Source organism: Chroicocephalus ridibundus, chromosome 1, assembly GCF_963924245.1.
Source record: "Chroicocephalus ridibundus chromosome 1, bChrRid1.1, whole genome shotgun sequence".
Taxonomy (NCBI): domain Eukaryota; kingdom Metazoa; phylum Chordata; class Aves; order Charadriiformes; family Laridae; genus Chroicocephalus; species Chroicocephalus ridibundus.
Window position 1 is genome coordinate 170,253,817 of NC_086284.1, and position 288,358 is coordinate 170,542,174.

The window sequence follows — 288,358 nt, forward strand, 5'->3', positions numbered from 1 at the left end:
TCAGAAAGACAGACTTCAATAATCTGGCTCAGAAGTCTTTGATAAACTTTTTTGTCAAGCGACAAGACAGTACGGTACACTTATGAGACAGTATGGCCAGGACTTATATAACTACACTTCCAGCAACAGGAAAAGGCAGCCTAAAAAGCATGAAAGCAGTAGAGGGATTTTATTTTTTTTTTTAAAATGCAAGGAAGAGGTGGAAATAGAGCTTGCCTTCTACACTGACAGGTATAAGCGCAGGATGGTCCGCAGCACAGGAAGCACGTTATCGAGACAAACCCAATTAAATCTGACGGCAAGAAATCATCATCATGTTCTGCAAGTATTTTTCTGCAGCATTTCCTCTACAATTTGTTACGCGTAATTATCAGCTTCCATACGTGAATTAGCACACAGCCAGTAAGTCAAAAGAACAGGCCATAGTCCAAAGTGGCTCTGCTAGGCTGGATCTGCCCATTGTGTTCCGGTAAAAGAAAAGACAAAGGGAGGAAAACAAATCATTGATCTGTAACACTAAAGCATTCTTAAAGTAACCATCAGGAAGATTAAAAAAGCCTGAAGCCGTAGGAACAGTATCAAATGCCAGAGATACTAACAGACTACCTTTGTAGAAAGAAAAGTCTGGAATTAGTGGGTAAGAGGCCAGGACCCAAAGCGGATTTGTCTTACTTGTTTCTAGCAGTATTTGTAGTAACCAGGCTCGTTACCAAAATAGGGTGAGCTGGAAACCATTAATTCTACCCTGTTCATCCCAGATCCTTTCAAGGGCCAGTTTTCACTCTGCAGTGCACAAGCCCGTACAGTAGCTACTGTTTGTTTGGAAGTTGAGACACACATGCCCACACAGCTGCATAAATTACTTAAAATTCATTGCTGGGATGCCGAGACTCCCAAACAGCAACAACAGGAATACACGTTTCAGTATCCTATTTCATCCATTTCTGCAAGCAGTACTAAGATTCGACAATACTTACAGACAGGAAAAAACCCACTGATGGGTATTACTTTTACGGCGGTACACGACACTGCTCCCCTCTAAACTGCAGCTAACATACCAGAGTTTTAAAGGACAAACTGCAGCTTTTACCCAAAGACAGAGGGGGCAAGAACTGATATTTCTAAATTAATATGAACTCCTCTATAAATAAACACAGGCTGTCACCATAAAGGAGCAGGTGAAGTGTCTGTTTCCTAAGCAGTGTAAGGCACTGTTACTGACCTATTAAAGAAGCTGATGTTTGTGTTACCAGTAGCTACATAGAATTTTAATATGCAAGTTATGCATATATATCTATATATCTACACACACACAGAGCACTGGAAGACATATGGCACCTAGGCCTGAAGACCCATGGGATTTAATTCACCTTTACAAATGAGACTCACCAGTCAGATTCGCTGCAGTGGGAAGACAGATAATGACCGCTTATGTCAAGAAAACATCAAATATTCCAGATTAGTTTGCCTGTATGGAAGAACTTTCGACACTCCAAAATAATGTTTTTGTTGTCCCCACAACTTGTCCAATCTAATGTGTATACTTAAAGGAGACGGGGAATCACACGAAGCAAAATTTCACTCCATGCAAAAAGGCATGCCAATGGCAAAGAATATGTAGGGATATATACTAATATTCACAGTTGACATCAGCCTGAAATGCATGTTGCTCATAACAGCAACAGAGACCAGAAAACGCATTTGACATGTTCCAAATACAGCTAAAATCTAAGCCAAAGGCTGTCACTCTCAAATCACGGCACTCATCTCTATGCGTCTCTACTGAAGTCACATTCTGTCCTGCAAAGCGTTGATGACTGTATCCCAGCACTGACAAGACTATTTAAATAAGGACTAAAAGGCAAAGGTTCATATTAAGGGTAAGACAGGTCCAGTTTCAAGACAAGAAATGGCAAATCAAGTTTGTAAAATATTTAATAGAGCAGTTTCCCAGCAGACTCCTGACCAGAATCATAACCAGACTTCTAAAAAGTATATATATTTTTAGATCTGAAAATTTGTCTTTATTTTTTACAAAATGGATTCCAGGAAGTTTAAAAGGCAATATCATAGAGGACTTGGGCGCAGAAATCAGGTGTAGTCATTCAAAGCATTCAAGTAGGAATATGGTAATATAAATATTTGAAAAGCATCTTTTATCATAAATGTTCAAAACAAAATGTATAACTCATTCCAAACTAAAAATTGAGCTTTATAGCACGTATTTCCCTGAACAGAAAAAAATAAGTAACTTTTGAAATATTTCTAAAGGCCTGAAAGCTTTTTTTCTTTGTTAGTTACATTAGAAGACTTGCCTTTGATTAAATTTCTTCCTTTCCAAATATGGAAAGTATTACATCAGTCCACTGTTAAAACAGACAATATGTTGCAAATTAATTCTGGTATAATATGTTCCAACAAAGCCTAGAGTATAAAGGTGCTGAGGTGGCTTTGAGTTTAGTAGTCATCTCCTCTGCTGACAACCTCCTTGCACGTTGGGCGCAACAGTATAGTATGCTCAAACTGCGCTGTGTATGAGCCTTTAATGTCGCATAAGGGAGGATATGGATCCACTATACCCAAGTCGCACAGGTTCTTCAATGCCATTAGGTATTTACTCTCTCCCAGGCGATCTAGCCATCTGCGGCAGAAGGCAAGAGTACCAAAGTTTTCGTTGATAACATTTAGCAAGTGTTTTGCTCTTGGAAGCCTGAAGAAAAAAAAAAAAAACAACAAAAACCCCAAACACGTGTGAGAAGAAAGAGCAAGCATTCACTACAGAAATAGAACACACCAATTAAGAAAAGGGTTAGATTTCAAGGTGTTTTAAGACTGCCCAGTCTTGGGATGTCTGTTCCTACATCAATCAGGTGGTGCCGGTCGCAAAAGAAAGTGCATTTTCCTCCCATAAAGAGGTATCCTTCAAAACAAATCTGAATGCTGCCAAACGCACCGGCCATCCATTTCAAATTGGGGAAGTTAGATTGTGAACATATCTGCATCTAACTACCCAAGAAAAACTAAAAACGCAGTGACAGGAATCATTCTCTTATATAATGAAAAGAAGACTCATTTTGTAAAGAAAACCAGAATTATTCTTGATCCGAAGTGGTTAATAATATGAACTAATTCAGGCGTAAGCTTAGTGGTTTAAAACTCTGAAGTTTTACTTCTGAAGCCAAATACCTGGTGGGCCTTTTATTCATACTTCTTACGATATATATGGATAAAAATTAGGGATTTACAGATCTGCTAAGAAATAAACTTATTTCCAAACATAAGCAGTTCCTTTCCACCCTTAGATTAATTCTCTTCCCCCTCACCTTTTTCATATTACTAGACTGTTCTATGGAGACAAAATAGAACTATCAGGAGAAGCATGTCTGCCTGCTATGCTTCTAACCATAATAGCCTTCACTTCAGAAAATATGCTGCACTCCTACAAATGCCAAAATACAATCCCAATGAAAACTGAAAATTAATAAGCTATTTCATTTTATAGCAATACACTGAAACAAGAACTTAAAAACCACAAAATATCCATACAAACAAAACAGATGACATGAAGAGCTTGCTATATTCTGGGAACAGCACTAAGACAAATATTGTGACACAAAACCATAATACAAATGTTGATTTTAAAGAACACAAATCTATGCATTTAATATACAAACATAATCTATATATTATTAATTATAAAAAAATTACTAATGATAGGATGTTAAAAAACAATCTAGACTTCTGAAGACATAATCAAGCCTTTTCTCCATTTACAGATTCTTTGGAGTAAATTCCATATTGTTCCAGATTTACAATCAGAGCACATTTCATAACACGAACATTGCTAACACCACCTTTTGAGTCCTCTGACAGCCTGGTTAATCAGTGAAGAACCTGCATTGCATCAAATTTGAACCCCAGGAGAGTAATAGCTCTATCACAATATCCCAAAGAAGCCACCAACAACAAAAAAATCCAACCTTATTGGCACATGCCCAACATCAAAGTTCTTCATATAATGAGAACACTCCATATCATCATGAACAACACCTTTTCCTGTGCTACCGAAGGTTTCTATAGCATATACTTCACCTTCCTAAGGAGAGAGAAAAAAAGGGAACATGTTGCAACATGAAAATAACTGACATTAGGCCATTCTGATATAATGATCTCAGTATAATAACTTCTGAATACAAGTAATTAAATGCGAATAGGTTCAATGACCAAATCAACGTAGAGAAAAATTCAATACGGAGATTTCGCACGGTAAAGTTACAGACATTTCCAGAACATCAGCTATTTATGTTAGTACCACTTTATTTCTTTCAAGACATAAATATCAGCATGTTTCAGTCACAACTTCTCAAAGTCATTGCAGTTAAAACGTTGTCAAAGTAAACATCTAACATAGCCAAAAAACTACATTCTGTTGCAAAACATTTGCTAACTGGAAGTAATTCTTCTTTGCTATTCAGATAGAAGTCCTAGGAAACGTATAGTTTAGATATAGCAAATACATGTTGATTACAGGGACTTACTGCACTGAAGAACTTTCTGCCCAATTTCTGCAAGAATTTTCTGGTAACAGCTGCTAGTATAAACCCTTAACCTGCTCATTTCCACTCCACAAGATGAATTTCTTCAAGAACTGAAGGTGATACATATCTGCAAGGGCATTATCAAAATTCTAGCCAAGAACATACTGAAATGCCATTATATAAACTCATTCGCATATCCTCAACGATAGGACTGTGCAAGGGACTTAACAAGATAGGGCATCAAACATTAATGGACAGCTGGAGCTGGGGTTTTCAGTTTATTACGCTACTTTGAAAGTCACAACCCAAAAATAAGAAGCCATGTGGAAAGCAGTAATGCAGGCTTCAAATTCAAGACAAAAAAAACTCTTAAAGATGCCCTGAATATTCAACTGATTCCATTTAAGAAAAACACCAAAACACAAACACACAAAAATTCCCACACGATCCCACAAAAAAATTCACTTTACGGCCACTTTTTCAGAATAGGGACCGTCAGAAGCCCTCTTTCTCGCTGTCACAAAAAACTCATTGGATTGCAGTTTGATACTATAGTTAGCACAGTACAGTAAGAGTTTGGCTATGCTCCACATTCTTCATTGGCAAAACTCGCTGTCTTTAATGATGGAGGATTGTGTCCTGAGTAACCTACAGGAGCTGAAGAAATTAAAAAGTGTCTTCTCCCCAGTGTCTGGATATTCAATTAAAACAATCTCAAAGCTCTGAAATCTTTAAGTAAGGTTTGCTTAAAAACCACTTATGTTTTATACTAGTAATATACTAATGATGGATGATATACAAGACCTAACCATTCACTAAGCTAAAACAAGAAGGGCACACAAGCTTTTTCTACCTTCCTTTTCCAACACTCTAATCCCTTTGCATGCTCCTATAAGATGAGAGTTGAAACTTTGTCTTTTTGCTCACATCATTAACAAGGTGATAACAATCATGATACAAGTTCTGGTTGATGAGAGTGAGCCTGCCTCAAAAAACAATTCTGTCCAGACCACCCCTGTCCCTATTCAGCTCTTACAAGTCTTATTTACTCTGATAGGCTTACTAGTGATCATTGCTGGTCAGTGATCAGGCTTAGAATGAAATTAAAAGCTTCTTATCTCATTACCAATCTTTTAAATAAGCCTTCTTATCTTGTTAGCACACAAGCTTACATCAAAGCGGTAGCAGCTAAATCTGAGGTTACGGATTTTAATACCGCCTTTCCTATTGGTATAGTTTGGTACGTCATGTACAGCAATTTCTCTTCCCCTGCTCCAAAACGTATTCAAACATCATCTTTCATCTAACCTCTCACATTAACTACAAATATGCTTATTATTTTGTATCTCTAAAGAAAAGCTGCACTGGAAGCTTTTCAAGAAAGATCTCATATCTAACTGTACTTACAAAAAGTCATCCAAAGCTACAACACTACAGAAGTATTTCTCAAGAATTATCTGAGCAAAAGAAGATTGTTATTTTGTCTTTTTATTTACAGAGTGAACAAACAAGGAAAGTGCAAATGACTGGCAAGTCCAAACACCTTTCGGGAAAATTCTGGTCCCCTCAAGTTCACCCCAAAATCTGAAACTCTTATGCAAGAGTTTCCATAAACATCACTGAGGCCATTCAGATTTCACGGTTTTTTGGTAGTGTTTTTTTTTTTTTTTATTATTGTTTGGTGGTTTGGTTTTTTTTAAATAGCAGGGTTCCAATGCTTCAATTCCATCAACTGTTAGATACCACAACACTCCAGGGCTAAATGGAGGAGCCACTGAGATGAAATGAGAGCGATCACTTTTTTACAGGAACACTACAAAGTACAGCAAAGTTTCTCCTCTGCTGCTATTATCCACTAGGATCACAAACACTACACATCAGGAGAGCATGGGAAATACTAGCCTTGCAGTGACAGCTGGGGAAACTTAACAGAAAGATTTAAGAACTCCATTTACCTCCATTCTTGTGGCTTCTCCTCCTTTCACAATGGGCACCGTTTTTCCAGCATGTATCCTATATGGCCCAATCGAGTGTCCATTCAAATTGCGAATTGGTTTCACTTTTGAAGAAAACATTAATATTACAGGCAATTTCCTAACAAATGTTAAACCCTTTAAGGCAATTCGGTTTGTTAGTCCACATTGAAAGTACAATACCAACTCATCATATTGCAGAGGAACTCAATACAAAACTATTCACACATCTTGTGGAAATTCCAGCCAAGACACAAGTCAGTTTTGTATGCTGTATCAAACCTTCATTATTAAAGATCAGCAACTCCATCGGTAACAAGAGTTCATTAATAAAGTCAAACAGCAGGTATCAAATGATTTGTACATTCTGAATCAGTTGTTTAGCCTTCGTCTTATCTGTTAAATATCCAATACTTGGAAGGACAAGCCAAGAACATTCCCCCAGAGGAATGGCAAGCCAGCCAGAAACTTGTTATTTATGCAAGTCACTCATACCATACTTCTACTACAGAGGTCTTTTCAATATGATACAAATAAATCAATATTTGTACAAAGATACACACTCTAAGAACACTATTCTTACACAAAGAAAAGAACTTGCCTTGGTATGTTTTGCCATCAATTTCAACCTCATAAGACTCCATAACTTCTTGTATGGCCTCCCCAACATCACAGAGACGTACATCTATTCCAGCACACTGAAAATAATGCGCAAACATGAATGGAAAATAATTGCAAAGTTTACTGTAAAAGACTTGGTAAACGACTTGCATGATGATCATACCTTTATTCCAGTATTTGTGGCATCCTTTACGGCTTGTAATAATCTGTCATATTTTGGATTGAATGTGACTGTAAAAGCACAGTCAATAATACGACCTGAAATCAGCAGAAGTTAATTAGCATCATAGTCTTTGCACTGAAGAGTGTTCTCAAAGTTTTGATTCATAAATGAAAACTAACCACTAATATGTGTCCCAAAATCTATTTTGCAAATGTCATCGTACTGCAGGACTGTTGGATCTCCAGCATTGGGAGTGTAGTGGGCAGCACAATTATTCAGAGAACAACCAGTAGGAAATGCAAGACCTGCATTTAAACCATTTTCCTTTATCAGCTTACGTGAGCAGTCTTCTAGTTTTTCACTAAAAGGCAGTGGGGAGGGAGAAGAAAAAAAAAAAAAGAACAGAACAGCTGTCATTAATATTTCTTACGATCACTTCAAATATATCAATGCAAGAACAAAACCTCAGAAAAATATTCAAGCAAGTGTTTTAATTTGAAATCTTAAACTACTTGTATGCTAACTAGAAGGAGACCCTAGACTGGAAAACATAAGCACAACGTAACAATCTTCAGTTCTTGGTGTTGTTTCTTCTACCCTTTTCTTAGGCAAAATTGACTACCTCACTAGTGTTTTTACTCTAAATTTTAAATATCCATCCTTTACAAGCTACATGTAGCCCACTCTTCCTCAGCAGCAGAGATGGTTATACAACTAAAGTTTAGTTAAATTAAATGAATTTTTTAGAATTACAGGGATTTAAAAAGGAAAAAAAAATAAAAAAGGAAATAGCCCTCTCATTTATTTTAAAAAAATTCTAATTAAAGAAGAACAGTAACATTTTTTTAATTTAAGCAATAACTGTGATAAAATAACACCTTATGAGACTAGCATTTGTTCTTGGGTTTTGTCTACTCTCAAGCTGTTAGGTACTGGAAAGCTACATGTCCACCAGTGCATATTCTTTTAGTGGCAGTGGATGATGTAAACTGCAGCTCACACCGGTGCATCAAAATCTGATTTTATTTAAGAAAACTATTCACTCAGAGCAATCTGGAAAAAAAAAAGAGAGCTTATTTTAATAGGCAAGTACCCAGAGCTTGAGGTACTTCAGGAAAAGTAGTCATATTTTGAGAAAATTATTGGTTGTAACTGTAACAGTCAAACTGTATAATTCAATGACAGATTTGTTTCAGCCAGACTGGTGATTAATTAATGCAGCTGTCTTTCCGCCACTTTCCCTGATATTATATTATTTCTTTCCATTATCTTCACACAGTTACCTTGAGGATCAGCTCTGATTAGCTTCCTTACTATCCTACTCTCGTCAGCACAGTCCTCAGTCATACCAGGCTGAAAGCACGTGATTATTATGACTAATAATAATAATAATAATGATAAAGTTATTTATTATAAACTGAGAATAACACAAAGAAACACTGTGTTTCTCCAGAAACATCAGTCCATGAAGACTAAATATAGACAAAATCTTCCTGCCCTGGACCGAGTACACAGCCATGCCTGTTTTATGCCTCTTCTTCCATTCCCAACCACAGACTGCACCTGAATTGCTCGTCCATGGAGCATTTCACTGACAATTCTGTGAAAAGTGAGGATCGTTTACTACCGCTATTGCTGCTTCTCTCAGCACCGCTGCAGAACTTATACGCAAGAGTAGCCTGAACATTAAAATCAAGCATGTGCTCCAAATAAGTGAACGTAACTCAAAGCTTAGCTTGAAATTCAGTATGCTCCCAGGCCCTGTAAAGCTGCATAAGCTAAGAACATATTTTAAGAGGAAACAAAGGAAATAATTGGGGATACTGGTTGCATACTTTAAACAGAAATCCCCCCCAAGACTCATGACACAGTGAATTAAAACACAAAATTAAGACTAAACGCCTCCCCCTCTGGAGAAAGAAGGAAAATCTACAGCAGAGATCTTTGAGAAGATCTGTATCCTCACCAGATTTCTATCATTGTCATTCCAGGTTTTATCCAGCTCATAACATATTTCCTCACTTGTCTGTGTGCCTCTGCAGCCTCCCGAAAATCATTCCAGATTTCCTCACTGGCTTGGTCTAGTGCTTTCTTTTCTTCACTAGTTGTTCTCCAAGCAGCAGTTCGCCTTCAAAATAAAGAAAGCGTGTCATTAAAAGTTACTATAATCACAGTAGTTATTACAACTTCTGTCTAAAACCTGCAAAGCGTTTATTAATCAGTCAGGTTTGCATTCACCTGTGCAACAGAAAAGATCCTGATCTATAAAATTTTCAGAAAAAAGGTAGCATATAAAAATCTATAAGCACCACAGACTGGCACCCTTGAATGGCAATAACATTGCAGAAAAAAAAAAAATCATGTATACACAGAAATTAAACCCAGTTAGACCATGAACCATATTATTCCCTTTACATTTTCAAACCCTCCCAACAGCCCAGAGAAGCGGCATGCTTGAAGGATGCAGGATTCTTTTCAAAAAGACAGAACGAGCGAAAAAAATTCTTATCAGCGCCTGCAATTCTACCTTGAGTTTAGCAGGGCAAATCACTGCAACATGCTCCGCTCGTACAAAAAGCTTATTTTTCGCACAATCTTCCTCATTCAGCCAGTGCTCTTCCTGTATGCAGAAGAATCTCACCACAGTAGTGTAGGTACTTGTCCCCGAAACTTTTACTGACACAGAGACAAGCAGCTCCTTCAAAATTTAAGAGCGTGCAGTTCCAGTATTATTTTTGCTCAGCCTCAGAATATTTAGGTAATAACACGTAACGCAGCGCATAGTAACTATGACACATGCTAGGAAGTTACTTTCTAAATTTGCTGGACGGTGAATTAACATTTGTTCCAGGAGAACACCACTCATTTTGGCTCTTTGGCAGGCTCACAGAACAAAACCAATAATTTTCAATACAAGACTAAATATAAGATTAGTTTTGAATATATTTTTTTATTATGCAAGAAACCATACAATTAAGGTTCCAAGAAAGCAAACAAACAAAAATGTAATTTAAGCACTCCACCAACTGTCAGAACTTAACCAAGACTACTCTTCTGACTACAAAGTAGAGATACCCTTCAAATGGTGAAGCTGAAGCCCCGTAATGACGCAAAAAAAGCCCTAGTGAAAACTCTAAGAACAACTCCATACATGCTAGGCAGCACAAATACTACTAAAAACAACAGACAGCTGCACATCCTGGTAGGTGGGTCATAAAAGAAAAGGGACGATAAACCAGAAGGACCAAACATGCTGAACTACACTGAAGTTTCTGAATTTAGAAATTAACTTTTACCTTTACGTACGTGAGCTGATTCTACGCTAGCAACAGAATATGCAGAGTTAAAGGCTTACTTTTTGAAATACAAAAGTGTAGCTACTTACCCGTTTCATAGACATGTAACTTGGCTCTACTCTTAAGTTTCCTTCACAGCCAAAAAAGCAGGCATGAGGGAGCCAAGAGACTATGCCCTGCAATTTTGCTGCATTTTGAACTCAGTATTTATACAGCGTTAAGAGGTCTGCAATCCTAAAGCAGAGCTGAAAAGATAAAGAAGTCTAACAGGCTAGTCCATATAATTTTTCTCAGGATGACCAGAGAATCCACGTATTTTGAGACCTTGCTTCCCTTGAACTTCTCGGTCCTTTTCAGATAAAGTAACAAATGCAAAGGAGAAATCCCATGCTTACTTTCCTGAGCAGTCTTCTTGCTCCAACAGCAATCATCACACATACCACTCTTAGAATTTGCCTTATCCCTGGTAAATTCCACCAAAAAAAAAAAAGAAAAAAAAAGCACAACAGGCTGCAACACCTGAGCCCCCTTACTGTGCTTGGAAATTAAGACTACTGCCAGACCAGCAGTCATGGCACACAAAGATGGAAAAGGTGTACTGCAGAAAGCCAGTGGGGAGAGGGACTTGAGGATCTTTTCAAACTGTTCTGGATTCCAGCAGCGAACACCCTCTGGTAGCAAGAGCTGCTGACAGAGTCTGGGCAGCTGCTCTGCCATCAGTCTTGGACTTAAGCGCAAACTCCAGCAAACTGGCAGAAAGCCATCCTCCCTCTATCCTACTGTATTTCAGCATATAGTCACTCCATGCAAGACAACTGGGGGCAAAATAGCCTCTACATTTAAAAATACTATATCAGACCTAAAGCATTTTGCTGCCAAAGCTGCACAACTGCCACCTGGGAGCTCAGGAAAGGAGGTGACATGAAATCCCGCTTGGGCCTAAGCAGTTCAGGACATGTGAGAAGTCCATCAATCAGCTAAAGGTCACACACCAAACATCAAGTCCTCCGACAGGTACATAAGCTAAAAAGCTTTTCTGAGGACAGTTTCCTAATGTGCTGGCTACCACATAAGTAATCCTAAGGAGTTCACCTCTTGCTCCAAGTCATTTGTTCCCATCTTTTCACTCCAGTTCACAGCTCCCAGTTTTCACTAGTACGAATCTTTACAGGATTGTGTCACGCAGATTTTAGTGATCAAAGACAAGAATTCCAGAAAGTAATTCCCCCAGATTATTTTAACCCAGACAACAGCACAGGGGCAGAAACAAGCAGGCAGGGACAAAAATTCCTTAATCCCACTTTAACCAAAAAGTGCATCATGAAAAGCTTATAGCTTTTCTGGCCTTCATGTGGCATCACTTCAAATTCAGGTGTCTTCATCACAAAACACAAGCCTTCAAATAGAACTAAATACCCAAGATATAAAGAAACCAAAGCTGTTAGTGTGTTGTCTATAAGAATTGATTCTCTGCTATTTCTTCCCCTGAAAATTGAATTACACCCACTTCTCGTTCAACTTCCCACACAAAATACACAATTCTAGGTTGATGAGAGATAACTTTAGAAAGCATGTGACATCAAGAGTTAAGAATAGAAGTGCAACTCTTTAAATAAAAAAATCAAAGACAAAACCCTACTGACCTCAGCATGAATAAGTGAAGTGGCACAAAAATGCTTCACTAACATATAAAATAAAACTACTATTCAGAATAGAAAATATCCTAGCATTCATGTCAGCTACTAATTTAAGTAGCTGATTATGCTAGGAAATGCTAAAGTAGCATCATAAGATTTAAATATTTAAATTAGGAGCAAAACCAAACATATATTTGCTTAAGCAAATTATATAAAGGTACTACCTCATGTTCCTTAGAAGAGTGTATTCTTCCATAGCAGAACACTCTTGGTACAGAAAAGACGTCTCACTTAAATCCTTCTAGAAAAGGTGGTTTGGTTTTGTTGGATTTGTTTTTTTTTCATTTCAAATGAATAACAGCAAGCCCAGAATAAAACATTTAATCCTCAATAGCTGGATACGTAATAGAAGTGTAAAAATCATGTCTCATTTGTTAATAAACTATGAACACCCTTAAGATGTTTATCATTTAATTTCCTGAATCGCTTAAATCATGTCTTTCTGAACATGGCATATGCATATACAGTCACTTAACTCTTAACTATGAAAGAATCACTCGTGGATCAGCCCGTCAGGACTACCCTGTGGAAGTCCTTCATTAGCATGCTAACATTGTGCATACCATCAAGACATTTACTTATAAATACGAGCACACCTTGTGATCAAACTGAGCTCATTAAAAAGAATAAAAGGCTGCCTCAAACCAAATTTTAATCTCATAAAAATGAAACCATATTATCTGGGAATATCTGTACGAATTTGTAGGATGTACGAGACTCTTAACTATGTTGCTTACACTCTATGAGAAACAGGCACTGACTTTAAACAGCCAATAAATGTTTCAAAGTAATTTGATTCTGAAGAAAAAAAGCAATTGAAAACTAAACAACATGTCCAGAAATATAAATATTTATCTACTCTCCCGCCCCACCCCCCCTTTGGTTTAGCCTATTTTTTCAGAGTTTTGATTCAAAATTTCCTGGGAAGTTTTCAGTAATACTTGGTCTTTTCATCCAGATTTTCATGCAATTGAAGATGATTCCACCCCTACTACCCATATGAGTAAAACAAGACCTTCCACAACACTTCATGTAGGAAAAATCGGGAAACTCAGTCAATCTGGTATATCCTAGTTCCTAATAAAGCATAAGGAAGTAGTAGCACCCTATGAAAAAGTAAGGACGCGCATCTCCATTCCAGTAAACCACTAGCAGCTGTTGTTTGTTTAGTAAAATTGCACATTACTCCCACATCACTATGAATTATAAAAAACACTTTAGGTTTTAATAACTATATATCCATACAAACAAAGAGTAGCAAAGTGCAGAATATACCACTTAGGCTTTTAGATTAAACTGTTTTATACCCTCAGATTGACATATGTCTACCAATAAATAAAAAAAAAAAAAAAAAAAGAAGTAGCTGACATCTAAATGCCCCCAAAAATGCTGCATAATAGCGTCTCATCCTCCTAAATTTTAAACGTTCACTCAGTTCTAATTCAGACCACATTCTTCCTACAAACTGCCTACTGAAATCCTGTTGGTCCCTTGGGTCTCCTGCCTCATGGCAATTCTGCTCACACAGGCTATACCTTAATTAAAAGGTTAGGGAAGGAAAGGAGGACTGTTTCGGGCCTGAAGACTTCTATTCAGTAAGTTCTTAGATGATCCAGTTAGGGGGAAAAAACCAAAATGAAAAACGCACATTGGAACTCACTTCATCTATTTAGTTGTACATTAACAGTTTTGCAATTCAGCAAATCCAGATGACAGCATCTATTTTTTAAGCTTAAAACACTCACCCATCTTGTGTTGGTGGGTATTCACATTCTTCTCCCTTTGGGAATATGTTGCTGGGAAATAGATCACATATTGGAATAGAAGGTGGATCGGTCTGGACCTTAGCTGTTGAGTATAATTTAAGAAAGTTTTACATATGGTACACTGGAAATACTAAGTACCTTATTTCAACCATAAAAGTTAAACAGCACAATTATTTAAAATCCCCTTACTAGAGTTTGAGCTTCTACCAAGCCAACATCATATCACAATGCCCTCATATGACTTTATTTGGCCAATGCTCAAGAAAAAAACTCGGCCACACTTAGCCTACAAATGCAAACTGCATCCAAAAATTTGTTTCAGCTGCCAAGAACAGCAGTTACACATGCTTATACCAAATATTCATGCAGTCTATCTTTATTTTTGTGCTTGATACCTACGTCCTTTCTTCTTTTTCTTCTTCTTCTTCTTTTTCCCTGTTGCTCCATCTCCTTCACCCTCTCCATCTACAGGAAAGAAAGTGCTGAAGTGAACATAAAATAACCTTGAAGAACCAGAGAATTTTGAATGACACACAAAAACATCTGGACTATCTGGAAACACTTCTTTCACAGCAGAATTTCATGGATTAAAAAAAGACAGATAGAAGTTTTCACCAAACCATAAGCATTTTCAGTCCCTACACCAAACACAGACCTAAGAAAATACTTTCTGAAGTTGATGACTTAAACACATCACCAAACAGAGCGGGGAAAAAAAGCAGCTCAGGGAAAGAGTTTTCAGAAAGTCCTACTTTAAATTCCTCTATTCTCAATTCACTCAAAAAGAAGCCGGGGACAGGGGAGGGCATGAGAGAAAACTGTATTAGACACAACAGCTAAGAGAAAGCTGGGAACTACTGCTTCAAACCCATCTTCTGATGCTTCAGCTGAAGGAGCTTTATGCTTCTGGAAAGATAAAAAACCCAAGCAAGTAAAGATGACAGCACTTAGGTCAGGATGAGTTTAATCTGGAGATAACAGGGAAACTCACAACCAGCACTGAACAAAACCACTGCATGTGGGATGTACCAGTGGGAGGTTTTCAGAGAGCACAGCACGTAAGCACCATGAATCGGCCACACCATGTTACAGTCACATTTGGGAGCTAACAAGAACCCCAAGTACTTCACATTCGGATACATCTAACGCTTAGTTACTTCATACACAATGAATTATTTACCTAATGTGATACCACCTAACTAAACCTTCTGGACCTAACCACAAGTTCATTTCAAAATGGGTAAGTACCAGTCATCTACATTTATAGCATTTATTTTTATCTAAAGCAAAAAGTAAAATTGAAAGAACTTTCAGAATCAAGTGAAAGCACTGTCATTTTGAATGCATCTACACAGCAACTTGTACATGCTTACTTATTTAAAAAAAAAAAAAAAACAAGCCAAAGAACTGACTGGTTCTTCCAGTCACTAGATTTCAAGCCTCTCATGATGGTCAGTGTCATCCACGTTTTTATGCCATAATGACTGCTGTAATCCTGCAGCTGGGGCAAATTTCAGTAATGTGCCACCCCTGCCCTTCCTCAGCTCATTTTGGCATTAAGTATCTTACACTTGCAATTTTTTTACAAAAATTCAAATAACTTGTACTAGTAGTGTAACTACAACGCAGTCCAGCCTACCAGACTCTCCATCAATCCGTATTTCATAGATAGTCAAAACCCCTTAACAGCGCATATACGTTTCCTTAAAATGTTGTAACTTTGCCATATTTCTCTTGACCTTAAGCTGTTCTCAAACCATTCATCAAAAAAAGAATTAGACATGACTCCATTTCATTCACCAAGTGATTCGGCAATTAGTTTTGGTTTTTTTTTTTTTTAACACTAGGCCTAACAGCATTTCTTAAATGTTGTTGCTGTAGCTGTCTGCTTATTGTGGCTTTTTCATACATCACTGCACGTGAATCTGCCAACTGCAAGGCAAACTAACCGGACCTACACTCTCATGTCCTTGAAGACTGCTGCAGACTAACTGTGCTGCCAGAAACATAACTACTGCATCTGACCAATACCCTGTTTGTCTCCATGTTCAGCTAGTAATGAAAACAATTTTCAGCAGAAAAGCAATTTAAGGTCTTTGCAAAACTGAAGCCCATCCTTATGCCATTTTAGTACAGTTTTTTAATAACTTAGCCTAATATCATTCAAGAGTGTTATCTATCAACATGTTTTAACACTGCAATGGAAATGTGAAGAGCACTTCCTAATCTCTCCCAGATTTCAAAAGGTATACAGTCTAATTTCTGAAGTCACTCAGTTATGGGTCTATCAAGGGGGAAAAAAAAGGGGGGGGAGGGAGGAAGGTGTTTTATTGGTTTTAATCTAATGCACCACTATGTCTTAAGCAACAGCTCTGAAAATACACAATTAAGATGGCAAGTGGTAAGAACAAGCACAAGAAAGAACACACAGTTGTCTTCAAAAAGCTTACAGCAATTTTTTTTCTGAAAAAAATTTAATGTTTTTCTAAAAACACATCCAAGTCTAATACGTGAAAAAAAGGCAGATTATCATTTCAGTGATAACACCACTTCATTTTTTTATACTTTCTAATACTGCAATACTAATTGCTAATACTGTAAAAAGTATAAAAGAACACTGCACTTGATCTGCAGCTAACAATGTTATTTATCCTGAGATGGAACTAAAACTATTCTAATAATTTTCAAAGATTTTTTTCGTTGTATAAAGTTTTCACTATCCTCCTCAATACTTCTTAGCTTAGTTGCAATGATGGCAAAGCACATATTGTGTTAATTATCTTTCAACTCCATAACCTGAAATATACTATAAAACAAATAATCCATCAGAATATGCTTCTACTGAAAGTAATTGCATAAAACCGGATGCTATATAAAGAATAATAATGTTCAAAGAGCATGCGTAATTTTATATATCTTGGCACATTTATTTCATTTTTTTTAAACTCCTATATATAATATATTAAATTCTGGAATGTTGAATTCCAGCAATAGTCAACTAGGAAAATTTGTAAGCAGAACAATAAGGACCATTTTAGGGTGCTGAGCGAACTTTAAATGCTAGTTTACAAGAAGGAAACTACACTTCTAACTTAAGAGATACATTTTCTTAAATGTTTCTATTGAGAACCACTCATCGAAACAAAGACAGCATTTTGATCTCATATTCCTACAGGAAAGATGCATCCAGCCTGCATTTCAGTACCAGGCATTTGCTTAGAACATCAGCTGCATAGCACAAGCAACACACAAGATGTATGCCTTGCTTGTGTATTAATCTCTCCCCAGTTCAGTTTTAATGAAAAATTACGATTACACATGGACAGGTTTCAAGTGACTGGTACAGACTCCGAGACCTATTAATTAAAATGCTCCCTTATAATCTTCCTCTGTATATTTTGTTCTAAGCCAAGAATAAGACAGAATTTGGAACATAAATTTATACTGACCATGGTAATGCAAGTGAGAATGATTTATAGCTTACCTTATCTTAAATTAAACATTTCCCTGCAGTAACAAGATCCTTGAAAACAAGAAACTTTATAAAGCTGTTGTCCCTGTTATTTTTTTATATGTATGCGTGACAGCTAAATTGCTGCCAAAAAAGTAAAAAGTATATATAGCTACATCTCCACTCGCTCAAGCTGAAAAAACAACTAAGCAACCCAGAATCAAAAGACATTTGTAAAGGTTTGTTAAAATGGGAGTCTAAGAAGTAGTTGAAATTTAAAACGACAAGAGAAAAGGTAAGTTGCACTTGCCTTCATCATCATCATCTTTTTCTTTCTCCTCCAGTGCTTGTTTATCCAATTGTTTTGCTACATCATCGAGAGCACCTTCCATTTCCTTATCTGTTTCTTGTCCTGTTTGGAAAATCAAAGTATGACTTACAGTAAAAGCATAAGTCCACATTAGTAAACATCAACCCTCAAAACTTTATAGAAATATTATGCTGTACTCATCCTGCAGACACCAGAGCACTTGCTGGGTTTTTTTGTTGGTGGTTTGGTGTTTGTTTTTTTTTTTGGTAAAGCAGATTCAATGTGTAAGGTTGTAGGGCACTTCTTGCCATAGCAGCAGCCTGCTCTTGTGAGATAATATGGGTGTGAAGTAGATAATTATAAACGCACAGCATGATCACCACTAACTGCCAGCCTGCTAAAACAAACCCAAACCGTAGCTCCTTTAGACTGTTTGCCCAGACTTGCTCCAGCTCTCTCAGCGAACCTGGGAGGGGTACGGAGACTCCATCATGCGGGATGACTTTTACAGCAGCAGCCTTACGCCTTTCCCCCCTCAGGGCACAGGAGGAGACGAGGGAAGGGCTGGCTTCCCCTACGTGCACCGGAGCCGGGAGGACTTCCCTCACCCCAGCTCCCACGGTGCTGAACGGCACCAGCCCCCACCAGCCCCCTCCTCGCCGAGGGGATCCCCCTCAGCCCGCACAGCCGCCACGGCCCGGGGCAGCGGCCTCGGCGGCGCCCATCGCCCTGCCCGCCCCCCGGGACCCTTTAGCCACCCGCGGCCGCCTACGAGGCCCGCTCTGACGGGTCGCGGCCCCCTCAGGCCGCCCCGCCGGCCTGTCAGCTGAGGGTCCTGGCGCGGCGCGGCCCGGCCCCTACCCGCGGGGCCCGCTTTGCCCTTCTTCTTCTTCTTGCGCTTCTTCTTGGCACCATCCTCCGCGCCGAGCCCCGCCGCGCCGCCCTCCGCCCCGTCCTTGTCCTCGGGCTCCGGCGGCAGCTCGCCGTTAAGGTGCTTCTCCGCCTCGGCGGCCGCGCTGCCCGCCTGCCCCACGCCCGCCATGTCGCCGCGGCCGCGCCGCCTCCCACACACGGGGCGAGCGAGAGAGAGCGAGCGGCGGGGCCGGCCCTGCGCTCTATGGTAAGCGCGGGGCACGCCGGGAAGGCTGGAGGACTCCGCCGGGGAGGGGAGGAAGACGGGGAGGAGGAGCAGCAAAGGCCTCCCCTCCCCCCGCGCCGCCCGGCTACGGGCCGGCGGCCTCTGAGGGGAGGTGGTGTAAGGGCTGCGCACGGCTTTCGGAACCCCGCTGTCCCTCGCCGCCCGCCCCCGGGTCACCGACCCGCGGCGTGGGGCACCGGCGCCATCGCTGGCCTCAGCCTCTGTGTGGGGGGCACCGATGGGTGCGGGCGCCATGGCCGTCTTCAGCTTCTCGGGGTGGGGGGGGCCGGGGGCACTATGGTTAAAGCAGAATAAACCTTGCGTGATGGATCGAGTGAGCCATTTAATGCTTGTTGCTATTTTCCGGCTGGTTTGTTGCCCCTACTCCAGTCAGAATTGATGTTGTCCGAGGCTGATGAAGAGAGCCGTGGAGGAGTAGCTCTTTCTCATACTGAGAATGGATGACACAAAAGCACGTGCACTAATGTTGCCTAGAACACTTTATTGCTTTCTGTTCTGGTTTTCTAATTAAGTAGAAGAGGAATCTATAGAACTGGGGGTTTTTTTTGTGGTTGGCAGCAGTGGGAGGGGGAACATCAGGGGTAATTCACTGAATTCTCCGTTTTGAGTCATCTTAGATCTTCCTGTAGCCGGGCATTGTAATGGTGTCAAGAGATCCTATAGCAGTGTTTCTACTTTTGTGTTTGATTTTAATCCATTAGTCTCTCGTATACCAGGCTGTTCTTACCCCTCGCTATTTCCCCTTTTGGTGCCTTTGACAGCTTGAAAATGAGAGTTACTAGCTTGTGCTCCTGGTCCATTCACTCTGGTATGGGCCAAAGCAGACAAGTTGCCGGACCATGGATTTTGTTGACTCTAGAACTGAAGTCACAGATAAAGGAGGCCATAAAGTCTACAGAAGCCCAGGGAATATAGATGGAGAAATATTGACCAGAGATAGATAAAGGAAAAATAAGGCATGTAAGGATACGTCTTGTGCAGGGGCCGCAGACATGAGATCCAGAAGTAAGGACATCAGAGAAAAAGGGACAACAAGCAGAACAGATATTTCTGTGATCGGCAGAATTAATGAAGCCAGTTTTCTCAGAGGGTTGTTTCTTTCCTTCCTAGAATGACTCCAGCACCATTCATAATCAGTGAGGTACCCCAATGAAGGGAGAGATGGCTTGTGCTTTTAGTGCTACACGTGCAGTTGGCCAGCTGATTGGTGCCATGTGGCTCAGCAGAGTTTGCCCTGCCTTTTTTTTTTTTTTTTTTTTTTTTTTTGTGGGGACACTTCCTTGAGCCTCTGTCATCTACCCAGCTGCTGATTTTCACACAGTCCAGGTGTCATTGTCTTCGGGTGTGTTATTCTGCCAAACCTGGCTGAAACTGGGCATTTCCGTAAAGTGCCTTTCCTTAAAAAAATAGGCTAAAAATAAATCGTGGAGGGGGGTCACACTTTACTTACCAAAGAATATGAATAAAAAAACTAGCAGAGTGAAAAAATTGGCAGTGAGCTAGAAGGGGTAGGATTTAACAGTGCGTCTGTACAGTTTGAGGTGATGTTATGCACTGAGTGCTGTTACTGGACCCGGGAGCGCTCCGTAACCTGTGTTCATTAGGCTTGCAGGGAAGAGACCACGTAGGATGGAGCAAAGTTAAGCACCTTCCGGGCTGCGCCGCTTCCAGACCCAGAATTAGTGCCATACTCTATATAAGAGAGTACAGACAGCCAACCGGATAATAGCTTGATAACCAACGTGCAAAAATAGGAATGCTGAATGAAAAAAATTGCCAAGTGGGAGTAAGAAGCTGGACCGACTGCATTAACAAAGCAAACATTAAAGAAAGACTGACAGCTGGATTCCACATTCCCCACCCGGCAGCTTTGAAGAGGACCTGGTCTCTTAGAAGCAGAGAGAGTAAGCCACGTCTTGTAGCATGCCCTTACCAGCTCAGATTTTTTTTGCCCCCATTCTGTCATTGCCAGTCAGCTGTTCCTAGCATTTAATACACATTATAGTAATGAATGCTACATTTTCCAATTTCATGCTATACTAGGCAGCATGATAAGAAGACAGTATTGGACAGGCCGTAGGCCAGAAGAGACATGTGAATGCCATTTTTAGTTGGATAAAGATACTGGGGTTTTTTGTTTTCTGACAGGGGTATTCCTTTTTCTTAGCCAGCCTCCCGGACAAAGGCAGGCAGTGGCTGGGGAGTTAAGGGAAGGGATGAATGCAGTCCAAAACATGTGGTAACTAAGCAGCAGGGCTTGAAACCCTGTCCTGAAAGATAACAGAGACTCACCTCTTCTTCTTCTTCCAAGGAGGCAGCTCCCATTGCACTATTTTCCTAGCAAGAGAAGTTATGATCTTTCAGGGTATGTTATGTTTTCTTTTGTGTATTCTTTTCAAGCTGTATGTAAGTGTCAAGAAATGGCATGGAATGGGGTGGGGGAACTGTCTCTGACAGCTGCAGTTTAATCCTGGAAGAGAGGGAGGAAGGACAACTAGGGAGTAAGTGGCCTGTATCAGTCCCAAGAAGAGTTGAGCAGAGGGATGTTATATTTGTTTCTGTTTGTACTTCTGGGACTGATGCCATTATTTATGTGTTTATCATACTTTAATATTCTTTTTCCTAGCTTAGCGCCAAAACTCATAGTCCTTACTCGGCTCTAAAAATCCACTGAAGTCAATGGGATAATTTTTATGACGAGAGTTTTAATATTGTGCCTAAAGGCTGGATGTAGACAAAGAAAACGTTTCTTACATGAGAGCAAATATGTCTTATGAAGTCTAGAAGGAAAGATATTTCCCCTCACCAATTGCTGAGGACAGAGGACACTTGTACTTCCTCAGCCATCATCACCCATAGCATTTACTGTGGGAATGACAGCCCTCACCAAAATGCGTCTTCCTTAGCATGAGCAAGACAAAGGGCTTCCTCAATTCTGAAACCATTCCTTCTCTAAAATTTTACTTGAAACCTAGATGAAATATCTAAATCAAAGTTAAAAGTGACAAAAGCAGCCAAAGAATTCACATTTAACACTGTTTACTGTGGACTTCTTTCAGCATTCCTTAGCGACTTTTTTTTCCCCCCACCAAACACCAGTTTGATTACAGCCTGTCAGCCATAATCCAAACATACTGGCTTGTATCAGCTAGTGTCACAACATCTGTGTCCTTCGGCGGACAGATTTTCAAAGGATGCAAGGAGAGCTTCTAAAAAGAAACAAATTTAATCTGTTTTACTGCTGAAAGTCACCTTGAGAAGCACAGGCTGCTGTTTGTACACTCAGACTGGGACAAAGCACACGCTTTTCAGTTTGCATGAATAGATGCATGCTGTGAAGTATAAAAATAAGTCAGTTTATTGCCTCCTCTGGAGCTCATTTTTAAAATTGCTTTTAAGCGACAAGATTCGCATGAACAAAACAAACCATTGTCTGGACCAATGCTTCAAAAAGATTCCTTATGTTTCTGTGATAAGGAGCTATTGCACTGGGCATCTATGCAGATGTCTGCGTTAGGATGTGCTACAGTGAGCGTCTCCCTGGCAGCAGATCTGTGTGCCTGGGTGCAGTCTTGGTAGGGGATGGAAAGGCAGCACAGAGTCAAGGTACCACACTGGTATCTTTCAAATAAATTTTTTATATTTATGATAGTCATAAACCTCCTTTTTCTAATAAAAGCATATTTATTGATGTACTCACTGAGTCATAACTGCAGATGGAAGCAGTCTTCTTTTTCAGATTGCAAATGGAGACATTGCCTATCCTCAGAAATGATTGTAGGTCATATCTCATAAAAACACTAGTTTAGAGTAGTATGAACCTAAATTATCAAAAACTGATATTTTGTTCTTCAGTTTTGTAATCAACTTCATATAATTTAATCCACTGACACATTAATGTATTCCCATTCATACAGTGGTGGTTCCTGTATTATTTGAAGCAGATATTCAAGGCATCACACAGAAAGTAATTCCTCAGCTTTGCTGTTAGTGTAAAAAAAAAATGAACAGTTTCTTTGTCACAGCCTGCTGACATAACTATGTCCCTCTGGGGTGCTCCATCCCTTCTTCATTCCAGGGAGTAATGGAACCAGTATTTACAGCTGCAGCACTGGAGGCAGGACCTGTATGTTTCTTTGTCGAGGTATTTTCTTTTATATCCAGGATATTATTCTGCTTCCCTCTTCCCCTTCACACCCCCTCCAGTCTTAAATTTGAAACATTCCTTTTGCCGTAGATGAAAACTAGAGAGGGGCCAGAAGATACCAGAACAACTGTCCTCATATTTCAGTACAGATCTTCCCACGAGACACCAGTAGTGATGGGAGGAGGGAAGTTTCTGTCAACTAGTTTTCAGGGAAGACACGAAAAGGCCTCCCAAGGTAGATGTGGCCAGGCAGAACAGGAGAGATGGGGGAGGCACATGACGAGAACTGGCATCCCACCCTGTAGTGTGAGCAAAGGGAGACAAGCGGGAAGGTGGCACTGTCCTATACCTAACCCTGACTCCTTGGGATGTAGTACCTAATGTTCATTTCTGCTGTCAGTGTTTCATGAGTTTAATATATTTAACATACAAATCTTGAGCAGTTAGTAAAAGAATGCCACATAATAGCCTTGTTCTATTGTTTAGTCATGGACTGGACAACAGCACATTTTACAGCTCTGTGGATTTCTTGAAGTTTATGTTTGCTGACTAATGTACTGAGAGCTGGTGTTCACAGCATTCCTCTGGGGTGTGACTGCTCTGGATAACCGGGTTTTAAATTCAGCTTTCATTAGTTTTGCTTTAAACTGATCTTTTTGTTCCAAGGACAAACCTTGTTTTGCCTAACTTGCTTTTGAATTTCATAAATTTACTCCAGGTTGTTTCAGTCTATGAACATGTTTGTTTGCACTCAACTTAAGAGTGTAAGAAGCTACCATTGAAACTGGACGGGGTAACCATGTAGTTATAGCTAAGCTGTAAGAAGCTTGAGGAGTAAGACTTTTTTGGTAAACTTTCTTTGTATTTTAGATTTTAAAACTCCTAAAACTTGCTAATAAATTGTCCATATTGGCAGTCCTCTAATTAAACTGTTATAGTTTAAAATAAAGATGGTCCTCTCATTACCGTGGAAGAGCAGAGTTCCCAAACTGAGGAAAAAAAAAAAAAAAGCCCAACATGAAATAGGGTATATAGAATCAGCAGCTAGAGGAGAAGACTTCTTTAGACACTCAAAGTTTCATTTCGTCTAAAAGTCCTTTGCATGTCACATCTAAGAAAGCAAAGTTTTGGATTTAATTGTTTACCGTTTTACTGAGGCAAGAGAAGATAACTCTGCATAGGAGAGAAGAAATCAGTCAGCATGTTACATTACAGTATGTTACACTGCACTTCAGGGTGCATAGTCCAAAGCATACACTGTCGGTGCAGAGACTCCCTGGTTTGGCAATGGCTGCACTAAATCTCCTTGTGCTGCTGTGCACAGGTATCTCTGAGCTTGCTCTAGGAGCGTCTTCCTTGGGAAGAAATGTGGCTCAGTCTCAACTGTGAAAGGGAGCCCTGCCAGCCTGTCCACATGCGTGTTACAGGCAGCAAAGCTAACAGGTCTCTCTTCTGTGTTCTTTAACTGTTACTGCTCTCACTTAACGACACAGCTTTTTTTTCTTCTCCTCAGCCTGATTGAAGGCATGAATGCCGTTTGTATAGATGAGCATACAGAAAGCCATGAAGATGGTTTCTTAAACAACGATAGAACAAGAAAAGAAAAATATCCAGTTTTGCAACAAGCGTCTTGTCGTTCCTTGTGTAAAACCACTATGGAGGACTCAAACACAAAGATCTCCCTAACACCTTTGATCCCACAGGCAAATGAGCACTCACCATGTGGAATAAGTCTGTGGCTGCCAACACGTTACAGGAACTTGGAGAAAGTTGCAGCTCCTTGCTAGCATGAGACTGGTTTCCCTCAGGGACTCGTGAATGTGCTAACCTGTAGCTGGAGAGAACTCGCTGACGGGGCTGATTACCATAAACGGCACCAGAAGTCACTACCATACAAAAGTGTGAGATCCAGGAGAAGCCAAGCCTCAGAGGAGGTTAAGAGTGGTGCTCCAGGGTCCAAATGTACAGAGGGTGAAACGACTGCCATCAGAAAAGAACGATACAAGAAAAGCTTTGCTCTACCAGCCTGCGCAACAAAAGGAAAAAAGGAAAGCCTGAGACAGCATCAAACATGCCTGTAGGAAGTAAAGGTAAGGTTGTGCTGTGTAAATGTGCTGTGTTGTAATGTTTTGCCACAAAAGGGCATAAAGCACTTTCTGTTAAGACTACACTCTCTGTTGGCTGGGTAGGCCAACACGCTCCACTTTGTAGCTTGTTATCCTGCAGTTCTCTGCAAAGCATTGTTTTAGGACATGATGAAATAGCTTTGCAGCTGAAGCAAGAGGTACAAACGCTTAGAAGAACAAAGCCGGTGAAACTGGGCAATGTTTCAAACCATTTATCAAAGCATTTTTAGTCTCTTCTTTCAAGGTGAGTGATAGAGTCATAACATATTGCGCCAGTATAAATCACTTGCATCCAGAGCATTTCATTCAGCTAGCATCAGTAATCCTCAGCGCAGAGCCATAGGTTGGGGTCAAGCCTATTCCAGCTCTATAGGTGCTGCTGCAGTTTTCCTCCTTAAAAAATAATAAGAATAATCTTTGGTTTTATGTTTTTGAAAGCTGACTCACCCTTACACGTATGAGCATAAGCATTGGACTCTGCTTTCTTCCCGTCTAGCTCCTGTTGTGCACAATGATGCTTGGCCAGTCACCCATCACAATCAGCTTCTCACTGTCATCCAACATTTGTGAGGAAAGAGGTAAGAGTAGCAGGCAGCTCAGCTGGATGGCTGGTGCTTAGCCAAGGTTGTTATGCAGTACCTGGGCAGCTGTTCTGAATGCCTGAATTAATTAAAGTATGGATTAGCATGAGAAGGGAGTAACTGTCAAGCAATAACCCCCCCTGCTTTTTGGATACAATCTGTTTTTAAATACCCAGTCCTTCTCTGATTATCTCTGATCATCTGCCAGTAAGGTTTTCTACATAGCCACTGTAGGTCCACTACTCTGATAGCAGAATACAGGGTGGATAACTGCTCTGGGATATTATTTAAAGCCTTTCTCTACTGGAAACTCTCTGATCACATATATTTGACTTAATAACTTTTGCTCTGAATTGGAGCACTAATGCACTAACTGAAAAGTTCCTCACAAGGTATTATACCAGTTCTGCCTAAAATGTCAACAAATTTAATGATCTGAAGGGAAGGACTGCTTACTCTGCACCTCTTGTTGGATTTCTTTAAGAACACTGCCATGTTGGGGTAAAAAAAAAAAAAAAAGCATTTGTGCATTTTCTTCCTCATCCTGGCCATGAAATTGGTCAGGTGCCACCAGGACTGCAGAACTGAAATTCCTTGGCTGGTGAAGGTTAAAAGTGCTGCAGAGACACCACGCAGCCTAGCATGGAGGAATAACTCCATCAACAAATATATAGGCACTGACGGGAATTATACCCTTTTCTGTTGTTTTCTGAAAATGGTACATCCAGTTTCTTCTGCTTGTAACAAAGCAACGGCACTTCTGAAATGCTTTGCTGTAGAGTTGGATGCTCTCAGTGTCTCTGAGCTATTAAATTTGCAGGAGTATTGATTCCACCTTTAGCTCCTGTGTTCACAGGCAGCCTCTTTATTCTTCCGTCTCAGTGGTCCCCAGACACGCACACTTCCCTTCAGCTCTCCTCTAGTGGATCTGCCAGTGCACAGTGTAGTCAGGCAGCTGTTGGACTTTTCTTAATCACAGATGAACGTTTAAAGGGTCAAGACAACCAACTTCCACTAAATCATCCCTACCCCTTCCCGTCTCATTTGCTTGGTCTGTCATCACAGGTTTATTTTTTTTTGGTGAAGGGAATGCCCAGCAGCAGGTCGTGCATTTCTGTGACTGCAATTCTAACCACTGAGTTCTTGTTTCTGACTAACTTGCTCTTCAGTTTGTGAAACAGGAAATCTAGGGAAACTGAGCTCCCCTCTATTAATTTTAACAACTGCTTGGCCCATTCTCTATCAGTCTGTGTCTGTAGCCGTTCTTAACCTGTTCATTTGGACTTTCACATCAAATAACCTGATTTCTTGGTAATAACCATTGTAACGGAAGATGTTCAGATGGAATAGAGATCACACCCTGGCCATTCATCTTGGGTGTTCTCACCTTTCAAGAAAATCGAGTGAGAATAACTGAGAATTTCCAGAAGTTGAGAAGTTCCTCCACACTCCCATAGGCCTTCTGAAATCATCCACAAATGCTGCAAGTTCAAACTAAGTAAAATAAACCTGCCACAGTGCAGCTGCAACCACAGAGGTCTAACAAAAATGCATGCTAAAAGAACTCTGTGCCCCTGCTGCTCGAAGTGATGCATGGCTTAATTTTCCAACTACTTCTCCAGATTGCTGCTGAGAATAATTGAAGAGTCTACATTCTTTTTCAGCAGCAATCCTGGGCTGTAGATCAATCAAACAGTGACTGTGACTGAGGTGGGAAGTTAAGGTAGTTCATATGAAGGTCTAACGTGAAATTTAGCTGAAGAATCCATTTTTCTGGATGCCCATCCTCTTCATAGACATAATTTTCTGTTTTTCAATTGGAGGCATGTACAATGCACATTCCCTCTTTCTCCCATTGTATTTTTCAAGGCAAAGAATCTTTTTAGTCTGTTTAAGAAGACAATTCCCAAAGCTTCAGCACTTCGTGTTCATATGAATGAACCTTAATTTCTATTGACAGATGCCACAGAACAGGACTGACATGAGTATCAGTCTTTACTTTTGCATCTGATTCTAATCTCTCATTCTGTTTCTCTAGGTTGGATGACTGAAATTCTGAAGATATTCACCAGAAACTGCTTTGTTTATGGACATGGGAGAGGCTAGAAAAAATTCAAAACCAAATGTAATGAACGGAGGTTTTTACTTCCAAAGTTAGAATAAATAGCAATATTTTCATGATGTAGAATACAGATTATGGGAGACCACTTAACCAAACCAACACGCCTGGAGAGCATTATTGCTCTGAAAAATAGAGTACTGCTTAACATTTCACTATTCACAGAAGAGAAACATATACTTTTATTTTAGCTATAATGGAAGATAAGAATTATCTCAACAGAGACATTTTTAGGGACTAGTGGTGAGGCAATATTTTCTGATTATGATGAATTTGCAGATAAACTTTCCAATAGTTGTGAAAAACTGTTTGAGTATCTTCTGCGAAAGAAAATGTGGTTCATGAAAACCATTTTGCGTTTTGATAATTTGCTGTGATCTGTAGCCTGTTGCCTTGCCAGGGCCTGCAAGAAGATTGCCGTAAGATATTGTGGCCAGTATCAGGCCTTTAGACTTCTTCATGCTGCTTATACTTAAGCCTTCTATTTTTACAGAGCACAAGATAGCCTTAACATCCTGGAGGCTCCCCATAGATCCATGTGTTTAAAGTGTATGGTAGCTTCCAAATCCATCAGCCGTTCTCTGAGTACCAACTATAGCTCTAAAATAGTATCAAGGGATGGAGGAGGTGTCAGAAATAGTTACGATTTACCCTGCCTGATCAATTCTCTCAGGAAGAATTGCTGGAACTTATACAGCCAGCTAAGTTTAAATGAAAAAAATCTTTGCTGATAACTAATTATAAGCATTAATTACTTACAAAGTTAATTACTTAGTTATTAAAGTTAACCTGTATAATTTTGTATCTACAGCACAGTTTCTGAATTTCAGCTGTTACATGTCCTGCTATTTAACTGACAGTTCCTGTACACTGGCAAATTTATAAACATATTCAGATTTAATAAAATCAGCATTGTATCTTAGCTGAAAAGTCATCATTCATAATAATAGGTTTATCAGCTAGTGGCTGTATAAAATCAAGCAGTTTTCAGTGTTTAAGAGTGTATATGCTACAATGTATTGTACATTGTACAATATAGTACACTAGCATATTATTCATCATGGAAGGGGTTATTATCACTGCTTTATTCCTTGGGGAATCGAATAGCCCAAAGTCTGGAAGAATTGATGCTGCAGCAAAAACCGGGAGTTTGTGTTGTTTGGCCAACCTCTGTATGTCAGCCTCCAGTAGCTATATAATGTGTTTGCAAAGCCAAGAAAAAGAAAAGCAACAAAAAAGCTTAATACTTGAGGCTTATACTGGAAACATGGTATTTTCTGATTATTTAAAAGAGTGCTGTTGTCTTCCCACCTATAAGACATATCACGTCTTACAATTACCTGTTTTAGAGAACACTCTTAAATGTACCTGTCATTTATCCTTCTGGATTCTGGGTTTTGGGATACCCCAGCTTGCAATTGTTGAAAAGTGGGTAGAGCTCATCCAAACACTGAGGATACCTGTGGCTGTCTGTGGTGCAACTGTTCTGGGGTCTACCATATTACTGTTCCCAAAAGCTCTGCAGTCAGCTGATTTAATCATCTAATTGAAGACAACATGTATGCCACAGATAGGGTCACAGGGTCTCCCTACAAGCAAAGTGTTCCCTTTCACAGGACCTGAGCATGTTTGCAGGATTTGCAGACCCTGGTGGCCCATCAGGTTGGAAGTAAAATGCTGCTTCTCGTATTGCAGTACCCTGATGCTGTCACCAGATTCCCGTGTCGGTGCCATGAGAGCTGGCTTAGTGTTCTTAAATATTTATGCTTAGCCTGGTCAGCAAAAAGTTTACACTGAGCAATATTTTATGGCAAAATTGAAACAGCAAGAACTATTGGCTTGAAGACAAAAATATTCCTTTGATTTCTGTCAGATGATGTTTTACATAATTAGCTTCCCTCAAAATTTTGTACTCTTTTTTTTCCTTTAATAGTTTCATTTACCTAGTACTACTGTGACCTGCGCGTTTTTATAACTGCTTAAAGACTAACAGATAAAAGTATGGATGCATGCATTCATATATATTTATACATGTAGAACAGTACACATAGAACATCTGATTGAAAAGGATGTCAGCCAAAGGCTGGCAGGACTAAATAGCTGTCTGCTAGGTTTGGGTTAATTTAGCCAGCCTCAAACTCTCTGCTTATTTCTCATGATCAGTCATGGGACTGAAATAGGGTCTGGAATGGGTCCAGCGGAGGGCCCCAAAGATGATCAGAGGGCTATGAGGACAGGCTGAGAGAGTTGGGGTTGTTCAGCCTGGAGAAGAGAAGGCTCCGGGGAGACCTTAGAGGGGCCTTCCAGTACCTAAAGGGGGCCTACAGGAGAGATGGGGAGGGACTCTTTGTCAGGGAGTGGAGCGATAGGATGAGGGGCAACAGTTTTAAACTCAAAGAGGGGAGATTTAGACTAGATATTAGGGAGAAATTCTTTACTGTGAGGGTGGTGAGGCACTGGAACAGGCTGCCCAGGGAAGCTGTGGATGTCCCATCCCTGGAAGTGTTCAAGGCCAGGCTGGATGGGGCTTTGAGCAACCTGGTCTAGTGGGAGGTGTCCCTGCCCATGGCAGGGGGGTTGGAACTAAATGATCTTTAAGGTCCCTTCTAACGCGAACCATTCTATGATTCCATGATAAATTTGTCTGCTTCGTAAAGAATTTTTAAAAATATTTAAGTATTGTTCTCTCTGAGAAGGATGAAGTAAGCAACAGCAATGAAAAGCAGAACAACAGATGTATGGAATACAAGATGGGGAACGTGAAGAGAAAAAAATCAGGTAGACAGACTTTCAGCAGAGGTAAAGTTGACTGCCCCTCGCAGTCAAAGGATCTCTGCTGTGTATGTGTGTAGAGGGTTGGTGCAGTCAGTTCTGGTGGCAGCTTAACCACAGGTGACTTATGTGATCTTGGGCGACTTACTTGACCCTTAGAAAGGGATCTGAGAGTAATGTGTTTGATAATATTGATCATCAATGTTTACAAAGCTCCTCGGGATTCTCACATGAAAAACAATTTAGAAGAGTGCAAAATCGTATGATTAGCTGTAGAGAGGTCCTAATGAAAGGGCATTGATGAAACAAAACAGAAATCTGCCACTTCAGTCTTATACTGCTTGGGGAGGGAATTGGGAAATTAGCAGGTTCTTCTACATTAAGTAGAAAGGAGGAGGTTATAGAAGAACAAACATTTGGGTACATTTTACTCATACTGTAGCTGGAGATATAGACCTAGTGACTTGCTGAGATAATTTTAAGTGTACAATAGCTGAGTCTTTAAACCGGAAATTTTCACTTCACTCATGCTGGCCATGCTGATCAGTAAGAAGTCTGAACTTCTACACTCCACTGAAACTCATGGGCTGAGTCCGGTGACAAAGCACTGAAATGTCTGTAACAAATTCAACAGGCGATGGGGCTGTCTGCTGATGTCTGTGAGGCTGCCTGAATTCCTACCTAAATTAGTAACCTGGGTCATTTCAGTCTCAGCTGAGAAACTCACAAATTAAGATATGTTTTCTGCTTAGGTCAAACTTCATTCTAAATTAATGGAACTGTCGTGTGAGGATTCTGCCTAGCAAGAACCGATCGGAGGTGTAATTTTTTCCCTCCCTCATGTAAGGAGAGAAGAGGAGACATCCAAGCTGAAAGAAGTGGGGTTTGACAAACCAATTGTTCTCTGGCATTATGGTGATCACAGAGAAGAAACTTTCTGCAAGACACGTAAGGTTCAGACCGGCATGACTGTCACACCAGAGCTGACATACGGCAAACCGCAGATCCCAGTGGTCAAGAAAGCAGGCACAGTGGAGAGAAAAGTGCACTGAACGATGGCTCATCTTTCGTTTAATATCCTTTCTATTTACACAGCACATGTGAATTCTAGCAAGAGCATGAGAGGTAGTGGGAGGACTTCTACAGGAGGAAGACTCAGACTTAATGTGTAGCTGAACAGATTCCAAGGCTCGGCTACATGAAAATGTTCGTTTCTTATCAAACTTTATTTATACAGTACCGGAACTATAGCCAGGTAGTCAGATTATAACAACAAAGTCCAGTACATGTCAGGCGGGTGGACATGCCTCAGAAAGAAATATTCCAGAATGAAAAATGCAGTTATAAGTTAATGGTGTCTGACCGCAATCTATTTAGAGTATAAACTTGTCTTGAACAAAGATCGCTTTATCAGTCACAGTCATCAAAGTGGATTAGGAACAGTCTGCTCTGTCACAAGGGAAAACCACCAAAGATATGCTTCATAAACATCTTTCTGATTCATATGTTGCTCCTGCAAAGGTCACTTGTGGCCTGTGCCAGCCGTGTTAGCTTAGGGAAGGTGGGTGGATTTTGTACTGAGAGCTCCGTCCCTCCCAACCCACTTGTTCAAGGAAGGACATGACTGGGTTAGTAGCTTCACTTACCTGTGTGCATCTGGACCCAATACCCTGGATACAGAGCTGGTAGAGAGTGTTGGTCCCTGTCTTCTCTGCAGAGGCATGTAACAGAAGCCATAAAACTGGAGAGTGATAACAACTTAACTCCTTAACTCTCATTTTAGCTATCCTTATGAGTATCTTGCTGTTTGCCAAAGCTGCTGCAGTATCCCATGTGGGGGTGTCTATACCAACATATTTAGCCCTTCTCCAGATCACTCTATAGTTGCAACTTTTACCCTTTTTGGCCATGGCAGCATCTGTTTTCCTAGCAGGTAGGTAGATGCACTACGAGCACTTGCTTGATGGTGCAAATCAGAGCAGAGAGCGTGACGCTGTTATACAAGGCTGTGAACAATGTTCAAAACCATGATGAACAGGAGAAAGGCGATATGTTGTGCAACACAATTTTTTTTTTCTGCGGCTTGGAGTCATATCTTAATTGGGTGTCTGATAATGGGTTGGGTTTATTTTGGTTGGTTCTTTTTCATCTATCTTCTTCACTCAAAAAAGTCAAGCCAGGGACAATCTTTGGTGACCAAACTTTTGTTCAGACAGACTATGATAGTCCATGGAGAGCTTGGCATTGGAGGAGATTGACATCTACATGTGTGGGAAGATGAAAAACACCACTTCCATCTTGTTTGCAGGTCACCTGGAGGTGCAGGAACCTGGAGGTGCAGGAACCTGTCCCCTATACAAGGACCCTCTAGGAGTCAAATGTCACCATTTTTTCAAGCAACCCGAAAGCACTGTGTTATCTAAATTGCTAAGCTAGAGAGAAATCACTGTGAAAACTGAATTTCCCATTTGTGAAACCAATGCTGTGAGGACAGGATGCGCTTTGGCTCACAAGAACATATACATATACAAAGGAGACAGCAGGCAACTGGGAGCCAGCCTCTGGTTGCCTTGGATGCATGACATGAGCTGCAGATGGATATTCCATGCAGACAAAATGCAGACACCCTCTTCCCCACTCCACCCCTGCTACTTCTTAGAGCCTCAAAATGCAGCATTATACAAGTCATAAAAAGAGCTGATCAAATGCTATTCTAATTTTTGTTCAATCGTCATAACGATTTTCTGTATTAAAAATAATTGGCGTAACTTCATGAAGAAATTGGAGCTACTGACCTAATATGGTATAATTTACACACAACAAAGAACTTTGTTCTTAAAGAATCTTTGTGCCTGGCCACCACCAAATACTTGCAGAGTTGTTTGGTCCCTCCCTCTATTTAAATGTGTCGAGTGACTTCTCTAAGTCCCTTCCAGCTCCTTTTTCTATGGTCTGTTTTTAATAAGGATGTAAATTAAGGCTATAATTGTCTTCAGTAGATCTTAGTTAGATGCACGTTTTAAGAAAAGTCCTTTAAAAGGTTTTGCTCATGAGTTTACATTTTCATCTGGATTCTATTTCTTTTACTGGGTTTCGTTTATTCTCCCAGGTTCGTGTTACACCACTGTGTTAAAACAGTTGCGAGGATTTGTTTGGATACTTATCCTTCTGTACAGCTTTCTTCCTTTTGTGGGTGGGTCCTCTAAAAGGGCATAGATTGATCTGTCATTAAAAACCTGTCTAACAAAAGCTGCAGCGTGAACACTGATACTCTCAGTATCCTCTGTGTCGTTTTCAAATGTTGTTGTAAAGAGCTTTCCACTTTCCTGTGTGGAAACACACAGGTGATTTCCTCGGAAGTTTCAGGGCCACCAGACCACGTCAACTGAACATCGTCAGTTCTCTTCTGTATAGTATTACTATCTGTTTACATCTCTCTGTGTAGTTCTTTGCACCTTTACATGAAAAATTATGATTGATTCCTACTTACAGCATGGGATTTTTCTTGGTTTTCCTCTTTTATGCTTCTTCAGTGAGTTTGGAGTACTCAAGACATTTGGGATCAAAATTTCATGCTCTGCAGAGAGGAACAGTAGCTAAAAACGAGGGACACATTAACTTGCAGCTGCCTTCATTTTTAAAGAAGTCAAGTTCATTGGCTTGCTGTCCTGAATAGGCTCTTGGGGTTGGAGGAATTTTACTGGAGCTGTGCAGGGAAGGATTGTTCAGCTCTGGTGTAAAAGGACTTTAAAAGGAGTTCAATGCCCCCATAGCTAGTGGAAGGAACTTGCCCTTGTTTATTAAAAAAAAAAAGTCTAGAAGTCCAAAATATTAAACCCCCCCTTTTAAAACAATTGTTAATTAGAATACAGAATCAAACCGAGCAAATTTATCTACTGGCCAAACTTACATTATGGAAAAGCAAGCAAAAATACATATAAAATGTAAAGTACAAGCATTAAATCTCAGGATTCCTTGTGCTTCTTGCTTTGCCCTTGTTGGTAGGTGTTTGTTTTTCATAACCTAGTGGAAACTCAAGAAAAGCATTTCTATTATGAAAGATTCAGTTGCTGTATTCAGTTAATTTGTGAGGAAAAAAACCAGCAAGCCCAGGACTATCCTTGGTACTTTAAACTATAAACCCCAAAATTCCCCAATCCCCTGTCTCCAGGGAAGACCATCAACACACAGAATCCACTTAAAAAAACTTTTGATCATCCGAGGACCTTTTCTATGTGTTTCAAAATTTATGTCTTTGTGCAGGTCACCAAGTGTTATTTGTTTATGGGTAGATAAAAGAAGCATCGGAATACACGTTATTCTTAATAAATATTACGGATAGAGACATAAAAATGTTCCTGAAACTGTCAACTGAAGGCTTGTACATGTGTTGCATCTATGTGCCGTTTTATCTTATTTGTTTCTTCCTTTAAATTTACACTAGAATTTGAAGTGTTTTAGAACTCCTGGGAATGTACTAGTAAGTGGAAATGGCATTAAAATGACACCATTTGACACCAGATTCTTTTTAATTGCAATTATTAAAACAAGAATTTAACCCAGCTTTTTTGTCTGTATCACCAGGATAGTAATTTATACCTGCCTCACAGGCCTGCAGCATGAGAAAAGCTTGATGCAGGAGCAGATATGCAAAGTGGCTTTTTAATTAAAGACGCGTAGATCAAAGAGAGCTGCTTGGATTGCTTAGGTTTTACTGAGATTCACCAGGAAAAACAGGTTTCATATTTCTGCTTGTTTACAGCAACACCATAGCAGCGATGTTTAATCAGGAAGGAGGTCTGGTGACTAATAAAGATGAAGAAATGGCCAGAGAATGGAAATGGCCTCGGGATGGCAAGCTTGCCCAGCCAGTTAGAGCACAGGTAGTGTTTATTGCTTTACTTTTCTTACGGTTATTCTTACCTCTTTTATTTATTTATTTATATTTATTTATTTTTAATTTCACATCTTCTGGTCTCTCTGAGGTGTCTTAATTACGAGGAACACGATACTTACATTTCTTCTTCTTTAACACATTCTTTACAGAGAATGGCTCTCCCAACAGCCTCTACATGAATGGGTATCCTTACCTCTGTTTTATTCATGTGGCAAGAAGAAGGAAAAGCAAATTGTCTGGAACTGTTTTAACTCAGGACTTCAATAAAACAAAGGCCCATTTTCCCTGCTGGAAGCATCTTGGAAGAGTCTTTTCTGAGCTTGGGAGTATGAATGAGCCATTCCTCATTTTTCTTTCGGGCATGTTAGTAGCAGGCAGTTGTTTGCCTTGCTTCAGGCCTGATCCAGTTTCCACTAAAGTCCATGAAAAATCTCCCACTGCTTTGTAGTTACCAGAGCTGGGCCTAGTGTGCTGCAAAAATACCAGAAACAGAGGTAAAACATTTGTGACCCAAGTCAGTAAGCGTGCCTTCAGGCACAGAGTTTGTAAAAACACCCATTTTCTACAGGGGTTGGATCAGGTGGGGTTTTTTTTTTATTCCTTGCTGCCTAATATGGAGGCACACAAGGCATACATAAAGCCCTGACTGGATGACAGGTAGCCAAAGCCATACCAGGTTTTCTTTACTTTTTTACTTTACAGACTGTCAGCTGCCATGAAGGAGTAACTTCTAACAAATGGCAATAAAATTCTTACAGCTGCCGTGACTTTCATATATGCAGATATTCTTATTTGGGGTTGGACTTCTGTTTATTCTGTAAAATCTGCAAGAGTTTGAGACTTCCAAAATACCGCGCTCTATCTGCAGTTTTGGTTTTTACAAAGTCTGTAAAAATTAAAGCAGGTAATTATTGAAAGAGTTTGGTTTATCAAATACATATTATAGAATGTTACAGATTATAGAATGTGAATTATGTGCTGTATCAAATTAATTCATCAAAAGCTACATGAAAATAGAACTGAATTTATAGTAAAGCTGTTAGTTTTTGCAACAAAATATTTCCTTTGTTTGGATGGGGAGGAGTGTCAGAGCCTGGAAAAGGCTGGTGCAAACTGGCTTTTGGACTAGATGGAAGTGGTTCCAAGTCCCCTGCTTGGTGTCACCAGGGCATTCTTCGTGGTCTGTGTGCACAGACAATGCTAAAGGCTTTAGTGACCATGATTTTAAGAAAGTACTTTGTATGTGGCAAAATGCTAATTCTTTACTGGGGACTAAACTTTGTCCAAATCCTGCCCACTCTCACCAACAGCAGTAGTTAAAAGGCAAGCAAGGACTAGAGCTTCCCGAGTCTGTCCATGCGTGACTCCACAGCCTCTGCCTCAGAAGTATGGAATCATAGAATCGCCTAGGTTGGAAGGGACCTTTCAGATCATCTAGTCCAACCATCAACCTGACTCTGACAAAAACCATCGCCAAACCGTACCTCTAAGCACTATGTCTGCCCGTCTTTTAAATACCTCCAGGGGTGGTGACTCAACCACTTCCCTGGGCAGCCTGTTCCAAGCATATACACGCTTTCCTGAGCATTTTGAGAGGTAGGAGAGTTTTTCAGGTCTTCCTGCTATACAGCATCACCTTTAAAAACATGTGCAGTCTCAGTTCATTTGCTTTGGGCAGGAGTCATCCAGACAAAGGTCAGGGAGCTCTCTCTGCCCACAGTTCTTATGCGACAAGCTAACTTGGCAGGATTCAAATGAGAGTGACAGCACCAAAACTTGTTTGTAGACTGAAGCCTGGAGTAACTGATCATTCCCTCACCTATGACCAGCTGTCTTGGATAACCCTTTGAGACTTCAGTCTGCCTGTTCTATACAAACATAAATCTGAAAGCTTCGTGAAGTTTAGAAAATCTCCTTCTTTGTTACAGTGAGGATTGCAGGGTGCTTTGCAATTAGCTTGGTCTACAAGTGGCAACGTGAAAGTGCGTGCTTGTCTTTGTCACCGCTGCAGGGTGCGGCTCTTCCACGGTTAGAAGAATTGGCATGTTGTAACTGCTACAGTATTGCATTTTATGAAGGCCCTTTAGAAGGCCCTCTGCAAACTGTGGAATTGATGAGCTTTCCCATAAAATACAGTTCTCGAGTTTATTTACTTTTAAGTGTGCTAAGTGCAATGCCACAGAGTGATCAAGTAAGAGCTTCTAGAGATTAAACATAAACTCCAGTGTATTTATGCCAATGTCCACCTAGTATAGGTCTGGACCAAAGAGACAGTTACTTCTATATACTTAGGTTTCTATTTCTGTCCTCTTTTTTTTTTTTTCTTGATGATTTCCTTAATTATTTAATGTATTACCTGTTCACAACTTTTGGTGATTAAGTCCCTACCACCTACATCCAGTGTTTACTCTATAGGTGCAGCTAGAACACAGATGAATCTTCATTTTTGCTCAGAAAGGATGGTTAAATATCACTTGTAATTTATCTAGAATTCTCTGGTCTAGCAGATAGAATACTAAGTGCATTGACAGCCCATTCTGCGGTAGGTATAATTCATTGCGCTGTAGGTGGGGGTTTCTGAATGAATTCCCAAGAAATCCTGATCCAAATCTTTCTGGTCTTCACTTCCATGCAGTGAGATGGCTGTCCAGCTAGGTTAATCATCCGGCCAAAACTCTCCACCTTAATGGCAAATGCTATCTTATAGTTGGGTTGAAATATACTGTTCATAAAACAGATTTTTTTATGTGATTTGGGAGTCAGGAAAAAGATAGTTACAAAAAGAGTTGTTGGCAAAGCAGAAGAAATCTATGATCCAAGTGTAGCAAGCCCAAAATTCTGTTTGTTCAGAGTTTATTTCCTTCTTCCTGTTATATATGAAGCCATTTAGCCTAGAAAATATAGAAGCACACATTGTAGGTCTATAAGAGGCACGTCTCATTGATTTTAAGAGAAATGTAGATTAACTCCTGACCTTCTGAGAAATTAAATTTGTTGGAGTTATAAAATGGCATTTTGTAACAGAGTTTCATGATGTGTAGCTCATAGGCTTAGATGTTAGAATGCTATCTGTGAGACTACTACAACTAACATCACCGTCGTTCGTTAGCAAAAAAAAAACCCAACTTCTCACTCACACACATTTCTGCTTATGTGGGTAAGGAAACATTCTAAATGAGGGAAGATAAAAGTACCTAACATATTCAAAATCTAACCTATTTTTTATTTGTTTGGAAACAATTCAATCTACATTTCATAAGCTGGACGTTAGTTTTTTAAACCAGTTTGGCAGTTCTTTGATTAAAGAAGCTCTTAATACCTCCTTAATAAGCTGTAATCCCTCTGTAACACTGGGATGAGAAACAATACCTTATTCCTTCTAATTCTGGAAATGGCTGGGCCATAACAATAATAGAGCTACTCCCGAGTCCCTGTAGGTCTGTCATCTGAAATGCCACCAGAACAAGGCCTCCTGTATGGTCGAATGGAGAACTTGAGCCTCTCTCAAAGTAGAACTAGGGAAGACGAAGCACCGTGAGGAATTCCTGGATATCTCTCCCTGGCGGAATTGGAAGGGTGACTGCTCTGATTGACTACAAGGAAACAGGGAGAATTGGTATAGCAGAAATAAGTCTTTTGGTTCATTCACACCCTTGAGTAGGTGTTTAGAATTTATACAGTCCTCAATTCAAACCTAGTTCTTTACACACAAAGCCTTCCTTGACACAGCACTGAGGTGGAGAATTTGACTTTAAGAGGATTTAATTTTAAATAGCTGACACAGGAAATTTCACCTAGAAAAGATTATAGAAAATATATGGCAGCCAGGTAAGTTCTGAGTCAGAGAGAACCTGTCTTCACTTACTCTACTGGCACGAGGGTGGGTCAGTAAAAACCTATGAAGAAGGTATTGAGCTTTATTGAGCTTTTATTGAGTCATTTTAGTGTGATTATGGGGCTCTACTCTCTAAGACTCCACACTGACTCATTAAGAGATACCCCAGCAACACACACCAGATGTATATGGTGTTCTGCAATCTTATTGTCCTCCCTCCTGCAAGCAGATTCATGTCATTTTAAACATTACTGGTCCACAAGAACCAATTATTTTGAAAGGTCAGACCTTTTTGAAAACGGATATGAGAAGGTGGCACTCGCTTACATCAGAATATCAGTTGTAGTTAGTGGCATTTTAAATACTTGTACCTGTTATTTCCTTATAGATTAACTGACAGCACCAAAAATGGTCTGAACTTTGAGGTAAATCAGCATTTGTCTTTGTACTTTACCCTTTGTTTCTTATTAATGAAAAATATCTTTCCTCTGAATTTTAAACAGTGCTTCTTACTTATAGTTAGCAAGAATCTCTAATTATCGTTTTCTCTTCCAAATATCAAATAATTTCCGTTTATAGCAATTGAAATAGCTCTGATTTTTTTTTTCAGTTGTCAGCAATCCAAATAATTAAAGACACTGTGGAGTAGAACCTCACAAAACAACAAATATTTAAATGACACACAAGGAAAACTGTGAATCATCAGAAGTGATGAATACTCTTTTTAAAGCCAGTTAAGCACACTGGGTATTTGTCTTTCTTCAAGTGGTGGGTGCTAACAGTGGTACCTATCTTTTTGGAATCCTGTTAACGTTCCCTTCCACGTCAGTCTGTGCTCTCTGTGAAGGTTCTTCACCCCAAGAGCTCTCCTGCACTAGGCATGGTCATCATTATGAAGAGCTGGACAGTAGACAACATAATCCATACCCTGCTGCTGGCTACACCTTGAGAAACCAGTTAATCCTTGCAACTCTTTCTGCCCCAAGTAAGCATAGCATAATCAGAGATCATGAAAACCAGACATATTGCCACTACCTGTCACTTAGTAGTTCCCTTGCATCTGTATTTTCCACCAGCAGAAAATTCTTTTCTTCAAAGCTGAGATGATTTGGACAAACTGTTGGAAACTTAGAGGAGATTAGAGTTCGTTTGGAGGAAAAATTTCTGATTCTTCGCTCTCTAGCCCTCAAATATGTTTAGCCGGAGAGACTTTGTGTTCATTTCTTCTGAAAGGGCTAGGTAAGATCTAATTCGCAGGGGCAAATCTGAAAGAGGAGTACTTTCAGGTAGATTTAAATTAATAGTCACACTGTGGTATGGTAGAATCCATAACTTTTTGAGAGAATACAGAATGTTGGCATGCAAACTAAGATTTTGTTAAAAAGAAATGAAAAATAGTTACATTAACTTGCAGCAAGTAAGCTGACAAATTGCAAGTAAAGAAGCAAAAGGCTGATTTTGATTTATGCAGGAAATTAACAAGAGCAAAACCTGTATAGAATGAAAAATACACTTCAGTCTTAACTGGAGAGACTCCTACAGCTTTGGAGAAGAGTGGATTATCTGGTATCTACTCTAATTTAAACAATTAGGGAAACAAAAATAAAACCATAGTAGTCCTACCACAGCAGCCTTCTGGTGAAAAAAAAGAGACTCTCAAGGGGCACAATATTAAAAATCTTTGTTTTTAATTTAAGAGCATTTTATTTCAGGCATGAAGTAGACATTCTGTGTGGAATTAATTTTCTATTAATTGGAGGTTGCATTTATATTTTTCAGAGGTGCCTTAGTTGTTAATTTTCATTTTCTGTAGTTATCGAGGTATCTATCAAACATACACTTATTGTTTGTAAAATGTGATTACATGTATCGTGCTGTTACTATGTATGTTCAGAACAAATTAAAGGTAGAGCGTTTGTTTGGAATGCAAAGATTTAAATGGTTCTATATTCAGTGAAAAACCTAGTAGATATATCTACTTCATGCTTTCTTTTTTTTTTTTTCCCCCATAGCGCAAAATGCTATTTTCTTGGCCACTGGAGTTTTCCTGAGCCCAGCCAAGCAAACAAACTAACAGTATGCGCTCTGCTTTTCGGTATTTATAGTTTCCTTTGTCCAGGTGAGAAGAGGGCAGGAGTCACTATTGCAACTATTCTCCAGTGATGGTTGATTTGGCCAAAAAAGTTTCTTTTTAAATTACACCTTGTTCTATCAATAATTTGCACCCAGAAGGTGTTTGTATCTCTGAGACATTTGATAGTGTCACGCCAGTGTCTGCACCATTAAACACCAGATGGAACCATTAAGTTCTTTAATTGGTTTTTCCGTTTTTATTTTTGAAAGCCAAGGTTGACAGAGCTGTTGATGAACAATGAAGTTCCAGAGGCAACTGTAAGCCACATAAATGACATCACTACAGCCAGAGAACTGAGGAATTTGCAGAGGAAGATCCGGAGCATTGTGGATAACTGGCTGCAGTATTATCGCACAGCCATAGGTCAGGCACGGTCAGAAAACAGCTGGGGACATAGTTTTATGAGCTTGTTTCTGTATCAGCAGGTAACAGAGTAGATTAAATAGTCTTCTGAAAGTCAGACCCAGACTGAGCATCAGAGAATACAGACACTGCTGGCTTGAACACTGAACTAGACAGGAGGCCAATGGGAGACCGGTTACCCAAACTGGTGAGCAGGTACTTGGGATACATGGTTCCTCTGAGGTCAGCAGGTATTTCTATGCTGAGCGTTTCCGTACAGAATCGCATTAAAATTGCTAGGCAAGTGCTGAAGAAGCCCACTCCACAACTGGCAGCAGTAGAGCTGCATCAGAGTGCCACTGCATTCAACCTGATGAGGGGATCAGGGATTCCCTGGGATCCCTGGAATCAGGCCGTTTAGCACAGACACAGCAGCACATTTACACACCATACTGTTAGCGGGGCCAGGTTAATACCTCTGCGTGGTCCTGCACCGAGCCAAGCACATTGACTTGGTCAGGGATTGCTGCAGTGAGGTACATAGCACAGTATGGATGTGCCCTGTATAAATCACTGAGATATATTTGGGCTAAAAAGACAGTGGATTCCAGTCCTGTGCTGAGGAAATTACTGGGGACAACAGGACAGGTAGTGACCTCTCTGATTGCCTACTTCCCTGGTAATGCAGCTTTTGTTAGAATGAGACTGTGGAGATGGAGGAAGAAAGATTTGGAAAAGAGGAGGCAAAAAAAGTGTGTAGCAACTACTAATTTTTTTGAAGACTGTTGCTCTATGTGCATTAGCTATAACATTTAAATGAACTATCTTGTAATGTAACCCACTGTGAGTTCATATAACTCCTAACAGCACAAAAGCCGGGTCTGGGCAGAAGGCTAATATAAACTTGATTTCAGCCTTGAATGGAATGAAACTGATTAGAGAGCTCATGCTGATGCATTACATGCCATGGGAATCATTCTGTGATGAGTGCTTGATATATAAAAGCCTCCTTAAAATTACAAACAGAAGCTGTAAGAACATGCTCTGGTTTACTGAACAGGCTTCAGTAAAATCGTCACTGCCTGAATTCTGTATCTTTGCTGATTGAATTAACAAAACATACATTCCATACATTGGAGTCCTTTTATGGAGAAAACAGATTGAGCATCACCATGTTCCTTTGGCAGGATTCATTTTTGCTTTTCTACCTTGTCAACATCATTGTCAACACCGATGATTTTTTTTTCTGGATTGTAATCTAGCCACTAGAAAAACCTGCCAACCTGCCAATTAGTTATACCTAATCCAACAGTAGATAACTAGTTCTGGGCAGGAAGAGAGAGGTATAAAAGGGTGAGGATCAGATTTAAGATCTAACACCTGAGTTAAGACTTTGGCCTTAGCAGGTTGAGGAGGTGGTTCTTCTCCCCTACTTAGCTCATAACTCATACCTGGAGTACTGGGTCCAGTTCTGGGCTCCCCAGTACAAGAGAGACTTTGATATACTGGAGACAGTCCAGTGAAGGGCCATGAAGATGATTAAGGGACTGGAGGGTCTCTCCTATGAGGAAAGGCTGAGAGGGGGGATCTCCTCAATGTATGTAAATACCTGAAGGGAGGGTACACAGAGGATGGAGCCAGGCTCTTTTCAATGGTGCCCAGTGACAGCACTAGAGGCAAAGGGCACAAACTGAATCACAGGAGGTTCCCTCTGAACATCAGGACACAGTTTTTTACTGTGAGGGTGACTGAGCACTGGCACAGGTTGCCGAGAGAGGCTGTGGAGTCTCCAGCCTCGGAGATATTCAAAAGCCATCTGAACATGGTCCTGGGCAACCATCTCTAGGTGTCTTTGCTTGAGCATGGGGCCTGGACCAGGTATCTCCAGAGGTTCCTTCCAACCTCAACCATTCTGTGATTCTGTAATTCTATGATTAACTTTCACTATTGCTTTTCCAGTTCGGATCACACAGCAGATGAGTTACATTTATAAGTTCAAAAACACCATCAATTACCAAATCAGGGCCTACTTTGTCACTGATTTCAGCAGTGGTGGTGTATTTTGGGAATTGACCACATACACCTTCAGAAAATGTCTGGCCTTCCTCTGCAGCCCTTAAGGAAGGGCATAATTCAGTCTGCAGATGCTCTCCCAGTTATCTCGGGTTTGCAGAGATCACAAGGAAAGAGCCAAGAGAACAGCCAAGCTCCCAAGCCAGAAACTCCTCTCCTTCTAGATTAAATGCAGTTGGCTCCTTACAGCATGCAACAGGAACCATACTCTTATCCTCTCAGGTAAATGAGGGGGACAAGGGGAGGAGATGAAAGAACTACTTTTCCCCCAAGTCACGAGTCACTAAATGGTTCTTTTATGATCATTTACTTATGCCACACAAGAAGAATTTACATCCTTTTTCCATGAGATGTTATTATCAGTACCTCAGAGCCTTCATATATCCCTGTATAATACTGTAAAGGCAGCAACAGCAACGAAGCAGCAGATGAGAAGGTTCAAAAAAATTCCCATATTAGATCTTTAAATACTATTTCAGCAAATAAGATTAACTTTTCTTTATTATTATCAGTGACATTTGTGATAGTGGCATCCAAAAAAGTCTGGGAGCAATGCCTCCCTATGCCAGCATTTATAAAGATGCAAACCCCGTGTGTCATGCACTTAACTGATGCTCCGCTCTTCCAAGGGCCACCATCTGCCAATTATAACATATAGAAAAATCTGAGCTTCAGACTTGCTTTCTAAGAGTTTGTTTAGAGTCATAGTCATACTTTGTTTCACTCAAAAATATGTAAGAGAAGTCAGAGAAATTGAGGGAATATTGTTTTCAGCATCTTTCCCAAGTCCTTGCCTTTTCAAGTACAAGACAGTTCGTGTTTGATTTCGAATTATCTGCTAGTCTCAGACAAATGTCTTTTTACTCAATCCATTAAAGCAAAGAGGTTTGCAATATCCTTAGCAATTATCTGAAATCTGACTTCACCCATCCAGGGCACAACTTGCTAATGTAAGATGCTTGTCTGTTTTGCTTTGCCATTAAACTTTCACTTACTTGCTGTTCTTTTCTCATACAGAGCTACTGTTTTACTGAATAACAATACCAAATCAGAGACGCTGCATGCGACTCAGTTCAATTTAAATAAAATAAGGAATGTACTGAATGTCATTAATTCACGATAAGGAAATCTAAGCTAAGATTGGACAATGATGGCTTCAGTGCAAACAGTTTACTATCCGTTCATTTCTGGATGTGGTTAAGTAGTTCACCTGTGCCTCCAAGCCTTTACGCCATTGCATAGGCTGTATTGGATGTGGATCAAAAGCAGTAGTTAACTTTTCAAGCCTAAGTAAGAAAACAAGATGACATGATTTCTCACTGTATTTTTGGTGGCTCAAGGTTCCCTTGTGTCTTTGAGGCAAGTTAGCTTTTATTGATACCTTTCCTATGGGCGAATAGTAACAGTGCTTTTTTACAAACTCAACGATGTCTAAAAATGAGCAAAATTAATGGAAGAAAGTACTTTTCATTTCATACAACTAGGCTGTAGCTCAACTAATAAAGTAAAAATCCCAAGTATTTTATTACTGCTCCTAGTACGCTGAAATTGCAATCTTGTTTTACATACATGTGAAGCTGAAACCCCAAATTTTGCACATTCTCCTGCTGTCTGTGAGATCATTTACGGTCTCTTTCCCCTGATCCATTTAGACTTACTTCCTTTTCCCTTCTGCTCCCTCCAGCACAATATATGCCCAGCAACCATCTAATTCAGGCCAGTGTTCCTCACAGCTCTCTGTGTTCTAATGCTTTTCTCTTGGCACAGCCATTTAGGGATTGATCCAACATCCTCAAATACAGCAACAATCTTTCCATTAGCTTCAGAAGGCCACAGGGGAGGCCTGTGAGCTTTAGAGTCTCTTTTTTTTTTTTTCTTTTTTTCTGGTCCACACCTGTGATAGGATTTGCTCTCACTGTGAGGAAAGTGTGTTCAAAAGATACCATCACCTAGAGAGGTGTGGCAGGTTCTTATTGACGAATTGATGACTTCAGTAGGGGCGTGAAGATAAGGCTCTGGAACTTGGCCCTCCTTGCTGCCTGCTTTACAGGACCAAACAACCTACGGAATCCCCCCCAAAATGTCAAAGGACTTCTCAAACAAAGCAGTCTTTACCACACTGCTTACTTTTGTTTGAAAGACAAATGATACCAACACACATAGCACATACGCGTGAATATAAAATGAGTATACTACAGTCAGCTGTCAGAGATAAGAGGTGCCTATGAGACCTTCAGATAATTAGGGAGTAGCCTTTGAAGTCTGCTTTTGGCTGCTACCAAAGCCTGCCTGGCTAGCTCGTCTGGTTAAAGCATCGCTCATTCTCCTGGCGGCTTGGTTTCAGAGGCTGTGTTTTGGCAGAAGCCAGGAGCTCCACAGCGCTCATGGTTGCATCAGACCTTAAGAAATACCTGAAACATTTAGATGGCTGCACGCCTCAGATAACAGGGGATGACTGGGCCTAGGCCTGTCATTTACAGACATGATTTTTCAATCTGTACTTGATTTATTTGACAATCTAACTTCCTAACACTTTCTCCTATATTTTCTCTTCCTTGTGACAGGGACAAGCTGTGGGTCACATCCCAGGCTGTGCTGCTGGGCTGTGCTTTGAAAAATTGCGATGGGGGAGGAAGGGAAGACACGCAGGTGTAGTAATCACTGGATTCCTTATGTGTCGGACCTGGAGTGTGATCACCCCATTAGCAATCAGATGTCCTTTAAGGAGCAGTTTATAGTGGTCTGTGTCTCATCTTCTTCACAAACAAAGATCCTAGTAAAGACAAGATAGAGCAGCTGTATGAAAGAGAGAATGAGAACAGAAGTATGCCTTGTGTACAGGTGGGTTTTATCAGACAGTGGATACTTTTTCCAATATATGGTTGAAAACTTTAAAGAGTCCTTTTTGGAATAATTTTCTGTTTACCTCGTTGCTAAAATATCTGAAAAGTTGTCTCACCAGAAACGTCTAATGGGCACCAATTCCAAATATGTGTTCTATAGGGAATTTAATATTAAAAAAATACTTCAAAAGTAGAAAAAAAGTCTATAAATGCTGGAGTTTCCTACAGAAAAGAGCATTTCAAAGCAAATTGTTTCTGAAAACTAAATATTACTTGAATCCATATCTTTGAAGATGGAGTAAATCACTATTCCCAACTTAGAGGAATTCCTCACATCATTCTTTTTTTTGGAACGGCTGAGGGAATAACCCCGAGTAATCCCTTGATGTAGAGCAGGGACCTCACACCTTGATTAAAAATCCCTAGAACTGAGTCTTGGGGGGCTTTCTAGCTCTGTAGCACAGTACCAGGAAACCCTGCGATGTGTGTATGTGGCTACTGTGGCATTGCAGGCCCCAAGGATTAGTAATCACAACAACCTATTGCATCAGTTGAGCAGAAATCTGCCATTTGGTAACAGTGTGACAAAACATCTCTTTTTGTTGAAACATTTTGCCTTCCAGGAATCAGCGCTTTCTAATAAAAATCAAGGAAAAAAATTCCACAACGCAGTAGGCAGCTAGAAAGTTTCAAAGCAGCTCATTTTCCTTACAGTATAAACTTACTGAGTAGTGATTTAATACAAGACTCTGTCCTCACATTCACATAGCCAAGTATACACCGCATAGAATATCTTTGTGTAAGTCTGTATTTAGAAGGACTGGAAATATGAGTAAGTTAAAGTTTGGAAGGGCAAAAAAGCAAAAGATAGGTAATATGGTAAACACTTTAAAACAAGCAATGTTTTTCGTTTCAATGTCCCCTGGACGTTGTTTATTCTTATAACTACCTGAAAATTTCTCAACAAAGCTAACAGCTGAAGTGGTAGTAGAGACTCAACAGGCATTTTTACCATCTTGACATAGCCGGCACAACAGTAAACACCGGTGGGCTCGTGTATTCAATATTTTCCACTTGTCGTTAGTCATTAGTGGAGCTGCACTGAAGTTAAAATGTTAAGAGGATTTGAGTCTGCCTAGATGCGACTTCAGTACCAATTCAGGCATTAAAATGACTTCTTTCACTTTGTCTTATTTCTCCATTCCTCGAGAAACTGGTCACACAGCAACTATCATATCTGATTTGCATGTGAAAAAGTTTGCATAGAAGGGGTCAAATTCTGGCCTGCATGAAGTCTTTGGGAAAACTTCCATGCATTTCAGCACCAGCAGGATTTTTAGTCCAAGAGGCAGAGAATAAATCTGAATTAAATATCTACCTTTTGTATAAAAAGAAGAGGAAGAAAGTAAGGATGTTTTCAGACCTAAATTTTCATATTGTTCTTTCCTTTTGGAATCCTGACCCAAAAACCTATTTGGGAAATCAGTGGAAAAGTCTTGTGCGTTGCCTTCTTGTCTCACAGTGTGGTCCTGGAGTTGGCCCCTGTCCACTAATGGCAGGAGCACAAGAATTTTGGAAGCCAGGATTCCAGAGGATTATTACAAGTCCATCAGGAGGTTGCACAGTGACTGGCTACTGCCGCTCTTCTCGCAACTATGAAGTCTAGTTTCATAAATTAGAGGAGCTGTTTCTTTTGGGAAGAGAGAAATACACCCACAGAGAGAACATAAGAAATTTAGAAGCCTCTCTCATCAAACTTACGGCATAAAGAACCATTGCTACCTGGTCTGAAAGAGAAAGGTAATCCAGTTGAGTTTGTAAGGACTTGTTTAGAAGGAATATTACTAGCTTAATTGGTCAGGCAAAATTTACCACCTACTTTATTATCTAATCGTACTTCCCTTGTGCTTCAGGGTTGTCTGGATTCCTTTCGCCTCCTCAAATATGACATCACTTCTGCAGATGCATTTACAGATCATAAGGGTTCCATACTGGAAAAGAGACATAATGTAGCTCCTGGCGTGTTTTTGATACGTTAAATCTATTTACAGTCAATTATTTGACTTTTAATGCTATTACTGTGATCTGGTTACAAATGAGAGACTTTGGGATTGCCACGTCATGAGTATTTGGGCCATCAGGAGAGCGGAACGCTAGTCTTCCTTCTTCAGGAGTACCGACTGTTGTCCCAGCAGCCCCAACTCTTTATCTATTAGCAGTTCAGGATTTGCAATGCATCAGGTCATTCTCATTCCACCCGCAAAGGGCAAGAAGCACATACTGGTTGCCACAGCATTAGAAAAGGAACATGATTTCTTCCTTTGGACTTTGTAGTTAGATCTAGCCATCTATATGCACTTAGCCCCGTTTCTGCTTCCTTTGTGGCAAAAAGTCTTGAAGCACATCACACAACAGCGTGTTTCAGTCCTTAGGAAAAGAAAAAAAACCTTTTGTTTTCCAACATTCTGGATTTGTTTCCAACATTTCCAACATTTACTCTTTGTAAATCTGGAAAAAGCCTGAGATGAAACACACACTGAAGTTAAGTTTTAAACACTTGTATAGTTTTCATATGTGGTCTGGAAACCTAGACGTTCTTGTAAGAGATTAATTCATAGGTGATTTACTCTATTGAAGCTTTGCGTGCAAAGCATATGTTTTGAAACACGTTATTGTTGTGACACTGTGAAGAGAGGATTCTCCAGGTCTCGTTCACCTCGGTTCACAAGCTGTTCACCTCTGTCGCAAGCTGTTATTAGGCTAAGAAAATGCAATCTTGTTTTGCATGGCACGGAATTGCATTATAATTGGATTTTAATAATCCTCACATCTTTCCGTAAACACCAGCACAAACACAATTTTGCTTGGTTATTTTAGTTACTTTCTCCCAGTAGGAGAGAGCGCCCACTAATTATTGTTTGCCAATTCTTTGTCTCCTTCCTAATAACGGTGAGGAACAAGTGCTGCTTCCGGTGTTTGCTCTGTACATTTTTCATAGCGGCCATGCCATGAGAACAGAGGACCTTGCAAATATCGCCTCATCTTAATTACTGTAAGCTTAAGGCCGTTTCTGAATAGAAAGAAAAACTTCCCTACGTGTCATCCATGTGTGATCAACCTCTCTGTCCACTGGGTGACACCAGCAGCCCGTCTGACATTGCTTCGCTCTGTACAGTGCCGCAGAACGCGCCTCTGAAGAACAGGAAATTCTTAACCACACAGCTGCTTTTTTCTTGCTAACATTAATAACATTTTCTTTCCTCTCTGCTGGCGAAGTGATATAAATAAGTAGGAAGAATAAAATGCAGAAAACGCAAAACTTCCTCCAAACCGACTACAGGTAGTTTACAAAGCTGAAGGCGACAAGGTGGAAAAATACGCTGCGACATACACGTCGAACTGAGGGCCTGTAGTAGCAAGAGAGGGAGGTGCTTTAGTATGAATGGCCCACGGTTGGTGAAAATGATTGTTAACAGCCCTGAGGAGCTCAGGTAACTGATTACAGACGTGCAGTTTGATTCTGTTCCGTGTCACTTTTTTGCATTCCCATATGGAAATTATTAAAGAGAAATCGGGATAACAAGCGTTTTTTTTGTGGTTGATGAACTGATTAATCCTTAGAACAGCTCATAGACTACTTTTGTTTTAAAAATCATTTAAAGACACTCTATGGTATATGTGCAGCATTTTGTTTTGGGTTGCTTGGTTGGTTGGTTTGGTTTTTTTTTTTTACTTTACCTGTAATTCACTGCAACAAAGATTAGCCACCAGTAGGAGCTCAGTTTCAGTGCGTATCTAGATACAGACAGATAGGCGCAAAAGATCCATTATGAGTAAACCCTGAAACCTAATTAGCCTGTCAGCATGGTCTTAATTACTGTTTTTAAAAACCTAACGGTAGAGGCAAGGTGGCTAGTCCTTTTGCTTGAACAAGAAGCTAACCATTGTTTAAGGAAGAATGGAGTCTGTTTTTAGAAGGGACGTTTTAATAGTCTTTTCTATCAGTGCTCCTAATGTCTCCCAGCTGACAATCAGCCCAAGCAAACAAAAAGTCCCAAAGGTAGGAGCCTGTTTCACCTGGTTACAACCCCTACGACCTTTCAAATGATACAGTGAACATCCGATACAGACGGAGCTGCCTTTGCTGCTTCCAGGGAGGTATTCAACCCGTCCTCAAGCAATTCCCAGTCAGACTCACCCAGCTGTTACCATGTTCAGCCACAGCAGTTTGATCGACCAACAGGAGCGGTAGCAACTCAGAACAGATTAATGGGCCTGGCTTTGAAGGGCAGGATTTGACCAAAGCCGTGCTGCTGGACACGAGCATTCGCTGTGGAGCAGGGGGCACTAAGGAAACCTGCCAGAGGGAGCAGCTCCAGCTTTCCTTATGTTATCTGCCTACAGTGCTGACTTGCAAAGACCAGGAGAAAGATAAGCTGCCAAACACAATGCTACTAGAAATCACAAATTGGAAAGAGCCACAGCATTTTATATATTCATTTCCTGAGCAGCTCAAAAGCAAAATAATAAATAGTATTCAGAGGTTCTGGAACCTAAAACAGGCTATGGTTCTTGTCTGCTGGACAACAGCACGACCTCTGCTGAAGAACTGGTACTGGCCTGATTGCAGTTTAGAAGTAATAATAATTAAGAATGAAGTAACTACATTTAGGGTAGAATGCAACTTTCATTTTTTTATAGTTCTGAAAAATCGGTCATGTGTCAGAGATGACAAAATTCCAGGTCACACTTGATTGTCCGGAATGTTCAAAGAGGATCACAGAGGGATTGTGCAACGCTCAGTAATTGATTATCAGTTGGCATATGGAATTCACTGTCAATAAGTGTGGAGTAATTTACGTGGAGGAAAAGAATCATAACTATTTATACAGATGCAAAGATGGACACAATAGCTCTTAGCACTGACGTAGGAGATCTAAGACTCATTCATTGACATCCCTGAAAACTTCTGAGCAGTGCTCTGCCATGGTCCCTGTGCAAGCAGAATGTTAGTTAAAGGGTAAATAAAACATTCTTGAGATTCTGGTACACAGCACGTGACTGTCCTCACCGCATCTCAAAAAAGGATACAATGTGGAATGGCTGTTTGTATAAGGAAGGCCGAAATAGGGTAGCTTACAAAAGAAACTAAGATGAGATACAAGAAAGCTTTATAAAGCAAAAATGGTGTGGCAAAGGAATAAGAAATAATCATTCATTGTTTCTTAAAACACAGGAATGATCAGGCACCAATGAGGAGATAAGCAGCAGATTTAAAATAAAAGGAAGTTCTTTTTCTCACAGCACATCATTACATTGTGGTACTCTTTGCCACAGGATGTTGTGGAGGCCAAAAGCAGAAGTGTGTTCAAAATGGAATTAGATACATTCCTGAAAGTTAGCTCCGTTGGCAGCTATCAAACGTTATGGCCCAGACAAAGCTTTTGGTTGAGGAAATCCCCGAATTGTTAACTTCTTATGGCTGCTGTGGGTCACAAAGGATAGGATTTTCTTATAAATTCTCTTCCACTCCTCCCCTGGCTGCCAGACACTCGCAGGGACAGGATAATGGACGGGTTAGATGAGCCTTTGGTGTAATCCTACACAGCTGCTTTTACACCAGTACGTGCGAGGTTGTTGCTTTAATTTGGGTAAAACTTTAATAAAAGGATTAGGGGGCAAAATGCACAAAGTCCATGAGGAGATTCTTTGCATCTGAAATCATCCTCAGCTACATATATCAAACAATTTTGTATATATATATATATTAATTTGCAAAGCTTCAATAAAGCAAAATTATGTTGCCAGGAAGGGAAGGTCTCTCTCAAGCTGTGTAAAGGTAGGATTAAAAATTTACTTAATTTTACATGCTTTCTTCTTGAGGCAGATAACCAATTTCCTCTGGTTCTTGGGAATTTCCTCAGATAATCAGGAAAAAAAACTTCAAAATGAAACACAATTGTCCTCCGCATCTAATGAATCAAAAGGCTACCCTTATTATACTTAGAAGGACAGAGTCCATCCTTAATTTCCTACTAAAAAAACTATTGTTCAGCTAAATAAATACAAGTGAGTTTCAGAGAAAGAATTCATGGCTTCAAAGAAAAGGAATTAAGTTCAAGCTTTACTGAATGTATTAGGCAAGAAGGAAATGTTGTATGATATTAAACATTTGCTTTTAGACAGCTTTCTATATAGTCTTTTAGATGCCTCAAGGAAATCTTTTTCCAGAAGCATTATAATAATGCAGTTGTTCCCAGGGGCAGTTGTTTCTCTCTGATCGTGGCATGTACTTCCTGACAGATGGACAATCCCCCTCTCTCCCCCTGCCCCCATCTAAAGATCTTCAGCCAGGACTTAATTCCTGTGCCTTCAAAATGTTAGGGACTTGTGTGTTTGAGGGGCAGGAGGCAGAAAGGAACCAAAGTTTGGGGTTTTTTTTTTTTTGCAAGAAGTGGCTTTTCGAAAGCATTGTTTGCGCTAAGTTAAAAAAAACACCCACCAAACACCAAACATTCCTGCTGTTTTCTTTCCCATAGGATTTTCATTCCTCTTTTTTTCCAAAGTGGATGCCTTTTCTGTGTAGTTTACGAATTTGTAATCGTATATTATTTGCTGAGAAATTACTGGGGTAACAAACGTATGAACCTAACAATAACAAAGCGTGGTGTCCTTACATACATACGCACACGGAAACACACACTGCTCTTCCAGTTTAAGAATGAACTTAATCCAATATACTTGCTGTCATCCATCAGTGCCGTACTACATGGAATGACGGTTAAATATCCTGAAAGCTAGCTGAGGGAAACTAGCATTGAATTATTACATTTCTAGATTTACAATTATCTTGGGATGTGACTACCTGAGCCCTAGCAGCACCACTCTTAAAAGGCTGCATTTTCCAATTTCTGAAGCACGTCAGACCGACCGCGTGATGCAATGGAGGGGAGAAGGCAACTTGAGGTCAAAACCAGATCCATGGGCCTGGAAATGTGTTCCTGCCCTTGAAGAATGCAACACAAGCTATGAAAGCTACTTACATTCACTTAGCTCTCACTTGCAGCGCGGCCGTGCAGTCACAGGTGGAAAGCAACAGCTTTAGATTTCAATCCATTAGTCCAGATCCTGTGTTTATCCCAAACAACAGCAAAGGTAAGTGGCCTCTCCAGCAGGCAGCAGTGTGCCTGGTTTGTGCCATTGACAACCTTCTGCTAAGTGTGAAAGACAGACAGAAGTCCCCCAAATGCACGAGGAAGGTAGAAGAGGAAAAATAGAAAGGAAGCAAAGCAGGAAGGGGCCAAAGCTTGTCCTTAGTAACACCTGCTGCGTTTGCCAGTAGTGGTGAAATTCATACACACCTGTAAACAGACTTCTGTGGGGAAATCAGCCATCCAAGGTCTAGGATGAAGAGCAGAAGAATCCGTGGGTTTTTTTCCCCCAAGATGTGAATATGCACAAAACTTCCAGAAAAGGTCTGGTGAAACCACAACCTGACTTTAACCTGTCCCAAACTTCCCCATCCTCAGCCAGCGTTCGAGCACGCAGGTTTGAGATGGGAAAATGTAGTAAATTAAATCCACTAGTCACCTGTTTTAATGCCATTCCCGGATGACTACAGTTTCAAAATAAGGAGGCAGCACAGCGATGAGAGGCAGTACACATTTATAACTGGTTGTACAAGTCAAGCTAAACTCAGTATGAGAAATTTCACAGATGAGGTTTTCATTATTCTTCTCCCTTGAAAAATAGAGTACTGCCCTGAAAAAGGTAAAGTCACACCAATTTCATTCCAGCTGATCTCAAGATCCAAAACTTTTTAAAGGAAGGCTGGGTTCTGTAATTGCATTTGCCTTGCAGTGGACTAAAGCCTTGCCAGCTTTTTAAGTGCACTCATTACGATACAGGCTGAACACTTCAAGCTGATTCTGAATCTTATCAACAGCACGGAAGGAATTTGTGCCATATCAGGCCATTCAGCGAGTTTGGACTTCTCTGGATTCAAGAGTTGAATGGGACTCTTCTGGGAATATCATTCAAAATTTATTCTGCCATTTTCTGCTGCGTATAATGTAGATGAAAATGGTTTTAGTAATTTTTCTCCAGTAAAAATATTGCTTATGAAATGAGCCCAGGATGTGGAATCATCTGTTTATACACAGAACCCAACATTACACCCAGCAACTGTTGGTACAGATTTCTGTTTCACAAAAACTATTCTGGAAAGGCCGTATTCAGGAATTTACTGGGTAATCATTCTCTATGCTTCTTCTACTCTTGACTTCTTTGACAGGCTAAGAATGCTGGTTTGCTCATTGTGTGGTGATAATGTACTCGTTTGCTTATTAACAATTAAATTATTCATTATCTCATTCCAAATTATTCAGCCGAGGAGCCGTCAAGCAATAACCAATTCTTGTTACTGTCATCCTACCGAACAGGCAACTTTTGTTTTCAGTTAGGCCTTCAGTTAGGCCGACCTTCTGCAATGGTGGTTCTTCATTTCCTTCATAGTCTAGAACCAAGCTCAAGAGGTCATCCAGCCGCGCCATTTTCACCAGTACAAAATCAACTACCTCAGTGCTATGACTGACACAAGAGACCTTTAGACCTGAATCGCTTTCCTACAGTCTTTCACAGCCCCTGAAGAGAAACAGGCGCTGCCTTAGTGTAATTCGTCTCCTTCCAATGTATAATGGAAGCGGGTCAAACGAATCACATGCTGGAAATGCCTGTTTCTCTCCCGTGGGATTCAGCCGTAGGTGAGGTGAATTCCACTATTGCTGCTTAACCTGTTCGTAAAGACATGGTGATGGAGAAGCCACGGTATCCTTACAAAAATATATCTGAATCCTTTATACTCATATTGCTTGACAGCTTTTCCTATTTAATTTCTCTTCCTGTAGTCAAAGCCTGTTATTTCTTGCTCTCTTTAGCATAGACATGGAAAACAGACCGTTCTCTTTCTTTCTGTAGCAGGTCATATTTTTATGTCCCTTCTGTCTCCTGTAACTATACTCCCACACTCGATCTTCACGTCTGTATACTAAACAAGGACAGATTATGCAACCTTCCTTTATAGGTCACATTTTCTGGTTATTCCCCTTGCATTCCTGTCCGTTCTTGCTGGTTGCTATGCATTTGGCCACTCCAGCACTGCTGAGCGTACAAGTAGTGCTTCGTATTTCACAGGTTAGATTCCTATTTGCACACCCCACAATGATTAAAAGTTGTATGTCATCATCAGCACAGATAATCTATAACATGAAAAGGACAGCTCAACCATCTTGTTGGTACATTACCAGCCCAAGAAGGGCGGTACTACAAAACCTAAACAGGTAACAAAGCTTTCATTAAATGTCTTTCAACTCTGGTGATTAAATTTAAATCAACTTCAGTGTGACCAAATCTTTTTTACTTGAACATCTGAACACACGTGCACACATACCCATGAATTTGTCAAGTTGCTTCTTGAAGGGGCAGTTTGAATCAAAAGAATTGTTTCCATAATATGAACATGTGAAGTTTGCTAATCTGCATGAAATATTCCTAGACAGAAGGAAGAAGGAAATTAACCTCGAGAATGACCATCTCGGTCAAGAAAAGCCTGGCAAAGTGAACTTGTGATAACTTGAAGGCAGCCCCATTTTACTCCTTCAGTAAGCTGGAAAGATGCAGAAGGGCACTTAAGGGGAAAAATACGGGCTGAACTCCCAAAACCCCAACTGTGGATTGCTTAACGTCTGTGTTGAATATCTGAAAGTTCCCTTTCTCCCAAAGGTTAAAAGAAATCAGGACAGAGATATATATGCTTATAAAATTAACATACTGTTGCCAATAATAAAACATTTTTATTTTGACTTTTTTTTTTAATGTTCTGACATATTACTGCTCTGAAGTTCATAATTTCATTAGTATTAAATTTCATCTTTGACCTTTCACCTTTTTATGTGGAAGAATTAGTCAGGGAGAAAAAACATTCCTCTTTGCCCTGGCTTGCTTATTATGACTCCCTCAAGAATTTCAGTCTGAGGCCATTTGCCAGAACTATGTTTAGCTCTGAGAGGAGAAAGAACCTTTCCCCACTCCAAAACGCCGCCATCCAAATTTATCTCGTGGCTTTCACTAAAGACTTGGGTTTTAAAACACTCTGAATTAAATTTACCCCAGTGGGGGTAAAAGAGATTTGCTATGCCAGTTGGTACCTACTGAGAAAAGCTGACCTTCAGAGCTGCTTGCTAATAAACCTTCTTATTCTATAAATTCCTGGTGTTTTAGGAGTGAACCAAGCCAGAAAGGTACCTCCTAGAAGATAAAATTCTTACTCATGCCATAAAATGCCAGCCTGTGAAAGTCACACGCTACAGAAGGCCATCCTGAGAGTGGCAGGAATTTAAAAAAACACTGGAAAACTTTGACTGGTAACATTTACATATTATGCAAGCAAAGCAAAGCTTCAAGCGTACTTGAATTTTACGCTTGAAGGCACAAATGGATTGCTTGGTGGAAGGAATAATGAAATTCCTCCATGTCATAACATTACAGAATCAACCAGGTGAATTGTAATGGAAAGGGCTACATTCCTCTGAGAGCGACGGTGGTTGCCAGAGGCAGCCTCCTTGTTTACATTCACTTAGAAAAGTTTCGATGCATTGTGTATTAATGCATCAGATCATCTTTGGAATAGATCTATCTACCCCTTCGATCAGCCTCTTCCTTTTGTAGAATTACAGAACACGCGTATCGGAGAATAGCAGTGTTCTTTTCAAAGTGTTCTGTAGGCAATCCTGCGGCGGCAAAAGATTCCTTCCCGATCTGCTTGCCATAGTTTTCATCATTAGCCACAATGAAACAGAGTCGGAGCTCTAAATGAAGTAACAAAACTGGTATGCACCCCACCACGTTTTGGCAGTAGGACAATGCCAGTGGTTAAATGCAGCCAACGCGAGAGGAGCGTTGTGTGTTGCTTCCTCCTCAACGGGGCAGTGAAAGGCACTTAAATTGGACAACGCAGCACGCAAGGGCTTGCAGCAGCGAGAGGAAACTAATTCAGATTAACTGGATGGGGAACCCAAAGGCTAGAACAGACCAGGGAGCGGCGACCAAACCAAAGCACAAATCCCTGGCACGTGGAGCAGAGGCAGTAAGCTGGGCTGGAGGTGGCTGCAGGTTTCTCCTCTTGTTCTCTCTGTGCTCCCACCATAGGCAAGGAAAGGACATGCAGAACTGAGGGAGAATGATAATAGGGATAACAGAGGAGAAATACGAGAGACTGGACATCAGATCAGAAGGATCTGTGTAATGAGAAATACGATAGGGAAGGGGAGGTAAGACCAGTTATGGGAAGCAGGATGAGGCATTGATTATGAAAAAAGTAAGGAGCAGGGAAAGAAACATAGTTACGAGTAAAGTACGAGGAAGAAACTGAAGAGAATAGGAAAATCAAGAGGGAGTCAGGAAAGTCAGAACAAGTGAATGCAAAGAGTTTGCCCCGAGGGGAAAACGCACAGACATAAAGGGGTACATAAAGCCAGAGAATCAGCAGCTGAGGCCAAACGTTACTGTCATTTCCAGCCGCTGACTGTGGAAAACTGTGCCCCAAGGACAGCTTACAGGACTCCCTTTGTTGTGATGCTGCCGCTGCTCACAACATTGGATTTAAGCAAGGGAGCAGAGAAATGAGAACCTGTGTCACAGTGTAACATGTTCCAAACTGCCCATCGCTTCCAAACCTGCACCGCTGCGAGTGCTCCTCTCACGCTCAGGTAAATAGAGCTCTTCACAGTAACGAGACAAGCTACTTGTCTGAAAGAAAAATGTTTCAGAGTTGAGTAAAACAGCACTATCATAATAACTTTTGCCTATAAAACTGCAAAATGCATGATATAAAATGGTTTTTCCCCCTCCATTACCCACAAGCAAAAGCAGTGTCCTATGTCACGTTCATTACTGGTTGTATTAGAGGTGAATACTTATTGGTGTGAGCATAAGATGAAGACAATTCGCTGGTCCTCTGGATTTCCTTCTAGTGACTACATCCATTGTTACTTGAATGCGCATTACCCTGAAGTATTCTGAGCGTCTTGACTTGGAGCCTTGCATGCTGAGAGCTTCCATGAAATAAGCCAAATGTTCCCAACTGTGTAACACCGGGAACATCCCACAACACAAGCAGCTTTGGAAAGTACATCATCCTAAAAGATTCTTATAGTTTTAAATTCAATGAAGCCAATTTTCACTTAAACAAAGGCTCCTTTACACTGCCAGAACAATGACATGGGCCTTCATGTCAGTAAGAATCTGGACCAACTATGTCACTGTTTCTTTACTGGCTGAGAAAAGGCTCATGCTCTCACCTTCATTATTTTTATAGCTAATATTTCAAGTGGCTTTTCTTCAAGCCCTAATTCTGAGATTACCCATATGTTTATAACTGCATGGAACAGTCTTCGCAACACGTTGAAAAAGTATTTATCTTTTTTTGAACTTGCTCTGGTGATTTTGAGCCTGGGGACATAAAAACCAAAAGGTCCAACCTAACAAACTGATCCGAAACCAACAGAAATATTCTAAAAATCCAGAAGGACGCCTCCTTTCAGTTGATGAGATCTTACTACAACAAACAAACTCTGACTTGTTTAAGAATTCTAAGTGCTATCACAAAACAGAATTTGGCTTTTAACTCATCTGTTTTGTTGAGGATGTCGGGATAAGGTAGTCATCTACAAATGCCAGCTTCGGGAACCATGCAAGTGATTGAGACGTCATGAAAAGGACTTCAGAATCAAAGCCAAGTTCGAAACTGTGGAAACAGAGTTGGAAAATGTTTCCGTATCTTTCTGAACAGCTCTGAATTAGCTTTAGTCTCCTGGTTTACTTTTCTAGGGAGAGAAAATTGCTGAAGTTTCAGCTTCTGCCCATATTTTGAACCTTTATGGCTTTGAACATCAGGTATAGTTAATTCCTGCAGGTTTCCAATCACTTGTCAAATGACCTTGGTCTCCTTTCTTCTCAAGAAAACTGTTTCCAGTGAGATACAGGATTTAAACAGGAAAGTTCATTGCTACTTATAAAAGTTTAGATGTAGGGTACCCTACTTCTACTCCTTCTTAGTAAAAAACAAAACAAAACAATCGAAGAAAAATATTTAGTTAACATATGCAAAAGAAAGAAAACCCAAACAAACAGGTGTTTTTTCCTATGCCTAATGTATTCGTCTGTATTCATCTTCAAATATGTCGTGTTATGCCGTACCCAAACTGAAATATTACCTGGCTGGATGGTGGTGGGTTTTGGTAGTCCATGAAGCACCATGCAAAACGTTGTTTTATACACTCCAGTATGCCATGTGTTGAAGTCTCGGGGGGACTAGAAAAATATGACTTTTATTTTTTAATTTCTTAAATGAAATAAAAGATTTTGTATAACAAAGTCATGAAAGGTGAAAGCTGAAAGCTATAATAAAGTTGTACGTCAGGCTACCTAACAACCTTCTTTGTTTGTTTCTCAACCTATCATCTTCATTTAGAATAAGACATTGTTCTTGCCAATTCTGCATATTTTTTTTTGTTCTCTTTTTTGGCAGATGTACATTCAAGGAAAGCTACTCCTTGCCAAACATATTTTCAATGGGTACAGCAAGTCAACTAAAGACCTTCAAAACCAAATAGCTAAGACAGGGAGTGATTATCACCCGGGTCACTATCTTCCAAGTGATTTCAAGTTCAGGTATTTTACTTTCCGTCATCATGGCTTTTAATCACTTCATTCTGCGACCTTTGGCTTCTTTGTTGAGTTTCTTAAGTATAAAGCAGTGTAAGTGACTCAGAGCAGCAAGTACAGCAGTCTCCATGTCAAGGCCTTTGCACCTTTTTGGTGTGCTTACGAGTTCTCCGTCCTGTATATTCCTTCCTGTCCCATTCAGCAGTCGGGACTGTGTAACTGTTGAGCAGCAGAATCATTTTGAGCCGATCCTGCCAGTTGCCGGCAATGAGGAAATACGAAAACAGAGGTGAAGGTCCTGGGCACATCCCCCATTTCTTTTGTGCATGTCTGACTGAGACTTACTTATTTTATGGGCTGTTATGTTTACATTCTGGCGCTATCTGTAAAAATTTAATTGCAATTAAAGGACCAGTTACTTTAGTCATGTGTCTTCCGGCCACTAGCTTCTTCATTTAATTAACAGCTGCAGGGAAGCCTTAGAAGCAAAGCACAACCTGGAGAAATAGCAGCAGGTGGTCGGTCAAATGCTCCACAGCTGCACGCTGAGGATGGAGCTCACGGGGGGAGCAGTCCCAGGAGCTAAAGCACGTGCTGCAACAATTAGCTCTCAGGTAGAAGTTTCCAAAGCAGAAACAAAGACAGGCAGAAAGGGGAAATAATTGCAACTTCGGCAATGTATTTGTTACATAGCTTTTGGGAACCCTATCATTATTTCTAATTTAGTGGTGCTGCAAACTGGTAATCAAACCTGAACTTCCCAGTGCCTGTGATGAATGCAAAGGCCGCTGCATTCCACTATTGATCTAACCAATACATCTTGCAGGGTGTGATGATGGTGATGACCTATTAAACTACTGTTAATAGCTGAGAAGCAGTTGGCAGCCGTAACAGCTAAGAAGAACACAGGATATAGCCCAAAATGAAGTGTGGAGTCTTTTGCTGAGCTGCTCTTAGCTAGATTTGAGAGGTCACAGAAAGTCTGTTCCTTTCTCCTATTTCTTTTTAGCTTAACAAAACAATGTATTTCATTTATATTGAACAACAGCTGAAACCAGCGCGTATTATAGTTGTAGTCCGTTCTTCTCTGAAGGAAAGTTTGTCACTTCACACATACACAAAGCAATTACTGGAGCAGTAAAGAAGGCAGGGATTAAATATGACAGGTAATTAACAGTAGCATTTTCAAATGCATTAATTACTGGCATGCTTTCTCTCCAAGTCAGTGGCAAGTTTTCTTGATTGCAGGCAGGACAGATTACCTTTAGGCTGGGTGTTTTTGCAAATGGGTTTTAGGCTGGAAGGGCTGCTCTGGCCTGTGGAATTCCCTGTGATGGTTCTTCCCTACACTAGAATTTCCCTAAATATTCCCCACTGTGGCATCAGCCCTAAATGCAACTTCAGAAGGGAACGTATGCAGACGCACAGACGGGAATTTGCCTAATCTAAATCTAAGTATAACCAATGTGACATGTGGCCAGAGCCAGCACGGTTATTCTACATGTATGTTTCTGCTCCTTGCTACCACAGCACCGTGACAAGAAATCCTTACGTGCTACCACTGGACATTCCACAAGGTTCTTTCATGCACAGGCTGTGAGCATGTGAGCAGGTGCAACTGGGAGCACAAAATCAGTCTTAATGAAGGACACGGTGATGAAGAGTCTGAGAGAAAACCAAGGCTAGGTGGCACAGCTATTTCCATATACACTACTATAATCATATAGGTGGTGCTAAAGATGTGATTACTTTCATCCTTAATTAAGTGTCTAATTACAGATGAAACAGTAGGCTCTCCAAGAGCAGATGTTCCTGGTATTTTCCCTCTTGCCGGACGATCTCACGACCTCAAAAATTGCCAAATACTTAACATGTAGGTGCACGCGCATGTTGTGTTCGCTTTCTTTCAGTACCTTGGGTCCGCTGTAATGGACCTTTGAACCCTTTCCTGCTGCATACCGTGCTGTGGGACAGATAATATTGAGAGTATGGCTGTAGGTCAAGAAAGATCCTGCACTGCTAAACGGGGATTAGCATCAGTGAAACACTGAAAATCTTGCTTTTCACTGGGAGGATAAAAGAAGCACTATCATTTCTCTTTGTCTATGGAGTAATTTCCCAGGAGAAGGCGTTTTCTTGTTCATAAATCAGCTGCTTCTCTAATGGAAGTAAGCAAACAGGTCCTACCCTGGCATTCTTTTTTTCCTCTTCATCTACATGGAAGATGAGTTAAGCATGGTGACAGCATAGAGAACAGACCGATTGAAGTTGAAAGCCACATTTCTAGAAAAATGTGCCCTTAGATTGTTCTTCCAAATGTCTCCTGAAAACTCGCTTCACCACAGGTTTCTTAGCGTATGTCAGCAGGAACAACCACCCATGAGACTTACGGACCTCATCTCTCAGCACATTTTTTGTGTCTTGCCCATTTGTTTACACCATGGGTATCCCATTTCTGTGTTTCTTCTTCGCTATCTTACAAAAGCATGGACTATGATGCAAAATAACCCTAGGGAAGCTTCATACAGTAGACTAGCAGTAGCAGTAAAACTGATTACATGTTGGGATCAGTGCAACCATACAATGAAAGTCTGAATGGCTGGCTTTTTAGGACTGGCCTGGCTCCATCTCAGCCAGACCCGCTACACTAGGTTACCTGATACGGTGTGAGTATTTCCAATATGAAGCAGCACAGTAGAAGGATGAGAAGAACAGGTTTTAATGAGAGAAAGGAGAAATACAGCAATACAGCTGATACAAAAAGTACACAATAAGTAACACAAGTGTCTAATAAATCAGCAGAGAACTTGAGAAACAGGAAGAAAGTTTCAGATGGTTGAAGAAAGAGGCTTGCTCAAAAAGATACAATCTTAAGTCTTCGTAGATATATATACATTCTTGGCAGTATAGGAAACGTACAGTTCTTACATAGAAAATACTGACTGTCTGAAGTGGTAGTATCAATTCCTGAAGAATATTTGCATATGGTACATTATGAAGAATACACACAGGCAATTTAGCATTCAAAAAATCTCCGAGTGAAGGAAAACATTACAGACCCCTCTTGGTAGACAGGTTTCTCCTTCTAAGAGCAGCAATTGGATCAGTTCAGTATTCCATATGAAAACAAACAAACAAACCTGGAAACAGCAAAGAATAAGCAAGACCTTATGTACTGCACAGCAAATTATGCACTGATTAGGCAGCAAGATTCAATGCATAAGAATAAATACTCCTGCCTCGCCAAGCTTCCCCTTGCCCTTCAAAATCAAATTATTTCCCTTCTTCCCTAGTCATCTCCAAGCTTTCCTTCCTGGGGATATGAATTAGGTGAGAGTGAGTCATACCTAAGCAAGAAGAGCGGTCAACAGCTGTTAACCTTAAAACCAATACAGGGAAAGAGGTACGCGTCAGCCACAGCTCCTAACATCAGCAGAGCACAGCCTTTGCTCTGATAATAAAGTCTAAGCATTATGAGGGAGCCACAAAGCTTCAGATAAAAGGAGCCAGTCTGTACTGTTGCCACTATTTTGGCACTTTCGAAGTGTACAGAGAAAGTCTGTTTCTCAGCAGTCATACAGCTAGACAAGTAGAAGACATCTCCTGTGGAGCACCTAAGCCCAGTTTCTGGGTTAAAGATCTACCTGCGACCAGTCTCCTCAACTGGTCACATTATTCTCTTCCTAAAGCCCAACGTACCTAGCCATTTATGTGATGATAAAAGGGATTCTCGTAATAGTTGCCACATGGTTGCACAGCATACAGTTCTCTGAAAGGTAATAGGAAGGCGCAACTGGAAGCACAAGACACAGAAAAACATTCTTGCTTCAGTCATCACTTATTTATACAAGAGTAACTAGTGTTCATTACTAAAGTGCTCGTACTAAGGAGCCAGCAAAATACACTGCAGAAACAAACTATTGCCAGGATTGCTTAAAATTAATTTCATTTTCAGGATGAAAGAGGAATTATAAATAAACTTCCATATAAAAGATCAAACAAACTGCTGATACAGCATTTATGCATCCCTATAAATGCATTCCCTATTCCATTCAATCATTACTAATTGAAGGATGGATAAGCCACATCCACGCCACCTAAGCAGCTCTTAGGGATACAGGATAAGGACAAAAAGAGACACATGCAGTAGTGAGGCAGAATTTTACAACAGGTGCTGAAGAAACAATAGCAACCAAGAAGGCTTTGAAAGGGATTACCATCACAATTGAGAAAACTACTTCTGAAGCTGGGGAAACCCAGCCAAAATTTTTAAAAAATGGCTTAAAAATGATCCTGGTGATGCACATCATCAAACATGTAAAAAAGACTTTCGGTCCTGATTCATATCCATGGGAAAAAGGAATGAGGTAAAGCAGTAAAGTAAGAAAAAGAGAAATAAAAGTGTTTGGGAAAATACCACATGCAAGAAATCCTATCACAAGGAAAGGGCAGAACCGAGGAATGTCTTCCTGCTACTGCCTACATCCAACCTAGAACTTTAGATCTTGGAGCCTTAAAATGAGCAGTCACCTGGCTTCACACCTGATTTAAAGACTTGCTGATCTAAACCTGCTTGAGGTCGATCTCATCAACTGTGCTTAAAGCAGTGTCAGCAACTGGCAGGGAAGGTGCAGAAGAGGCTCCCAGTGGAGCCAAACCACATGGGGTTTCGGTGCAGTCGAAGGAAAGAGACTGACATCGTACAGAGCTTAAAGGAAGAGATACAGAGATTGATTTACATACAGCTTGATACAGCAGGACTGAGTCTTTCTGTGGAAACAAAAATGTAGATAAAACAGAGGATTTTTTCAGAGCGTATCACACGTGATTTCCCTCTGTAGCCCTGCCAGAAGACTCTTCCTGCAGTTTGTTCTTTTAAACGTTTCCTCTTATATTTTAGCCCTCATTTATTAACCAATTAAACAGCAGCTTATCCAGGTTCTTTGCTTTCCCGTCCCTGTGGTTTCCTTGGCAATCTATGCTGCCCTTAGGGCTTGTTTTGGGAAACGATAAGACTTAGCAGGCAGGAAATGTTGAGGAACATGTATTTGTTTACGTGTTTAAGACAGGGCAGATGGGCATACAGGCACTCACAGCAGCTCGGGTGCAAAGCCTTGATTAGAGAAAACAAGGTTAAATAGCTTTTCTAATAAAGGGTGTAAAATCCGCGTGCATTTTAAATACCTCCACACAGCCCGCTTGGTAGAACAGAACTGCCATTAGATAGCAAGAATCGAGTTTTTCTTTACCTTCTGAGTAAGTAACTGGAAAGTTTGATATATGAGAAGAATACCTGTTTGCTAGACAAGCTTTTCAATGTGATACCTGGCAACACACATGTACAATATGAAGTGTGTGTGTGTATATATAAAACTCACACGAACCCCTCAAATTAAGTTAAGAAACAATCCATTAATGCCACTCAATAAAAATTCAAAACGGCTCAATGCAGGGGAGATTTAGTAGTAACTGTGTTCCGAAAACACATGCTCTTTGAAAGTGGGCAAGGTTTAAGCACAACTGCTAGATCCCAGAGCTTCCAGAGCTCAAGGCTAGGCAGCTGTGGAGCCAAAGCACAGTGGCACAGCAGCTGGAAAGCGTGTCTTCAGCCCCTGCTGCAGGAAGACACAAGGTTATTTAGGGGAATGCAGACTCAGCCATAACTGTGCCACGCTCCTGTTGGAAAGAACAAGTAAAGCTCACGTAATGAAGAATGTGTGTTCAAGGATCAGTCTTGCTGGGGAGACATTGCCATCTTATGATCATTAAGGAGGGAGCCCTCTGGAAGCGAATGCTCTGAAGTCCAGGAAGGAACAGGAGGGCCAGGTTGAAATGGAGGTCAAAGCTCCCTGGAAGGAAAGTCAGGACAGGCAAGTTACCAGCCCTAAGAATCCTCTTGTTTACGAGTTTTTGACTGGGAACAAGCAGAAGTGCCTTAGTGTGGGTTGCCTCTAGCCTGCCGTTTCCTAAAACATAGACAATGGGTTCAGAAACAAAGGGGAAAAAGGCCAAGTTCTTAAAGGGTTGGCAAAAGAATGCCGGAGAAGAGCTGAAGACTACTAAGAGGAAAGAGAGATGCCACCAGAGGAAAGAACAGACCTAGCAAAAACTGGAGCTTTGAAAGATCCCTGCAGAGTCATTGAGCCTAGCATGGCACCACCATAGTCCATCACCTCAGTGCAACCCTTCCCAGAAGTGGTCAAACCAGAAGAGCTTCTCCAGCCCCTGTGTGCCCAGGCCCCGTGTTTTGCAGTATGGCCACTAACATTTAAGCTTCTATTGGAAATATATTACCTGGTGCATTATAGGATAGTAACCCAGGTGAGAAACAAACAAACAAAAAAAACCTCCACCATTGGTTTGTATGGTCTACGAAGAGGAAAGCTGAGAAGGAAAAACGTTTATGAGTGGGACTGCATATAGCGTGGGTGCTGCAACAGAGGAAGACAGAGGCAATAAACCCAAAAATCCTTCTGAGGCATCCTGCTCCTGTATAGGTTTCACTCAGCACTGTTCCATGATCTCTACAGGCTCTGCAGAGCTCGGGCACACAGGTGCATGCAGACTGTTCATGAACACTCACGCAAGGACATTAAAAACTTGGAGTACAATGTCATACTGAGCAGTTCAGGAACAGACAGCGTGAACTTGTTTAAATGTGACCAGCTGTGGCTTTGGATGAAAGATCTGGAGGATAATTCATAGAATTCTGGCTTTTATCCCATAATACATTTAAAGCCTTTTATTATTATTTTAGAAACACAGATATCAAACATTATAAACAGTCCTCATTTATGGTGCTTCTATTGAGATAAAATGCATGATTCTCTGTTAGTAATGACTACTGAAGATATTAAGCGCTGACTTTTCTCCTTTTGTTTATTTAGCAATGGACCTCTTTTTAATAGCACAAAGTAATGGAAAGCATTGGTCACTCTCTATTTGGCAATTTGAGATTATTTTCTCATCCATGTAGCTGGAGGACAGGAAGCAGTCTTTAAATATTAAGACTGAGTACAAATCAAGCCAACTAATGACACTTATTTTGGGACCTTGTACTAGAATTGCAGTTATTTCTAAAACACAACTGGTGTTTTTCACTAAGCCAAAATTACTTATAAAAGCCAATATACACCAACAGGGGGCTATAAATTGGGGCTGCCATACATTATTATTTCTGTTTTGACTGTAGTACTCCCTATTATGGTGTCTACCTTCTGTGTCAGTCCTCAAGTCAACTGGGACAGTCAGTATACATTTCGAGATCAAGTCGTTCAGATGCTGGAGACACAGAAGAATCAAGCTGTGTTACAAATACAGACAAAAAGAATTTATGTATTATTTTAAAATCTGAAACTCTTAAGAGTGGTGGTAAAAGGAGAGGACCGTGGGTGTCACAGGGATCAGAAAGGTGAAAACAGTAAGCAGGAAAAAGACATGCATGATAATTTCAGTTGTACTGGCAGCATAATAAACAGCTCTAACAGATTCTATGGAGTCAGACACAACGGGTCTTGGGCAGCCTAGGCCTGAAGAACAAAAAAAAAGGAGGTCTCAAAATGAGTGAGGAAAATACTGAGTGGCATCATCCTCAATCAACAGAAAATACAGAGATGAAGGAAGCGACATATAGAGTCGAGTTTATCTCACTTCAGTACAGACACTAATGATGCCAACTCACAGCACATAAACATTAATTCAAACTGATTTAAACTTGAGCTATGGCATTCCTCCTCATCACCCGGCCATGTACTCCCTCCTGCTCCCCTGAGATGCTACTACTGCTCTTTCAACCACACGATGAATGAGTTGAGGGAGCCAGCTGAAAGTTAAAGCAGCGGTGCATTTCCAGCCAGATTCCCATCCTAAATCACTGCGTGGTTACAAAAGCCAGCCTAAAGGAGGGACTGAGACTGCATGGCCACGGCAGGGCCACGGCAGCCTGGACCTGGATTGGTTTAAGCTGCTGTAGAACTGCATTCCCTAAAGCAAACTGTCCGTGAGGCCTTTTAAGATTTAAAGCTGAGAAGGTATAAAGGTCAAAAATATGCTGATCATGTGAAAGTATTCAAGTTTTGGTCCTATTCAACCCTTTTAAAATAAGCCACTTTGTAACAGAGGAACAAACCCTTTTTCCTCATCTACTAAATTACAGTCACTTCTTCAGGATCCTGTGTTCAATTCAGAAAGTGTAAAATGGGCTAACAGAGCATTCAAGTTGTTGGGTCAAATTTTATTCTGACAAACCTGCCAATAACTTAAGAGATGGCAGTGTGAAAGGTGAGGCAGAATATCAAGAACAGTTACGTGCTGATCTGTAGCTCAAATTATATTGCTGTATCCATCTACAAAGCAAAGTTCACAGTAGGTAGATTTTACCCTTACCTATGACCATGTCTTATTATCACAGTTACAGAACTACTACCACTTATCTGATTACTACACAAATTTCCAAGTCAAATAAATCAAAGTGTATTTTTTGGCATTTAAAATTCAAGGTGGTAAAATAAAAACATATACACAAGGGAATTAAATATCATGGGAATATGAACTAAGCACACCTCCAAGCATTTTAAAAATTAGCCACAGAAGCCTTCAGTTTGGTCTCTGATATCCGTATATCCATATTCTTGTGTGATAATATATTTTGTGATAAATGCTTATTCATCAGAGATCCAAACAGCTCTGAAAACTCAGGCTGAAATTTAAACAAGTGTTGCTTGGCTGCTTTAGTTTGTGTTAGACCAGGTAGCAGCTGTTGGAAGATCATTTTGATATAACAACTTTTTGTTTTGTTAGCAAAGAAAAACATCATCCAGCCAAATCCTGCTGACAGTGGATAAATATTTCTCCTCCACTAGACCAAATATTTTAATTCGTCATCCTAATAGCTAGAGGTAAAAGATCTGAAAAGATTTTCTTCCTATATGGACTCAAATATATTTGAATGGTTCAGTGTTTTATGGGAGGTGATTATTACTCCAGCCTCAGCACTGCTGAGGTTACGTCTGGAGTACCGTACCACACTTTGGTCACTACACTTCCAAAACTGGACAGATTTCTGAGGAAAGCAACCAAAAGGTGGAAAACATGACTTCTGTGGAAGGGCCGAGAGAAGTGGGCTTGCTCAGTTTAAAAAAAGAAAATTAAAAAACATTCTTGAGAAATCCTCTAGTTTGTAAAAGACTATAATAAAGATGAGTGCATACTGGCATCGGGACTAGTAATAATTGACCAAACATGAGACTGAACAAATTTATGGAAGAGAATTCCATTGGGACCTGTTGAGCTGACAGCCACCACCACTGGCTCAAGCAGCCCTTGAGCCACAAATTGTTGAGGCGCAGCCTGGGGAAACATCACTACACCTCCCTTTTCTCATTCTCTTCCCTCAGCATCTGCTGTTAGTCCCTGTCACAGACAAGATGCCAGAGCAGCCTGACCCTTTACACTGACCGAGTGCCTTTCTCACACTCTGCCTGCTTTTTCAGATAAGACAGTATGAAAACCTGTTAATTCTAAAGAGTAATTAGCCCTGGGAACAAGCTACTTGCAGAGCAACAGCAGCCCTTCACTAAATACTTTAAAGAACAAGGGCAGTTTAGTATACTTGACCCCCTGTTTCTGTTAAAAATAAGGCAAAAAATGAAAAAAAGAGATAGATTACAAAGTTCAGTGTAGGCCAACAACTCTACACAGTCCACTATTCAGATGGTTTTTTACTAGCAAAGAAATTAATAAGACAGTTGCAAATTCTGCACTTCAGATACACATAAGATTTCCAATCCTGTACACAAACAGTCAGGTCACGCAGACAGGTGTCCTCAGGACAAAGTCTGAAACCTCAGTAAAACTGGCCACCAGATTTCATCTTGTATTTAGCTAACCGAGTGCAAGATTCAGTGATGTCTAGTAATCCTCTGTCAGGAGTAAAACCGTCTCATTACTGCAACCGATAGCAGAAGCCTTCGCATTTGCAAGTCTTGCTTATAGTTGACACAGGCACATTTGAAAGGTTCTCTACCATCTGTAATTCTCAAAATTTGCTTCAATTACACCACTGTTTCATTTCTGTCATGAAGACATACACTTAGAAAAAGAGACAAGTAATCTTCTTATCATATATCTTTCAAATGACATAATTATGACAAAATCTGGATTATAAGCGACTATTTACATGTAGATGGAACCTGGTTATCAAATCAAGGGAAGCCATGCTTTGTGTGCTGTATACCACTAGCCGTATTTTTCTGGAGGGAGAACATTAAATGAATCAAAATAAATGACCTGATGGCTGTTATATATAGATGTGAGGAGAGGCAGAGAAAGCAAGTGAGCCCAGGTGTTCATATGGGCAGCTTCTAAGACTGCATTAAGACAGACCATGGAAATCAGTTAAATTGCTTATAGAAAATCTGTTCATTCAAAGTAGGATCAGAACTTGCTCCAAAAAGTCATCCTTTGATCATACCCATGTCTAATGTCAAGACTGTAATTTCACACTACACCACCTTTGCCAATAAAGTAAACGCGAGCAATCCTGAGTCTCGCGCCAGTAACACAGTATGTGCTGATACAGCTGTTTGCAGGTAAATGCTGTAAACTGCATTTAGCCTGGAGAAGAGAAGGCTCCAGGGAGAGCTTATAGCAGCCTTCCAGCACTTAAAGGGGGCCTACAGGAGAGATGGGGAGGAACTCTTATCAGGGAGTGGAGCGATGGGATGAGGGGTAATGGTTTTAAACTGAAAGAGGGGAGATTTAGATTAGATATTAGGAAGAAATTCTTTACTGCAAGGGTGATGAGACACTGGCACAGGTTGCCCAGAGAAGTTGTGGATGCCCCATCCCTGGAAGTGTTCAAGGCCAGGCTGGATGGGGCTTTGAGCAGCCTGGTCTAGTGGGAGATGTCCCTGCCCATGGCAGGGGGGTTGGAACTAGATGATCTTTAAGGTCCCTTCTAATCCAAACCATTCTATGATACTATAAGTAACCCCTAAAAAGGGTGGATTTTTGACCCAAGTGGGCTCATGAGCTGGTTTATAACATGGCCACAAAAACCTGTGTTGACTCAACTGATGGGTGAAAATGAACAATGAACGATGGATGGAGTTTCTTAGGCCAGTTTCATCACCAAGACCAGCGTATTATAAAACTAGGTCCCAAGTGAGCCACCAAAGTAGATTCTCCAGGTCTTTTGCTAAGGACTGCAGCAAAGGAATAAAGAGCTAGCAACTTTTATAAATGTGAGATATGAAACCTATTTTAGTAGCAATGCCAAGCACTCAGGCTACTACTGACTTCATCCAAAACTGTGAGAACAGTGATAATTCATATCCTAAATATGATCATTTTTCCAGATTGGTATCATAGCCATACACATTGTAAATTATGATCTGGATCCCGTGGGAAGAGTTCAGGAGTATCATTTCTGGGATACACAACATCAGATCATGAGATGCTGGTGGATGAGTTCATGGAAAAATATTAATGGAACATACATTTAGGAAGTCAGAACAATTAGCTAGGAACAAAAATTATCTGGGCACTTCGTGAACTCAAGGATCTCAAGTCAAGGATGAGGAAGACTTCTTTTTCAGAGGCATGGACAATGCTTCAAACACAATTTATCCAAAGCAGTTATTCTAAATAAAAAAAAATAATTGCTTATCACAGAGTAAAACAAAGTTTCATCATCTTAGACTAACCATTAAAAGTTACAGAAGAATATACTCTACCACTAAGAGGAGGCTTCGCTTCTGAATACAGTATGAAAAGCATCTTTCTTTCCTTTTACAAGTTCCCCAAGACATCATCCATTCAGCTTACAGTCATTTACACGAAATTAAGGGCACAGAACACAGTGTTACTGGTTAATGAATGATGGCAAAACATTCCCTTCCCAAAATCTGCATGTGAGGGAGAAGACAGCCATTGTATTGTGAAAGAACAGAGTAAGTCACATACTCCCCTCTCTATCAATTGATATTTACCTCTTTATGGTCTGTGAAAAAAATCCACAAATTTAGCAGCGTTCATACAAAATCAGTAGTAGAAGGGAGGGAGGTTGAAAGAAAGCACTTGTTTTCTGCACTTATGGTCAAGAGTTCCGCCCTAACCTGCTGACCTTCATTATCTTCCCCACTTCCCATGACAGCATCCTAGAAAAGATACTGCTCCAAACTACTTGAATCTAACATACCCTTTATTCTACAGAATCAGCAAGAGACAAAAAAATACCCTAAGTAACTGGTGAGGTGTTTCGTGACTGGAAGTTTATCGAGGTCCCAGTAGAGTATTCCATACAAAGAGGTGTCTCGCCATCAGAGGCATGAGACCTTTGCTCCATTTTGTGTCTGAGGGCAAAAGGAAGAGAAGGCAGTGAAACCTTAACCAGATCCTCTGTGAGTCGAGCATCAGTTTGCTGCTCCTCGTAACACCACCACAGAGTAAAAAACAACCTGGATAACCCCTGCCACACATCCAGACCCTGCTGTCAACTAAGTTACAAGATACACCTTAGAAAATACACAATTCTTGTTCTCTCATGGATTCTTAATCACACAGGTTATAGTTGTGATCTAAGGAAAAACGAAAGAACATTAGGGAGAAGCAAGTATGCTGTTTAAACAAAATACAGTATGCTGTTATGATAAGCACTCAGGTAATTTTGCTTTAAGAAAATTACTTTAGGACATAACCAAAAATGTACAATCATTACATCAAATCAAACATTATATTAAGGTTCAATTTACAAAAGGTTAACAAATAATTAATAGCTGTTTTAATAAATAGGTATTTGCTTCCCATCTATTATCAATCCAACAGATCGCTTCTAGCTGTCTATAGCACTTTCTACTGATGTGCTTATAACCCTCCCTAACATATACTACACATTTCTCTAACATGAATTGCAACATCTAGGAATCATTTATTAACCCTTCATAAAATTCTAAATAAACCTTAATATGAAGCTTGACTAACTTTATACTATTTCAGCCCCATACCCCAGGACACATCAAATACTAGCTCTTTCAACTTTTTATTTAAAATTCTACATTTTAGTTGGGAGCCACATCACTAGCCATGGAATCACAAATGCCTACGGTGGCTTAGCCAACACACTGCAGAGACAAGAAGTGAAAGGAAAGTGGTGGGGGAAGATTGCAGGGAACAGTTCAGGTTCTTCCAAAAGAAACGTCCTGGCTTTTCTGTTGGAACAAACATTGACACCGTAACAGAATCAGAGAGCAAAAAAATGGAGTCTGTTGTAATTCAAGACATTGTTTTTCCTTCTTTTTAGAAAAAAACCCACCACAATACATTATAATATAAATAAATAAAACAGAAAACACAAAGGTAAATTCCAAAAACCCACCACTAGGATCTTAAAAAGGCAACGGCCAACTATTTCTTGGATGCAGCCTAAACTTCTCTTACCTGCAAATTTTCAATATACTTAGAAGTCCTATTTAGTGTATCAAACTTAGGGAACAAGATATATTATATTTAGGTGTCCTTTTTTCCCATCCAGTATTTTCACTTTCAAACCCCCACCTTAGTTTTTTCCATCAAATTGCCTGCTGTTTGGTTTAACAAAGTTCAGCTCAGACTTATGCTTTTCCTTCGCTTTCAGAGCCTCTACCTTCATTCTCACAGTCCTCCACAAGGTCTTCATGCTCCTCTGCCTTCTCTTCCTCCTCCTCCTCCTCCTCCACCTCCTCCTCATCTCCGAAAGTCTCTTCTTGCATTGTAGTAAAAGTGAAAGACCTGGCAGCAACTTGTGCAGCCAGACCAGATGTGAAGTTTAAATCTGTTGATATGCGGAGCTGGGCCAGCCTATGCTTGATTTTTGAACGTAAGGGAGACTGTGAAACCTCTACTCCATCCATATTGCTTGGCTTGAGTTCTTCAACTTCCCCTTTGTGCTGATAACACATTCTTTCTTCAGCCCCTGTAGAAATACCTTCATCAGTAGTACTGTCTTTGTTTTTCTCCATCTCAGGATCTTCATACAAATATTCTGTCCTGCTTTTATCAGCAGCATTCACTTTTGGATTAGAGTCTTTTTCTTCCGATTTATCACAACTTTGGCTGCAGTCCTGCTTTTCTGTATCTGAATTCATATGTGATTCCAAATTATTTAGTAGCTTCAGTGGTTCTACAGGAGACAAGGGTTTCACTGCAGCTTAAAAAGGGGAAAAAAAAAAAAGATAACTAAAAGCAAGCTGCTATAGGTAAATAATTTATTTGTGTCTGAAAAGATGCAAGACTGTAAAGGGTCAAAATAGCTTAAAGAAAACCCCAAAACAACAGAAACAAAAAACACAATCAAGCAAAACTTAAAATAAAAGCGTGTTTTCTCATCACAAAGCTGAAGTGAAATGTGACAGCTACTTGTTGTAAGTACTCCTTAAAATCTGTGACGTTGAGACAGCACAAAATTGGTGATGTTTAATACCAACATCAAACACAAACGATGCATTCAAGGTTAAAGTAAAAAACAAGTAAAACTACTGCACTGTATACAGAGTTGAACTGTCTTCGTTTTAATCAACAGTTTACCTAATCCAAGAAAGAGAGCTGTTACATGAAAAAGTCCTTATAGGCAGTATCTGATCTCATACATCACAACATATAAATACAACACGTATTCATACAGTCAGGTAAGGTGTCCTCACAAATAAAGTGTGGTTTAATTTAGCCTCTCTTGAAGTTAGTAGCAGCAGCGAGTCCCATTGCCAGCAACGGGATGCTTGCCAGGAAGTCTCTCCTCCCAGTGTTAAGGGTTAGTATAACTCGGTACAATCACTTCTTGAAGAACAGACGTCTTTCTTTTTAAGAAAACGATATAATGTCCACTTCCAAGTAACAGATTCCCTAAACTGCAGTAGCTCCATTAGAGTAGCAGCACGAACATAAATGAGAGCGGCAACAGCAGATTCCCAAGTGGCATTTCCCTTTCTAATTCCATTCTGACTTTACCCCTGTAAGCAGAGATGAAAATAACTCTGGGAAATATACAGACTTTTCACGGGAAACAAAATTTACGGTATTAGGATTTTTCCATTGCATCCTTTTTCAGTAATATTTACTTTAGCTAGCCACAGGCAGGCATGTCATTATGGTTGTCACATTGATAATCACTGTCATTAGCACCGTGAAAGACTATGGCTTTGAATTTGCATTGCATTGTTTATTTTAAAACCTTATATACCGAAGGAGCACTGCACTAGACTCATCTCAATTGTTAATGGGGTAGTTCTTTCCCCATCTTGTATAAAACATGCTGCTGCTTATTTCTGCCCATTTACTTGAAGAGGCAGGAATATGCACAGTAATCTTATCATATAGGAGGAAACTTATTCCCTACTTCCTCCAAAGAATACTCCCAAAGCCAAAATGTTTCAAAAAACGAATAGATACTTCAGATTGGTAGCTGGCCAATTTGCTGAGTTGATTAGTTAATAATCAGGGTGGAATTCATCAATTCTCACAATGTAGCTTTCCAAAACTGAGAAACATCTGTATAAGAAGTGTTATGGACAAGGTGGGAGAAGGGGAAACAGCTGGGTACAACGCAACCACTGACAGAATGAACCATTGTGGGGGGGAGAGGTTAGGGGAAAGGCTAGAAGTGATTTTGGACCAGAAGAAAGCTGTTTTACAATGTTTGACAAATGAAAATGAAGCCACTAAGAACTTCACAGACCTCTTCAAAAACACTTCCATTTTATTGGCTCAACAGGATGCCAAAGGACCAAAAATATAAGGTCACCTACACTCCCATAAATTACCTACTGCCCAGAGTGTTAGCAGTAGTACCATGGCACAGGGCCTGGCCAAATTTGCTTTGGTCTGTTGCTCTGCTAAGAGGATGTTTTTCTTCTGGAACCCAACCTGTCATCTCCAGTTGACTTCATGCTGTGTTCTTTAGACATATCAATTTGTTTGGAGCTGACCTCTTTTATGTGGAAACCCTCACCAGCCCCTCCTTCAACGAACCAAAAACCCAAACAAATCAGAATGGCTTGCTGGGTGCCTTGACTAACAGATTAAAGCCTTTGAATATTTCAGGATCTTTTTTCACAATAATCACAAGTTAGGAGAACACAGGATTTCTAGAATACAATCGTACTGTAAAAGCAAGACTTAAGAGGGCTATGGAAAAGCGTGATATCAGGGCCATCCATTGGCTTGGGTCAATGAAGACCAGAATGTGAACCTTTCTGGGTTTAAATCTTCAAGATAAAGCAAGCCACAAATGTGGAAAGCACAGCTCACAAAAATGCTTCTTTAAGGAATGACTTGTGCACGTGGATAAATTAAAGTGTGCAGCCATAATACGCGAGGGTCCATTATGTCATATTTAATTGTCTTGTGTTTCTTTTGAAGAAATAATGAAGAAATTCCTTAAAAACCAGTAGAAGACATTACGTCTGTTGTCCATATCAGTCTTTCAGATTAGACACACGCAGTCTCTGAGCCAAAGGAGACAATATAAATTACTTTCATGAACCACCCTCATGTTTTCCGTTTTTATACAGGATGGAAGTAATCAATGATTAGTCCTAGGCAGCTGGGGGAAATCACACTTTCCTACCTCCCCACCACTGAATCTCTAATCCTAAAACAATGTAATATCTATACATGAAAAGGAAAGGAACCAACATGAGCCACAAAGGCTTTCAGGTGGACAGTTACTGAAGGCTACAGAAATCAGCTGACTCTTTCCAGCTACAGCCACAAATGGCCTGAGGATTTACTGATGTGGGCAGGTATCAGCAGTTAACCTAGATAAGGAAATATCCTATGCAAGCGCTCCTGACAAGAACTCTTTCTGCAGCAGTCACTAGATCTGTCAAGACTTGAACTGGAAGTAGGATTCCTTCCTTCTCCCTTCAACAGAGACAAAAGGAAGACCTGGAAGAGATTTACGTGAAGAGTTGTGTGGTGTCGCATCTAACAGATCCTACTCATGAACGGACTCTGATGCAATCTGATGTCTTTGTTTTAACTCATCTAGAAGAGAAGTCAGTACCAATGACCAAGTACCAATTTCTTTCACCGTAGTTGTAGCTAAATGGACATAAAGAAGAAAGTTGGGAAGAACAGATGTTTTTGTGGGTTTGATGTCAAAAGAAACAGTCTCATAAATAGGTATGGTCTGTTACTGTGTGTTCCCACTTAATCATTGAAAGACGAAATCCATGGTCTTTTTTTCTGGTAGACACTGGCAGAAGCAGAATCCTTGGATATGCTGCCAGACTTGAGGGTTGTTTTTCATAACTTAGAACATTAAATTTTTAGAGGGCTTTTTCTAACCTGTTTTTAAGAGGAAGGAATGAAAATGGGAAAAAGAAAGGAAAAAGGAAAAGACAAACTACTGTCACATGGTGAAAAGAATGAAGTTGTATCCAGTCTTATTGCTGGAACAGAGACAGACTTTTCTTGTTGAGGCAAGAGAAATTTTCATATTCCTGCCTTCAAGTGCAAGTGGATGGAGCTACCCAGCAGTCCTCAGAGTTAGTAAAGGCTAGTTTGGAAGAACTCTTCTTGTTAGTACTTTTCTTCTTTTTTTTTTTTTTTTTTTAAAACGTATTCTGTATACTCACTATCTCATGGAAACAAAAGTCAGTCTTACTCTTTTATGAGCCTTTAATATTTCAAAGTCTAGCTCTTCCCTTTAACCTATGTATTTTTGTAAGAGTGGAATAATTTCTGATGGTTTCGATAAATTCTGAAAAGTAATTTATTTATGCACCCTGTTTAAAATTCATATTTACTGGAAAGCCATGAAACAAAGTCAGTTCAGTCTGCCAGGTTTATAGCCTGACAGTTCTCTTTATGCTGTCTTAATATTTTGTGTGTTTAAAATTTTAGCTCAATATTGTGTTCAGGGCCAAATTCCCATTTCTATGAGTTCTTTTCAATACATAGTAAAACGATTGCTACAAGTAATATAAAGTGATGGAATGGCAAACCAAGGCCACACAGCTCTGTCAAAGGCACTACTATAGCTAAGCCCTGTCCAAATTCTAACATAGTCAGAAGTTGATGGCAAACAGACACCTACCCTAAAGGAATTAATTTTCAAAAGCAATGCTTACCATGGTCGCTGAATAGCAGCTGTTTCCATTTCTGTCTTTCTATTTCTGAAGCTTTAAATCCCAGTACAGATTTCAATTCTTGTAACACCCTCTTAGATTCCTGTCTCTCTCGTTCTTGTCTCTCTCTCTCTTCCTGGGAAAAGCAGTAAAAGTCTTCCCTTTTGTATTCATTCTCCGTATCTGAATAATCAACATATGCTTCCAATTCCTAAAGAAAGAAAGAAAAAAAAAAAGTTGATCTTCACTGTCAGTGTAGACCCTGTCTTACAACCTGATGCATGATCAAGTGACCTCAACACGAGCCAACCACAGGAAAAGGATGGAGCCCTGTTTGGGCAGAGCCAGTGGATCTGACACTGCTCTTAGTTATATTTGTATTATTTCAGAGAAATTCCACTCATTGAAAGGGAACATTTACTTTCATACATACGTATGATCAAGTGACATACCTTGAAAATGGGAGTCCTTTTGCCCATAATTACGGTGGAAATAAGCAACGCTGATGTAGGTTTCTTTTTTTTTTTTTTTTTTTCAAATTTACACCGTAAGCAATTCTTCCTCAGTCAGGCATCTTCCTAATTTAACTTATGTAAATCCTTATTAAGAGGATGTTGAGAGCAGCAAACTCCTACTCCAATTTTAACTATATTGGCTTACAAGCATGAAAAAACAAGTTCCATTTATATTATAAAGACAGCCAGTAAAGTTATATAGTCCCAGCGCTTTGAGATGGAAAAAAATCTAGAGAGAATACATGTGGGGTAGGCTTGGGAGAAGGCAGTGGAGGGACAGAGCAGAGCATGGGTGTTCAATCTGCTTTCAGAGTGCATCTGCCGCTCAGTTCTGGGATGGAGGAGGCCAGCGTCTCTCCAAGAGGGCCCAACAATCACACACGAGTCCCCAAACAACACAACACTGTTCAGTGTCACAGTCTATTTTAGGTACCCAAAAATGCAGAGATTACTCAAACTGAAGACAACCTGGTTTGTTCTGGAGCTTGTTCCTTTTGCGGCTGTGTCAGTTCATCTAACGATATGCAAGTAGGACTCTGTTTTATATACAGCCTTTTAGCGACCCACTTTTTTTTTTTTTTTCTGTATTATTCTGACTTGTGTTGCTGCTCTCCTTTTGTCACTTATTTCTACTGATATATATAAGAAGAAGTGAATGCTAGTGCTTTTTTTTTCCAGGACAGGCAGTACCTCCCCATGGAACAGCAAAAGGAACATACATAATTTTTTCTGTAAGTCCAACTATGAAATGGCACTGGCTCCCTACTTGAGCTGTCTTGGCAAGACAAGAAGATCACTGCACAAGCAACTGAAAAAGGATACAGCAAAGAAGCCCCAACTATTATTTTAAATGGTCCTATTTTCTTTTTACCTGCTCTTCAGGGATTGGATCTTTGTTTTCTATGTATACAGCAGGCTGTGTTAAAGGTACTGCAGTACGCTGTAGGCTGTCACAGGAAACTTCAAGTTTGCCTTTAGGGGGAAAGAAGAAAAGGGATTAAAAAAAAGAAAAAGACTGAGTGTTGCATGATGTTTTTGACTCACTCCGGCAGGGGCCAGGCATTTTCATTAGGCAGGATTGGCACACATGAAAAAGAATGGTGAGAAGGTTGGTTAAGAGTACATTGAAACACTGTTTTAGAGAGCACTTAAATTAGCTGTTTTGATATAAGCTGGATCTGATGAAACATATCTTCAAATACTTCAATTAACAAATCTCAAAATTTTTATAGACTGAAAACCTGCAGATGGCAAGAAAAATCAGTAAAACCAGAAAAGAGACTTGGTGCCCAAATTTAAAAAGAGAAGTAAAACAGTAAAATGATAGGCAAATCAGCTTCAAATCATTGGAAAATACTGGAAGAAATAATCAAGCAAAATTTGCAGGAAGCTATTTGGAAGGTAGCAAGGAGATCAGTGACAGCCACTGTGGGTTTGTTGAGGACAGATGTCAGATCTCTCCAATTTCATTTTCCAATGCAGTATCAGGTCTTATGAATAGAAAGAAGGCAAAGACAACCTGCGTTTTGTTTTCAGTATGGCTTTGGACATTGTGTCATGACATACTCATAAGCAAAATGCATCGTCCAAGAGAAGTTGCTATTAGGTGCATAGAACATTCTCTTGGATAATCAGAGCGTAGTCACCATTTTCAGACAGGAACAATATATTGAGTGAGGATTTGTCTCTAGTCCAATACTCTTTAATAATTCCAATGGGTGAAAGGAAAGTGTTTCAGCTTATTAAATCTTCTGACATTGGGATAATCCCCAAGGATACTGAAGGACACAATTAGAATCAAAAATAATATCCGAAAATTAGAAATGCAGCCCAGGAAGAAGTGGATTTCAGATACAGCAGTTTGGTGACAGTGGCTGCAAATTTTTGTGCTTTGAAATAGTCAAATGCACAAATATATGACAACTGACTGAGCAGCACCACTGAGAAAAAGACGTGAGAAGCCTAGCAGTCAACTATACCCTGCCACAAGCAAAAAGCCAAACTACATACTAGCACATATGAACAACGGCACTGACTGTTAGACACATGAAATTACATTTCTGCTCTGGCACTGACCAGTCTGTGGATGGAACATAGTGCCCAGTCTGGGGCTCCGTGCCCAGTCTGGGGCTCCTTCGTTCAATAATACTGTGGACAAACTAGAGGGAGTCTGGAGGAAAACAGTGGAAATGATCAGAGGACTAAATAAAGTATAGTCGTCAGGGCAGAGGTGAAGGATACAGAGTCATGTAGAGAAGATAGCAAGAAACATATTAACTGCCTTCAGAAATGTAAGAGCTATAAAGAGGAAATGGATTTCCATTGTGGGTGGGTCAAAAGTACCGCTTTTAAATTGCAGCAAGAGATATTTATATTCAGTAATAACTTTCTACTGTTAATGGAGTTAAGTGCTGGAACAGATGCCTGGAAATACTGTAAAATGTCTCTAAAGAGAGATTTTTAGGAACAGGTAAACAACATTTACTCACAGACACTAATTCACCCTTGAGAGAGAAATGGGCTAGATGACCTTGCCAAGCCCCACCTGTCCCTATTTTCAATTTATAATCTATACATTGAACACTTAGGGATGGTATTCTGAAAGTAGGCATATTAATGATAATTTGAGTGGTGCTCAGTTACCTGCTTTTGCAAACAAGGAAAGCATGTAATTCCCTAGTTGTCTGGGCTGAGCTAAAGATTTAACATTCCAGAACTATCTAAATGCAAAGTTTAAAAGAAAGGTGAAGCACGTAGTGAAATTTGAAGTGCAAAATTGACATATTTATTTTATAAATATCCAGCCCCCTTGTCCATTGCATAACTCTGCCTTGTAATAAAAACATTTTAATAACAATAATGACAGCAACAATAGAAATACGCTCCTGAAGGTATGACGACAAATTTGGAAGAGTATATGTAAGTTACCAATTAAAAGCTGAAGAGTAAAGCAGCTGCTCTAATATGTACAGATTGCTCTGTTTGTCACCTATACGGGATGATCCCATTGCTAAGAATATGCCTCAAGAACATGAATTCACAGTGTTTAACTAAAACTGCTGCTGCAGTGGACCAAAGGACTGCAGGACCCAGGAGCTTGCAGCAGAGTACCACAGCTTTGCTCTTATAAATATCTAAAAAAGTTGTATATATTTTCAAAGACAGAGACAGTTCAAAAGGAAAAAGGATGGAATTTAAACAGTTTGAGGGATATTGTTTCAAAGATCATTAAAACAACACTGTAACTAGCCATAAAGGGTATTCCGTTCTGTAATATTAGCAGCAGATTACTACATGCTTGAATTGTTGAGGCCTTACGTGGTAAATCATTTTTATCAGTGATAAAAAAAGGTGAATAAAGAGAAGATGGCTGAAAGTAGCAAAGATCTACGTGTAGATCAATGATAGGTAAGTCTATTCATTGCCTAATGAATTCAAGTAGAGGTAAATTCCCCTCAAGGTGCTAAAGCCCCGCTTCTCTCAGGCTCAGTTCCGTATCCGACAGGATGAGTGTCTAATGGCACTGGTTCTAGAAATACACCGAGTCCTGTAAACAAAGAAGCCAAACGGCATTCCCTAAAGTAACCCCATACTACAAGATATGCTAGTGTCACCACCCATGACAGGCTGATGGGGGGGTATGGATGTTCAATCAGTTAGACTTCAAGGCTTCGCTTTGACAGAGTTTGACACAATGAACTATTTAATGTAGCTGTAAGAAGTTTGCTTTGACACAGAATGATTTAGGGCAAGAAGCATGCAGTGCTTGTTGAAGAAGGCTCAACTGTTTATTCAGAAAATAATTAAAGATATGCAAAACTGCTCTAAAAATAAGTGACAGGCAGCTATGTAGGATGCCACAACCAGGACAGCCCACTGTTCACACAGCTCTTTAGTGGTTGGAAACTTCCAACTCCTGGTTCAACAGCAGCACTCTGATGCTGAACAGACCAATGAGTTCCCAGTTTCTTCCTCTCTACGGATCAACTCGGGTCCTTTGCTGCTGCAACTGCTGAGATGACTTCTGCTTCTCATGGAAGAAAACCATCCTGCGATAGATACGTTTTTGCTCAGTGTATAAACATGGTAAGAGGGAAAACCTAAGCAAACAGTAAATTTAAGTAGTGGATACATTTTGTATTTATAGATGAAGAAGCAAAGACTTATTTTGTTTAAATACTAAGCACAATTATGAGATGCTGCTAAAAATATTTAACAAATATATACAGCTTTTATGCAATGAAATATTTCCTCTCAAAACTGGGACTATGCCATCAGAAACAGATCCCTGTTCAACAGTTTCCGTAACTGACATTGGAAATGGTATTCCCACTGCTGTACTGGTTGAAGTAGTTAGTTGAACTAAACATCTATTGCAGCAAAGGTGCTGGGCATCCACTTGGACACAGTGTTTACTACTATGGGGTTCTTGCTACAGCTCTTGTCAAAAGATTGATTGGATAATAGTGCATAAAAACAAAAGAAATATGTGCTTAGCTGCTATATTATTTCCGCAGGAAGGTATCTTCTCCGAAAGATCTTTCAGTAAGCATTGGGGAAAAAAGAAGAGATAATTTAATGAAGTAATTCAAATAATCATGACCAACAGACCAGCTGTTAAGATTTGTAGTAAGACAGCAGAAGAATTATACTTGATTTCACGCACAGCTTGAAAAGGTCAACTCACAGAAGCTGAAATAGAAATACATCAGGAAACTCAAATGTAGTCAGATAAAAATAGTTTTCAATGATTAACATAATTTAAAAGTAGCTTCTGTGAGGTAATTCAGTAAACTTGTTGCAGAATAGAGATTCAACCCCAGCACATTTCCAGGAAAGTCACTGGGCAAAAATGAAAGCGAAGGATTTTTTTATTTCCCACGCAATCTCTCCCTTCTAGATCACACACTAAGTTATTTTTGTACTGAAGTTATTATAAAAGTGCCTGCTGTGAAATTTATACACAAAGTAAAAATAAAACTAAAATAACTAAAAATACTATGGCTTGTGGTCTAGAAAGAATGTTTAAGGAAAGGGGTAGAAAAAGATCAGCGGAACTGCTGGTTGTGGAGGGCACCAACAAAACACCAGAGGCTAGCACGTGCAAATGTATCAAGACGACATCTAATATCCTCATAGGTTGTTTTACGCAGCACTGAGAGGGAAGCTGTAAGACTAGACTATCAGGCAAAGTACGCACAAATTTGGTTACACCATGTCTGGACCTGCAGGGAGCCTGCATTAAGCCTCCCAGTGCTCCCAGTTCTGACGTAAGAATGAACACGGTCAGCTTGCACGCCTCTAGGCCCACAGCAGTATTCATCCATCTACTGCATATCCCACCCATACATCACTACTACAAATCTGGATTTCTGTAGATAACTTGCTGATACCCCAAGTCATAATTTTCCTACTGCAGTCTCCATTACCAGCATTATTCAGATGCTGGGTTGTGCCTTCCTAGGACAGCAAAAAAGCTCCTGGAAAAAAGAAAGATTAGAAATTACAGGTTCCACACCATGTCAGGAGAGCTTAAGTTCCATTATTTACTTCCTAGCTAGTTGTGATTCGCAAGGAGAACAGCATGGGCAGTACAGGTCACTAAGGAGAGGGACGTAAGGCAAAATGTTGAGATATGCTGCTCAGTATAACTTTCAAGCACACAGAAGATTAGCTCTGAGGGAGCAGGTAAGTGGGTATTATATGCACAATACATCTTCTACAATTTAAAATGTTCCAGGAAATGTCATTGTCAAGAAAGTTTCATGACGCCATTGTAATTTCAATTAACTATGTAATTTTTGTGCAGTAGATAAATGAAAATCTCAGGGATGATTCATGAAAATCCTACCCCATCACATGTGATTCACCAGTCAAAGGCAAAAAGCCACTATCAGTCTGCACCTGGAAATGTAACAATCTGAATCCACATGTCTAACAGACTCAGTTAACATGTTTACATTCTTTGCTGAAACAAAAGCTTCAAGGTCATCACAATGAAAAAGCCTGACACATGTATATAGTTTTTCAAATTGTATGGTTGTAAGACCTTCTTCAGCTAAAATTCTGATATACGGGCTAAACGTGGTCTCTGATCCATTTGATCATTCCATCTCAAAAGTGTATCTCATTAGTTGCTAAACTAATCTCTCACATTTACCTTTTTTATTTGGGTTTTTTCCACTCATTTTTTCCACCTGAGAAATGGCTTCTTCCCAGCAGCTGTTGCTTGCCTGGATATGAGGCTGAATAAACTTCAGTTTTTGTTCCAGAACCTGGTGGGCTTCTGTTGTCATCTCAGGTGTCTCCTTAGTGCTAACAAGTTTTTCAAGTTCATCCTCAAGAATTATTACCCTAAGCGATGAGATGAACAGAAATAAGTAATAATGTGTCAGTGTCAACTACTTCACCAAGGCAGTGACAAATCTTTAAAAATATTTACTAGGTAGTTACTATGAGCGGGACTTTCTTGTAAAGCATTTGGTATGTTGCAAAATCAATGGAAGATAAGTAAGTTTTCAGATTTTTTCAAGCCAGTGACAAAGCGAGGCAAGACCTTAATGCACTGCTTAGCTTTGAATTTTCACCAGATACTTCAAGAATAACCAGGGAACAATATGAAATTCCATATCGAACCAAGGCTCTTTGACCCCATACCTTGTGAAGATATGCCTACGATTGCAACGACTATACGTATGTGCCTTTTTTGTTTTTAATCTGGGATACAAGCTGACAACCTAAAGAACTCAAGTCTGAAGCCTTCTTCCTACAGGCATTTTCTCTTAATTCATGTGGAAACTTACTCATTGAGCAGTGCCTTGAGATGAAGCTGCAAGCTGCGTACCGCCGTCTGAAGGCTGTTCAGCTCTCTTGACTTCTGCTTTGTTCTGGTTGGCCGTTCAAAACCCGACTGATGCTGAGTTTCAAAGTACCGATAAAACTCATAGCTTCGCTTAAGCTCCTCTAAGCAGGCAGCGTGTGTGTGAGGTAGGCCTTGAGTCACATCGGACAAGATATGATGAGGCAGCCGTTCCGGGGAGACCAAGGGCTTGGGGGACGCGTTGGCTGGGGAGAGGAGCAGCACCAGCCTCCTGAAGAATTCTGAACTCTGCCCTACCCAGAGCTGAAAGAGGACCTGCAAAACAGGGAAGGGGTTAGCTCTGTGCACCTGGGAAGACAGCCAGCCTCCAAAGTAAATGTACGGATACACCACGGGAAAAGATTCCTCGGCCAGCCACAGAAGAACTTTGAAAAACTGAGAAAACCCGCTGTTTTTTGAAGGGTACTCCAGACCATGTGAGTTTCAGGTCTCGTGAACCTTAGGTGACTGCTAATTCTTCAATGAAGGATATTATATGCAATTATGCTCAGAAGTTTGTCAGACGCCTAAAAATCTCATATTCTCATCAGGCAGTCTCATTATTTGCTATAATCTCCACCTACCCTACAGCTCATAAAGGGCTGCCAAAATTCCAGTGGCAGCAAAGACATTTTTTCCTTTATAACGCCAAGCTATCATTTCTGCGATCTGCTAACTACTGCATTGCCCCACACCCAACCTTGAAACGTGAGTCTAATTGCACTGTAATTCAACTAAACACATTCCACATCTGAGCTGCTAACTTATTTTTTTTCAGCCAAAGTGAGAAATTTCATCAATGTCAGTAAGGAGGAAAGACCTGTAAGAAATTAATCTATTGACAATGTTATATATGGTACAAAAGAGTTCAGTCCATCTGGGAGCAAGGAAGGCCACAAGTTTGACTTCTCGAGTGCTTCCACTCCCAATGAAATGAGCTCTTTTCTTAGTTTAGAGAAGACTGTTGGCTCAGTAGACCACGACAAAACAGTAGCATCTTATATTTCTAAAATGAAAAGGAAAGGTTATGACACTTTCTTCTGCAATACTGGTCCTTACTAAAAGGATTCAACTATAGGTGAACATGAGGTATAGTCTGAAATCTGTTCTCAAGCATTTCAGGCTGAGGAAGACAAAGTAATTACTCATAATGCTTTTTTTCTGCCCCCCCCGGCTACAGAACAGGACTAACAATTTACTTCTTCTGAGATTTTAGATCTACAGGATTTGTAATAATATATTTACATCTTTGTATTATGGACAAGTAACAGTTTTTTCCAGTGTGCAAACAATCAAGAGCAAAACACTCAGAACAGTAACATAAAAAATTAAATGCCTTCAGATAGATGTGGTCTGACATACCCAAGGGTTTATAAAAAATACTTGGATGCAAACTGATAAAATATTCCAAAAGAAAAAAATAATTCTCAATTTAAAAAAGATGGTTATGAGAAGCAAGAACACAGAATGATATGAAATGAATTTGGGGCCCACATGCAAGACAGTGATTTGTCTGGGTGCTAAAATAAAAAGCAAACAAATGGGCAGCAGTCACCCAAGCGTCCCTGAAAGTGTGGTGCCCTGGACAGAACGTCAAGAGCTCATGCTACAACAAACACAAAAGAAGACGAATCCCTTTTCACCAGATGTAAGGCAAAAGCAGTGAAAAAGTAGCACACAAAAGTAGTGAACTTCAGGAACTGATAATAATAATAATAATAATAATCCAAAAACCTACCTGAAAAAAGGCCCAATGATGAGAGAAACGGAAATTCCAAATCTATTTAGGGCTGCAAATAGCTTGCTCTGCCAGTGACTTTTGATGGTTTTTACTGGCACTTAAACTTCACCCAAAACATCCAACTGGCTCTCCTCAGCTCGGATCAGCATTTATTTTCAAGCCAAAAATTTCAGTTAAATTACTGCAAATTGCAGGTAAACAAAGACTTAGTTTGCAAGCTTGGGCAACTCTGACTGGCTTCTTGTACTTAAAAAGAAGTTGGTACATAAGTGGGTTTGCATGGTTGCAATTAGAACTTCAGCTAATGAAAAGGCAAGAAAAAAATCCCAAAAGCTTACATCTGATCCAGCTCTTAGCTTACAACTAATTAGACAAAGCCTGAAAGCTTAGTAACCACTATTACTGGTAATATTTACTGTCAGAACAAAAGAAGTCAAGGTCTAGGAATTAAGTGAATAATATGCAACAAGAGCCAACCCCATAAAAACACAGAAGTCACACAATAATGGAATTTTCCATTAAAAAAAAATATTAAAAGGGAATTGCCTCAGCAGAGAACCACTAGAGTGTAGAAGGCTTGCATTCAAATTAGATCTTCTTTCCAACTGCAAACATTTACTCATGCAAATTAAAAATACTTAACATCTCAAAACAAAATAGATTAAAAAGGCCATTATATGGTTGGCATTCTGTTCAGTTAAATGTTTTTCAAAGATCAAAGAACCACACTGGCTCATGGCAGCAGGGGTCCAAGCTTATGATTTCCACTCCTCAGCGTGACTAAATGCAGCTATTCCCTTTGGCAATTACAACTAATTTATATCTTTGGATCTCTATCTTTTTATTCAATTTAAGAGATTAGCTAAAAAAGACATAAATACGAATCTGGAAATTACTCAGCTAGGATCAAGTGAAATCAGAGAGCAAAAGAACGTGTGTAAGATAGAAATTGATCAAGCTGATTATAAAACACCAACTTGAATTTATGTTATTCGCAGAAAAAAAAAAATCCTCACATTGTACTGTGCAACTTCTCTTCAAATACATGCAAGAAGAAATCACCTAAATGCCAATAAACATAGAAACACGTGACATAAGACTGATTACATCTCCCCCTCAGTTGACCGCGTTACTACAGGCTAATACCTACAAGCCACAGGGCTTCGTGACAACTGAAAGATTTTCGCGAGGAGCCTGTGCAGATGTGTATGTCCTTCTAGGAGAGGTTACCTTGAGGGCAGGCAAGCTGAAGCCGTCGGTGAGATTGTGTGCCTCCTCTTCAGATACCTGCTCCTCGCTCAGTCCCAGACCCAGCTCCTTAAAGGGGACTACGCAGATGTAGCTGGTCACGTTGTCGCTCTCCGAGTTCAGAGGGTAGGTTTAGCCGGAGTTAAGGTGGTTAACAAAGCAACGTTTGTGTTAAACACACGGAAAAGGAAAAAAACAACACCTAATAAGGTTTCTTATTTCTGGCAATTTATATGAAAGAACATACACTCCACACAAATCCTTTTCTTTAATTGAATGTTTTGCAATCCTTATTCAGAGCAGAGACCTTAAAGACTCTTAGAAGAATGAGAGAGAAGACATCGACAAAACACCTACATCTACATACAAACACATAAAAAGAAACAAAACAGACTGACGAAAAATCCCTGCATCCCTTTCAGGCGAGGAAAATATCTTATCTTTAAGTCTTAAGTTTCCAAGAAATATCTCATGTCAATCTTAAACCAGAAGTCATACATTTAACAGAGGAAAGAGGAGAACAATTCCTGCGCAATTTTAAGTTTCAGAGGTAGCCTACGCTATAGACCAGACTCAGGATGATGGGAATTCCCTGCGAGTTCTGTCTGTGGAGGGACTGCTCAAAGACCTCTACAATAACTGCTCTTTGACATTTCAGATAGTACCGTGAAGAACAGGAGCTCCCGGACTGTCATACCATTAATTTCATTGATTGCATCGCTGTAAAGCCACCATGATCTTGGCACGAATGGTGGCGACCTGTTATCTACGAACGCTATTCAGCACATTTGAATTTTGAGTATGAGAATGTACATTTCCAGTCCTCAGAAATGCTTAAAAAGGAAGCAAGCAAAACGTAACTGATAGCAGAAGACAGATAAAAATAATTCATAGACTAGGCAGCATTTATTTTAAAAAAGGCACTAATTTTAGGCTAACCTCATGCTGGGGAAGAGGGAGGAGGAACAGTTCAAAATTTCTGCACATTTTGGGTAGTTACCCAGTCACGAAACAGTAAAATTTGCTTTAAAGCAGAAACTTAGAACTTATGGTCATAAGCCCATCTGTTCCACAGAAATACATTAAAAAAAAATAATAATTGTGAAGCATTCATGAAAACTATGCCTTAATTTAAACTAGGGCGGTTTTCATTTACATATCGATTCACAAACTGAATGCTCTCATCTCTTGGGGCACATAACGCTGATTAGAAGCGCCTGTCTCTTGTCCAGCTCATGTGTTTTCTGGGGAAGCTACAAGTTCCACCTGCTTTCACTCGCAAATTTTCCACCTGCTAAATCCTCATAGGATGAAACTTGCAATAACGATTTGCTCAAGAAGATTTTTACCGCTTGAGTGGAAGAACATTGCATATAATAAAATTTCTGTGGTCCAGGGAACAGCAATACTATGTGTCCATGCTCTAAAGAAAGAACTACATTTCTCTCTAGTTTCTCCCCAAAGTCCAGGAAGAAAGAAGCCCATTAAACGTTCTCCAGAAGCACGAACGCAGGTGAAAACCTGCAATGCAAATCACTCAGAAACCTACTATGCTGTTGCCACCAGCTGTTCTGTCACATAAACACAGTATCTATTCTAAATTAACCTGACAGCATGCCCAGCAGATGGAGCACATGGGATGAGGACGGTGATTCCACCACAGATTGAAAAGTCAGGTCAAAACCCTTCAGGACCAGTTATCTCAGAGACTAATTATATTCCTTGTTAATCTTTTCCCGCAACAAGACATTTCCAACAGCATGAAGACCATAAAAATCAGTTTGGACACATGTGAATTTCTAAGTCATGCTAAAAAAATATTATCCAGGGAATCTCTCAAACGTGTGGTTTGACTTACTGATATTATGTCTCAGGTAAGGATTCCCAGCGGACTCCCACACCTCATGCCTTGCCCCTCCTCTATTGCAGCCCTCCCAGTCCCATTTCATGTGTTAGATGAAAGCAGAGAACTGATCCCATGCCCCCATTAGCTTCCTAAGGACTAAACCTTTAGAAAGTTTAAACACATACACACAAACATATATATACGCACAAACACATCTCCTTCACGCGCTCGGCTCTAAAACGCAAGCATTTTTAGTGCTAATGTTTTCTAGTAAAGACAAAATACAGTAACTAACCTTAGGTTAGTTAAATTTTTCTATGTCTTTGTGAAAATATTTTATTCATCTGTTTAACTGACATTCCTTATTAGCTTGGAAAAAGAGAAGGCAAAACAACTTAACAATAAATTGTCAAATACGGAATAAAATACCTATACAGTGAATATCTAACCTCTGTCAGAAGGCCAATCTTATTTACCTATAGAAAAGCACAAACACTTAACGTACCCCTGTAGGTAACAATTTAATATTCATACTTCGCTCTTCAAAAGCACATTCCCATCTAAAGATCTAACAGGATTGTCTCACAACATCCCTGAGAAATCCAAGCTGCTCTTTTCTAAAATTCTCACCTGCTCACCAGGCGGGAAGGGATGAGCAAAGCATGTCACGAACTGGATGGTCAAGGAAGAAACACCGCACAGAAAAATGCCCAAGTATCTTTACTCAGACCTTCCATGGATTTCTGACTTAGGCTTTGATGATCCAAAAAGGGTACTACTTTTTGTTTAGCTTACTGTTTTCTTGTGTGAGCTTTCTCTTTCACAAGTTAAAAAGTATGTGTTTTTCTAACATTTCATGATGCAATAACTAAATTTTTAAAGAGGAGAAGGAACAAGTTTTTACCAGATTTACCAGGGGAAATTTGCATCTCAAAGACATAGAATGCATTTTATATCCATTCCACCTTAATGAGGTAAGATGTCATTCAGTTTAAAATACTGCTATCCCGTGTCTGTTTTTATAATATTATTTATGCCTTGCCATCAGAGAACGACACCTTACACTTACAACAAAATTAAAGTTGCTTGAGTTTATACGGTCCAACCCCCAAGCCCTACCTATCAATATAGTTCAATGGAAATGGAGTATCGTGCCATCTTGCACCAGCTGAGGCTGAGACTATTAACATCACCCAGTAACATAAGCTATAAAATTTCTTCCATCCACCTTGAATATAATCAAATCAGTGAATAAACCATGGATTCCCATGACGCAGAACGCACAAGGCTCTTAAGTATAAAAATATTAAGCAACCAGCATGGGAACTGAAGTATCGCCTGAGTTATTACACAATTGAATGGAGTATAGCGCTGAGATTTATTGAGCAAGTAGTGACTGGTCCGTGTAACATCCTGTAAATACTTAACCCAAAATGCCTAATTTCTAGCTTAAACTTTCAGCTGCTGCATCCTGCTATACCCTTATCTTCCAGATTGCAAGATAAATACTCTTTTCTTTTCTCTCTTCTGCCTTTTTATTCAATGATTTTGAGCAATGAACTCTTCCTCATAGGAGCAAATCGGAATAAGAAAGGCATGAGAAAATCCTGAACTGTTTCTGCAAGAACCCAACTGTCATTTCACATAAAATGTAAGGAACGTGACTTTCCATCTAATGAAATATTACTGGTCTGTCAAGTTTGATACATCTGGTATAAGGCTACTGTATAATTGTGTATTTTTTCTATTTTACATGGGAACAAATTTTAACTAGGAAGGTATTAATTTATTCTACTCGCGGAAGGCAGATGTCTAGCTAAAAGGGGGCACACTAGCTGCAAGCAAGTATCACTAAACTTCTAGTCTTATTTGAAGTGAGTAATGATAACATATCAGGTTTATGCAATTTGATTTGCCATGAATAAAGCTGTGAATTAAGATTTTTAATTCTCTGTAACAGGTTAATCAGACAGCTTTCCCTCTAACACATTTGAGATACACATTACCATAAAATCCTGATTTGCTGCAGATATTTTGGTAGGAGAAATAATACTTACAGCTATAAAATCTACACTTAATGGATTAGGGTAGATCAGTATATCCCTTAACATTTAAGATGTATTTACTAATTTATTTTTACTGAGTCACTCATTTACGTCTACAATTTAGATTAATAGTTGTATAAGCCAGTTTTTAAGACTCAGCCCAACAGTTACCAGCTCAGTCCCTCAAGCATATGTTCTTCTTTGTCTCTCTTCAAGTTACACATAAAACAAGTGGCTGAAGTTCAAAGTAGTTTCCCTTTGGCTTCCAATAGGATTCCTCTTGCTGATTCAAAGTATGAATTTGATATTTATCTCAGAAATAATCAAATACATTAAAGTATATGCTTAGCAACAAAAAAACCTCTCAAGGCAGTGTAAAGTAAAGCAAAAATAAGCTTTGCAGTTTGCGTTTGTTGACAAAATGAGATACAAATCTATAAATGTTTTTAAGATTAAACATTTCTCTCTTTTACTGTATAGTTTTAAAGCTCTAGATTTAAAGCAATAAGTAGAAAATTCACAGAATTTAGCTCAAAGGTGTGTCTGTACAACATCATTCACTGAAATGACTTTTTCTGGGAAAAAATTGCCCCATGGAAACAGATTTTGCTTATTCCTGAACACTTTTTTGACTTAACATTAGGTACATGCAACCTGTCTGAGAAAACAGTTCCTTTAAGAGGCTGTTTGGCTGATTTTGTTAAGCACATATAAATGCATATTTTCAAAGTAGAGAAAATTATCAGGCCTTATTAAGCCACGAATGAGTAAACTGATGTTGCAAAAAATTTTTGAAAGGGATGTTATGATATAGTAAGCTTGAAAAATAATTTGGCTACAGGTATTTCTATGAAGTTCTGAATATATAGCAATGTTTTAAATGAAAGCTTAACTTAAATCAAAGTATACCTTTTTCTACATTAGTAAATTTAATACCATTTTCTATATTACTTTAACCATTATATGTAACAATAGACATGTCTCAGTTCAAGATATGTTTACCGTAGCAACTATCTTCACTGCATTATAAATGTCAATCTCAAATTTCTAGGTTCATTATAAGAAACACAAGAATGAAGGAAAATAGGGCATACTTCAATTGTCCTCCTTTTGTACCCAGTGTACCACTCAGGAGGCCCAGTCACAGACAAGGACCCTATTTTGATAACTGGACGTCACCCAGAAAGGATCTCTGACGTCAAAGGCTCACCACTGTTGTTGGATGACCAGTATCGTGCCCATGTAGCACCATCAACTGAATACTGTCAGCCAAGGAAAGCAAACTCTAACTTGGAAGTTTATTTCCCATTTATACATGCACATAAATGTTTCCAAGAAATGCATGCTCTGCGGTTCAAAGCAGTGCCTGGTCTATGTATTTGCTCACACGCTTAAGAAATTACTACTTCCTTATTCTTCAAAGAGAAAAATGGTCCTAAATGGCCATCAGTTAAAATGGAACTAAGCTTTGCTCTTTAGTGTATTAGCTTGGAAGATTCAAATTTTGTTACCTTTGAGACGAGGAGGTGATACGCATATTAAATTCCTACTGAAAATTGTTCCAAGCAAAAATAATTCAGTTTCTTGCCTAAATACAGAGATACATCTGCTCTGCTACAAAAATACAAAGCAATATCCAGTAAAACACAAAATGTTTATTTAAACAGTATTATGACTAACCAGGGAACATGGGGTTTGGGGTTTTTTTAATGTAATTTGTTATATTAATCCAACTTTTAAGTATTTGGAATGTTTCTCTAATATCTTTTTCTCTAATAAAAGCATTTTGTTTTGCTGTTGCCAGTGTAAATCACTGATAGTGCTACTGGACTCACATTGCTCACAATGCTCAGGAAAAGCAAATTTCAAATAGCAATTCATTAGTTCATACTCAGATAACCTAGAGGAGTTAAATTGGAGAATATCTTCTGATTTTGTGCAAAGCAGAGCTTACTAAAAAGAACTGTAAAACTCAGAACTGGGATCTCATTTCCAGACTTTGGATGGAAGTTCCTTTCCTTTAATTTATCAACATTCCTTTCCTTCAATTTATCACCTCAGTCCTTCACTTAATTTCCCCAGTTCCTCTTTCTCCTTGCTGTAGGCCAGATTTGTGCTAACAATCTGATGACGGACAAGGGCATTAAAGTTGTCACAAGTGGCAGCTGTGAATTCTTTCAACATAAAGGAATCTTTGGCCCCTCCAACATTAAGAGTACTATTTAATTGCACAAGGCACTGGAATCTATTTGAAAGATGCTCCTTGCCACCAATGCCCACATAACACACATAGCAGTTTCAGGCATTCACGATATGCGGGGAAAAACTCCAACTAAGGCAACTTGGAACTACCTTAAAGCTGCTCTAAATTATCCTGGCAGGGAGCAGAAACCCTTTACTCGCCTTCCTTACATTTAAATTCCTTGCTTTCAGTTTTCATGCACTGCAGCGTTGGCCCAGCCTGCATCTCAGCTCACGTGCTGCCACTGGTTTTGCCACAATGTTCTGCAAAAATATAATGCTTCTCTTTCCATTTTTCAAGAACCTATTATTCATGCAACTTCAATAAACTTTTGGCCATTTATTTCTGCTGTCTCATACTACTGAGATACGTGCATGATAATTTGGTATAATGGAATTTCGGTCTTAAAAATTTTGCAGACAGATATGTCAAATTATCCAAAGTAAACAAAACTTTCTTCTCTCCCATTCCTTAATTTAAAAGCCATTCCATAAGTTTAGTAGTTACAAAACTAGTGGATGGTTTAGTACGCACCAATATTCCTTGAACCTGTCACCTCCCCAGCCACAGCAATAATCTACACTCCCATCATAACCAATGCTGGACTTTCTTTCTTCATGCTGGAGGATATTTGGGAAGGACATGTTAACAGATCCCATTTTCAGATCTCTTCCCATGTTCTTAGAACTGATTCTTGATTATTTCCAAGCTAGGTATCGGTTGCTCTTATAGACATGTCTGAACCAGCCAGAGCATTATCTTCTTTCTTTACATAGCAAATACACCTTATCCCTCAGAGCTAAGAGTGAAGTCTTGAGCCCAGAATGAGGATTTCCTTCTAAGTGAATGCACGCACTCATAGCTTTGTGTTTGCCTCTGTGTGTGTACACATCATCACTCAATAGATCCATCCATTTGCACTAGCTTTTGTTTCCCTGCATGTGCTTTTTCAGACTAGGAACATATCTGTTTTATTTTTTGCTATAATACAGGGTGAAGACATTGCTATTTCCCATATTGTACAATAAACATAGAAAAAAACCTTGAAATGCTAATGTCATTAAAGAAAGGAATACAAAGTGCTTTGCTTTGATTCAGAGTAGAAACTCCTCGCTCTTAAATGTGCCTTTTGGCTAATTAATGTAACCACAGTTTCACCCAGCTTGTCTGAAACAGGAAATAAACTTACCTTTGAACACAGGGATGTCAAATGAAAGGCCATATTGTTGAGAGGAGAGGATATTTTGGTGCAAGGCAAAAAGATGGCTAAAAGGAATTATAAACCAAAATCATTAAGGACTCTGAAACACATTATCAGTACTTACACCAAAGGCGTGGGTGTCCGTAACTGGGACAATGTTTTCAGGGCACAGAATCTTATCTCACACAGCACAGTATGAAAAGACAAAAATTTTAAGAATGTTCCAAACCAAGCATAAGACCCAATTTACTAGGCTACCTTTTCTTCATCTTGTTTAGGCATGTAATTAGATATTGTATGTTTCCAGACACGCTAACTCTAAACGTTGGCACAATGATAGGTAGGTAACACCAAATATCTGAACTCGTGGCTTTTTACAAAAAGGATATTGTTTCAGCATGTATAGAGTAGCCAGTCTTGAAGCTCGAAAGTTGGCTCTGACAGATCGATAAACGGCTTTGCGGAGGCCAATTAGATGCTGACTGGGATGCTGTCCAGCTTTATTAAATGGGCAAGCGGCACTGACCCTGTCAAGCAAACTTGAAAAGTAAAATGTGATACAACTGTACAGATGTCCTAAAGTATTTTTAAAAGACAGTACATCAGATTTCTTATTCCATTACTTAGAAAACTTTTTCAAACCACTCAGTAACTATGAGAGCAAAAAAAGTAATTCATATGTCAATCCTGTATTTAATCAAAATCTTCAATAAGCAGCCAGGATTCCTCAGTAGACAGCATGATTCTGTTCTCATCTGAGCCACAGCAAAACTCCTGAGGACATTTGTTTTCTCCAAAGTTTTCCAAAATGACACACTAAGGGTAGACAGGCCATAACATTATCTCTGATACAAAACTATTACAAGCCCACTGCAAGCTTTGGAAATTTTAACATACAGATATTGAACATATGCCTCTCCATATGCAAATTTGTTCTTTAAATAATTTGGGCAGAAAAAATGTGCTAGTACATATTGTTTTTCATGCAAAACACTATATTCTTTCAACCTTTTCAGTGCAGAATCTTCTCTAGGTCAACGGGAATATTATTTGAGTGGTGACTTAGATTTTATCAGTCATGCAATGAATGACAGCTGTGTCTGTGGGATTCTGACAGGTAAGCACATGAAACGTGTGCAACTATACAAGCGTATTTGGAAGTATATTTTGGTGTCCAGATATTCAGGTGAATATACTATTTAAAAGAAACTGGGCCATTTGCCCATTAGAATACACTTCAGAATGGCTTTAGATCTGCAAGAAATCACCTCATCTGGCAATAAACTGAATTGTGAACTGGGTGAATGTTAAATTGTCTGTGTAACATTAAGCTTTAGAAAAAGAAAAAAAAGATTAACACCCAGTTATATCTATTCATGTACAGTCTGATGCCAAACCTATGACTGAGATACTGAAAATAGCCTAGGTGGACATCCATTCTACTTGCTGGGACTGTTTTTACTAGAATCAACTCAGGCATGGACATGCTGCGGACGACAGGACGACGAATTGCCATGAATTGTTTGGCTACCGAGAGCCTGCTTCTGCTCTCACCTTTCCCAGGGCACGCTGAGGAGGCGATTACATGTCAGGAGTCACTTGAAAGGGAAAAGCATACAGGGTACCTGGCAAGACTGGGGTTGCTGTATTGGGAGCTACTTCTCTAGCCCACTTCCATCCAACTGAAGAGCTGACTAAAGCAGCAGACCTCACCCTGCTAGAAAAATGCCAGTCCTACTGCATGCACTCAGCTGGATCATGCCGCACAGGGATCGGGAAGGGAAATAGCTTATCGCCTCCACTGTCGAATACAAAAAGCAATGCAGCCCACCCAGTGAGCAAGGCTGGACACATACCAGCACGTCAAATATGGTTAACACGAGGACAGTCATGCCAAATAGCAGTGTACTGAATACGCTAGCTGAAATACCATATAAAAATAACCGCTTACCATATTAAATTATATGAACGATATTAAAATGGTTTATATAACAACTCATAAAGTACTTTAAAATCTGCATAAAATAAAAACAAACTGTGTTAATTTCAATTTCTAAACATAAATCTAAAATGCTAGTCTTGCCATACATTTCACTAGGGAACACAGCATGTAGTGTAGTACCTGCCAATCTGCCTAGCTTTTGAAGGTAACAACTGGAAGTGCTTATGTAGTTTGTAGACTCAAGCCCTGGGTGAATTGTCAGAAGCAGGCTCAAAGGAAAGAAGCAAAATTCTTCTACCATAAAAAAAGAGAGAGAGATCTATGTTCTGCTACAGCGATGTAAGCATTTCCAGCTCCTATACAGAATAAATGTGGCACAACTCATGCACAGCATGTACTGCCAGTATTCAGCAAAACAATTTGCTTTCCTTCTGGGAAGGCTTGTTGCAGTGTCTTTTGTAAAATAATTCTTCTTTATTCCAGTAATCTAAAATTAATATAACTTGCTATAAATGTCTATGTGCCAGACATGCCATATCCCTCACGTCCTAATGTTCCATTTATCTTCTATGTATCTTAATTGGACTTACAAAATGTTATCAGCTTTGCATATCAGCCACAAATAGCAAGAAGAAAAAAAGGTTAAGGGTGAATTTCCTCTTTCCTAGTGCTCCAAACCCATTTTACTTGTAAAGAACAGTGACTTATTTCTCCATTAATCTCACAAGCCAAAGTTTAAATAGGCTCTCAAGTTTTAACAAACATGTATAGACACATTAATAAAAACCTATTACTGCACTCCAACATGAAAACAGTTCTATAAAGATGCTATATACACCAATATGGGCTCGTAGAGCTTGATTCCATTTTAAAATATAATAGAAAGGGAGCATTTTGGAGAAAAGCTAATTATTTCAGTGACAGACAAGGAAATAACTATTTGCTGCTTATTGCTGCAGCCTTTCGTTACATATTCCCACAGTTTTCATTTTATAATGTGCAAGACAATGAACATACTCTCATTAGCCAGCAGAAATTCCAGGCTGCAACCCGTGATCAGGCCTCATTTGTCTAATTGCAAATGAAGCAATTAGTCAGAAATACTGCCGTTCTGTCTGAGCAGAGCCCTGCCCTACCTTGGCTACGCAATCTCTTTAATCCAGACTATCCTGGTGAGGTCTTGGGCATCTCTGCACCGCGGAGCCTGTACCACACTGACGTACCCTAAATGCCAACAGCAGCATTAAACACTTCTGAAGACCATTCTGAAATCAGAATATCAAGCTGCCTTTAAAAGCAGCTATTATAAGAGAGGCCCGATGGGGTTCTTAGTTCCTTTTCTAAATGGCTGCTGTGGTTTGTTTGAGTGAGAGAGGAATGAGGGGAAGACAATGCTTGAATTAGTTAAACATAGAGCAGTCACTACCAGACAGCAGTGGACCAGTGAAGAATTGAGCAAAACCTCGTCAAGAATAATGTAACATTTACAGATACAGCCAAGTATCAATTAACAAGGGGAAATAGGGTAGAATAAAGCAAAGCCATAGATATCTCAAAGCATATGTAAATTAGCCTACAAGAACATAGCAATCGATGGTGCAATGGGGATTAAAAACAGTAGTGGAACACAAGGAACTTCAGGCCAAAGCTGAAGACCTGGGCTTGCCATATCAGAGTTGAGCTAAGTACGGCTAGCCACAATCTGAACTCAGTACTATTTAAACGGCAGCTTCAGTATCTTTCCATTCACAACACGGTTAACGCACAGTCCAAACCGTGCTGAACTAGCAGTACGCTAAACCAGCAGTGTATGTCTCATTCAACAGGGTGCTGTGCTACCTGGTTGAAATCTCATTCCTTCAAGGATGTAAAATGACACAAGAAGATACTCATTAACTTTCCAGATGCGACCAGTTCCATTGCCGTGTGACTCTTTCTGAACAAGCATTAAGACTTTGACAAGGTTACTACAGGAGAACATATTAAGCTTTGTTCTGCTGAGATTTATTGTAGCAAAATTCTGGAAGAAAAAAGGGGTAGCTAGCTTTCTGGATCATACATGAAGCGCTGTCTCAACCAAAGAATTTCACGGTGCCCTGTGCAGCAGCATCTCTTGCATATGTGGATGCAGAAAAGGACACTCTGGATTTAGAACTTCCTCCAGGTTAAAGCAAACCAAAACTTGTACAGCAGTGACTGCTTCAGACTGGACATTTGTTCCAATGAGGATGCTGGCACAGTCAGACTTCTCCCACTCTATCCATACTCCAAAGTCTTTTGAAAAGCTTGCCAAAGTTTTAAGTAAAGAGGCTATTAGATCAAGCATCAGCTTAAAGACCAGTCTGTTTTTTGTTAATCTGTTATCTAAGATATGTAGTAAAAGAGCAAGACTGCAGCAATTTAGACACTGACCACAAGTTCGTTTGCTTAAACTTAGGAAGAAATCCAAATGTTTTTCTCATCAGTAATCTGGACAAGCCCTAACAATAATTTCTTTTAAGAACCCGTTTCCAAAGATAAGACTGCCTATTGCTCAACTATATGCTTCTTCAGCAAAAACCAAAACAAAACAAAACACATAGCTAGGCAGACTGAAGACATGCTTATGCATTCCAAAGGGAGAATGAAACATTTCTTCAATGAAGCATACTGAAGGTATCTCAAACTAGAAAATTAATTCAAAATGTTAAGTCTACAGTTTCAAGCTTGCACGTAAAAACATGTGCCTGAGTGCAGAGTAGTTGGTCTGGCATGAACAAACAATGTCTTGGTGCACACACAGCACTTATTTATTGTTTTTAGAAAGAAGTCAACTGGATTTTAGCTGTTGGTGTTTCCCACCTCCTTTAACCTTAACTCTAACTGGCACAGGTATGTATCCAACCATAGGTTGTTACAAAGGAAGCACATCCCTGGCAACGAGAGTGCTCAGAAGTGGGCCTGTTGGCTTTGGGATCATTGCATACACCAAACGTGTTCTGATGTCCTTTCACATAGCAAAGAAGCAAAAATTACCAAATAGCTACAAGAGCTAAATAACCGGGAACACTTTCACATCCCTTAAGTGGACGAGAGGTAAATTCAGCACTGAATAATTTAAGATTCTAATCTTGGCAATTGTATGCAAGAAAAAAAAGTATTGTAAACTTTTTTTTGAGGTGGGAAATGACCTTTGACGGTCTTTGCTGATTGCTGTGTTCTTATTACTTCAGACTGTTATTTGTTAAATAAAAATAGAATGGTTTTCATGTCATCTTGTTTTCTAAAATATGAATGATTACTTACAGATCAATTTATTTACATAGATTTGGTAACATAAGATACAAAAAACCTTCAAACAAGCAAACCTCCAAATGACTCCCCAAAAGAGTTAACTAAAATGGTTCAAAATCCATTTCTTCATGTATGTCATTGCTAGCAGAGAATGAGATTTTAAAAGCATACGAGTTTTGTGAGACTTAGTTCTCCTTCATGATGCACAGTTTTAACACTGAGTTGTTAGAATTCATACTTTTAGTATGAATGGTAATTATACTATTTTATGTAGATGAAAAGCTTTAAGTATTATGTTTTTCGGTAATTCCACTTGTTATGGTAGATAGCGTAACAAGAGAATTTTAGAAGATGTCTGACTTGAATGGACCTGTGTATCAAATAAAGTGAAATACAGACTCACAGGGTAAATCCTCTGGAAATTACTTCAGTCTCTTGAATGAGTCGTAGAGCTTTCCTCACGAGATTAGTAAAAGCTCGGCTATTTGCCACTGTTTCTTCCAGCTGGATACAGTATTTTCGCAGGGACATTTGCAGCTTGGCTGTCCTCCATGTGCCCCACACTCGAAAGACTGCATAGACAAGCAGAACTAGTCCCCAGAGCAGCCACGATGATTCCTTCCACCACGAAGGAAGCATAAGCAGTGCACTTACAAAGGCAAGCAACAGCGAGACATCCCTGAGAACAGAGAAAGTATCATCAACCACAGATTCCCGAGGTCAAACAAGTGGGAAAAATCGCAAAGCTTCTGGTTACATTTGAGATTACAACATCTTATTATGGGGCTTTATGTAGGTCCTGAAGGGAGCTGTAAACACCAAAAGCTAGTCCTAGTGGCAGATTTAGATGTATACGTACACAATATTACTTGGTCAATATACTCTAAGGAAACATTTATCCGGCTTTTTTATGGCACGAGTAAAAGAATAATGTACCACACTGAAAGGTCAGTTTCTCTTATACATAGGACTTTAAAAAAAAAAAAAAAAAAAGAGAGAGAAAAGAAAATAGAAAAAGAAAAAAACCTGACTACTCAGCATTATAAGCCAGGGTGGGTAGGAACTGGAATATCTGTACTTCCAGGTTCAAGAGTACAGTAGGGAAGGGCATGTTTCTTTTGGTAACAAAACCCTCCGGTAATGCCAGCTTTATGTTTTGCAGATTCTGACTCATTTAACTTGGACACCAACACACCACTAGGTTTTAACACATTTTTATAAAGATGGCTTGACTAATCATTTTAAATAATGTGGCAACTTTTGAAAATCCTTAAAGTACGAGAGTTATTCGTATCTCAGTTCAGTTATTTCTCAAGGACATTTAAAAAACTTCATAAAGCTGTTATTTTCATCTAGAAAAATTCAACAAAAATAAGTAACTGCTAGAAAATACAGTGTTTCCTATATAGTAATTATAGTTGCACTTTTGTAAAATTATAACAGTCTTCACAGAGATGGATGGGATATAGGCTTCAAGGTGCATAACAACTTTAATTTTTCAGAATTTTTGGAAAGAAAAATATTCACTTTCTTCACCCCTTAAAGCTGTGTATCCTGTGTTTAGTTTTGGAAGTATTCACAGGGAATATTTTCCCATTTCTAAGTAAGACATGATCTCTAGTTTTCTATTTTCTGGGCTGTTTTGTGGTCATATTTCAACAAGCTTTACAAGTGTTAACGCTTAACCAGGGCTACTGGTTTCAGTAAAGGTGCAGGTTTAAAATATTGCAGATATGTAATTAACTTTAAAAAGGGTAGACACAAAGTCTATAACTGCCTTGGTACACTAAAAAAAAAATTACACACACAAAAAAAATGAATCACAACAGTGAAAGACTGGAAGAGATTTAAGACCCGACTTTGTCCATTTTCAGTTTCTGGTTAATCCAGATCATCGTGGACAGACTGAAGAAAAAAACGGAGACTCCACAACACACCCAGGTAGCTACTCCAACTCGTAAGTACCATTAGAGTTCAAAAGACTTCCCCCAAGTCCAGTCTGAATCACTGGCAAATTAATTACATTATTTTTCCTCATATCATTCCCCTTTCTGAACAGAATAAATGACAACTGATCACCACCTTCTTATTAACTACCTTCTACGCATTGTAACACTGTTCCACCCCACCTCAATTTTCTCCATTTTGGCCAACAATCCTAGCACACACTCTGATGTTTCCGAAAGATTGCATTTTCTAAACTCATTATTCTTGTTCAGTTTACCTATGCCTCTCCATGTGTGGTATCCAAAACCAGATGATGTCGCCTAACACAAGGCTTAGGGAAACAGATAGAAAAGTAAACCCCCATGTCCTGCATATAACAAGGACACCAGGATAAGATTTGCCATTTTTTGAATAATCTGCTGATGCATTCAACTTATGCTGTGCAACGATGGGCAGATCCTTTTCTGAAGTAGTACTGCCTGCTCAATTATTCACCACTTTGTGTTTGTTAATTCGATTTTTCCTTCCCAAGTGTAGCATTAGAATTTTGTCTTTACTGACCTTTCTATTGATTTCAAGATATTTCTCCAAGCTACTTTTGAACTCCATTCTGCTAAAACACTTACAAACCTGGTGTCATCTGTAAGCTGAGCAACATTCACAAATTCTGTAAGTGTACTTCATAATCTGAACAGTTAAAGAAACTGAATAGCACCAGGACTGGGACAAACCACTGGAAAAATCTGGTTCAAAAGTTTTCGTTTGACAGAAAGCATCAATAATGACATATTACAACTTAAACAGCTGGGGTTTTTAACCTGCTGTGGCTTTATAATATTTTTATCTGTTTTCCTAACATAGGTATGAAAACATAGCACCGGGCTGTGTTATGAGGTATTTTTATCTACCGATTCCTGTCAATTTCTGAGCAAGTCGCTCTGTCAGAACACCCAACATCCTTGTTATTTTTCAAATACCGGTGGTAGCTGTTCAGAGACTGCTGCAGCTGGCTCCTTCAGTATTCTAGGATAAATTTCACCAGTCTCTGCTGACTTGAATGCAGCTTTATAAATATTCTTTAGTCTGTTCTTCTTGTATTTTGTATCTGAAAATTAATTGCACGCACACCCTCACCCCAACATTTTATGAAGACCACAGCAAAGAAAACACTTTTCAATTCAGTCTTCACAATCACGTCTCATTTATCAGAATCACCACTCTGTAGCTTTAGAAATTCATGAATTAATCAGCCATAGTTCTTCCTTATAGCATGTGTTAGGGTTTGGAAGCACCCATTCATGTTCGTGTAGCTATCTCAGACTAAAACTCACTCTTCCAAGAAAATGCCCAATGGAAAAAACATGCTTATTGAAAAATTTGGGGACTAGTGGACCAAAGACTCAAAGACCTGAGAAAAAAAGTGTTACTTTATTGCTGCATTTTATATAAAGAACACACAATATATTTTTTGCTTGTTTCTCAGTTAATATAGTGGTAGATATTCTCTGTACAATACCAAATATTAGGAGTTGCTAGGGAGCGTAGCGTTGGAAGCTGTCTGTTTTCCTGTTGCTTACACTGCCCTGCAGACAGGATACTGGGGTCAAGGAACTCAATCAGTTCCACATCCTCCTGCAGCAGAACTTCCTGTTGCAGGATGGTACGGAGCGTGTCAAATCGAAATCCAACATCCTTAGCACAAACGGGCAGGAGAAAAAAAGAAGCATTAGTAAAGAATATGACCATTCTTAAAATTAAGTTAGCAGAACAAGGAAAACACTCAGACACTCTGCTCTTTACTGACAGCAACCTGTTCCCAAAGACTACAGGAATATTTCAGATGTATCACAAGTAGCTACTTCATTTTTATGAAACTCGCTTAACTTTAAAAACTTACATATTACCTAACTGTTCAGACTTGCATGGTGCGTCGCACTGACTTTGTGCTCTGACCTAGATAGTAACAATATCTGGAAACACGCCACAGATTATGCCAGTATATTTGCATAAGAATCAGAGACGTGCTACATCTATTAGAAGATCTTCAATAAAACAGCACTCTTCTTTTTTAAATGCCATGATGCAATTTATGTCATTAACAAACAAGCAAAAATTAGAAAGAGAAACATTACAAATTAGTCAACAAAAAGTCGCCTGTGGACATTCAATAGTAGGGTCAATACACTGGACTCAAGCCCCCAGCAAAGGCAGTGAAGTCCTCTCCTGCAGGATTCCGTGACCTTTCCCAAGGGAACGTGATCCAAACATAAAACAGCATGGGACTCCGACGACCTCACACTTGCTGAACTCCAGGCAAACTTCAGGGAGTTACTTAGGCGTGGATTTGATGCCATGATAAGCATTTGCTATTTTTTCCCCTACAGCTATAGTTCTTTAAGACAGATATGCAGATCTTGAAGAAAAATAGATCCATCAGAGAAGCCCCCTGAAATTTTAATTTGCATACTGCACCAAATTATAATTACAAAACACTTCAAGTTAAGAATGTCATAACAAAACCCAACAAACATCAAACACGTGCATCTTTGCATCTAGAAAGATTACAGGAAGGAAAGGAGAATATTTCTGTAAAACCCTTTAATAGAATCTGTTAATAGAAGTTTGACATTTCACAATACAAAATCTGTTTGGTTCTGTCATTGGCAGAACGACATTATCTATGAAACCATAAGATAGCTAGTCAAAAGTTTAATTCCATACATTGGTGTCACTTGCGATAATTTTCATTCTGCTTTTAATGGAAAACTTTTGTTTTGGGACTGTGTGTAAGAGGAAACTCTGCCCTCCTCCGACGCATCCTGTGTCATTTCAGTACCCTACTGTAGCATGCAGCAGGAGAAACATGTTTTCCATATTCTTTGGTTGTGTCTCCATCTCAAGAAAGTAAGGCTAAAAAAAGCTGTGAAGATAATACCTTTGATTCGTAAGGGAAGAGGGAGGAAGAAAAAATGACAACCAAAGATCACTAATGGGAGTTTTCAGAGGAAATTTTGTCCGCTTGAGATAAGGAAGAAGAGATAGCAATTGGACTTGGCAGAATTCTCTGAGAAATGGAAATCCCTAACTTCTCATGTTGCTTAACAATTTTTTTTCGAAGCTACATTTGAAGTCATCATCCCTATATGATAGTAGAAAAAATTAAATGAAAATTCTAACTTTTAGATTCTGGAACAGTCTGACTAATGCGACATTTGGAAGCCAGCCTAGGAACACCAGGCAGCTGTGTGCAAGTTAAAGCAGATCTCAGACAAGCCCAGGCTAGAGACTGAACTGGCTAAAAGGTGGCATTGCAGAGAACAGGTGTAAAGGCAGCTCAAAACTATTTTTAATTATCTGGGGTAGAACTATCACCCTTTAGGTCTGCCCCACACAGGCTGACTTGGGCCCGAAAAGTTCCTGCAGGCTCCAGGAGTAGGAGAACTTCTGGTAAGGCAGGTGGACACCCAACCTGCTGAGATGAGAGCACATAGGTAGTACACAGAACTGTTCTTGCCTTTCCCTACAGCCAGACCACTACACAGATGTCATCTGTTCTTAATGAATAACACCATTCTGGAGCATTATAACAGAGATGCCTTAATTTCCTTTGCTTTACGCAAATGCAGAAGCACCGTGGAGAGCAGTGAAGAAACAAATAGGCCAGGATGGGTCCAGGGGTAGTACAGCTGCACTGCGTTTGGGCTATGCCCGAGCCAACAGGCTGGAACAGAGGGTGAAAGCAATACTCAGGTGAAGTTCTAGAGCCTTCTGTCTTGAGCTGTGCCTGCAAGGCACTATGCTGCAACGTATGGACCTTCTCAGTCAGCGTCTCCACACTGCCTTCAACCAAACGGGGCAGGTACACTGTAGGTTAACTCCTTTCCGCTTTCAAGAATTTCGTGAATTTCTCACACATTTTATTTTAATTTATCTTCCACATTTTTAACATCTTCAAGCTGGCTACTGATATTTCTCCTGTTCTTGCGTGCCCGATTTGCTTTGCACACGAAGTATGAAAACCAGAATCAATATTAGCTGAAGAAGAAGTAAAACTCTTAGAGCCAAACCCAACAGTACAGACCAAAGATGGTACTCAGAGGATGAGGTACAGAGGAAAGGAAGACTTGTGGATTAGGAAAGGAAATGGAAAAAAAAAAGTGATCACTTACCAGTCGGTGAAGTATGTCATCGTTTTTCTTATATTGTGGAAAAGGAAACCAACTTCTAAAGAACTCAACTAGTTTTGACAGGATGCCTTGCTGAAGGGAACAGAAATTATTCCAATTAAAAAAAAAAACACCAAAGCCCCAAATAAATAAATAACAACAGACAAATCCTTTATTTCTGCATTTGCTTTTCTTGTTAACTCAGACCCAAGTACCTGTAAGGAAGTTTCGCTTACTGTGGTTGGCCTAACTTCAGAGTACGCTAAAGGAACATCTGCTTCCCGTCAGTTTGCCTGTACACAGGAGCATGAACTAAAGCTTTCAGCAGCCCCACCTATTTGGAGCATAATGGATTGTTATGTTGTACTGTTAAAAATAACAACAGCTAGAATTAGTTTGATCTCAAATTGGCAGCTGCTGCATTGATATGAGAGACTTTCTCTTTCCTCGAGGATAAAAAAAAGCAGTGAAGTTAAATGTCTGACAGAGACTGAAGAAAAGTGGGGACCAGGAGAGGAACATCCTCTCCTTGGCAGACCATCGCAGCTTGAGGACAAGGCTCTGGAAGAGCTGTGAACTGAGATAGGGAAGAGTGACTGTAAATAGAGGAACTGTCCCAGAAACTCCCTGTCCCAACCAGTTCGTGCTGTCAGGTACTTTCTCTCCATGCTGCTTCCCACGCAACCTAAATCCACACTTTTATCTAAACATAACTTGGAATGCCACTAATTAGAGGGACTCCCTCTCAGTCATCACACATTTTACTCATATATCTTCCTAAAATACAATGCATGAAAGATTATAATTAAATAGATGCATGATTTTGCTTCACTCTGCAGCCATTCAATGAGAAAAAAATTGAGTTTGAGACACACATTGTGTATCTACTTTCCTCAGACTGAGCTGACAGGAAGTATTTTTCAAAATATTTACTTACATATACTTCATGAATTCTGAGGCCCTACCTCTTAAATCTTCAGACTGCTGACATGTAATACAATCAAACAAAATGTATGCCAAAAAAATTAATTGTGGAGCACTTACATTTTGTGGCATACTGTTTCAAAATATATATATAAAAAACCCAAACAGATTACAATAGCTTAATGTATAAAGGGTGTCTGCATTAAATCAGCTTCTTCCGTTTCTCCCTCTTGGTTCCCCCCCACCTCCCCCCAAATTGAAGAGTAAATACAAGAGTAAAACCAAGCAATAGGGGCTTGGAGCTTTGCGGTCAGCCCTGTGATCAGCCTGACAGCCCTCTGAAATGCAGCGTGACACAAGTTTGAAGTAGCAAGCCAGGGCAGAAAAGCTTTGAGTAACATCAGAAATTGTCACCCTAAAGCCCTTATGCTTCACAGAACAATTTTTGAATTAACTTTGTCCATTTAGGCAACCTGACTCCAGTTTTTCTTTACCTATGCTTCATCTTTCTGTGTACAGTAAGAACTGCAGACCTACGCCAAAGGGAAGTGTTTCTAGGTCAGTGGAGAGACAAATCAATAATAGGGGTTTCAAAACGATAACTCTTCCTGATACACAGACATCATCGTGGCTTATTAGGAGGAGCTATCCCAGCAATCCACACTTCTTAGACTATGGAAAAAATCCAAGTGATTGCATTTTGATGTTGCTCAAGGGCACTGATGTAAGTTGGAAGAGTTGTCACAAACTGCAGCACGAGATTATCCTCCAAGTTTCTTGTAAGGTGGTGGAAAATAAAACAAAATTTCGCAATTACAATTTGCAGAAAACTGAGATGAACTAAGCCAAAGTCCTTGCTCTGCATTTGAGCTGCAGACAGATACCTCATTCAGGAATACTTTTCCCAGTACTTTGAAAGCAGAGTACAGAAAGAGTTGCCCATTTGCTATTTAAAATTATGCCTCCTGCAGCCTACCATTTGCAACGGCTTAGCCTTCAAAAGTCCTTGGGTTTTTATCATGAAGATTTAAATCTACACCAAGGGTAATTTTAAACCACTACCAGCTGACTAGACTAGACTGTGGAATTACTGAAAAAAACCACCCATACTAGTGTGCTATGTAAATAGTCTTTTGGTTTATTTTCTGTGTTTTAGTTTAAAAATAAAAATCTGAGCTTGCATAAACACTCAACAGGCATGTCAGTGCTTGAAAACACAAAACAAGGCAACCCACTGTCTTGGGCTGTGACCCAGTAGAGTACAGTAACTGCATTAAATTATTCAGATCCTTAGAACAGTGCCTCAGAGTTTGCATTCCCATTGGGAGTGTTACTGACAAGTAAAACAACTTTCATCAACACACAAGTCAGGTCATGTTGCAAATGCTTCTGGAGTATTCTTCTTACAACTTTAGAACACCACTGGGCCAAACTCTCTGTAAACTGAATAACAAAGATGTATAATTCCTAACATTTTTTTAAAAAATAGCATAGGACACACACATTTTAAGCACGTTCATTTGAATCTAAAATAAAATTCTAAGGGCTATTTCTCTTTTTTGTACAGGATGAACCTGAAATGGCAAACCAGCAGGTATCTACAATACCATCATTCACATTGGCACCTTTCAATTCTGTGCAGTTCAGAAAGAAGATAATGCTACACATCAAACACCTTCCAGTTACCCAGAGCCAGCACTAAGTGGGTGGGAGCCCTAGACAAAGGCAAAGGATGGTCCCTCTGCCTTTTCACATCAGGTCACCTGCACAGCCACTGAGGGCTAGCCACAACACAATCCCCAGTAGCTGCCTCCAGCACCAGCCGTGTTCTGCTGATGAAATATTATCGCATCTAAGATGGGATAAGGCGTGACAGTGTAATCAATTTAAACATTCAGATATGCACAGCAGTCTAGGAAAATGTGTGAGAAAGGAAAAATGTAAATGGGAAGAAATATATTCCTTAAAGATCAAGCAGAATTACCCAAATAGGATTTAATTCCAGAAAACAGGTCTAGGAGCTCTTGCAAACAGTACTTTTGACTATCAAGTGATCATGAGACCAGAACTTTAGCTCATTGGTACAGCCAGGAACACTGCACCTATAATTACCGTGCTAAATCCCATGTCTACGCTCCCTCAGATGGGAGCTTGGCATTTCATCAGCCCTCAGAACACAACCTTGAAGTACCTTTACAGCTTTTCAGACCAATGTTCGTTAAGGCCATGCTCTGATTTAAAAAAAAAAATTCCAATCCCCCTCCAAAACTATTGAAGATGTGCTTCTAATTCAACTAATGCCTCTGCCTTTCCTTAAGCCTGAACCATATGCTCTGCTTGGCAGGACAGCAAGATGCAGCAGCAACATTCCTATCAGTCACTAGGAACCTCTTTTTGTCCAGATTTGTTTTTTCAGTCCCTGAAGATCCCAAACTAGATATTTGCCTTGCCAAAATCTTGCTACGTGTCACCAGATTGTATCTGCACAGGGTTCCCACTTGACTGAATACAAGAGGCGTAAACAATCTCGACTCAAAGACAAAGCAATACTGCAGCTTTTCTATTTTTTTTTTAATAAAGCCTTTAAGGCATTTGTAAACTTGTTTTTCAGAACAGAAGGAAAACGATACATACATACTAGGCATCACTGAGCACGGAACATCATCTTTTCCCTGTGATTATATTTTGCATTACACTAAGCTTCAACTATGATCATTGTATATTGGGACTGTGGGTAGGTATGTATTCAGAACTCAGAAACCATTTGTTTCCCAGATATTTTATAATTTCAGTAGAGTAGGCCAGTGAAGGCTGAGAGAAGGGAAGTGATAATAGTCTCATGTAAAAATGAGGAAATGATCGGATGGCAATGTAAATGAGTTGCCTGTACGTCATACAAAAGTTGCAACAAAACCTCAGATCCTCCTAAACCCAGTCTGCTTCTTCAAATGTGTGCCTAGCTGCCTCTCCCTCATTCTCTTTCCTTTTGAGACATCCCACCAAAATGGGACACAGAAATCGAATGACAAAAACAGACTTTCTGACATCAGGTTACAAAAGGAAAGTGTTAACGTTCCCAAACGGGTCCTGGAACAGCAGCAGGAAGAATCTATGACATTTTACCACTAGAAATTACACAGAGGTTTCTTCCTTATTTCTACTAGGTATCCCTGTCTAGACAGAGATGAGACGTGAATGTCATCCTAGTGTTTGTAAGAAATGGACAGCCCATTTTCACACACCCACTCCCTTCAAGTTGGAAGGCAAACCATGACAAATTACTTCTACATCTGACACAACACTGGAGGACTTGCTCCCAACACAATAAAATTAAGTGTAAAATGCTTGAGGGGAAGGTAGGGAAAAAAACCAGAATACTCGAGGCTTTTAAAAGCAGCATATCTTAATACTTTTGAGGTTCTTAACCCCACAGCACTTTTGTATTAAATTCAGTGGAAATCATAAACACGAACACAGCATCATACTGCTTTACTGACTTCCACAAAAGTAACTATGCAAAATAACGGAATGCAGCTAACAAGCGATAGTCCATGCATTACTTCCTAGTAATGAACAGATCATCAGCCAATGAAATATGTCACCCTAATTTTCAATTAACAGTGGTTTAATTAAAGTCTTCCTGCACTAAGCAATGCAAATGTACCACAAAACTGCCAATAGCTTTGAAGGGAAAATATATTTTCGGGTGGTTTCTTGAGGGTTATGGTGAGTGCCAGCTGACAATACTGAAAAGTAAGGGTAGTGGACCTAATATTTCCATGAATGCTTTTAAAGGTAGTTTAAATTAAAGTATAAAAAATTGTGAGTTAAACTCTGAATTAAATTCAACCTTGCCTTGTGACCACCCATAGGAACAATCATTATTACAAACGCAATAGCTATCCACACCAACAGTAACTAGAAATCAATTTATTCATTAAATTTAAAATAATCTTACATTAGAGAAGCCAGCCAAGGAAGCATTGAGACACTGCAAAATTCATTTCTCTTCCTCCCCTGAGTTAATCTGTTTCTTGGGTTCACAAATCCTCAAAACACAAAACTGGAGTTCTGTATGAAGCTCCTCCATAATTTTTTTCTACATGATTGTTGAACTCTTTGAAAAGCTGTAAACTCTGCAAGAACACAGTTGAACAGTACTAAACTTCAGGATTCTTATTATAGTATGATTATGTTTTACAGGCTCTGCCTAATCCATGTGGCTGGGCACACAATGGTACTTACTGGTCTGCTCAATGGATATGCACCCTGCATCTTATCTACATGGTCATCTTTGACCAGAAAGTGGGGCATGAGAGAAGGGAGACACAGTACGCTTCCACAGGACTACAAGTCTCAGAAACTGGGGATCAAGGCTGTGAAGCAAAGTGCGCAGTGCGCCTGCCCAACAGATAAACACCAACTGTGACCCATCTATCCATGAAGAAAGACTCCAAAAGGACTGAAGACCAAAGCAAAATGTTTCATGTTTTATTACCCCATCTTTTCAAACAGCCTAATGAGTGTGTGAGGAAGTTTATATAGTCTATAGAGAAAGCGTCTGAAATTAATATCACTACATGAAAACGTGACCTACCAACATTTCTCTGAGTACTGCTAGATGAGTTCACACTGAAACTTCTAAATTTCATCTTCAAAGACTCTGCATGTCAGTCCTTGCAAGTACACCATACTATTGTAAACATTTCAGAAACCGCACATTCTTCACCCAGATCAGAAAAAACTGACTGATGTTATCCACATCAACTAATATACTTCCGAATCCTAACCCACCTAAGATCCTACACAGAGCAGGATAGATTAAAAATCCCACGAAAAATAGTTTTGACCCAGAACAAAGCCTGAACAAGAGGGACACATACAAAACTGAAAGAACTTTTTGAAATAAAGCATAATTAAGTGTGAGTATTTCTTGGCTAATTCCTTGAAGCATCTTGAGAATTGAGTAGCGTATATACATCAAGATGGCATTATTTGAGAAAAGATCCTAAGAAAAGCCTCAGCTCTCCCCATTTGCCATATGATCTCCCATCCACCACAATCTGCAGGGAGACCTGGAGATCTCAGGGACACTCATATCATATTGCCTTAGTTTGGGAAAAGATGCTCTCCCCAGTTCAACGCCAGCTAATTGGGAGGGTGAACACGGTGGAGCAGGGAAGCAGCAGAGCTTACAAATGAGAGGGAAGGGGTTGTGAACTTCTGATTTGAAGATAGTTGAAGAGGTATAAAACAGAATGAACAACAGGAAAACTGATCTCCAGTGGAAGGTTAAATGCCACAGTGGGCAAGAATCAGGTGATGCAGGGTGCACAAAGATGGAAGTTACTGTAGATGGTGGGGAGAGAGGAGAAAGAAATGGCAATTCCTCAGAGGCAACGCATCAACCCATGAATGCTTGGTTTGGGTTCTCACCTGTGAGGTGCTGCCCACCTCAGCCTGCAGTGACCAGGACAGAGAAGTCTGCATGGAGGCCTGTTTTTTCTCCTGGCTTAGCACATAGATGGAGCATGTCCACTGAAAACTGAACTCTCCACTGTGGAAGCAAAAGAGGTAGGCAGAAAAAACCTGCTCTTTGCATACTGCATATAGGTGCTAAGGAGAAGACAGATTGAGTACTGAATTTTCAGTAGACTTGTTGCACAGAGATTCCTACATTAGCTACCTCAAAAGAGGAATTTCCTCACCCACACTCAGCTCCTCACCTGAATCACATGGCCTATACACTCCCAATAATAGTAAAATACCACTCATTTTTAATGAAGAAAACAAAAAATATGTAGGCCATAGTAGGTGTTAAATGGCCAAATTCTACCATAATTTTAATACCAAAATGTTTTAAAAAAATCCACAAGCCTTTACTTAAAATGATAGAGAAATAAGAAATCTGAGCTAATCAGTTGATGATCCCTGTCAGCTGTTACTGTTAGAAAATTGCCATAACCGAAGCACAGTTCTACTACCTCATTCAGCTTGGTTATTGTATTTATACTTCCCAGAAATCCTCTTTCTTAATATGTTTTGTCACAGAGTAAGTGATATTTAGCAACTGAATGCCTGAGAAGGGCTGGGAACTATAAATATTCTGTTCCAGAAAATTACAGGTTTTGTTCCCAGAAAGTCATTTGAAGCTAACATAATAATAACAAGTAAATAAGATAATTTATAACACTCAAAAAAATCACTATGAAAGTCTCTTGCTTCCCTAGCTTACATAACTGCAAAAACCCACTTCAAACTGTGCTGATAAACCATGCATTTCCAAACACATTTGCAGGCAAGATATGACAAATGGTTGGGGTTTTTTTTGTTGTTTGCTGTTTGTTGGTTTTTTTTAAATACAGTAAGAGATTTATGTTTATCCCCTCTGATTTTGCCTATTTGTGAATTAATGCGGTTTTCTCTTGGGAAGATAAATACTCAGGAACAGGAGAGTGCTCACTTCCTGGGCAGCATGCACAGTCCGCTCTCTTTGGCTTTCCACTGCTGCACATTGCTCTGCCTTCTGCGACACAGATGAACATACTTCAAAATCTGTGTGTCCCAAATCCTGCAGATATTGGTAGAGTGGGGAATTCTGAAAGAGAGTTAAAAAAGAAAAATGAGAAAAAAAATGTTAAAAATCATTCCCTGTTTCCCACAAAACACAACTGTGAACACAGCAACCACACAACCAGCCAACGAATGGATTGAGAGCAGCCCTGCAGCAAAGGACTTTGGGATAGAGGTGGATGAAAAATTGGACAAGAGCCGGCAATGTGCGCTTGCAGCCCAGAAAGCCAATTGTACCCTGGGCTGCATAAAAGAAGCGTGACCAGCAGGTTGAGGGGGGTGATTTTCCCTCTTTACTCTGTTCTGGTGAGACCCCACCTGGAGTACTGCATCCAGCTCTGGGCCCTCCAGCACAAGAAGGACATGGACCTGTTGGAGAGGGTGCAGAGGAGGGCCATGAAGATAATCAGAGGGCTGGAGCACCTCTCCTATGAAGACAGGCTGAGAGAGTTGGGATAGTTCAACCTGGAGAAGAGAAGGTTCCAGGGAGACCTTACTGTGGCCTTTCAATAATTAAAGGGAGTCTACAAGAAAGACGGAGACAGACTTTTTACCAGGGCCTGTAGTGACAGGACAGAATCACAGAATTGTAGGCGTTGGAAGGGACCGTCGGAGATTATCTAGCCCAACCATCCCGCCAAAGCAGGGTCACCTAGAGCAGGCTGGACAGGAAGGCATCCAGGTGGGTTCTGAATATCGCCAGAGAAGGAGGCTCCACAACCTCTCTGGGCAGCGTGTTCCAGTGCTCTGCCACCCTCAAAGTACAGACAAGGAGTAATGGTTTTAAACTAAAAGAGGGTAGATTTAGATTAGTTATAAGGAAGAAATTTTTTACAATGAGGGTAGTGAGACACTGGAACAAGGTGCCCAGGGAAGCTGTGGATGCCCCATCCCTAGAGTGTTCAAGGCCAGGCTGGATGGGGCTTTGAGCAACCTGGTCTAGTGAAAGATGTCCCTGACCACGTCAGGGGGTTGGACTAGATGATCTTTAAATGTCCCTTCCAACTCAAAACATTCTGTGATCCTATGCAACACAAAAAAACCCAACACAGTTTATAGCAATGAAGCCAAAATTTTGCTCTGAATATCTCCCTTAAGTTTTACCCTTACCATAGTGAAAGCGGCTGCAAGAGAGTCAACATACTAAACAATGTGATGAGAAATACGAATGTAACCAATCAACTTTTCCCATAGCAATATTTTTACTAGATTACCTGATAGGGTTCTTTAGGTTATAACTTATATGTTTTCAATAAAAAAATATGTATTTGGTAATATATTTTAAAACACTATGGTGTGACTCTGGAACACTTAATGACACTGTTTTCCTAAAGTTTATAAAAATTGAATAGATTATACTTTGAACCACTTCTATTGAAACAAACTTTAAAACTAGAGCACTTTTCAAACTCCAATAAATGAACCCTCAGTGTAACCTGATTATGTATCCACAGAGTGTTTTACAGAAATGGAAAAACAAATTAGAAAAAAGCTTCTGCTCTCTCCAAGGATGGTACTAGCACTTCTGCCAAAGAACTACCACAGTTATTTAAAAAAAAAAAACAAACAAAACAAAACAAAACAAAAACCCAAACAAACCTAAAAAAAAAACAACCCAATTTTTTAAGCCACTGGCAAAACTACTAATTTACAAAAAGTCCTTAATTAAACTTCTTAGAGAAAGTGTGGAATCCTGATTGACAGAGAATGGGTTTTTACATGTTTAGATATTTATTTATATAGACTTCTGAAATTTCTTATTGTCATCTGCATCAGATATCTAGATTTACTTAACTCTTATTTTTCTCTTTATATTCACATATATGGCAGCATCTAGGATTGATTTGTTGGAAAGGATATTTATGCTAACTCCAGTTTTACTCAGGACATGTAAAGAGACTTCTCTTTTTTAAGAAAACCTCCCAGCAATCAGTCTTCAATAGCCTAGTTAGTTAGGGATTCATTGTGACCTATGAAAAATTTTATCAACATCCCAGGCTAGTATGTGAACACCAGCAAACTGCATGGGAAGAACACAAATCAATTTAAGAATTATAACATACTATCAGTGAGAGAACAAAAATAAAAAGTAAAACCTTTACAGTAAATCATGCACAGTTGTGGAGGTCTGCAGAAACAACCACCAACAGAACATCTACTACAAATTGTAACATTAACTATCATTAACTTGCCAGCAAAGTTTTGAAGGTGGCCCATCTAATGTGACCATCTATCAACACGGCCAAATCTCAAATGACTCCTTGCCATACAATAAAACTTGGAAGCAATCATTCATACTAGCTGAACAAATTAACTTGTTACCTCTACGGATTTTTTTTTTAACCCCATCACCGAAGTGTTATTTTGACCACTGTTATCTATTTAAAGCATGCAAATTCACACTTTTGCATGCTCCGCTTGAGTTACTCACAGCAGACTCAGTGTCCACTCATTACCTGAAACTCAAACATTCGCACCGACTCACAGGTACAGACAATCCCCCTCACCCACAACGACGACGATTGTGCAAAACTCTAGGATAGCTTAATGACTCATTTCCTTGTGGGAATTTTTCCAGTGTGACAACTCAATCCTATCTTTTTTCCAAGTACCCTTCCTCCATGACTGAGTACTTTTTCAGGTCCATCTAACACTAATTAAACAACATGCTATTCTGGAGTAGCTGGAAACAAGGTATGTTTCTCTCTAAGTAGAACATGCCACTTTATCAGAATTACTTAATTAAAATGGAAAAGAAAAAATAATCATAGAATCATAGAACTGTCTAGGTTGGAAGGGACCTTTCCGATAATTGAGTCCAACCATTAACCTAACACTGACAAAAACCATCACTAAACCATGTCCCTAAGCACCACGTCTACCCATCTTTTAAATACCTCCAGGGATGGCGATTCCACCACTTCCCTGGGCAGCCTGTTCCAATCCTTCATAACCCTTTCGGTGTAGAAATTTTTCCTAATATCCAACCTAAACTTCCCCTGGTAGAACTTGAGGACATTTCCTATTGTCCTATTGACTGCTACCTGGGAGAAGAGACTGGCCTGTACCTCGCTACAACCTCCTTTCAGGTAGTTGCAGAGTGATACTTCCCTTATTTAAGACACTGTTAAATTCCCTCAATAACTTCAGGACAAAACTCATAATATGAATGGATATGCATAACTTTCTCATCTTAAAATGGTTTTCATACAGAACCAGGCTGTGCACTGCCAGCACACCTGGAACAATCTGAACACCCCCACATGAGAGGCTTTAAGGTAGCATGGAAGTTTCAATCACAAGCAGACAGAATTTTCCCCGTTTAGACGAAAAGTGCAAAGACAGAACAGTGGGTGAACAGAAAATATTTTATTCAAAATCATAGTTTTGATGCTCGCTCCAGGCAGGACTCCAAGGAAATCACATGTAGGCTCTCAGCAGACCTGTCCATCATCTTGATCATACTTGTCACAAGCAAGGCCAGCCACCATTTGACACATGACTATTCTCGTACTTTGTTCATACCCACCTAACATGCAGACGGCTGGAAAAATAACCCAAATATACCAAGGAGTTTTTCCACTAGTATCTCAGGGTGCCCCTTGCTTTGGGGTCCATGATGAGATAATTTTCTAAAAGCTGATCAAGAAAACCAGTCTAATGCTGTTTACATTGGTTCCATTTCCTCACAAAAATGGACGGAAGATGGTAGTGAGTGAGACAGTGACAGACAGAGACTCTGTCCACTGAAGACAGAGAGAATTAGCTACAATCCTGAATGCTACGTTTAGTAAGTGAAATACTGTGTAGATGTAACAATGCCCAGTTCTTCCCTCTTACTGGGTATTTGGCAACATCAAAACTTTCCACCTAACTGTAATTAGTACATTTTCTACTCTACAGAAATAGTAAAAAATACACCATGTCTCCAAACGTTAATGAAACTTTAGTCCCTAGTTAGGATGAATAATGTTATTTGTTCTTGTAATCATAGAATCATAGAATTGTTAGGGTTGGAAGGGACCTTAAAGATCATCTAGTTCCAACCCCCCTGCCATGGACAGGGACATCTCTCACTAGATCAGGTTGCTCAGAGCCCCATCCAGCCTGGCCTTAAAAACTTCCAGGGATGGGGCTTCCACCGCCTCTCTGGGCAACCTGTTCCAGTGTCTCACCACCCTCACGGTGAAGAACTTCTTCCTAACGTCCAGTCTGAATCGACCCATCTCTAGTTTTAATCCACTCCCTCTAGTCCTACCATTACCCGACATCCTAAAAAGTCCCTCACCACCTTTCTTGTAGGCCCCCTTAAGATACTGGAAGGCCACTATAAGGTCTCCTCAGAGCCTTCTTTTCTCCAGACTGAACAACCCCAACTCTCTCAGTCTGTCCTCACAGGAGAGGTGCTCCAGCCCTCTGATCATCCTCGTGGCCCTTCTCTGGACACATTCCAGTATGTCCATATCTTTCTTGTAGTAGGGGCTCAAGAACTGGGCGCAGTACTCCAGGTGGGGTCTCACGAGAGTGGAGCAGAGGGGGAGAATCACCTCCCTTGACCTGCTGGCCACACTTCTCCTGATGCGGCCCAGGATACGATTGGCTTTCTGGGCTGCTAGTGCACACTGACGGCTCATGTTGAGCCTCTCCTCCACCAGCACCCCCAAGTCCTTTGCTTCAGGGTTGCTCTCAAGCCAACGTAGAATACAGACACCTTACTAGTTTTACCTAAATTCCTTCTGATTAACTTTTTAAAGGCTTTTACAGGGTCTCATTATGAGTAGATTTGCGATTTTTTTATCACTGCTCGGAACTGGATATACATTTTCTGACTATCGAGTTAGCAAATGATAATTGATTAAAATTTAACTTGAATGTTTATCACATATTCCTTCAAGTGGATAAGGGTCCTCCTCTTTCAGTTTCTCAGAAAGGACTCAGGCTACGATAATCCTCCTCTGACACATTTTCTCTGGCTCCGCATGCTTTCTCTTTCCCGTTTTTTCCTAATAGATTATTAGCAGAACTTAAGTGCACATTGGAAAACCTCATTTTTTATTAGCTTAAATGACCAAGAACTATGCTGTGACTAAAATCCCTTATGTTGCAAGTAAAACCACCATCGTTACCCTTTCTGAATCCATTAGAAGCATGAAAGATGTGGGTAAAGAAAGCACTGAATAAGAAGTGGGTTGAGCCTCTTGTGAAATTAGATTATTAAGAACCTTAATGAACCGATCATAAAATTCTTCCATTAAAACTGAGGTCTCTTCTGCAGCACATGCAGCTTTACATTTTGCTCAGAAAATCAGAAGATTACACTCCTCTTCTACTAGAAATACCACTGATGGCATACATACATTAGCCTATGCGAACATAAAAACACACACTATTTATTTATTTATTTATTATATTTCACGTCCTAGATATTGCCCAACTTTAAACAATACTGACAAGCCTGTCACTTGCAAGGCTGCGTGGTCTGTTTAACTCACTGAGGATGTCTCCACCAGTGTATACCAAATTTCTCCCATGACATATGTAAGTAACAGCTAGAAAATCCAGTAAAGGAAATTAAAGGGTATATTTTATGTATGTGAACATTTACACAAAAGTTCCAGTATTATCAAAGAATCAGAAAAATATTAAATATGCAACTACAGAATTGCAATATGATACCATTAAAATATCCTATTCTATATACTGCTTGTTTCAATACAAGAGACAGAAGGATTATACTTAATGCTTACAAAGCATTTTTCATCTTCCCAAAGCTTAAAAAACCATAATTAAATCTCATAATGTGTCTGATGTCCCACAAATTATAGCTCTGAATTTCTAGCTTACATCCTTACCCAAACCTCTCACTCCTAAATGCCTTCTTTCCCATAAAAAAGATCACAGATACGCACATATTCTTGCACGTGCACTTCTAACTGTGAGAAAAGTTCCTTGGTTTCAGTTCATGCTGTTATTCATCTGCATTGTCAGGCTCAGCTGTTTTCACCTGCAAATGCCATGATAATATTAAGAAAATCTACTTCCTGTTTGGGGAAAATAGGAGGGATCTGCCTTTTTTCCTCCTAATTTTCTTTGCCCAGAATTCATGCAGTCCTTTTTTCAACAGTCCAATATTAAAAAAATTTTAAAAGCACCTGATCTACTTTTCTGCATATATTATATATACTACACTTTTAGTTTAAGAAATTCAGGACATATCAGAAAGTTTATCCTTGCAAACAGTAGTAGGTTGTAACTTAAAAAAAAAAATTTAGACTTGAGAGAAACCTTTTATGTTAGAATGTGAGGTAAAGGGACAGCAAGGTTGTTTCAATGGATGGCAAGAAAAGGAAATTTAAAATATAAAATCTCACATTCCTATTAATACAGCATCATATTATTCTAGAAGAACCTATTTCCATGTATTTTTGAATCTTTACTTTCAACTGCTCTCAACTTAGATAATAACTAGAATAATTAGTACTACTCATGCTTGACAGTCAGATTCATTTAATTATTTCCAGCTGTCTCTGGCAGAATGACATAGTAATGAATCATGTACAAAGTAGAGAAGAAAAAACTTTTTAATAATTCAGCTTATTGTTATGTTACCATCATACTACCAGTTACTGATGGGAAACATTATCTAAAGTAAGTGAGGATATCAAGACAGAGTTTTTCAGCAATATGCTGTATTTATTTCTGAAGTTTCTTCGAAGTTTCTTCTTCTAAGTCACTTTCTGAGACCACCTAATACAAGAGACAGGCATCACATTTACAGCCAGGGCATTTCTTTATTATTCTACTTGTCCAAAATGTATGCTGGAAATGGAAAACGGTACCAGGACAGACAGAAGACAAAATGCAATTATTCTTTAGTACACTTTGTACAGATTAGACATGGAACACCTTATTAATAAGTGATGCAAGGCACTCGGAAACAGTCGATGTACTGAGCAGGAATATACGTTTTGAAAATTTTAAGAATTAGGGTTTTCTGGGGACTCAGCAGAGACTGACAAGAAAAAGCCCACTATGACTTTTCTCACTCATTACAGTCAGTCATAGTGCAAAGCCATTCAATTGTAACTAGACATTTATAGTACAGGTTTATATAAACTCCCATTTCTAGAATCAAGAAAGAAAATAACTCCCTGAGCATATTTATTTTAGATCCATACTACTGAAAACTATTTCACTCACATACGTATCTTAATTACAACCCTCCTTTTTACATTGTTGAAAGTAGATGAACCTTATTCTGAACCCAAGATATATTATGCGGGATTAAAGAACAGTCCACTAAATTAGTTTTTTTCCTTAACCCTTTATCAATGCTTATTTTAATGCCACTTGCCATACAGCACTGACTTGGTTAGAAAAAAACATCACCTAAACTGAAGACTAAACATCATGTTTGCAACTCTAAGCCTACAGTAAAAAAAAAAAATACAAAAAAGTCAAAACCAAGCTAAACATTAAAAGATAATCAAACATATATAACATTGCCTCCTGCTATGTGATGGAAAGGTTGTTATAGTTGAGAATTCCCTAGCTTTCTTTTCATAGATATCTACTCAAATACTTACATCTATTGCAGCCTTGCAAGCACAGATATCACACTTTAATACGTGAGGCATTTTGTGTGTATTCTGAGAAAAAGCTTTGCAGTCACACATCAGATTAAGACACTGTTAGTTTTCATACTCTTGTTACAATAGAAGCTGAAAAATCAAAGCCACACCCAAATTATTTTTGCTGATGCATCATGAAGTAAGTGACTCAGGATTTCTCCATTAGAGACAGGGGCTTCCCACAATGACCGTTCTTTACCATGATAAAATTTACTAACTAGTAAACCCCTGCTCTAGTTTCCAATCATAGCTAATGGGGCAGATTAACCTTAAAAGTAATATTTAATGCCATCGCACAAAATAAGAGGTTTAAAGATCTCTTCTTAACATATGGATATGTTTTTCCAAAGCTGAGGTTTCCCGTAAGCCAAAAACACTGTGGGAGCTTAAACCATCTCCAAAAATACTACAAGTTATGAATTATCAGTTAAAAACAAGATTAAACATTTCTACCACAGTGACAGCAAAGGCTAAAATATGCTGAACAGGTGGCTAAACTCAGAACAAAATGAACAGTATTGAAATCTTCCCCCCCCACCCCCAACTCTCAAAACATAGATTTGAAGAAGTTGAGGCAACACTCACAGACAGCGCGATCTTTGTCTCCTGGAAGAGGGCATTCCATTTTTCTCTTCGGTACTGCTCCCATGCACCTGACAGAATCTCGCCTGCCTCCCCGTTTCTTTTCGCTTGTCCCTCCAGGATGACCCAAGCCGAGGATGAGGAGCAGCTGTCAGTGTAATTGCACCTGTGCCCCCGCACAGTAGCATTTTCCTGACAGCATCAGTGGATGCAGTTTGAAACTTCCCAGGATCGTGCGATTTCTCCTGACTAATGTGGCTTTCTAACGGGGGGGGGGTGGAGGGAGACGAGGATGACAGATTGCTAAAGGCTTTTAAAAAGATCCTGCTTGAAAGAATTACTGCACATCGATCTTATATGCAGCCATTAACGAGACTTTCCAAGCAACAGTATTTAAAAGCCTTGGTCATATTCTCCTGGCTGGTAACCACCTCCTCCTGTGCTCCGACTGACAAAGAGCCAGGCGCTGACAGGGCTAATATTAGACAATGACTTCAAGGCAGTGAAAGAGTCATTTAAATTTCCTATTCTGCTTCCACCGCCACAGAAGCGCAGACCTTGGTTTCTCCAGCGCTACTGTATCATCTGATTTAGAAGCAGGCTCCCAGAACTACTTTGAAGCCATTAATCTATTACTGTTCCCGGATATTTTCTGATGCGCAATATATGTCTAATTCTGGATGCACCCACGTGGCCTGAAGAGTTAGAAAAGTTTTATAGCCTGTATATAGCCTGTATATACCCCTGTATCTGCAACATGGGAAAGCTCTTTCCTTTGCATCTTCAGCAGGTGGTTGCACACCACTGCCATCGTGGAAAAGTCTTAGAAAGAAATATTACGTACTAGACAGAATAAGAAACTTATTGGGAGCTCTGGATTATTCACCCATACACAAGTGGGCCTGTGTATACGGGTGAAAAGCTGAGTAGATTTCTGCCTTCATGACAAGGACAGAGGTGAAAAATATCCGAAAAACTGGAAGTAAAAGTGGTAAATGCTACCTTCCCTGGAGGACAGGGTAAGAGGCCAGCCAGGCTCTGTACTTGGAGCTTTCGGTAGGAAGTCACTGATCATGCAGGTCACCAGACCAGGCTGATAGAGGAAATCTGGTTTGTTTCATACCAGTTACTAACAACCCGCAGATTTTACCCTTCACTTACATTCAAAACTAAATTAATGAAATTAATTGGTAAACCAGTGGAGTATTTCTGAAACATTTTAGAAACCTCTTTAAAACACCAGCTCCAAAGAACTACCTTGTTTATCCATTCTAAATCGTGTTAATTCTGACTCCTAATGACAACACACCATAAGCAAACATCTTTACGGAAGTAAAGCATTCAAGAAACAAGACAGTCACATTGTGAAGTCTAAAAAAGTACAGTGAGTCATTTTTTTTTTTATTCAAGTGTCCAAGGAAGTTGATTCATGACTTGAAGATATGAGAGCAGTACTGCAGTATTAACTCTCCCACAAACATGACCCCAGAGTAATTAATAGAGAGGAGGATTAAAAAATTTTTGGACCAACAGACTTCAAAATTTACTATGGATCATCATGTACTTTGGTCTTCAAATTTTCTATTAAAAATAATAAAGGCAATATGGGTTCACACACATATGGCCCGTATAACACTTTTCTCTATCTGCTCATTTATGACATTACTGTTATCCAAAACCGCCTGATGAGTTTACTCAGCCTCCAGAGTAACCAGACTGCTCTTTGCAGAGTTTTAAGTTTGCAGTTTCTTTTGTTTTCTCTCTGGTATCACCTGCCTCCCAGTCATGCGATGAAAAGGAGCCCAGTCCATCCCCTCCTTCCTCTTCGCAGACTGCTGAGAAGCAAGATATCCGAAATAGTCCATTCGTCACTAGCCCAGGTGCATCTACAATACACTGCAATTTGCAGCAGAGAGATCTCCCCAGGCCACAGTTACATGGTCAATTTAATCTGCCATTACCAGTGGGTGCAGATGAAAGCTGCAGCACCATTTTAGAACACTAATGGTAATATTTATACAGCCAAATGGTGAGATGGAACAAGGAACCGATCCAATTGTAAGAAAAAAAAAAAAAACCATCTTTTTTTTTCTTTCTTTCTTAGCCAGGTTAGTTTATAGTCAAATTAGTCTCCCGAGCCAGTTTACAGCCTCACGTACAAATCCTAGTGCCAGTGTAAGGAAGAGGATGGGAATAAGCAGGAAAAGAGGAGTGAAGCCCAAACACCTCTTCTGGCAACAGCCCACACTTCAGGCAGACAAAGCACAGTCTCAGAACCAGCTCATCAGAATGACAAGTGAACTGTGGTTTTGACAGAACTGTGTATTCAAAACTGTCTTTATTTCATGCATATGTATAAAATGAGAGTACTACATTTTTAGTCCACCCAATATTTGGTGAGAAAAATCCTATTGAGGGAGCATTACAGACACTACCATTGAAGTTGTGTGAATGTTCTTTTTCACCACCTTCTTTTTCCTAATGTATAATGTTTGAGACATTATTTTTTAGAATACAACATTTATAAGCCTAATGCTTGACAAAAATCACATTACTTTGCAAGCCCAGAAGTCTTCAGGTTTTTGAACGAATATGACTTCAAATTTTCATCACAACAAAAAGTTCCTGAGGTTAGGTTTCCTAGAGTTTTCGTTTGTTTTTGTTTCATTTTTTAAACAAATAATTCCAGAGCAACTCCATGATGGAGAAAGCATTTGTGAAAACAAACATCACTGAGCGTTTTGATAAAAGCTACATTTGGCTTAAAAGGGTTCAGATGAGGATTTGAACATCTCAATTTAGCAATACACCAGTATTCTAAGCAAATAAATACCGTATTTTAGACATGTTTTACTTTTGTAGGCATGCAGAAAACACATCAGCTAAAGGATGTTCTGAACATAGCTGTATTATGCTGGGAAATGCTGGAATCTCTCTTAAAGCTTACAGAAATCTGTATATCAGAACATCATATGTAGGCATCCCCCCGTGCCCCTCAGCACCAAGCAGCATCTTGGCTTGTCGTCTAAAGATTCAGTGAGAGTTGTCTTTCTGAACCTGACATTTCCATGCATTACGATGTTGCCTAATATTTCCCGAGCACTTTTGTCCCATGTCCCTCCTAAACGGACTCCACCATTGCTACCTCCTCCCTGCACAGGCCAGACGCAGCGCCATGTAGCTGCCAGCTCTGATGAGTCCTGGTGCTTCCTTTCTCTCTCAGGGTGGCATCTTGCTTGTAAAGCACTTCTCCACTGTTTTCAGGACTCATTTTTCACATTAGCTTCTTCCTCTACAGCAAGAAGACAAAGAACGCAGACCATGTCTCTCCAAACTCTGGAAAGGGCAATTCCATTTCTGTGCGTATTTTCCCCCAATGATGGGAAGATGACTGCTTCACCAAGAGGTGGATGTGAAATGAGAGCACCTGTTCTGCATTCAAAATCTCTATTCTGAGCTTGTGGGTTCCAATTCTAGGTTCAGTAGAGCTGTGTTCAGTATTTTACATAACTATAAACTTTTGAATTTGGACAGGAGATTTTTGACACTCTTTGCATTCATCCCGGCTTGTTTTCTTTTATATGCAGAATAGCATGGATTCTGAGATTTGATGCAGATAGGTGAGCCAAAGAAAGTCTCATTTTGTTAACTTGGTATTAATTCTCCCATTCGCACAAAATAAAACTTGAAGTTGGGAAAGATCACATGTACAATTTCTACTGTATTTTTCACCCTGGGATTTTTAACGGGACAAACAATAAATCCCAATTTAAAAGTCTGGAGTCATATTAATGATCATATCCTCTAGATCCAGAGTAAAATATTAGATTCAAGAGTGACACCACCATCATGACAATATGCCAGTCTTTAGTGGGGCTATTCTTTAACAAGTATTTCCCTTAATACTAAAATCACTAGCGAATGGCAACATTAAGTAAAAGTATGGACAGAACTAGTTGTAGGAATGGCACAAGACTCATTAATTAATTAAAACAATGTCTCAAGTGAGGAAAGCTTTCTTTCTTAATTAAAACAAAAAATTAAGAGATATGTTTATGTCAATGAAATTAATTCAATACTGTATCTTACACAGTTCTACATGCAAAGCTTTATATTGCAAACACTGTGTATGAAAAAGCCCTTAAAAATCCAAGGTGGTGGCTGTCTGACACTGTGGGTATCAAAATTTCATTTTTTTGTGCAATCTGGTGAAAAGTCTTGCATGGATTAACCTTCTTCTGCAAACAGAGCATTAGAAAGGAAAACAACAAAAGTCAGCACCAATCCTTCCACCACAACCATATAGCTGACACAGCCAGGAAGATCTGGGATTAGGTTCCAACAATCACCTGGGTGAACCTGAAGGAAGGAGTGTCTTCCCTGTAAGGAAAGTGTCTTCCCTGTGAGGAAAGGCTGAGAGAGCTGGGACCATTCAGCCTGGACAGAAGGCTCAGGCAAATCTTGTCAATGTATGTTATTACCTGAAGGGAGGGTGCAAAGAAGGAGCCAGGGTCTTACCAGTGGTGCCCAGTGACAGGGACAGAGGCAATGGGCACAAACTGTAAAACTGGAGGTTCCCTCTGAACATCAGGGAACACTTTTTCGTTGTGAGGGTGACCAAGCACTGGCACAGGTTGCCCAGAGAAGTTGTGGAGTCTCCATCCTTGGAGATATTCAAAGCCGTCTGTCTGCATATGGTCCTGGGCAACTGGCTGTAGGTGGCCCTGTTCAGGGCAGATGGACCAGATGACCTCCAGAGGTCCCTTCCAACCTCAACCATTCTGTGATTCTGTGAGCATGGCTTTAATATCTATCCAAATGTAAAAAACAAACTTGCACAAGCTCATTAAAATACAGGACAAATGACTTAGCTGGAAGAAGAAATCAGGAGCTGAAAATGCACTTAAAGAGCAGTGTTTGGATCACCTTCATCCGAGTGTTCTGAAAGAATGGGCACAGGAGATCAAAGATACAGCAGAAAAGATACAGCAGAAAGGATTTTTAATAAATCCATAAACTCAAAAGTGGAAAAAGCAAACGTAGTGCCTATATTTACAAGCAATCAGGAATATGTCAAGCCTATGAATCTGATCAAAAGCCAGCAAGCTACTGAGAATAATTATTTCTTGCAAAATTCAAAGACAAAGAAGAAAACAGATGATCATCAAAGAAGATATCACATGGGTTCACCAGAGGGAGGTTGTGCCAAACTCACTTGACATCTTTCTTTGACAAGACAGCTAATTTTTCTAGATAAAGGAAACACAGGGAACTTATATGGACTTTTTACATTGTGCCATATGGGGCATGGCCTTTTGATACTGTGCCATATCAGTTAAGATGGAAAAAAAAATGGGAAAGGAACCAAATATGTAGACGTCAGGGATAACAGTGGGTTATGTTGAACGGAAAGCTATCAGATCAGAAGACAGTTACTAATGGAGTTCCTAAAGAATGGATCTTTGGTCAAAGCTTTTGAATTTTCATTAATTAACCTTCTAGCAAAAAAGCACGCGAATGAAAATTTCCTGATAACACCAAGAAACATCATATATGCAGAAAAGGACTGCATACAGGGACTAATAAAAAAACCCTCTCCAATAATGTGGAAGCTGTTGATAAAAATAAGGACAGACATGAGTGGTTATCCTGTCACATTACAACTGAGTCAAACAGTATGAAGGCTTGAAAAAGTTGTTTGTAGGCCTAAGACGCAAGAAACAAAGCATCCCCAGCAGAAGCAAGTGAAAGTAGTTGTACAAGACCCCAGGCAACATACCAAGTACCATGCTGCAAGCTCAGGTAAAGAAAGATGAACCCAAACGGAAGTAGACGTAAAAAAACCAACCCAACCCACAACACCCAAACCAATAAAAAAACCAAAGCAAAACCAAAGAACAGGAAAATCCGATTTGTAAAAAGAAAATATATTGAATTATTCAGTTTAGCAAAATCTTATCCAGGATAAGACTGCTTTCTATGAATACTTTAGCAGAGGTAAATTCCAGAGAAATAGAAAAACTATATACACTAGTGGACAATATTAGCAGAAGAGTAAGTAGGTATGATACGGCCATGAAAAAATTTCAAGTCAAAAATTAGGTGGCAGTTATTCACTATCAAAGCAATGAAGTTCTGAGACAGTCCTCCCACTGGAATAACGATGCAGAAATTTAGCCAGTTTGAGCAAGGATCTTCTTTAATTTATACATTAAAAAAGAAAAAGAAAAAAAGAAGCAGATGTCATTTTCCAAACAAAGAAAAATACTAATGCAATTCCAGTCTCATAACAAAATACACAAAACACGGCAATTTTCCAGAGGACTCTGGGGTACACCGTAATTATGACTGCAGCACAGTGCATACTACACTGTAACTACAGCATTCTATCTTCTAGCCCATTTTGTAAAACACTCAAGTAATTTAACATCAAATTTCCCATCTCATCATCTTCCTTAATAAAATAAGACAGACATTAATAAAGAATGTCATTCATTGTTCCTCCATTTCTTAGTACAATCTGCTCTACGCTGCAACAATTTTTAATTTGACACACTGCTGGCAGATGAGCCCACACCAAGCATATCAGGGGCACCTCTGTGTTTCTTGGATTCTGTCCCCTTCCTGCAATATTTGTAGCATTTTAATTACAAGAGCAACTGGTTGTAACAAATGCAAGAACTGAAGCGCTCAGGACTACACCGTTGGTGAATGAAAGTCACTGGCTGCTGTAGGAATTCATTTATAAACTAGAGAGAGTGCGGCAGCACTTACTGGATAGAGTAAAATGACCACTGTTCATTATTATTCAATCACAATGATCCGCAATGGTCGTTGAATTTCTGGATAAAAATACTGCTTTCCCAGAGCAGTGATGTCATGTTTGTGCTTCCCTTCCTTCAGAGATACATTAACGTAAAAGACATTTTGATAGTGAGAAAAATTATCAGACCTTGGAAGCTCAAAAAATATCTATCAGCAGGCCATCATCTGTTTGATGCTGCAAAATTTGTAATGCTGACAGCTTTCATTGATGTATTCAGGGCCTGTTGGACAGAGCTATGACCTGAAAAATGTGCAGAAAATAACACCGGGCATAACTGTGATGTGGAACAGGTGAAGCATACCCCATTCGCTTCTCCTCCCTCTCCTACTGGGTATGAAAACCGTAAGAGACCACTTCTTTTCTGATTATGCATTTGTTAGCACATCACTAATGCTTACAATATTGAACAATATCTTGTTCACAAGGGCTCCAAATGCACAGAGAAAACGGCTGCTCACAGTAACCTAGGTCTATATGCTGAAGGCCTCCTTGCAACAGTGACCACTGAAGAACAGCAAGGGAAGTGACCTACTGAGGTTTAGAAAAACAGTAGTTGCTTACCAGAAACCACAAATAATGAAGGGGGAGAGTTTGAGGCCCAAGAAAAAGTTAAAACAGTAATTAAAAAATAAATACGTTGTAGTACTACCTAAATACCTTCCATCTGCTTGCTAATTCCCATCTCTGCCTTATCTGTGTGGAGTATGTTCATAATTCTCTGTAGAGCCTTCATTTTACAATAGCATGAATCCTGCTGAGCACTTCTGAAGATAATTTTTGTGGGTATTTCAAGGTACCTGTTATTACCAGCGGGTATCTCACCCAACTCTGCACCTCAACAAATCAACCAACCAACCAAAAAAAAAAAATCTGTATTTTTCCTACTGTTGCTTATCTGATGTTATAGTTGTACCCTAATACATGAAAGATATGTTACTGTGTCAATCAGTATACCTATAAGCGTGTATACACACACGGTACAGTGATGTATCAGAGACTTTACTACCCATGGAAATCCATTCCTAAAATGCAAAGAAAGTAGTGAACTACATATGGCACATGCAAGGAGATCTTTTCCTCCCTATACAGCAGAACTTTTTCAATCAAAACTGTAACTGCTCCATGAACTGAAGAACGTGGAACTGTAAAACAAGAATTGCTTTTACTGAAGAAGGAAATGCAAAGGGCAGGCATTGTATCCGTGACATAAATGATCACTATGGGTTTATGTCATTAAAGGAATTGATTTAATACGCAGCAATATAAATAATACATTTTATTGTTAGGATTCAAAACTGGTTGTGGATAAACACAAAACTTTGTGGTACAGACCAAAGCCAAACACAGGTAGTACTTATGGAGTGGAGAAAAAAAGCATTCCTTATGTAAGGAGCTTTTTGCATGCTCGTAAAAACAGAAGCCTTATTATTATAATAATAATTAATCATTTTAAAGACAGTATTTCTCTATAAACGCTTTCTCCATACACCTGCAAAAACTGGTGCACCCTCCATGGAGATGCAATTACATTCACCTGCTGCAAACCAGTCTGATTTTGTCACCGAACTGCAACAGCGGATATATTTAACCATTGTTTTAAATGAGGCCGACATGATATTGTAGCCCCGTTACCTGACAAGACACGCAATACAACTGTAAAGGCTTTATGCAAATCCTGTAAATAATACGAACGCTAGAAAGGCAAGGTACTTACTACACAGACGAGTGCGTGCTGAAACGCACCTTTTACGTGTATTACACCGATTTAGAAGCAGGATTTATGAGCGGCACCGCGGGTTTGCTCTTTGCCCCCCCACCCCGCCGCTCGGCCGGTGCGAAGCCTCCCGCACGCCCCCGGCCCGCACCGGCCCCCGGCCGCCCCTTCACCCCCCCGCAGCCCCTCGCAGGGCCCACAGGGGCCTCCCCGGACCCCTCACCGAGCTCGCCACGCCGCCAGCCCGCAACGCGGGGACGGACTGCCCGGCAACCGCACAAAGGATCGCCCCTTCCCCGGCGGAGCCTCCCCCTCCCGGCCCGGCTCCCCCTTCCCGCCAGCGGTCCCGCCCTCGGCCTGCGCGGAGGGGTGCGGCGCGGCTCGGCTCTGCTCCCCGGGATGCTCCGGTGCGTGGGACACCCCACGCCGTCCCGCCGGTCCCCGCCCCGACCTGCCGGTCCCGCCGGCTCCCGCCCTCCCCCACCCGCCGCCAGGCGCTGCCGCCGGCCGGGCCCCGCGCCCGCCTCGCGCCCAACGGTCACCTGGGGCCGTCCGGCGCACGCCGCCCCCGGGGGCCGTGGCGCAACCGCCCCGGCGAGGGGCGGAGAGACACGGGCCTAACCCGCCCCGGGTCGCCCCCGCGCCCACCTCAAACACCACTTCTTCGTCAAACTCCGGTGTCATCCTTCTCCGCCATGCCACCCCCTGCGGGCACGCTGGGAAACGGAGTCCGCCGCGCCGGCGGCGGCCCCTCCCCTCCCCGCCCGGCTCGGCCTTGCCTGGCGCCGGGGGCGGTAAGAACTACATCCCCCAGAAGGCACTGAGGCACAACGGGAGGGCGCTGATTGGCGGGTGGGGCGGGGCGGGGCGGGACGGGACGGGACGGGACGTGCGGGCCCGGCAGGGGGCGCCGCGGTGCGGCGACGGTGGCGGGGCGGGTGGCGGGCGCTGCCGGCGCTCACTCAGTCGCCGGCCGCGGGGCGTTATGCGGCGGCGGGCGGGGGGTGCTGCGGCGGCAGCGGTGGCGGCTGGGTGGCGGCGTGGGGGAACAATGGGCTCCTTCTCCTCGGCCCTCAGAGGGGCCGTGGTGTAAGGGACGAGGGGGAGGACGGCGCCTGGGGAGCACCATGAGCTCCGCCGGTGAGTGCCTGGGGAAAGTTTGGGCGAGCGGCGTTGCCCGGCGGGGACGGGACGGGATGGGACGGGGTGAGGGAGGTGCTCCGCGGCCACCCCGCGGTACCGGTGCGGGACGGGAGCCGGAGCCGCCGCGCTTCTTGTCCCGGCGGCACCGGGGGGTTGCGCCCGGCTTTCCCTCTCTCACACCGCCGCGGCGGGGCTGGGCGCTGCGTCCTCCCCCTCGCCCCGGCGAAGAGCGGGGCGGCGGAGGTGGGGGAGCAGCCCTTGCCCGGGGGCCGCTCCAGGCGCCCCGCTCCCCTCCCGGCGTGTCCGGCGGGAGAGGCTCCGTGCCCGGCGGCGGAGCGGGTCGCTTGGCATGGGGCTGAGCTGGCGGCGGGTGGAACCCGGCGGGGAAGCCATCACCGGGGGTCGGGGTTATCGCCCCGTCTGACTCGGCGGGGCTGCGAAACTCTGTCGGCGGCCGAGCTCGGGCTCCGCTCGGAGGCTGTACCTGCCCCGACCCAGCCGTGGGAGCCCCAGCCCGCAGCCGGCGGCACGGCACTGTCACCGCTGGCGTTTCCAGCTGCGGGTTTGAACTCACCCACTCCAGCCCTCTCCTCAGCTTTCCTCCTCTCCCCCTTCCTTTGACCGTTGCCGATTTTATGGCAAAAAAAAGGAAAAAAAAAAAAAAAAAAGAGCTGCAAGGCAAATTCTTGGTTTAAAACGAGAGCTCCCCGTGTTTAAGGGAGTTGCTGGTATTTTCGTGTTTGTTGGGCTGCGCGGTGGTGTGCTCTTGGTACTTTTGTTCACTGTTAGGTTAGTGAATTCCTTTCTTGGTCCGCTTGAAGACGTTTACGTTTTCTTCGCTGAAAAGATGTCATGTGTAAGTTATGATGTAATGGGTGGAAACGCAACTAATTACAGTGTAAACCTGAAGCAGCGAAGTGCTTCCTGTAAGGATCGGGGAGCGGGGGAGGCAGTTCCAAAGAAAAAGCCATACACAGTCATCGGGCAAAACCATCAACTTAATTCTCAGTGCTTTCCTCTCAAATATGTCAAATTGTTACCAAGTCCAGCGTTAAGTTGTCTGGCCTCCCTTAGTTAATCAGAACTTACTGGAAAATAAAAAGCTATTTAATTCATCTTTCTGCTCCTTTTAATATATTTCCAGTTTTAATATATGTAATGGAACTGATTTTGTTTAGGTCGGGAAAAACATGTAATAAAGCAGGATATCATCACTGCTTAACAGCTGTGTTGTCTGTTCACCTTGTTTAGTAGTGCCGCTGGTAGTACAATTCACCCTTGCTCTTTTAAGAGTTAAACAGCTGTGCAAATAAAAGATATGTGTTAGGGGGTGCTCAAGAGCTTAGAGCTGGGCTGTTTAAATAAAATTTGATACGGTTCTAAGTTTCAGAAAGTTGGGTAGATTTTCAGCACTAAACAGTGATTTCAGGACTTCTAGAGCTGAGGTTGCGTGACCGAGTCTGTTGGTTTAGTTTATGTTGTGGTGGTGTTTGTGGGGAAGGTGAGGAGGAAGGGGTTCTGGCGAGCAAAGTCACTTAGAAGGCAAAAGAGAAAGGGATGCTGAGAAATATCAGTAAGAAGAAAGTGGGACAGTTTCACGGAAAATGTGAATTTTAGCGAGGGATTTGAAGGGGAAGGCGTAGAGACAGTCCAGGAAGAGGGAAGCTAGGGTTAAGTGAAGGCTGTTGATGAGGGAATGAAGAGTATTTTGTGTGTGATGGATTATGTGAGGATAAAAAAATATAGGGGGAACAGGTGAAATAAGATCAGAGATTCACAATCCTGCTGACAGTGTCATGACAGTTTTTGACATTTCTATTAAGGAGCTCATAGGCAGGGTATGAAGAGACTGGGAACTGCCAGAAAAGGGTTCTGAAGGTTTAACATCTGTCTCTCTGTATTGCTGCAGAATTTAACTCCTGTAATATATAGACGTGCTTTAAAAAGCCAGTGCTCGAATAAAAACGTACCAACTCCTGCATTTTAATTTCAGTCCTGTGATCTATAGGGTTTATTTCCTACATTGGAGTTATGTAGATTGTGAATTCAGTCTTTACTCTGATATGTGTAAGCTAGCATTCTGACAACTGATTTGTAATACAGCACTCAGTAAAAATGTTATCCTGTGTGAAGGCTTCAGGTGGAATTTGAAATGCCTAAAAATCCCTCTGCTCTTCCTTCAGTTTAACTTGGAGGGCTTGAGTGTCTCTCTCGTGTCTTCTTTTAATGTACCTTTAGAACAAAGCAACCTGGTACAGCATCGTCAGTATTTATTTAATATTTTTAAGTAGGATTTGCAGATATGAGCGACGTTCAGCTTGATATGCAGGACCCTCTGAAAGAGACACTACAGTAGGGAGAGAAATACTGAACACAGCTTCTGTCTATGGACAGAAGTTGCATAAGGTCCAACATTGATAACCCAGCCTTAACTCCACTCCAGCTTGCCTTCTGCCTTCCTAAACGATGCAGTGCATTTTAAGTTTGTTGCTATATATCTCTTCTAGTTCCTGTACAGAGTTGTTTCATTTAAATTTCAATTCAGAGCTGGATGTAATTCAGTGATAGGTGAAGCAGTTCTTTCATAGCTGTCGCTTACATGTATATGAAGATGCATATGTAAATCTGGACTTATTAGAACTAAGGGACTATAGCACTTATTTAAAATACTTCTCGATAATGTAAAAATTATGGTAGTGATACATTGGTGGTTGTATGTTGGTTTCAACCTTCACTTATAGCTGTTCTTTCATTGCTTTCTTATATGCTGCCTATTCTTTATATACGATGCTAATGAATGTGCATTTACTCATTTTCTGCCTGGAACTATTGTGCTGTCTTCAAGTATGTGCTTTGCCTTTAAAAGGGAAAAACAAAAGCTCAGAGTTATGAGTTTGACATTTATTATTTCTTGCTGAAGAAACAGTCCTTATATGTGAATCTATACAGCTTATTTAATGTGGGCAGAATGTATAGCTTAAACTTGAAATCTGATTTGACAACAGCAATGAGAAATATGTGGTGTGTTTTAGTGTCAAAAATGTAATTCAAAGGGGGGAAAAAAACCATAACAGGAACAGAATAAACAAAATCAACGTGACTTTTCCAATCAAACTTCATTGCTTTCAAGGGTTGAAAAAACGGGGCCTACAGGGTTTAATGTCCCTTTAGCCCTCTAATATGTCAAGTCTCATTAGAGTTACTCAGCTCTATCTCCACATGCGATCTTAAAAGGTTGTTTATTCATCTTTTGTCCTTACTCTAAAGTTATCCCCAACTTTATCCTGGTTTATTTCAACCAGTCATTCAACAACCTGAGATTTTGAAATTAATGTTTTCCTTTTGCAGTTTATTTAGGATGTTTTCTAAAACCATAGTGGCTTGGAAACTGTCGTTTTCCCCTTGTATTTTAAAAACTACATGTGTTATCTTCCGGGATGTCATGACTCATTCCTTTTTTTGTTTTCTTTTGAGCATTGTGGCACCTGAGAAAATCAGAGCCTCTGCATAATGAGAAAATAAATACACATTTGCAGGAAATAAATTAATGATCTCAGAATACTTTTTTGAGGTGTTTACCTAAAGAAACTTTATTTCTGTAACTGAAAGCAAAATAATTGAACTGAAAAGCCTTGTTGTGAGCCACTAAAGCTTAAGTTGCTGGAGAACGGAAGTTTTAAAATGCTTTATCTCTTTCTCTGTGCAGTGTATTAACTACCATCACAATAATGTCTGACTGTAACTCAAACATATAGCAATAATTATCTCTATCCCTGCACACTTTTATAAAAGCCAGTTTGGCTTTCTTGTTTTGTGTCTGTGCGTTGAAGTGTTTTATGCCAAAAGTGGTCTCAGGAACAGTAAATTGGCTGTTGGAGCGACCTCCTCCTTCACGTAAGAAAGAACAGCACATCGATCCCTTGGTAGATAGCTTTTGGGCATTGTATTATTTTCATATATAGCCTACAGATGTAATTTCCGAACTCCAAGGATACAATATGCATATGTAAACAAGGTGCCATGAGAAAGCCAATATGTATGTTTACAGTAGGCCAGCTGTGAAGCAGTAATTGTTTCGAGCCCTTTCCTTTTCTTTTTGTAGTACTGGTGAAATAGTGTGTGAAATAGATTTCACCCCTTAGCTGAAAAGGGATAAACTATCTTGTATATTTTGCAGTAAGATAAGAGTGTATGTATGGTCAGCTACTATAGACTGCCTCGTTTGTTAAATTCACACCTTGGCTTACCATATAGTAACTTGACTGAGTACCCAAACCTTAAGTTTAGGTCCAGCTGCTAACAAAATCTTATGTCACACTGATTATTTGTTTTACCATCTCCCTACAGATACACGGTTCAAAAATCCACCTTTAGGGTGGATTGCAGGGTCTTGGCATGGAGATACCTCTTGGGTGACTAGAGGGCAGTCCTGTAGAGGAACCTGGACACCAGGAGAGGGGCCTCAGTCCATGTGTAGTGTTGCAAGGAAAGGCATATCCAGTTATGTCTGCATGATCGACAGTGTTGCCAAGCAGATGAGCTATTAGAATTTTATGTTTTCTGGATATCCTTTTAGTTTGGTTTGTAAAGGAGGATTGGGATGATCAATCATAGATCACAAGTTTGTTTCCCTGCAGCCAGAATCATTTGTCCCTATCTCTTGGACAGATGCAGATGAACATAACTTGTTCTTGTTCTTTTGCTGTTCCCAAGCGTAGAAGTTGTTAACAGAATCTCAGAAGCATGGGCGTAAACGCAACTTGGAAAAATAATGTTCCTGTAGCAACAGTAGGGTTTATTGCAGAAGAGGTACTGCTATTTGCTTTTTTTTTTTTTTTTGCCTCAGTTCTCTACTTCTTTCCACCTGTTCCTGCATTAAATACTGGGTGAGCAAGATAACAAGAGGTAAAACTTTGAGAAGGAGATTTAAAGCTGTGTAATAATAGTGCTTGAGACTGCACTGTCTTATTGGCTTTCCTTGCTCATTCATGATGTTGCAGAGGAGAAGATACACAAGGATTTTTAAGTGAGGTCCTCAAATGTCAAGTCCTATCATCTGAAGAACAGAAATGGACACTTTAAGGCCAAAACATTGAGAGTTTGAGTTGCTCCAGGGTGTTCTTATCCTCCTCTAAAACAACTTGAAGGCAGGGCAGGAACATGTGCTTGTTGAGCAGTAGTGAGTGTCGGTCGCAGAGGAGATCAGCAGGATGAGAATGGGTGTTTTTTTCCTCAGCACGCTGGAGGAGGTAATTCACCAGAGGGACAAATGTCTGTTCTCTGTGCTGTGACCTGAAGTAGGACAGAGAACATATGCATTGACCTGCGTAGGTGGTGCTAATGGCTATTTATTGTTAGAAAAATAATGCACTTTTTAATCCACTTTTTAATTTTTTTAAGGGCATTGGGTGTGTTAGTATTTTTAAGCATTGGCTTTTTTCTTCAGCATTGAATATGGTGTTGACTGCTCTTAGATGAGCAGCAGATTTCCTGTTGGTGATGGCAGCTTTGTTAGTCACTTTATTTATGGATTTCTTCCTTTGCCTAGTCAAGCAAGTCAGAGGATATCTCTGGCTGCTTCTCTAACTCCTAACCATTTAATCCATTTGTGCAAATAAAACTTGGTGTTTCTGCTCTTATGTTTGGGTTTATTAGTGGTAGTCCAGGATGCTAATTTGGATGTGGGGATCTTCTCTAAGAAATGGGGTAAAATTGGAGGGGGGGAGTGGGGAAAATCATGGTGAGTTTCTAATCCTCTTGAGCAAGGCAAGCCAGAGAATCCAATGTCCAGTCCAAAATTTCCTCTGAAGCTTCTACACATCTCAGAAAGTGAGTTTGGGTTGACTGTAGGTGCTGGTGTCTCCACCATAACCCTAGGCATGATTTTCCTGTAGTTAATTATCTTTGGGGCTTAATGATAATTTTAAAGCCTTGTTTCTAGTTTGAACTTGTCAGCCTTCAGTGGTCAGCTATGGCATCTCATCGTGTCTCTTTTTTTCCTGATTAAAGAGCTATCTTTTCTCAAAAATCTTTCACATATGCACGAGCATATACATTATCACAATCTCACTTAAATTCTTGGTTAAATTAAGCAGAATGAGCTTTCTTGGGATTTGAGGCATGATTTCTCGCCTTTGCATACTTCTGTAGTTATTTCTTGAATTCATTTTAAGTTTTTGTCTAAGAATGCCAGAAGGTGACATAGCATGTCACTAACAGTCTGGCAGGTGTTGTGTACAGAAATATTTTCATCTCCCTTCATCTTCTTATATTTATCTCCTTGTAATTTGGAGGATTATTTACCACCTTAGCTGCAGACCTGCATGTAGCTCATATAAAATAACCGTCTACAATGATTTCCAAATTCTCTTCAGTTTCTACTCCTAAGCATAACCAAACATCCCTATTCTTAGGTGAACAGCTCCATATGGCACCAGGAGAAAGCCCATTGTCCAAACAACTCGCCACTACAAGCATTCGTTGTATAATGTTTCCTTGATTATATTTATTGATTTTCACCAAAGAGGGTTGCTTTTGCTTGTCGTTTAACAACAAGTCATTCTCATGACTTCCAGTCATTGCTTACACCTTTATATATAACATTTGCCCCCTACTTAGTTTTCTTTCTTTTCAGGATGGGAAATGGTCCCTTTTAAAGAGCTGTGTTATGTACAACTAGTTTGGATTCACACGTGGTGAATTAAATTAGTTTCTAATCAACTGAACTTCAATTTTTGATTTCTAATCAAAATCTAATATACTTTAATTACTAATATACCTAATTCTAAATTACCCTTGCCTAGCCGCTGTGATTTTTTTCTGAGAAGTCCAATACTTGTATTTTTCAGAAACTTAAAGATATTTTGTTGAGGAAAAGTATTGGCATGCATTCTCTTCCTGAAGGCTTTCCTCTCACGTCATAGTTATGTGATGAGGAGCCCTTTCAAACATTCCTTTCCCATTGAGCTGTCTACTGCAGATCTGTATTGATACCGAGACTGTAATGTGCCTGTTAATACATTGACCCATATCTACTCTAGATGAAATGAGCAATTACTTTAAAGCAGATAGTGGTGTCTTTATTGTACCAGACAGCTTGCAGATCTCTTCTGTCTATCTCAATGCTTTTTAACGTTGAAGTCATTTGAAAGATTTGAAAGATAGGCTTCAGAAATCGTATTGAATCAGGCTTATTGTCAGAAGTGAATTTTTCTGGCTCTGTTCATTATCCAGGTTTCCACTATTGGCATATAAACAACTGGTTTGTTTTCTTTGCATCCCTTTACATTTTCATGCTTTAATTTTGAATCTTATATGCGGGTAAGGATATCATGTCATACCTTCTCAGTGTCCTCCCTAATGAATACTAGTTGAAAGCCCTAGAGAATAATCTAGTTCGACTGCTATCTAAAATGTTAGGCAGTCCCACTAGACAGAGAGAAACTTCCAAGGTTTATGGAATTCAATTTGTGGAGCGGGACAAATAATCCACAGGATATCACTTCCCTAGCCAGCATTTAATCTCCTGTATCTTCTGCAATCTGTTTCTCTCATTTGGGCATCAGGAAGTGTTCCCAAGCAGACTGTCTCTCTCTCTCCTGTTTTCAGGGAGCTTTAATATCTTAATAATAGTTACTGAACGTGGCCCAGGTCTACTACTGCGTCGTGTTCTGTGACAAACTGGGCATCCCTTCCTCAATTTTTACTGTAGGAAACAGGCTCCTTTATTGCCATCACTTCATTTTCCAACTGAATAGGCAGTTGCCTTGTCTGACAGTGAGTGTACGACTCTCCATTGCTCTGATCAGTGGTTCCCTATCCAAAGGGTTAACTTTTTTTTCTTAGCAAACTATGGACGCTTCACTGTGTGTGAAACCTCTGTCTTTGGATAAGAAGCAGAAGGTGGTAAAGCCTTTGCAGTAGCTGGGAGTTGGGTCACTCTTGGCTGTCATCAGTGGCTATAGGGAGCTGTACCTTCTGAAAGAAGTTCTGCGTTCCCTCTTGCAAAATGTCTCAAAAATTATCTCTACCATCAGGTTTACCTCTTTGCTAATATAATTGCAGAGAGGGCAGCTATTCTAAGTGTAAGTGGAGTCAGTCTGGATACCATTTAATGATTCATGTCCTAGAAAAACATGGTTTTCCTGTTTCTATAGTAGAGACATTGTTTCTGGCTGTCTGCTTAAAGAGTGGCTTAGTGTTTGGGAAATGCTTGCAACTGAGGGCATCTGCCTTTATTCTTTTTTTTTTTTTTTCCACCATCTAGATTTCTTTCAAAGAAACCAAAAAAATCGAAAACAGAAAAAACCCCAAGCCTGAAACTTTATTCTTGTATTTCTAGGCTAGAGATTAGGATACAGTTGCACATCTGTAATAATAACGGTGATAAAAAAAACAACCAAACACAGAGTTCAAAGGGAATAATAAAATCAATGGCTTACCCAGTCTCTTTGCATGTGAAACATTAATTAGTGTGTTTTCTTGAGAGTTTTATTTAACATGTGTATGACTTCCTGAAAGTATACCAAAATATTATTCAAAACAAAAGGTAATAAATGCAGAGGTAGTACATAAGAAAACAGAATGAGAAACTTGTTTATCTTATAAATCAGTTTTCATATGTCAAAAATCAGTCAAAGCACTTAGAAATATGAAATTATTCCAGCATATGGAAATAAATTGGTCATAAATGATCTCCTGCAATATTAAAATGTTTCATACATACCTTAAAAAAAACCAAACAACCCAAACCAAAAAAAACCCCAACAAAAAAACCCCAACCCAAACCCACAAAACAACCAACAAAAAGACCTCAAAACCACCCAAAATCAACAACGTGATCAAAATCCGTAATCTCCAAGTTCCTCATGTGCTCCTTTTCCTGCCATCCACTCTCCCCAGGGTTTGTCATCTTGTGCTGTCAAGTGGGTCACAAGTCATAGCAGTGGTGACTGTTTCTAGGTCAGACAGTAAGATGTTGGGAAGAGTAATTTTATAAGATGCACAGAAATAGTATTTTACTTTTACAGTAGGGAAGTACTGACTTGCTACAAAATACTGCATTAACTTCACTCCACAGACTGATTTCACTGAACCGATGGTAGTGACATGCCATTTTCACAGCTGGTACGATAATCCATCTCAATATTGTTTGAAAAGAAGAGGAAGGGAAAGGGGAATATTAGGTTACACGTTTCCAGACGTGGTAGGGAAAGGAACTGAACTGTCTTGATAGTTACCCTAGCTGTTCTGTTATCTTTGTGGCTTATTGTATGTGAGGCATTTAGCACATTGGCACCATTTTTAAAAGGTATCACAATAGTTCAAACTGCAAAACCAGGCTAATCTGCTCTGTTTTTATTAACATCATACTTCGCCATTTGAGCAAGGACATCCACTTTCATAAGGTTAAACTGTTTTTTAGCAAACAAGTTGCCCTTGAAGACTTTTCCTACCACACCTTGATTATACCTGTTAAAAAAAAAAAAAAAAGGCAGGTAGTGAAAAAGCAGTGGTGTGGAAGGGAAGCATGCTTTTAAGAGGAAAATGTATGCATATGCACACCGAGATCCTGTAGATCGTGTGATTTAGATGTTACAGAACCTCTAATAACGCTGTGGTGCAGGTGAAGTTGTTCTGTGGGCTGATCATGACTAAAGTGTTTGTTTTCCATCCTTCCTAGAAATTAAGAAGCCTCCGGTGGCCCCCAAACCAAAATTTGTGGTAGGACACAAGGCGACGCCTCCACCTGTTGCACCGAAGCCCGATGTTGTACTTTCTGGTGTTATACAAGCAGCAAGGAAAACCAAGCCAGCAATTGCACCGAAACCAAAGGTTCTCAAGAGCTCATCCATTCCGGAAGTTAAACCTCCGTCATCTACACGAAAAAGCACAAAAAGCTTTGAGGAGCACAGGGGAGATTCTTCTCAAACACTAGACCACCTGAACTATAAAAATGAAGCCTCGGAAGGGAGTACTGATAACACAGCATATATTCTACCAGTGTCATCTTGCAAATTTGAATGCCTTCATAAGCTTGGAAATGGGGAGAACACCTGTAAAACTCAGATCATTTTTGAGCGCTTTGACAACTTAGAGAACATCAAAGTTGGTGAAAAAACTGCACTAGCTCTGGGGGATAGTCACAATGAAAAACTGGCGAATAGAAATCAGGTGGTTTTGAAAGCCAGCATTTTGGAAGAGAAACTTAAGGATGTTCTAACTCATAGTGTGTTTCCTAACAGCAGTCCTGTGAGGCACAGGTATGCAGACAAACTTGGCAAAGGGGATGGCAGCAGTTCCAAGAACAACGTTAAAATAGAGTTTATGGAACTTGTACAGTCTTCGGCGCCTTCTGAGGTAGCTAAAGGGAAGCAACAAAATACTGACAGTAAGCTCATTGCTGATGAGTTTCAGATGTCTGAAATTTGTCCTAGTTTGACTGAAAATAATCACCATTACTCTTGCCCATTGGACCAGGAAATCCTGGAAAATGAAAATTTAAGTAGCAATAGTACATTTTCAGGTGAAAAGGGTGTGAGAGCAGATGCTGATAAAACCTCCTCTGAAACATCTTCAGTCCTGAGCTCAAAAGTGCTTCCAGTCCCTAAGCCAAGAAAGCCACGTGCTGCCTGTCTAATCCGTCAGGATGGCATAGACACCGCAGGAGAAGGAACAAAGGAACCGTCTAATTCAGAGAAAGATTCCTTTGGACTTGTGGAACAAAGCGTTAAAAAGCCAGCAAAAATTAATATCCTTGGTCAAAGTGTTTGTTATAACAATAACACAGAAGTGCTTCATCCTGAAAAATGTGAGATAACTCAAAGCAATGCAGAAAAAACACATCAGGTGAAGGAACCTGCTGCAGAAGAGTCAACTTCACAAAATCTTTTGCCTCAGTTGTCACAGAAAACTTCTGATTTGGTGGAAAGTGTTGAATGTTCTTTAGATGCAGACCGTAACGTAGTTAGCTCTATAGATGAGATGACAGATGATGCCAGTATGCTAGATGCTGTGGACAAAAGGACTAACTTTGTCAGGTGTGATACTTTGTCCATGAGTTTGCCAAAACAACTCAAATTAACTGGCAGTCAGCACTCATCTGCCTCCAATAGCCTCCATGTTTCCCAACAAAAATTGGAAGATAAAGAAGTTAAAATAAAGGATGAAAGTTCTCCAAAAATCGTTCCGAAGAAACCACAGCGGCACAGCCTACCAGCTGCTGGCCTGCTGAAAAAAGCTGCATCAGCAGAGCTTGTGGAGAAAAGTTCTTATCCTTCGAGTGAGGACAAATCGAACAGTGTTCTGCAAGGATCTCACTTCACGCGTCCACCAGACAAAGAGCAAGGCGCGCTGTCGTCCTGTGACATACCCAAACGTTCTTCTGAGAAACCCGTCTGGAAGTTACCTCATCCTATTCTTCCATTTTCAGGAAATTCTGAATCACTAAAAACTGCTAGTGTTGCTACCAGCTTCAACCACTTGACTGTTGTGACGAAGCCCAGGGCCAAATCTCTCTCTTCTGTGGACATGGAAAGGACAGACAAGCCTTGCAAAGACCATCAGAAGAAAAATAGCTTGAAAAAGTTTCTTAACATGAAACTGTCAGTTTGCTTACTGAAAGGCGACTTCCAAAAATTTTTGTCTAAAGGCAGCCAGTCAATGGATAGTGCTGTTGCCAGCCTTTCCACTGGGGATGGGTATGGAATTGGTAGCAACCGGAATATAGCATCTGTAGGCAGTGAAAGGAAAGCTAAATCTGCCAAGGCGCATTCAGTAGAAATAAGTAGTCCGGCATTACAGAAGAAGAGGCAGAGAAACAGAAGCCAACCTGAGATGCGAAGTAACCAAAGGCTGGAGTCTTTAGATGGGCACGTGCTATTGGGAGAGAACTTGTCACAAATGCATTTGAATTCTGTAACCAGCGCTTGTGCTCCAGAGTATGAGAATGTGCGTCACTATGAGGAAATACCTGAGTATGAGAACTTGCCTTTTGCTATGGCTGCTGCGAGAAATCTCTGTTTTGAATGTCACAACTCCAGCAGTGTGGAAGACCAGACCCCTGGCTTCTATGAGGTTGAAGAGCCTTGTGAAGCTACAAGCAGGCGTTTGAGACTTGGCAGGTAAAATAAAGAGAAAAGGGAAGTTAAACAGCATCATTGCAACTCTGTTGGTTGTAAACATGTTTAGATGATGACTTGAGAGGCTGTACCCCTTTCATTAAAGGTCAACAGGACAGTCATTGCTGAGTATCTTTATATGCTTTTGCTGTTTGGAAAACTGTTTGCACTTGGTAAAGAGTGAAGAGAAATAAATAAGATAATTTTTCCTCATATATGATTAAAAATTCAGGACACTAACATATGTGCTTTTCCAGATTTAAAGCAAATCAGATACAGTCACGTATTTGTATCCAAGAATACTTAAATGGGGAGGAATGAAGAGTCTCGGGATGAATTTGAATAAGCATCCACAGAGTGCATAGTTGCTAGGTTTGTAGGGGGAATTAGTATATTTTTAGGTCAGCTAATAGATCTGGGAAAAGGAGGCAAGCTTTTGGTTATGCAAATTCTTCATCAGGTCTTGAAAGCTTCTTGGGTATAACAGAAGATATTGCCTCCCCGAATATAAAGAGTCTTCTGTATCTCCCTGTGCTTCCTGCGAAGGTGGTAGTAGTGTGAGTTCTGTGTGACTCAGACAGAATATTACTGAAAGATGGGGTTTGGTGACTCTGCAGGTTGCTGCTGAGTTTCGTTGTCTCAGGAGGTGGTGGAGACAGATAACATCAGCAGATTCGAAAAGGGCTTGGACCGATTCATAGATATGTCCAAAACAGATGCATAATGGCATAGGCAGGAGCAGATCTTTTAATAATTGTAATACTGTGATTGCAGATGTTGGGAAGAGGAACCGGCCACAAAAAGTGTCCAGGCTCGTATGTTCTCCCTAAATAGCATTGCTTACTGTGTCTGCCAGAGTGTTTTAACAGGCAAAGCATTGTTTTGGTCCAGCACTGTATTACTTAACTTCCTAACTTCAGCTAATCAGTTGGTCGTACAGATCCTCAAGATTTATCTCAAACCAGCAATAAGGATTTGAATGAAATATGCAGCCTGTATGTTTCAGAGTCCCCAGCAAACTTCGTTACAGTGTTGAGAGTATATGCCTATTGACAAAAATAAATGAGCTAGCTTATAGTCACGTTTAACTTAATTTTTCACTGGGAGTTACTAAGCTTCTTCTTATTTTGGGGGTGTGTGTAGCAAGCGCATGCTCCAAGGAATCTGAGAGCTGGCCATTCTTCAGGGGAGCATGTTCTCTTGCATAGGAGGAGACAAATATTTTAAGTGGCATCCTGTATTAAGAATTGTTTATAGATTTGATATCCTCAACTTTTGTTGACTGTTTGATGGAAAGCACGAAGCCTTATTATAGGAAGTAGATTTCTGGTTATGGGCTCGGTAGTAGTATATTTATTCCTGTTTGTTTTCACTATTTTTCTTGTTTACAGTAGGGCGTTTCTTGGTTTTGTGTTGGTATAGTTTAAGTTCCTGACTGAGTGTATGATTTTTGTTTAAGTTGGTTTGGCTATCTTTTGGGGATTTTGACCAGGCTCTCTTAGCATTCCCTTGAATTGATTTACCTAAGAAGGGTGAGACCAAACTTAAATAAGGGTCTATTTTATTTTATGTGTTTATGTGTTCTGTTTTGGTTTGTGTTGTGGTTTTGGGTCAGATGAACATATGTCTTGGCTTCAGGAAAAGAGAAGGACTGTTTTGCTATATGAAGTATGGTAGGCATGAGACTGCAGTTGCTCCTTGGGTGAAATTCTGTAGTTTTCTCACCTGGCTGAGCATGAGAGGTATATATTTATTCCCTATCCACACAAACCTTCCCTGGTACCAATGGTGTTTTAAGGGTTTAAATGATCTCTTGCACCCTGCTACATCTGCAACAATACCTGCTCCCTCAGCTGGATGTTGTTGACATAACTGGGTTTGTGTTGTGTTTTTTCTTTTAAAAGCACACCATAGAAAACTGTATCCAGAACCCTTTATGTAAGTGTTTATTTTAAATTAGAATACATAGCCAGAAACTACCTTAGGAAACAATTAATGTGTGCAGTTATGTCAGTAGATCTCAGGGAACAAAGAAATTCCTAGGGAAAAAAGGGACACAATGGGGCAGTGGTCTCCTGACCTGGATCATCTGCTGCTGGAAGAGCAGGTACAGATGCTCGTTTTGGCTCTGGCTTGTGAGGTGGTGTAAGGGTCCTTGCCCGGACGGAGCCCGGCAGGCAGCTGCTCCAGTTTTCCCATCCGTTGTTATCTCAAATCCTTTGAAGCTTCTTTATCAATGTCATCCTACCTTTTCTGCATAATTCTCTCAGAGCCTTTTATCATTTCCTGGGCCAGGTGGTATTATAAAACCGGTTAGAGAAACAGCGCGGATGTTATTGAAATAATTACTGCTCGCGTTTTCCCCAGCCTGTCAGAACACGCACTTAGCTCTTCTTCGTAGATCATGGCACATAAAACTCCTGTAATGCACTGCTAATGGGGATCTCAAAGCAAATTATCTTATGATTAAAGCCAACGTACAAATGAGATTGTTATTCTGAGAAATTCATAGACTGATTGCCTACACTTCTAGTCGTAATACAATATACGCAGTATATTATGTCTGAATGCCAGGCATGCCATAACCAGAAGAGTTTGGTGGTGTCTTTACCCCATATTACATTTCTTTCTGGAGGAAGAAATAAAATTTTCATAATGTCCCCAGTGCTTTGGTGGTTACTGAGGAATTTCTTCCCGATCTCATCTGGTGAAACCAGTATGCTTTAATGGAGAATGGTAATAGCTTCTGACACTCTTATCCTAAATTCATATTTCTTATTAAATTCAGATACATTTTGTTTGCTTTGGCCTTCCCACAGGGATTTAAATGCAAATGGTGGACCTGGGTAATTAATGGTATATCATTTGTCACTTACCACTTGGTTTTTGAGTTGTTTGATGTTACACTCCCTTCCACTGAAGGTGGGCTTGGCTTTGAAAGGAGGAGAACCAGGGTCCTGATACAGCGTGTGAACCACTGAGGTGAGACAGATGCTGTTGATGGGAAACTGATGGATTGTGCTTGTCTTAAGTAGTTCAGGGGAATATTCTCAATAAAGAAAGTAATGACAATACCTTGGGAGCAGATAGTCCGTGTTTTGTTTCCACTATTGAAAAAAGAAATCTCTTGAAATGATTTTAAGGGATTGTTATTTGGTCCTAGTCTACCTGTTTAACTACCAATTTAAAATAGATAATGAAAGCGAATGTATTATTATGAGAACTCTGTAAACTAAGTGAGGGAAGAATAGATGCTGTGGGATAGAAAATGTACTGTTAAATGTAAAAGAAGTTTTAAATATCATTATCCAGTTGCAGATAACAGCAGGGAAAGCATCTCTTTGGGTGTGTTTTTTTGAGAAACGAGCGGTTCAGGTCCAAAAAGTGAAAAGTCAGTGCTGCTGGTCCTACCACAATTCATTTTAATCTTGTCAGAGACCAGTGGTTGAGATGGCTCTGTTTTGAAGTAACACCATTTTTTTTTAAAGCCTCCTAATGAAAGAGAAATAAAAAGAATCCTCTTTTTAGTGACAAACCTTTATTCTGAGGAGGACAGCAAAATCCTCCTTAAAACCAAAAGTAAAATTTGTCCAGTAATCTAAAGATACAAAGGAATGGTGGACATGCCTTGGAAGATCTGTCATGCTGCAGAAAACAGAAACTTAAACTTCTCTGGATCTTGTGGGCTTCCTTTTCATGTTTGTTATGTTGTTCTAGGCAAGAGAATTGTACTTCAGGTTGAGTGAGTCTGCTCCCTCACCCTTCAGGGAATAGCATATTGTATTTACTGGCTGCTTTTGACTGTTCCTGCAAGACGTTGCAAATGTACATGACTGCTGATTGATTTTGACGAAATTTATAGAGGAGTTGTGTTTCCAGCTAGGATTTTTCTTTGGAAAGGGCTGGGGGGGTGTGCCACATGGTAACAATCCTTTGAGCTCTTAATGTTGGTTTAACTAAATACTGCTTCCTATTTTCCTCACCCCTGCTGATTTAGAATAATCCATTGAAAGAACATCTCAATGCAAAACGTAAGTTTAGTTTTCCGGGCTAAATTCTGCTTTGGTGACTGGGTCCCCAGAGGTCAATTAAGTGTCCGTGAAAGCCTTCCTGGAATATTGAATTTAGTATTGAAATCTGTGTGGCTAAGCACTTTGCTTTGATACCAGTTCCTCTTTGATGTACTGAATTTAGGGTTGAGACATGGTTCTGATGAGCAGTATTGCACCAGATAAATGTGTTGTCATTTAGGGATTGGCTATGTTAGGGAAGGGTTTATTTCTGCAGTTGCAAAATTCCCATTGAAAAACATTTCAAGAGAAAAACTACATTCATAAAATACTGCGGGGTCTAAATAGTATTTAAAACAGTTTTCAAATGCTTATGCTGAGATTTGAATGTACAAAATACATTTTAGGTATTGAAAGTGTTACATTTAGTCATTAAAAACCACATTTTCTTTTTACTGAATTTTATTGAAGGATATAATTTCCTGATAAGTAGAGGCCAGGTATGTAGATCTTTTGGATTTCATCTGTTTTGTAAAGACGATAATGGATTAGTTTCTGATCTGAAGAAGTCAGGTTCCTTTTCCTCCATCAGCTCTGCAGTCTTGCCCTGTCTTCCTGTCTCCCCCTGTGCTTCTAGCTGGCTTCTGCCCTTCCTTCGTTAGATGATAAATTCTTTCTCTGCAGTTGCACCTCAGGTTTTAATGGAAGAGCTTTGATAATATGCTATTTAGGTTTCCTATCAGGCTTCGTTATCTTCAGTCATGTGTTATCACTGGCTTGCTTCTTGTATTCTGCTTCCTTGAGCCTGCCTTTTTCTTTCCCCCTCGCTTTCTCACGTACATGTTATGCAGCTGGTAGGCTTCTGCCAACTCCGAGGGCTTGTCAGTAGAGAGTGAGTCAGATGGCTGGGATCTCCGCTTCCTGTCCCCCGCCAGGCTGAATGCAAAGCTGATCTGGCAGTCCCCGGCTCTGCCGCTTGGGAGCGGGGAATGGACAAAGCAATTCTTGGCTACCGGACATGAGGAATGTGATGTCTTGCTGATTTCTCGCATTTTGCTATTTTATGGGCTATGGGGTGTCTAATCAGGGTCCAAATTGGTGAGAAATGGAAATGTTGGGAGCACCGTTGCTTGGGAATAACGATGTTCTGACACAAGGACTGGGAAGGAATTGGGTGTATGCAGATGGTGGGACCCTCATCCTGGGGCTGCACACCACTCTCGGAGCTCCTTCTCTTTCCTGAGGGTTACTCAAATAAGTGACCTTGGGTCTGGAATTATTCAGACTATTTTCTAGTGTCAAGTTAATTATTGTATACTACTAGGGTGGTAGTGAAACTACATGAAAGACTTGCAGTGAATTTTTTTTTTTCCTCAGGAAAGCATATGGTGCGTTTGGGGATTTTATTTTTTTTTCTTTCCTTGCCAAGAGTCTTTATGCAAGTCAGTGTCTCCATGGTCTGCTTTTCCAGGAAGCAAATGACTTTTCCTTAGTGTTGGGGTGGCTTTCGGTCATACAGCTTTATAGTTTAGTCTACTATACAACTTGAGATAAAATGCATATATTGTAAGAAGAAGACATGCACTCTGGGAAAACAGAAATACTTAAATCTTCTAAAGTAATCTGGGAGAAATATGCTGATCCCTTTGTTTTGTTTTGTTTTTAATCAGACCAAATAGGAACTTTCTTGCTTTGAAAGAATCTTGACACACGCTTTTGCAAATGTGTTTGAGATGTGTTCATTTAATCTGTTTTGATGTTGGGGAAAGATTCTGAGTGATGTTCTCCCTCTCCAATGAAGGAGAGAAAGGAGTTAGAGAATTCCAATACCAAGTCCATTATTCTAGTACACAATCCAGTCTTGAAAAGGTTGGAAAGGTCTTCTGAAAGAAAAACAATCGTGAAGATCTCAGAGATGGTCATGAAAGAGAATTTTTGTCTTTGGCATTTCTTTCCTCCCTCTTTTCAAGGGGGGAGGAATCCCTATTGATTTTGGTAAAAGAAAGAGATGGATGAAGCAGGTTGATACCGCCACAGCACACAGGGAAACTTTTGACGGAGTTGGAGGTGCAATAATGAAACGCTTAGAATTTATCGGAAGGTATTACAAGTGCCACATAAAAACAAATGTGGTTTAAGTTCTTGACATTATCTTTTTACTGCGTGTAGCTGGGGCCGGGTGTGTTTGTGAGTATGAGGGGGACAAAGCTGATGGTGGTGATGAGGCAGGCACTGGTGGGTACGTTGCCCAGCTGCTGGGTGAACCCCTCTGTTGCTCTGCGAAAGGTTTGGTGGTTACTTTTGTCATCGTCTTGGCGCAATCTAGAAAATTACATCATGTTAACCTTGGAGCACATGAAGTCCGTATGCATTAAAAGAGACGTTTTGAGGGTCAGTGCAACAAGCCAAGCAATAAACTGCTCTATCCTTCATTTCCCACCAAAGAAGTGCTCACAGCAGATGGCGAAAATGCCCTAACTATGCTATTCCCATCGATCCCCCGGTACAATACAAGGATGTCCTCGTCCTTCCTCCCAGTGACGTTGCCTCAGCTCGACATGTCGCCTCTCGCCTTTAGCCGAAGGGCGGCTCGGTGTGATGGGGGGAGCCTGAAGTAAGCAAAGCAGCGCGTTAAAAACCCTGTGTCCTTTCGCCTGCTTCCTAACCCCCCTGTTTATGGACAACAGGAACTCGGGTGTCACGCACTTTCTTCAGTCAATCTCCAACGCTTTATCTTTTTCTTTCCTCTTTTATTCCACGTCTGTTTTTTTCCTAATTTCAGCATTCTTTATATGTATTTCCTTTTCCTTTAGATGGGGGAAGCTCACTTAGCATTGCGTGTTTGTCACCTGATACTGGCCTCCAACACGTGCGCTCCGTCTCTGGTTGCCAACCGTGGTATAAATTGCAGGTTAAAGAAATGTAGCTCCAGAGCGTACCTCAGATGTAGAGTGGAGAGTCAAATGTGACATGAGGATTGATGAAAGACCCATTTATATGCTCAACAACAGCCTTTTCCTGTGGGTTATTTTCAGCGTTGGCTCAGGAAATGTGCTTGCGAAGCTCTGTAGTACTCTGGTTATGGTGATATTTTAACTGCAGCAAGGTCTAATGTAATCGTATAGGTAAAACAGTAAGATTTTTGAGGGGCATAAAATAAATGTTGGAAAGAAAGCAACCAAAATATTAATTACAATTTTATTTAAATGCCAACAGTGATATTAATACGCCTTATTTACCCAACATTTATATTTGACCCAGTTAAAGATGTTTTAATGAATAGACTTACAAAACTATGCAGATATGTTGTTTCAATGCACTAGGCAAAATTTAGGTTAAGGAATGCAGGCTTTATTTTAGATGCTAGAATACAAGAAGTTTCTGTTGAAAATATTAAGTTTACGTAAGTTTTAATTTTTCCTTAAAATATCTTTGTGCTTATGAAAAACTGCTCCACTCAAGCAGAAGTGGAATAAAAAAATTCTCTTAAGATGCATGTAAATAAATAAAAGGAGTTTTTATCAAAATTGCCATTTTGATAGCTACAACTTGAGCCTTATGACTTGGTGATTTCAACGGTGCAGAGTTCAGCTGATTTTTCTGTTTTGGGTTTTTTCCCCCCGCAGCGATGTTCCTGGGGGTCAGATGTTCTGTATTGATTTTGAGATGAGAAGTTTAGAAGTGTCAAAATCCCATTCTTCTAATCTGCGCAAAAGATTAGAGGAAGAGAGAGCATAAGTCCAGTCTTGAAAGCTATTGAGTGTTGGTTTCAACGAAACTATTTCAACCTCTCTTTTTCGGCAGACTGCCCAGGAAACTGCATCAGCTCCTGTGCATGCAGACAGTTTTGTGTTTAAGTCACTCCATGTTTTTTTTAAATCTAGGTGACTACCTTTTGAGTACTCTGCTACTTGGCTTTCTTTTCTCATCTTCTTGGTATCTGACGTGTAAAAGATGGAGTGCAACAGATTGTGTATTATTTCGAAATTGAACGAGCAACTGAACGAACCATTGAAGTGAGGTATTACAGCCCTGATTTCAGGGATAAAGTCACCAAAAACATAAAAATAATGATCCGTCAATATAGAAGATATTTAGGGCCTTGCATTAACTTTGATTTTAGTGGAGCTGAAGCAGTTGAACATTAGAATGTCTTTACTTTGCCAGGGCTACCATGACAATTTTGTTTGAAATGGGTATTAATGGGAGATTTGATTCTCGCTTGGTCTAAGTTTTCCCTTTCCTATTTGATGCATTTGATTTGAGATTTTTGTCACATTTTTGTTATAGTTTTCTAGAAGTCTATTCAGTATGTGCTGGAGTTGTTGTTGTTGGTTTTTCTTTTTTTATGTGACTGGAAAGTGTTATTTTTCTTCTGATCCTGCTGTCCTTTCCCAGTAAACGTTTTCCCACTAGGGTCTGCTTTGTGAATTGAGAGAAGTTAGAACAGCAGGTCCTGACTGTAAATAAGCACTGTATTTTGGTGGTCCTTTTTTATATTGTTTGTTTTCACTCCCATGCCAGGAGTTTTTTTCCAAAAGTCTTGGCTGTGAGCACTGTTGATGTGCACCTCTCCCTATGAAGTAGGGCTGGAAACGAGAATTAGTAAGGGAAGGCAAAAAGCTGTAAATTTTGCAAAGACTTCCCGCTTTACCTACCCTGGGAGGGAGGTAATTCCTCACAGCTTTGGGTGGAGATGGGAAGAATTGATGCAGCAACTACTTTCCTCGTTCGAGTCTCTAGGCAATGGTTTAAATCCCTGGGCTTTGCCACAGCGTTTCACTTTCCAGAACCAATGCTCAGGCCTGTTTCCCTGTATCCTCTTGGACTATATTCTGCTACGTGGGCATAACGTCCTTTTGGCACTCACCGTTGCTGGCGCCGTCCCAGCGATGCCACCGTCTCTCCTGCTTGTCACGAGAGCGGCCGTGCCACGCTGCTCTGGAGCTGAACTGGCCCATTGTGGGCACCAGTTTTCTCGAAGAAAAACTGAGACTTTTTTTTTCTTTTTAAACTGTGGCTTTTCTATAGCGAGTGTGGAAACATCTGAAGCATGTGTGTGTGTTTATGTTGAACTTTCCAAGGGATTGAGGAATTGTCAACAAATGGTCTCGCAGAAGGTTGCTCCTGTGAGCACGGGAGGCTGCCTGCGGCGAGAGCCTTCCTTGGGCGCCTCTGGCCGCGGGAGCTCCTTTTTTCAAATCGCAGCTAAATATGGCGATAATCTGAGAGCTGTTTGCACCTTTTTTTTTTTTTCCTGTTTCTTTTTGCTTTTTAAAATTTTGTGTTATGGTTTGAGTAACCCACAAAAATTTGTTGTCATTTAGACAATAATCTAATTTTTAGATTATTTAGACAATAATCTATCACCCAAGGACCCCACCCCACCTGGGAAGGGAAACAGGGGAAAAAATAAGGAAACCTGAGGGCTGAAATATCAACAGCTTTAATAGGATAAGACTAAATAATTAACATTAATAACACTAAAGAACCAATACTGATCCCAATACCAATATAAAACACACAAGGATTATACTCAGCCCATTCTATCAGTAGAAGCTGTGCACTCCCAGCAGTGGACAGCAAGTGTCGGACACTGTGAGCGCTACGGCTTTGGGAGGAAAGGAAGGGCTCAGGGGTCTGGCACGGGGGCAAGGAGTTCTTTGGACCACAGCCATCAGAGGAGGAGAGAGAACTTCGTAGCAAACTTTCTAATTTATATCGAATGGGATGTTCATGGTATGACATAATCCTGTTGGCCATTTTGGGTCAAGTGCCCAGGTCTTGCTTCTCCTTGTCCCCACACCTGGCTAACTCGAAAACATTGAGACCTTGAATCCCACATAGCCTAGCTGGCTATAAAGTAAGTATTTCCAAAAATTCAGACACTAGAGTCTTCTAAAAGTGCCGTTTTCCCAAGCATTAGACTAGAAACTAGTCCTGTGTCACTCAAACCAGGACATTGTGCAATGAAGTATGCTCACAACTGTACTGATCATAGTATGCCTGAAATAACGTGACGGACGGAATGGATTGCTTGAAAGAAGAAAAGACACAACATTGATTCAAGTATGAAACACATATGACAAATGCCTTGCTTATTTTTTTGCTTCGAGCATGAGTCAGATTTATTTTTTTCTTCCTGTTGAGGAAAGAAATAAGTGCTGTCTTGGCCTGAGGATAACAAATAGTGAACTAGATGCTGCTGGCTGCAAAGACTTGGATAACTCGGTTCCAGCAAGTCAGGTGCTGCAGTTTGCAACATGCTCAGCCAAGTATGGAGGGAGCTGCCAGTGGCATGATCTAACAGGCTAAATGTGGTGGCAGCTCTCGGCAGTGTTTGTGATATCCTCCTTGCCCAGAAAAACCAGGTGTGAGCAGGGAACGCCAGAGGTAAAGACCGGGACAAAGAGGATCGTTCTTGGAGTTTCTCTTGGCAGGAGCAAACTCCCAGCGTTCCCACCTGGGCTGTCTCTGCAGCCAGCCCTTCGCCCGGCAGGCAGCAGACACCTTTCGAAGTACAAGTGGCTCTGAACCAAAATCCATTTTAAATCGATGGCCTTGAGCTTCTCTTTTGACATCAAGGGTCCTGACTTCCTAAAAAATACATAGATGCTTATGCATGCATACACTGCATACAATATTGCTTAAAATAATTCAGTTGGAATGCTTGAAGTCTTTAAATTGCAATTCAAAAAAGTAACCTGATGTGCGCAAACCATTTTCCACTGGAGTTGCTCAGCTGGATGTGGGTCGTTTCTGTTTTCTAGCTGTGATTCTTGAGGAGTGTTTGTGTTTGTAATTGTATCCTTAAAGTGCCCAGAGAGAATATAGCACAATAGTTATAAGTGACGCAAATAATCGTGGATTCACTGGTCTAGTTTGTTTGCCTCTTGTTTTGTGGTACTTTTTTTAAAAAGACTGTTGTAGAGGTCTGTGTCGTTCCTCAGACACGTCACCTACGGAAGGGTAGCTCACAAAAGGAACTCATGAATATCACAGGCGTGATCTGCTCAGGTGGTCTTAAAAATATAAATAAAAGGGAGATTGAGATTAACTGCCTGTTGTGTTCCTCAGCATCAGACCAATAAAAACTCCTGGTCTCTTGCCTTTTTTGTTGTTATTAGGACTAATAACACAAAGAACTTACTAAAATCATTGAGTTGTCACTGCAGAAGAATGGCATAACTTTACTGCTATCGTGTAAAATCCTGTTTGAGAGGACACCTTGCTATCTCCCTCTCTAGCTGTGAAAAAGCACCATTTTTGGCAGAGAAGTTGAAGCCCAAGCAGCTTGGCTGCAATAAGGCAACCAGTCCCCAGCACTGGCAGCCAAGCCAGCACCGCGAGAGCCACAGGCTCTGGTATCCACCAGCTGTTCTCCCACTGCACCTAGAGAGGAGAGACGTGATCTCAGCTTCAGCTCTTTCCATCTGTGCATCTGTCATTAAACCAGAGAGGTGACTGATGCCGTAGGAATAACTCAGATACGTAAGCCACCTGGTCCAGGCTGCATTTCATCCTCATTTACTGCTTAATGGTCCGGTATGCATGAAGGAGAAATGAAAAGCAGGGGGACATGAAGAGGACGATGAGGGAGGGAATTTTTTAGCTATAATGATGGACAGTCAGCGTTGTTCAGAGAATCTGAAGTTTAAATAATGAGGTGAATATGATGGGTTAGGGTCCAGGTGCATCTGGAGTGATATGAGGTTCATCTTTATGCTTTTCAGACCGGTTTGTGAAAGGAAATGTGGGCATGTTGGCTTCTTGGGGATGGTTGTAGAGCTGAGGTATTGCAGCAAAAAGTACCTCATCCAAAAAGTACAATAACTGATGCCTTTATTAATCTTGCTGATCAGTAATGCCATCATATATTTTCTTAAAACTTCCATAGGAGCTCCCTAGTGATCTTGGTTAGCATTCATTATTATCTTTGTGCTTTGACAAGTATGCTTGCTTTCTAGAACTGATTTCCTTTTTTCCAAAAACCTGCAGTAAATAAATAAATGCATGCTGAAGACATTGAACTGTCTTAAATAAAAAGTATTAAATTAAAGCAAAAGGAAGTACACTAAACAAAATCAAGCTATTATTAACCAAGCAATAATTTCACTTTTGCTTTGGCTTTCTAAGAGCATCTTCTGTTGTCTTGAGCACCCAAATCAGATAATTGCTTCTTAAATTGCTCAGGATCTTAACTTTATTTCTATATTTACAGCCCTTCTTTGTTCCTCAAAAGAGAGATTCTGAATTTAGATAGGACCTAACAGAAAAGATGCCAAGAAGTTTTTTTTCTTTTCTTTTTTCCTTTAGTCTTTTAAGTCTTTTATCCTTGGAATTTCCCAGAAGCATACAGCTAGGATCCATTGAGGGATTCGATCAGTGAGGCTTGCTGCCTTTCCTACAGCTACTACAATTATGAGGCACTATGAAAATATATAACAGCCTTATCAGCTGTTGCCTCTGCAGAGAGATGGTGTGCTTTTAGGTCTTTAAAAAAAAAAAAAAAAAAAAAAAAAAAGGCAGCCGAACATGCCTTAATTATTGAAATTGATTGCAGGGACTGGTGATATTAAAATCTGAAAATGGATGAGCCACCAATAGTTACCTCGCTGGAGGAAAGTTAGATGCAAGCAGCTGTGAAAGGGTTCTGAAATGCTGTAATGATACAAAAGGGGTTTGAGATGAAACGTTATAGTAGGATATGCTTATTTGCTCTCTGATGTTTTGGTGTGTATTTTGTAGTTGAGTAGGAACTTTAGTTTGTGTAATTTTGCCTGTATGTTGAAGGCTTTCTTAAAAAATTAACAAACAAACAGAAATACCCACAAAAATGCAATGAAATACTGGAGGAAGAGCTAGAAGAACGATAAAGATGCTGAGATGCTCCTACAAAAAGCCGAGTAGAGTGGACACTCCTTTTAAAATAATGAAAGGATGAGAAAAGAAGAATTTAGCAGAGGGTTGTATGCAAGGTTCTGTTCATTTGGCAGTCCTATATATTTTTGATTACTTGCTGGAAGTAGAAAAAACATCTAAAAATAATGATGATCACAAGGAAATGTGTGTAAAGCAGCAGGTTCAGTGGATGAATCTATTTTAACAACTACTTTGGACCTGTGGAAACTTGCTTTTTAGTAGTTACGGCAATGCTAACACTTGAAGTAATTCCAATATAGTATAAATTACTTAATGTTGGGGCAGTCCATGGCAGAGAATCTCTGAATCATCTCAGTCAAGCTTAAAATACTAATTGCCTTCTAAATGAATTGGGAACTGAGACTGAAATGTTAATTGTGACTTCAGGCTATAGTGTCCTGTGCAGTGTCTAAATCAGCAGTGCCTGAAAATGAAGCCTCAGCCTTATTTGAAGCTTCTATAATAATACAAATAAGCTACTCTGAACTAGTCTTGTTCATCTTTTGAAGACAATAAGAGGGTTTTATGCTGTTTGGGATTTATTTTTCTGGCTGCAATAGCTTGATGGCAGTTCTTAAGTTTTGACAGTTGATCTTGCTGTATGCCTGACTAGGACTGGTGTGTTTTGTTTCGTTAGTTTTTTACTATCGCATTAGGAAAATACAGCACAATGTATATGCTTCATCCCATAAACTGTTCATTCCGAGGCAAACTAACGATCCTTTCATTTTATGTGTCAAATAAAAAAGCCCCACATCTATATTTAGACAACTTGCTCACAAGATACGGCAAGATATTCTTACTCAGTGGGCAGCACGTTGAGTTGGCAGTGATGGTGTTTCACATGACTGATAATGCAGAAGTTTCTCTCGGTAGCGCTGTGGGTAGGACAAAGAATCGTGATGAAGAGGGAACAAGATAGAGATAGTTCACAGTATCCCCAAAATACCTATCAGAAGAGCTGCTTAAAAATAACCACTACTGCAGGCCTGTGGTAGTTTGGAAAAGGGGAATTGATATGTAGTAGAAAAGATTCTGTTTATTTAAGTATTTACTACTATTTCCAAACTCATTTAAAGGCTGCAAGGGATTTCACTTCATCCAGAGATACCTTTAAGAGAACTATATATACACTTGTGTTAGAGATGACTTCCGAGGTAAAAGTACAGAAAGAGTAATCAGTAAATACAAAACTTCTTTCTGTTTCGACAGTAACACCATAGTGTTTATGATGAAAGGTTAAGGCATAAGGTACAAGGAGTCTCACATGTTTTCCAGCACATGGCTGATAAAGGCAGATCAACACAGTGACTTTGTCACCATCTTCTCTGAAGAAGAGGGCACAGCCACAGATAGCACCAGGAGTACATCTGCCCATGGCTACAGTAGTGCATCCTGTCCCTGAACTGGCGACTTGTCGGATCCTGGAAAATGGCTGGGTGGGAACTGACTTTTGATTTTTAATCATCTAATCACCCACTGCGGTTTTTGCTTTAAAAAACAAAGAAAGAAGAATTTTATTTTTTTTTTTTTTAAAAAAAACACCACCAAAAAAACCCCTCAATAAAATGTATCAGGTGGAAGAACCTGAGGGCTGTGTTAGGCTGTGAGCTGAGCAAATACAGGATGAAGACATGTAGGGATCGCACTGAGGTGCTTTGAGTGATGGGGCAGATACTGCAGGCCAGATTTGGCAGATAGTTCTCTCAGCTCTCATGATTTCCTTTACACCAATAGTAGGTCCTTATGCACTACAAAGGCTAGAAAAGGAGCTTGCTGCTTAAACGTTGTGATTCACAAGAAGAAAAAAAAAAAGTGTGCAGTGAGTGGCTCTCATTTGTGGACACTTACTAAACATCCTAATTTTACTGAAACTTTCTCTTACATAAGCCGATCTTTCATTTAGAAAATCCTTCACCCAGTGCAGGCCAGCTAGTTTGATCTTCATCCTTCAGCGGTAACGGGGTTACTTTTGTGCCAGCAGAATACAGCCTTACCTAGAAATATGCTTCTCTGACTTCAAAAAGGGCAGGTTTTCTAAAACTTTTAAGTCTTGGCACAGTTGCCTGAATAGTTTAAATGGAAAACGATAGCAAAATCTGGGAGTAGGCATCCTGTAGAATACGCTTAGGCAAAAGAACTGTGATTTCCCAGGTGTGAAAATGTTTTCTTGATGGGAAGTAATCTTCGTTAAAGGAAATTAAAGCAGCAATTAAAACAAATATTAAGGATAAGAAAAAGGGCAATAAAATGTCCATTAACAAAAGTAATGAATAAGGGACTAAAAAGTGAATTCCAGTGTGGTTAGAGATAAAGCGCTTAATACATTTTGCAATGGGGAATAAAAATACCCCGTATCAGATGTAGATTCAGTGACAGATGTGGATGGTAAAACTGCGAGTAACATAGTAAAATAAGGAATAGCGGTAGTTATTTCTGTTGCAGGTTTTGGCTAAAGTGGGGGAATATCTACCTCATGTACTGCTACAGATGTAATAAAGATGTTTATCATCGATAACATAAAATGATATGAGATGGCATCTGCTAAAATAAACATTCTCAGGCCAACAGGTCATTTGACACTGAGTTAGATAGACTAGGCAAGGAGTTAAGAAGTTAACAAGTAACTACAGAAGTCTTAATGTCCTGCCAGTGAGGTTCCAGGGGAAGATCCAGTGAAAACCTGTTTTTTTTGCCTTCCTGAAGCTGGTGGAGGCTCCATGGGAACCCTCGCTGGTGTACTCAATGCGCCGCTGTCCTCCGTGCTCGTCTCCCTGGTGGCCACTCTCTTTCCGTGTGAAGTTGATAATTACCAAACTGAAATCATGGCTTATCTCTCTGTACACTGGGTGCTGCAGTGGTGGCTCCAGGTTTCGTTGAACTTGGTGATGAGCTTGTAATCTCCTTCCTCCCCCCACCCCATTCAGTTCTGGGAGACAGTAACTGCTTGGGTGTTTCCTGAGTCCTTCCTGTGTTGTCTTAATAGAACCAAGCTATTTTAATCTTTTCTATGTCTTCGTGACTGACCAAAGTCTGTTTGCCGGCCAACTTATCTTGTCTTTATCTCTAAATATATTTCTGTTTTGTGATCAGCATTTGTGTGTTGTTTCATTGGTGGTGTTTTGTTGTTTTTTTTTTTTAACTCTGCCTTGAGCACTGAATAATCATCACCTTGCTGTGGCTGCCAGAGCATCCTCACACAGCTAAGTATTCCTTACATCTGCTGTTCACGTTATCAGCAGCCACCTCCCATAGGATCCACGCTGACAGGTTTTCTTTCCGGTAACTATCACATTTGGAGGTGGTGAGTCTGAAGACTTGCCCTCCATCCCTGCGTTCTTGGGATTCAAAGTTAGGAAAAGATCAGTCGTAACCATCCCTTGCGTCGGGAGGCAGAGGGCAGCTGTATGGAGAAGTGTGTAGCCCTGACAGATGTTGGCTGCACAAAATGAGGTGTTGAGCAGCGCAGTGAGCTCTCTGCTGGCTGCAACAGCTTGGGGGCAAGGGTTTCTGGATTTGCTTTTTGGTTTGTAGGGCAGCTAATCACTTGTGGCTCATATCACAATAAGCCTGAGGCATCTCAGCATCTTTTAGTAGACCTTGAACACAGGTTATGTGAATTTAGACACAGCTTTACTGTAATTGGCAATTATCAGATATTTTTAAGGATTAAAAGTAGGAGCCCAGGGATTTGCTGTGGTTTTATGTAACTTTACCAAAACTTCAGGCTCCGTTTCCTCTTCTCTCTGTTTTCTTCTTTATCTTTCCCTACCTCCTTTTTGATTTTCTTCTAGAATTGCATTTCTTAAATCTCTACTGAAGTTGTCAAGGCTGTTTAGAGGAAGAAGGTTGTGTGCCTGTCTCATGCAATTTCTGTATTGCAAATACAGCTAAAGCTAATGAAAAGAGACCTCTGTAATCATTGTACAGCAGGAAAACAAGGTTATATTTTATAGCTTTGACAGCTACCTCGAAGGTGTCTATCCCTGGGGGATGGGAGTTTTTAATCACAAAAGGTTCTGCTTTCTTGTTTTTAAGAGGAATTATTGGACAGAACAGTTATACTATGTTCCTGATGCAGTGTTTGCCTGATGCAGTTGTTTAGTGTACGCATTGAGAAAAAACCCTGTGTATATACATGCATCTAAAATTTCAGACAGAAGGCTCCAGTCTGAGTACCATATCTGGAACAACTCCTGATGCTGTGAGATAGAGGAGAGCAAATCAGTTATGATCCTTCTTTATCCTTCTGGTACACAGTACAAATGTTGCACCATATACGTGCATAGCAATAAGGGAATAGATTTATCAAATGTTGCTGTCAGGCACACTCTGAGGGACAAGAATAACATAAATACTTCAAAGATACTGTGGCTTTTGCTTGCTGTCAGTGAGCGTTGTATCAATACCAGCACAGATAAAACATTGGAGAGTTACGAGTCCACTGTGGAAAAGCCTTCCACTGTCATCCTCATCTTCAGATTACCCACTACTGTTTTCAATGTTTCTGATACCAAGTAGATCATTTATTGTGGTGTAAAACAGAAAACTCTTTACATAAATACAGTATGATAAGTTTATTGACTATACATATTTTAATTTTAGGTCCTTAGAAGACCACCACAATCATCCTAACGTGGTAATAGGAGATCTTCAGTCAGATGAAGAAGATATCATGAACAGTTCTGATGAAGATGATGACACAAATTCTGATTCCAGCAAAGGGGAGCCTGATCCTCAAGAAGATAAACAGGTATCTTTATTTTTATCTTCTGAAGATATTCCTCACTCTTGCACTATTTTGTACATTGCAACCTCTTGGATATTTTCAAATAAAAAGCATTGAGTCAACATAGCTTTATATATTTCTTTTCATTGTTCATATTGTTTAGTGGATTTTTTTCCTGAAATTTTAATTTAATATGTTTATGTTAATCTTTCACTGAGTCGTGGAGCTGTAGACCTGTCGACCATGCCCCTCTAATAGAGTTACGTCCACAGATACGTGGTTAGAGATCTTCAGTTTTGAGACTTGTAAATACCTTTTAATGAGGCTGTCTATGCCTCACAGATCCTAGAGTGCACAATGTTTCTTGTGCACTGAACATTTAAAATCAACTTTTGATTTGTCCGCCTTGGTGAAGCTCGAGGAAAGGTGCCAGGTGAAGGTTGCAAGGTCTGAGAAGGTCCTTCTGAAAAAAATCTCTTGGAAGCTGTATTTTTGCCTGGATGGTCCTGTTTTGGAGGTCTCAGCCATGCAGCAAAGGCTGTGTCCCGGTAACAATTTCTGTGCAGACAGCTTTCTTGCGTTTGCACGTTCTGCATAGTAACCTGACAAATCACTGCTTGGCACACAGGGGACAGATGACTCAACGGGTTTTTGGTTCTTCCTTTTCAATGGCATGAAACACAAAGGGCTCAACCTGCCTTTCAGCATTTAAGTTCCTTAATTCACTCCTTTGGTGCTGTGGAGAGACTATTGGTGTACGCACACGAGACCTGTCGTTGGAGGGTTGCAGAGCCACCTCTATGGCCCTTGGAGGGTGTAAGTCACACTTGACTGTTGTGGTTGAGGTCTGACCTTCTGCTAGCTTCTGTGAGTGCCAGCTTGTAATGATTTCCCCTATTTTAATCTTATTTCTTCTTTGTATGAGGAGCAGGAAGACAGTGCTACCTGCTTAGAATTAAATGAAGTTCTGGGGGTTCCATCCCTCCCCTTGGGGACACCCACTTTATCCTCAGTCCTGGATGCCCTGACACCAGCCTCTGCCCATAGACTGGTACCTCTCCTCAGCAGCAGTCCTAGCACCTCTGTTTCCTTTGATGGTAGTTATATTTGTTTCCTTTCCTTAAAAATGAATAATAATTAAAAAAAACAAAACCAAACAACAAAGGCAATGAGACTTTTTAGTGATGGAAGAGAAGGCTTGGTGATGATGTGTCAGACCTGAATATCGTTTAACTGAATCTTCTAGGAAGAAATTATTTACTATGAGGGTGGTGAGACACCAGAACAAGTTGCCCAGAGAAGCTGTGGATGCCCCATCCCTGGAAGTGTTCAAGGCCAGGCTGGATGGGGCTTTGAGCAGCCTGGTCTAGTGGGAGATGTCCCTGCCCAGGGCAGGGGGGTTGGAACTAGATGGATCTTTAAGGTCCCTTCCAACCCAAACCATTCTATGATTCTGAGAAGAATAAATTGGGGAAGGAAAGGGAGCTGAGGGAAAAGCTTGTTCCTGTGAAACTAAGCAGGACTGTACCTGTATGGAAGCTAACTTGTGTGCCTCTAGAAATGCCCTCAACCTCTCAGGACGGAGTTTTACAGGAAAGTGTTCCCATTACAAGCTTCTCAGGCAGGTTTCATGGAGTAATTCAGCGCTTGCTGTGAAGCATCTGCTCGTCGGCTTGCTTCAGCCGCCCATGGCACGTGCGGCTGGCAGCTGGGGATTAACAGCCAACTTCCTAACAGGGAGAGCAGCTGCAGAGGAGAATGAAGCAGTCTCTGCGTCCGTCATCAGCTGGGCTTGTTTTTATTTTTCCTTCCCACAAGCATGTGGCTGTTTTGATGCTTTTCATCCATTAGAGGAGCTACAAGGTTCCTTCCCAATGCCGTGCCTCAGAGCCGGATTTGTATCCCTTCAGTTCGCCCATTAGAGACTCTCTTAGGCCCAGGGTGTCTTTGGCTGAGCAAATGCAACGTGGCCTTTTCAGTGCCAGCTGGTATGTGAAAAGTCTTTCAAATGGGCTTGAAAACAGACTGTGGTATTTCGTTTTGTAATTGTTTAGTGTTAGCATCTTGTTCTCAAAATACTAATTTTCGTCTCATTTGCAAGTGTCACATCTACAAGTGATGGCAGATACCTTGCTCTGCATAATCGAGTTACTTGTGAATTCAGTCTTGTAGGGGAGCGTGTCAGCTGTGCATGCTAAAAAGGCATCGGGGCCTGAGAATGGGTGTTACAATCTTGCCTGAATCCAATTGACCCTCACTGGGTAGATCTAAGTGTTTTTTTATAAATAAGTTTAATTTTAGAAGTAAAATGCCAGCTCTGTATGAAGATATCCATGTAGCATATGAAATAAATAATGCATTTTGCAGATACGTCATGTAACACCAAATTATTAAATTTATAAATTAATTTTAATTTAGTAATTAAGCACTGTGTCAATTAAATTCAAATGAAAAAAATTAATCTAGATATCTTTTTTATTTGGAATATAACAATATTATCAGTTCCATGGTTTGATTTCCAGCACTTGAGACTTGTTTATAGGTTCAGAGAAGACCTAAAACTCCAGATGAATGTTGCAACGCTAGTGCTTACGAAGCAACGGTTCATGTGTGCAGTGCCGCCGATATCTGCTTTTCTAGATAAACTGTTCAATGCCTGTATTATGCTACCGTACTCATAACAGCCTCCCCAGCACTTCCATCGCACTGTGTTGTCTCCCCTGTGATGTTTCAGAGCTCCTCATCCACGCTCTTTCTTTGCAGCCCATTGAAGTGAAAGCCTGAATATCTAATAGATGTGGTGACAGCTGGCAGCAGAGGAGCATATGGCAAACCATGAGAGCTGTTATGGAGAAAGGTGTTTTATCTGAGGGAAATTATACATGGGAGTTACGCTGTGTAGAAAAACACATTTGTATCCTGACACCCCCTTTTTTCTTTGCTATACCTGTTCCTTCTATCTGATGTTGAACAGTAGCATTGATTTTTTGGAAGTCAAATGTGTGCACATAAAAAACATTGTCATCTCCACAGTGTTTTGGGTAGACAACAAGGCTCATGCATCTACAGCTTTGCAGTACAGTTGCTGTGTTTTTCAGTGACTCCTTTAGTAGATGGCCAGAAGCTGACTTTTTCTCTTTAGTGTGATATTTTTCTCCTTTTGTCTTCTTTTTCAGTAAAGAAAACATGTATTTTAAGATGTTCCTGAAACCCATTTGAGTTTACTGCAAATATTACTGCTGCTCTATTAATCAGAAAAAAAATGAATAGTAATCAAATATTATCTGTACTTTACTACTTTTACTAACCAATAGTTGTCACTTGCTAGGGCTTCATTTTTTATAAGCATCAGTGCTTCCTGTAATAATTAAATAGAAAGGCTGATGATGTTAGAAAAACTACTCTTAACTAACGTTGTTGTTTCCAGCTACAAGCTAAATTGATTTTCTCACAGATCCTGAAAAGCCAGAAGATTTCAAAGCCAGGAGATTAAAAAGCAATATAAAACGTTTTTATTAGAAATAACTATAGAATAATTACATCGAATTTGAGGAACTACTAGCCTGAAATTACTTTTATGACAGTTTTTGTAGGTGCCTAGTATAACATATAATTTTATTTGCAGAGTAAGGCAGCTGGAAAGAAGACAAAGGTTTACCATATTGCCAAGGAGATCATGAGCTCAGAGAAAGTGTAAGTGTCAATGCTAAACTTAACAGCTACTCAGTTTATTTTAATTGGGCAATTAAAATGTAACTATTTGCTTTTTCCTGCTTTTCTGATAGGTTTGTGGATGTGCTAAAGCTCTTACACATTGTAAGTATCAAAAAAAAAAAAAGCGGCTTCCTCTTCTATTTGTTTAATCTGTTAAAGTTCTATGTTTAGGCTTTATTGTAGTGAATGTGACTTTTTTCTGCTGTGTCTACTTATTCAAAATGTAAAAATCAATCTAATTAAGCAGAAGTTTAAAGTTTCAGATTTTATATAATGGATGAATGTTTTGGTCGTTCCTTCTGCATCTCGTTAATTAATGTATGCAGTCTTCCAGCTGAGTGGGGGTATTGCTTGAATATTGGAAATGGAATATGTATCCATTTATGTTAATCAGCATCGTATTTATAAGCCAGCATGTACCATAGCAACCAAAATAAAATCTTTGGTTAGAATAGCTTTTAAAGTAGCAGGGGGAGGCAGGAAAAATTTACCTTTAGAAAGGTATGAAACATAATGAACATGTGAATGAAACATAAAAATACATGTTCTTTAGGTAATCTGACTAATTAGCTCTAATGGTGCATCCATCACCATGGCAGCATGTTTTTTGGGCCTCGGTTCTTTGACAGATGCTTGCTTTCTGATAACAGCTGTGATTGTAGTATGTGCAATGTGTTGTCCACAGCAAGGGTTAAGTATTTGATCCATGTTTATGCAGACCAGTCATCTGTAAAACATGCTGTGTAGAAGGCGGTAATAGTAAATTAATGAAGAATTTAGCTTTCTCTAGCTCTGTTTTATGTGTTTTCCATCGACTTTTAACTGATATGTGTTTGTACCATTTTGTCACTCTATGAAGTACAAGCTTAGTGATTTTTTTTTTTTCCTTGGGCAATAGAAGTGGTTATATTGCAAACAGATGCGTTGGTCTATCTCGGTCTCTTGAGAAGCATGTTCTGTGAGACGGGGAACAAAGGCTCTTATAGATGGATGTATACAGTCCTGTAATGCGGAGATCTTTCGGGAAACAAAAAACTTACCACACCATTTGCTAATTCCTCTATTGCCTTCCATTTTAGTAATTGATTTTCTTATTCTGTTCAAGCTTGGTTTTTAAAAGCTGGGTCAGGCAGTTGCAGCCAATATATAATTTATATTCAACATGGTTTCTTCTATACAACTCAAGCTTAAATACCGGTTAAAAGGAAGAGAGTTGTCCTAATGAGTATAGACAAGTTTTAAGTCATATAATTTTTATGTATCATATTTTTCAGGCATATATAATTTACATCTTAAAGGTGTCTTTGCTTTTCAGTGTACCAGTTCTGGTAACATGCACAGTACTGGAAGAAAAGGCTGTTGGTGAGGAGGATGCAGGCAAGCAGAGGAAGAATGACAGAGGGAAAATAATAGGGAGTTTAGGAAGTTCCTGGGGTAAATTTAAGGTCGTCTGGACAGTGTAAATGTGCATGCTGTAGGATGCGTTTTGCTTTGTTTTAATGCATAACTCACAACTCTATTCATGTAAGTATGAGAGTTTCTAGCTGCCAAATAAAAACCATTAGAAATGTTTTTGTTGGCTAGCAATAACAATCAACATGTATTCAGCCTGGTCTAACAGAGAGGATGCTAGGCTAGCAGTCGAGGAAGTACTTTGCCCTCAACCTGTCCATTGGCCTGCAGCGTGAACCTTGGTGAGTGTCCTTGTCAGAGCACGCGCCAGTTTTGAGGCCCTGTGTGTGCGTGCATTCTTCATGAAATAAAACTGCCATACCTGAGAAAGGTTGCAGAAATGTATTTTATTTTTTATTTCCATGGAGTGGTATGCCTGAGGATTTGTGTATGTTCATCACAGATGTTATTAAATGTGTTTATTTAATCATAATAATATGATTAATAATCATATCCATATTTCTTGTGGATAATAGCTAAACATTGTTAAAAATATCCTTTTGATTTCATGTGCACTAAGCCACTTTGGCTTACTAACTTCAGTGTCAGGATTACTAACTGCCAATCAAGCAACCTCTGACAGATTTCTGGAATTAAAACTTAAATTCTCCCCAGGCTGGGCTGTTTTACCCATAGTAAAGATTTGGCTGGTCAGGGGAGGCTCTGTTATACCTTCTGAACCACGTATTAGTGGTTTTCCAAAGAGTAAATACTCAAAATCTAGTGACTAATTCCAGTAGTGGTGATCTGAAATTAATAGTATTCTCCTCGGTCTGCCTTACCGATGCCAGTTAATGCAGCTCATGGCTCTTAGTACAGCCAGGGAACTGGACTGTTGGTGTAAGAAAAAGGTTTCTAAGTTGCTACTGCCTAGAGTATTTGAAGTGGAGTCTAAAGCAGTTGAGAAGGTGGGAATGTGATTGCAAACTGGCTACAAGTACCACTGAAATTTTTGTAGCATTTTTTTCTTTTATATTGACAAAGTCAAGTTAGGTGGAGCAACTCTTCCAAGATACCAGGGTGCCGGCCTGTTTGGACGCTGTTGCACTTCATAAGTACACCTGGCTGCTTCTGTTGAAGACAGACTACAAAAGTTCTCTAGAAAATGATAAACACTTGGGGACACTTCTGTAGTACGAAATAAGTTGGTCATAACCGAGATAAGGGGCTTAACTGGCATTGCACACTGATGCTCTCAAACATACTTGGGAGAATTGGGTTGCTTGAGGGGAGAATCAAACATTAGATGTAATCTTGAATTCTCTGCATTTCCATAACTATCATAATGCTCTTTTAGAGGACCAAATTCCCTTAAAATGCTGTTAGAAACTCCTGAAAACAAAGAGGGTTATATCAAAGCAGCCCATCTGTATGCATCTTTGTGAGATGGTTCATGCATGGCCTCCAGGAGGTAAACAAGGGATGAGAAAATGCGAGAAGTGCTGGTTCTTCCCTAAGGGCACTTGCAGGAAAAAAAGAAGGAACGTGTGAACTGGATGTAAAACATAAGTGATAGAAGAGAAACAAGCTTGTCACTGCTGTCTGAGATGCTCTGTGCCCAAAAAACACCTGGTGTTCCTGGAAAGCGAGTAAGGCAGGATTGGTGCCATTTGTACTTCATTGTTGTGGGATTCTTTGGAAATGGTTTGCTTTGCACAAGTGAGAGGACCTCCTCAGCAACACCCTGGTGCTGTAAGGGTAACCTGCCTGGCTTATTTGCTGTCTTTTCTTTTGTTCTGAATGTTGTTCTTTTGCCAAAACCCACCACTCTTTCTGTTCTCCCATCCATTTTCATTTCATTTTCCCCCTGATGCTACAATATGGACAGTGAAACTTCTGGTCCATCAGAGGAACATGCTTTTTGGGATGGCTCCTTCCAGTGCAAGGCTCAGTGTATAACTTTGTGCTGTGTGACCAAAGAAAAGCTTAAGCCTGTGGGCTTTGGCCTGAGCTTTTATATCTGCCTGTCTAACTTAGACTCCTGTTATGCCCTTATTAGGACTCTGAAAGCGAGTAGGAGGTTGTCAGGAGGCACTTCTAACTTTTCTACAGCCACAAGGTCATCCTTTTATTGGAGAAGGCAGATAAGAGGTCAAATATCTTACTTTTTTCTATTGTGTGTCCTTCCAGAGATGCTTACAAGAGTAAGAAATTCTAATTTAATATGTTTCCGTTTTCAACAGAAATTGCAAAATATATGTAAAAACTATATAATTTTATATATCTATAAAGACTTAGACTTTTTGTATATTGAGCCAAATATTAAGAAAAATAATTCACAGTAGATTTGGGAAAAGAATGTAATATGCATATTGAGAAATAAATTAGCTTTGGGTTTTGGAGCAAAGGAAGTCTTGACCTCTGGTCATGGTTTACAACTGATCTACTGTTTGGCTGGGAAAAATTCTTTCAGCCTCCAACTCCTTTTTCTCCAACTGTAAAACCTCAATATTTGACCAGTCTGAGATGAATAAGTTGATAAATTTTTAGTCTATGAAGTGCTTTAGAATTGCTGATTGAGGCATTTGACAATGAATTGCAGCTGTAGTCATCTTATTAAGAAGGCTAATGAAATAGTTTTGGTTTGGAAGGAAACATTGTTCTATTACCCAGCCTATTCCTTGAAATAACATTATGGGAATATGCCACAATCAAATCATTGATTATTGTAAAAAATTAACTATCTTACATTGTTAAAGACTTATAAATGATTTTACTGCCTGAGAAAAAAGGTGTGGAACTACTTGACAGTTTTCCAGAAGCCATCTCATATGTTTGGAAAATGTCACGATCCACACTTACTCATAGTCTTCACTAACTATCATTGCTATAGTTTAACTTAACAGTTTATGGATAGTAATCTAACTCTAGTTAAGACTGCCTATTTATATTTTAAATAATATATTTGTGAAATCTTCTGTAGACGTATTCCTGGCAGTCGTGTTTACAGTTTGTCACATATAGCCGCCTGGCTGTTCCCCAGAGCGTGAAACTTCCTCCCCTTCCCTCCTCCCCCTCTGTAGGATGTGTGTCTGTGTGTTCCTTGAAAAGCGTCCAAGCGCAAACATATTTTTTCCCTTAAACTGATATTTGAGCTATCTGCAGGTGTATTTAGCTGGGAGTTGTACCTCAGCGGAAGGGATTATGGCTTATTTTTGCTTTGCTGATGGTATGTTCTAAGAGAGCCGATCCAAGATGAATATTGGTTGAAGCCTTAGGAATAAAATACGTGACCACGTTTAGATCATGTAGTTCTTTCTATTCCAGCTAAGTTTACAAGAAGCTTTAATTTCAACCAATTGAAATGATCTTCTTTCAGTTATTAGATACCTGAAGTTACATTTAACTCAGTCAGCAGCTGAGCGAGGGTTTAGTCTGGTCAAGTACCTATTTTGGTTTCCAACTAAACCTTGTTCCTTCGCTGCTTAGATGGAGGCGGGCAGGTCGCTTCGCGGCGTGCTGGGAATCCTCCGGTGGAAAGAACTGAGAGGGATCGTGAGTCAGGGCCTTTGCAGAGGGGAAGTGCGTGGGCTGGTCGCAGATGATTCACAACAGGGTTAGAATTATTTCAGATATCACAGCCCTTCGCTTATTTAAGGAAGCTGCGTTGAAGGAGGGGTGGGAGGAAACAAAAGCAGCAATGGTGGTATCTTCCTCAAATGTTGATTAAAAGCTGCACAGCCCTAGGGGGAGTGTATACTAATAGAATAAATAAAATTCCCAAAACATTTTCAAGCTGGGAATGTTTCATCAGGCAGTAATTCAGTGACAATATGTACTCGGAAGCCTTTAAAACTGCCGAAACTAGATTTTCATATGGACAAGTAGACAGTGGATTGCTGTCTTAGTAGAGAATAAACTAAGACTGTTTCTGGTTTGGAAAGAACGTGTTTTCCAGGGATGGTGATGAGTGCCGGCCTCTTAAAGTAGCTGCGTGAGGACAATTGCTTTTGCCAAAGCAGTAAAAAGTGGTATCAGAAGATTATTGTTGGGCCAGAATATAATGTAGAACTAGAAGCTGTAAACCAGCACTTGAGAAAGTGCACAATGGCCTCCCCCCTTCTGAAAAGAAAATTATCCTGATATGAAGCAGGGATGATTCAGTATAACTAACATAATCTTTTGTTTTCTGTCATGCAGCGTATGAAACTTTCATCTAGAGTTGGAAATAGTGTTTTTTGGTGAAATAAGCACATTAATTCCAAAGCATGGCAAGTTGTTTTTTTGGGTTTTTTGTTTGGTTTTTTTTTTTTTTTTTAATGAGCAAGATTGTAATATTTGAAATGCTCATTTTTACTTAGAAAATCCCTCTCTCTAAAATTCACTGTAATGGATTGCTGCATTGCTTCAAACAGAATAATTTCTAGGACAACGCAGGTGATTGTCTTTGAAATGATGATGATGATGAAAAGACTGATGAAAGGACTGTTCTTCAGCAGTGTTACATAGTACTATATGCTAAATATGCGTGTAATACAAATCACTTATTCTAGCTATGTAGATATCAGAGCAATGCATATATTATTAACAACAGCAATTCTGTTTTTATTTAGCAGTAAATGGATTTAGTTTTAGAAGGAATTAGGTTCTGGTGTGTTAAATGACTGTTACTGCAGTTTCTAACTTTTAAGTCATTCACCTACTTGTATAAAAAGTTGTCCTTGTCTGAATACCTTCCAGCCTTTGGAGTGAAACTTTTTAAGTTAACGTATTTTACATTTGGTAATTAAACCAGACCTATTCTATGTTTTGTGCTTTTGGATAAGAAATGACTTTCTCAGAAGGCCAGTACCTTCAAGTGTAAACACTGTTAACTCTAACCTTGTTACATTTGTTTGACTTTTCCTACCCCTACTCCTCAGGCATGTGCCCTTTGCCTTCAACTCTTAAGTTTATCTCAAGATGAACTTGGCATGACAGTTACTTCACACCCACTGCCAGGTTAAAAATAAATCTTAATATGATTACGGTGACAAATGCATTGTACTGCTTCAGTAGTGAAGACTTGATAATTAAAAAAAAAAACAAGAAAAAGAAAAAAAAGGCATGTAAGTTCAGCTCTTTTGTTGTTTAACAGGCTGAAGCTTTCATTTGAAAGCTTCACGTTATCTTTCTTCCCTGCGTTTCCTCTCTGCAGGGCTTCCTCAGTTTACTCAGTTGTGAAGGGGGACAGAGAGGGTGATGAAACAAAATTTTGGTTGGCTTTTTTAATGATAGACTCTTCCATGGTGTGATCCAAAGTCTGATGAAGCTGATGGACTTTGGATCAAGCTAGTCGAAAAACCAAATCTGTATTTGGAAAACATCCTGCAGACTCTTTGAATGCTCTATCTAGAAGTTAAATAAATGCTCTTAACTACAAATGACATTCCTGTCTTATCTACTGGTGCTTAAACCTGGCTCCCTGCTCTCCTTTTATTGTTTGGTCAGGGAAAAGCCTGGGTTGTTGATCATGCTACAGACAAAACTGCTTTTCTTTTCATCGTGCAAGTAAAGTTCTTGTTTCATCCCATGGCCAAGTACATACAGTATACTGTGTGTGCATTTGATGGGGGGGGAGAATATTGTCATAATATGATGATGCATTTTGCATGAAGCTCTCCAGAATGCCTCATTTGAGCTTTTGCCATTGTAATTCCATGTATCATTTCAGTGTTAAGCAATGCCCTAGGGTCAGGAAAACCCATAAGATGCAGCTGGTAGTTAACCCATGTGTCACTAGCCTGCACAGAGGATGTAAAACAGAACATTTCCATATGAATAACGCCATCTGTTTTTTAACTCCCTTGCATTTAGTTCTCAGCCTTCCCCCATCACAGCCATCGCCCTGTATCTCCTTTCAGTTTCTTGTCATAACTCTGCCCAGTCACAGCCTTGCTGACCCAGAGGGTCACAAAGCAAGAAAGCGTGTCTGGAGCTTACGCTGCCCAGAGCTGATGTAATGAGGAGAGAGGGCAGGGGAAAGTTGAGACTTAAGTTTAAGAGACCCTAAATAGTGCCAGATGCTGGACTGATGAGGTAGCTAGTAAGACCTATAGTAGTAGACCTGGGGAGGGGGAAAGAGGGGGCTTAATTTTTTTTTTCTTTTTTTTTTTTTCCTAACCTGAGAACCCTACAGATTTTCAAAGGCAGGTGTGGACCCCGTATATTTAAAATATAACTCATTGTTGTACTTAGGAACACATTGTTTGGTCACCTTTTTCAAGCCTCCTATAGATCGTGCTTGCATCGTCCCAAACCTAAAAAGAGCTATTACGGGTTGTCTTTTTTCTGCTGTTACTCTAATTTGAATTTTCTTTTTTGGCTGTTTAGACAGTGTTCTTTCTCAAGTTGAAATGCTAAATTGCTAACCTTTTCTGAAAATTGTGTTTGTATGTGATTAAGGAAAATACCTCACCTAATGGATGCTGAGTTTCATTAGGGATACAATCTTGGCCATACTGACTCGTGTGGAGCCAAGATTTTAATTCTAAACAGTTTAATGAGGACCAATAAACCTCAACTCCATCTATTGGGAGTTGGTTATAGCATAAAAATGCTGCAAGAAGATCCTTCAAGTGTAGGTGGGATTTTCCTCCTCTCTGTAAATGTTTTGAAGGTGCCAATGTTGGTTTTGATCATTATTAACATTTGAAATCTCATGGTTCCTATGTGTTTTTTCAATATATTTTTGTTACGTGTTAATTTTCCTGTATATAGAAGAGCTGCTACGTATAGTAACTTTGTGACACTACATTTTAAATCCAAGAGGCACATCTTCCGAAAGGGCATTTGTAGATGACTTATGAAAACTAGTATAATTTTAACATAAAATATTATGATTGTATGAGTTGATATAACATTTTTGCTTTTTGACACAAATCTTAGCAAGAAGATAGTCAAGGTTCCCAGTATCTTTGCAGTTAGAAGCCTTTTTTCCCCCCATAGTTTCCTTGTATGTAGTACCGGCACATTTCTTAAGGGTGTGTTATAAAAATAATGAACAACTTCTATAGTATGCATACAGCAGCAAGAAAGTAAAGCTGCAGTGTCAAACCAAAGGGATTAAGGCAGTCCCAGGGGAGTAAATTGAAGCTGCAGAGAAACCTAACCCAGATGGTACCCGCCTTGCCTTCGGTAATAGGGAGCAGCGCCTGGAATGCCTGCAGAGAGAACACCGTTGTCTGAGTTGGTGCTTTGAAGGCTGTTCGCTCATGGGAAGGGGGGGTTCTGTCCTCTTTGTACTCCGGCAGGATTTCCGCGATGCTGTGGCGCATGCCTCTAGGCAGCTTGGAAAGCCAGTGATTGAGGACAGAATCCTGAATCAGATCCTGTACTACCTACCTCAGCTGTACGAACTCAACCGGGACCTCCTGAGGGAACTGGAAGAGCGATTATCTCACTGGTGACTATCAATAAAGGGATACCACTCCTTTGATGTTGTTGAAATTTATCTGTGGGGCTTATGTGACTCCATGTGACCACAGTTTGACTCTTGTTTGTGTTTCACGTGCCTTCTTAAATGACAGAATTGACTTTGAAAGTATAGGAGATAATTTTCTGTTTAGATGTACTTGTTGCCATTTGGATGTATCCAGAAAGGTCCAGAAGGCATGCCAATACACAGTTTTAGCAATCACACTTTTTTATTTAAAATTTCATTTTTAATTGAAAGTTCTGGTCCCTGCATGTGTATGATAAGTAGACTGATTGCATCAGAGGAAAAGGAGGCTGTCCTGAAGACCAGTTTGCATTTTAAAGGTAGTTGAGATCTTCTAACTAGACACAGCACTGATTGACAGCCACAATCCCATTGAAGTCCATTCTCAGTTACACTGGTGGCTGGATCTAAATCGGCTATACAAAGCCTACTGCCAAAGGCACTGAGACGGGTGAAGACTGTAATCCCGCTTGCTATTAAGGGACGGAGACTGCATCCTGAAGTTTGAAGATCTGTCTCCTCAGAAATCCAGCTTGTACTAAAGTGTTCAAATGGCTCAAGACCATGTTAAACAGACTATGTATTAATTGGTTTTCATCTAACACTAAACTAGTGTGTCAAGGTGTGCCTGGGAAGGTTTTTCGGAGTAGCTACGGAGATGGGTGTCTCTCTGCTGAACTGTGAGTTTTTTGTTCAGAACATAAACCAGCACATCTTATTATGAAAAAGATTGATGTTCTGCTGTAGGGTTAAGACCTACACTCATTTTAGCTCTTTCTAATTGTTCTGGTTTTTGTTTCTAGGCTTGAACATCAAAGAATTGCTGATATATTTGTTAAAAAGGGTCCCTACTTAAAGATGTATTCAACTTACATCAAAGAATTTGATAAAAATGTTGCACTACTAGATGAACAGTGTAAGAAGAATGCAGGTTTTGCTTCAGTAGTCAAAGACTTTGAGGTACTGTAGTCTTTTGTAAGATATATCCTATTTTGTGTCTTTTCAGCAGTTGTGATTCCCCATAAGGCTGTAGAGACTATCCTCCAATTTGTCTGGGTTTTCTTTTTTTATTATTATTTTTTTTTCCATTTTTTTTTTCTGCACTCTTGGCTTGAGACTTAGTAGGATGGAAGAGGAAAGAAGTAAATTCAGATTTTGTGAAGTAACTAGTGATTTTGGCTACCACTGTGACATCTGATTTGAAAATCAAGGACCTTGATTCAGAAAAGGCAGCACTTGCTACAAATTGTGTCAAAGACACATTAACAAAATCTCCAGCTGCTTTTTTTTAGTTTTGTCGCCTGATCGTACTGTGCACTGATTAACTGTCCTATTTTAACCAGGTTGATTTCTCTGCCACATCATAGGGCAGTAGCTGCACTCATGGGAAGGGTGTTTCATTTCAGTTGGTAACATTAAAAAAGTGAATTTTCTCATCTGCGTCTTTCTAGAAGTTTCAAACCCAGTACACGCAGCAATCAGATGAAACCTGATTCACGTCCCTAAGAGCATTGCCAGATTTTTACATAACAGCCTTAAAACAAATCAGAGAAGAGGCGCGAGCTCTCTAAGCACATGATCCACATAAACTGTGAATTTGCCTCCTATTACACGGGCTTCCCCTTGGGTGATCCCTGCTCTGTTTGCTTACGAGTGGTTAGAAAGGCTGCTTACGGTGGGCAAAGGAAGAATTTGAAGTAGTCAGCAAAGACAGGAAGAAGAAAAGAGGGCTTTCTAAAGACTCACTGTTTCAGATGCACATTATTTTGAATGCAAACTGAATATAATTAACATTTTTGAAGCATCGATCTTTTTAATTTTGCGTTGTCTTTAGAGGTGTGGATTAATTAAAACTACTTCAGTGAACACCGCTGTCTTCTCTGCCTTTCTGCCTGATGGACGCTGACAGCAATTACAAAGGAGCACGTTGTCCTTACCGCTGGTGTTTCCTTTCTTTCTGGGAAGCTTCACCTCTCTTCCTCATAAGCAAAAGCACCCATTTTGAATCTAGAGAGAGTATGGAGTGCTTACTGATGTCTTTTAACTCACGATTAATTTTGCATTCAGTCTTGCACGCAGGGAAATACTTGCTCTATGGTGCAGCGTTTAATACTGCGATAGTAGCACCTTTTAAAGATAAAGCTTATCTGATGGAATCACTAATTGTTTGCAGGTATGATTTCTTTTTCTGGAACCCTTGACTACCACAGAATTGTTACTTATTTTGGGTGTTTCTTTCAGATGAGCCCCCGCTGTGCTAGTCTGGCCCTCAAGCACTACCTGCTCAAGCCGGTTCAGAGGATTCCCCAGTACAGGCTCCTGTTGACAGGTACGGTCAAGCTCTTTCGCAGCCTTAAGAAGCCGGTCTTCACACGTCCCAGGAAACTTGTTTTCAGGCGGTTGTATCCATCTGTAAAGCGTGTTTATCCGACTTCAGATACGTGAGGCTTTTTTTGAAAACGTGGCGTGGGTCTAGAGGCTTTCTTTGTTAGTATTGATTGCAGTAGGACACGCAAGCGAGGTGCTAAGATTCCCAACACCGTGGTGTGTTCTCTGATGGTACATTCAGCAGTACTTGGAAAACATGAAACCTTGGGTGGGTTTTGTTTGTTTCTGTGGTAATAGAAGCCTGTAATTTCCTTAGAGGGTTGGAATGCTCCTGTTGCGCTTTGGGTTTGAGGTTTTCTTGGTGGATTTTTGTTGTTTGTTTGGTTGGTTTTTTTACAAAGAAAAAAGGTAGTATGGAAAATTGGAGCTAGGAGAAGGAAGTGAAAGGTGTCTCTGCAACTGTGAACTTCTGCAAGTAGCTTCTCCATTTCTCCCCCACCCTCCAGGTGTTTTGTCTGTAAAATCCATTTTCTTTAAAGGCAAAAGACGAGTTTTTAGTGTACCTTACCAGTAAGTACTTAAGACTTGTTACAGGGGCATTTCAGGCTGAAGAGCTGGCTTGGGACTAGGAAATCTGGGCTCTGTACCCTGCTCTGGCGCTGGCATGTCTGGGTGACCTCAAGCAAGTCATCTCCATGATGCTGCGCTTTCTATTCTGTAAAAGGAGAGCGATGATAGAAACCGCCTTTGTGAAGTATTTTAAGATGTGTTTGTCGTAAGAGGGGGATGGCTCCTGTAAGGATTTGGAAATACTTAAGGCATTGTTTTTGAAAGTCATTGCTTCTTGATGAGCAATTTAAAAATAGCTTCTGTTTATGTAGTAACTGCAAAATAAAATGCTCTGTGACCTTTTTTTTTTGGCTCTGTAGCAGCTTGTTGGCGTTTCCCCAGCAAGTACTTAGACTAGTGAAGCTGTGGGGAGATACAGACTTAGGTGTTATACAGCAGTTACCAAGATATTTACGTTGGCTGTTTTCATTTGAATCATCTCATTAAAGTCACAGGTGTTGAAAAAAGGGTGAAAAGCCCTTATTAAGTGTAGGGGAAAATCTTAGTGGCTCTTAATTGATGAAATCAAGCCATAAAACGGCATTTGAGGAGTTGCTTTATATTTTAAAAGGATACTGACTTAGGGCATGGTATGGACTTGTTATAGACTCCAAAATCAGCGAAGCTTTGGATAAGTTCAAAGGTTTTAATTAAAAACGTTGAACAGAGGATCAGGATGGGGTAAATGCCTTTGTCAATATATATAGGAAAGCGAGAGATGTCAGGGGTGAATGGCACTGAAACAAAACTCCCCTGTTGAAGGGGAATTCCTTGTGACCATTAACTGTCGTTGTGGCTGGGACAGGCTGTTCTAGACCTGAAAAAACCTCATTATGTGGTGATGGGGGTTGCTGTGGGTGTCCCTGGTCTGCAGACCTTACTGTGGCTGCCCGGCTTTAAATACACCTGCAAATGCGAATGCTATTGACAGGGATGGGATTGCAATGCTGGCTGCTGATTTAGAAAAGTAATTTTTGCTTGTTCTATGGGAGCAATAAAAGAAGTCAGACTGAGAATTTAATTATGCTGGGGGGGGGTGTTATTTGGGATCTGTTTCCTTTTCATCCTGTTCCATCTATCATGCATTTCTGTTTTCCTTGAGATTCTCACTCTTTGATATCTCTGTGGATGACCTATCTGCTCTGTTACCTTCCAGCAGCTCTATAGAAATCTCTATAGAAACTTGTGCTGCAAATCCTTTGGAGGACACGCAAAATATTTGGGTGTATGGCTGCAGTGGGCGAGATGCAGGGATGCGGCAGCCGCCCAGGGCAAGGACAGGGGAGATCTGTGGGCAAGAGAGGAGGGGGCAGCGGGTAAGAGCAAGGGAGCGAAAATAATCCAGGAAACGAAGCTGCTCGGCCTGAGTCAGCAGGGATTTCTTCCTATTTAGATGTTCTGTGTCAGTGGGACAGCTTTGTACTGGTAACCTGCTGCTCCACGGTCACGTCACAAGATTGTTGCTGTGCTTTGAAGTGGAGTTACTTTTCTGCGAACAAAAGCAGGAGCAGGTGGACTCGTAAATCAGCCAAGGAGAGGCGCAGCTCAGCTGTGTTTCTCCTTAATTATACAGCTGCTCCCGTCCAGCAAGTGAACTTCCGCTTCCCCACATACTGGCCCCGAGCTCCATGCAGCAAATATTAATGGGGTTTGGGGGAGGTTAATTAGAGGCCTCTGATTTCTAATAGAAAGAAACGGAGGAGAGGTGATTCTCTCCTCCCGAAAACCTCCGATTCGAGTAGATGACTTGAGACTGTACGATATGTATGAACAGGCTCTCCATTGTCATAGGATAAGCCTCTCTCCTCTTTTTTTTTCTCAATATAAGGTTTGCGGGGAGAGAGTCTTTTATTATCCTTAACTGGGGTGTAGTGAGGGGAGGCCGGGGTGGGGGGGAAATAAGCCTTTGAGCGCACTGCTCCTTTTGCAGCTCGGAAATAGAGTTGTCAGGCTTGAGGCCAATTACGTGTTGGGGAACAATTGCTTTGAGTTTAACTTAATTAAATTAGACAACCTGAGACAAAAACATAGTTAATGAAGCAGAAGAGAATTTTTAGCAGGGGAAGACGTGATAGTTGCTGCCCCCCAGCAAGGAGGAGGAGAGAATTGCTGGCTGCTGTCAGGTAGAAGCAGGGCATGAGGAAATGTTGTTTGTCACAGAAACAGTACTTGTGTGCTTTTGTGTTCATTTTCGTTGTTTTTTGGGGTATCCAGCAGAATTATTAATTTCAGTCTGCCTTTCTGAAGGTATGCTTAAGGTCTTGCTAGGCTGAACAACTACAGTACCTTCCAAAGGGGAAAATTTTTGGCAAAGACAGCAGATACCATTCCACCTTAATATTTGACTTATGTATTTATTTTATCTAGGAATATTTTTGCTAAATTTTTACTGTAACGTTATTCATGTCTGTGAAATCCTCTTGTCTGCTTAGTTTAAGACAGTACCTCCAGAAAGTTACTGCAAGCACAGAATTTCCACTGTGTATTCACAGAAGAGACTAAAAATATCTGTCCAAACACTTCTCTGAAGCTGAGTTTTAGGTATGAACTGAGGTCCACTTACCAGATATACATAGAGAATATTAAGGTGCAAATTATGTAAGTATTTATCACTTTCAGTATTTTAAGTTGCAAGTTTTATTGTCTGCTTCAGTCTTGTAGTACAAAAGCTGCCTTCCTTTTTTAAATACAGAATTTTAAATGAATGCGCTTTTGTTAAAATCTCCAGTTTTCCTTCTGTTCATTGATGATATGGTTTAAAATGTTCGAAGATATCCATCAAAAAATGTTTTTGAGTGGTGTAAAGTTTTGTTTTGGGGAACATGTAATAAGGCATGAATATACCAAGAAACAATTTTTTTCCCGTGTTGGGTCTCTGGATTTAAGTTTCCAGGGCAATTACTTTGGACATTAAATTGGATGTCTCCATGTACTAGGGACAGTTTCTTAGAGTGCCAGCAGTACATTTGCAGTTGAATAAATCATACCCGCCTCGCCTCTTGTTCCCAGCCCGTAGAGGTGAGCGTGTGCTTGGCAGCTTTAAGAAGCTGATATTTCTGTACAAGCTGTACGGACTTATTCGTTATACTGGGAGGTTCTCACTGGAGTCCTTTGTGCTGACCCCGATGAAGATCACGTTGCAGCTGTAAAGCTTTAACTTGCTTGCTTTATGGTGGAGTCCCAAGACTGCTCTGCCTGGGCAGTATGGCACAGCTCCTACATGAGAGAGCACCCGTCCCGTCGGCAGGGAGGGCAGCTGGTGTCAGGTGTGTGACAGGTTCCTCCAGGTTAAACCAAGTTAAAACCCATGTGAACTCTTCTCAGTTCCTTTCAAAATACCTCCTGTTGATTCCCCACCCCCCCACCCACCCCCCCAGCTTCTTACCAGTATAACCCGAGGTGAAGCAAGATGAACTTTGCTTTTAATGGAATATGTATCCACCTAAATATTATGCTGGCACATCTGGTAGCCACTATAGCACAAGATCTTGAGGGATATGAAGGATGCAATATTTACGGAGTGTAGCTAGAGAGGTTTTGGTGCCATGACAGACTTGTCTTAAAAGATCATACATTGACCAATGCCTGATAATGATCAGACAAAACTTTGAGGAGAGCAGAAAGCTGTGGGTGTTCCTGTGGCCCAGCCAGACCTCCCAGTGCTCCCTCCCCACTTCCCTGCAGGAGACCCCATCCAGTTCCTCTTCCTTCACCCCAACCTGCTCTTCATGCTTCTCTCTTGGACCCTCCCTTAGGTCTTTGCCAAGAAATAAAATTTCAGTGCCAAATACTTCTCTTCCTGTAGTTCTGTTTTTCTCAAAGCTTTCATTAACTGTGACACTATTTCTCACTCTTTGTAGCATTTCTACTGGAGAAACGTGTTTCATAATTCCCTTTTATTTTTGCATAAGGAAAAGATTATAATACACTGAGCGGTCTCCAAGGGGCATGTATGAAGCAAGACATCCTATGAAGGCAGGAACAATTGGCTCCTGATTCCTCTTGAGTAAAAGGATGAATCTGGGTAGGGCAAGCATATGGGAGTTGAATTATTTCACTCCTACATGAAACTTGTACAACCACAAAGCTAAAATTGAATGCTTGCTAGATCACATATGATTACTTTTCCGTAGATCTGCTAGAATCTTAATACCTCATTTAAAGGTAATTATAAATCAGTATTTGTTGATATTATCAATCTACCATCTATATTTCTTTGAAAGTTTATTATTTTGTTTCTTTCCATTTTAAGCAGTTCAAAATTGTGGAGAATAGATGGTTGACCTTTTACTGAGGATATATATTAATCTTTGACAGGATATTGTACTTTTTGGTGAACTGGACTCTAGACCAGGCAATGGAAACTCGAGGGGGATGTTTTCTTGTATAGTCATACATTTAGAGTTAATTTTAGCTGAGTAAAATAGATTTTAAAACTACCAAGACTTTAATGGATTGAGGGTGCCATCTCCTGGTTGAGGAACTAAATTTATAATTGAAAACCAAAAGTGCCTATTTGAACGGTGAAGGAGAGGTATAACACTTTTATGATTGAAAAATACTAATCATAATCAGATCTTCTGTAATGGAACACTCTTTTCTTAGCTCCTATAGACAAGTTAGGTGCTCAGGAAAATTTCTGTGATCTTCAAAATTTTTTGCATCAGCTCCAAAGTAAAAGACTGCAAGTGTGTAGTTATTTTTCAGTTGCTTGTTTTATTCTGGAATAATACGTACAGAGTATCATTTGTCTTTGGAGAAGGGCGCTGCTTCAATAATCTTCTCTGAGCAAGAGATGATATACTTTCATTATGGAAAAGCTAGTTTTCCTTATGTTACTACTGTGACAGATTTAAAAGATTAAGTAGCTGATCATTGTGGCATAGGTCTGACTGAAAAGCAGATTTCCAGGAAAAAGGTTGTTTTTACTACTTTCTGGTGCTGTTTATTTCTTTAACAAAACTATCTCAGTATTATTTTTTTCTTTATACAGATTATTTAAAGAATCTTGTGGAAGAATCTGCAGACTATAGGGATACTCAAGGTAAATGTCTCTTTAGATTAAAGAAATAACATCTTACATACATACGATAATGTTTTTAAATTTTAAATGCATGCAAAATGCTCAGTAATAGAAACGTTTTCTAGTTAGTTCTAAGTTTCTCAGCAGAGATACTGAAAGATTGCAAGCTTGTATTTCAAAAATGTTTGGAGCTTACAGTGGTGTCAGCTCACCCTTGAGTTGAAATGAAGAGATAAGAGTGAAGTTGCACAGGCAGCTTAAGCAGATATTTTGGGCACCGCTATTGAGAGAGACAATCTTTGCATCTGTAGACCTTTCATGATAGGCAGTCTGGTCTACTGGCTGCTCTCCCCCAGCTATGAGCCTTTCTGGCCGCCTCCTCTCTCTTTGTGCCAGGACAAGTGTTTGTGTGGTGGAAGTGCATAAGATCAAGGAGCTGCTCTGGGTTATATTTAACGTGAGGAGTTCTACAGTTTGACTTGTCACATGTTGCACAAACACAAGTGACTTCCACAACTTTGCCTGCATATGGGGGGAAAGGAGATGCAAGGAAATGAGAAGGAATGGTTGGTGATGGAAGTGGACAGGACTACGTTTCATGGTAGTTTGGGATTAAGCTGGTTTAACTCAAGTGTAGCAATGCAATGCACATTCAGACTATTTCCTTCTTCCATGTGTGGGCCTCAGGAGCAGTACTAAAAATGCTCCTAGTTCACATTTCCATTTCATTTGCGTGAGCCCCTGTCACTTATTTCAGTCTCTTTAGTGACATTTGTGCAAGCCCTAGGTTTGTGCAAGACTAGAGTTGGTTATGGTTAGTATTATTGGAAAATAACCCCAAAGAACACAATTCTTCCTGATGACCTTCATTTGAATACATTACTCCGGCTAAGTGGTATAAGAAATGGAATGCTCTTCCCTGCCAAAAACCACTTTGTTTATGGACTTTGACCCTATAGATTATTTTATGTTGTTGTTTAGATTTGCTTAGTCTTGGCTGTATAAGTAGCCCTGAGATCCTGGAATTTTCCCTTAATAACCAGCGAATTTTCTCTAACAGTCTTCAATCTTTGTTGAAGTCAAAGAGTAAAATTTTTAGTTTTTAATAAATATAATAGCTGACAGATGAAGCAAAGTATAACAAAAAATTCAGGTACTCATTCCTGTCTCATGGATTGAGCTGAATTTCCCATCATTTTCTTTCAAGCAGATGGGAGCTGGGGAGTGTTTTGCCTGGAGCAGCTCCAACAGTTCCTAGTAGGAGAGCACCAGCTATTTTTCAGCAGGCTCAGTTGACATCATGACATCTATATCTAAACTTAAAGTCTGATCAAGTGCAAAGTTAACTCTTTGACTCCTGTGCTTGCATTGCCTTGGTTCATGAAAATCTTGAACAAAAATTCTCCTTCGATTGACTTGGAAGAAGCTCTTTGTTCACACCTCAGTTTAGTTTCTTATATGGCTTCATGACCACCTGAACCTTTCACTTCAGAAAGCTGTGTCTTTTAACATGCTGTCTTTCTGAATATGAACTCAACTGCAAGGGAAGCGTATATATTCTATAGTACTAATATTCTAATTACTACCTGGAAAAAAAACCCCAAGGCTTTGGTGTTACATGGTTTGGTAGGCATCTCTGTGGACTTTTAAGCAAATGTAGTTCCTTTATCTGAAGTGCCTGACTGCACTTCAGTTACTCAGAAGGCGCTAAATGCTTCAGAGACTACATTTTATCAGAGCGGTTGTTCTAGCTTTCAATTAAATGAGTCTTTTTTTTTTTTTTTTTCCTACTTAAGTGAATTACAGGTTTTTGGATAAGATCCGTGGATGGGTTCTGTCTCATGTACACTCACTGTTCAGTAATTTACATAATCCTTTTATGTAACCCCTTTTTGCAGTTATACCTTAGTATATATTACAGTCGAGTTGCTAGTTATTAAATATCAGTACTTAATAAAATCCCTTGTCTTTGATAACTCTTCTCTTTCAGAGGGTTTTTTTTCTGGTATTAAAAAGTTTGAAATTTAGAAATTTGAACTTTATATTGTTATCTTGAAGTGCAGCAAAACTAAAGGCAGAAGAAAGAAATCACAAAGATTTGGGTGATTTTTCTAGGTAGTTTTCCATGCCTGTAAAGTTGTGTAAAATGGAAAAAACTTAATCTCTACATAGTCTCACTTAAAATGTTAACTTTTCTGCTGTAAGTAGAGACATTGAAATTAAAGTAATTCTTTGTGTGGAAAATTACAATTTAATTTTGCTTGCGGACTGTTTTGATTAGCTGTAAGAAATGACTGACTGTTGTTTGAAGCAGTGACTTTCTAGGGCACGCTTATCAAACCGTGTTCCAAAGACTCTGGGATCTATGGGAAGTGCTCCTGAATGCAATGACTGTGCTATCAGGTCCTTGAGTCTTGGCGTGATGCGGAAGGGCAATATTGTATCTGTGCTTTACGTCACACCAATGCCAACTAGTCTGTATAACCAAAGCGTCATTTCTTCATTCTTCAGATGCTCTAGCTGTTGTCATAGAAGTTGCAAACCACGCCAATGACATCATGAAGCAGGGAGTAAGTATTTTGGCTTACAAAGATGGTCGAGTAAAGCTTTTTCTCTCTTTTTTTTTTTTTTTTTTTTTTTAGGGCAATTACTCACCTTTTGCTTTTTCTCCCTGTAGGATAACTTCCAGAAACTCATGCAGATCCAGTACAGTTTAAATGGACACCATGAGATCGTGCAGCCAGGAAGGGTAGGTCCTCCAGAAGGCATTCAACAGATTGCAGTGAAAGTGCAGCACGGATGATATGCAAGTGACTGAAGCTGGCATATACTGAGAAGAAAAATGGTCCATCTCTTAATTATTTGGTCCTAACAGTCAAATGAATACTGCCACTCCGTGTGTGTGTGTGTGGGGGGTGTTTAGACGTTTATCTGATGAAAACTTATGATTTCTAGAATATGATTCCTTGCCAGATCTCGCAGGCAGATTTTTTTTCCTCAAGCTTAACCTTGTATTTGTCATGGTTTCAAGTGCAGCATGGAAAACTGTAATACAGCCATTCACACTCACTTTCAGAGAAACCTAAGGACGAACAGCCTTTCTCAGAAAGGGAACGTTGAGTCCCCAAACTTCTGCAGCACTTCAAGTGTAGTAGTAATAATGATGATGATGATGATGAAAAGGTCAGCTTATTTGTACGGCTTGTGCCCTGAAAAGCTAAGTTTTGAATTGCTTGTTTTAATTTGCTAGGTCTTTCTGAAAGAGGGAACACTGATGAAGCTGTCCCGGAAGGTCATGCAGCCACGAATGTTTTTTCTGGTAAGATGCTGTGTATCTTGCTGTGTGCCTAACACTAGTGTAATTTTAAGTGGTCAAAACATTACACCACAAATGTAAGTAATTAATAACTTCAGATAGTGGAAAAAATGACAAGTTGATGCTGTTTGGCATGCTCATTTCTAATTTAGAGAGATCATCTGTTGCACATGCACTAATTTTAATAGAAAACCATTTAACCATTTCACACTGAAATGTACTGTTTTGAACAACGCGTACTTTAAAATTTGAGCACTTTTATGAGAAGACATTATCTGTAGTAGCGCAAAAACTAAAACAGTCATTTCATCCCACTTCGCCGTACCAGATCTTAAAACCTACAGCTCCGCTGCTGCTCTTGCATCCTCCTCTCTCTCCCTCCCTCCCTCCCTCCTTCCCCCTCCTCTCCTTCCCCTGTCCAAGCCCTCCTGCATCCTGAGCGGAGCACTGGACTGGAAGTTAAATGCTCGGTTCTCTTCCTGTCTCTGTTGTGTTTGGTTTTGGAACTTCTGTGCATCTCTGAAGTTCCTGTTTCCACTTGAGCCTTTTGTTTATCTCTTCTATTTAGACAGTAAAGCAACTGTTGCCCTGAGTAATTTGTGGCATTATTGGTCCCCAGTCCTGGCTGAAATCTGTCTTTTAGTTACTATAGTCTTTTAGTACTGTAGTTACTGTAGTAAATATTTCCCTGTGTATGTATTCTAAGCTTGCAAGTGCCTGTCTTATGCTCTGGAGATGACTTTGTAGCGTATAAAGCACTGAGATAACTGCAAATGATATCAGTTAAGGTAATAATCTGAATCTGGTGCTGTCTCAAGCTTGACTTCCCAAACCAGATGTTGCTAATTTTAGTGTCTCTAGCTCAGATTTTCTTTCTTTTTGTTTTTTGGGTTGGTGGTTTGGTTTTTTTTCTTTTCTTTTTTAGATCTAAAAGGTGCAGGCTAGCGTTTATACCTTTAGACACTTAAGCGGTGATTTTTTCCATTGATCACGTTGTGAAGATTTAGTAAGGCTCATGAAGCGCTTGGTTATTTTGCAAAGAACCGCATAGCAAAAACTCATGGGACAATTCAGTTTTCTAGTCTGTGCTTACGTGCAGTAAATGAAGTTTGGATCCATGTGTTGAACAACACAGAAAATAAAAAAAAAATAATCTTAAATTCAGTAAGTGCACTGAATGAAGCCAGGTCTGGTAGAACAGGAAATAAACAGTAGATGCAGACATAAGCTGGTAAAATTTGCATGGTACATATGGATAAGTTTGTCCTTATAATCATAAACTGCTAATCTTAATTCTGCTATCTTGTGAGTTTCTGGAATGTTTTGTTTTGTTTGAATGGTTAATTCTAATATCCTTTTAAAATAGTTTGTTAAACAATATAGCTGCGTACACGAGAAACATTTTTGTCCTTTTTGACAGCCTGTTCTTTGACATCCGCGGACTGTTTACTGGTGTGCTAAATGTATATTTACACAAGGAAGATATAAATAGACACCTATTGTTATCTAAATTCATACATGAAAATGTTTCTTGTGGCCTAAGTGGAATAATAGGAAGTAGAAGATGCCTTTCCGGACAGTTGATCTCAGTTCTGTACTTCCACTAAAATGCATCTGAAATTATCTGTCTCTAAACAGTCATTAGTCATTAAAAAGCATTGCTTCTATGTTACAGTTCAATGATGCCTTGTTGTACACGACTCCAGTTCAGTCAGGGATGTATAAACTCAACAATATGCTGTCGTTGGCTGGAATGAAGGTGAGTCACTTGTTAAAATGAGTCTTTCTCCAAACCTATTTAAACTCAGGCCTTCAAATTTTCATAGCACAACTATGTTTATCATTGGAAACAGATATTAAAGATGCTTGTGTTACAGAGGTATCCTACAGGCTTAACCTTTCTTGCATAATATCATCTGTGGGATTTGCTGCCTAAGTTTCCCTAAAAGACTCTGTTGCCACAGGATCATCTCACCTGCATTTCATCCAGTATTGGCCTGCTCTGAAATAGCCTGCCTACTGATTATTTTTTTTATTGTATTTTGTTTAGAATGCCTCACTCTTGCCTTGTAGATGCTTTTTATTGACCACACCCAGAGATTAGGCATCTCTGCCTGATAAGCTTCTGATGGATCAAATCTCTATGGTTTATAGAGATCTGCTAACTGTGGGGGAAGATACGGCTTTTGTTTCTGAGTCTTTGTGAAAAGCATCAAAGTTAAACCCTCAGCCCCTCTGGGTAGTGATAAGGGACATGCATGCCATGTATTGACTCGGTCTCTGACATGTCAGTCGGTGGGAACAACGAACTGTTGCCTTGGGAATTGAGTAACTTGTCTCTGGTCCTGTCAGAGAAGAGCACAAATCCAGCTGCAGTGCAGATCTGGCGCCCAGCTCCAAGCTTTCACAGGCAGAGCTGCAAAATCTCTTGTGCCAGCAGATGTCTCGTGGTGGCTCAAAACCACTCTTAACTTCTAAACCTCCTTATGTTTGAAACTTGGTAGCTCAGAAGGATCAGCAGGGTGATTCAGCCCTTGGGGGTATGGGGCAGGTGCCCACTCTGGGGTACACTGTGGGCTACATGTTGTCCTGCAGCAGCAGCAGTGCCTTTTTTTGCCTAATTGCAAGAGGTGCTTGGAGGGCAATGGGTCTGGGCACGTTGAAGCACAGCAGGAGGTGTCTGACAGCTTTTCAGCTTCAGTCCCCTGGATGTCTCCAGTGTTTGCATGGGGCCACAGTGAAATAAAATGGTGGGCTGCCAGGTGATCTTCCTGTAGCTGGGCACTCTGGATTGGTGTACGATTTCCTGCTTTAGAGGTTTTTCTTTCCAGCGTAACCTTCTGCAGTAAAAACGTAAGAGATTTTATAGTAAGTAAAACTAAAGCAACTATAAAAGTACCATTTCAGTTTCAATATAAAATTTTTTCTCCCTGAAGGTTAAAAAGCCAACCCAGGAAGCGTATCAGAATGAACTGAACATTGAAAGCGTAGAGCGATCCTTCATTCTTTCAGCAAGGTAAGTCTTACAGTTGAATAATGATTTTAAAACCGTGTGGTTTCAAACAGGCCACTTAAGTTTTTTATAGCTTATTTTGCATTTACGTAATGAAAAGTTACCCTTGGCTAGAGGAATTACAGAATAGAGGGAGTGACAGATTGGTGTCTGGAAATAAGGTAGGCTTTGTTCTAGTTTACTTTTGTTCACATTCAAAATCCGATTTTGAAAATTTAAGTTTATTTTTAAATAACCGGCAGAAGGGAAGCCTGGTCAGGGGTAATAAGTTTCATAGATAGGAGATGAATTTGTAGTCTCTAATACAGTTCACCCTGACTTGTAAGGAAGACTGCCCACTGTGAGGTGATGAATAGAAGCACAAAGGCTAGAGTAAATGTGGCTGGTATTTGAGCAATTTGGGCTTAAGGCTGCAGCTGGTAGGGATTCTGCTGTCCTCAAGACAGTTAACTGTTAATCAGAGCGAATAAAACTCTTGCTTGGTTCCTCCTTTTCAGCTTAGCTACACCTTCAGAAACTCTAAGTAAATTGAAAAATTATCCTCTTGCTGCCCTTTCTTGAGAGGAACAAGAATTAAAATTGTTTCCGTTCAGTTAGTTTTAGGCTTTGCTTTTCACTATTTTTTTGTTTTTCCAGAGTTACTGATGTGCTCTGTCAGTGCATTAACAGGACAGGATATGAAGCATATATGACAATAAATTTTGATATTATTATTGGTAACTAATATAAATTGGAAGAAGTCATTCTGGTCTTCTAGCTAAAATAGCAGTATAATTGAAACAAGAAAGGGATCTCAGTGAACCTGAAATTATGGAAATGGCAGCAGTTACTGGAATGGTGCTTGTCTTTACCAGAAAGCCAAATTCTCCCCGTGGCAGCAAAAGGATATGTGACCACTAAACCAGAGCAGCTCTGATCTGCCTTGACCAAAATGCCTTTAGCAAAAACCCGGTTTTGTGGATTGTTGTTTTTACTGCGTTTGAGTTGGAGTTTTACACGTTCTGACGTTTGTGACAGTGCTGATACCAACGCAGAAAGACATGTTTTCTCTTTTGTTTAGCAAAGCTGAGTAAGGGCAGGCTGCTTCTTTTTATGTGACCTTGTAAATACCGACATGAGGATGTCTGCACAGAGATAGCAGTATCTCTAGCTGAGGGGTAAACCAAGGTTAGCCTCGTCAGAGTAGCCAAAGGAAGTAGCTCAATTGTCTGAGCAGTAGTTATTTATAACAACAGACTTGAAAGGAGTATTTTTGTATTTTTTTCAACATTAAATGTTTCTTACTGTTTTTTTGCACATTGGGGAAAAAAAAGATGCCTTTCACAGTTCAGGGGATGATTCTGCTCCAGTATAATATGAGCAGGTCTGTGCTGCTGAGGTGCCTCGGTGACTGGGTGTCACACAGATACGTGAAGACATTTATGAGATTGCAGTAGGCAATGTGCATTTATCTCTGCTTGACTTGAAACAGCATTTCAATTTTAATTCAGTCATTTTAAAAAATTGTAAAAAATCTTTGGAGCTTGTGAAAAGATTATCATCTTGAAATACAACCTACCTATTTTCCACAAAACAGGACAGACTTGTCTTTTTGAGGAACTGATTAAGTGGTAGATTAAAATGAGCTCCTGTGAAACACATGCTGGTCCATAGGGGAAAATCCCTATATATAACATTTTCATCAAATTGGGCAGTTAGTGACATGCTTTTTTGTCTTGACCTTGAAATTTGCTGGTATTACCCTCACATTACCAACTAAAGCTGCTCTGATTTGCTCTTTCTTTTTTAGTGTTGTTGATGTTGCATCTTTGGAGAGCGTTCAGCTCTGTTATTTTTATACTTGCTGGAAACTGTGTGCTAGAGCCCTAAGTTACACAACAGTGACAGACAGAGACATCCCATTTGCTTGGGATGAAGGAGGTGCTGGGGGCCCCGGGTATGAATGAGGATTTTCAGGTTGTTATCTGTCTGTAAGCGAGGCTTGTGTCTGTGATGATGTAGGAGAGAAACAAGTGAAAAACTAGCAGCAATAGGTGCTGGCATACATTTTTTTCCCCCAATTAATTATATTGATAAATAACCTGGATGTGAAGAGAATCAGTGTCTCGTCAATACAGACAGTATCTTCCTTTTGATGATGCCGCATTCTAACAGCTTCCTGGCTCCTGTGTGGTAAAAACCTCAATTCCAAAACTGTCCAAATTAATCTTACATACATCAGAGACAAATTTCACCTCTGTGCTTTTTCAAATAATAAGCGTTATGCGGAGTGCACACTAAAGAAGAGATTCTGAAATGCTCCTGGGGGCAGAGCTGAGGAGGGGAGCAATTAAGCTGGTGAAAAATTGCTAGTATTAAACTGTAAGCCCGTTAATAACAGAAGTATAGATTAATGCCTAGACAAGAGTCTTTGTCACTTCAGGTTTAGTTTTACTGACTGCATTAGTATTCCGCGTTATCTAGTCGTGGTTGAGGTTTCAGTTTCCCCGGGATATCTGTGGGAATGTGTATTGTTTTACGTGGTACAATGCGGTATTGTACTAGAAATCTCTTAATCGGAGAAACAAGTTAGCACATCTGCACTGTGCAGAAGTAAAGCTTCGTCCCTGAAAACAATAGTTGTGCCAGCCTGACGTGGTCTGAGGCCAGCTGGCCCCGTCCCCCTCAGTAAGGCTAGCGACGTAAGGATGCCTCATGCAAGACTAGCTCAGCAGGGAGAGGTGCCCTAAGGCTGCGATCCTGGAAACAAGAGGGGTATAATTCTGCGTGCCCTCCTGGGACCACCGAGCTGCTTACTCCATTGGGCAGCTGCGATGTGTGCTCCTAGTACACACGTTTGCCAGTAGTAACAATTGCTGGGGCTCTCTGCAGTCCATTTAAAGTTTCATACTGTTTTGTTAAATCGTAAATAAGTAAATAAATAATAATAATAATAATTTTAAAAAAACCCACAACACAAAACTAAGAAAACCCTGCAATTTTAGTAAACAAAATGACATTTGGAAGGATGCAAGAGATACTGGACCTGCAGCGAGGGAGGTGTCGGGGCTGTGCAGCTGTGGGGGAGGGAGGGCTGGCAGTGACAGCAGAAGAATCGCTGCCTCTTTTGCCGCAGCAAACCATTACATCAGTTCAGTTGCCGATGGCACCGCCTTTGCTCTGAAGTTCTGCAGGACTGTAAACAGCCCTAAAGGCTAGCACTAGCAAACCTAGCAAGCGTGAGCTCCCTGGTGAAATATTAGGGTGTAAGCCGTGTAGCTCGTTGTGCGAGCAGCCCTATACGTAGTAATCCCCACATGATGGGGGACGCTTAATCTCCAAAAACTGTGCCAACTTTAAACTTAATTATTTAATATAGCTTTAAGAACCTAATTAAATGTAACCAGATTTTGAAAAAAACAAAGGAGTTGATTAGAGTTATGAATGTTATATAGCTAATGCAGAACAGTTCTTAACAGAGGAGGAGGCAAAGGTAAATAAACTGAACAAAATGTTCCAGTCAGAGTGTGAGATATTGGGACAGACAGTAATATATTGCTTTGCCCTTGCTTGTATCTTATTTCCTCTCCTTTTGTTCTGATTTTGTTGCTGTGTGCAACAAAATCTTTTTTTTCCCCTATACCTCACAGACTTCCCCCAAGTTTACCTTATTGGATTTGTCCCCTCTGACTCGGTATAGTACTCAATTTCAGCCAGTTCAAAACCCCGGCTCAAAGTACTTTCCTTAAAGGTTCAAAGATGATCAAAGCTTCCAAATTCACCCACAGAAGCCTGTGCTGTTGCACACCTAATTTGTGTAAATCATTGTTTTCCTCTTACCTAACTTACCTTTTTATATATTCATCATGTTGAATTGATCAGTTTAAAAAAAAAAATAATTTTTTCGATACTATTTAAGAAGTGGACAATAAAAAAAATTAGTAGATACTGGTTTAAATTTTCAAAGCCCTTTTTAAGCCGGCATGGCATCTTAAACTAGGTGTTCCTCTGCCACAAAACTCCTTCTTCCTTCCTCAGAGCACCCTCCATGCTGCTGCACAAGTAGCTGTTCATCTGCGTGATGAACCCAGTCGGTAAATTGATCCTGAGGAAGGGCAGGTCAATGGCTTGCTTTAATACAGATTTCTTTCCCAGTCCAGCTCATGGCACTTACAGCCCACTGCGTAGCCGTGTGTGTTCTGGCACAAGGCAGAAAAGACCTAGTGGCTGAGAGGGAGCCTAGTAGGCTGCCCTTGGTGTCAGCAGCAGCGTGGATTTATATTAGATGAAAGTAGCGGTGAGCCCGTAGCCTCAGGAAGTGCTTTTGGCATTGCACGTAATCCAGCGTCGCTGCAGGCTCCCGCCGTGCCAGGCATTCCTTGTTCTCCCTGCCCCCGTGCCATGCCACTTCAGCCTAACGCTTTCCTTAGACTGGATGAGTGATCCACCAGCTCTGGGATAAAGAGATACGCAGTAAGCTCATCTGTTTATCTCTTTGGGTTAGCTTATCCAATGGAAAAAATTGGAAACCAAGAATTATTTCAAAGCAGCGCAACCTGGTAGGAGCCAACAGTCAGGAGGACAAGGCTGGGGAAGAGACAGGGTGTTTTTCTGACAGAAGGTCGGGGTTTCACAGGGTTGGGTATAACAAACTGCACCCTGAGAGAGAACAAAGTGGGGAAAAAAAGGCTTGCTGGAATTTCAGAGTCCTTCTCAAGAGGGAGGTCCCATGCCTTTGTTCTGGGAGCACCGTTTACAGCAGTGTTACTCAAGCTATTCAAGGGTCTAGGGAGCAAGCGAAGAAATGACACCCTTCAATGCAAGCCTTGAAACAATCGCAGGGCATTTTGGAAGGAGGAAAGGGAGGGAGGGAGGGAGGGAATCCACTTTATAACAACAGACACAGAAATCTTTTTTAGTATTAATCAACACAAATGACTGACACCATGCAGGCAGTTAAAAAAATAATGCCAGTTTCACTAGGAACTGAAGACGGACTATAAAACTGAAATTGGAAGAGAGTTAAATCAATGGAATTCTAATCAACACTTGCTTCTTAGTTTTAAATGTTGAAATAATAAATGGACTTTTTTTTTCCATTCTCAACAGTTCTGCTACAGAAAGAGATGAGTGGTTAGAAGCTATCTCCAAGTCAATTGAAGAATATACGAAAAAGAGAATCACATTTAATCCTAGCAAAAGTCTTGAAGAGGTATATCACACCATTATTGTGGGCTTGTTCCCTTTTTAAATATAAAGTTTCTTTGCAGTTGTTTAGAGAAACAAGAAGCGCTCCACGATGAATAATAAAACAGGGTGGTAAATGATAAGCGAACAGATCATAGAACAGAATCATATTTCATAATGTTATGTACTTCATAAATTTAAGATTATTTTCTTCCAAAAAACCCAAACCAGCTTTCTCGATTCTCTCGGTAGTCTTGCAAACAGAAAGACAAAATGAAAAGATTTTAAAATATAGCAGCTATTGATAAAAATAGGCTGGTGAAGCTTGGTAGTCACACAGTCTGTTTGAACTAATTAAATGCAGCTCTGTCTTCAGGCTTGCATTATAATGGTCACTGATGAAACAGTAGATAACATTTAAGACCATGGCAGTTTATCAGAGAAGGCTTTCCAATATGATTAGAGGTAGCCTATAATCACTGATAAATATTAATCTTATTTCTCGTCACTGAATGTAATGGACTTCTGCCTATATTCTCTCAGGCAGATCCAGAGAAACAGGAAGAAGACAGTCCGCTGGGATCAAAGGCTCCCATCTGGATCCCTGATACTAGAGCCACTATGTGTATGATCTGTACAAGTGAATTCACGTTGACGTGGAGAAGGCATCACTGCAGGGCATGCGGAAAGGTTGGGTGATTTTGTGACTACCTCTTCCGTTAGTCATTCAGGTTCCTTGTGTGACAAACACAGATGCAGCCTGATTGTACCACCCCATCTGTTTTAATGGAACACTGTACTATGACACAATTATCTGGATTAAAAACAACATGTCGGGTTGTTGGGGTTTTTTGGGTTTTTTTGAGTAAGGTGTGATGACAGACCAGTGTTCAACCTTTTAACCCTTTACATGTCTCTTATTTTGCATTTTGGAGTACTATTTATGGTTCTCTTCTGCTTCTACAATTATATAGTACAAACAAAGAATGTTAGCTGGAATGAGAAAAACATCTACCTCATGAATTTTTGTAAGATAATAATGATTTTGGTTTTAAGTTAGTACCAAAATTATTTTATAATTAACATTTACAAAAGGTATATCTAATAAACCTTTCTTTTTCTTGTTTTAATGAAGTGAGAATATAGAAATCAATCCACTTGAGACATCTGTGTTATGGAGAAATTGACAAGAGAGCAATGACTATTTTTAATTATTTCTTTAAAAGCTTATGATTTAAACAGTTCAGTAACACAATACACTTGTTCTGCTTTTCGTGGATTGTTAATGTTGACTTATTGACTTGTGTATTCAGTGATTTTTTTTCTATTTAATTTTTTGTCATTTAGAGGAGGAAAGAGCAGCATCTTGAACATAAGGACATAAGGAAAAGCCAAGGCCTTAAACCATTTTCAATCTAAAACAGTGCCTATTTCAGGTTCTGTTAGGGGCTTAACAGTACTGAAGTGAACATCTTTGAGCATTTGGTGACTTACAGGTGCACATCGTGTACAATAATGCTTTTATCTGTTTCCAGATTGTCTGTCAGGCTTGTTCATCAAATAAACATGGTTTAGACTATATGAAAAACCAGCCAGCAAGAGTATGTGATCATTGCTTCAGGGAGCTACAGAAACAAGGTAAAGAAAATCTGCACAAACTATCTGTCTTACTTTTGTGGCCCTTATTTAACATGGTATGCCTGTGCCTCATCTTTACTGCTGGGTTCAAGTGCCTAACTCTGCTAGTGCTTGAAGAGCGATAGGCATCTGAGGTTGTAAGAACCCAAACAAGTCTCTGCGGAGTAAGCTAGGAAGTGAATTTGCAATACATTGGCTCTTCCTTCCAGAAACATGCGTGCACTTCCCTACGATAATGACATGTAGCTTATGCTGCTCTCTTTTTGAGATAAGTAGTGTTACGTTGCTTTTCATGCGTCACAGGGTACAAGCATACATTAAAGTCCTTGCAGCTTATCGTGACCTCCCAGTGGGTTCATGTGTATTTTTACTCTCTGTAACTTGTATGCCTGTAAACTTCGTTTTTGCCCGCTAAGCTGCGGAGATAGCTGAAGTTCTGGGGCTCTATAAATACGTAGGCCTTCATCTTACCGAAGCTGAATCTCTTCAGCCTCAAGCCTTGGCTCATCTGGAATTCATGAAGTTGGCATATCTGCACCTTATTTCTGAGGGCAAACTCCTAACCATTGCCTACTGCACGCTGTCAACATGGATTTCAAAGTGAAACACCACAGCTAGAGCTATTTTCATTGAAACGCTTCGGAGAATGTGGTACTACTGATGCCTGCTGACAAGCAAGGATTAGGTAGCCTAGTGGTAATAACATTTGCTTAGAGAGAAGGTCCAGGGTCAGTTTCCTTCTCATCCTGAGAGAACTCAAACCCGTCTCTTTGAAGGAGCTTTATATCATTACGCAGAAACAAAAGTAAAATCAATGGAGGCACCTCCCAGTGAGATGGGAATCCAGTCCCATCTCACAAGACCTGCTCTGAATTTGGACTAGAGTCCAAAGACTCTAGTATAAAATACACAAACGAGCCCTAAGCAGGGACTGAATCTGTTTGCTGCCCTTCCCTCTGGCAGAGGCGCCAGTTTGACGCAAGCTCTCTAAGGTATCAGGAAGTCTGTGGTGCCCCGGTGAAATAATCAAGCTATGGCTTCCAGCGTGCTGGGGGTGACGTTTGTCATGGGGAAGCGGAAAGCGGCCTCGACAGCCCTTGAAGTGGCGGAGGGAACGTGCAATGCTGGAGGAAGCGGATTGTCTGGACCACCTGCAGGCCTCTGCCTTGGGCACTAGAGGCTGCTGCGCTGCAGGCAATTGCGAGCGCTTTTAGCTGGGAAAAGAGCTGCAGAGCGGGCACGGTACAGCTGGCAATCCAGTTACACTCCTCCTCTGCTCATTACTTCAGAGCCCCATTATGTTCAGGGACAACTCTAGAAGTAGCCTTAATGAAGCTACTCATTCCGGGCTGGGCTGTAAAACAGTGGTGGGTGTTGCTAGAAAATCGGGTTTTAAAGGAGTGAAGTGTTGGAGAAGTCTTCCAAGAGAGATGAAGGAACTGCCTGTGGCAGTGGAAAAAGACAGCACGTTCTCTGGAGATGGGAATCTCCAGAAGTGTGTGTGTGATAGCATGAGGCTGAAGAGGAGCCCTGCAGCATCCATACTGGAAAAAAGCTGAGAAGGTAACAGATGTAGAGAATTGAAGGACTGAGAGTTGGGGACCAGAGGTAAAGTACAGACTGAACTGCAGAGGACAGGTCTAAAAATTTGGTGTGGTTTTTAAGACTAAATTTTCACCCTGCTTATGGGCAAAGGTAGTTCAACATCAAGAAAACATACTTTGAAAACAAACAAAACCGATCCATTTAGTTTTGAATTTGTGGGTTTTTTAGTCTGATCGTGATTTGGAGGATTCTAACTCATGGTGCTGATGATAATACTGAAAAGTTAATTCAATACAGAATTTAATGTCATTAGGTGTTATTGTTGAAACACTGTAAGCAGAATAAAAATGTCAGCTGTTTTTAAGAAAAAAAAGTCCAAGAATCATTGCCTGTGTTTAGTCATCTATGACATGAACATGATATGTTCATCCTATGCATTTTAGATAATCAGTGCACTCCTAAGACCGGATCCCCAGTCAACCATAAATCTCCATCAAGTGCCTTGTCTACAGTATTACACAGTATTCCCTCTGGAAGAAAGCAGAAAAAAATTCCTGCAGCCCTCAAAGAAGTAAGTGCTTTATTGTCAAAAGTAATACCTCGTTGGTATTCTATCATCAATATTAATAGTGAAAAAAATAATTCCATATTTTAGCCATCTTCTCTAGAATCAAAAGTCGAAATTCACCTGTAACAGTAGGTTGGGCCTTAGTTTTATATAGGCAGGGACCTGAACTATGAAGCAGTGTATAAACTGCATAAACACCTGTAAGACTGTGATTCAGAAAGATAGTTAGAATTGTAATTTCTTTCTTGCCTCCCAGTGTTTCAAGGAACTGTGATTTACCTCTACACTAACAGCCAGTGAGAAGGCTCCTACTCCAACTCAGCCCTTGGCTTGTGATTAGGAAAGGTAGAGCTAAACTCTGCCTACCTACTCTGGAGGTCTTGGGAATGGGAGGAAGTAATTTTTCTTCTTATATAGGAACGCGGGTTCTCCAGCTGTACATGGTCTTCAGTGTTTCAGCCCTCTCTTGTCTTGTTGCACCCAATTTAAGTTCCAACCCTTATAGTCTGCAGAAACTTCTCCTCCAGACCAGTTAGATGGTGGCAGACAAAATCGTTTTTCTTTCAGCCGAGTTACTTAACAACATTAACTTGAGATCTGGGAAGAATTTGAGCCTTTGACAGGACAGGGCTCTGGAGATCTGTTTTAAAAAAGCTGTAAACTTCTGTAAAACATCTGTAAAAACCTGGACAGATGCATAACTCTTGGGTGTTGGGTTTTTTTTTTTCACTTCAGGTTTCAGCAAATACAGAAGACTCTACAATGAGTGGCTACCTACACAGATCTAAGGGCAGTAAGAAACCATGGAAACACCTATGGTTTGTTATAAAAAATAAGGTGCTATACACATATGCTGCTAGTGAGGTAAGAGCCTACATATTAGAAATCAAATATCCAATGATAATGCTGTATTTGTAATAAAATTGTTTATTTTTATGATCTAGAAACAAGCTATAAAATTAGATCACCTTACAGTAATGGATCTGATTGCGATGTAGTATTTTGAAAAGGCCCAGTGAGCTTGGTACCATAACACGCTGATACAGCTATGCTGTTTCTGATTCCAGACCTAGCTTTGAGTATCTCTGCACTGCACACCATTGCACAGTTGTAGGTATGTTCTGAGTCAGTTGAATACATGGGGGTCTCTTTAGCTGCATCACACTGGACTAGTGGCAAAGCCAACATTATAAAAGCATCTCAAAGTGTTTTGTTCTGCAGTTCCATAAGGTATTTTGAATGCTTGGAAAATGAGCAAACTAAATCTCTTGACTCCTCCTCATACTGTCGTCTTCAGCCTGGAGTTATTATTTAATATATAGTGCTGCAGTAGAAAACAAGAAATGCATCTTGTCTAACAGCATTTGCTTTTTTTATTTAGAATGTGTAGTCCTACTGTCACGTGGAATAATCTCTGATATATATATATATATAAGCTTTGCACACCCCAGCGTGTGCTGAGGATGTAGTTTTATTGCATCTTATAATATTTTGCAACATACATGGATGTATTGTAGCACTGGTTTTTGCTTGGTTTTGCTTTTTTTTAATTATATGTTATAGTTTGCTAATAGCTTTCAAGAGTCAAATATCCAAAGCATCTGTTTAAGGATATTGCTATCCCTCACTTTCTTTCAAAACGTAAGGCTCAACCTATCCTGACCATGTAAAGAATTACCCTTCTTCACCCCCACACCACCCCCACTCTAGTTATTTCCTGGTTTGTGCTCAGATTTGTTCCTGGGTTGTTCCTGCTGTAGTGCCAACCTTTATTTTAGCACTTCTGAATTATCTCCAGAACCTGTGATGTTATTTCCACTGCAGCATTGGCAACAGTAAAAAAAAAATAAAAATCTTAAATAATTATGTGCAAAACAATTACTTTTGCAAAGAGTTGAAAAATATTTTAGAGCATTGTGTCTCTTCTGGCGGTTGCAAAGGAGACTTTGGCAACTGTAAAGAAAGGCATATTAGTCTGTGACAGTCACCTTAAATTTTCATTTGCTTGGCTTCCTCTGAGATAGCCTTCCAGAGTAGCTTCAGTTTGCACTCGCATTCACAAAATTAACTTTTTCCTATTTTCTTTAAACTGAAGAATATCCGTCCTTATTTTTCAGCTTGATGAGCCATTGCAGCAGACATTGGGTAGAGATTCTCAAGGGAAGGTCCAGTGTTGTCTTAGCCAGGAAAGCCCACTTAAGCTACGTATATTAGTTCCAAGTGATATAAAGATTAGTGGTGAAAAGACCATTTATTGGTGGTACAAAGACCTAAGATAGTAAAACAGATTGCTAACTCTTATTTGACTGTTTTCCAATATCAAGAAATGCTGCTTTCACAGATACTCTTGTTTCAATGTAGAGGCAATTACCAGAATCTTCACCTGATGTGTCAGTGTTTATGTACATTTGTTTATTTCTTCTATCCAGAAGCATTGCAGGATCCTGCCTAGTTACAAAACACTGCTTTGGAATTTGCACAGGATGAAAAATATTTCCCCCCCCCCCCCCTTCCAAAAATGCTGTGCATTGTATTTATTAATTAAAAGACAATAGTATAAAAAGAAAGGCAGTAATTGAGATGAATGAAGAAGGGAAAAAGTTGCCCTTTTAGCCAGGTTTTGAAATTAAATTAAGAGAAGGTAAAAAAAGTACAGCATCTCTTGCTACCCTTTCCTCGCCAACCACTTGTGAACACTCAGCAACATTTTTTTCCCCTATCCTGTTAATTTTCAGCAACAGAAAGCAAAATAAATTCATCCATCAAAAAAAAAAAGCATTTGGAGTGCGACTCCAGTGCTTGAGAACATAGGTTACATCCACAGCTCCTTCTTGTAGCATACTCAGTGCAGTTTATAGCATCCCATATCACTTTTAAGACGTGAAAACTCACTACTGAGGTTATTGGAGAGAGCACTGGGCTAGGTGGACCTTTAGTCTGCTGCCAGGTGGTAGTCAATCTTTTGATACAAGAAGTCCTTACCAGGCAGAACAACGAGATTATACAGTGAAAGACAAGGTAGATGTTATCAGGGAAATAAAAAGAGGAACAGCAATGTTGAAGTTTACGAGGTTTTGTTATTTCCTGTCCTCTGATTCATGCATGGAGAGTATAAAAAGCAGCATTTTGTGCATGACTGTTTGTAATAACTTGTTTGATGTATAATCTCTTGCAATGGTATGGTGCATGAGTAAAGTATAAATGCGTTCCTTAGTATGACTTACAAGCTCTAACTTTGTCTTGTTCGCTTTTTTCCCCCCGTAAAATAGGATGTGGCAGCATTGGAGAGCCAGCCTTTACTTGGATTCACAGTCAGTGAAGTAAAAGATGAAAACTCAGAGTCTAGAGTGTTCCATTTACTGCACAAAAACACTTTATTTTACATATTCAAAGCAGATGATCCCCATTCAGCTCAAAAGTAAGAAACTATTTGAATTTGAATTTATGTTACGTTTTTCTAGAAAATGTTCCAGAACTCATGAATGTTAATATTCACAGATTAGGCATATGAACAAAAGATGCATATTATATATGTAAATAAAACTTAAATTAATTCAACACAAGGTCCTGGTTTCATTAGGACTTCTGAAATGCTTTAAATGAAGCAGCAGACTGTCCTCTGCAAAAGAATGAAAGTAGGAGACTGGAAAAGTCCAAGATAAAGTAAGAAATAATTCTTTTTCCTAGCCCATTCCTCTATCCCCGATCTGCTCATGTGAAAATTGAATGTTACCTTTGGAGAAATCCAGAAAATGTGTTTTAAGAGTTAACTACTGATAGTTGTGTTCCTTTTTTTATCTCCAGATGTAAATTGTAGTTATTTTTAATGGATATATGGGAGTAAAAATAAAGCGAAACCTAAAAAGTGAGGGACAGAAGTTTGAAGTGTGTGTGTGCAGATGTGCCTGAGCACGTCAGCACGCTTAGTATGTTCAGACCAAAAGCTTGAATTCAAAGAACACTCAAACAAGCTGTTTCATTTCAAGTCCTGCTCATGTGTCTGAGTTTGGAGTCATATTTATCGATTTATGTATTGCGTGCTTTTTATATAAAATAACCTAGAAAGCTTGGTCATTAATCGGTAGAAAACATTTGCGCCGTGAATCATGGAGTAAACTAGAAATGAGCATGGACTCAATACTTTTAAGTTACCTTAACCTATACACCTAGCTTATCTGACTGGTTTCACTGCAGTTTTCCCAAGTGAATTTTACATTAATAAAATAGATTTCATGTGCTAACTAGTCCATTACTAATACTTGAGCATTCAAATGGCTGCAGGTATAGTTTTGTGCAAATAGGGATGTTCTCAAATACAAAGTACCCAGAGCTACTGAAAATTTTGAACATCTGAGAACGTGCTTGGTGACATTTCTCGACACACAACATCTGGAAGTCTATTTAATTTTTGGGCGTATTTTGTCTTGCAGATGCACACAAATGTTTCCTTGTTAATTAAGATAGTACTCTCTTGTTTCCACTGTGTCCTCATTTGTACTATATAAAACAAAACTAAAAAAATCCAAGGAATTCAATAGATTTGTTTTCCTATTCAGACAATGGCTTTTGTCATCAGTAGGAAAACTTGAAATTAGACATACTCTAGTTTACTGAGGCTAGGAATAACATTAAGTACCTTAAATGGCAAGCTTTCTCCAAGTATTTAATATCCTTAGGAGGTTTATGCTGAACCTCCAGAATAAATGCTGTTTGATAGCATTAAAAGAAAAAACAAAGAACATGTTGTTGGCCTGTTTTCCTGAGTGGACACTGTGTTTTCCTGTTAGGGCCAAATAAATAATTGATGTATTTGTGTAAGTACAGTAGTAAATTTTAACAGATGTTTACTTTTTTGATGAGCTTCAAAATCGTCAGTCCAGTACTATGTTCAGTGCTTCAGCTGTTTATGAATTTGTTGTAGTTGTATTCCATTTTAGTTATTTTTAATGAATGGCAGTGGAAAATACAGTGAGCCCTATAAAAGTAAGGGATGGAAGTTTGAGTTGCCTGTGCAGACAGGCACAAGCCCTTAAACATGCTGAATATGTTCATACCAAAAGCTTGAATTAAAAGAACATGCACACAGTTACCAAATGAAACACTATGGGCAAGGAAGAGCCAACATCTGTGACTAACGTTTAGATACCCTGTGAACGCTAAGACAGGTTCGAATTTCCATGATAAAGATAATTTTACAGTCTTTGTCCCATACAGTTCTTGCAAGACTTTCACTCAGGAAAAAAAAAATCATTGGCATGTGGGCCCCTTAACTTCAAATGCACAGAGTTTAACCCTCCTTTGGAAGACAATTATTCCATTTATTACTGCATTTGTCAGTGTAGCATTGGAGTGCTTCAGAAACATTAATTTTTGCAGCATGCTTGAGAAGGTGAGGACGCTTATCCTAATCAAGGAGAAACAGAAACCCACAGCTATAGGGGGTAAAAGTATCTGAATATTAACTTTGAATTTCCAGTTTTGAGACACCTTGGATCAACTGTTTGGGACTTCCCCCCCCCCCCCCCACTTTACACACACTTGTATTTTCACAGATAAAATATGGAGGGTATCTGTTAATACGTGATTCAGTAGTAGCACGTATTGTGTATGTGAAAACAGGGAAGTTCTGCCGTCATGCAAAGGCACCATTCCACAGCACTGTGGTTTATACCTTTACCAGCAACTTCCTAACAGTGTTTAATTTTCTAATAGGTGGATAGAAGCTTTTCAAGAAGGCACCATATTATAGCAGTGTCAGCATCGTGTCGGCAAGTTTAAAGAATGCCCAAGGATGGTGGTAAAACAGAGCACAGCAGCTGTTCAAAGAAACAGAGTCCTGCCGTCTCAACCTACGCAAAATTGTATATTTGTCAGAATTAGGAGTTGGTGCATTTTTAGTATAAGGTAATATTTTTTTAAAGAATTGTGTGTATTTCTGTGTTGATACAAAATGTGTTATTTATTAAATTCCAATGTTTACTTTAATGGTCAAAATTATTTGTGAGGTCTGCAATGAGGTCGAAAGTGCCCATGTCTTCAGAATGGCAGGTGGTTGGTCAACATATTCCTAAAGTTTGTGCTTTTTTAAAAAAAAAACAACACAAAACAAAAAAAACAAAAACAAAAACAAAAAAAACCCCAACCAACAAACAAAAAAACCCAAATCTGTTGCAATTGTACAGTTCCTCGTGATTTGTGTATAGGTCCGGAGTTGCTGATGCTCACTTTGCAATTTAGCAAGAACAGATCAGAATAGGAATTTCAAAGGTTTTGGATCTTTGTTAGCTATGTAAACTCCTTTATGAGAAGTTGTATGGTATTGCTGCTCCTTTCCTTGAATGGCAGTTGAAATCTTGCATACCAGTCCATTAAAACAGGACAACAAATTCTGTATCACTGAAGCTATTGCAAAGTACAGTTCAATTATTAAAAAAGAGAAAAGGGAAAAATATTTTAAAACAGACTTTGCAATTACAGAGATGAGGCACTGGAGCATCTTCAGTACTACAAATGCCAAAGAGACTAAATAAGATATCTTCAAACAATTGCAGGATATGTTTTCTTTTATGTTTCCAGTAGTAATTTAAAGTAGAGTAAAAATTACATTCCTGATATACAGGGAAAAGATGAAATATCTTATTTGGTTCAAAACTTTGTGTCAAATTAGTTCTGTATGCAGTATGAAACACTGTATAAACTATTGTTCAAAGAACGTTAAACAAATATATGCACCCCCCTCTCCCAAAATTTTAAACTATTGTATATTTAAATATTATGTCTAAACTGGAATTGCCATACCAAGAAAACCCAGCATTTTTAGTGCAGGTGGCATTGAAATGTATACCATTCTTTGAAATACCTTTTGTTTACACTGTGATTTGTTCTGTTTGACACTTTAAAACACAATTCAGTTTTAGGTGTTTAAGGTGTTTAAGGTTTTTTTCTTTAAGAAAATTGTTGGTATACCTCATTAGGAAATACTTACTGATGATTCTGGTGCATTTATTCTATTTAACTTTTGAAAATTTTTTAACACTGTAATAGCATAAATGGAACTAGAACTATGAAAAACACCTGAAAGGATGCCATTTTTATGTCAGATGTGATGCGTAGTCAGTCAACTTTACTGTATGAAACACTTCTCAGTAGTCCTCTGAATCAAGTTAGTTGTGGTAACAGAATTAAGAGCAATCCCCTTTTAATTAACAGTTTGAATGCATGTTAATAGCTATTCTATGGCCTCACAGAGGTAAGAGATGGTAGGGTAGTTAGTAGTCATCACAAAAAGGCCAAGAATGAAAGTGCAACCCAAAATTCTCTTACTCCCTCAAATATCTGAAGATCAGGTCTAAGATACTAACGTAGCTCTGAAGAAGCTTGATTTTCCAGAGCTTCTGTTAAGTTAGTAGCGGGCTTGGAAGACTAATGCTTAATATTAAGTATATAAGTAATTTCATTGACTTCCAGCATTTCAGTAGAGAACCCTTCTGAATCAGGGACTTAAGGCAGTAGATCTGGCTTCCCTCACGAGCACTAGAGATTTGGCCAGATAGTGTTTGAAATTCAGTGGGAGTCTTAGCGAAGCCTTTATTCTCTTTTATGTTACTGCAAATGAGCTAAGTGAAAATTTTTCTCTTGTTATATATAAAGGGCTTTTACTTAAGTTTCAAAACCAGCCGCTGACTGAAGCCACGTAAGCTATTAGCGTGTCTCTTCAGGGTAATTTCTGGCATGGCTTTTACTGTATCCAAAACACTGATACCAATGTAACATAGGTGTAACGTGGCTCTTCCAGTTGATATTATCAAAGGCAAGAGCTTCTTAATATTTTTTATAAGGACAGCACACCAACTAAGATGGAAAGCCATGAACTGGCAAATGAATCAGAAATTTGGCTAGGAGCAAGCTAATTTAATTTCAATTTATGGTTTGATATTGATCTCCCTGCTGCAAAATAGAGCAATAAAAGTCAAATAGATACTGAATAAGGTGCCCGAGTTCTGCCTCATATGTGGCATCTAACTACCTCTCAAGGATTTGGTGTAGAGTGAGAAAATAGTTTAAAGTGTTCTGTGAAAGTCAGAGGACTTCTTCCAGAAGCAGTTGATCAATCAAAAAATCTTTCTGCGGCAGAAATAGGTCGGAACAGAGCCTTAAAAACAATAGTACACATATTGCAGTTTAATTCTGTGTGAAATAAATTGTCTTTGTAAACATATTTGAATACTTCTTTTCCTCTCTCTCCAGCACTAGTGCTTGGTGTCCCTAAGAAGAACCCACCCCATAGGCATTTTCATAACATTTTCAGATGGTTGCTTTTCAAACTTACCCTATTTCTCCAGTTCGCCTCCCGTTTTGATTCATTGCCATCAATTTGATTCGTTACCATTCACTTATTGATATGACTAAATAGTAAAAAAAGAACACAAGTTTTTAAACACCTGGCTACCTCTTCTTGTAAGAATCTGTAGTTAATAAATAATTTAAGATTGGTTAGTAGAGCACGAGACAAACATTAGCATTGAGTATTAGTTCTAGCGTCTTTAATCTTGGAGAAATGAAACGTTCTAGGATCCTGAATTCTCTTTAACTTAAAACTATTTTTGTGCCCAAAGGACTTAAAACAGATGGATAGCTGAGCAGCTGTGGAACACATTTCACTAAATATTTTGTGTGTGATCAAACCCGATTACTCAGTTATGTGTATTACATCATAACGTAAAGAGATGTTTGGAAAGACACATTCGAGGCATTTGTTTGCTGTAACTGCTGCCCCCTGTATTTACCATCCAAATAGGCTTTTATTTGGAGCAGTCCTATATTGTACTGTCAAAATGAAAAAATAGAATCTTTATTTTGTAAATGAAAACAATTTAAAGTTGTTGTAAATATTCCTGTGGATATGTACCATTTTTGTATAAATAAATTCACACTAGTTGAGTCTGCATTGTTTGGGATTTTTTGGTTTTTTGTTTTAATATTTTCAGGGGTTTATGTATTATGTAATTCATGTATTCATTGATTTCTCAAATGGCAGAATTTGCTGCCATTATCCTGCATACATCAGTCTTGCATTAAAATTCCTACTATGTTTTGCCCTTATGAACAGAAAACGTCCTGAAAAGGTAAGCTGTGTGCACAGACTGACACTGCTGCTGCATCTGACCACCTGAAACATTAGTTTTAAGTGAATTGTCTTGCTCATGTCAGCCAAGACACTATGCACTCTCACCACCAAAACTGGTGTCTTTGCTACAAAAATGATTTCCATCTTCCTGCCCTCCTGTCTTTCCTTAGCTTCCTCTTGCTGTCTAGTTCTTAACTTTCTGTTCCCCCTTCCCCAGCCCCCAAAGTAAAAGGCCATGCCTTCACAAGTTCATGACGTTCGTTTCCTATAAAGCCCTTCCACAACCAGGTGCAGATTCCTGTGGTGGAATGTGGCTTGCAGACAAAACGTGACAATCCAAAAAATTGCTTTTGAGCAAGTGTCACTTGTAGGACACCAAGCAGTGGGGTTTTATCTCCTGAAGCCACCTCCCAGGCCTTGGGCATGATGGCTCTTCTGAGCTTCATCAGCTCAGGAATGAACCAGGCTCCCTACACCAACGTGCTATAATGCAGTGTGATTTACAGGTCTGTGAGCAGAAACTGCAGCTACAGCAACAGCTGACTAGGATACATTAATCCATAGAGAAAGCAAGTCATTAATGCAATATTCTTGAACATTTATCAGTGGAGATAAGACAGTTCTTAGATACAGGATGAGAGGGCTACTCTCTCAGTCTCCTGGTGAACGGACATACCCATGGCAAAGAACACATCCTAAGAAACCATCATTCTAACGAACGTCTACGTGAAGGTCAAGTGAAGGGTGTTACATTAATAAATCCTTTTGCAAAATCCAGTTCTGCGGTATCTATTAAAGTATGCCTGAATCACGGTTTCTGTTGGCATAAGAATTTTAGCAGGGCCTGTAAGGGAGAGATTTGTCTGTCAGGTTAGTTATGCTGCCTCCTTGTACTTCTCTGACAGATGTTTGAAAGCAGTTTTTTGATAACTTGCAGTAACAGCATAACCGCTTATGCTTCTCTGCCTGTTTTTGATAGGGATGTCTCTCTTGTAATCCCGGCTGACACAGCTACGTGGACGTGCCTTTGTAATACAGATCAAGTATGAATTGGGTCACACTTGCTAAGAAAAAAAAATATCAAAACATGTTTTATTGGTTACAGTGACATTTCTGCTCTATTGAGGATATCAGAATACTTGTCTGAAATAAGCTTTGGTGCAAATTCCTTGGTATTTGTTAAATTAAACTGCAATAATCTCCTTCATTTAGGAAGTGGATGGGCAGCTCAGGCTAGTTTGGGAAGTGACAAGTACTGTAAATTGAGAGTGCTGTAACATTTGACACTTTCAGGAAACGCTTAGCAAGTTAATTGCTCCTATTTAAAAAATTTTCATAAGGTTCATTTGCATTTGGCTTTTGGGAACGCCTTTGATCAAAAAGCAAAGTACGATGCTTGCAAGTAGTGACTGAACTAGTGATGTTGAGCTAGGGTAGCTAGATCCAAGTGCAGCTGTGGGACTGCGGGTGGGAAGAAAAGCAGTAAAGGAACTGTCAAGATAAGAGCGTGAATGATTTTATTAATGTTAACACATAAATCGCGTGTATTCTTTGGGGTTTTTTCATCTCTCAGCTTCTCAGATATTGATGCGTATGTCATCTGATTCAGTAGAAGTTGCATAAAATGGTCTAAACGTATTTCAGATAATTAAATTGTGCATATAACCCCCGTAGCCTACATGATCTTGGAAGTTCCTGACATCTCCAACCACATCTGTACAATCAAGGTCACTAAAATAATTAGCATAAACTAATCAGCTAATGCAACTTTGGGCCCAACAAATGTCGAGACACAGCCGGAACAGCAGTTAAGTTGTTATTTTGGCACTTTTCTGAAAATCCTACTCCAGCCGGGAGCGTGCTCACTAGGGGCCAAGCTCCCCATTGCCTTTACAAACCCTGTGCAGAGCAGTGTTGACATTTAACGAGGTAATTTGCTGCTGCCACACGAGCAGAGAAAGACAGCCCTTTACTTTCCAACGCCGCCGGCTGAACAACCGCAGTAACCGTGAGGCTAACCCACAGCAGGATAAGGCGGTTTATCTCTTCATCGTGTTGCGCGCTTCAAACCAAACCGCCACGTCTCGCCTGTGCATTCACCTCAGCGGGAAGGCCCCACCAACCTACCCAAGGCCAAAAGCGAAGGCTTTGCCCCTGTGGTGTCAAAAGCCGACACGTTCCGCTTCCCTTGGCAGATGAGCCGCGGTGGGGATCTGGAGGCTCGAGCTCTCCCCTCGATGGGCGCGGCGACAACGACTCGGGCCTGTGAGGGAGCCTCGCCTCAGCCGCCCCCTCCCGAGGAGCGCGTCCCTCAGGCACCGACCCACTGCCGCACCTCAGCTCCCGGTCGCCTACGCTCGGCGGCGCCAGCACAGCCAAAGGGCCGCCCTTACCCGCCCCCGGGCGCTGTTAACGGCCGCCGGAAGGGCGGGGGAAGGGAGGCGGCCCCTCCCCGCACGGCTGCCGAGCGCAGGCGCAGCCGCCGCGGCGGGGCGGGGCGGGGCGGGGCTGAGCTGAGCGGCGCCGAGGGGGTGGGGTCGCGAACTCTGACCTCCGGGAGCCGGAGCCGCTGCTGCCGCCGCCGACAAATAGACCCGCCGGAGAGGCTGCCGGGCCTGCCAGGTGAGCGACTCCCCTGGCGGCGGTAGTCTGGCGGTGGGGGCGGTGGCTGCGAGCTAACGGTGTGGGCCCACGCGGCTGCTGGCCCGCCGCCTCCGCTGAGTGTGGCGAGGCGCCGCCCGGCCCGGCCCGTTCCGTCCCGTCCCGCCTCAGGCCTCGGAGCGCCCCGCCGGCGGCCCCGCGCCCCTCGACCTTTCACCTACAGGAACCGCTTTCCGCCTCCCGCCGTCCCGCATCCGGGCGACGCCGGCTGCCGCTCCCCGCCGGGCTCTGGGGGAGAAGGAGCGGCGGGAGGCGGCAGCGGCGGCGGGCGATGCCACCCTCGTGCTGGGCGTCCGGCCTCCCCCCGCCCCGGCTCCGCCGCGCAGCCATTTTGTGCGGGGCGCTGCGGCCCCGCTGGCCGCGGTGGAGAGCGAGCACGGGCGCTGGCCCGTCGCCCTTTCCCTCTCGCCGCAACCCCACGAAGTCCCCCCAGGGAGGGGAGAGGCGAGGGCAGCCTGCCCGGGCAGGACGGGCCCGGGCGCTGGGCTGAGGCTTGGCCGCCGCCTCTCTCCTTCCCTCCCCGCCGCGGCCGTGCGCGGCCTCGGCCCTGCCGGGGGGTGGGTGGCCCCGACATCCCCCCCCCGCCCTCAACCACTTTGTGGCTGATGAGTCCCGTGCCCCCGCCGGGTCCCTCTCCTCAGATACTTCTGGCGGCTGTCGGGGTTTATTTGGGTTAAGGTAGTATGTCCTGCATAATATTCGGTGTTATTTTTGCTGGGGCAGATGACCCTGTCGCTGTTCCTTGTTTTGTCTGGTTGGGTGGGGTTTTTCTTTCAAGCCGTGGGGTTTGTGGGGTCTTTCTTTACTCGGTGCTGCGGTGTATTGTCTTAAGTGTAAAAGGCACAGCCCCGTACCGCAGGGTAAACTTACATTTGCATGTTGTGGAGGGAAGAGAGGAGATGGCGTGTGTTGTGCAAATAAACTTACACAATAGGAAAAAGAAAGGTCTTTTGGTACTGATTTTACTGCAAGATGAGAGTGTGGACATGATTCTTGGAAAACCGAGTTGGGCATTCTTCATATGTGAAACCTCTGATCGGAAGCTACTGATACCGGCATCAGCAAGGTGCACAGCAAAAGTGCTATAGTAGGAAGAGCTGCATCCACCCCTAGCATAGAAAAATAAGATGGCAAAAAATTAAAAGTTTTTTGCAGGACAGCTTCTTGATTTTTGGGATCAGCATTGTATAAGTAGCAATGAAAGTATCAGAGGGGGAGACAAAACATCACATTACTGTATTGGGCATGGTAGTGTTGACCTGGTGACTCTTTGTTCTACGCGTTGTAATTTTATATGGATTTTTCTGTAACAGTATTTCTACCTGAAAATAACTAAATATTTTTTTCCCTGGTAGTCTCTGGGGGACAGCTGTGACATGAGATGTCACAGCCCTAGTCCAACAGAACATTTAGCTTACAGCTTGCTCCGTGCTGTACAACTTTCCTCAGGGACACTTGTTTGAGGGAAGTCTTAAGGTCTGTGAAGTGTTCTACCCCTTCTGCCTGTAGCTATTTCATCAGGGACACTGCAGACCCTCTCTTATCACAGAACCAAGTATTTTCATGTGATGGTGGTCAGCTGTACATGGGCACGTGCATGGTAAAGTAAGAAACATAACTGACATCACCTGGTGGTGTCCGCTCTTCAAATGGTTCTGCAGTTCATGCAAACTGCTCTATCTATCTAGATGATTGGACAGCACTTGTTAAAGACTTGTTAAGTCTGTTGAATTCTAAAACAACAGATCAAGACGCTTATTAGAGAAAAGAGTGCGCAGTAGATAAATTAACTAGCTTTGACTTTCCCCCTCAATTCTCAGGGCACTTACTAATATTTCTGGTTTTCTTGCCAGTTGTGTTTTCTTGTGAAATGTTGTCGTGAAGGGAACAAATTTGGTGGGAGTTCTGATATCTTTAAGAATAGTCATAGCCCAGGCTAGATTGTGGGAGAGGAGGGCATGTTGTTTTTTGCCTACATTGATTTTTCTGGTCAAGTTCTTTAGCCTCTGAAGACAAAGCCTCAAGCAATGTGTGTAACGCTGAAGCTGCCTCCTCTGCCTTGGGGGAAAGGAGGTTGGACCAGATGACCACCAGAAGTACCTTTCAACATGAATTATTTCGTGACTGTATTCTGTTATTAAAAGCGTATTGGTCGGGGGGGGGACGTGACATGAAACCAAACAAAAGCCCAGTGATACTGTAGCATGCAGTTTAATACTTCACATGCAAAATATAATTACAGAATGCTTAAAGCTAGTGTGGTAGTCCAGTGAAAACTGGCTTTCATGTATAATGTGAAATCTAAATATTTACACTGGCAAGATTAGTTTGCTTGTTCCCTATGCTGATACTCTACTTTCATTTTGATTTATTGTGTGCTCATTGTATTATGCAATTAAAATTTGTGCAGCCAGTGAAGTTGGTGGATTTTCCTGAAAGTTTGTGAAGGAAAGTAGTTTCCCTAAAGAAAGTAACCTGCGTCTAATGTCTGGGTGAAAACCCCCTGAAATAAGCCAGCAGGCCTTGCTAAAAGTAGGGAGCTTAACTGTGTATAAGGAATAGTGGTGTCAAATCTTTAACTTGTATGTGTTTGTTCTGCTGGTGGACAAAGTGTGGATCTCAGCTGGCGGTGCAGCAGCTGGCAGAGGGTATGTGCGCATTTCCTGCTTCAGCTGCCATCCTGGCTGAAGCAGTTTTAATAGTAAGCTTTGCTAACCTGAGTTATTTTGGTTGATACAGATCAGGGAGCTCTCCTGTGAGTATCTGCTTTCCCAGGCCTCTGGGGGTATTAACATCCACTGTGAGGAAGCAGTAAGCAGCTGGGGTGGGTGCGAGGGCTGCAGGCTCTGGCTGACACAGCTGTCTGCATATGCTTTTTTGTCACATGCAGGCTGCCGTGTGCAACCCAGTGGTGACCATCACGGAAAACTGAACAATACCTACGTCACTTTCTAGTTAACGTTTTTGCATTTTTTCCTCAGTGCTGTTTCAGGCTGCTTTTTAGCACTTTGAACTTGTGCCTTTACATTATTGGCATAAGGTAAGCTGCTGCAAAACAGAATTTCATCAGTGTTAGAATGGTAGATAAAACTGCAAAGGCGCAGTTAATCAAATTCTTACTCTGGTGTATGCAGACCTCTCCATATTCTTACCCTTCAGTCAGCAGCTTTTGATTCCAGAGACTAGTGTGTTAGATAGTACTCACCAAACTCTTAAAGCAACAAAGGATTTCTCTTCTGAAGAATCAAACTCTCTATTTCCAGTTCTCAGATTGGAAGGTTGCCGAGTCCCGTGTATCTTACGAAGCAGTGCTGTGGATTTTGCAAGGAAGTATGTTCCTGAAAATCACGGTCTAAGAACTGCCCTTCTGTACCAATACTGAGATTAATTTTGTTGGTTTGGCCAGGCCTTCTCTAAAAGGTTCGAATTTGTTTAACTGAAATTACTTTTTGTTCAACTTGATAGTCAAACAGGCTGGATTAAGCTAAGTATTTGAGTCTTTGTAGGAAGTTAAACCAGAAACTTGAAAAACATAAACCACTAAAAAACTAAAGCCAAACCCTCTGCTATTGTCATATTAGCTATAATTAATGGTTATTTGGTTCCAAATAAGTTGAGGTTGCTGTTTATAGCTTAGCAGTAACTTTGTGGTGTGAAAACTGCCCTGTTTGTTTTGGTAATATGTTTCCTTTGAACTATTAGTGGGACAGTGTAAGTGTCAGCATAACTAATGCTTTCACTCTTGACTGACTTAATCCGAGTATTTTTTTCCAGAGCACTTTACATGCATATTTATAGGAATTAAAAAAACAACAAACAAACAAAACCTCACAAAAGGAACAACACACACCCTCTAACAAAATCTGATCTGTTGGAGTTGATAAAGCAAAAAAAAAAACCCACCCCAAAATCAAACAGGGAAGAGGCAGGTGATGATGTTTATGAAGGGATATTTTTATCTGAAACAGTGTCAGCACTGATTTACGGGAAGGATGTGTATGTATGAAACTCTTTTTTCTTTTTTTTTTTTCTGAAGGAAGTTTCTCTGGATATGAACATTGTAAGGTCAGAGTTGTTAGTAGTACTATTGAAGAGGTTTGACAGTCCTTTCCATAGCACACCTTCATGAATCAGCTACCTCGTCTGTGGCTGTAGTTCAGTGAATGCTCTGAGCAGCCACAGCATACCACACTTATATGGCCAATTTGGTGTTATATATAAGCTGGTGTAACAATGTGGGCTTTTTCCAAAAGAAATGGCCTTATTTCTGCTTTTATCTGGTTCTCTTGTTATGTGTAGCAATTGTTAGCTGCAGAGTGAATAAATTCAGAATATGAGCTTACCTTTCAGCTATACAACCACAAGGTCAAATGCAGAGGGGGACAAAGCTGTCAGCCAGGAGCAGGGCTACCCCATTTTGTGAAATGCTGTAATTATGCCATAGTGGATGTAATGCCTCTCTGTGTTTGGAAAGAAGGGTTTGCACTTGCTGTGCTGTGTTAGCATAATCTTTGCGTGCCAGGTAGGAGAATGGGCCTGGCTGAATCTAATCCAGCGAAGGGGGATGTCTTCAGTCAGATGAACTTCCTGGTCTGGTTCCTTGTGCAGCTTCAACTCTGGTGCAGGGAACCAGTCTGGGTTTTTTTCTTCCTGTAATCTTGCAGGATTTTGCAAGCTTCAGGTGGAGATGCAGGCTATGGCTGACATTACCTGGGGTGGCTTGACCTGATCAAATGGCTGTCTCCTTACCTGGCTCTGGCCTATAGCCAGTGCTCATGTGAGTGGGCTCAGCTTGCAGAGAGCCCCCTTGCCTTTCGTTCTCCTTCCTTTGCCCTGTTGTTTGTGGGGCTGGTGAGCTGAATCAGCTCTGTGGCTGTTCAGGCAGGTTCTAGAGATGACATGATAAAAGCAACAGCAGCCTGGGGCTAAAAGTGAGACTATCCCTTTGGTGGCCCGAACTCTACGAATGACTCTGCAGCCTCCTGAAAATTTACCCTAGCAATTCTCTTTTCTCACCTCTCCTCCCACTGTCGCACTTGTTTACATGAAAAAGCAGTGAGAGCAATGATTCTAAATTAATTGTACAGGCATGCCTGCAAATGGATCTTTCTCTATTGCTGTGTGCCTTTTAATTATTCCCTTATGCTCTTACAAGCATCTCATCTTCCCTTCCTTGCCTGCAGGTTTAGCCGCTTCAGTTTCCTGTGGTTATCTGTCTCTTACATATGTACTCTCTAAATCTTGATGTCATGCAAGTTTAATAAACAGTATCTAACTGGGTGTCAAGAGTCACATAAATATTCCTTAGTTCATTGATAAAGAGAATGTTACTCCCTTAAGTCTGCCAACTGTTCTACCATCTTGAGCAATATGGCTTATAGAACGATAATCCAAGAATAGCTCATTTAGCTCCCAGCGTTCATTGAGCTTTTCTTGTATGAAGCATTGAGCAGAGCAGTGTCATTTGTTTCACAAATGTGTTTGCATTCCTTGGCTTCTTTATTATCTATAAAGCATGCAGAATACTGTTCGGAAGTATAAAGAAATCTTAGTGCTTAAAACAGTTCCCTAACTCTGGAACTCTTAATCATAGAGCGATTAAGTGCTTTCTGTTTTATGTGTAGGTATTTATTAAACAGGTTTGGCACAGGTTATGCTGAATTCTTAATTAGTACATGATGAGTCTGAGAATGGAAACGAGGACTAGTTTCCATTTTAAGGTACAGAGCAGCCGTAAGCCCAGTGTGATGACCTGAGCTAAAATAGCGTATCCTTAGTTCATTTTCTGAGATCTGTTAAAATCATTTACTACTGAAGCAATATGACTATAGAGAGAGATTAAGACAGTTTCTTCTAAGAGGGAATGCTTTTCCAGTTGGCTTTCCATTATATTAACCTTTTGAGCTTTCCTGAAAAGTCATGTTAATCTTCTGGTATTTCTCTTTACTGTGCTATAAGAACAGAAAGTAAAGTTCACAGTAACTTCTGCAGCCATAACTAGTTAATGTGCTTGTACCTCAGAAGTATCTAGAAAGTTCTTATGTTATTTTATTAGTTTAAATGTGCATCTGATCTTGTACAGGTGGACTTAATCAAGGAAAGATCCATGTATTAACAACATGCATTTTGTACATATACACAGTCATTATCAGAGTCATTATGCATTCCATACATACAGGGTCAAGCTGGTTTGATTGCTAGCAGGGTAAGTTAAATTACACATATGTTTCAAGCGTTATCTTTGCACCAGTAAAACTACACTGGCCTGGGCTATGACATTTTTTTAAAAAAGTAAACTGAAGATCTTTGGGGTGGACAGAATTTTCTCATGTTGTATCTTCATACTGGTGTGGTTTGTTCTTGCTCATTTAAAGGGTGTTAGATCAAAAGCAAGGTACTTGATAGTGGGGCAGCTGCACCAACAGTGCAATGTAATAGAGCAGCAGATGTTACCATTTATATCAAATGGAGAGTCTAAACATAAAGAAATATTCTTCCTGCTGCTGCTTTTAAAGTCCTTAGTCTACAATGATGTAAGATTTTTAAATACTATTAGTAGGAACTTCCTACTAGGATAGTGAAGTTGTATAACTTTTGTCCCTGGAGAAGGGTGTGACTTAAACATTGATGTCTTCTGGGTATAACTGTACTAGTGGAGTGGTTAGTGCTTCTCACTACCAATCCTCAAATCTGCTGGCTGTTCTCGTGGGAATGTTTCATAACCTATTTCAGTTGAAGTAAGCCAAAACCAATTTAAAAAGTAACTTATGTTGACTAAAACATTGAGAAAACTCTGGCACATAAAAACTGAGGAAGAAGTAAAGAGGAGTGGTTGAATTAGTGCAAGCTAATGAAAGTTTTCCCCTGATACGGTGGCTCATGGAGTGCTTTTTTTAAATGGAAAACCATTGGCAATGATGCCAGGTTCAACACCAACAAGTTTGGACTAACACTGATGATAGTGATGTATTTAAGAATAACTCTGACTTCTCCTGCCAAGAAGACTCGCTAACTCATTTGCTAGGGACATAAACTAACAGTATTTACATAGGATTTACATACAGAAAGAGATTCTGGTTGCACTTCATTTGAGTCTGAAGGTTGAAGAGAGATGCAATAAATGCACTCTAAGTAACAGAGAGGAAGTCCAATGTCTGTCTTTTGTCAAAATGCCTGCTTTTAGGTGCTTCTTCTAATAAATTGAGATTTTGAAAAGAAGCGATGGATATATAATTTTGTCTCTCTGTGAGTTAGTTTCTTTTTCAAAGGTTTTTGAAAGAGCTTAATTTTTCTTATTTTATTATGTAGGAAGTAATACTGTCAAGCACTTAAGAAATAACTTTGAAAACAAATGCAGCGATTATACTTGTAAAGCAGGTCTAATCAGTGTAAATACAGATGCCAATATTTGTGTTACTCTGTATGTAGAATAACAGAAGGGGAGCCTTAGTGTATTTGGTACCTTCTAAGAAAGGGATTTTTCCTTTGCTCCAGAAATTTACCACTAATGAGAAAATACACAAATAAATCATCACAGACTGAGGGAATACAAGGGTACAAAAGCAGAATATATTGGACAGCTGGAGAGGCAGCGATCTAATCATGTTGACAGTCTAAATGTTGTCAGTTCATAGAATCATAGGGTTGGAAGGGACCTCTGGAGATCATCTAGTCCAACCCCCCCTGCCAGAGCAGGGTCACCCAGAGCAGGTTGCACAGGAACGCGTCCAGGAGGGTTTGAATGTTTCCAGAGATGGAGACTCCATCACCTCTCTGGGTAGCCTGTTCCAGTGCTCTGCCACCCTCAAAGTAAAGAAGTTCCTCCTCATGTTTAGGTGGAACTTCTATGCTCGAGTCTGTGCCCTCTTGTCCTGTCCCAGGGCACCACTGAAAAGAGCCTGGCCCCATCCTCCTGACACCCACCCTTTAAGTATTTATAAGTGTTGAGGTCCCCCCTCAGCCATCTTTTTTCCAGACAGTCTTTCTGAGTTCTGACGTTGTTGTCAGCATCACATCTCTAAGACAAATTGAAGAAAGGTTATTGATTTGTTTTGTAGAGTTTTAGATAGACTGTTTCCAGTCTTCATGGCAGATCTACAAAAAGTTGTAGAAGGGAGTAACAGTATCATTAGCTATATGGTCATGAGGCAAAGCATTTCTTACCGTTTCATTTTTCAGAACCTTGAAGGTAAAAGTAAAGGCAAGCATCTTGTGAAGGGATGATGTGAAAATGGGAAACCAATTAAGCAATAATTGCTATAGGCAACTATAGACTCACTGGTTGAAACAGTGAGTGAAGAAAATATTTTTTGCAAGAGTATTCAAAGTGAGATATGAATGAGGGAAAATTTAATTGGGCACTGCCTACAAACAACTTAGTGTTTAGTTCTACTCCTTCCCTCTTTTGGACTAATAATATAACTGTAATATTATTCCAGTTCTTTTAGTTGTGGCACATGCTAAAGAAGATCCTAAAATTTGTGCTGTTTTTTTCATGTGGTGTTCTCTGGTCTCTTCTAGAATGCCAGCTCTTATCCTTTCATTATTTTAGATAACTTTAGAAAGGAAATATTAGTGTGATTAGCAGTCTTTTAACTAGCATCTTGATAAAGTTTGGTTTATCTTGATTTGTCTCATTCCCTTTGAAAGAAGAACAAAGCATTCTCAAGGAAGAAACCGTCAATTATTTGACTCAATCTACTTCTTTCCTAGACTATCAATAAAAAACATTTCTTGTATTTTGCCTGATGTGTGCTTTGAAGGTGTGTGACATGGTTTGGACAAGTGTGGAAAACAGAAGCATTTCTGAAATCGGAAAGATTCACATTAGATGAGAAGACCTTGAAGATTACTTCCAGTTATTGAAGATCAAAACTCAGACTGTGGTGACAGTTATTTAAGTCTTTTCACTGGTAAATGAAGGGGTTTTTTTCTAAAGTATTTAAGGAATATTTCCCAATTTCAGATAGCTCTGAGTTTAGAGTATATTCACCCTTTCATGTGAAACAGTTCAGCTTTTGGGAATGCTGGCTTGAGTAACTCAGGAAAAGAAGCTTTTAAAAACATGAGAAATGTGCTAATTTTGTAAGTTTACAAAATAGAAGAAAAAACAGCCAAAGCACCACTTTTTCTACTTAATTATTTGCAGTGGTCTTTAAAGAGTGATTAAGCATGCCTGATGTGAAGTCTAACACGGATACCTTAGCTGAGGTCCCAGAGTTAGCTTAGAATTTGTTGATAGCCAGTTCTCCTTGGCCTGTCCTGCCCCCTCGTCTCCAGTGTCAAGATGCACAGCTGAACAGGTAGCTACTGCCCAAAGAGGCAGCCTTGCTGCTTCCCACAACTGCAACTGGTGCTTGCCTGTCTCCACACTGAGCTGCGTCAGGCAGCTGGAGGGACCAAAACCAGAAGGTACAGTTCCATGGTGCAGTTTAACTGAACTATCGGTTCCCCACCACCAGTGATGGAGTGTGAGGTTTGCCTCCTCCTTCATCTTTGGTTTTTTCCTCCCTCCCTTGACTTCTAACAACATGTTCTCCTTTTTGTCTGCGGTGGAATGAATCTGACTGTGAAGTAAATTATTAGTTCAGTGTGCTCACCTAGCGGATATTTGGTGCATTTCTGCTAGGTTAGTGTTCTGTCTTTTTAGTGAGTTGGATTGTCCTAGTGTGTGGTCAACACCACCACAGCTTGGTCAGGGTGAGCAGGACCTCCTCGCCAGGGATGACCTATAATACTGTTCAAACTGTTGAAATTCTTTGAAACTATGCCATGACTCTACAAATAAGGAAGAGGTTTCTGCCAGTTCAGTTCCTTGAACTGACCCCTCAAGGCATTATGCGTATACCGATGCCAGCACAAGAAGAGATGAAATAGTAAAGCAAAAATAGGCAATGGGATAGGAATGCCTGTTTCAGCTAGCTGCTTCAGCATTTGAGCTGTGGCATGAAATGTTGCCTGAAAGTTTATCATTTAAACATTGAAGTTGGTGAGTTTTTTCACCAGTATACATGCTCTTCAGAGCAAAGTCACCTGGCTTATTGGAGGTGATCTAAGTTAAGGCATTTCATTACAGAGTACCATTGTTACAAATACTGCATTTGTCAGTTAGTGCCCTTGTGTTTAGGGATCGCTAAGATAAATAAAGCAACAACACGCAAAAGAACCTACTACTAAATGTTTATGCAACTTGAAATTTCAAGTGTCGAAATATAAAACATCATGTAATTCATCTTGTAAATAATACTCTATAATTTAACATTATAAAAAAAGAGATAGAAGACATAAGGGAATAATCCACTGTATGTAATTACAAGTCACACTGGTTACAAAGGATGTGATTGCAACACATGAAGTTGTGCACCAACACGAGCCCTAGCCTCATTTATGCCATGTCAGGTAAATGAGGGAGGAACCTGATTCTTATTAGCATTTATTTTAGGATGTAGTTGAGTGTGATATTTGCAAGTGTCAGAGACACTAATAATTTAAATATTTATTTTTCTTAAAGTCCATGGAAATTCCATTTCCTCAGGCCAAAATTAAGATTGCACTCTACTTTAAGAACTCTGATACATAATCAAGGACATCAGTGCAACTCCTGATAGTTATTGCTGCTAGCTGTCGTCCCACCTGTAATACACAGGTGGCCAAGGTGGTGTTGAGCCGGTTGCTGAGCATTACTGTTTATTGCATGGCATTTTAACACGAACGGTAAAGACGCACTTCACAATAATGCACGACGCTCTGGTGATTAGCAGCCAGCAACTAGTTCAGAAGCAGCTCATCCGCATGTACACTTTGAGTGAGAAGATGAGGTGGAGGATTAATTCAGAAGGGCGTTCCAAGCCATGCTGCCTCTACTTATAAGCGCTGTTAAAGTTGGACCAGAGTTTCAGACTGGTTGCCTGCTTCTGAGAGTCTGAATCAGTGCTTTACTCACTAGCAAGAGCTGTAGTGGGACTGACTGCTGAGGAGTATTAATTTGCCATTTATTTTTGCATACACAAAGGAATTTCACCTACTGAAGTGAAGCCAGCATAAGGTCACATCCTCATAATTAGTATAACTTCATAGATCCGGCCTGATGTACATGGGTCTTAGGAAGTCACTGCATTAAAAAAAAGCAACCAATGATACCCAGAGGGATATATTGGCAATTATCCATTGTAAACAGTCTTAGTTTTGTTTAAAGGCTTGTTTCACTACGGAAGTTTAAAAATGCGATGTCACAACAGTATAAATACACATTTTATGCCTATAATAGGACTGTTTCTAACTTAACTCAAAGTTTTTGAACTTTATAATTTGTGAGTCAAAGCAATTAGAGTTTCACAACTTCTCCGTAAATGGCTTTATCAGCATTTATAACTCAAGAATTTTACACCTCTGCACTATATCCTCAAAAAAATAATCACAAGTTCAGTACCCTCAAAAACTGAATTTGCAATGAAATAAATAAATAAGGCTTTACCAGAAGGATGGTTCTTCATGCCAAAAACTTCAACTCTCTCTCTGTATATATAATTTATTATTATTTAATGACAGCTTTGAATGACAAAACTTCAGCACAATAATACAGAGAGCTCATAGCCCCTTCCTTTTGTTCAAGCGATGATTAATGTCACATCAAGAGGCCTCAAATTACCAAGTTCTAATGCATGCGTGAAAATGCAGAGAAACTGAGTATACTCTTCCAGTGCATCTATTAATGTTGTAAACACTAATTTAAAAAAACCTGCTTTCATAGCTCTTTCATAATGTAGCAGTTGTCAATTGGTACTGCTATGAATTATATCTACGAAAGATCCTAGTTATTGTGTTAGAGATTTTTTTCTAGTTGTAAAGGTATGCTAACATGCAGGAAGAGGTAGGACAGCCTCAACCTATTCTCCAGATTCCTCTTCATCATAAGAGTTCAATCTTATTTGTACGCTTGAAGTACTCTGTTCATGCAGCTCTAGTTCAAATGAGAAGCAGATGCCTATTTTAGATTAAGTTTCAAGAATTCACTTCTAATGGTTTATGCTTCTCTGAGACTTAGTTTCCCTATGACCGGAGCATCATAGTTGAAGACGTGTATATTGCATCACTGCTTTGCTGCAAGGGAAAACGTGTCAGTTTAAATCACTTTCAGTTTTAAAGCTGACTTGTTTTACTAATACATCTTAGCTGTGAGGGCAGTCACAGCTGCTTCAGAAGAACTAACGAGCAGGTGCAAAGTGATTCCTTAAAGCTACACCCCTCTGGATTCTGGAGGTCAGTCCTTTTGTTTCCTACCAAGATGACACTGCAGAAACGTGCCTCTGAGCCGCAGCATCATCTAACGAGTAGCACAGAATGACTGGATGAGCAATTAAAAAGCTTTTACTTTGGTTTGAGGTTTCTGTGTCTCAACAGGATTGTGATGTATGGGATTCATACTTCAAGTTCCTAGCTGGTGAATTCATTGTTGTGATCAAGAATTTATGCAGTTTCAAGATGAGTTTCCCTCTTATTTTTTCAATTTTTATTATTAACTGCTTGTAGGTAAAAGAGTACTTTTTTTTTTTCCGAAGGTGCACTGTCAGGTGTACAGTGAAACATTAATGTTAGAAGCAGCATTCTTAAAAGCTGTGCTTATGTGGTGGTTGAGACCCTCAATGATGGACACTTAAGTGTTTGCTACGCTTTTTTGAGAGATTTTTTTTTTTCTCTGAGAGCTGTGCCATTTACAAGTCATTCTCTGAAGATTATAGTTGTTGAGAAAAACCTTCTTGAAAGTGCTTTGAATGGAGAGGTGACATTCTTCAAGTTCAGAAATAGCTGGATTTGAAAACTCCTGTGAACACAAATTTCTCTCTCTTGGTTCTGACAATCCCATTTGAAAGAAAATCTTTTTGACCAGTAAAATTCTTCTGATGGGGGAAGGATAGGAGCATCACTTGTTTAGGGAATATTAATCTAGTCAGGCTTTCAAAGTCCATTGTAATTTCATTAGGTTTTTATTTAACAATTGTCACCTTTAAAGCAGTTTGATTCTCAACAGTTTGTCAAAGGATTTGCATCCCACTGCCCTTTGTGTTTTCTTACATTGTTGATTCAGTATTATCAAACAGCGCTAATAAAATATTGAAAATACTCAGTGCACTGAAATCCAGAACTGACCATAGGTATCCTTTGTTCTTGCTGTTAGGAGCAATGTAAGTATACTCTGGTTTACTCTTAAGAGCAGTGGGAGAGGTTCTCTAAAGAGATTACCTGTCTTGATGATGTATTATTTTTGCAGGAATTCTAAATTAGATTCGAGAAAAAAGTAGGAAGAAATCTGGAGCAGAATAGAGTGTTACTCAGTCACAACCTCCAAGGTGTACTCAGTTGTAGCAATACAGTCTAAATGCCCCCAAAATAAACAAAATTAAAGAAAACACAAGCAACTCTTGTTTCAGTAGCTAAGAAAACAGTGCATTTTTGAGTTGTAGACTATTACAGGTGGGAAGGGACATCAAGGAAGCCTCTAGTCCAAAACCCCATTCCAAGCAGGATCAGCTCTGAGATCAGACTAGAATTTCAGCATTTTATTTGGTTTACTCTTATTTTTTGCAAAAGATCATCACATGCACAGTATTTCTGGTACGTCAAATTGTCATGAAACAGTAAGGTCTTCCTCTGAAATAACTCTTTGCAAAAAGTACATCTCTTACCCAAAAGTGTGTCTGTCTTATTTAAATAGTTCTCTAATTTGCTTTTAGGATGTTATGCTCTTCTTTTTAGCTTTTCTTTTTTTATGTGTGCATGTCTTTTGTTATGAAGTAGTACTAATTTCTGTCACTGCGTGTGTAAACAATGCAATATTTTGTTGCTAGTATTTTATTTAAAATAAGAAAACATCTGATAGAATATGCTGGCTGACTTGAATGTGCTCTGTGAATAGCGATTGTGCTACAGCTCGCTGCGTGCAGAAGTGGGTTAATAGAGTGTGCCTGCAAGGGTGCTGACATGTATTAGATCTTCTGAGGAGATAATGCCTCTCAACGCAAGTCTCATATGTTTTATGTGTATGTCTGTCATCTTTTGGCTTAATTTAACTAACAGTGCAGCATGCTTGTGGGTGATTAAGAATGGTCTACGGTGCCCAAATATTTCTATAGTCTTCCTTTCCACACACTTCCAAGGCCTGCGGTTCTGGCCCTAGTCAAAAGAAATACCTCTTTCCAATTACAAGAGCAGAATGATCTTCAAACTGAGTTAATGTTTTTATTTGCATAGTTGATTGGGAAAGTTTAGAGATCACTGGGGTAGGAGATAGTTCCTAGGACTTCTAGCAAAGTTAACGTGAAAACCAACTAACTATATATATATATACACACACACACCCCTTTTCTACACAAGTAACTACTTTCATTAGCTTTTTTTATGGTTACACAGCACACTTCCTGCTTATTAAATAAATAAATAATTTTTTTACACCATGTAAATATCCTTTATACCGACGCCATTTATTCTTATGTTAATGCATGAATATGTGTGTTGGTATTAAATGTCTTTATAACTTTGCCTGCAATGAGGAGGCCGTATACATTGTATATTTGAAACAAAGCAAATTTAGTACATAGACAATTTTTTTTGTGTAAGAGTACTTTCTTTATTCATATAAGAAGTATCACAGTGTTTTTAATACAGCTTTTGTCAGGAAAATTAAGTGTTTGTGGTGCTTCATAATTTGTATATGTTCATTTTAAGTACTGCCTAGCGAATATTTGTAAATCAAAATACCTGAACAAACAAGGCATACATCTGAATGCTTTATACTGCATTAAGGTAGTAGTGCCTGTTAAATCCTGCAAAATTCTTAACGAAGATTTGGACTTCTTATGCTGTAACTACAGTATTGGTGGCAAACCAGTATCTTATTCTAAACATGAGTATTTTCTGCCTCCCAAGTAGTGCCTCTCATTAATTACAATAACCAGCATCTTTTTTTAAACACAATATTTTCTGCCTGTCAAGTCATGCCTCCTATTAATTACAAAATTGACCTTCAAGCACTCCTATTAATGCTAAAAAAATCAGTATGAGTTCAGAAGAAGTCAGCTTTCCCCCCTTTGATTTGCATTAACAAAACTGGCTCTGTTCCAGCTTTTAAGATGTCGATTATGTCCCTGCTGATGTCATGGTCAGTAATTCACCCCTGTTCTCACAGGGAGTTTACTGTATTTTTATTTTTTTGGGAAAGCAGAGGAGGAAAATAGGAAATCTTTAGGTGAGTTATTTGAGTAGAGAGATACATAAGTTTACCAATAGAAAATAAATGATTACTTTTATAGTATAATCAAACTTTAAATTCTGCAGGGATGTCACCTTCAGACAACTATGAACATACTTTACTTATGTGAACTGTATTTTCCCCAAGATATTTTTACTTTTGAGGCTATAGATGTTAAGCATCTTCTTTCCTTTTTTTGACAGGAAATTCTGGTGATTAAAGATCATGGCAGCAATAGAGGAACTGGCCCATCAAATTATTGAACAGCAAATGGGAGAGGTACATACATTTTGAGTCCTAGTTAAGAGACACTGAACAATAAAATGCACAGACTGATATGTCAAAACCAAAATCACAAGAGGAAATAATTTTTAGTACACCTAAAGCTTCCAGAGACTCTCCCATGAAAGACTAGAATTTACTATGCCCATTTTAAAGTTATGCCACAAAGTCTTTCTTGCCAAACTTTGCCCCACAGAAACGAAGCTAAGGAGAATGTTGCAGTGTTTCCAGTAAGTGAGTAGCTGTTCAGCTCTGCTTTTTGGGCCTGTAATGGTCTTCGGAGGCCTCTAGTTGTAGAATTGCTTAGCTCACTTTCAGTTAGAAAATTTACAATCAAGAGAGTTGTCAGTACATAGCTTTTATTTTCCAATTAAGCAATTGCTTCAATTGTCATTTTTGTTTTCATGAGTAAAGGTTTGCCATGCTCTTCACTGTGAAATATTTGTTGGTCTTTGGCATAAGTCAAAAGGAAGATTGAACTCTTGTTTCTGCTAACTTCAGCTTTTCATTTTCTGTAACCTGTGTGCAGAATCTGTCTATTGCAGCCAGAGAACTTCCAGAGATGCACAGTTTAAGCATAGCATAGTCTATTTAAAATTAGCACTGCTTTAAACTGGATACAAGCAGTATCTTATTTATCTTACATAAATGGTATTTTTAGCTAGATATATCCGCTCTTTAATTCTTGTCTAGACATGGACTTAATTTTAAAGTAATTTTAGTTCTCAGTCTTGATTTCAAATAGAAAGGTTAGAGATGGGGGTGGGATGGTTAATTCTATTCTGTATAAATTCTTACAGCTTTTATTGTTGTAGCATCTGAGGGTTGCCAAGGCTGTCTCAAAGGACATAAATGATTTATGTGATGTATGGTGTTTTCTTTCTCTCACTTGTCCTCTTTATAAGTGAAAATGGCATGTCTAGTGTAGTTTTGTTTTGGTAATGTAATTCCTTGTGGAGGTCTAAATAGGGCTGCATTTCCTGGGGTTTGGGTTGGGTTTTTTTGAAAGTACAGGCTAGTCAAAACTAGCTGAAGAGTACATTCCACTTGGAAAAGAGAACGGTGTGATGATGGTGTTTAGCCTCTGTGAGGGTTGTTTCTCAATTTCATAGTGTGATTCCGTGAGACACTGAGCTGACTTAGTATCTCAGGGCCGTGGGAGAGGGAAGGTCCTTTTTCTGTTTCTTACCTTCTTTAGTTTCCACACTTGCAGCAAGCTAACCCGGCCAAACCAAGTGGAAGGTTTTCTGCTGGGCTGTGCATTGAGTAGGGTCTGAGAAGGCTCTAATGAGTTACCAGAGCCAGCATAAAACAGGTGTCTGGTAGCCCCAGGAAGGCAGGGGAGAAGACGGAGGGAGTGGAGGTGCAACACTGCAGAGAGCTGTTGGCTGTTTCTGTTCATGGTGAAAGTGCAGCCTTACGGTTTTCGTGGATATCATTCTGTCAGCAGTGTAGATTCGGATTTGTCCTTTAGCAAGGTTTTACTAAGCCTGAGACAGTCACATCTTATTTGGCAGCAGTGCAGCTTGAGCGTTCCCCAGTCCTCACTTAGCCACTTATTCTCATGCTGTGCTAGCCTTGTTCACGTAAGCTCTTCGTGTCATTGTGTGGTGGACAAAAATGGAAAAAAAATAATTATGGGATAGTGGACAAAGGTCTTCTCCCTCCCAGTTGGGGGCAGTTCCCTTATGTGGTACAAGTCAGTCTCTTCTCCCAAGTAACAGGCAATAGGACAAGAGGAAATGGCCTCAAGTTGCGCCAGGGGAGGTTTAGACTGGATATTAGGAAAAATTTTTACACTGAAAGGGTTATTAAGCATTGGAATGGGCTGCCCAGGGAAGTGGTTGAGTCACCATCTCTGGAGGTATTTAAAAGACAGGCAGACATAGTGCTTAGTGCTATGGTTTAGTGATGGGTTTTGTCAGTGTTGGGTTGATGGTTGGACTAGATGATCTGAAAGGTCCCTTCCAACCTAAGTGATTCTATGGTTAGAAGGGCGGAAAAGCATCACCCACGGCAGTGCAAGGTAAGTCTCCGTAAGTCAAAATTACTGTCAAAGGTGCATGTCATGCATGAGCACACGGCCTGAAAGGTGGAGTCAGCAAGGAAAGTGGCCTTCATGTAATAGCATATGTTCCTACCTACCTGTGACCTATGGGCTGTAATTGCATGGTGGTGTTCCTATTCAATGTAAGCATTGAAAACCATCATTTAAGGTCTGTGGAACTTCAGCAGTATTTTTGCTAGCATTTGTAATTCTCTTGAATGTTGAAATAGTTTTAATTGAATTTACAAGAAAGATGTACATGAAAGGAAAAAGACAGGTGCTCCCATTCTGAGGAGAATGGAAAGTGCTCCTGCGGGTCATTGAAATAATGGTCTGAAATTTTCTGTGACACAGGTTTTGGTTTCTTTACAATATTAACTCTTGTTCATGAAGCATTCTAAAACACAAACTTATCACAAAAAATTTATGATGATGTTAACAAACGTATTTTTTGTTAATTTAGGGCTTTTTTGCATAAAAGCAAAACTTATGAAAAAAAAAAGGAATTTATAGCCTTGCCTTTATGGAGCATTGCACAATGTTTATCCTTTCTCAAACTCTGCCAGCTGCTAATCATCTTTTGCTGAGTGTGAGATAATTCATATTTTTACATCAAGATCACACTCCTTGACTTATGTAGGGAGGTTGCCTGTCAAGAGCCCGCAGCAATCTCTTTTCTTTAATCTGTGCTTGGGTACACTAAGTATACGGTGGTTTGTTTCCACAGTCCTGCCAGGTAACAGTAACAGAGGAAAGCTACGTAGTTGTTGAAACAGAGTCTATCATACACATACAAAATACAGTTTTTAACAAATACTGCGGTTATTCTTATCAGTATTTTTTTTTTAACTGCAATAAAAAAGTGTATTCTGTATAAAAGTAGAACTGTCAAGCTGACATTTTGTGGGGTTGAAGAGCAGTTTTAGCTCACACAACATGTAGATCATGACATTTCAAGGGAGCGAGCATAAAGCATTCCTGGAATATGTAGCTTATTTTGCAAAGCAAAGGTAAACGCACATAAAACTCCACTTGCCTGTAAATCACCACATGTACATGTCACTTGAAAGGCTGATGCAGAATTTTAGTGCTTGAAAGTGTCTCTTTCAAACTCTAAATGTTGCTGTATAATGAAGTCATCTCTGTCCTTTACTTAAGCAAAGAAGTGGATGAATTGTTTGAATATGGAAAATACTCGTAGTCATGAAAAATTGGGTATTTTTAGAAAGCAGTGTTCCAGAATGGCTTGGGCAGTAGTTTGACAAGCATTTCTTTTGATGCTGCTGGCAGCTTAAGCGATCCCCCCCAGCAGCTTAATCCCACTCTCTCATTTGCTCTGATGTGTGTGCTTCTGAGCGTTGCGGAGATCTGGATTGAAGGTTTGATCTGTGCTAAGAATAGCCTTTGTTTGTCTGTCTCTCCTGGGCTGCTTTTTAACCTGCATCAGTGTCCTATTCCACATCACCGAATGACTAACCAACCAGTTTTACCTACCAAGCTGAAGGCCTAAGAGCAAGTAAGTTATACGAGCTGAGACTGGTACCAAAAATAATGCATTTTCAGGTAGAATTTCAAAATCAGCTTTTAGGCTGGTGCGAGCTTGTGTTTCTACTGTAAGGGGAGGTCTTACACTCCTTCCCCTTCTCATCCTCACTTTCAGCTATGTGTTCTTGCCTCCTTTCTTCTGCTGGTACTAGCATTTTACATGGTGGAGTGGTTGCAAAATCAGGAAGCTGATCCAGGAGGAACAAAAAAGCTCTCAATGTGTTATGAAACATGACCTTTACTGCAGATAAACATCTATATATTCTCTATATTAATTCTTGGGGGTGGGGCAGCAGTCGAAGAGGAGCATTTTTATGATGGTGTGAATACCAATACTTATTATTAATACAGAATTGCAGGATGTTCCAGAGATTTTGAATTGCAAAAAGTTCAGGGAGTTACTCAGGAATTTAAGACAAAAATTTCAGTTTGAAGGTATCTGTAAACTTACTACAAAAAGCCCAGCCTTTCTCATCAAGCCTCTGGAAATAGTAGCTGTACTTCTTAACTTTTATTGACAAATAATTTAGTGAATAATACCCTTCCCCATATGCCTTTGGCTATAGCATGTGAAGATTTTTTAAAATACCGATAATTGTTAAAACATTTCCACAAATTGTGCATTCCATTAATTTTCTCTAATTTTCTTGATAGTTCCCCAGTATAGAATTCTGGTGTTCTGTTTTTGCTGCTTTAACAGAAGAACAGAAATGAGACAGAAAAGGCCAATTGCTCTGTTTCCACACCAAAAATTCTTTTGTCACTTTACGTAAGACATTGAGGTAAAAATATTTTAGTGTAAACATACCACAGCTGTGATGAACGGTATTGTGTTTAGTATGTGTGAACATGCACATCAACAGTAATAAATATTCAGTCTGGTTGACTTATATGGACTTGTCAACAGTGAATTGTTTTACTTGATGTGTTTCTAAATTTCAAATCGGAAGGTATTTCAAAATGGGTTTAAAACCGTGAAACAAACAGAATTTTTTAACTAGCAAAATTAAGCTGTTAAATTAGATTACAAGCATTTGCATTCCTTATACAGTAAGAGTGTCAGACTTTCTGTTGCCTTGTGCAGAGAAAGCAGAAGTTGGTGAAACCTTAAGATTTCATCCATTAAGATAGTGTGTCCATCCTTAAGTATATGCACTGTCAATCCATTACGTTTGTTTCTTTTTTTTCCTAGATTACCCATTCCCAGGGAGCTGTTACACAAACACTAATGGATGGGACAGCACAACGAATACAGATCGTCCCTGCAGATTCAGGCCTCTCTTTACCACAACGTATACAGGTATGCTTCATCTGATATATTTTAAAAGCAGAGATGAACTATTATTTAAGCCAGTTTTCACATTTCTTATTTGCATCATGTTATTTGCTTGAATGTAAATATTCAGCCCTGGATGTCAGAGACCGTTTCTATATAAATAGGAATAAAACATCATTCCAATGCTTCCCCCTTTTTTTTTTTCTTCTTTTTTTTTTCTCCTAAGAATTTTAAGATTTAGAAAAAAATATAACCACTGAACAGAACAGACTTTTCCCAATACTGTAATGATATTGCTCTTTAAAAGCGGAATAATTTTTAGATCAGGTAATTGAATTGAGTTGTTGGAACATTTCGACTTTTTGGAGCAGGGAGGGAGGGACATACTGCATGGTATCATTGATAAAAGTCATGAAAAAGTGCAAGGCAACCTAATGTTTGAGAAGGATACTGGATTTTGATTGTCCCAACCAATGTTATATGTCCCAGTATGCTAATTTATAGCCTGGCCAGGTAATAATCTCCAATTCAAGTGATGGTAGGAAGTTTTTGGCAGTGTGGATCAACATAGATGTGTGTATATGGAGATTAGGAGGATTTGGGGAGTGGAATTTTATGTTTTGTCCCTTAAAAATCAATGCAAATACTTGCAAATGTTTTATTTTTAAATTTCATCCAAGAGAAAAATATCAACTGCAGGATAAATTTAAAAAATATTTTTAGGTAGGTGTTGTTGCATATAAAACCACTCTCATTTAAGCGAGCCAGCTGCCATTATAATCTTGGCTGGTCTTTCTTTTGCTGGCTTCACTCTTCAGTATTTTCCACTGTTTTTTCCTGTTTCGGTGCACTGCATCCAAGCTTTCAGCCTTACAAGACTCTTCACAGCCGCCCCGCATACATGATCTTCTGTTTTGTTTTATCACCCCCTACCTGTGCTCTAGTCATGGTACCGGTCCTATCTATCCAGTAGACCTTTATTCTTTCAGCTACCTCCACTCCTTTTCTACACTTTGTATACAGCTGTACCTTTTATTAACTTATTTATGTTAATCAATTAACCACCATCTCTTTATCCGCTATTTTCCTTGTCAGTACCTATATGCTATAATGTCCCTGTAGTGTGAAGCCATTTAATGGAATTTCAGCATCAGGGTCTGACTGTGGGACGACGACATATAAACCCATGAGCCTTTATTGTTGAACAGCAGGACAGTTCTGTTGGTTCAAAGCCAGTGGCAGACTTCTAACCCGTGTGTGTCACCTTTTTTGGGAAGGGAGAGCTACTTTTGGTTAGGCATTGCTGAAAATGTGATGAACGTAGAAGAATTGTGTTTTTAGGGACAGGGACATTTTTATAGTTTTTCATCATCTCATGTAGCTGGAAGATCACTTGGACGTAACCCAGCTACTGTGTTCCTTGTCTTTTTTCACCACGCTCGTTGATTCTTGCTTCACATCGGATGGTAAGCGCTGTGGGGCAGTGGTTGTCTCTTGATACGTGTGGAACAACACTCAGTTGAATGGCATCCTTCCTGCAACAGGCACCTACAAACATGTCACCAAAATAAGTAATACTAAATTAGATATGAGTTAGAACTTAGTAATGAAAACTTCCCTCAAAGCAGACTTTAGATGAAGAGTGAAGTAGTTTGTAGGAACAAATACATCTCAGTGAAATGTTCAAAATAAATGTTAAATTGATTCATTTTGAGTTTATATTTTTAATCGATATTTTTCCTTTTTTTTATTACGTTAAATGCCAATTAGTTAAATAACTATCTGAAATCTTGAAATACAAAATCCTCAGTAAAATGTTCCTTAAAACATGTTTCATTAGTCACCCTTTGTAGGGAATGCTAACATTTTCTGTAGGATAAAAGTTGAATGTCACATTTGTTGTTAAACAGACATGTGGGTTCAAAACCAGCTCAGTTACAAACAGATGGATTAGTCCTCTGTCTTGAGGCACTTTTTTTTTTCTAAAATAAGAACACAGAATTATGGAGGTATTTAATTTATTGAAATGATTTTCAAACGGAAGTCAAAACCTGTTAGTGGACAAGGCTTAAAAGCACCGAAGGAGAATACTGTCCGCCATTATCATCAGGGTGCTTCAATTAAATACATGGGGGAGGTGTATTTTTTAAGCAGATAATCCTAAATTAATATATTCCTGTTCTATAACATGATCCCTTTAGCAACATTGAGTTTCAAATTATTAAGAAACATAATGTGTTGTCACTGAGCCCTGATGGATTCCCTTGAGAAGTGGTTTTCTTTTTCCCTCTGATTATTTTATTCTCTTACCTCAACATTTAGGTACTGCAAGTTGTTTCACTTTGGTGGATTGCTCCACTTTCAGAGTGCCTTTGCGATTTAGGTGAAGTTTTTGCAGGTATATGGCCATAAGAGGTCAGCTGCAGACAGACTGCTTAATTGTTTAAACTGCTTTCTCTTATGCTTCTGTCAAATGCTTGACAGCTGCAGAAACCATTTATACAGATTGAACAGCTTCGTACTGATTTTAACGTAACACTCCACCTACTATATCATGCAGTGAAAATTACATGGGCATCCCCCTGGAATTGGAGGAAGCCAATTGAAGAATTGGGACACACTTTGTTAAAAAGGAGGTGAAGTGAATTGTGTGAAGTAGCAATGATTCTTCTGCCTACTGTCCTGCCATATTTTTCTACAAGTATATACCTTTTAAAAATGCAAAGCTGGAGTGTAATATGAAAGCAGATAATTTAGCATATATATCCAGAAAATAATTTCAACTTTAGTTCAAATTTGTATCTTTGCTCTTTGGGACGTGCTGTATTTTGAGTTAGTTTTATACTATACTTCGCATAAACCGACCTAGATGAAGTATATGCCTTTTTTTGATGTACATACAGTTGCACTTTTAAGTTTTGATAGTGAGACGGGTTTTAGATCAGAGTATCTTTTAAAGAGCAGGTCTGGAAATTCAAGAAACGGCACGATATCCTGTGCTTGCCTTTTGTACGTGTATGCACCCTGTTGCAGATAACATGCGTTGGATTTCTCCTAATCTCAATAAAGTAGATATGTTTGGAGAGAAGGGGAAGGGAACATCAGCTGCTTTGAAAATAACCGGAAATGACACAAGAGAAATAAAGATTGTAAAATGATGAAAAACGGAATGAAAGGAGAAAGTTAAGCAAAGAAGGGAATTAAAAGGGCAAGGAAGTTTGCCTTCTAAGGAATATGGAACCAACATAAAGAACATTTCTTTCAAATAAAGAAATTGAAAGAGAAATTGAAAGAAGAAATAAGGGACTGCTGTAGTAATTTGTGGTCCTGGACGTGTGGATATCTGAGAAAACTGACTGGAAATCCCTGTATTAATCATGTTAATAACTATTGTGGGGTTTTTGCGTTGTCTTCCCATTGTACGCCCCGAATCTCATGATAATTTCTGTTCTTTTCTTAATATCTTTAGCAACTGGAATTTTGTCATCTTGCCTGGACTTCTCTCTTAAATAAGCTTTTAATTGTGTTTTGCAGAGAAAAACTTTGAAATTTGATCCATAAAAATGTTAATAGCAAAAGGCTACCAGAAGGAAACACATTCCTTTAGTATATTTTGAAACTCATAATTTCTGAATATTTGAAAGTGGCAGTATTGATTTATAATGGCTGAAATTTTATTCCAAATAATTTCTGTCTCTCACTGCTTATCTTTTTAAAGCATAAGCGATACAGTTTTTTGAAACAAATTTAAGTATATTGAACATTTAGAGGAAGTAATAAGCTAGTTGTGAAGGTGCAATAGTTTATAAAGATTTGTGTGAAATTAGGCCTCATTCAGTTTCTTTGTGCCCATTCTCCACCTAGAAAATATAATTAATATTGCCGCCCTAATTACATGAAACTAGTTATGATAAGGTGTTAGATTGTGAAATAAATAAATTAATCAGTAGTAAGAATCATATAAATGTTAAGGATGGATAGATGGACATAAATGTTTGGTTATAGGTAAAAAAAATAAATCCATTGAGCTATTTTATTGATCTGTAATTCAAAAATAGTTTGCAGGAAACAGTCTTTGTAGGATGATTCCCCTTAGTCTCCAGAATAAACCAGGCAGTTTTCCGTATAGGCATTTTGATGGAGAAAGGCAGGAAGTGATTGAAAGCGAGATTTGTAATGGAGGATACATGGAATCTTGATGAATTTATCTGAGGATTATAATCTCCTGACAAAGTTGGCAAAAAATGGAGTTTAGTGGAGGATTATTTAATAAAGTTCTGCTGTATTTGTGCTTGAAAATAGGGATAAAATAGAAAACACAGTCTGTAGGCCTGTTCTTGATTATGAAATCCAACATGAAAATAAGTTTTTCCTTTTAAAAAAAGAAAAAATGGCAAGGAGAGAGATTCTGTTTTACTTATTTTATTTAGGAATATATATGTGAAAAAAAAGCTCCCAAAAAACAAAGCCTGAAATGTATATACAGATGCAACAAGATTATTGCTTTACTTGCTGTTTGATGCTTACTTTTTTATTTGGAAGTCTACATTTGTAGTATTAGGAAGCTTCTTGTTAAGCAGCCAAATCTGGGAGGTGCTGAGCACTGCACGTGGTATGCAGGGAGTTCGAGAGTTAAGATTTCTCGTAACCTGACAGGTCCTAGGGCTGATTGAGGGCGTGCTGGAATCATCAAGGGTTTCAGTAGTGTTGTAAAAGCACAGGCCAATTGTAAAACTTGAGTACAAATTCAGGTTTTGACTTCAGACACCCTTGGTTGAAGTGTGTTTCAAATACAGTGAAAATCCAAGGTTTTGCCTGAGTTTAATTCACTCTTGTGTGACAGAGGGGAAGATGATCCTGCTTCACAAATGTCAAAGGCAAAATTCCCGTTTTCTTCAAGTGCCCGGATTGGGCCCCAAAGGTGAACTTAAATTACCATAACAATTTGAGATAAATGTATTATTAGATTGTCACAGATCAGCAGACGGGCCAGAAGATTCAGATTGTTACAGCACTTGATCAGAGCTCAGCAGGCAAGCAGTTCATCTTAACAAATCATGATGGCTCTACCCCAAGCAAGGTGATCCTTGCCAGACAAGATTCCACTCCAGGAAAAGTTATCCTAGCAACTCCAGATGCTGCAGGTGTCAACCAACTGTTTTTTGCATCCCCTGATATATCTGCACAACACATCCAGGTAGATAATCCACTTTATTTCATAATTTTTGTTCAAATGGGATAAGAGGAGATGTTTTATTTCCAAATAATGTCTGTCTGGGGTTCTCCTTTTTTGAGTTTTTTTTTTTAACGGTATACTTTTTCTTGCATTAGGACTCAGCATGGATACTTAGAAATTATGAAGAAAACTTTTTTTTTTGGTAAATTTATTGCTTTTAAAATTTATACCCTGGCTCATGACATTAGAAAGAATGCTGTTATTTTTATTGTCATTTCCAGCTCCTGTCATACCAACACTCCTTTATTTCTGCTTCGTGACTCTCCATCTGTTTTCATGTATCATTGAAAAACATGTTCTTTCCTCCATTGTCTTTATCACTTAACGTTTCCTTCTGCTTGTTTTCCTTTTCGTACGCTGCTGTAACTACTCTTCATCTGTGTGAATTGTACTCCAAAGTAGTTTGTCAGAGAGACTATTTAGTAGGGAAGGACATTACTCAGTCGGGGTGGGAAAATAACACTAAATATTTTGGGTTTACTAATGTGAGATTGTAACTAGTCAGGGTTGTAACTCCCTAAATTGGTTCCCAGTGCACTTGACTTTCATGCACATAGTATGTGCTGCTTCCTTAGTGCTCACCCTCCGACTTCCAGGCTTTTTGCCCCATATCCTCCCCTGGCAAGGATGGGGTGGCACTGATGAGAACAGCATGCACAGAAGACTTGGGAGATGTGAGCTCCTTCAGCGTGAAGTAGATTACTGCACTCCAGCTAAAGTGTCGTTATTGCGTATTGTTTACCCAAGTACATTTATGCTGCTTTTAAAATACGTCAGTGTGGTAGGCCAGGCGACATTAGGATAGCTACAGTCCATTTAGCCCAGTATCACACTTAAATGATGGCCAGAAGCAGTTGCTTAAGGAAAAATATTAAGAACTGGACAAGTAAACAATGGTCCTTCTGAGCACATCCTTTCACTTCCATTAGCTGATGATTTAGAGTAACCTCCTGATTTGGAGGCTGCAGTAAGACCATCATATTTGATAGCTACCACTAAAGTTTAACAGCCTTTTTTGTTATTTATACAGACCATATATGCTTTGGTCTGTATAATATCCTATAATATAATTGTATGTTGTGCAAAGAATACTTTGGTTGATTTGATCTTCTGAGAGAAGTATGTAATTAGGTGTCTCTTGCACTGTAAGAAACAGCTATAAAGGATCCTATTGTTTTTATAAATCACTATTATATCCTCTTTCAAGTAATCTCTTTTCAACCGAAGACCCCTGTTCTTTTGAGTCTGCGCTCATCTGGGAGCCAGTCCACTACTATGATTTGCTACTTGCATGTTGTGTAAGCTTGAAACCTATACTGTATTATACATTGTATTTTTTTTTTTTAAACTCAAAAGTCTTTGCAAATGGACATCCAGGCTTCTTGCTCCAAAGAATTTGATTGCTTTGAATAGGGGAGCAATAGCAAAAGCCAATCCTATCGAAAGGCATTTAAGCATGTTTAGTGGTATCATACACTTTGTATTTTAGGTAAACCTCAACAAAAATATAAACCAATGGGATATGATTTATAGTAATCCATATAAAAAATTATTTTTGAAGACACCTTGAAAGATGATAAGTGTGCCACGCTGGTTTAAAAGGCAAAATCCAGGAATAGAGGGAATCTGGACAAAAATTGGAAGCTCTAGTTCTGGTACAGTTTGGGCAAAACAGGTTAGTTTGAGAGGCAACAGAGTATTCTGTCACTTTAATTCTATGGTCAGCTAATATGTGTGGGTAGGGATTTCTTTTTTCCACTTAAAGTTTGTGAAATACACGATTCATTTGTTGTTCAATTGCATCCTCTTTGGGTGTTTCATGTTTTCTCCCCTAAATGATCTTTTCATCTGCAGTTTCCCCTTTTTTGTTGCTCTTCTGTAGCCTTCACTTGAAATCCTCATTCATTGACAAAAAACCTTTCCTTTATTGCATCTTATCTTTACATTGCCTCATTTGGCAAGGCCCTTTCTCTCATCATCGTTTTCATATTCAGTGGCTCTTCTTCATCTTAATAATCAATTTTTATTCTTCATGTTCAAGGTCAGTTGATGAGTTGTCAGAGTCTGGGATTTTTATGTCCTCATGGGCCCAATTCTGTAGTCCTTCCTTATGTGGAACTTCCCATTTCAGTGCAGGTTTCATTTAGGGAAGGACTTACAATTTGTTTATATATATTTTATATAATATCATGAAAATACATAATGTTAATAATGGAAATTAGGAAGGACCAAAAGGTTAGTATCCTTTTAACTCATTAATATTATTTTTCTTAAAAAGACGTTATATTAAAATAAAACTTAATAGATGAATCTCTGAGACAGTATTGTTAACAAAGGCTAGCTAGAAGCAAATATGCTTGTTAAATGTTCCCATATATATTGTCTGTGCTATCTTCCAAACTTTCTGAAAAAAGTGATTTCTTAATTTTCTCTGTAGAAGATAGGGTACTTTCTCCTTCGGTAAGTTATCTTTCTTTTTATCAGAGGTCCTGTTTTGAATATGCAAAGCAAGAATGAGAGAGTCTGGCTTCCCATTAAGACACAGTAGAAGTTAGAAACTCTTAAAACTTCTAAACCACAATCTCTTTTTAATGGGAAGAATAATTTTTTCTTTTCTGTTTTACATAATTGTCAAGATGATGTTTAGTTGTTACTCGTGATATGTGTGTTCCTTTTTTAATTGAATTTTTGCTGGTCTTTATTTATGTCGCAGTGGGATAGAGTTTTTAAAGATCAAATGGAAGGTTACAGCATCTACCCTGTGGTGCTGGGTTCTAATATTATGTGCTTAATGAAGCTTTACAGGTACCAGAGATAAATGAATGAGACAAGGCAAGAATACTGTAATAATGTCAAACTGTTACTGAAATCCCAAACTGTATACCACTTGGTAGTTAATGGTAGCATCCAGAGTACATTTTCTGTTGGTCCATTTATGTGTATTATAAAAAAAGCAGTCAATAAACTTGAATGTAGATATAGTAGCCTTTACAAGGGATTTTTTTGTTCCGTCTGTTTAACGTTTCAGTCTCTTTTGTACTATGAACAAGTCATTAGGATATAATTACAAATTTGAACAGAAGGTAAGAGTATGTAGATGTTAAGTGTTTTTCAAAGTGCTGGTCCATTTTGCTAAAGTAGTGTTTAGATAAATGAAATCTTGAATTCTTTTCAGAAGTATTACAAGTAAAACTTCTGTTCCATCCTGAAAAGGAGCACAGTGGCATGGCAGGTAGCTCCTTTGTGTCTATGAAGACTGTAAAATGTACTCAAGAAAACCATATGCTTTGTAGATTTGGTTCCCTATTTTAGAGAAAAACAGCAAGCATGAGATATATTTTAATCTTTCTTGATGGTAAGAAAAAGAAAAATGAAATTTTTTCACACTTTTTTCCAGATTTTAACAGACAACTCCCCCAATGAACAGGGCCTAAATAAAGTGTTTGATCTGTGTGTTGTATGTGGAGACAAGGCATCAGGTATTTACTTTTTTATTTCTTTTTTTTTTTTTTTTAGGGCAATGCAATTTTGTAAAAGCAGTTTAAAATTCTTCTGAAGTTCTATAACAATTTGCATGCATATACATATATATATCTATACATGCACAAACAGAAAGGATACACTACTCTTTCAGTGGAGAATTACGCTAAATGGTATTCTGGTGTCCATGGGTGGGATTTATTGTTGGTTTACACCATAAATTTAATGTTTTCTGCCAGGTAGCTTTTTCCTTTTTTTCTTAGGCTGATGCATTATTTTTCCATTATAAAAATTTAGCTGATAATTTACTTAAGCAACAACATTGAGAGTTTTTTCTTCCTTAAAATAAGGTAATGTGGTGAACTTTGTTATTGTTGACAGGTTCTCTTAAAATATGTGAGAAACCTGTTCATTATTTTAAATATGAAGCCAGTAGGCAAGGAAGACTTTGCAAGTATATGAAAAAATTCCTAATATGAGATCTGTGCAGGACAGTTGGTTATTTGAAGAACCATTATTAAAATTGTAAAAATGCATTATAATTCCAGTAAAAAGTAAGCTTAGGAATGGTATGTTCATACATTGCCAGAGTGCTAAGGTAAGAAAAGAAAAATGTTTCATGCACTGAATTACGTGTAATGTCACTGAGAGACTGAAAAGAAATACAGTGGGAGCAGTGCACTGGAGAACACTGTCTCCCATATTCCCTTTGCATGTGCGCCTGCCATCGGATGTTCCAGATCTGTCAGAGTTGGAATTGCTGAGAGGATGTCTTTTCTCTTTTATTTAAAAAAATAAAAAAAGAGAGAGAGAGAACTACAAGGGCTGTTCCTCAGCATAGTTTATCTGAAAGCTCCTTTTTCTTTGCACTTTCTTTCTTACAGAAGATAATGGGGTGTAAGAGAGATGAGACATTTAACTTTGCTCTTCACTTACTTAGCTAAAATTAGTTTAAGTAGGGAAGTGGTTGCTCCATTAGAAGATTCTTATGCTTTGTCAGTGAAGTCTGTATGATGGACCTCCAGTAATATTAAAATATGACAGCTGCAGTTAAATGCTCCTTTTGGGAAGCGATGGGAATAAAGTGTATAAACGTAGGGGTCCAGGGGGAAGAAGTAGTGTTACGATGTCATCGTGAGAAGTAATAGGATGGGGAGCAAACTCCCTAGAAAACAAAACCAGTTAAACTTTTTCTACTGCAGCAAAGTTTAGTGTTAAAAATATAGTTCCTAGAGCTCTAAATACGTGTCAGACTTCACCCATCTCAAAGGAAATTTCTGCCAAACGTAAGGCAAAGATCTGGTTTGTCTCCTCCAATTGGCAAGACTCCTCTGGCTCCCCAGTGGAGGGCTGGAGGCTGGAGATCCCAGGAGCTATTCCTCCTGTCCTGGCCCAAGGATATCGAGCAGTGGTACTGAATTTGGGGAGGGTGCCCCACATTTCCCTGAGCAGCTGCAGGTTCTGGGGAGCCTCCCATGTGACAGTGTTGGGCAAACTGCTCCTCGGACACCTCCAAGCTGGAGTCCAGGAAGCTACATCAAAGAGTAGGTGAAGCAGCAGCCCCAGTGCTTTGCAGGATGGATATTAAGTATTTGCAATTCAGCTGCTGTTAAATTTTTTCACTTTGCAATATTCTTTTAATATATATGATGCTTTATAAATTTCACATTTTAGTGGTGTGGTAATATGGTTGTCATAAAAGAATCTAGAAAACCTATTAGAATGTCTAGAAACTTCAGGCAGATGAGATTGATGCATCTAAAAAAAAGTTTGTGAGGAGAGAATCTAAAGATGTATTTTCCCTTAAATTGGTTCATATTTGAGATTTATTTCTGCAATGTGCCCTACTTAGTTCAAAGAGCAGCCTTAGTGTCTCCACAGTATGGATTTTGAGTGTTTGTCAGTGATCTTCGGGTTTAGGATTTTGGTTTTTCTTCAGGAGCATAGAATTAAAATTGTTGGAATTGCCAAGCATGCCTCAATCAGAACCAGTACTTTTTAGTAATATTTATATGTTGTGCTATAGCAGAATCAAAGCAATTCACTTCTGAAAAGTAATTTTTAAACTTAACTTTTTTCTGTAGCATATCCCAGAAATTTTTATGTTAGTATTATACATTAGAAAATTCAGAGAAATGATTTTTTTTAAAAAAATTATTGAGCTATTTTAGATTATTCTTTCATTGAAGTTTTACTGAAAGAACTAAGGATGTACCGTTACCCTGTTAGAAAATGAAAGGTGAAAGTGAAGCTTTGCAGTGATTACCTACTGCTGTCAAACGTCATGTTTGCACTTACCATGGTTCCATTAGATTTAATGCATACAATTTCAACAGCTGAATTTGTAATGAGCAATATCAGGGCTTGACTGTAAGGACATTGTAAAAAAAAATTGCTAAAGATGGTATAAATTAGAAGAGTTTCTTCTATGTTCTTGCTAACCTGTTTTCTTAGTATTTTTTAGCACTGCTGTCAACAGATTCAGCAAGATTTTAATAAGCAACTTGCCCATTTGGAAAATCTGTCCTGTTTAAGTGCTTTGAACTAGAAAAATGGTTCACTTGCCTTTTTATGTTGTTTTATAGCCATGATATATGTCAAGATCTGTAACCTGTGGGGAAAAAAAGGTGTTCTTTTTCTGGGGAAAGTAATAAATACTTTGTTTTCAATAAACATAAACTCAAAAAAAAATTACAGTGTAAAATTAATGTCATGATTTATGTTGTTCTGTAACTAGGGCGTCACTATGGAGCAGTAACTTGTGAGGGATGCAAAGGATTCTTTAAAAGGAGTATACGGAAGAATTTAGTTTATTCGTGCCGAGGAACAAAGGACTGTGTCATTAACAAACACCACCGGAATCGATGTCAGTACTGTAGGCTGCAGAGATGCATCGCGTTTGGGATGAAACAAGACTGTAAGTCTGAATTAGTGTAACTTATTTTAGCTAGCAGCTGTGTTAAAGTTTGTGCTTCAACATATATGCTTAGCATTAATACAAATTGTTATTTTGCTTTTATATTTTTAGATCATTGTATCTTTTTCTTTTAAAGAATTGTACAAGTTAGTGTATTATAAGTTTGAAATGTTTTCGAGCATACGTATTGCTCGACAAACTTAATAAGCGCATTGCATGTGGTGAAAGTGAATGGATTGTTAATCCTAGGTGGCAAATGTCAAGCACGTCTTCATCTTCGGTTTTTATACGTGCCGTTCAATTTTTCTATGCATAAATTAAAATACTGAACATTTTGAATCCTTCTACTTTCTTGTCGCTTTTTCCACAATGGAGATTACCGGCAATTGCTGTTCGCTTTTGGCAAAGCTCAGCAGAGACAGTTATTCACAAGGCAGAGATCCATAGCGATCTAGAGTTCAGTTCTTACCCATTCCTGCAGATTTAAGATTCCTTTTTAGATTTCCATACATTGGATGTAGTGATACTGTAATACCGCAGCAGTATCAGAATACTAAATATGCAGAAAAGCACACAATACACAGATTCTTCAGCCCCCATACTGCCGTGCTGTTGCTACACGCACAGTATTAGTTTTGTGCTCTGCTCTCTGCCATCCAGCTCTATTTTGCTGACCCTCTTGAACTTCTGTGGGCATTCCCCTCCTTACAGCCCTGCTTCTGTCAGCAGAAACCAGTAACGCTTTTCCAGCACAGAGGAAATGAATTCAGAAAGGGAGGAAAAGCTGGGGCAGTGAAAGTGGATCTTTACCCCTTTCCCTCTCGTTCAGCTCGCAGTACTTGGCCCCTCCACAGAAGACTCTTCAAGCAGAACAAAATCGCTGGGGTTGGGGGTCAAAAGGCAGGAAAAGGATCTCTGGGTCGTGGGGGAATGCTGAGCGGAGGAGAGGATTCTTTTGGGATAAGAAGTCTCGTTCCTCAGTGGAGTGGGGAGAGGAAAACTCATCACTATCTTGTCCTGTAGCTCCCTCCCTGGGGTCATTTGTCCCTTGAAGAAGTCTTGGCCCGTTCTCAGCAAACTCGGATCCAGCTAGCAAGCACAGGGTTAGCAAAGGAAGATAAAAGACACTTTTCCCTCCATCTCCCACCCTTTCAAAGCACCGTTCATGGGCTACAGGCTAGCTTTATGGCATTGTCAGTACTTGATATTATGACGTTTGGTTTTATGATACTTACCAATATGAAAATTCAAATCGCATCACAGACTACTACTAACTTGAGAGCTTTTTAATTTTTTCTTTAGTTACACATTTTCCAAAACTGCATAATTGAAAAAAAAAAATCATTTTTTTCCTATTTGCCTCTGTGTTTTAAAAAAATGAACATTCAGGAATCTCTTTATAGGCTTAAGCAGTTTTTATGTGCAGTACAGTATTAAAGAGGCTGTGCTAGCCAGTAGTCAGTGCTTATCAGGCTGGTGAATTGGTGCATATTTTAAATTATGTATAGGCTGGGTTTGTCGCTCTCTTTCAGGTTCTTATTCCAGTCTATAAAATGACTTGCACCACTTTAAACTTACCGAAGAACAATTTATTGCGTATTTTTTAAAAAACTGTACTTTGTAAATACCTTTTATTAATTTTTACAGTAACAGTGTAATGTTTCCACAAATTAATTTTCGCTTTTAAGCTTTTAAAATCAAACTGTAAACTGGTTTCTTTTGTCTTTATTCTGTAGAGCTAGAAAGTTCCCCATAGGGTATAATAGTGTAAGTTTCATTTTAGTGTTCTCTAATCCATCCAAAGTAAGGTGATGTATCTGTAGGCTAAAGCTCAGATTCATTCCATCATTTCACTGGGCTATTCAAATTAAAAATCTGCTTCATCTCTGAAGTCAGTGATTGTGGGTCAGGATGTCACACAGATTTTAAATGGTCAGAACTGAACTTTGTGAATGTCCCTTTGCCTCTGTATTGTCTAAGGTCCTAACTTGAGAAGCTTTTTTAAGTGCAGAAAGTTATGCGGGTTCAACCCAGACCCACAATCTGTGGAAAAGGGTACAGTGGGTCCTTCACGAATGAACTGAGAGTGTGGGATAGTGAAATTGAGAGAAGGAGAAGCCATAAGCCTCCACTTAAAGATACAAATTAAAAGTAAGGTATAAGGAGATTTCTTCCTTAATTGTAACTTGAAAAAATTAGCGTCTATATGTTTGGTCTCAGACTTTGACTACTACATCATTTTATTATGAACAAATCAAATTGGTGTGTTGATTTTTATCCACGTTAGCTTATTGGTTATGGGAAAATTTTTTTTAGTTATTTTCAGAATCCTTAATAAAATTGCGTATTAAATAAAGAGAGAAAAAAAGGATTATTTCTTAGTCTGTAATTTGGGATGTGACTTAATAGCTGCATATTGTTTTGTTAGCTGTGCAGTGTGAGAGGAAACCTATAGAAGTGTCAAGAGAAAAATCTTCAAACTGTGCAGCTTCTACAGAAAAGATCTATATTCGGAAAGATCTTCGTAGCCCATTAGCTGCAACTCCAACTTTTGTAACTGACAATGAAACAGCAAGGTATGTAAATTCTACTCAGAAGCAGCTCTCTCTTTCCTGAAACAGGAAAAATTAATTTTAAAATTAATCAAAATTAAAATGTGTGCTGTTCTGTGTCAGATCAACAGGTCTGCTGGAATCGGGAATGTTTGTTAACATTCATCAGTCTGCAATAAAAAGTGAGCCTACTGTGCTGATGACCCCAGATAAGGTATGTGCTGATATGACACATATATTAATTAGAGTTGTTTGCTGTAATTGTGAATGTCGAGAAGGAAGGGTGTTCTGTTTTGTTGTACTTGTGTTTTGTTAAATTCATTTTTAAAACATTCCTTTACAACATTGGCCGGTGTTGCAGATACCTTCTCTTCACAAGAATGCTTTTAGCCTTGCATAGTAAAAATGCTAAAAACTCTACAAAGTAGACGCCTTCCTCCACGTTTTTAGAGAGCTTTAAGGGCTGCATTATTTTTCTTTGTATTGGGCAATCCTGACACTTGGGTATTTCTTTTGTACCAATAAAGTGAGGTGTTTGCAAAACCTCACATGGCATTATCACAGTGCATTTCATAAATACTGTTAGGTTTTCTTTTCGCCTGAATCGGTCATTTTTTTTCTTGCAAAGCTAATAAGACCTATCTCAGCAACCATCTTATGTCTAAGCTGCTTTTCCTTTGTTTCGGTTTTGTTACACTTACTGATTCGCTAAAGCCATGTGATAACTTCCCTACACATGCACAGTAGGAAGCTTTTGTATTTTTCTAGCTGATATTAAATTACCTCATACTGTTTTCATGCATTTTGCCTCGCTTGCTCTGTCTGCAAAGGGCCCCATCAAAAGTTGTTTATTCTATTTCACTTTTCTGGCTCTGTCTGTAAGACTACGACAGTGCAAGCTAAACGACATGTAGCACGCTGGTGTTAGCAGCAGTGTACTTGTCTGTAATCATGCACTTTCCGTATTAATATTTTTTTGTGGGGCAGGGAGGGAAACCTGTCTTACTGCCTCTCTGAATTGCTGATCAACACTGAATCACCTTATTCCCCTGCAGTTAAATAAAGACATAAAAAACCAGAAAGAGTGCAGCAGAATTCTCTTCCTGCTTGCTTTTAAAAGTGACTTTTTACCCATTCCTTCTTTTCAAACGTTCTCCTACCCTATTACTACTGACTCATTTACACGAGGAAGGAAGGAAGATGCTGAAAATATAATCTAGTGCAGTCTTATAGTCCTGGTGACTGACTAGTGAGAGGAGATGATAAATTCTCTTTCTGCAGTTGCTTACCATCTGTAGCATTCTTTCTGAAAGAAATAGATAGCTATTACTTGTAAAAGTAAATGTCTAAATATTTCATATTTTAGAAGCAGTAGTGTCTAATTGCTGAATTACGATTACCCATTTACTGAAAACGATAATTTTCTTACAGGTCTATTCACACGCTCAACTCTTCATTTATGTAAACATTAGATTCTTCTACTGCAAGTTAACTGCTGACAATATGAAAGAATTAAAAACTCTCCTTTTCCCTTAGGTTGAAGCATGTCAGGGAGATTTAAGTACCCTGGCAAACGTGGTGACTTCATTAGCAAATCTCAGTAAATGCAAAGACATGTCACAAAGCAGTACAGAGCTATCTATGATTGAGAGCTTAAGTAATGGAGATGCATCGTTATCTGAACTCCAGCAAGAAGAACAAGCTAGTAGTGATGTTACAAGGTAAGGCATGTTACACTTAAAAATACAGGTAATTTAACTGCGTTAAAAATAACAGCCTGAGCTCATGTAGAAGATAGTTCATATAAGATTCTTCCAAGTGAAATCATAAGGAAATTTCACTTGAGAAATAAATACTTTTCAGTTGTTTGTACTTGAAATTAATTTCAATGTAAATCTCATAGCTGATTTTCTTATGTTTTGGTTGTCCTTAACATGTCTTAGATCTTGTACTAGACTCTAAGTACTTTGTATTGTCCTATAAAACTGTTTCTTAGAGATCTCACCTGTGTAAGTAGTTTAATGCCTGTAACTATTAATCATCTTAAAAGCTTGAAAAGCATTTTCTTTTTATGCAGGAGAACTCCCAGAATTCTCACTGTCAATATAAATACATTAATTGAATATCATAGAATCACAGAATAGTTTGTGTTGGAGGGACCTTTAAAGGTCCCATCTAGTCCAACTCCGCTGCAATGAGCAGGGACGTCTTCAACTAGATTAGGTCACTCAGAGCCCCATCCAACCTGACCTTGAATGTTTCCACGGATGGGTCACCTAGTACCTCTCTGGGCAACATTTGACCGTGTTTTACCACCCTTTTTGTAAAAAATTTCTTCCTTATATCCAGTCTAAACCTACCCTCTCTTTAGTTTAAAACCATTACCTCTTGTCCTATCGCAACAGGTCCTGCTAAAAAGTTTGTCGCCACCTTTCTACAGGCCCCCTTTAAGTACTGAAAGGCTACAATAAGGTCTCCCTGGAGCCTTTTCTTCTCCAGGCTGAACAACTCCAACTCTCTCAGCCTGTCCTCATACATAGCAGAGGTGTTCCACCCCTCTGATCATTTGTGTGGCCCTCCTCTGGACCCGCTCTAACAGGTCCATGTCTTTCCTGTGCTGAGGGCTCCAGAGCTGGATGCAGTACTCCAGGTGGGGTCTCACCAGAGCAGTGTAGAGGGGTAGAATCACCTCCCTCAACCTGCTGGCCATTATCTATGGTCATTTTTTACAGTTTATCAGCAGTCCTATATATCTGTTAGTGACTGGGCCCAACAAAAAGAGAACCAAAGTTGTATCTAGCAAAGGATATCAATACCATGTATTGTCATGTCGATAATACCTTTTTTTCCTCAGTTTGTGGGATAGGTTTTCATAGCTTCCAGGCAAGCTTTGTTCTAGATTCTCTTTTCCTTAGTGTTTTACTTTGCAATCACTGCTCATGTTGGGCTTCATGTATGAAAAGGACCCACAGTGCTGAGCTGTGAGGAAGCGACGCTTCTATTGACATCTGCTAGCTTAGTATACTGCCGGTTTATGAGATAGTGTAACCGGTTCTTTTTTTTTAAAGATTCCAACGTACAAACCGGAGCCCACACAAAGGAAAAAAAACCCAAGGGTTAACTCTGCTTTATTGTGAAGCCTTGCTACAGAGAAAAAAAAGCAGTGAATTCAGCTTTATTGCGAAGCCTTGCTAAGCAGTTCCCAAATGTCCTAAAAGTTACTTCAGAGAGTCTTACCACCCCATAGATCATAGTAGTACTGCTGAGCAGCAGGATAACAAGGAGACCCATCGGTACGGCAGAGGGAGGTAGGCATGGCCCTTGCTAAGCAGTTCCCAAATGTTCCAAAAGTTACTTCAGAGAGTCTTACCACCCCATAGATCATAGTAGTACTGCTGAGCAGCAGGATAATGAGGAGCTACATTGGTACGGCAGAGGGAGGGCAGGCACAGCACTTGTTCAGGGCGTCCCCTGTATCTTCAGAGTGCACTCATGTCTCTCCCTCTCCGGCCTGAGACAGCCCCCTTATATCCTGCACCGGATTGAGTGCAGAAGTACAGGCTAGAGTTGCTGCACGCGTGGCCAGTGCATGCAGCGAGCCTTACCGGACTCATGATCCAGCTTTGCTAACAGCGTCTGTCTGATACCTGACTACATTGTTGTACTCCCTTCTTGTTGTCTTCTTTTCAAAGGTCAGGTTCTCATGGATACACACGTAGTTTTTGCAGCAGCAGTACTGAGGTCCTTTTTCTCGGCACGTATACTGGGTTTGGTTCAACTAGTAATTTTCTGTCGTATCTCACTCGGACCATCCTCTATTATCCCTAACACAGATAGGGAAAAGATTTCTTTGAGAGAATAAGTTGGAATATTATGGGCAGACATGGTTAACCAGTGTACCTGCCCACCCTATTTAAAAAGGACTCTTCAGCCTTTACTAGAATAAATACAGGATCATGACAGATGGATATGACATTTACCGTTTGGGGAAAGGAGAGGTCTTGATCCTCTCTTAGATTTCTGTCCCTGCTACCTGAAGAGGCCTGCAGAGATCCTATTTTTCCTAAGAAGCAGCTGGCACTGAGCTGCTGAGTTTGCCTCTTCTACCTAAGGCTGCCATGAATGAGCCACGCAGGACCTGAAATTCAGATCTCCTAGCAGGAGACCAATAATGTGACTTCTAGAGCTTACCCATGAATGCATTGCCTTTATGCCTACTTACCGGATACCTGAGACGGAAAACATCCCAGTTTTGTCTGTGTAGTCCACTTATTATCAGTCCTCTTGCACGTGCCCCAGTCACCCTTATTTGTACACGTCAAGGTGTGCAGGCTAGTGTAGGACCCAAAACTAGTTCATTTACCATCTCAAGCCTGAGGCAGTGTCAGCAGCTCGTTTATTGTGACGTTTCGTTTTGTTGTAAATGGTTATGTCAAACATAGTAAATATTTAGATTTTTTTAGCATGTTAATGAATTTAGATAGCAAGGGGGGAAGAGAAAGTGGCAAAATTCTGCTCCAGACTTTGGCATTAAATCAGTGATTTTAGATTCTGTGGTGATAAACATGTCTCTATAAATTCAGAATCAGTTCTACATACAAGCTGTTGATCAGCTTTTGTAAAGTTTTCAGACCTCTGTGCATAAGTTCTTCATGCAACGCTGTATACAAATTATACTGCTCTCAGGATATGTCATCTGTCTGCAGGCAGTGATCAAATCTGTATATTTTTGATTGAAGATATATCAGTTTTGGTTCTCAGATGTATTTATGCACAGAAAAACAATGGATTTGTCATCAAATGAAATACTGTCATCAAAACAATGAATAATGCATCTGTGCTCTTCCTGGCATCTCCCCCATAACGTTTGTGCCTGTGACTTGGTCTTCGCAGGAGCCACTGCCTCACATCAAAGGATACTAAGAGTGGTATTGAAAGCACGAGAGTGCTTTCTCTTATGTATTTTGAAACAGTCTTTTTAAATTAAGCTGAATAACTTAACCACAACTCATTACTTTAAAAAAAAAAAAAGCTTGTTGCACTTGTGCTTCATAGCAGCAAAAGTCTGTAAAATTTACACGTGCATGAAGTTGCTTTAACAGCAGCCTGATGTCCTCAAAACGCTCATGCCAGCGCTCTCAGTAAACAGCACTGAAGAGATCTTGAAAGGCAAACTGTGATTCAGCAACACAATCAATATGTCAAAACTGTGAATCTGTTGGCGACTAGTGTGAACAGAATCCGCTGCTAATTTTTGTTTCAGAGCCACTCTAAGTTGGAGTTTTCAGGGATTTTGTTTGGTGGAGTGGCAGGAAAAGCATGCTACTGACTTCTATTCGCCAAATCCGGTTCTTTGAAACAGGTATCTAAATACAGGTTTCAGACATGTGCAGCTTCCTCCTAAATTGAAATGGTCTCTAGAATTTTCTTTTTTTTTTTTTTTTATTATTATCATTCTAAATTTGTTTGCTTTTTTGTTGTGGTCTTGCAGGGCGTTTGATACTCTTGCAAAAGCATTGAATCCAGGAGAGAGTGCAGCGTGCCAGAACTCTGACAGTATTGAAGCCGGCGTGCAGCTGGTTGGTGGAGAAACAAGCATGAATATCGTTGAAATAGAGGGGCCACTGCTCAGTGATGCACATGTAGCATTCAGGGTACCACATACTTTTTTACTGTTCACTACTTATAACCATTTTCACATAGTAACATAAAATAATGGTCTGATTAAATCTTATTTTGAATTTCTTAGAAGAGTAACTATTTGTTCGATTATTAGCATTCATTTGTGATGAATGCACTGCTTTTGTTCACTGCTTAACTATTAGTTGGGGAAAAGGTACGTCTTCTCTTCAGTGGTTTAGATGCACTGTTTGTTTTATAGCTTCTTACCTTAAAATACTAAGTAATCCATGCAAAGGGATTTCGATAAGCAAGAGTCGCACAAAGCAGGGAGTCAGCATCCACGTTCTCACTTGTTAACAGGTGGATCTGATGCAATCTGCACCTGGATTTTGTGACTCTTAAGTGTATTTGTCAGCTTCTCCTCTGTGTATATGCTCTATTTTAGTATGGTATTCATTGACTTTAATCGTTAAGGGAAAATAAGGTTTCTTTTTTAGTGAGTCATATATTTTTAGGCTTTATTTCTCATTTTACAAGCTTGCAGAAATTCTATCAATTTTTTTAATCTTATTATTCGTGGACAAATCAAAAAGCTAGCTCATCTGAAAACTTCTTCAGTACCAAGCATATCAGTTGTTTTTTTAAATTGTATTAGCCAAAACAAAAATTTTATAGTTATATAATTAAACACAACATTAAGAAGTATTAATTTCTGAAGATAAAACTACAATATAACAGTTTGGGGTCAAATGCCACTTTCTGGTAACACCACTGATTTTACTTAAATACGTTGAGAAGGGCGGAGCTGATCCTTCTGATGTACATTGATTATATTTTTTAAGACTTTGGAGCAGCTGTATATTAGGTATTTTACTCACATCAAAAGATTTTTGATGTATTTATTTGTAAAATATTAATTAAAAGTACAAAGATAGATGTTTGTGAAATAGAATTTCCCCACACACACTTTCCCCAGGAACTGTGGAAATGCCTCTAATTTTTTAGGACACTTATTCTACTCCTCTGGGGCCAAATTGAGAAAGTAATGATGCCTTTGTGTTTGATTTTTTTATGTATTTATTTGTATATAAATATAAGCAACTTCATTCTAATTACAATGATTGTTTTAAAACTCTTATTCTTTGAAAATGTCTAAAAAGTTGTGTTTTATTTGGGATTTTCCATCTCCAGGTGACCTAGACATTAATATTTATCTGAGCTAAAGATTCAAACTGCTTGCCTTTTTTGTTGCTTTGTAGTTGTTATGGGGTACAACAGCGTGACTAATAATGAAAAAGGCCACCATTCAGTTTTATTTCAGGATTATCTCATGTTTATTTAAAAAACAATTTTACTTTTTCTTTTAACTCTGAGACTGATTTTTTTTCTTACCATGTTTTTTTACGAAGAAAATAAAATGACTGACTTGCACTTTTTTTTTTTTCTTTTGGTTTTTTGGTTGCCAGCTCACCATGCCTTCTCCTATGCCTGAATATCTTAACGTTCACTATATCTGCGAGTCTGCCTCCAGGTTGCTTTTCTTGTCCATGCACTGGGCACGTTCCATTCCATCTTTCCAAGCTTTAGGGTAAGTGTTCAGTGACTATTCACTCATGTTGTGAATGCGCACTTTTTAATATTTTTTTTTTCCCCACTGTTTTCTTCAGGGACATTTAAAAATATAAATCTACTTATTAAAACTGCTTTATAGATCTTCATCATGAATGTAAATTTTCTTAATCAAAACGACTCCCAGTTTCAGTCTAATTCAGGTACTTTGGTTGGATTTTGAAGGAAAAAAGAGTAGATTTGTAACAATCAAATGCCATCATGCTGCTACTTTTTAAATGAATTTTTAGTAAATAGGACTTCCCATCATTTTTTAATAGCTACATCCTGAACTAAGATGCTTATCAGGCAGTCACCACAAAGAAGCTCCTCTCTGGATCCCCAAATATTGTTATCTTTATAGGTGAATTAGTAGTAACAATTTTGCCTTTAATAACCTATATGAAGAAAAAGATTAGCTAGATTCAGCAAGCATTCAGGATTAAGTTATTTAATTTCAGGGGATTTTCCAAAAACAAATAGTTGCTGTAACCAGAAAGTAATTCTTATTATTCTTTTTACAGTTTGTGTGACATGCTGCTTTTCCAGCAGAATTCAGCGTAGCGCTTAAAATTCTTAAGACAAATGTAGTAGTACATTGCCAATCATCATGAGAAAACATCTCAAGACAGCATAGGGAAAAGTGATTTATGTTATTTTCAGAAGTAATTTTATGAAGACACATCAAACAAATAAAGATACTGTATCAGCTCTGACACAAATAGAGGATGTGTCATGTTTGGCTGTTCTCATCTCCAGTATTTTTCTTTAATTCAATAACAAAATAGTGTATGACAGTGGTAGCAAAAAGAATTTCTTTTTAAAGTGAGGGACTGTCCCCTTTTCCAGGAAGGCTGTCAAAAGCAGGATGATCTGTGATTACCATTTGTGTTTGCTCAGATGTTTAAGCTAAATTATTCTACCTTGTCTGGGGAAAGATACTATATTGTGTGTAACTGGAGCCTCTGTTTTGGAGAAGGAAAAAGTGAAATTCTATAAAGTTAAACAATAGCGAGGGTAAAAAATCAGATAAATGTGGTGTTTTATTTTAGTAGAAATCGGTGCCCTGCAGAATTTCAAAATACATAGCAAATTAACTTAGTACATTATATCATTATACGTTTTTAAAGCTTTTTGTAACAGAGGGACGCTGCAAATTAGTGTTAAAACAACAAATGGGAATTGCTTTTTGAAAATAAAATGTTGTACAGAAGACCTGTCTCTCTGAAAAGATTAACAAGAAATGCTTATGGAAAATCTGCGTATTTTTTAAAATATGTTATTTCCCAATATGTTTTTCTGTTTGATTAAAAAAAAATGGAGGAGTAGGCTGTCTTAATAGTGTTAATAGTCACCTGTGGTAGCATTTACAGTCCCAGTCAAGATCATGGCCAACAGTATATTTAAACACTATTTAACATAAATATAAAGTTTTCCTTTTGAAGAGCTTAAGGTAGTAACTTTTTTCAAGTGGAGATTTATTTGAAACTAATGCAGCTTTTTCAGTTTGAGCACATTATGTACTATAATTTTGAGTTTTGGAAGGGTGACTCATCTCACTTTTAAAATGAAATTACTAGTAATTGAGAGGAGATGACGAGCCAAAACAAAACCATAGTAATGGTTTTGTAAGGAAGATAGATAATTGTATCCAGGTGGTTCCTTCCTCAGGCGATGTTTTCCTTAGTGCTGGAAAGATAGTTGGCTTTGGCATACTGATTTACTTAACAATACCAAGTTATTGCTTAGTTCATCTTCCTGCATGAGGATCTTTGTAGGCAAGAGATTCCTACTCGAAATGTTCATCAAGCTGGTTACAGCCTCTTAGTTTTTTGAGGCTGCTTAAGTTTGATTAGCCATAAAGTTGCTCTAGATAATACATTTATCCACACGCATACCAGCTGAGTAGCCAGTACACCCTATTTTCACTGTTCCTCAGCATAGTCCCTTCGACAGGAGATGACAAATATGTGTAGAAGCTGCATCTACAGTATCACATCTACCATAACAGGAACTGGATCATAGTAAAAAATATTGCCCTAGGTAAGCTCTATGTAATCTAGTATAGGACAAGTCTACGTGAATCTGTCATTTGGCATATTAGTATTGCAGTAAATCATCAGAAAACGTTCTTGAAACTTTCATCAACGTTCTTGCAAAATCCACTCCATTGTATTTTTGTAATTGAAATCCTAGCTTTAATATGCTTTCCTTCTTTGATAGGTCTTATGCTTCTTTTAACTTTCTGTTATTTATATTTACTGGCTAAAACTGTAAAACGTGGTACCTGAATTTGACTCCTCACTGGTAGTATTTCCTTTTTAAGTACCGAGTTCTTGTTAAGCTCTACGAGTTACAGATGCTTGGCAATACCGAAAGTAAGGTTACTAATATGGAAGTGCCTGAATATGGATTGATACACCTAATTTTAAGCTTCAGCATTTAAAAAAAATACTGACTACACATGAAACTTAATTTAAGGACTAATTTTTCCATCAAGCAAATCCTCATGACTTCTATTTATACTTCAAAGTCTGTTTTTCAATTCTGATTCCAAACATGAAGAGGATACAGAAAATAGCAGTCAGGAAGCTTAGTAAGTTGACCTCACATGTTCCATTTCATGTGTATTTTTAAATAGACCTTTGAATCTATTCTACATCCACAATAGAGGAGCAATGCAAACTTTTTTTGTCCATGCCTGCAAATGTTATCCAAAAATTAGTGTAAATACTAAGAAAAGTAGTATGTAATATGCCTAGACAGTTGTCGTTTAGTGTAAGTTCAGCTTGCTTTTGTGATGGAGATCTATTTCCTTTTAGATCATTAAAACAAAAATTACTACTTTACAAGTGTCACTCTAAAACAGGTATTTTCATCCTAGCATGCAAATAAAAATACTTCTTATGCAGGGCTTCATTTTGGTACTGATTGCAATGGTTGAATTAGATGAATGTTTTATAAACTGTTCTTCAAACTAAAAAAACCTGTGAATGCAAATGGCTGGTTTTATTAAGTGAAATTATTGTATTTTTTAACAGACAGGATAACAGCATATCATTAGTAAAAGCCTGCTGGAATGAACTTTTTACACTTGGTCTTGCACAATGTTCACAAGTTATGAATGTGGCAACTATATTAACTGCATTTGTTAATCACCTTCACAGCAGTTTACAGCAAGGTAAGGTGTATACTGGGCGCATTGCAATGCTTGGGGAATTACGTCATGTTTTTTAAATTTTGAACTGTGCAGAAGTTTTTTAATTATCCTTCAGTTGTTAATGAAAATTTACTGTTTGTAGAGTTTAGGAGTTAGTGTTGAACCAAAATAATACTAGAAAAAGCAGTTCAGAAGATGAAATTTTTTAGCAGTTTTGCAAAAGTCAGCTATGCTAATACTTCCTCCCCTTCATATTTAAAAATAAAAAAAAAAATAAAAATCTTTCTAATATAGGTTAGCGTTTACTGTTTTTTACTGTGTGTCTGTGTAATGTCTTATAGTGTTTTGCTGTTCTGTTAGTATACATCAGCTCAAATTAGGAATGTGTCAGGTAGCATCAATGTTAAGAACACAAGTGTACTGTGAATATGGTTCTTCTGGATCAAGGGTATAAAGAATGACCCACTTGTCCTTGATGTTCATACCTGTGAGACAAAGCAGCTGAATGCCAACATGGTGATATACTTCCTGTACATAACTTGTCTCGTTGACTTCTATATACTCGTTTTAGACTAATGCAAGTCTTCAACAGATCTTCACTAAGTATACTTCCTTTCTTCTTAATCCTACATCCTGCATCTTTTACGTCTTTTTCATTCAAATGAAAGAGATGTCAGTTGGCCTCCTCTTTCATCTGCAGTGAAGATGTTCTTCTGAGTGGTAGGGGAGTCCTTCAGCTAATCTTCTTTATGTGCTTGTGAACGCTCACAAGGTTTTCAGCACTAAAAGCTAGGCAAACAAAAATAGTATAGTCTTCATCTGTTTGTAGTCTTAACATATTTTAATAAGGTAGATGCACATACAAAAATCTTAGCATTTTCAGGTTTAACTACATTTTATTTGCTGTTATGTGGATGAAAATTGACTGCCATTAATGCTATGCTAAACCAGATTGGTAAACTGTAGAAAAACATCCCACCAGACTATAAATTTTTCCTCTCCTTTTGTAATGACAGAATTAAAGAATTATTTCTGAGAGGTTTTCATGATTTAAAAATATCCACAATTTCCTCCTATTAATAACAATAGTTTATACTGAAAACAAACTGATTAAACCACTAAATGTAATGGATCAGCTAAACATACTAACAAATCGGTGAACGTCTTTAGGAGGAATACAAACAGAATTTGGGAACTTATTTTGATCTACATAATTTTTAATCATGTTCACCAAAAAGTAGTAAATAATAATGGTTTTATCATTACTACGAATAGATATTTTTGCCATTTAATTTGGGAATTCAGTTTGAATGCAAAAATCAGAAAGCTATAAGCAATTTCTTCCAGTTGTGTAGTATGCCAGCTGCAGCATCTCCAAGAGTTTGTGTGGCCCAGGGACCCTAGTTTGATGGATTGTGGAGGGAATGTGATTTTCAGGCCGCTTAGCTATCGTTGGCCCCAGGGGAACAGCTCTGCACCAACCACATTCCCCTAGATGCAAATCAGGAAAGGTGTATAGTGCACCTTCTTTTTCAGCAGTGGCATGGTCTTTGGCTGACTAAAGTAATCCATGAAACTGTACACTAAGCGATTTCATGGCACCTGACCCTTAAATGTAGAGCGCAGATTTGCAGTAGCGGTGTTTTCTTCACTTTAGTCTTTCCCTTCATCGATCATTTCAAGCTCTCGTCCACCCCTGATTATGGAAACTTTAGTGGCAGGGAGAGACCGAATTGTACAATGGGGGGGGGTGGGAGGTGGGGGGTGAAGGAAAAAAAAAAAAAGATTGTTATAGTCCATAATTGTTGGTGTCAAGATTATTCCGACCTAGCGTGTGAGTTTATTTCCCACCGTTTGAATCTAATACAAATCATTATTTTTAAAAATCCAGTGTGGCCACATTTTTTGCGCGTGTGTTGACTTGATGGTTTTATATTTTATGTGCATGTTGACTTAGATAAGCTGCCAACGGACAGAGGAAAACTAGTGATGGAGCATATCTTCAAACTGCAAGAGTTCTGTAACAGCATGGTTAAGCTTTGCCTAGATGGATATGAATATGCATATTTGAAAGCAATCGTCCTCTTCAGTCCTGGTATGTAATTATTCCAAATGTAAAACTTTAAAGTATGCTATTTTTTGCCCTATAACTTCTGCCTGTGTCATTATATGGAGTTACTGTCACCTGTAGATTTACTGCCTCACTTGTGAGGAATTTTGGAAGGTGCGTAATGAGGACTGTTAGGAAGAGGAGAATTAATCTTTTAATGTAAAGAGTTGAATGCTACTTTGGAGACTAAAGTTTTACTCTTGCCTCTGCCATTAATTTTTTATTATTATTATTATGTCTTTATTTATTGCTTTTAATTCTGTGCCTCCTTTCTGGAGTACTTTTTCTGAGGACTGTCAGTTTAATTTTCAGAAGTGTTGCTCTTGCACGTCTAGCTGAGGTGGACTGAAGTTGGGTTTTTAATGTATGAAAGACTATCTCTCTGGGCATCAATTCTCACGTACAAAATTACAGAAAATTACCTATCACCTCACGTCACATAGGTATTTTGACAATAAGTATTACATATAGCATTTTGGGTGAATGAACACAGCAAACATTCCCTTATATTATTATTTTTGTCTTCTGAACAGTATTTGCCTAATGTGCTCCAAGTAACATTACTGGACATAACATTAGACAGCAAAGATAAAATAAAATAATGATTATTTTTTCCTTCTGGGAGATTAGTCTACAATATGGAGAAAGAAGAGTCTGGTTATGATAGAGATAGAGAGTGAGTAGTTAGATTATGCAACGCATATACCTGGACTGTAGAAAATTACAAAATTAATTTTATTTATTCGAAAATTGTAGAATTAACTTTTTACTAAAGGCATTCAGATATTATATCAGTATATTGCAGCTCTTAGATCGTTCAGAATTTAGGAATTTAATATAAAACCAAAACTAAATCCTTTGATAAAAAAGAAATCTATAAACCTCAAGTACTTTCTGTATCTCCCGGAATTTTTCAGTCACGTTTAGAAAGTAAACCTTCAGTTACCCCATTTTGCACTAGAAGGTTTTATAAGCATCAACAGCTTCCATAATCCTCGGTGCTCTGCCTTTTTTAGATGCTGATGTCCCATAGAAAAGATCAGAGCAAATCTTAAAAAGCTGTCTGAAGCTCAGTGACCTGCCACCCTACCCCACCCCACCCCCCCATCAGTAGTTTAGGATATGGAGGAGAACTGGGTATTCGGTTCTTGACAGTTCTGTAGATTTATTAGATCTGTGAAGAACTTTATTTTTCCATTCAGATGCAGCTCACCATTTCACAGAAAAATTAGTTGAGGTGAGAAAATCTTTTGGAACTTGGACACTTCCAAAATGTAAATTTTAAGCAGGTTTTCTAATATATATATATATAAATAAAAATAATTGTGAGGTTCTTGCTTTGCAATTTCCCTTATATTTACATCATCTTTTATATATATATATATATATATATAGTATCTACAAGGAGTAACCACATCTCTTGCTCAAAGTGGTGGCATCAGCATGAGCAGGAGTTCATGGTACTCATCTAAGTGCACAACAGAACCCTGCATGTCTTCCATTGCTTTTTTTGTTATATTGCGTTAATGGAAGACTTCCGAGATGAAAGACATTCTTGCAATTAAGAGGCAGTAAAGGAGTATCAGAACTTTCCAGGAAGGATGATAAATTCCTAGAGGATATTCCAGTGATACTCTTCTATTGTGGATCAGTAAGGAAAATCAGATCCTAAGTGTTTTTGCTATAGAACATAATCCCACTGTCAGTCCTCATGACTAGCAGAATCTTTCATGGTTTTATGTGTTTGCTTCTACAGTCCACTGAATTACAGGAACGATTTCAGTTTTCTGATAAGCAGTACCCACCGTGAGTTTAATTGCAATAGTAAGAGCATTTGAAAAGGTTTGCAGTTTTTCTTTTCTGCTGAGGACTGAAGAGTTGCATGGACTTTTCACCATTATTTCAGAAGAGGCAAAGACTTCCTTTAAGAGGAGGGAGGGTGGGTGTTTGCTTGTTTAATTTTAGTAGATAATGCTTGCAGGAGATGTAATTCTCCTTTAGGTGTTACTTAGCCCAAAATAGTCCTTTCATGGCATTCCCATACTCAGAACTGGTACAGGTTGCTCCAGGAAAGAAAAAAAAAAAAAATGAAAGAATGTCTGCTAGGATTTATGAGATGATCTCTTGGCCTGTCTGAAGAAATCAATCCTGTTAGACGCCAGAAAATACTTCTCTAGGAACCTCACACTTGCAAAGCAATATTTACTTATTTGTTTAGTCTGAAGTTAATTTGTCTCCTTCTGATTAGATTTGACAACACAAAAGGTAGAAGGAAAAATATCTTGGGAAAAGACTATATCCAGTCACGTGATTGAGATTACTTTTCTTAGCTCACATGCTTTCAGGATCACATTCTTAATGACGTGAAGATGCTTTAATGGCAATGTGTTGTCAATATTCTAGATCCTATGAGCCATATAACAAAATCTTCATATACCTGAAAGTCACGTTCAGTACCTTGACCAGAAAGAATGTTCTGGCAGTGATTCAGAGGCCAGAAATTACAATTTCAGGGATTTTACTGCTCTGCTACAGGATGGCGCTGGGCTGCACATGCAGCAGAGCCCTAAGGTAAGAACATCTGCTTTAGCAAGTCTGCTGATTTGCTGTATTCCATAGCTGGAGACTTCAAAATTACTGAAAATCATCTGTGCCAAGCCAGCTGTTTGACTGTCACAAGACAGCCTTGGGCAAGGAGATGAGCGTAAAGGGAGTGCCTGGAAGACTTTGCATCTTTATAAATGGCTACTAGTGTACTAGCGGTGATCTTCAAACTACTGCTTTTGGAAGTTGACTTCTGTGTTTCTGACATTGCTCTAAAAGCATCATCATGAAGTGATGCATATTGCATGTCAACAACAACCCTTCAAAATGTGTTGCTTCTTTATGAACTTGTTAACCTCTTGTCCTCTGCATAAATTTGAAATCACGCTTTCAGAATGACTGAATTGCTATATAGGACAAAATACTCCTCTGTGAAATGATGTGTTCAGGGAGTCCAATGTATCACATAACTGCTAAATTGCTCTGAAAGCTCCTCTTTCTGCAGAGCTAGACCAAAAATTCCTGGGTTTCTTAATAGAAGGCCATATATTTGGAGAGGAGGAGGGACTGCTAGAAATAATCTTTTATCTGACATAATTTAGCAGGTCATTTATGATCCCATTTCTGAAAAATAAAAATCTACATGATTTGCCATGCTACTATGACAGTAAAATATTTACATTAAGATAGATGGATAATAAAAATTACGGACCATGTAAAATGTTCAGAATTACCAGATAATAATTTCCAAATGTGTCTTGGCAGTTAGGTTAATATCCTTTCATTTTAGCAAGATTTACATTTTAAGTGTTTAGATCACTGCTAAAAATTATGTTTGGCACGTTTGAAAATTGTACACCAAACAGTTGAAAAAGAATGATCTGCTACATATCTTCTACAGTTCCAGGAAACAAATGGTTCATAGCCTTTTATTCTGCGTTTTCAACTGATCTTAATTTTACAATATTCCAATAAATGTCAGTGTATTGAAACAATGCTGTTCCACTGCTACACAGAGAACAGAGCTGTATCATCAAGACTGATGTAAACATTGCAAGCACTGCATTTATTTGAACTCTTCAAAATGTCTGGTTGTATTTATAAAAAACTAAGTAAAACGTAACCACAGAGGAAAAGAAATAGAAGGAGGTAAAGCAGAGTCCACCACTAAAACTGTGAAGTTGCTGCAGCTACCAAATAATGATTTCAGTATGCTTACAATTAGATAATCTGTATGGATTTTAGTGCGTCTTATATAAAACAGATATAACAACGTAGAGTGGGGTTTTTTTCAGATCACCCAGGACTAGAAAATGTGGTACAGATTGAGAAATTTCAAGAAAAGGCTTACATGGAGTTCCAAGACTATGTAACAAAAGCATATCCGGATGATACTTACAGGTCTGTAAACTTTTAGGCTTGATTGATTCTCTTTTCAGAGCATTGGTAATACTGATTGTACAGTATTTCTTGTAATAAATATGTACATTTTCTTCTTAGTTCCTTAAAGGTAAGAAATTACCTTTAGATTATTTCAAATACTATGCATGTACTCATACATATTATTTATCTGCTCATTTGTTATTTTAAAAAAAATGAAATATTGGAAATAAAATAAATATTTTTAATGTTTTCATTTTGAATTGCATGTGCTTGGAATATTTCCTTGCTTAGTCTAAGTCCAAACATTATACAGTCCATGTAATTGACAGGCATATCCACATTTTTTTGTACTGTTGAAGACATGACTGGACATAAATTTAATACTCTACTGATTTAAATATTTAAGCCTTTCATGAACTAGGTATAGCGAATTTTGACTAGTATTGCCCTTTGTTCATTTTTTCTCTTCTCTTACTGTTAACACGATTGTGAATAACACTAAAATCTGTGACCACAAGTAACACTTTTTACCAAACTTATTTTCCAGACTGTCTAGACTTCTCCTCCGATTGCCTGCTCTTAGGCTGATGAGTGCTGCCATCACCGAAGAGCTATTCTTTGCAGGACTAATTGGAAATGTTCAGATTGATAGCATCATCCCATACATTCTGCGAATGGAGACAGCGGACTATAACTCTCAGATAATTGGTCATGCCGTATAAAAGTAGCAGTCAAGGATTCTGTACCATGGCAGTCATGGTGATGTAAATGCATACTCTGTCTCCAAGAGATGGCAATAAGCCTTCCCATGCACCTTTCCAAAGAAGGCTAATATTCCTCCTTTCCAGTACACTTGGGAAACGTGGTGGAGTGTATTAAGGAATATAGGATCGCTTCCTATTTTTCACCTGATCTCCAAGGACTTGTAAATTATCTTGATATCTGAAGAAAGTCAAGAATTGTCCATCCTATTTTTGTAGATAGATGAACTTCGAATATTTGTTTATGAAGTCCAGGCTTATGAAGAAACTGAAGAAGCTTTGACTGAACTAAGGTATCTCAACTTAGTTTGATGTTTTAGACAAATAAATTAACTTTCCTCTCTGAGTTGTGTTTTCAGTGTTTTGCTAATAGTTCTTTCTCACTGATCAAGTGGAAAATACATGATCAAACATCCTGAAAAGGCCAGTGTTTCCATGGAAACAAGACCATTATAATCAAACTTAGTTTTTCCTGTTGTTTTGAAGAGAGGTTTGTTTCTTATTGAGTGAAACGCTGGACACCATTACAAGTGCAGAGGAAGTAGAGGAAGTTCACATTTTAAAATATTCTGATGATACATTGATGCAGTTGATCAAACGTGAAGCAGCAAAGGGTCAGTACTGACTGGTTTGTGGATGCAAAGGAATACTGTGTTGTAGTATTATGTCTTGCTAGACATCAGCTGTTTTATACTATGAAAAACTAAAAGAGAAGTGTATGCTGCAGGTATTCAAAGACAGCATCCTCCTGTTTTTTCTGGTCTCAGAAGTTAAAGCTTTTTCACACTACCCCTCCCTCTTTCATACTCAGTGCACAACCATGGAGGCATTCTAGATGCCTCTTAACTTGTGTTCATGTCTGTATTTTTTTTATTGTTGTTAGCCTTTGGCTATGTAGTTCTCTTTTCCAACCAGTCTCATATGATTATTTTTTAAATTTGAGTTTGTCAAATCCAGTGCCCCTCCCTATGGGAGCAGAGACTCTGCTGCTTTTCCTTTCCTTATTAGAAATGGGTCTAGATACTTCATGTATGTTGCCTGAATCATACTCCATAGCTCCATCTAAGGATGGGTTTAAATGTTTTCCTATCTTGAGGCATGTGCCTCACTGGCAAGTAACACTGACATATGGCTGCTTCTTGCTTCCTTTGCAACGGGAAGTTATACGTCCCGAGCACATTTAATACCCGTTGCTTAAAATGGAATATCCTAGTAAAATTGGTGGTCTACCTCTGACACTAGGATTTAGGATTATCTAAATCTTGGATCAAAGCCAAGTTCTATTTGTCGTGGACCTTCTCTTTGTCTGGCAACACTGGGTGAGGAAGAGCCTCACAATTAAGAAACACATGGTTGCGCCAGAAATCGTTTAGCCAAAACGTCAGCTTAAACGGGGGCCTTTGCCCACTCTGCAGTAGTAGCTCCAAGGCCCCCCTAATACCAAGAGGTTACTAGATGAGGCTTGAGTGAGTTCTGTAGTTTTTCTCAGCACCTGAGGACCTCAGTCAGCCAAAAAGCATCAGAGAATTGCCTCTGAGACTGAATTTCTGTGTTCTTTTCAATTCCACTAACTGAGCTGCTTGGATCTTCCTCTGCCCAAGCTCTGTAATCAGAAGTTGTACTGCAGGATCAGTCATATCCAGTACCACAGACCCAAGCACTCAGTGCTGAGGACCCCTGATGGGATGGAACCATCCCCACTGCTCTGCCATGGCACTTACTGACTTGCTGTAGGACAGCCTTCAGTGTTGCAGCTGGCCATGGCAGCCGAGCTCTTCCCACATTCCACCTTTCAAAGGGCGCAGCATTCAAGCTCTTCATCTGTGTTCCCTGGAGAGCAGTATGAGGACTACTTCTCTATCTCAGGAGGTATGCAACTCATCAGCAGGGCTTATGGAAATAGGAGAGACAGTTGCAGCCAATATGCTGTGCTTGTTCTCTCCCCAAAGGTTAGAAGCCCACCTTGCTATCTGTAGGACCAAGATGCAGATGGGAAGTCTGTCGTTCTTCAGTTCAGCTCTCCTTAGAAATTCTGACCCTGCTTTCTAGCCCTGTGCTATCCCAAACCCACTTTTGGCCCTGACAGGCATGGGAGATTTACAGTCCTCTGTCTTAAACCTTTTAAGGAAGCCAACAGCACATTACTCCTGAATATTTTGGAGATAATTTCCCAGACATTCCAATATTCTTGGAAGAGATTTATTCCAACATTCTCCAAATTCATGTAACCCAGATAACAGTAAGATAGAAATAAAAGCTAGTTTTCCCTCTAAATGCAGTACATGGTGCAAATCTCTCTCACATCCTTGCAGAAATCTTTTACTCCATAGCTTGAGCCTCAGGTGTGATAGGCACTTCTTTGTTTACAGCTGGCCAAAAGATTCAGCTGATGCAGCCTCTCGAATGGTACTGTCCAGAAACAGTCCTGTCTTCAGAAACAGTTGAGAAAATACCACTGTTTCTACAGATGTAAATCTTTAGTGATTGAATCCCTCAGCTCATACGTTTTTATCATAGAACAGCCCAGGTTTGAAGGCACCTTGAAAGATCATCCAGTCCAACCTTTTGTGGGAAAGGGAGCCGAGAGGAGATGATCTAGCACCCTGTGCAATCGCATCTTGAAAACCTCCAGTGATGGGGACTCCACCACATCCCTGGGGAGGTTGTTGCAGCGGTTGATTGTTCTCAGCATAAAAAAATTCTGCCTTATATTGAGATCTCTGAGACTTTTCAAAGTTTATAGACGCTGGCCTTGCACCAATGTCAGCCACTTCTTTTAATACCCCAGGGTGGATTTCCTCTGGGCCTGTGGATTTATGTGTGTTGAGCCCTTGCAAGAGAGCCCTGCAGACCAGCCCTTCCTCCACTACTGGTGGGTCGACATGCACATTGTCATAGCTACTTGATCCTGTGCTCCGTGGTCCAGCTATGCTGGTAAAGACAGAGGCAGAGAAGATGCTGAGAACCTCTGCCTTGTCAGCACTATTAGTGAATAGTTTCTCTGCCCTGTTCTGCAATGGGTCTGTGTCTTCCCTGTGCTTTTGCTCACATATCTGAAGAACCCTTTCTTGTTCTTGACATCTTTGACCAATTTCAATTCTAGCTGAGCCTTCCTGACTGCACCTCTGCATGCCCTAACAAGGTTCTTGTAGTCCTTGATGGGTATTTAGCTGCCTTTCCATAACTGGTATGCTTCTTTTTTGCCTTTTTTTCTTTTTTCTTTCTTTTGTTTTGGAGGAGGTAGTCTCAGAACCTTCTTTTCTCTGGATTTCTGTTTTTGCTTCCTCTTCGTGCCCTAGTCTGTTTGACTATAATTTAGCTTACTTCAGTAGCACGTGGACTGCCATAACCACTGACTGCTGGGTCAAGGCTACTTTCTTAGGACGTGTCAACTCAAAAACACAAGGACCTTGGTCATGTTTCATATCAGGTTGTTTAAATTCAGGTGTTTGAAACATGTCCTTGCTGTTCTTTTTGATGCCCATCCCCTCTGCTGGGCAGCAGAAGATCTAAATCCTGATGGCTGACTTTTTCCCCTCCCATACCTTTTACTGTTCTTTTCCTGGCAAATCCCTTGGACTTCATCTGGGATTTCTGCCAGGTCGCCAAATCAGGTAATTTACCCATCCATGTTTTTCTTTTTAAATCCTGTATTTTCAGGTCTTGAGATTTCCCTTCACATGTTGTATAGCAATGAATATTGTCTTCTGATTTGCATGGGACGGAGACTTACAGATTATCTTTAATCTAGTTCTGTTGACCAGCTGAGAAATCAAACAGGAGAACTATCTCCAGACTGGGTAATGGACTTTATTACCTCTCTTGAACAGTATGGTTGAGTCACCATCAGTAATCAGGATATACTCTAAAAGTTCTCAGACTACATTTGAGGCTTTGCTCAATAATATCTGTTTCATATCTTTGCAAACTGGACAACTAGTTCAAGAAATCTTCAACCAAAGAACCAAGAAGTCTCTGCCAGCCACCTTTTTCCAAGAATACTGGGACACTTAATTATCTGTGGTGTGGCCATCTAGATGGATATGCACATAAAGAAAAGTAGCTTATCTCAAAGAGATTCTAGCAACTTGTGCGTTATCCATATATGTGATAACCATATACCCTTCTCCCTCGCTGTGTGTGTCTGACAGAATATTGTAAGTCTATCCCTGCTGTCAAGTCAAGGAAAAGGGAGAGAGGTGAGTACACACCCACAGTATTGTGAGGGCCAAAAAAACCCCGTTTTTTGATCTTGGACACCTCTGATGTTTGGACCTCTATAGAGCTAAATGTGCATACACACACAACGCATTGCAAAGAGCTCTGGCTACTGGTAAGTAACCTTTTTTTCCCCAAAGTTTTCTTACATTTTTTCATAATAATAAATTTTCATCATAAGTTCAGTAATGATTTAAAGGTAGGGTGCAGCTGCTCTGTGCTGCCTGGCAAGTGTCAGCTCTCTACAAGCTGGATCCCATACTACAAGTTGTCGCTTCAGTGTTACTCACTTTGCTCATCAAGGTCTTTCATTAATCATTTAAAAAATAATTTCATTAATTATTCTTAAACTATAAATTCATGCTTTTCATAAGGAAGGAGGCATAACTGTGTTTTCTCAGGAATGGGAGCTTTAAAACAGGCAAATGAATACAGGGATGAACATGTTTTTTCCTTATTTCTGGATGTTAACTATTGCAGTCATCTCAGAATAAAGCAACAGCTCATGGAAAGGTTAAACAGTGAAGTTCTGGGTTTTGTTGTTTGTTGATTTTTTTTTTTCAGGACAGCTGCTGCTCAGTTAAATGGAGCATATTAAGTTACCTTCAGCTCAGGCCCTTAGTGTTTCCAACAGCTATTTTTTATGATGACATGATCTCACATTACCACCTGCGTGATTTATTGTCATTTATAGTCTTGTGAATAAATGTTCTTTGCTACTGAATGAAAGGCTGGCTAATATTACTAGTTTTTTTCATGCTGTTCAGTAACACAGTTAATCAGCTAACAGAAACGTGAATATTGAAGCTCACTCCACCATGGATGTTAAAATATCTCATTATTTTTATGACCTCTTCCTTTCACCTTTAATTTTTCAACTTTTTGATCTTCATCAGCCTGACAGTTTTCATACCCAATCAGGATTTAACCAAACTGTGGCATTTACTAGCCAAAAAATAAGAAGTCTCTTTGCCATTGAAAGGACAAGTTTCATTTCAACAGCTTTAAAATCTTCAATGTTAAGAGCAAGAAAAGTCATTTTAATATAAATCACGTGAAAAACAATGTTACACATTTTAGAATCCTGTCATTTAAAGACAGGAGCAATGTTACAGATAATAAGCTTACTAGTTCAGACATTTTTCATGAAAGTCTATGTTGTACATATATACATGGGTTGAGGTTGCTTGTTTCATACTGGTAAAGTTCCTGGTGCAAATAATTGTTATAAACTGTTTTCTGAAGTACATTCATTGCAATACGTTCTGCCGCTAGGAACTTACCTGACCATACGTTTATTCTCTTTGTGGGATCTTCAGTGTCAGTGAAAGTCAGTCTGTTCATTTTGAAACTGGTCTGTTAATTTTGTTCAGCCTCTGTGGTTTGCTAGTACATCAGTTTTAGCATAAACATTACAATGTCACTGTAGCTGTTTTGTTGTTGTATAAAAAAATCACTGTAAATGTCTTGAAACCTGGCTAAATTGGTAAATTCTATTTTGGCTGTATTTTTTAAAACAAATTGTAACTTTCTATTCTAGAAAACAATTGCAATAACCTATTACTTTGTTAGTGTTTTATATGGATTGACTTACAGACCTAAAACAGTGTAAAACAGTTTGTGGATCTTTCACACTTCTGTTACACAATGTAGTATTGTCGATTATATTCAGTCTCTGGGATTTGTGATAGCTGCAGTATCTTGCTGTTTGCTAACCTTTGTTGCTACTAACCCTTTGTTTCCATGCTTACTACTTTCTGGCCTATGAATTTGGAAATGTAATAATTTATTATAAAATTTAAGTTACCAATGTTTTGCTTTTTAAAACACTTCATAGAAATATGTATTGTAATGAACCCTGATCAGAGATCTTCATGTCATTTAATGCAGTAGTGTATATTTGGAAATGATTATTTGATTCATTATGGATCAGTTTTAGGCTGGAAGTTAGAATATGGTTGAATACAGGTTTTTTTCTCTTTTGAAAGAAATACAGACTTCAGGTGTTCAGGTTTAATTATCTCAGTTTTAAATATTACTGGATAAATAACGAATTTATTCGTGTTTAAAATTGTGAAATTATCAGAAATGTTGGTCTATTCCAGAATTCCAGTGTAATTTTTTTTAGTCTTGTCTTCTATTATAAATGAATGTGGCATTTGCATGAAGGTGCAGATAACCCAGAATAGCATCCCAAATGAGAAACGAGCTACCATTCTTTCCATGTTTAAATTCTGAAATGTTTTTATCATGAAGTGTCGTGGTTTAACCCCAGCTGGCAACTAAACACCATGCAGCTGCTCGCTTGCTCCTCCCCCTCCCAGGAGAATCGGGGAAAAAAAGTAAAGCTCTTGGATTGAGATAAAGACAGTTTAATAGGACAGCAAAGGAAGAGAAAATAATAATAGAATATACAAAACGAGTGATGCATGGTGCAATTGCTTACTGTCTGCTCACTGATGCCCAGCCCGTCCCCGAGCAGCGATCCCAGCTCCCCGGCCAGCTCCCCACCGTTTATATAGCGAGCATGATGGCATATGGTGGGGAATAGCCCTCTGGCCAGTCTGGGTCAGCTGTCCTGGCTATGCTCCCTCCCAGCTTCCTGTGCACCTCCTCGCTGGCAGAGCATGGGAAGCTGAAAAGTCCTTGATTTAGTATAAGCACTGTATAGCAACAGATAAAACATCAGTGTATTATCAATATTATTCTCATACTAAATCCAAACCACAGCACTATAGCAGCTACTAGGAAGAAAATTAACTCTATGCCAGCCGAAACCAAGACATGAAGTAAATTAATTAGCCACTGACACACTACAGAGAAAATGTTTGTAAGGTGCACTGGTAAAAGATGCAATGAGTTTACTAATTATGAGAGCTGGAAATAAGCATTTAGAGTCTCTTCCCCATCAAAACTTACTTCAGGCTCTCTCTTGCCTGTTTTAAAAACTTACCTTTCACAGTACTTAGAATCACAGTATCACAGAATGGTTTAGGTTGGAAGGGATCTTCAAATATCATCTAATCTAACCCCCTGCCATGGGCAGGGACACCTCCCACTAGACCAGGCTGCTCAAAGCCCCATCCAGCCTGGCCTTGAACACTTCCAGGGATGGGGCATCCACAACTTCTCTGGGCAGCCTGTTCCGGTGTCCCACCACCCTCATCGTATAGAATTTCTTCCTTCTCCTTTCCAATCTAAATCAGCCATCTTCCAGTTTAAAACCATTACCCCTTGTCCTGTCACTGCAGGCCCCAGTAAGAAGTCTTTCTGCATCTTTCTAATAAACTCCCTTTATATATTGGACAGCTGCAATAAGGTCTCCCCGGAGCCTTCTCTTCTCCAGGCTGAACAACCCCAACTCTCTCAGTCTGTCCTCAAAGGAGTGGGGTTACAGCCCTCTGATCATTTTTGCGGCCCTCCTCTGGACCTGCTCTAACTTCTACAGAGCCCTGTTCCCCAATCAGACTGCTAATCAGTTACTCTCTCTCTTATACCACTGACTTTCCACAGCCACTTGGTCAGCTCTGAAGGGAAGAGGAAGAACTCTCTAGGAAAAAGTGCTGGTGAATAGCAAAAACTTGTCTGGGAACTCTCCGATTTTATTTCCCTGTGGCATCTCCCTTTTTCCCTCTACAGCAAGCATCCCTAGCACCCAGTCTTGCCTTTCCTCCACATACCTCTATCAAATAATCCCAAAGAACATTTGTACTTCATCATATGACCCCATCTCTCATGAGCTCCTCTGGTATTCTTCATATGTGTAAAAATTCTTGTGTTAATACGTGCCTGTGCTCAGCCACCTCAGTCTTCCTTGACACTCTGAGCTCTCTCATGTAAAGCCTTACCCTCACTCCGATGTACAACAGCTAGTAAAGAATACGATTTTCTCCTACATTAATCTTTATTGGAAGAAGTCAGGGTTGTGCCTTTTGGCTTGAGTGTAGGAACCGAGTTGCGTCCTCTGAGTCACTGCATTGGAAAGCAAGTCATTTGGACCACTAGAATATCACCGTCTTCAAGTATCAACAGCTGGACACCTTTTGCGGCTGTTGATACAGGCCGAGCTAATGCATTTCCTGGTTAAGTTTTAGTAACCGGTTCTTGTAGTAATACTTGCTCAAACATATTTTCAAGTTAACTGTGCTCAGATTAGGGGAAGGTGGTGCTAATAAGGAGAGCAGACTATTTGTGGCTTGTGTGGAGTGGTAGGGGGAAAGGAGGATAGCACAGAAGCGATGTTCTTGGGGATGACTTTAATTAAACTTCTGTGGTGGAGTTGCCTGTGAGAATAGAGAAACTAGATGGAGCCGCTCCACCATGTATTCTTCTGACGTTCTTCTGAAACAGTGCATTTCACTCACAGAACTGTCCACTGGACATCCAGAGGACCAAACTGCCTTGCTCTGAACCTCCCGGTAATACCAACTTCCTAAACAAGAAAGTTGGTTGGCAAGAGACTTACGAGCAGCCAACTCTGCCGCTTTGGTCCTGCAGGCTTATGGTGCTCTGCAGACCTGCAGCCTGATCCCTTCCAAGAAGCTGTTCATGAGGTCTCCAAGCTCCTTTATGACGACTTCAGTTCTTCTTCATCTTAGAGTTTCACGAGGGAGCAAACCAAATAGCCACATACTTTGGCTAAGGAAGGCTAGCTGAGGAACAATTCTAAAATGAGGGGTTTTGTTTCACCCTGTAACCAGTCGAATTTTGCCATTGGGAAATGGAAGATGAAGGTAGAGTTACTGCTGGAGACAACCACAACAGCTCCCACAAAGCAATAGGTGTTTTCTAAAAGTGCCAGTAAAGGTATTATTCTGGGGTTTTTGAGTGTTTTACTGTTTGTTAGAGGCAGATACTTGAATGTTTTTTGAAAATTGTGTACATTTTTTAGTAACATTACACTTTAGTTCCAGGCTATGCATTTACCTTTTCACCTTTTAGAGCCATTGAAACCAAGTGACAGAATTTTTTTCATTTTGCTTTTGAGAAATAATACGGATTATAGGACTGGCTAAAAAATCCATTAGCAAAAGCATTAGAGATTGCATTGCTTAGACTAGAGGGAGAGAAACTACGGTTAGAGACTGGACTTGAGTATTATGGGACACTGAATTCTGGCGATTTGTGGATTGGACTTTGCTTCTGGAACTTTGCAATTTTAGAAAGATGGGGCAGGAAGTGATAACATTTTCAAAATCTACATAGTTTGGTCTTGCTTGTTAGTCTCTTTTCTGTTGGATTTTTTTCTTCATTTAATTATGAAAATTAATTGTAATTAATGTTGCAAATGTATGTTCCACGGTTGTGAACCATTGCCGAATAAATTTATGTGACTTTCCATACTAAGAATAGAGGGAATGGCAGTGGAGTAGACAAACATCATAAAAATAATTCTTCTAAGGTAAAATGTAAATGCTAAATTACTCTGTAGATCAGCTGATTTTTGCACTTTCTGAGAATAGATGAACTTAGGTTTTTCAGGTTCAGTTGTACCACTGAATAAAGGTCTTTGAAGAAAAACTGAAGTGTGTAGGACTCGGTGAGACTGTTGTGTGCTATCAAAGTCAAGGGACATTGCATGTCATCCTTAGAGGCATCGGGAAATGGATTTGTTTATCTTTGAAAAACATGTTCTTGGTTTTTACACTCTGAATCTGTATTAGAAAAGAAGCAACTAACTCCTGTGTTCAGACTTGAGAGGGGTTTTTTTTTTAGGCCTGAAAAAGAGTTCTGTCAGTAATTTACTGCCATTGACTTGGACCACAGGAGAAAAACAAGGCAACATTAAATGTGTTTAGCACAATTTTTTGAGGGAGTGAGGTTCAGTGTACTAACTTCTGGGGCACAAAAGCAACATCTAAGAGAGTCTTAAATTTTAAAAACTGGGAATTAAAAATTTCTTATGTGTTCTTATGATTTTTCTAAGTTACTTGAGTGAAGAGACGCTGTCTCCCAAAGATGCCCCAATAAATTCTTAGGAAGACGCTATTCTTGCACTTGTATTTGACCGTAACATTCACACCAAGTTCAGGGAGAATTTTCAACACTGCAGTAGGATTCTTTTTTCATGCTTAGTGACCAAACACATTAACAAAAGCAGTGTACATAGATGTGATGGGACTTGAGCAGTTACAAGCTAATGAAATTCTCAGTGGAGATCTCACTTGACCCAATTAATGGAGAAAAATAGTACAAAGAAAGATCAAAATGTAATTCTCAATTGCTGTAAAATGTTCCTGCTAAGAATGTATTGCCACAAAATCCTCTGTAGGATCAAAGTCACATTAAGAAGTTGACCCCTTCTTCCAGTTTTGCTCCATAATGCCCTATCCTCCACAGTGGTCTCAGTCTAAGAATCATGGTGCCACACGGATCAGTGAAGTGATCCAGATCATTTTAACCCTTGGGAAAAAAAAACCCAACCCACTGTTATTTCACTGACAGCAGAGAAAATGCTCATGGAATAATACTCTCAGTCAGTGAAAATTATCTAAGTTATGTGAATCGGGAATAGGCTTAGAAATTGGTTCAAGAGTTGAATCATTTCAATGCTTCAAAAGTTGGCTGACCTAATTTAAACTACATTTCTTTCATATTTTACACTCCATCATCAGTAGTTTATATCAAAATGGTTGCTGTGTATGAAGTTACAGCCAACAAAACAAATTAATTTTGACTGTACATGTTCCTCCCTGGTTTTCTGCCTGCTAATAATGTACAATTACCTGAGCGTATTTTAATATATTTTATAAATTTTCTAAGATTGTGAAAATACAAATAACCTACCACAAGTGTACTGAAGCCTGAGACTTACAACAAAACAGATGCTGTGGTTAGAGGGCAGAACACTGAATCAGCAAGGCTTGTGTTTTGTGTTCGAGCACAAAATCACTTGTGTTCAAATTAAAAAATTTGAATGGGAAACTTAGACCACTAGACTTTACGTTGAAATGGGTATTACATTTCTACACTGTGAACTTGGCTGACAGACCTTTTCCCCAGTCTCATTTTCCTTGCAGGTTTAACAGCACCTGCTTAATTTTTCACTTCAGCTCCTGCTTTGTCCCTTCCCAAATCCCCAGTTCCAAGTGTCAGCTCCCACCCAGCAGCTTGGCCTCGGTACTGTCTGACAGCCAGGCTCCACTGATCAGCCAGTGCTGGTCACAGCACTGATGGTGTGTTTACCCCCTGCTTTTCCAAGTCCTGCCTGCTCTGGCAAGGTACTGTAGATCTATTTTTGGCTGGCCTGTGTAGCCCTAGCCTTATGAAGGTCAATGAAGTAGTTTCTGCACCTTGCCAGACCAGCCTTGCAGTGACAGCAGTAAAGTACTCACAGTGTCCACAGCAGGGCCATCAAAAATATTTCTTCCTGCTGGTGCAGAATCAGGAGAAGGCAGTGGGACAAGGCAGAGAGGTGGATGAGATAAGACATACACATTCCTTAATGGCCTGCCAGAGTCGGGAAAAGCCAGGGAGAGGCAGGACTGTTAAGCCCTTCCCTCACCATAACCCACAGTCTGCATGGGGTGAGACGTCACCTCCCCTATCTCCTAATTTTTGATGTACATAATCCTGGACTCCTCACTGCCAGTCTTCGTAACTCTTTTCGCATCACAGATCTTGTGACCTGTGTGAAATAAGGGATAAAAAGTAGACATTTTGATTAAAAAGGGGGTTTGTCCCTATTGTGAAGACCTTTGTCTCTTGCTGATCTTCACATGTGAGCACTAGGCAAATGCTCTTTTTATGGATCTAGACTATGCAGGTTGGAAGCCAAAACCGCTGTGTCTTCATCAGAAAATACCCTTCAGCAACCTTAGCAAAGGCCAGAAGAAGGATCTCACTGCTGGGTGTTTCTGGATAGTTGCTCTGTTACCACAAAGCAAACCATGTGCTAGCTGCACTGGGAGAAGGGTGGTCTGCCAGTCCAGGGAAATTATCATCCCCTCGGCTGCTGAGGTGATATCTGGGATACCAGGGTCCTGTTCAAGCGGGATGTTGAGATCCTGCTCCAGCAGAGGGTTGTTGCAACAGCCAAGGACATGCGGATTTGTGAAGATGGGGTTTGGGTTCTGCACCTACAGCCTGGTGAAGAGGTGGTCGGGGCGTCTAAATGCAGCCTACAGCTCTTCGCAGGAGAGTTAACAAGGACGATGGAGACATATTCCTCATCGGAACCATATCCCTCATGGGAGCGGGTGACAGAGCAGGAGGGGATGGCCGAAGAGCCGCTTGCGAAGTTGAGGTGGGATCAGCAGCAACGTCCTGGGCTGCTGGGCAGGGCACCACCGGCTAAAGCTCCCTTCTCCCCCGTTCTCCGGGGCAGGCCAGGGAGAGCCACCTCCGGTCCCGCCGGGGCGGTGTTTGGGTAACCACCGAGCAAACGGCGGACGGCGCGACACCACCTCGACCTTGCCGGCCTCCCGCGGGCGCTGGGCGGACGGGGCGGTGCTGCCCCGCCGAGGGGCGGGAGGCGGAGCGGCCGTGGGCCGGGACAGCGGCGACGCCGGGAGCGGGCGGTGCCGCCCCAAGATGGCGGAGTACGTGCAGCTGCTGAAGCGGGCCATGAAGCACCTCGGCGGCCACGGCGGCGTCCGCGGCGCCCTGTGGCAGCTGCTGAGGTAACGGGGCGCCCGGCGAGCCCGGAGCAGGCGGCGGGGGACTCCCCGCTCCCCCTTCGCCGCCCCGCGGGGTCACCTTGGCGGGTGGCGGCCGGGCGGCGGGCGCCCTGCCTCTGACGGAGCTGGGGTGGCGGGGGTGAGGGGACGGGGCGGGACGGGAGGGCCGCCGCCGCTCACCGCAGCGCCAGGGCGGTGGGCGGGCTGTGCCTGACGGCGGGCGGTACGCGGTGCCGGGCCTGGGCTCAGGAGGAGGCCGCTGGGTGCAGCCCTCCCTGCGCTCCCCCGCGGACGCTGCGGCTCCCGGCGTCCGGCCTCAGCCCTTCCTCATGGCCCGCTCGTCACGGGCCGTGCCCGCCGCGGTGACGCTCCGCTCTGCCGCCTCCGGCGCTTCTGCCGCCCGCCATGGCACTGGCACGACGGCTCTTGACTCTGGACCACCTCAGGTTGGCAGTGGCTTGCTTGGACTGACCGCTGTGCGGTTCTGAAAGCCATCCTTCGCCTGGGAGCCAGAGAATTAATTCATCTGCCTCACCAGCTGTAATTCTTTAACGCTTCAAAGCGTACATCTGCCGCTCTTTGGCAGCAGGTTGTCACCGTTGACCTTTGCTCAGCTCTGGGTGCTGTCTAGCCCCAGTGGCATTTTTGGCAGAATTAGGCACTGCCTTTATTTCCAGTCATGCCTGGGTACTTGGTCCCCCACGCACAGAACCTCTCACGCATCCACATTAAACTGTCTCTCCTGTTGTTTTGGGGTTTTTTTGCCCCGTCTCAACTCTACCTTGAGAAGAGTGTTTTGGGTTGTGACACAGTGCTCTTGAGGCTCCTCCCAAATAGGAGGAGCTGCAGATTTCCTAAGGTACTCTTTTTTTTCATTTAGATCCTCGATGAAATGCAGGGTGAAAGTCTGAATGGTACAAGATCCAAACTCAGCAGTGTCAGTAACTTGTGTTATCTTTGTAGCTGGTCTTGGAAAAGTAATAGAACATTCCTTCAGGACACAGTGAATGTTGCAGGCTTGACCATATAGCCGAAAAGCCTTTTCTAAATTAATAGTGGGAAGGAGCGTGGGATAGGGAGGATTCACAAAGGTGAAGTTCGCTGCTGTATATCTTTTACACTAGAATAAATAAGCCAAGCTTTCTGAGCCTTCTTGAAGACTTTTTTTCCCCCAGTCATCATAGTAGCCCTTTCTCTGTTATTTCTTATACTTTAAATTGATCTGTCATGAACAGTAAAACATAACATTTTACGCAGCTGCTGATCAGGCCTCATAAGTATTTTCATACAGTGGCTTTAGTACTTGCTTTGTTCCCTGAAGGCAGCTCAGTTCACCTGGGACATCCTAGGATCAGCTTGTCTTTTTCCCCCACATGTCACTTAATTGGCAGCTCATTATTGCCTTGTGACATCCAGATGTTTTCCTTGTGATTATGCACACAATGGTTCAGATCTTATTAGTCTCCCGGTTGCATCACCTTGTGCTATGACCTTCATACCGTTGAATTTCATTCTGGTGGTATCAGTCCAGTCCTGAAGACAGTATGGAACTTCCCATACAATAATGTGACCTTCCTCTGTATGGTAGTATCATAACCTGTCAGACCCCTGTGCTTTTTGGGGGTGGGGTTTCTGTTTTGGTTTTGTTTTAATTAAGTTTAGTTAGAAACCCTGTAAAGTGTTAAATAAGGCTCCTGACATCAACGTTCTTTGTGGAACTTCACTAGTAACCTTCAATCATCTCTCTGTCTCTTCTAGCTGAGCATGCTGTCGCCTTCCTGTCAGTCAATGTATCGCTCCCTTTACAATTATTATCCATTTTAAATTATTTTCTCATTTGTTTTGTTGCAAAATTTTCTATGTTTTTCTGAAGTCAGCTTGACTTTCAGGGGGTCTTAACTTTGTCTTTGTATTCCTCCTAGCTGTGGTGACAGGCAACTTCTGGCTTTTCTGTCTCCACTGTAGAGAGTAGCTCAGAGAGACCTTCCTCTTGAAAAAAATTTTTAGAGGGAAATTTCAAGCTGTTAAGCAGTGTAAGTTAAGACAACATATGATTTCCCCAGATAGTATTTTACTACTATTTTTATTTCCTGTCATCGCTCCCCAAAGTTGTTTTCTCCACTTTGTTTCCCTTCTGAGGCTGTAGCTATGACACTGGCAGTTCTCAAGAAGAAATGGAGCTGGGGAAATAAAAGCGTAGAAGAAGAGTTTGAGTATTAGGTTTCACCTGAGTACCTCTTCCTAAGCATGAATGTCTTGTCAGGGAGCTTTTGTGAATCAAAGATCACAGGCTGTGTTGACGTCTTTCTACTATGCAGAAAAAGGGAGCAAGGTTAGAGCCAGTGCTCTCCTTTTTCTTTCAGAAGTCCAAAGTTAGGAGAGGTGTGTGCTAGGTGGAGAATCACACCTGATCCTCATAACCATACAAGTGACAAACATAGCTGCTGCTTCCCATCTGCTTTTCAAGCCATTGAATCCTGTGTCCCAGCTCAAGGAACAGACTTGGCGCTTACGGAAAGAGTAATCAAGATGTGTCTTTCTTGCAACAATTGAAATGTTTAAGAAGTAACTACTGGTAACTTGGAAAAGTTATTTACCCAGGTCTTTCTCTGCAAGGGTTTTGTTCTGAATTTCCCTGCTTTTGTCGATGTGCTTCCCAGTAAGGAGGGTGGAACAGGTTTTATGCAGTAGAAGTCAAATTATTAAGAGCCTGCGTACCTGGAAACATCCTCCTCGCTCAAGACTCAGTGAAATCAGCTGGAATGTATCCTCTGTAAGCCATAAATACATCTTAATGTTTGATATCAGTACTCAGGGGACGAAGTCAGGACAAGAGTGTAAGAACCCTTACAAGAAAGGGAGGGGAGGAAGGAAGGGAGAGCAGCAGTGAAGTGTCTCTTCTTTTTCTGAAGTTGGGAGCTCGGGCTTGAATAGCTGATCCAGGGATCTTTGAGCGTTTCTTTGACAGAGGAGAGCTGCGTCAGAGAATCTTTCTGCCTGGGACCATGTAGGTTTAAAATAGTACTTGGTGGAGTGTTTATTGCTTTCGTGGACTCTGGGAGGAAAAAAAAACCAACAAAAAAACTTTATCTGTCAGTTCCCAACTAAAGAAGCATGCATGTGCACATCTCTTCTGTCACTTGGGACTGAGTTGAGAGTGCGTGTAGTACTGTAAACAACTAAAACCTTTGAGAGTAAACTTTTCCTTATGTAATTCTGCCTAGCATAAATGTCAGTAAAAAGGAACGCAAAGACGCGGATCCAGGGGGAAAAGTGCACTTCAGTAATTGTAAGGTTTTATCGTCAGAATGTAAACCGTAGGTTCAGTTTAATTATTGATATGTACAGTAATGTTAAAATATGTTCTGTATAAAGAGTTGAAACTGGTATATACCTTACCTGTGTCAGTCTGAGTCTCCTGAAGTTGCAGGCTAAATGTTTGCATTTTTCACAGTTGTGCAAAAGCTAGAAAGTAACACTTTTATTTAGGGCTTACCATGCATCTCCTCGGCAAGATGCTACAATGGCTTAAAATATTTCTGTCCCTCTTCTGGAGGTTAGTGCCCACATAGATGTGTGAGATCTCTTAAGCTGGTTCAGTACTGACCGCTTTCCATGGCAATTCAAGCTGAAATGATAGTAAAAAATAGTTGAGAAGGACGGTAACATATTCAGCTAAGTGAATTAACATGTGTCTCTGGGACTCCCTTCCATGATATTTAAGGATTTGTGTGTGTTAAATTGTGCTATATTGCAGAGTTGCTTTATGTTCCACTATAAAGAGCTTTTAAATAAGTAATAGCCTCCAAAAGCCTTTTTGTATGACTTTTATTATCCTATCAGTGGGCTACACAGTAAAGGCATGCTGACACTTGTTGCAGGAATTGGTGATTAAGTTTTGCAATCCTTAAGCTTGGATATTTTTTGAAAAATAGCTTTACATATATGTGTTTAAGAGTTTTCATTACAGATTTTTTACCAACCCCTAAGAAACCTCTATCACAACTTCATTCTGAGATGATGTCAATTGAAACCTGTTTTGGGAATTGACAGGGTCAATGATTTGAAGACTGGTACGCTGATAGGAACTGACAAATATGGAAACAAGTACTATGAAGACAGAAGAAACTTCTTTGGTATGTGTGCTAATGTGAACACCTCCTGACTGACTGTCCAACTTGATATAGATTGCGTAGTTTCTGCTGGTGAAATAGAACTTCTTGCCTGCCCAGCTTCCTCACGCTCGACCTGTGTGAGTCTTAGGGAGGGGGCTCATAGAAATGCTTTGACATCTTCTGTCTCTCTACCGCTTCCCTCAATTCATTTGCAAACATACTCAATCTGACGTAATAAATATGGGATAACTTTAAGCCAGTCAGGTGCTTTCTGTGTACGTATACCTGTGCGATGATGTGATTGAGAGACGAATTTAGTCCTTGACCTAAAAATTGGTAGCTTAACAGGTGGAGGGAAAAAGAGAACTGCCTTTAAAACTACCTCACAGCTGTACTTACTTACATGATCACTTCAGGGCAAAGAAACACAGGTTAGCTTAAACTTCTTTAAGTAATGGGATTTTAAGTAATATTTGTAGTGCAGTTAAAAAGGTAGCACATGAAACAATGAAGGTGACGTGTAAGTAATTGACGTGCTGGTTAGGCCTCTGCCTACTGTAGGTTAACTGGTAGGGTACCTGGGGAAAGCAGTTGCTGGTAAACATTGCGTGGTAGATTTATGTGGCTGAAACTTGGTTTAATCCGAGGTTACTAACGCCAATGTCATTTTGGAAAAGATGATTCCCAATGGGGGAAAAAAATCCCCAAAGATCTTTCTCTGCCTGAAAATTTTGTAAGTGCCGATTTCCTGTTATTTATACAATAGCTAATACTTGCTTTCGCGTGAGAGCGTTAGATTCAGCCATATAAAAATACAGTAACAGTGGAAACGCAGAAGACTTAGAAAAATAAAAGCTGTACTGACTTTGAAATAAGTACCCATAATGGTAGATACTTCTATTCAAAATACTTTTCCTTGTGTTTTTATGAATTTTCTACTTTATATGAAAATTATTTATTTCTTTTAGCTAATACAATATTTCCATTTGTTTATTTAAGGTCGACACAGATGGGTAATCTATACTGATGAGATGAATGGCAAAAATACATTCTGGGAAGTTGATGGAAGTATGGTGCCTCCTGAATGGTAAACCATTTAGCTTAATAATGTGGACAGATACCAATTATGTAACTGCCTGTATATTTTCTTGTATTACAAAGCAGAAGATTATAAAAAACCCACAACAATTTTATGGTAATTAAGCTTTCTTACATATAGGACGCAGCTGTCCTATATATGACCAGAAGATTTCAAACTTGTTACTTTTAACTTTGCACTGCATTCATAACGTTATATCACTCACCATCCTGACAGTCGCACTCACTGCTTCTTAGAATAAGAGCATTTTGCCAGCAGGATTGAGCAGGTCAAGCCAGTCTTCCAGTTTTCCGTATTAGTTGCGATTTTATCTTAATGGTTTGGCAAAGCCTACAATAGCATTGAGCAGCCAGAGGTGGAAAAAATACTTTTCTTACCTATTCTAGACAAAAACCTAAAGAACCAAAGGCAATGCTGGAACAACATTCCTTAATCCACAGCCATTATCAGCATAATTGGTTCAATTAATATACATTGATACGCTACAAGATGATGAACAGCAAAGATCCAGGATGCTCTATATGTTGACTGCTACTTGACTGTATTTTTTTCTTAAGGTTTTATTTTCTGTTCATGCATTTCAGCAATAATTCTGTACTACCTTGAGTTTCAGAAGGGCTGTGGCCACAGCTGTTAGTATTTTTTTTGTCTTCCTAAACAACTCAGGAAAAACACACACCAAATAAAACAACGGTGTATGCCAGCAAAAACAATCTCTACCTGATTCTTGAGGAATATGAATCGCACTTCAGACACAAAGTAATGAAAGGTGATATGAAATAGGAGGTGCTTGGGGATGCCGAACATCGGTGAACACTGGCTTTTATTCTTCCTATGATAGATGATGTGTGCCAAGGCCAAGATATCTAAACTCCTAAATTGTGGCTCTCATTAGAACATTTGAGAAATGCGTGGGTAGACTGTCTAGGTAGTCAGTTTTGTTTCAGATTCTCCCAGCTGTAAAATTATGTTTAATGCAGTTAATGTTTTTTTCTGTCTTCTCCAGTAAGAGCTTAATGGCATTGTTTTTCAGAAGTGACATTAAAATCTCCAAAACTAGCACGTTCCTGCCAGTGCAGGGCTGTTCCTCATTATCTGCAGAGTAACTGTTGTTTGGTTCTAGTTTTTATCTTTTCACTATTAGGCTGTCCCAGTTTTCAAGATTTTCCTTATTTTGAGGCATGAGTTTCGTTGGGATTTTTTTTTTTCTTTGCTCGTGCTTATGTGTTGTTTATTGTGTCCTTACAAACTTTGGCAAAGAGCATCTTCCTGAGTATCAAAGTCACGTTTCTAGGATTAAGTAGCTTGTTTAGATCATATAAAAGAATGAGGTAGAAAAACTTGTTTTCCTATCAATGTGGAAAAAATTGCCCTAGGAGAAACAGTAAATGTTTCATTATTTTCAAGATTGGTCAGTGCAATGGGTCACAAAAGGGTAAACAGTCCTGCGTTCTAAGGTATTTCTGTCAGGAAATGTAGTTGTGCAGTACTAATCTTTTTTTTTTGTTTTTTTGATTGCTGATAAATTTGTATATCCCATGGCAACCTTAGATATTTATTCTTACGTAGGAAGCCTAGCTTCGTGACACATCTCCTAGCTTTGTGACACATCTAAATCACTGACCTCTACTGATTACAGGTCTGTAATTCTGTACTGATTAGATACCCCTCTGAAAACAGAACTATTTTGACTGGGAATAAATGCTGTCAAAATTGTAAGGCTCTGGGGTTTTGTTTTCATCTGATGGTATACTGCCTTAAATTGTTAATATGGCATAGAGTTCTGAATTGAGACTGTTACTATATTGTACAAGTTGATGTCAGTGTAACACTGGGGTTGTGCAACTGTGCAGGAAATTCGTGGGGTTTTTGTACCCAGAAATTTATTGGAAATAAATTAGATTGTGTGAAATTACTTCTATTAACAAAGAGTTTCATTTGGTCCTGTATCTGTCCTGTCAGTTTAAAAACAAAACCAAGTTAATTTCTTAAAGCAGTAGCCCTCCCTTCCACAGATGTAAAGTTGAGACAAGTTTGTCATCCTTGAGTCAACTAGGAAGTATATAAAGTACCATTGTAACAGCTGAGTTGTGATCGGAATAATTCCTCTAAATGCTGATTTTCGACTCTGGGTTTTAGTTAGTTCAGCTCAGTAGAGCATTTTGCCTGTATGTTGTTATACCTTCTGCAGGTGGAAGCAGATTTTACTACATTGTTTATGCTGGTGTTACTTTCAGAAAATATTTTGCAACTGTCATGCCTAAAGATGACACTTTTAGCAAAATCAAGGTTTAAGACCAGGGCTAACCTAGAGATTTCAGATTTTCCTTTTTTTTAATAGTGATGCTAACTAGTTTGTAATGGTTTTGTAGTACTCATAAAAATCCTACTGTATGTATAGTTACACCATTTTCTTGGGAAGTATGGAGGACACTAGCAGATGTGCAGGAAAAACGCTTTCTTCCTTTTTTTTTCCCCTTCAGTGTAAGTCATACTAGAGGTTGTTTTTCTCCTTGTTTCTCGCTGTTGAATACACTGTGCGTCTTAGTGTATGTACTAAAATGCATACATTTTGGGGTCAGTCGTTTGCCTTCAGGATTGTGGAACATGAATGATTTTTGAAATACCGTTAGGTGGACCTTGTATTTAATGTGTGATGAATTGGAAAAAAAACATTCTGGTATATTGAGAAGTTCTGAAAACAACTGTCTGGAAAAAATAAAATGCAGATTCATTTAGCTGCCCTTTATCTTCTGTCAGATACTGGAGAAAAGGAAAAAGCAGCAAGAAAAGACATCTCATATATAATAACATATTGTAGTACCGTTTTTATGAACTATTGAATATTTTCAGTATTCTGAAATAATTGGTGTAATGTCTTTTGACAACGGATGTACTGAAATCACAGTCTGAAGGAAATCAAGAGAGTTGTTTTGACATGTCTGCTATACAGGGAATTGAGACTGTTGCTTTTTTAAAATGTTGCCATACCAGAATACCTAGGCTTGTAGTTTATTCTGACTTGGTTGTGTTATTTAACCTCTTTGTTACTCTGGGTTTTTTTCTATCTTCAAAACAAAGATGTTGATATCTACTTTGGAGACAAGATAATTAGATTTTTTTTAAAATTCCCTCAATACTTGCATTGGGAGTGATTAGCATTAATCTTCTTGTTATGCTATACAAGGTATCAGGCACTTTTTTTTTTTTCCTCCATGAAGACATCTTTACATCTTTAACACTGTTAGTTATGAAAGCCAAAATACTTGTTTCGTCTCCTGCTGTTCAGAGCATGTTGTTTGCAGGGGCTCAGTGCTTTCATTTTTGAACACACTGATGGGGTGTGCTGTGTGAATATAGAAATGATAAAAGTTAAATCCACTTGTACCAATGTCTGTGTGCACTCTATGCAGTGCTTTCAGAGAAGTCTCCATTACAGAATTGCTGTGATTGTTGGGCTGTTGAGCTCATTTCTATTTTACTGTTTAGTTAGAAGGCCCAGTATCGTCTTTTGTTCCACGTTCATTTATCTCCCAACCTAAAAATACTACAGTTAGCAAACCCGCTGCAGGAGCCCCAGGTGATAGATACTGTTTTACACAACTGGCATACCCTGCACATTCACGCGTTGCCACAGCTTACGTACAGTATGTACAGATGCACTCATTACCAGCAAAAACATTTTTCTGTTTGCTCAAAAATAATCAAAAACCAAGCAGGAAGATGATACAGATAAATGACTTGCAGGTTTAATGCTTTATACTTTTGGCTCTGTAGAAAAGCTTTTGAAAGGCTTCAGGGAAGAAAATGTTAGCATTAAGATTAAGAGGAACATGTGACCCCTTGGGAATTCCTGAGCAGCTTGTAAGTATTAGTTAGGATACCAAAAATACTTCAACAGGCAAAGAGTTTTCATAGTAGAAACTGGCTATCTTGAATGTGTACTTTTTGATAATAATGCAGTTCACGTTCTTCCTAGGGCAAGGTGTATAGGGGTTATAACTCTCCATCCGCCCTCCCACCTGCCATGGCAGAAGCATACTTGGATCACAGGCAAGCGTAACCCTGGGTGAAATGTTCTAGGCAGGTTCTAGTAAGGAAGTGTACTTCAAATAGTGTTAGCTTTTTCCCCCCTTAATCAAAGGCTGCATAGAGAAATGAAATGTTAGGGTTGTAAAAGGTAGATAGATGAATCAGATAGCTCCGTGCTGCTTTTTTTCATTAATGTTGTTCCCAGCTGCAAGTTATCTGCACTCCTAAGTTTGGCAACATAGCAAGTTGTGTTGTCTCATGTCATGATCGCAAGAGGAAAAGGAGGAGTGAAATCATGTGGCTGAGTGCAGAGACAGAGGGCAGGACCCTGGTCCTCTGGTACCTGCAGCCTCTTACTTTATGGTGTGCAGGAGGAGAGCAATGGGCAGTGCTGCAGGATGATCGAGGTGTTACGGGGATGACAGGTTGAGTCAGTCCACGTTATCGTAGTGCTGAGAAAGAAGTGTGCCATCCTGAGAAGTAGAATTACTGCCTGTAGTCATGGAAAGTGACTCTTGCTTTCTGCTTATTACCAGGAAGACTTACATAAGGTATAGCACTCCTGTCTGGTACCATGCTCTTGAAAAAAAAAAACCAACAAAACAAAACCAAACACACACACATAGACCAGTGGAAGAAGCCTAGAGAAGAGCATCAAGAATAATCAGACCTCTGAGGACAGTTGGAAAGAATTGGGGTTGCTTAAAAAGGAGAGGAAATGACCATGGATATAATGTTGAAGCATTTAATCTCTTGCAGAAGGGAAAGGCATAGTCCATCTGCCACGGACAGATGGGTAGAATAGGAAGCAGTAGGTTTGAATTACAGAGGAAGTGATACAGATTGGACATTACTATCCTTACCACTAAAAAATTCTACTCATCTTCACTGGCATAACTTGGTTTGGGAAGATGAGCAAGCCAGCTACTCCATAACAAATTAAGGAGGTATCTTGCTGGGAGTGACATGGATGTAGCTGATACTTCCCTAGGTCTAAAGCATATGCAATGTCTAAATCCCTTCCAGACTTGTATTTCTAGCTGCTTTGGCCCTCACAATTACGGGTTTGTTGGTTATTGCCACTGAAACAAGGTCAGGGGAGAGGACTGAGTATCTTACTGTCCTTAATCTGTTTGGGATCAGAGGAGAGAGTAGCATTTTTCCCCCCTCTACGTCTCCTATGTCACTCTTGATTTTCAGGTTATGTTTGCATCTTATGCAAAAGTTCCCTATGTGTCTGCTTATTTCTGCCATAGGCTCCTATTTGCTATTCAGGATACTCTTGTAGCTGAAATTTTGAAGAGCGCGGGTTTGCATTTGGAGGATTCTGGGAGGCTCAGCTTGAGCCCACTGAGGGGGTGACGACTTGGAGCCCAATTTTCCACTTTCAGCAGGGTTATGTTGTGGAGTAAGACTTCCTTTTGAGAGTATACAAAGTCCATGCAAGTCAAGGCCTGATATCCTAGATGCTAGGTGTTCGTCTCTTGCATCATCTTCAAAGGCTTTCATGGCTGTTCAAACACTGTTTGTTTACCGTTTGTCTGGTTTAATGTAATTTGGTTTGTGTTTTGGCCAAATACTTTGCAAAAACAAATTGGCAACTGAGGTTTATGTATATAAGCTAGTTAAAAGTCATTTTCTCTTTCAGTGTGTTATGCCTTGTGGGGAAAGAGGAACTGTAATTTGATAATAGTATCCTCCTTTTGCAGGGGCACTTCATTTTGCCAGAACTGTCCTACGTATGTGTAACGTCTGTCCTGTACTTCAATATTTATTTCCTTATGGTGCAAATCTGACATCTTTGGAAGGAGCTTCATGAGTGCTGACTTCATACAATGAAATATTTCAAATTTAACTTCAGTTTAGTAATCTACATCCTCTTTGTTAGTTGATCTGACAGCTGAAAGAGGGAGGAATGTAGCATCTCAGACTTAAAGCGCCAACATACTAAAACATGTAAAGAAATGTGTTGTTCTCCTGTAAAACTGCTGCTTTTCAAGTCTGCCACCAAGGAAAACAAAACAGAAAAAATGAACAGAAGAGGAAGGGTGTGGGTGTAAAATTCATGTCCTTTCAGTAGCTTCACAATAAATTTGTGGGTATTATAACTAGATTAAATGCTAGTATTGCGTTTTCAGGTAAATGGCATGCTGTCTTGTTACTATGCAGTGCTATCGTATCATACCATGCATGAGAAATCAAAGTTACTTCCCATGTGTAAACAAATAAACACATGGGTTTTGTCCCTTTTTCCTTCTCTTCTCATTCTTCTCTGCCCTTTGACCGTAACGCACATCTTCACTTCTTGTTTGTTTTATTGCCGCATGGTTAACTTGTTGAAAAAAGTGGATGCTAACAAGTTGGCAAACATCCTGAACTTACATAGACGGTTCCTGAACCTTGCAGATGCACATATGGTAGTAGCTACAGAGTTTGTGTAGCATCGGTTCTTGTTTGACAGCTTGTACATCATATAATTGGCTCCTGTCCCACGTAGCTTCAGTTGGAAATATCTTTGCTTTTAAATATTTGTCTAAGACTCGGGAGAAAATTCTACATAGTCTTGAGATCATTTGAAGATGCTTTGAGGTGCCTTTCATCTGTTTACCCAAGGAAAAGTCCGGAGGCTTTGCTGTCCTCAGTCTGCTTGGTGTAGTGACTCTGCTGTGTGATTCAGGAAGCTGCTTCAGCCTCTTCAGAGCTTCTGCTATCCTCCTTATTTTCTTTGCTCTGTGTAAATTGTCTGCTGCTTTGTAGGTTTTAAGTCATTAATTGCTTTTCAATCCTGTTTTTCCATGCATGGATTTATAGGCAGAGTTTGTATAGAAATCTGGCCATCTGCAAGACGTCAAATCTCTTTATTCATGCTGTTCAATCTAGTGCATGAAAAGCTTTTTTTGAGCATCTGGGAGTAGAGTCTATGAGACATCAGGGCTTCAAAGGACTCTTTGAGGGAGAGTGTTAAGGGAAAAGTCTTCCCAAAATAAAGTTTTCAGTTTTTACATATTGTGCTTAAGTGGAGAACGGGAGCTTTTGTTTGAGAGAACAGACTCTTTGCAAATAGAAATGCTTTTATAAGTCACATGTTGGGCTTCTAAGGGGAAATCTGTTGTGACCGGACTTAAGCCCTGAAACTCTTAAATAATAAAAGTGTACTTAACAGTGGATGGAGTTCTAAACAAACTTTTGAAATCACTTCAGGTATTTTGGTACCTGTGACTGTACTGACGTGTCTCATAGCTGAACAATTTTATTTCTACCTTCCAGGGAGAAAATGAGATTTAGTGATTGGTTTTGCTGATCTAGTTAAATTGGAGCCCGATTTCATATTGATGTTATAGAACTTCAGACAGTCCTGAAAGCAAATATATTAATTACTTCAAAATACTGTATTTTAAAAGACTTCACAGATTTAGTCTTAGAAAAGCTGCAAAACAGTAGTTTAAATGACAGAATGAAACTATTCTGTTTTCTGTCTTCCAAGTTAAATGAATAAGTCAATATCAGTGATATTTTTTCTGACATTTCAAGCAGTGAGGGTACAACATCTGTGCGCTTGTAACCAAAGAGGTGCCACACATCATGCAAACTTGAAATCTGTTTGATTATAACTGAGCTTTAATAGAGTTTTTGTGCTGTACCTGCTCCAGCCTGTCTTTCAGGGCCTTTGTAACTACGTTTCTGTCTGAGGAAACAATTTTTTTGTTTGTCCTGTTGGTGTGCATAACTCTGGGGGGGAACGGGAGATGGTGAGGCGTGGTGATAGGTACAAAAAGAGGGGTTTGTTTGCAGGTTCCCTATCCATTATTACCAGAAGCGTCACTAGGTGAAGGGGTGTGTGTGTGTTAAGTTCCCTCTGTAGGTTATGGTAAGCGGGTTTGACAAACTGGGGCTGCTCTGGGGTGATACTACAAAGCATTTTGAAACACAGTACTTCAGCCAGTATTGGCAGAATGCATACGGGCCCATGGACTGTTCTTTTCCCCTTCCTCCAATGCCACAAACTGTGTTTCTTTGTGCTAGCAGCAGAGGGCCGGCTTGTTGGGTATGAGCATGTGATCC

General features: G+C 39.8%; 5 protein-coding genes across 13 annotated transcripts in view; 3 read left to right on the plus strand and 2 right to left on the minus strand.

Annotated features, from left to right (window-relative positions):
• Nucleotides 1–1,917: 1,917 nt before the first annotated feature.
• Nucleotides 1,918–18,928, minus strand: METAP2 (methionyl aminopeptidase 2). The gene is made up of 11 exons (XM_063322771.1): nucleotides 18,677–18,928; nucleotides 17,816–17,917; nucleotides 14,454–14,519; nucleotides 14,034–14,136; nucleotides 9,262–9,423; nucleotides 7,475–7,656; nucleotides 7,296–7,390; nucleotides 7,113–7,209; nucleotides 6,494–6,597; nucleotides 3,981–4,096; nucleotides 1,918–2,710 (listed from the first exon to the last, which is right to left on the minus strand). Exons 1-11 carry the CDS (start codon nucleotides 18,855–18,857, stop codon nucleotides 2,458–2,460), a joined length of 1,461 nt encoding a protein of 486 aa, XP_063178841.1. The 5' UTR covers nucleotides 18,858–18,928; the 3' UTR covers nucleotides 1,918–2,457.
• A 44,332-nt stretch (nucleotides 18,929–63,260) lies between these two features.
• On the minus strand, nucleotides 63,261–132,729 carry VEZT (vezatin, adherens junctions transmembrane protein). Of its 5 annotated transcripts, XM_063322776.1 has the most exons (13): nucleotides 132,593–132,729; nucleotides 115,082–115,216; nucleotides 114,055–114,175; nucleotides 107,698–107,787; nucleotides 105,045–105,220; nucleotides 101,985–102,260; nucleotides 96,756–96,905; nucleotides 89,015–89,162; nucleotides 85,988–86,319; nucleotides 85,345–85,538; nucleotides 80,056–80,156; nucleotides 78,673–78,880; nucleotides 63,261–74,750 (listed from the first exon to the last, which is right to left on the minus strand). In XM_063322776.1, the coding sequence occupies exons 2-13, from the start codon at nucleotides 115,093–115,095 to the stop codon at nucleotides 74,176–74,178; spliced, it is 2,385 nt and encodes a 794-aa protein (XP_063178846.1). In that variant the 5' UTR covers nucleotides 115,096–115,216; nucleotides 132,593–132,729; the 3' UTR covers nucleotides 63,261–74,175. The 5 variants fall into 5 exon arrangements, with proteins under 5 accessions (XP_063178846.1, XP_063178845.1, XP_063178843.1 ...); XM_063322775.1 differs by lacking the exon at nucleotides 114,055–114,175 and having other exon boundaries at nucleotides 96,756–96,893; nucleotides 132,593–132,723; XM_063322773.1 differs by lacking the exon at nucleotides 114,055–114,175 and having other exon boundaries at nucleotides 132,593–132,723.
• A 230-nt stretch (nucleotides 132,730–132,959) lies between these two features.
• Nucleotides 132,960–206,916, plus strand: FGD6 (FYVE, RhoGEF and PH domain containing 6). 2 transcript variants are annotated; one of them, XM_063322779.1, is made up of 21 exons: nucleotides 132,960–133,084; nucleotides 142,770–145,209; nucleotides 162,744–162,891; nucleotides 166,493–166,560; nucleotides 166,653–166,683; nucleotides 175,266–175,417; nucleotides 176,257–176,413; nucleotides 177,695–177,782; nucleotides 183,384–183,434; nucleotides 185,925–185,983; nucleotides 186,091–186,162; nucleotides 186,664–186,732; nucleotides 188,405–188,488; nucleotides 189,666–189,745; nucleotides 194,831–194,933; nucleotides 195,452–195,598; nucleotides 196,444–196,546; nucleotides 198,535–198,662; nucleotides 199,395–199,523; nucleotides 201,929–202,077; nucleotides 204,372–206,916. In XM_063322779.1, the coding sequence occupies exons 1-21, from the start codon at nucleotides 133,072–133,074 to the stop codon at nucleotides 204,406–204,408; spliced, it is 4,308 nt and encodes a 1,435-aa protein (XP_063178849.1). In that variant the 5' UTR covers nucleotides 132,960–133,071; the 3' UTR covers nucleotides 204,409–206,916. The 2 variants fall into 2 exon arrangements, with proteins under 2 accessions (XP_063178849.1, XP_063178850.1); XM_063322780.1 differs by lacking the exon at nucleotides 183,384–183,434.
• A 2,646-nt stretch (nucleotides 206,917–209,562) lies between these two features.
• Nucleotides 209,563–262,560, plus strand: NR2C1 (nuclear receptor subfamily 2 group C member 1). Of its 4 annotated transcripts, none has more exons than XM_063322782.1 (14): nucleotides 210,283–210,408; nucleotides 230,758–230,865; nucleotides 235,808–236,038; nucleotides 239,475–239,556; nucleotides 242,295–242,474; nucleotides 244,903–245,050; nucleotides 245,150–245,240; nucleotides 246,563–246,747; nucleotides 250,518–250,680; nucleotides 252,115–252,236; nucleotides 255,298–255,437; nucleotides 257,374–257,511; nucleotides 261,366–261,471; nucleotides 262,001–262,560. In XM_063322782.1, the coding sequence occupies exons 2-14, from the start codon at nucleotides 230,794–230,796 to the stop codon at nucleotides 262,173–262,175; spliced, it is 1,833 nt and encodes a 610-aa protein (XP_063178852.1). In that variant the 5' UTR covers nucleotides 210,283–210,408; nucleotides 230,758–230,793; the 3' UTR covers nucleotides 262,176–262,560. The 4 variants fall into 4 exon arrangements, with proteins under 4 accessions (XP_063178851.1, XP_063178852.1, XP_063178854.1 ...); XM_063322783.1 differs by lacking the exon at nucleotides 210,283–210,408 and adding an exon at nucleotides 210,434–211,125; XM_063322784.1 differs by lacking the exon at nucleotides 235,808–236,038.
• A 12,334-nt stretch (nucleotides 262,561–274,894) lies between these two features.
• The window catches only part of NDUFA12 (NADH:ubiquinone oxidoreductase subunit A12), a 15,602-nt gene continuing 2,138 nt past the window's right edge, over nucleotides 274,895–288,358 (plus strand). Inside the window, exons 1-3 of the mRNA XM_063322785.1 lie at nucleotides 274,895–275,053; nucleotides 279,104–279,186; nucleotides 280,165–280,252. Coding sequence (XP_063178855.1) covers nucleotides 274,965–275,053; nucleotides 279,104–279,186; nucleotides 280,165–280,252 — 260 coding nt within the window. The 5' untranslated portion in view covers nucleotides 274,895–274,964. The remainder of the gene's footprint in view (nucleotides 275,054–279,103; nucleotides 279,187–280,164; nucleotides 280,253–288,358) is intronic.

Excerpts from the sequence above, each read along its gene's own strand:
- FGD6 (XM_063322779.1), top strand. Across the intron at positions 166,684-175,265 it reads TGCTAAAGCTCTTACACATT|GATTTCCGCGATGCTGTGGC; the intron begins GTAAGTATCAAA and ends GTACTCCGGCAG. Across the intron at positions 198,663-199,394 it reads TTCCTGCAGCCCTCAAAGAA|GTTTCAGCAAATACAGAAGA; the intron begins GTAAGTGCTTTA and ends TTTTCACTTCAG.
- NR2C1 (XM_063322781.1), top strand. The coding sequence starts at position 209,982 with ATGAGCCGCGGTGGGGATCTGGAGGCTCGAGCTCTCCCCTCGATGGGC. Across the intron at positions 245,051-245,149 it reads ACTGACAATGAAACAGCAAG|ATCAACAGGTCTGCTGGAAT; the intron begins GTATGTAAATTC and ends GTTCTGTGTCAG. Across the intron at positions 250,681-252,114 it reads ATGCACATGTAGCATTCAGG|CTCACCATGCCTTCTCCTAT; the intron begins GTACCACATACT and ends TTTGGTTGCCAG.
- METAP2 (XM_063322771.1), bottom strand. The coding sequence starts at position 18,857 with ATGGCGGGCGTGGGGCAGGCGGGCAGCGCGGCCGCCGAGGCGGAGAAG. Across the intron at positions 14,137-14,453 it reads GAAGAAAAAGAAGAAAGGAC|CTAAGGTCCAGACCGATCCA; the intron begins GTAGGTATCAAG and ends TATACTCAACAG. Across the intron at positions 7,391-7,474 it reads TTTTGGGACACATATTAGTG|GTCGTATTATTGACTGTGCT; the intron begins GTTAGTTTTCAT and ends TGCTGATTTCAG.
- VEZT (XM_063322773.1), bottom strand. The coding sequence starts at position 132,628 with ATGACACCGGAGTTTGACGAAGAAGTGGTGTTTGAG. Across the intron at positions 115,217-132,592 it reads ACGAAGAAGTGGTGTTTGAG|AATTCCCCACTCTACCAATA; the intron begins GTGGGCGCGGGG and ends ACTCTCTTTCAG. Across the intron at positions 105,221-107,697 it reads ATGACATACTTCACCGACTG|GATGTTGGATTTCGATTTGA; the intron begins GTAAGTGATCAC and ends GTTTGTGCTAAG.